Source organism: Emydura macquarii, unplaced genomic scaffold, assembly GCF_026122565.2.
Source record: "Emydura macquarii macquarii isolate MOO-44397 ecotype Brisbane River unplaced genomic scaffold, CSIRO-AGI_Emac_v2 contig_2768, whole genome shotgun sequence".
Lineage (NCBI taxonomy): Eukaryota > Metazoa > Chordata > Testudines > Chelidae > Emydura > Emydura macquarii.
Genome location: NW_027132905.1, coordinates 51,435,871 through 51,716,985, shown reverse-complemented (window position 1 = coordinate 51,716,985; position 281,115 = coordinate 51,435,871). Strand labels below are relative to the sequence as shown.

General features: G+C 48.8%; 11 protein-coding genes and 2 long non-coding RNA genes across 21 annotated transcripts; 10 read left to right on the top strand and 3 right to left on the bottom strand.

Annotated features, from left to right (window-relative positions):
* The first annotated feature begins 5,104 nt into the window (after window positions 1–5,104).
* GUCA2A (guanylate cyclase activator 2A) lies at window positions 5,105–8,414 on the top strand. The gene is made up of 3 exons (XM_067567179.1): window positions 5,105–5,176; window positions 7,350–7,536; window positions 8,118–8,414. Exons 1-3 carry the CDS (start codon window positions 5,105–5,107, stop codon window positions 8,180–8,182), a joined length of 324 nt encoding a protein of 107 aa, XP_067423280.1. The 3' UTR covers window positions 8,183–8,414.
* A 5,195-nt stretch (window positions 8,415–13,609) lies between these two features.
* On the bottom strand, window positions 13,610–22,405 carry LOC137165621 (guanylin-like). The gene is made up of 3 exons (XM_067566931.1): window positions 22,186–22,405; window positions 17,049–17,238; window positions 13,610–15,436 (listed from the first exon to the last, which is right to left on the bottom strand). The coding sequence occupies exons 1-3, from the start codon at window positions 22,258–22,260 to the stop codon at window positions 15,369–15,371; spliced, it is 333 nt and encodes a 110-aa protein (XP_067423032.1). The 5' UTR covers window positions 22,261–22,405; the 3' UTR covers window positions 13,610–15,368.
* A 12,753-nt stretch (window positions 22,406–35,158) lies between these two features.
* LOC137165409 (kelch-like protein diablo) lies at window positions 35,159–40,309 on the top strand. The gene is made up of 4 exons (XM_067566667.1): window positions 35,159–35,222; window positions 35,883–35,961; window positions 37,769–37,996; window positions 38,821–40,309. Exons 1-4 carry the CDS (start codon window positions 35,159–35,161, stop codon window positions 40,307–40,309), a joined length of 1,860 nt encoding a protein of 619 aa, XP_067422768.1.
* Window positions 40,310–45,410: 5,101 nt separating this feature from the next.
* LOC137165408 (kelch-like protein 12) lies at window positions 45,411–50,324 on the bottom strand. The gene is made up of 4 exons (XM_067566666.1): window positions 50,264–50,324; window positions 49,753–49,831; window positions 48,595–48,822; window positions 45,411–46,854 (listed from the first exon to the last, which is right to left on the bottom strand). The coding sequence occupies exons 1-4, from the start codon at window positions 50,322–50,324 to the stop codon at window positions 45,411–45,413; spliced, it is 1,812 nt and encodes a 603-aa protein (XP_067422767.1).
* A 3,804-nt stretch (window positions 50,325–54,128) lies between these two features.
* Window positions 54,129–84,088, top strand: KIF17 (kinesin family member 17). 2 transcript variants are annotated; one of them, XM_067566268.1, is made up of 14 exons: window positions 54,129–54,377; window positions 57,917–58,063; window positions 59,556–59,657; window positions 63,942–64,131; window positions 68,934–69,386; window positions 70,712–70,809; window positions 72,094–72,241; window positions 73,047–73,141; window positions 73,583–73,707; window positions 76,264–76,495; window positions 78,021–78,279; window positions 79,523–79,593; window positions 80,645–80,765; window positions 82,203–84,088. In XM_067566268.1, the coding sequence occupies exons 1-14, from the start codon at window positions 54,147–54,149 to the stop codon at window positions 82,397–82,399; spliced, it is 2,469 nt and encodes an 822-aa protein (XP_067422369.1). In that variant the 5' UTR covers window positions 54,129–54,146; the 3' UTR covers window positions 82,400–84,088. The 2 variants fall into 2 exon arrangements, with proteins under 2 accessions (XP_067422369.1, XP_067422368.1); XM_067566267.1 differs by having other exon boundaries at window positions 70,709–70,809.
* Window positions 84,089–84,393: 305 nt separating this feature from the next.
* Window positions 84,394–96,915, top strand: DDOST (dolichyl-diphosphooligosaccharide--protein glycosyltransferase non-catalytic subunit). Its single transcript, XM_067566269.1, has 11 exons — window positions 84,394–84,712; window positions 85,679–85,789; window positions 87,340–87,426; window positions 87,888–87,991; window positions 90,195–90,289; window positions 91,119–91,212; window positions 92,844–92,992; window positions 93,738–93,885; window positions 94,910–95,030; window positions 95,691–95,797; window positions 96,405–96,915. Exons 1-11 carry the CDS (start codon window positions 84,409–84,411, stop codon window positions 96,552–96,554), a joined length of 1,470 nt encoding a protein of 489 aa, XP_067422370.1. The 5' UTR covers window positions 84,394–84,408; the 3' UTR covers window positions 96,555–96,915.
* Window positions 96,916–100,701: 3,786 nt separating this feature from the next.
* DDI2 (DNA damage inducible 1 homolog 2) lies at window positions 100,702–133,735 on the top strand. 3 transcript variants are annotated; one of them, XM_067566266.1, is made up of 10 exons: window positions 100,702–100,897; window positions 109,961–110,090; window positions 111,389–111,634; window positions 112,722–112,848; window positions 115,704–115,831; window positions 116,485–116,613; window positions 117,459–117,562; window positions 118,189–118,378; window positions 124,567–124,629; window positions 126,653–126,736. In XM_067566266.1, the coding sequence occupies exons 1-9, from the start codon at window positions 100,721–100,723 to the stop codon at window positions 124,581–124,583; spliced, it is 1,248 nt and encodes a 415-aa protein (XP_067422367.1). In that variant the 5' UTR covers window positions 100,702–100,720; the 3' UTR covers window positions 124,584–124,629; window positions 126,653–126,736. The 3 variants fall into 3 exon arrangements, with proteins under 3 accessions (XP_067422367.1, XP_067422365.1, XP_067422366.1); XM_067566264.1 differs by lacking the exon at window positions 124,567–124,629 and having other exon boundaries at window positions 126,653–133,735; XM_067566265.1 differs by lacking the exons at window positions 124,567–124,629; window positions 126,653–126,736 and adding an exon at window positions 122,154–122,384.
* A 9,401-nt stretch (window positions 133,736–143,136) lies between these two features.
* On the top strand, window positions 143,137–197,643 carry PLEKHM2 (pleckstrin homology and RUN domain containing M2). 4 transcript variants are annotated; one of them, XM_067566261.1, is made up of 20 exons: window positions 143,137–143,384; window positions 167,661–167,767; window positions 168,367–168,476; window positions 169,663–169,762; window positions 170,667–170,754; window positions 172,517–172,703; window positions 175,354–175,413; window positions 179,620–179,854; window positions 181,839–182,624; window positions 183,355–183,424; window positions 183,902–183,992; window positions 184,473–184,537; window positions 185,064–185,152; window positions 189,580–189,712; window positions 190,276–190,466; window positions 191,321–191,386; window positions 193,577–193,736; window positions 194,769–194,948; window positions 195,055–195,171; window positions 195,924–197,643. In XM_067566261.1, the coding sequence occupies exons 1-20, from the start codon at window positions 143,325–143,327 to the stop codon at window positions 196,059–196,061; spliced, it is 3,033 nt and encodes a 1,010-aa protein (XP_067422362.1). In that variant the 5' UTR covers window positions 143,137–143,324; the 3' UTR covers window positions 196,062–197,643. The 4 variants fall into 4 exon arrangements, with proteins under 4 accessions (XP_067422362.1, XP_067422360.1, XP_067422364.1 ...); XM_067566259.1 differs by having other exon boundaries at window positions 191,318–191,386; XM_067566263.1 differs by lacking the exon at window positions 175,354–175,413.
* Window positions 197,644–202,860: 5,217 nt separating this feature from the next.
* SLC25A34 (solute carrier family 25 member 34) lies at window positions 202,861–214,205 on the top strand. The gene is made up of 5 exons (XM_067566257.1): window positions 202,861–203,509; window positions 207,444–207,509; window positions 209,201–209,353; window positions 210,614–210,748; window positions 212,119–214,205. The coding sequence occupies exons 1-5, from the start codon at window positions 203,108–203,110 to the stop codon at window positions 212,299–212,301; spliced, it is 939 nt and encodes a 312-aa protein (XP_067422358.1). The 5' UTR covers window positions 202,861–203,107; the 3' UTR covers window positions 212,302–214,205.
* Window positions 214,206–215,455: 1,250 nt separating this feature from the next.
* Window positions 215,456–225,040, top strand: TMEM82 (transmembrane protein 82). 2 transcript variants are annotated; one of them, XR_010923439.1, is made up of 8 exons: window positions 215,456–215,908; window positions 216,473–216,637; window positions 216,711–216,783; window positions 218,854–219,028; window positions 220,035–220,443; window positions 221,634–221,821; window positions 222,081–222,551; window positions 224,727–225,040. XR_010923439.1 is itself a non-coding variant. In XM_067566930.1 (7 exons), the coding sequence occupies exons 2-7, from the start codon at window positions 216,550–216,552 to the stop codon at window positions 222,180–222,182; spliced, it is 1,035 nt and encodes a 344-aa protein (XP_067423031.1). In that variant the 5' UTR covers window positions 215,456–215,908; window positions 216,473–216,549; the 3' UTR covers window positions 222,183–222,708. The 2 variants fall into 2 exon arrangements, 1 of the variants encoding a protein (XP_067423031.1); XM_067566930.1 differs by lacking the exon at window positions 224,727–225,040 and having other exon boundaries at window positions 222,081–222,708.
* A 4,200-nt stretch (window positions 225,041–229,240) lies between these two features.
* On the bottom strand, window positions 229,241–230,823 carry LOC137165619 (uncharacterized). Its single transcript, XR_010923438.1, has 2 exons — window positions 230,517–230,823; window positions 229,241–229,371 (listed from the first exon to the last, which is right to left on the bottom strand). It is a non-coding gene; the product is annotated as an uncharacterized lncRNA (long non-coding RNA).
* Window positions 230,824–231,452: 629 nt separating this feature from the next.
* Window positions 231,453–241,114, top strand: LOC137165626 (uncharacterized). The gene is made up of 3 exons (XR_010923440.1): window positions 231,453–231,512; window positions 239,481–239,596; window positions 240,733–241,114. It is a non-coding gene; the product is annotated as an uncharacterized lncRNA (long non-coding RNA).
* Window positions 241,115–241,724: 610 nt separating this feature from the next.
* FBLIM1 (filamin binding LIM protein 1) lies at window positions 241,725–255,192 on the top strand. Of its 2 annotated transcripts, XM_067566255.1 has the most exons (7): window positions 241,774–242,001; window positions 243,679–243,854; window positions 245,776–245,899; window positions 246,797–246,963; window positions 248,052–248,230; window positions 249,327–249,444; window positions 250,536–255,192. In XM_067566255.1, exons 1-7 carry the CDS (start codon window positions 241,827–241,829, stop codon window positions 250,647–250,649), a joined length of 1,053 nt encoding a protein of 350 aa, XP_067422356.1. In that variant the 5' UTR covers window positions 241,774–241,826; the 3' UTR covers window positions 250,650–255,192. The 2 variants fall into 2 exon arrangements, with proteins under 2 accessions (XP_067422355.1, XP_067422356.1); XM_067566254.1 differs by lacking the exon at window positions 250,536–255,192 and having other exon boundaries at window positions 241,725–242,001; window positions 249,327–249,480.
* The last annotated feature ends 25,923 nt before the right edge of the window (window positions 255,193–281,115 follow it).

The window sequence follows — 281,115 nt, the reverse complement described above, 5'->3', positions numbered from 1 at the left end:
CTGTTGGGTCTTGCCCATGTGCTCAGGGTCCAACTGATCACTATATTTGGAGTTGCGAAGGAATTTCCCCCAGGTCAGAGTGGCAGAGACCAGGCGGGTTTTTGCCTTCCTCTACAGCATGGGGCATGGAACCCTTCAGCTTTAAACTAAAGGAAAAGGTGGATTCTCTGTAACTTGAAGTCTTTAACTCATGATTTGAGGAGTTCAGTAACTCAGCCAGAGGTCATGGGTCTATTACAGGAGTGTGTGGGTGAGGTTCTGCAATGTGCAGGAGGTCAGACTAGATGATCATGTTGGTCCCTTGTGGCCTTAAAGTCCAGGAATCTAGGAGTAAACAATACACTGAGACAGAAACAACACAATCACACAGAAACAATGCACTTGGACTCTGGGATCAGTCATACAACACGGATGAGATTCACTTATACTCAGAGGGCCAGCAGAACATTTACGTACCATTCAAAGACCCACTGTGCCCAGCAAAGAGCAGAAAGTCAAAACAAACAAACCGAAGGTGAAAATGGTTTCTCCGAACTATTGTATAATTGGAGAATATGTGCTAAGCTCTTTGAGGCAGGGCCTGTCTCTTTCCGTGTGCATGTCTAATGCTATGGGGCCTGTGTCTCTCTGTGTCTCTAATGCCATGGGGCCCTGCTTCGGGCTGGGGCCCCTGGCAGGTACTAGCATGTTATAATTCAAAATGGAAGAGCGTGGTCCTAGCCGCTGCTGCTGTCTGAACGCTGAGACGCCGTGTCAGGTTAACAGGACTCGGCACTGTGCACCATGTTGGCAGTGCGGATCGTGTCCAGCAGTACCACCAGCACTTTCTGTGTCAGGTCTGGGTCTGATCTAAGTGACTACGTCCTATTGGGGCTTGGGGGGAATTGTCCCCCAAGTCAGATTGGCAGAGATCCTGGGGGGGGGAGGGGGGTTCATCTTCCTCTGCATGATGGGGCCCGGGTCACTTGCTGGTTTGAACTAGTGTAAATGGCGGATGCTCCGGCACGTTAAGTCTTTAATGATGTCAGTAACTCAGCCAGGGGTTAGGGATCTATTACAGAAGCAGGTGGGCGAGGTTCTGTGGCCTGCGATGTGCAGGGCTCAGACTACATGATCATGATGGTCCCTCCTCACCTTAAGGTCTATGACTTTATTATGCTGTTGGAGGGCAGGGCTGTAGGAAGCAGCCATGGGTGTAAGGTGCGTTGAGATCCCTGGATGAGCAGTGCTATGGATGTGCAAAGTAATATCATCACCTCTGGCAGTAGGATGCCTTTCCAGACCAGCCAACAGTCTGTGTGGGATGCCAATCCTTTCTCAGAGCTCCTCGGTATAACCCTGTGCTCTACGTATCACCCTGCTTCTCTTGTGGCAGGTGGTGGAGGAGCTAATCTCTATGATATTAGCTTATTGTGCTTCTATAATATAGTATTACATCTGGTTTAAGGACGTTTTACAACAAGGCCCCTTGTCTCACGCCCCATCTCCTCTGGCTGTGGACCTGTTTTGTTCCAGGCACCCGAGCAGGATGGCACAGGATGCTTGGAAAGTGGGCACTGGCTGGGCAGTTAGAGCAGAGGGACTGAAGAGGGGCCCCGCTCCCTAGAGCCAAAGAGCTTTACCCTGAACAAAACCCTTTGTTTACGCCCACTGAGTCCCGGATTCCCTAGACTAGAAACCATCAAACGCCCACAATCGTTAACCTGCAGCCACTTCCCTTCCAGGAGCAATTCTTTCCTCGAGGGCTGGGAGAAAACAGGGAGACACATTACGTGAGAAGAAGTGCAACAGGAATTCTGGGGCAGTGTTATATAGGCTTCTGGCTACTTTTGTACCATTCCCATGGGTGATTTATTATACAGGTGCGTGTTCCAATGTGCAGTAATTCGAACACCTTTATCATTTACCCTGCACATAAACACTGGGAGATAAGTAGCTGCCAAACACATAGATGGGCAGATGGCTCATGTGTGCCATGACGTTTTCCCCGTCAGTTTATTGTTCTGCTCTTTTCTGAGCTGATGTGGGTTGAAGTCTTTGTACAGCTCTTTGATTGCTGTTTGTGGGAGGGAGAATCTTCACTGCGGCTCAGCCGTTATACTCCTGTCTTACTGGCGAGAGGACTGACGCCAGCAACATGAAGAATAGCGTCAGTTGAATGCCAGGACTTGCCAGATAAATTATGTCCCCCGTATTTACTGAATAATTCACTGAACTAGTCTCTGCCCAGCACTAGATTAGGTTGAATGCCACTTTTTCAGTCACAGACTACATGATGGGATGAAAGCTGCCACCATTTTCAAATAATGCATTGGCTGGATGGTATGCGATGAAATGATGTGCTTGGAGAGTATGCAGAGACTTCAGTTGATGAAATGCTGTGGTCACCTGCTTGCTCAATGATGGTTCTTATGAGGGGGTGTATTTCTCTTTGGGCAGAAAGACAGCACATGTGCTATGTCCATAGAGCTTAAGAGTTATAAAGGCCTTTTGTTGGATCTCAGTAATAGTCTATCTGTCTGTCTGTCTCTCTCTTACCTTCGCCCACCACCCATCTACAAATCAATCTATCTATTGCGTCCATCCCCACTTCACTCCTCCTCTCTGTCCTGCGGCTATTGGCATGGAAATTGGATCTTTGTTGTCTGTTTACCTGCTCCCTTTCCCCTCCCTGACATGAAGACAGATGTCAGAGTCCTCAGGCTCTCAGGACTGTTATTCAGACTATCAGAGAGACGCTCTCTGTCCCATGTCCCAAATAGGAAGGAGTCTGAGAGAGAGAGAGAGATTTCCTCCTCCTATCTGAATCCAAAAGTGAAGAGGAAAAGTCATGCCTGACTTTGGTGGACAGGCAGAGGAAGTAGAGAGAACATCACATTATGGAGCAATCCGCCACCAGGTCAGGAACAGATGGGAAAGGCAAATGGGGCGCAGTGTGTCCAGACACAGTCCAACCCCATCTAGTATGTCTCAGACCCTCCTCTGGCTAGCAGAGATGCTTTGGCAGCACGGGCACAGAGCTGAGCCAAGACTTCCGTTCACCATGAAGGCTCTTCTGACTGCAGCTCCGTGCCTGTTGGCTTGCTTCGCTTCAAGCGCACAAGTAGATCCACTGCAGCTGGCTGCTTTGCTCAGCTGGCTTCCCACAGCATTTTGAATCAAGTTCAAGGTCTCGGTCCTTATCTTCAAGGTGCAGCTCAGCCGGGGCTGGCCCAGGGTATCTAAGGCTACATCGACATTAGGAGCTGGGATACCAGCTTGCGCACACATGCTCACATGAGCTCTCATCAAGCTGGCGTGAGGTTCACTATCAGTGTAATTGCTGCTCACCCAGGCAGTGGAAGCAATGGCGCCAAGCACAAATACACCTGAAACCTGTGGGTACAGATTCACCGTGGCTAGTCTAGCAGCCGCTAGACTGCTACACTACATCAGGCTAGGATGAGTATGACGACATCGTGCCCCCAGCTCAGAGTGTGGCCATACCACACATAAGATCATCTCCAGGATGGAGAGCATGGCCAAGCGCTCCATTCCTCTGGCCCAGGGGGACTGTCTACAACAAGGGTAAAGCTCACCTGTACAGGATGCAATACTTCCTCCGGAGCCAGCCCAAGACTGTGGAATGAGCTCCCCAAGAGCTAAGGACCAGCCCCGATCTCTCCACCTTCTGCTCCAAGTGCAAGGTGCCTTTCGTTGCCCTTGCCTTCTCTAACAAATATATGGCAAGAGGGATGTATTTGAAAGGCGCAGAACAAACCAAAACCCTCCCAAAACAAACCACTGCACTGCACACACTTCTTCCCCTGGGGAGAGGAAGAGAACAACCAACATGTGACTGGCATGTAGTCAGTTAGCTAAATGCACTATTGGAAGGCGCTCAGATACTCTAGGGATGAGTGCAGCATCAGAGCCTACGTAGACTAGACTAGGGATGGAATCATTCAGGTGTGTAAAGTTAAGTGAGTGCTTTGCTGTACTGGGGCATGAGTCTACTATTACAAGCTGTATTTCAGTTACAGGCTGGTTCCTGGTAAGCAGCAGAACAATAAACAGTTAAAAAACCCAGTGAAATCCAGCATCGGTTTTCTATGTCAGAGGTACAATAATCACCAGCTTCTGTGTATGAACCCGTGGCATTAACTAGAAGTGTCGTGGTGTCGTCTCATCACTGGGGTTGTTTAAGTGGCAGAACCAGTTTGGGAATATTCAGAGCGCACACTAATGATCCACGGTCAAAACAAGCAGATGAACAACTTCTCTTGTTTTAATTTAAAATTGGACGGCCGCGTTTTCAAAAGGGACTGCTGGTGCCTGGATTTAGGCACCTAAATCCATATTCAGAAAACCTGAATTTTAGAGGTGCTGAATATGTGCCTTTCCCACTGATTCCAGCACCCTGCAGGACTGGCCCTGCCATCTGCATTTCCCTAACGCAGACTTTCCCCTGCCTTCCAATCCCCCCATTCTCCTTCCTCAGCAGCTCAGTGACCCTGGTCACTGGACATGGTCCCTTAGAGTAACTGTGACTGATTTCACACGCTAAGTGATAGCCATCCAGAACACGGACTAGCACAAGGTCTAGGCACCACCACCATTCAGACCTCGTTGTGAATGATTAAGTGGGACATCAGAGATGCCGCGGTCTTGTGCTGGCCCGGGGGTGAAGTGCAGCCTCAGCATGTTTGGGACCTGATTATTCCATGTACTGAGTCCAATGAAGGCACTGAGCGTGTTCCCCACCTCCTGCAAGGCACTGAGTAGCTTACAGGCTTGGGCTGTTGGTTGCCTTTGATCTCCACCACAGCTGGGCTATCAGGCTGTCCGATGAATTAAAGCATAGACGCAAAGCAACAGATGTCAGATTTCAGACAGATTGATTACGGCTTATCGGGTGTTATCTTTTATTCGGTCTCTTTTCCACCAGGGCGTTTCAGTTGGCTCTTGGCCAAGCAGGCTGTAATTGACCCTAGCCAGTGACGTGCCTTAGTTACACAGTAACCACTGCAGCATCCTTTAAAATAAAGACACCTAGTTGTCTTCAGGTGAAAGGAAACCAGGTCCAGGTGAGAGCTGAGCGGCACTTCCCAAGACTTCTCTCACCATGAAGGCTCTTCTGACTGCAGCTCTGTGCCTGTGCGCCCTGGCAGCCTTCTCTGACTGTGTCACAGTGCAGGTAAGTGGTTTTTCATTCCTCCTGCAGCCTCATTTGCATCCCGTAGAGTTAAGCAGCAGCATCCTGCAGGAGTCTGCATTTGCGCTGAGGATCACAAACCTCACAGTCCCCTAGGAGGCATATAAGCATGACTATAGCCACAGCTTACGCATCTGAGAACTGAGGCCCAGGGAAATTAAGGTCAAGACTTTGAAACTTAGTCCTTACATCCATTTTTAGGCACTCAAAAGTGGCCTTGTTTCCATAGGCGCTGAGCACTCGGCACTCCCATTGCCTGCAGTGGGAATTACTGCAAGGCTGAACTAATCTGGACAGACTGTGGGTGAAATGCAGCCATCTGCAGAGGTAGCATAAGCCCTGTACACCAATGAAGTCCCTTAGTTTGAGAGCTTGCTCACAAACTGCTCAGAGTATGTATCACCATATATACATAGGAATCACCTCACTTTACACTGAAATGCAGCCACCTCTAGGGTGGAATGAAAAGATCCCAAGACCAGGAGAGACCATTGTGATCATCTAGTTTGACCTCTTGTATAACACAGGACACAGAGCTGTCCTGAAATAATTTCTGTCCAAACTAGAGCAGAGCTTTAAGAAAAACATCCAATCTTAGTATTAAAATGACCCGTGATGGAGAATCCACCACAATCCTGGGTCAATGGTTAGTTATGCTCGCTTAAAAATGTATGCCTGTTTCCCTTCTGAATTTGTCTAACTTCAGCTTCCAGCCATTGGAGCATGTTGTACCTTTGTCTGTTGGACTGAAGAGTCCGGTATGAAATATTTGCTCCCCGTGTAGGTACTTAGAGACTATGAACAAGTCACCCCTTAACCTTCTCTATGTTAGAACTAAATAAATCAAGCCACCTGAATCTATTACTACACTCATTTTTTTCCAGGCTTTTAATCATTCTCCTGGCCCTTCTCTGAACCCTCTCCAATGTATCAACAGCCCTTTCATAGGGCTCCACAATGAGGGAGGAACATAGTATAAACATAAAAATAGACAGATTAGATAGATACGATATACAATCGTCAGGGTTGACACACAGGCCATATATCCACGCAAGTCAGTATTGGTATATCCAGAAAAAGTAAAAGTAATTTGTGTTTATTCTGAGCGCAGGAGAGACTCAATCAGTAGAGCGATAACAATAATAAGTTATCATAACTCCATACCGTTGTTAATGCTCTGCAAACAGCAACCAGGAATTGAAGGAAAACTATTGTAAATAAATTGCAGCAGGTGGCAATCCTGAACCTGGCTTCTCCTAACGTAATGATTTACAATAACCGGTAAAGTTCAGGCTACCATGCTACTTACAGGGAGGACATAGGTCTAGTCATTAGAAAAGGGGCTCTGAGGGCAGGAGATGCTAATGCCAGCTGCTCTGCTAACTCACTCCGTGAAGCAAGGCAATCACTGGACCACCTTATGCCTCTTTCAGCCCAGCTGAAATAGCTGGTGAAGAGCATGAGCTTCTCTGCAAGCTGGAAGTGGGTGAGGTATTTGAGGAATGCTGGGAAAGGTGACGAATGCATTTGCTGGGGGAATATCACCACGTTTTCTGTCCCACCTCACCTGAGCAAATCCCCTGTGTTATCATGGATGTCTTCTCCTTCTGTGCACGGAGGAATTTCCATAACAGAACAACGCAATTCTCCACCTAATCCAGTGGCCTGAATTTAGCAGCACCCAGTGCCAGAGGAGTCAAAGACAGATTAAAGTTTAGTTCTCCAGCATGCACCAGTGTTTATCCAACTGCCCTGGAACAGTCGAGGATTTCTGTCGCTTGGGATGTTAAATCTGGGGAATGGACCAAATGGTGGAGTTACTTTTGATTTACACCAGTGTAAATGAGAGAGGAATTTGGTGCCATGTTTCAGTAGGATGGCCTCAGGGACTAGATTCTGCTGCCATTGCTTCTGCTGGGTAGTGTCCCATTCCATGAGTAGTCCCACTGAAAACAAAGGGTGTATTTGTGTGTTGAAGTACTGCCCACTGGCTATATGGAGACTTCTGCTGGGCTCTGGGCTGCTGCACTGGCTTCTACTAAGGAAGCCTTCTCGGCAGAAAGACTTGATCCGTATATAAGACTCTAGGACATTCGAACTGCTGCAGACCGATGCTGGACAGCGTGATTTTCAATGCGTGTCTCTATAATGGCAGGTGGGGGAGTTCTCATTCTCCCTGGAGTCTGTGAAGAAGCTGAAAGACCTCCTGGGTAATCCTGGGTCCAGGAATCCTGCGCTGCGCAGTGCCATCTCCGTCCCTGTGTGTGCCAACCCTGCCCTTCCCAAGGAGTTCCTGCAGCTCTGCGCCGCACCAAACGCTGACCAGATGTTTGCGACGCTAAGTAGGTGTTTACAGACAGTACCCTAGAAACCAGCCATGTTCTGTGGGGGGAGAAAATCCTGCCCTAGGCATCCCACCGCCCAGGTACTCCCCGCTCTGCTTTTTGGGTCTCTACTGCCCCTGACGCCCGCCCCAAAGGTCTAGTACGTTGTAAGCCTCAGCGCTGAACCTCATGAGGCCATCCGGTTGCCACTCCTCTGTGGGGTTGATCTCTCTCTCGCTCGCTCTCCTCCCCTGGGGAGGATTTTGCCCCTGGGGATGTTCAGTGTTGACCAGCTGGGTGGCAGCTCTTTCACGTCCTTCCCCAGTTGGTTTGTGTACATTCCCTCAGAGACTCTGTGTGGCCCGTGTCCCAGCCCTTGGCACGAAGGTGCTCTCCATGCTGGGCTGTGAGCCAGGAGCCGAGCTGGGGGTCGGAGCCAGAGCGGGACTGGGTGGCACACCCTCCCTGCCCCGGTGGGGGCTGACCCATGCCCTGCCATGCCCCCCTGAATGTTCCTCCTGCGCCCCACAGTTTGGGGATCCCTGTATTGAGGAAACGGAAAAGCCAGCCCTAACCTGACCTGTTGTCTTTGGTTTTAGGACCCATCGCTAGATCCCCCGACATCTGTGAAATTTGTGCTTTTGCTGCCTGTGCCGGCTGTTAAAGAGAGATCTTCCTTAGCCTCCGGCCCTAGGAGTCATTACGGCAGAACTGCTCCAGCTCCCTTCACTGCCCTTAAACCTCTGCTTTCTGCTGACCTGCGAAGACAAGACAGCGACACTATGACTCCCTCCATCTTCTCAACACCTCTCCCTCATGCCAGCTTCGGTACTGCCAACCCTGAACACTGAAAACTCACCAGCGAAACCCCATCCCAAAATTACAAAATAAAAAATCTGGAGCTTGGTTATTCGTCTGTTATTTTCTGAGCTTTTAGGGCACACTCAGGTCATGTTTTAAAGATTTTCTCCACTACTGTGAGGGATGGAAACTTAAGTTTGTGTTTTACGTGGATGAGTCTCACATAATCACTTGACTCCAGGAGCTGGTGCTTTAAAAATCATCAAATATCACAAAATGCACAATAAATTTACAATAGTTGGCAACAATGCGAAACCACACAAGAACCAGCATCACAGTATTCACCAGGCCTGTGCCCATTCCATAAACCCATCATTTTTTGATTAGGGACAGAAAAATCACTAATTTTCTTCAAACATACACTTTGAACTTTCATTTATTTTTAGATTTTTAGCTTAAAAATTAAACCTTCATTGAGCATTCCGAAATCTTTGGATGAGGATTTTTTCATTCCAATTTTCGGTCAAGACCAGGATGGAATCACAAAGGCTAAAATAAAATAAAAGCTGGCCTCATGAAATCTCCAGTCCATAAATCTCATTAGAAGCTGATTGATTCTGCAAGATTTTCAGGGACAGGGCCTGACCCTGCAGGTTATATCTGGAAATACTTGATCAGAATTAATTCCCAGTTTAAATGGTTCTTTCTGAGTAGAGGTGAGCAAGTAATTAAGTTTTTGGTTCAGTGGCCGAACCAAAAAGTCTAGTGTGGGTTGACCTGAAGCAGATTTTTTTTATTTGTTTGTTTTGTTTTTTCTGACTGAAAGGAAAAACAAACAAAAAAATGTTGTTGCGGGTCAAACTAAATGTTTTGTTCAACCCAAAACTATTTTTTCTCTGTTTTCAGTTGGTTTTCAAGTGATTTTTTACCTTCACATGGTGTGGGAACTATTCCAGTAATGTGAGTTGCCTTTCTCCAGCTGACTGGGGCTGTGGAGTTCTGTGCTTCAGGGTCTTTCACATTCCTAAAAGTTGGCTTAATTATTTAGGGCTTAGCCATTAGAAAGTGTATTTTTACTTGTATTTGTTGTGACCACCTCTACCTTTATTTCTTTTACTTGGCATAAGAGGGAAGGTTCCTGGATCAGAAACTGATTAAAAGGTAGGAAACAAATGGTCATCTTTCACAATGGAGAGAGGTGAACAGTTGGGGGGTTCCACAAGGATCTGAATTAGGCCAGTGCTATTCAATATATTCATAAACATTCAGGAAAAGTAAACAGAGAAATGGCAAAGTTTGTAAACCATACAAAATCATTCAAGATAGTTAAGTCCAAAGCTGATTGCAAATAGTTACAAAGGGATCTTACAACACTGGGTGACTGGGCAACAAAATGGCAGATGAAATTTAATGTTGATAAGTGCAAAGTAATGCACACTAGAAAAAATAATCCCAATTAGACATACAGAATGAGGGGGTCTAAATTACCTGTTACTACTCAAGAAAGAGATCTTGGCATCATCATGGATAGTTCTCTGAAAACATCCACTCAATGTGCAGAGGCAGTCAAAAAAGCGAAGAGAATGCTAGGAACCTTTAGAAACGGGATAGATAAGAGGACAGAAAATATCATAATGCCATGATATGAATCCATGGTACATCTACATCTTGAATACTGTACGCAGTACTGATTGCCCCATGTCAAAAAGTTATATTAGAATTGGAAAAAGTACAGAGAAGGGCAACTAAAATGATTAGGGGCATGGAACAGTTTCCATATGAGAAGATATTAAAAAGACTGGGACTGTTCAGCTTAGAAAAACCATGACTTGGGGGTGGGGGATATCAGAGAGGTCTATAAATCATGACCTGTGTGGAGAAAGTGAATAGGGAAGCGTTATTTACCCTTCCCCGTAACACAAGAAACAGGGGACACCCGATGAAATAATAGGCCAGGGGTTAAAACAAACAAAAGGCAGTATTTCTTCACAGTCAACCTGTGGACCTCGTTACCTGGGGATGTTGTGAAGGCCAAAAGTGTAACTGGATTGAAAAAAGAATCAGATAAGTTCATGGCGGATAGCTCCGTCAATGGTTATTAGACAGGATTGTCAGGGACGCAGCCCCATGCTCTGGGTGTCCTTAAATCTCTGACTGCCAGAAGCTGGGAGTGGATGACAGGCGATGGCTCACTTGATAATCACCCTGTTCTGTTCTGTTCTGTTCTGTTCAGTCCCTCTGAAGCATTTGGCACTGCCATCTGTCAGAAGACAGAAAACTGGGCCAGATGGGCCATTGATCTGATCCCCTATGGCCATTCTTATGTCCTTAACCTACATCCTTTTGGATATAAACTTGTTTTAGTTTTAATGTAAACCAGCCCAGGGCTGTGTTTGACTGGATGTCATTGTTAACGCCAGCTAATGTGGCAAGCCGTGGGTACGGCCTCTCTAAAGAACCGAACAAATCTTATTGTTCCTCAGAACTGAAATTCAGAGCTGGACGCATGCTGGGGCTGTCTTGCCAGGGATAAGCAGGGCTGGTGGAAACCGGAATGGGACTGCTGTGTGGTAGGCAGCCTGCTGGAGTCGGAGCATGGAGCCAGGGCTGCATGGCCCACAGACACTCAGATTACTGCATGTTTGTCCACTGAGCTATGAGCCGCAGTAGCCGAGTGGTTAGGGCACCAGGGTCACAGGGCAGGGGTGATATTGCCCTTCACTGCCCTGGACTGCACCCCAGCCCATTACATTGCCCTTTTCCTTTTGCTTATTAGGCTGAAAGGCACGTGCGGTGTGTTGATTTTCATTTTTACATGTGTATTTCATCTACTCCCATCCTATCTCTGTCTTTCTGTTTAAACGCGAAGCTCCTTGGGAAAGGGACTGTCTCTTGCTATTCGTTTATTCAGCACCCACCGCGCTGGGGCTGCTAGGGTCTATGTAATACAAATGAGAGCCGGCAGCATAAATCATAAACCTACAAGAATAACTCAGGTCCCCAGTGGAAGATTAATGAAGAACTGCCCCACAACAGCTACCTGGATGTATCCATAGATACTTAAGAGCCACCGCACAATTGCACATGGATTCACATGGTCCCGGTTACTGCAGTGTCCGGGCTTTGTGCCTCTCCCTGGGAGGAATGATTTAAATCAGTGCATGCCTTTAATGTAAATCACAATCACAGGATCACAATCAGCTGTGTTCTGCAAAGCAGCGGGCACACAAGGCAAACTCCAGCTGCTAAAAGAGCTGATTGCAAGAAAAAAAAACCAAAATAAATGTTGTTTCCAGAGGTGTAGAAACTATGTTGGCAGTTCTACCCTGACTACCTGCTGTTTACACTGGGGCTGGTGGGAGAAACCCAGGGCAAAGAGCGGGAGGGGGCACCTGTGGGTCTCTGTCTGTCCTTGACACCCTTGTAGGGTGTGCATTTCTTACAGGGTGCTGTCTTTTGCTGGAGTGGTCCCAGGCTGTGCACACAGGTGTCCACAGTCTGCAGCGCCAGTAGATCTTTTGTTAGCAAGCCAGGCCTAAAAGTGAAAATGTCACATTGAACAAGCACATTCTCTGGTTATGCAGAATTACAAATACAGATACCAAGGGACTTCTGGCTGGCATTCAGTGAACACAGCCCCTCGAGCAGGGAGAAGGGAGGCATCTATGCTGCCACACCGCTATTTATGGTCTCTTTCTCTTTATTGACTCTCAAAATTTGAGAACATGGAAGAGACAGAGCAAAAAGGATTGTGTAACACATCCTCTGCATTTGAAATGCAAACCTGAATTTCATATGCAGTAGCATAAAAACATAGAAGCCTTCCCAAACACACTGTCCACAAATAAACAACAAACATCCTTTCACTTTAAAACTGGTGCAACCTTGCAGTCTGTGCCTCTGGCTTTCTGCCATCCTCAGGCCCTTTCTCCTTCCATCAAAATTATACAAGCCATGGCCTGGGGGCTGTGTTGCAGAAACTCCAATTCTATTTTCCATCTCTGTCCTGGATGTTTATGTCCCCCCACCATGACCTCTCTCTAAATGCAGGTTCAAACTCCTGATTCAGGGTATGGCTTCACTGACAGCAGCAATTTCGCTGCCGTCAGATTGATTCTTCCAGATCTCTTGAGCATAAGTAGAGACCCACTCAATCGATCTGGAAATCGACTTAATAAATCCACCCCTGGGAAAAGAGTAATGCTGCATGGATGGGAAGGCATTTCCCGTCAGCGCAGACAGCATGCTAAACAGAATTTAGGAAGTCAACAGAAGATACACAAGCTACTCTATGTAGCTTGCATATCTCCCATCGACTGCCACCGAATTTGCCGGTAAGTGTAGACCAGGCCGCAGACAATATCAGGAATGACTATATCATTTTGCATTTTTTCAGGAAGCCAGAGACGTCTTTTCCAGATGCATTATTTGCATCACTTCAAGCAATCATCTTGAATTTGTTCAGCTGCAAGTGGTACCCTTCCCCAACCTAAATCTCAGTTACCTTTTCTCCCCCCGAACCTCTGCATACCCTGGTTTCAGGTTGATTTTGTGTTACTCCAATATGAGCAAAGCCAGCAAGTATTGGAAATTTGATAGGAAAGCAAAGAGTTAACAGATTTCCCTTCAAAATTCCAGACCAAATAAGCTTCTAAATTTCCTAGTTATCCAAACCCCAACTACCCAAGGTTCTAGATAGGGTGACTAGCTAGCAAATGTGAAAAATCAGGACGGGGTGAGGGGGAAATAGGGTACCTATATAAGAAAAAGCCCCAAATATCAGGACTGTTCCTATAAAATTGGGACATCTGGTCACCCTAGTTCCAGACCACCCAGGTGTTACCCATTGCCAACCAGAATAGGGTGTGAATGACCAGTGGCATAGAGATGTCACAGAGAGAAACCAGAGTCATGAAAAATTTAATGAAGGAGAAACTGAAACCCAGCGTGGACGCCTGTGAATACAAGAAGTGCTCGGATCTTCCTTCAACTGAGACTCCGCAAACCATAAAGTGTGCAAATCAGCAAGACGTAAATATCCAGGGCCAGAAAAGGGAAAGTTGGGTTTTATTTTCCATGCAAACAAATTAGGTTACCTTGATTTGCCTAATTCCACACACTGTGAGAGAGACACTGACTTGACTGTCTGTGCTTTGCTGAGAGGGTACACTGGAGCCAGACTTGGATACTTATACTTATTCCAAAATGCCAGCCGTTAACTATAATGTTAGTTTCAGCAGAAACATCACAGTTACTGTGTGCAGGAAAGGGTGCCCATTTTCTGTTATGAACCGGGAACCAAAGGCCCACTTAACGAGAAAGAATATTTACTTAAATAAAAACGCAGAACATTCTTAGTTGTCTTTATTTACTTACTTATTTTGAACTATAATGTTTCTTTACATCTTTTTCTGTGAGTGGGAAATAACTTGATGATACACAGTACATGGTAACAGAATGAGACTTTCTTTCTAGCCATGCTAATCTGAACAAAATACAACTAGTAGTAACAATTTTAAATAATGCAACTGAAGGACGGGTATAACTGCATTACCGTATACAGGAGCTACCTCTATAAAAAATGATTGAGAATAAAAAGTACTGTGCTCAAAACCGAACGGGGTGACAACTAGGGATGTAAAAGGTTAACCCTTTAAACAGATTTTAAATTAAACTAATTTTTGCATCCCTAGTGACAACTGGCAAGGATGTGTGTTGTACTCCGTAAATGCAGAAATGCTGTCTTTTCTCAGGCATATTTCAACTGCAATTTCACTACAATAGCTGGACTGTGTGAAATATGAACGTGTACCTGCTTGTTGCAGTGTTTGGAGTAAATGCACTAAAGCATCACTACCGAGTTATTACTAAATAGTCAGTGAGCGTGCAGAAGAGCTGCAAACTCAAACTAAAAAAAACTAAATCTAAGGCTCACAAGCCTCAGATGACAGAAAACACACCTATCCCTGGATGAAATGGTATAGTTTTTTTTATAAACACATCCATATCACAGACCTCCATGCACCTGCGCATACGTGTAACACCTAGGAAGGCATATGCATGCAACAATCACAATCACATGCAGAAATCTTTCACTACACTGACATAATTTAAGCATTAAAGAAACTCATAAGTGCAAAGATAGGAGTGGTCTGAGAAGCCTAGCAACTAACCATCAACGTGCACAGACCCCCATCGGGTTATAGAAAGGTCTGCCTTGAGTAGCCTCTTGCATTAATAGAGAAACAGATACAACAAAGAGAGGGAAATGTCCTGGAACCTGGGATTCCCATAGCCCACGCCCAGAAACAATGAGAGCGGCTTGCCTCTAAACTCGGGGGCCAAGCACTGTCAAGCAAAGAAAGCGCTGAGTTTGCCCTGGCAGGGAGAAGTAAGCCGCCTTGAAGATGATAGATCTTCAGTGCTCTGCCGCACAGCACTTGTGCAAAGGAATTAATCATTGCTGGGGTCAAGCCACAGAGTCCTTCTGGGAAAATACCCTTGGTGAAAAAAGTATTGGGAGATGAGATGGGGTGGGGTGGGGTGGGGTGGTTGGAGGAGGTTTGCAAAGGCAGGCAGGCCAGGTGGTTAGTTAATGATTGCTGCTGACTGGAATCCCTTTCGAGAAGCCCTGTGCATGACATCACCAGGCCACATTAAGATAACTAGACTGGTCATTGAATCAATCCTGTCCTTAGCCCCCCGACCACTATTAAACTGGACTGCGCCAGTGCTAACCCCATCAGGGCACACAGGTTGTGCCAATAGAATTGTCTCTGTGCTGCTAGATCTACTCGTGCAGGTGAAGACCATCACACACCGATTTAGACCTAAAATGGTTTTACAGCAGACTCTACAACTCCCCAAACCTCCCACCCATCCTAACAAAGCTTTGTGGAAAGTGAAGCGGGGACCCTGGCTTGGGAGTTGGGAAGAGATCTTGTTCACAACGTTTCGAAGAGAATAGCTTTGCCGGGCAAACTATGCTGCAGGAGAAATGCCAAGATTGCAGGGCTTGGCTGGCCTCATATACATGGTTTCATCCTTCTTCAGCGACAGCCAGCACAGGCCGCGTTGGCGCAGATTTCACATATATCCATGTCTTGGACAGCCAGGTCTGTTCAGGAAGAAAAGAGAGTATTTCAATGATCCTGTCAGGGCATTTCTGTAGGGGAACTGAGCAAGCACATCAGGGGACATGAAGACTGCTACTCACTGCTGCTTTGGGATCTTTATCAAAATAACTGAACAAAATAACAAGGAAAACTGCACCTAAAGTCTTAGCTCAAGAGTGAAATCTTTCACCAATGCACTGGAGAAAACAGTGCAGAGGAAACAGGCATTCAGTGATTGAACCAGGAACATTAGTAGCACAGAACTGTGCTGTACAGAATCTAGATTCATAGATTTAACCTGTGGGACTTCTTGCCAGAGGATGTTGAGAAGGCCAGGACTACAACAGATTTCAAAAAAGAACTAGATAAGTTCATGGAGGATAGGTCCATCAATGGCTATTAGCCAGGATAGGCAGATATTGCTGTTTGCCAGAGGCTGGGAATGGCCAGAGGGTTGGATCACTAGATGGTGACCTGGTCTGTTCATTCCCTCTGAAGCACCTGGCATTGGCCACTGTCAGAAGACAGGATACTGGGCTAGATGGACCATGGGTCTGACCCAGTATGGCCGTTCTTATGTTCTTATGATCCATCAAATTAAGACCAGAAGGGACCATGAGACCATCTAGCCTGACCTCCAGTATATTACAGGACATTACATTTCACCCAGTTATCCATGTATTGAGCCCACTAACTTGTGTTTCACTAAAGCATCTTCCAGAAAAACATTCAGACTCAATGTGAAGCCAGCAAGAGATGGAGAATCCATCACTCCCCTCGGCAGTTCCTTCCAGCGGTTGATCACCCTCACTGTTAAACATCTGTGCCTTATTTCTAATCTGCATGTGTCTGGTTTCAGCTTCCAGCCCTCAGTTCGTGTTCTGCCTTTCTCCACTAGATTGAAGAGCCCATTTCTACCTGGTGCGTGTGCCAACAGCTGCTCCGTTTTCACAGGCCAGAGTCTGGATTTGATGACATCCAGGAAACACTGGACTGAGGGGCTAGTTGGGATGGTGCTTATCAGGGAAGGACCATTCACCACTTTCCTGCTCTAGTGAGTTGTGTTCTTGTTTAATTTTTTTCCTACAGTGCTCAGAGAACAAATGAACACAATTAAATAACAGCCATTCTAGTGTTTTGTGTAAGAATCACTGTGTGAATTGTCTGCCCTGGGCTATGCAGGAGGTCAGACTAGATCATCACAATGGTTCCTTCTGGCTTTAATCTCAACTAAGTCGTAGCAAGAACAATTACTCTGGGGCGGCTTTGCCATGGTTACTTCAGCCTGACCCCGGTACCTCCTGCATAAGCAGGTTTCACTACAGAGATCTCTGTGCTAGCTAGAGTTCATCTCAACACTACTCCAGCCGCCACAGGGAGTTTTGTAGGACTGCTGCTGTGGAAAGCCGAAGGCTACACGAGTCCTACGTGTTTATCCATGGTAACTGGAAGGGTCAGGGTTAGGAGCTCTGACTGAGATAGGAGCAGCTTGAGAGCCTGGGGGGGAGCAGGGCAGGAATTCTATTTCTTGTGGCTGCATCTCTCTAACGTTTGAGATGGAAGGGTCTCGGCTCTGGAGGCAAAATGGGAAGCTTGAGAATATGCACTACGTACTCAGCCTGTTAAAAATGAGGGGTGCATCTTCCCTTTGACACACAGGCTGAAATTCTTCGGGAAGCTCTGCGTTTGCACACACAGGAGCGACACGTGGCCTGGCCCTCATATAGGGACTGGTTCTTGCGTCCACATCCAGAAGTTCCTTCAGCTTCTTCACAGACTCTAGAGTGAATGAGAATTCCCCGTCCTGTTTAGAGAGAACCAAAGCAATATGTCAGGAAAGGAGTCGTTACACAGATCCCGCTCACGTCACCAGTTATGCCAAATACATGCACGTTGCATGCCAGTGGGAAAAGATGGTGCCCACCGTTGGGCAGCACTCACTGTGGCCCAATTGTCAGTCCAATCAGCTAGACACAGGCTTTTCTACCCATCACACAGCTGCATACCTATTGCACTCACCCCTGCCGGAGCCTCCAGCTAAAAGTCTTATCTGCACTGGAGGGTGCCTAGAGAATGAAGAATTTCACCCCTGCGTGAGGACCTCAGAAGGATCCTTTGTTTTGCTGTGGTCCAAAGAGAGTTCTCTGTGTTTATCCCTTTATGTCAGTGGTCCCCAAACTTTTCCTTCCATGCCCCTCACCTTACCAGTAATGGAATCTGTCCATGTCCCCACCCCCATTACTGCTCAGCCAAAGCTTCCTCAGCAGAGGAGCTTGAACTGAAGGCAGAGCTGGGCTGGGGCAGAGTGGAGCTGTGGCCGGGGCTGGAGCAGGGGCCGGGGGCCGGGGGCCAGGGTGGAGCTGGGTGGCACTTCCTCCCCACCCTCCCAGGGGCTGGGCCAGGCCCCACTCTGCACCCCTCTAGGGGAGTATGCCCCACAGTTTGGGGACCACCGCTTTATGTGAAAGTTGACCCAGGCCCCCAGTGTTGACTGCTGTTTCTACTGGAATTACCTGGTCTTGGGGCCAGCATCAGACGGTGCTCAACAGATAGGCAACACCCCTGTATTTGCAGTCCAGTGGGAGAGGGATGGGTGTGCAGGAGGGACTAGACTAGGGGAAGCAGGCGGGCTTGTAGGAATTCAGCTGCCAGAACTAACAGGGCCACTTTCAGTTTAGTCTGACCTCCAGTCACAAGAAGTTCAAGGGCATTGAGTTATAGGGCTGTTGTTAGTGAGCGGGACTTCCGTTAATTACTGAGCGGTTCCTTGAACGCGGGTCTTAGTCCTGGCAATAAGCAGGAGAAAGGGGGCAGCCTCACAGCAGCATGTGAATGGCCCCGTGCCCAAGAGTGAGGAGGTGATGCTCATGAGGGGCCATTTGGGCCTGCCTCAGCAAAGGAGGAAGGTGTGAGTGGAGGGCGACAGAACCTCACCCCAAGCTCAGCTGCCATCATCGCCTCACCCATACTCATGTAGGCCACACGTTCACAGTCAGGCACCTAGACCCAAATCTGGCCACCTAAAGAAGTGGCCCAGTTTCCAGAGGGGCTGAGTACCCACAAATCCCATTAGGAGGAAATCGGAGCTGCAGGTTCTTAGCACCTTTGTAAATCAGGCCACCTTAAATATGGCTTGAGGTCGCTAACTCTAGACACCCACGTTTGAAAATGCGTCACCTAATGGATGACCAGAACCTGACCTAGAACAATGAGAGGTATTTTAAGGGTGACTTTTAGGATTTCGTTTGTCTGGTGCATTGGCTGGGGCATTAACCAGTGGCAAGCAGCAGCATAATCCAGTGAAGGTGAGACCTACGTAGCGGGTGGACCCTGAATATTTCACTGCCAACAGTTGCTTCATTGGTACATTAGATGAAGACCTCTGCCATGCAATTGTATTGAAATGGCAGCTCTGGACTGCTAAGCCTCAGACAGATACAGCACGCAAGGAAACAAAAAGCCAGAGGATTAGAACAGGAGAGGAAAAGCCATTACAGGAACCCTGAATTTTTCAGAACTACAAGTTCTCCCACAGGGCTGCAGGCAGCTGGTGATGAATGATTCAGGAGGCGAGTTCACTTAGTGCTGTTCATTGGCCAGCAGAGCTCATCACACCAGCGTTGGCTCATTTGCAGCTCCTTATACATCAATCTTTAGGAAACTATACCAGTGGCACCTTAGCCAAGCAACTCCTTAGCGCTCATTCATTGAGGATGCTCAATTACAGGCCATAGAGATGGACAAGATCTCCCAGCATCATGTAACATCCGGTCTATCTCCCAGGATACAGAACAGTGTATTTTCTATTCATTTGCCCTGTGATCTAACGTAATCAAGCAATGGGGTTTCTACCCCCTTTTTGGAAGCCCATTCATCATCTTGCTTAATCTACTGCCAAGTGATTCATCTCACTGTCAGGAGATTCTTTCTGAAGCCCAGTCTAAGCTTTCCAGTATTTAATTTCATTTGGAGCTGAATGGATGCTTCACGGCGGCTCACCTCTTCACCAAATCTCACCTCTTTCTCTATTTCCAAGTAGTCTGTGAGCAGTTTATGAGTTTCTCAAATAAAATTGTCATTCAAGGTTATTTGCTAAAGAATGTCTACAAATAAATCTGGTTTATTGACAAGAAGATTATTAGAAATTCAAAATGTGAACAGCATTGCTTAGTTTTAATTGGACACATATGTCTGATGGCCTGGTTTCTGTTCCCTTAGTGGATGTGTGTCTCTTTTAGAATTAGATTTCTGGGGTGTGTATTCAGGCATAGAAGTTCAGAATTTACTATCCATTAATTTATTCTAAAATTCCCTCAAAATCCTCTCTTTCCATGAATGTTCTTGGTATTACACTCATTTGCTAGAGTATTTGTGGAAAGTGAACATTAAAAGGGTTGAATACTTCATTTTCATCCCAACGCACCTAGCTATAGCCTCAGACACCTGGGCTTTAATAATGTGAGACAAATGATAAAAAGGAAGAGATACAATAACTACAGCTCAAGAAGAGAATGACAGAGGTGAATTGGGGTAGATTTCAGTAACCTCATTTCTAGGATTCACTATATGTGATGTCAATAATTAGTGGGAATGAAAGTTGGGAACATGGAAGATCTCTGGAGAGAAGAAAAGGACTGGGATCCAAACAAGGTGATGCCCCCAGAAAGGCAGAGGTATGAAGAGGTGCCCAGCTACTCCAGCACACCTGAAGAGAAGCAACAGATCAGAAAAGAAAAGAAGACAACGAACCAGGAACGTTCAGCACCAGGCTGTGCAGTATATACATTAAATATGTGATAAGAATAGTAAATAAACATGCAATAAAGACAAATATTTCCATCAAGGGAACCCTAAAGACCAAGTGGACTGGCGCTAAAGTCACAAAAACACCCTCCCCCGCCCCCCGTACGATGAAAGGACTGGGACAGTGGTGAACAGTAATCCCAGCGAGATGTCCAGAAGATACAAAGTAATGGAAACAAGCGACCCAGATCTTGGGGCCTGCTCCATATGATAAATGCAGAGTGCAGCACCTGAGCGACTAGCCCCTGCCTTGCCGACACGACAGAACGTCTGTCCCCAGGCTGCAGAGCTGTCGGATTTTATCATGGAAGTTGAAACACTTATTTTCAAATCATTTCTCCATTTACACTCCACAGAACGCACATGCCTACCAAAGCATTTTTTATGCATCTCTGCAATGTGCCATCAAGATCGGTGCCATATGGAAGGTACTTTGTTTACCATACACAATCCTTGAGAGCATATTGCAACGTCACATGGAGATCAGTCACCATCCTGCCGAAGGTGCTTCCTTAGCCATGTGTCTTCTATGACATATGGAATGGAAACAGTCAGAAGGATTCCACAGACTAGCAGGCTGGTTTTCTGCCTTGAGAAATCCGTTTAAATCTGGGGAACCTGACCTGGCCCTTGTGAGAGGGCTAGAATCATATTCACAAGTGAATCACACAAGCCTCTGGTCTCACGAGTGGCAGGGTGAACTCAAAACCAGGGACTGTCAAGACGAAATGCAAACTGACTTAACATTCTCTACAGCCACTGGGAATAGCCCTTCCCCAGGAAACTGGGCTCAAAGTGCAAGTAGCTGGAAGCTTAGAGCTGAGTTTCCTACACCCCTGCGTGCGTGCATGCGTGCGTGCGTGTTTGCACACACACACATGCAGTCTTGAGAATGCATTTGGTTTGGTACTGGCAGTAGAGTAAGAAGAGAGAACTAGTGGTAAATAGCATATTAAAGATACTAGAAAAGGCAAAACCAATTTTTCCAATTAGCTGTGGCTTTCTGTTGCATAAAAGAAGCCATTGCTGCAGCCGCAAGGCAGATGGGAAGAGCTGGAGATTTTTTTCCTTTCACAGAAAACCATCTGTTCCCACCCACAGTCACTGGGCTCAGGAACAGCTTGGGAGAAAAGGAAGAGGTGACCTCACAATCAGCAGCGTCCTGCCCCAGAAGAGGAAATGAAGAGTAAAGCAAAGCTGAGATACTGTACCTACCCCATCATTCCCAGCAAACCTGCCCTACACACAGAGACTTGATTAATAGCTGACAATAGTATATAGCTTGCCACTCTAAATTGCAATGACATTGAATTATCACACACTTTGGGCCACATCTGCAAAACAACACAGCACCCAAGAACTCCCATTGTTCTCATAGGACCCAATAATGGGTGCTGAGCACTGTTGATAATCTGGCCTTATTTACCATCCCCCTTTTGATCTAATACCTTTAGGTCCATTTTTTATTCCCTGTGTGAGATCTGTGCAGGCTCCATCACATAAATGAGTGGATTATTTGCAGGGGGAACATCTGCGCAAAAGCAGATCAGCCACACGGACCACAAATAATTTAGCCCCTTCTGTAAAATAGGAGACATCCCTTGTTAATGTGTCTGGAGGTGCCTGGCAGCAGGCACATGCCAGGTCACCAGCAGGCATGCAGTTGGCACTTACAGCACAGAGCATCTTTCACTGGAGGACTCCAAAGCAGTGGTGCAAACAATCAAGTCACAGAGGCAGGTTATAAATACAAACCCCGTTCTACTGACAGATAAACGGAGGCACCGAGAAGTGAAGTCACACACCATGCCAGCGGCAAGGTGAGGTTTGGAGCCCATGAGGCCATTTGATAATCCCCGGTTCTAACCATGCTCTCTTGCATCACAGTCACACCTTGTTGAATCTGTAACAATAAAAGATCATAGGGTCTGAGAGCCCGGGATCTCACCTGGACATAGACAGGCTGGGAGCTGTGCACCAATATCAGAAGCATAACAGTTACTGGGAAAATGACACCTTTCATGGCACCGGCAGGTACTACTCCCTTTCCTTCTCTAGAGGACTAGTTCTTCTGTCTTGATTTTAGTGCTTCGTTTTCGTTTTCCTGTGTCTCTCTGGCTCCTTTTCTCTCTCCTCTCTGCTCCTTTGGACTCTGAGTACTCGGTTCTTCTAGCAGTCAGGCCTGTTTCTTCTCAAAGTGAAGGGAAGCTTTATAACGCCTTCACGCAACATTTACCTGGTAATTCATTAATCCAGCCATAGATTGAGCAAATTTATTGCCATCTAATAAACGCTGAATGGACTAATAATTAACTACTTATCAACTGAGCATGTCAGCCCCACCCTTGCAGGCCCCAATGTTTCAGAGTCTCGTCAGGCCTGGGAAAGTGGCCATAACACAAAGAACCATAAAATTCTTGCCTATAATAAATGGCAGTGGACGTGCCGAATTCCACACGCTGTCTGAAACCATGTCCGCCCAGGTGGTGTGTCCTTAATTGCCCAGCCCGCTCATTTGTGCACAGTGTTCTGAGAGTGAAAGAGGATTGGAAAGAGATAAGAGGCAATTGGCCACTTGAAGCAACTGCTGGTCACTTGACTCCCTCCTGAAAGTCCAGTGAGCAAAGAATGCAGTGACGGAGCTGGGGGAGTGGAATGTGCTCAGGATGCATGGTGCCTGCAGTGGGTGGATGAGTGAGTTTCTCTTGCTGCTGCTGCTGTTTGAAGCACCTTACTAGACTGTTCCCACATGCACCAGGCAGCCTGGCCCCAGAGCCACTGCCTGCACAAGTCCTTCATCTGGAGAGAAACTGTGATAGTCACAGCTCTGAACGGCCCACAGAACTGGAATGGAGGTAGAGTCATTGTACTTTGATTTCCTTATTCTTCTTCTGCATAGGGTAGAGCCTAGACGTCCCAGTGGCTTAATTGTCATTAAACGTAATCACCAATGCAATACTGACACTTTTTTGGACGCTCCGTCTTACTGACAGGCACAGTGCAGTCAAAGAGATGGCTGAGCTTCAATATGTGTGACTCAGTTTGGGGAAACGTCTACGTGGACCACATCCAAATCCATCTGTGCCCCTTTGATCTGGAAATGGGGTGAGACAGTGGACGGGAACAGGCCTGCCCCATGAGATCTGCAGCCAGAAGTCAGGCATTAATTAGCTGAATGTATTCAAATCTCAAGAATGATTTGTGTTGGGCAGAAGTGTGAGCTAGTTCTCATATCCCAATCCACCCATTACAATGAAAACTGCAGTGCTGGCTTGGGCTGCATACCAGAGAGTAAAGTAGCCCAGAAGCTCCCAGGCAGTGGGACGCCATGAATGCAAAGGGATTGCGCAGGAATTTCTCAGTCCTCCCCAGTGACAAGTTCACGGCAAGACTCCTTCCACCCCCTGTGGCTGGCCAGCAGGTTCTCCTGCTGCAGACAGACAAACTACACAATCCCCACAAAGTGAGCATCCCCATCAGGATCCAGCCGGTTCCTTTTGGGAGGAAGATCACCCTGGGCCCTTCCCAACACGACAAGTAAAGTCCCCTGTATCAAGATTGTCAGCCCCCATCAATCACACGTGATTGCTATTATTACTATGGCACCAGAAGCCCCCGTCCCAGGCCAGGCCCCGTTGGTGCTGTGCACACACAGAACAAAAGGACAGGCCCTGCCCCAAGAGCTGACATTCTGCATATAAGGCAGATGGACTCAGGCAGATTGAGGGGGGAGGACAAGGAGACAGGGAAGCAATGCTGGTCAGCGTAGTGGCCGGGGGTCCCAGCATATCAGCAGCCTAGTCACTGTCGAGCTTCTGTGTAGGCTCCAGACAAAGCAGCATTTTGTGCAGGTTCTGTAAGAAGCTAATGAGCTCATTTGGCGGATGTGTCTGGGGAGCACGAGGGGCATAGGGACGGGCAAAGCTCCTTCCCCTGATGGTTTCATTTCCCTGTCCATGTGTTTGCTAAAAGAGATTTGCCATACAACGGTGATGGATGGCGCAGGCACCGCTCTCCTCCCCACTATGGAGCTCCCAAAGGAACAGCATGGGAATCAGAGGTCCCAGGGCCTTCAGCTCTGTATTTCCAGTGAGAGATTTGCAGGGTGTTAATGTCCAGGATGTCACTGAAATGCCTAGGCAAGAGGCAGGGTGGTTGAGGAACCCATCTCAGGGCTGTGAGAGCAGAACCCAAGCGCCAGCCCCAGCAAGAACATCTACCCAGCTACTTTTAGTCCTCTGGTGTGAGCCCAAGTCAGTTGACCCAGGGTCTGAGACGTGCTGCTGCAGGTTTCTTCTGCAGTGTAGATGTACCCCATGACTCACTCCAGGTCTGTCCCAGTGTGTCCTGTCTACTCTGAGCGCATTCCCACTCCCCCCCCCCTTGTGCTATGTTCCCTAGATCAGTGTTTCTTAACCCTTTAAGTAGAAAGTACCCCCTAACTTCTGAATATTTTAATAAGTACCCAACACTCAATTTTCCACTCTGAGAAATACAATCCTTTTCCCTTTACCGCTGGACGACTGTATTTCTCGTAAAGCAGGAGAGTTCTGAGTTCTGCAATGCACAACTCTGACCCATCACTAGTAATAGTTACAGGGGAATCCTAAAGTGCTTTCCAGTTGTTGGGCTGAATGCTGCTCTCGCTTACACACATGCAACCCCTTCGGTCAGAATTTGCAGCCACTTCACCCACCCTTGTCACCTCGGGTGGAATACTGTCTAACAAAGCACTGCAACAGCATACAGCAGGCTTTTGGGGGGAGAAGTGAAGAGTTCATTCTCCAATTGGGGGAAGACGAAGGCGTTCTCTCAATGACAGTTTCCCCTCATGCCCTTTCCCTGTCTTGTCCATCTAGACTGCAAACTATTTGGGGCATGCACTGTCTCTTGCAATGTGCACAGACAGCACCTGCCACAATGGGACACCTGTAAGTGCTTCTGTAATAACGTGTGGGCTCTTTAATTGTTGCATGAAGTCTTGTTGCAGCCAGTTAGGCCCAGGATATCAGAGAGACAAGGCGGGTGAGGTAGCATCTTTTATTGAACCAACTTTGGTTGGTGAGAGAGACAAGCTGAGACGAGCTGAAGACCTGAAGAAGAGCAGTGCGTAGCTGGAAAGCTTGTGTCTCTCACCAACAGAAACTGGTCCTGTGAAAGATACAACCTCACCTACCTTGTGCTTTTTCAAGCAGGCTGGGCATGAATGTCTCAGGAGTTTTCAAAGCTGCAAGGCTGCTCCCTGGCGGACAGAGGAAAGTCCTGCGCGGTACAGGAGCCCCTGTGCTCTGTCTGACTCATCATGGTCAGTGTAAGGAAATGCCTAACTCAGGAGCAGGACCTTAGCCTCTGGATGGCTGCAGTCACCCCGCCCTACCCCCGGAATTGCATACAGTCCCTGGCCCACAATGGTACACACACATAATACAGTCAGATCTCCCGGAGATAGCACAGGAAATCACCGTACCTGTCACAGCCTAGCTTCGTAAAGCACTTGAAGGCCTAGGCCTGGAAAATACACACCTACACGGGACATATACCTGCTGTGCTGGTTGTTGCTGTTGTGGTAATGAGTTAGAGTTGTGCACAGAGACCCCAGTCAGCATCAGTAGCTCACTGAACAGGCGGATGCGTAGACATGTTAAGAGACACTCCTTGGCCCACAGAGCTTCCAATCTAGATTTTGGCGTTTTGTCTAGCGGTTGCAGGGGGTTAGATTTCAGGAGCAGTTGGTTTCATTTGATAGCATGTAGATAACCACTGGACTCCAGAGTAAGTCTCTTCTTGTAGTCCAACGAATATTTATTTGTGTACAATGGACCCACTTCAACAGGAGAGGCCTTGTCTCCTTGTCTACACTAGGAGACTAGGCCTTTCTAGGAGAGACTTGAGAAAACCCTGGCTTAGAGTATCTATAACCTAGTGATTATGGTTCTTCCCTGCTCGTGTAGGAAGCACACGTTCAGGTACATGCTCCACATCAGACAGAGCAGGGATTTGAACCCAGGTGTTCTGCATCCCGAGGCAGTGCTCAAACCACTAGCACAAAAGTTATACGGAAGCCACCATCTTCTCCTCCCCGACCTGTTCTGTGAATTTCACCTCCTTGGCTTTGGTTAAGATGCCCAAGATAGAAACACAAGGTTTGTTTCAGGTTGAATGAAATGTTTTGTCCAGCAAAATCCACAATCTGCCCAGCTCTGCTTATCAAGAACCGCCTTTAAACTAGTTGGGTTTTGTCCCCACTGTTCCTATTGGGAGGCTGTTCCAGAACTTCCCTCCTCTACTTCCCAACATAAATAGAGCAATGGCAAGTTTAGCCCCATTGCCTCCCTTGCCAGCACTGGCTTTTAGCTTCAGTCGCTCTTCTCCTTCCCTGGTGTTCACCTGCCTTATTTAAGGGGGCGCTCAGTGGTTAGAGCAACACATAACACACAGGGTGGAGGGGGGTTTACTCAGCTCCCTTGGGCTCATAAAGGCTCACTGCTCTCCTTGTTTCCCCTCTCTTTCTCAACTCAGGGACCTCCCATCCCCCTTGGAATCTCCCCTCAATAAGAGACTTTTCACTTGCCCGGTGACTTCTTTTTTCAGGGCATTTGCCACTGTCCTCCCCTTCCACTCAAAGCCCCTGCTCCCCTTCCCTCCAGGGGCTGACACCTGTGCTGCCTGGAGATGGACCTTGGCTGATACCTGGGAGCAGCTCTAGTCCGTCCCTCCCATGGCAGGGCTCCAGACCTGGGCAGCTGTATTCCCACCTTCCAACCCAGAGGCCTCTTCCTGACCACGCAGAACTGGGATTGCAAAGAGTGGCGAGCCCTTGGACCTGCTGCCGCAGAGGTAGTGCTCTCAGCACAGTCGCAGCGCTGATTGGGTTCTGAATAAGGCGGGACAGGGCCTAACCTTATAAATTACAGGACATGATTTACACCTGCTTGGCTGCCTAGACGCTGCAATGATCAGTAGCTGCTGCTGGCCCATGTAGGAGATTGGTAGCAATGCCCTGGGGGCTGCAGGGTGGGTGGCTGTGTGTGTGTGTGTGTGTGTGTGTGTGTGTGTGTGTGTGTGTGAACCAGTTGAAACATTTTTGTCATTACCCTCCTTTGCTTGCATCTGCAGCACTGGGCGAGCTAGGCCTGTGAGCAGGGCCGAGGGAGCTCTTCCTTGCACACACCTGAGTCTGGAGAAGTGTTTCCTCAATGAAATAACAGATAAGAGAAGAGGGGCGACTTTACTTCCCTCCCTTCCTTCAGGACAAGAGTAGCTGTCCTCTCTTTCTTGTCCATGTGGATAGAGAGAGGGTCAATATGCTGTGTTAACAGAATGGGTCTCTAAAGAGAGAGAATGGGTGCTAGAGAGCTCCCCTGAGTCCCTGGGATGGGGTGTACCAAACCCACACCCACCTGGCCAAGGAAGGGTGAAAGTCTGGGAAAGTAAATGCAGAGAAACTTTCAGACTTCACTAGAATTGTCAATTAACTACTTAATCCCTGAGATAATCTCTCCAAACATGTTTGTGGGGGGGTGGGGGGAGATCCCTGAAGCCTCTTAAATCTAGGTGTGTAGTCAACTGGCAGACTTGCTTCTAACTACTGGAACTGGGGGAGGAGATGTTATTTATCTGGTGTCAGGGAGTTAAAGGGAAGCTTCCCCCACTATACTTGGAGAGGAGCATCTGACTGCTTCACATCACTTCAACCTCCTCCCTAAACACTCCTACATAAGCCTGATTTCACTATCAGTAGCTTCTATAGACCTTTGACTGAATCTAGGCCTCTGGCCAGGCAGCTAGCCAGCAGGAGGGAGTCAACAAAGCAGCGCATGGGGGTAGCTGGCGAACTCTTTTTCTAGGGCAAGTCATTTTTGACTAAACTTTGATTTGTTGACAGGAAATCAGCTCCTCTCAGTTCTTTCTTTCTTTCTTTCTGTATTTCTCCTTTTCCCCCCACCTTTTTTGGTCCCTGAATGTAATAGAAATGGAAAAACGAGAGTAGCAGAAGAAAAACCAAAGAGGAGGAGATGTGTGACTCAGGCTGTATTCACCTATTTTCAAGGCATTGTTGTAAATGTTAACATCTAGAACTGTCACTTTACCCATTTAACTGTCTGTCTGAAGCAACTACAATTTGACTCTTCCTTATTCCAGAGCTAAAAGGATAAGAAATGGAAAGACTTTTCATTTCAGAGACTGTATTTCTCCTTCTGTTCTTTACAATAAAATAAATAACTGATTCTATACTGATTTGGGTCTGGGTGAATTAGTAACTGTTGACTGGTTAAGAATAACCAAGTGTTCTCATTTAAGAAATGCTGACCTGAAAGGGACAAAAGCAAAAGTTAGAGTGGCAAAAAGAAAAATTAACTTAATAAAAAGGGTTTCCCTAATTAAACTCTATCACAATATTGGTTAAACACTTATCAAATTGACCTATTTAGATTTCAGCTTTAAAATCTAACTGGCACCTCAGCCGATTATTACATTTGACTTCCTTTCATTCTTGCGGGGAGGAATTCAAAACTTGGAGTCCCCAGAAAATTGGGGGCTTTGCTCAAGGAGTGAATTTTACTTCACCATCTTCCCATAAAAATTTCAAATGAAGATTTCTGGTTCCAAACTTCAGTGGTGGAAAAATGAGTTTATAGATCAGTGCTAGTAGATGGCAAAGAGTGGGTTAGTTTCCAGCAGTGCAGTGACAGGGAAGGAAATGTCCTGTAATAACTTCCTCACCCTTAAATAGTGTGGATTCTCCTGGACTCCTGATGCAGGATATAGCCTAAGGATAGACAAACAAAGAAGGGTTATGGAGTTTGGGAGGACAGCAAGCCTGAACCATTCCAAAGCTCTCTGCCTGGATCCCCTAGATACCACCTTGATCAGCTCACTAAAATGTCAGTGTTTTCTAACCCTGGACCTGACCTGGCTGAGGTTCTATGGCCAAATAGCCTACGATCATCTCAATTCAAGTCTGTCAGAATGCATGCGCAGAAGCGGGCAGTTTGTCTGTGCTCCTGTTCCAGTGCTGGAACCTGCAACCTAGGACACAACGTTCTAATTGTTGGTATGTCGTTTACCTGTGCTATTTATATGTCCTGCAGGGGACTGTATGAGGAAGTACCAGAATAAAGATGACCCGGCATAACTGCCCCTCTCAGGGCACTGGGAATGGAGCACAGACTAAATGGAGCACTGGGAATGGAGCAGCAGCTAAACCCAACCAGCATGTGATGTTGTCATCCCCAGACCCTCTTCAGTGACTCATGCTAAACGAGGTTGGTGCCCTACACAGGGGCCGTCTCAGACTCCTGGTGCAGCTGGGCTCTGTGCAAGGACCTCTAACAGGCCCTTTCCGGAGAAGAACTCCCTGAGACTGCTGCTACGTATGAATCACGAACGCAGCAAATGGACAGCAGGCTACCATAGATGCCCCGTGTTGACACAAGCCATATATCCGTGTGCATTTGCACACTGTGGGGTGGGGGGTGCCCCCAATGTCCCCTATACATGAGCTGCCACTGGGCATCTTCAGACTCTGCACTGACTCCCTCGCCCGCCCCTGGACTCAGGGGCCTTTGGAGCAGAAGAAGCCCATAAGCTCAGGGGAAACCCTTCCCCCACCCTAACTCCATCTGGTAACACCAAGCCAAGGCTGAATGCATGGGGTGAATTGTTGGCGGGGAGGAGTCCTAGCGGGGCAGGAATGTGTGATAAATTCCAGCCAACATCCCCTTAAAGTCCCAGCCCAGGATGTCTCCAGCTGCCTATTCTCCCTGTGCTCCCCTTGGCAGCAGCAAACCAGGGACATTTCCCACTGCCCAGGAGACCCCAGCCTGGGCTAAAGGCACCTCCGGGCTTTTCTTCTCTCCCTTCCTGGGAATCCAGGTCACATTTTTACAAAGGGTTGAAGAAGTTGGAGCCCCCGAGTCTGAGTTAATGTCACAATTTCCCCATGTCTCCTTGGAAGAAACAAATATCTCCTTAATCCCAGTTGAGTGGCATTCAGTCAGTTCTTAGGCTGGGTGCAGGGCTGAGTCTCCACTCTGTTTCCTTAGGTTATGGTGGCCCCCTGTGGCCGTTTTATTTCCCGCGTGGAGTTTACAGAGAAACACGATTTCCTTTGCCCAGATCCAGGAATTGTAAAATTTGTCTCTTGTCCAAGCTGGGGCTTTAAACTCCACTGAAACTTTTTCTCTTTCAGTGGAAATAACAGACAAAGAGAAGAGATGTGCCCACTGTCCACGCTGTCAGTGTGATAGTCAGTTACACCCCTCTTCCTTTAGGTTACTGTCGTTACTTCAGGGAATGCCTGGGAGGGAATAAAAGACTCAGTTGAGTCCAGAGTAAGGAAAGAAAAGAGCCACCAACCTCCTGAAAATCCTAGTGCCTCAGAAGGGTGATTGACCCATGAACACAGCTACACAAATGTTCAGTAATGAGTCTCAAAGGAAACCTGCACAACACTTTCAAAAGACGAGCCTGAGAGCTTAAATTCATAACTCTGCCAGACAATAAAAATCAGGACTGAACAGAGGCCCTATTTGTAGCTTATTACAATGACCTGTACCCCACTAACCCCTCCTTTTTGTCTTGACTGCAAAGGTGTTCACAGGACTCCCTACCTTGAGTGGTCCCTTAGAATAGGTGCTAACTACTTATGCTAAACAATCGGTGACGCTGGATGTGCTGTGACGCTGGGAGTACCTTTCCCGGACCTGAAGAAGAGCTCTGTGTGGCTCGAAAGCTTGTCTCTCACTAAAATAAGTTGGTCCAATAAGTAGGGAGGATGTCTGGTTCAAAAAATAACTAATGAAATAAGGGGAAGTTTCTAAATAGAAAGTCTCTGACTGATAGGTGTGACCTGCAGATGGTTTTCAATCAAACAAAGAATCTCTCTTAAAAGGGACGACGTGGCCCTTCCCACCCCACATACCAGTGTTATGTCTCAAGTGAAGCCAGGTGCAACAAAATACACTGTTGGTCAGCAGGAAGGAGTGGAAGAGATAAGGAGGAAAGGCTTTGGGTGGAAGAAGGTTGTAAATCCTGTCTGGATTAAGACTGGAAATAAGGGTGAACTGTCTCAAGTTGGTTTTCAGCTGAAGCCAGTAATTGGGAATGGCATCAGTTGTTTGTTAAAGGGTATAAAAAGTAAACTCTGAAAGGGTGCATGGCTAATCCGGCCTGGCCAGCCAAGAGGGGTCTAAGCATCCCTGGGGCTTGGCCTGTTTGTAAGTATCTCGATCAAATGCCTATAAATGTTTTGTCACTGTTTGGATGTAGTAAATTGCTCATTATTTAGGCATGTTTAGAGCAATTGTATAAAGTACTTTTGGGCCTTTGGATTTAATAAAGGAATTCATGGTTAAATGAGTATTTGGTTTCCCATATTAATATTAGTAGTTTCAAATATTATTAATAATTGCAACACCACATACCTATTCTTTAAAAACTATGGCTTTCATCCCTGCTTCCACCCCGACTTACCCATAAATTCCCCATTACTGGCCATTACAGATTTAGCCTCCCATCTACACCAGGTGCACTGGGAGCTCAAGGAACACTTGCAGTCTGCCAAACAAGCCTATAAACACCATGCGGACCAAGACCTGCCCCAAATCTGACCTTAGGGGAAAAGCATGGCTCTTAGCTCAGAACCTTAAATCGAGCCGGCCATCTGCCACACTAGACTACCAATACCTGGGCCCCTTCGAGATTATACAAGGGGTAAACCCTGGGACCGTCAGAGGAAAGCTGATCAAGTCCTTGAAGATCCACCCTGTCCTTTACATCTCACTTTTAAAGCCCCACACCAAGAACCCAAACTTCTCCAATCTGTCTCTGCCACCCATAACAGTCCGTGGACAGGAGGAGTATTTGGTCTACCAAATCCTCAACTCTCAGCGAGTTAGGAGAAGGCTCCAGCACCTGGTGGACTGGGAAGGCTATGGTCCAGATGAGCTGTCTTGGGACCTGGCAGAGAACATCCACGCCCCAGACCCATGGTGACAGTTCCACTGGCAGTACCCAAGAAACCAGGCCCCACGGCCCCTAGGAGTCACTCTCGATGGCAGGGGGATGCTGTTAGGAATCAGGACCTGCAGCAGAGCAACCTAACAAGTGGAGCTGATCTGTAGTACGCTGCCTGATGGACTATGCCACCTGATTGGTGAGAAGGGTCAGCAGACTGGTTCTTAAGCTCAGCAGCAGCAGTTAAGTAGCTGCTCACACCATTTGCCCGCAGCGGCAATAGCTCCTGAACCTCCTTGGTCCAGCCTTGGACCCAGCCTTGCTTCTGCCTTGCCTCCACTCCCTCCAGGTCACCTGACTCTGGCCCTTGACTCTGATTCCTGGCTCTGGTTCTGACCCTCGGCTCTGGTGCCTGGCTCCAACCACTGGCCTGACTCCAGCACCAACCACTAGGCATGACTGCCCACATCCGGGTCTCTGACGCTCAGACTTACATTTGTCCCTTTGCAATTTTCTTTTATCACTTTCATCTTTGCTTTTCTTCCCAATAACTTTTTTCGTGAGGTACTCAGGAATATTGCTCATAACCCATGAATTTTCACTCACAAAATGCAAGGGAGTGAGTGGATTTTTCACACGTCTATTGTAGCCAATTGGCTCATTTTATCACTGTATCATCTATTGTAATGGTCAACTCATACATTATTTCATCTATAACCAAAGGGTCCTAAATAGACTTAAGTTGTAGGTATGGATAGAAGTAAAACAGGAGTACAGAAGTATAGGATTGACAAATATGTAGGAGGGCTGGGTAGGTATTGTATATAAGTATAGTGTTGCTGTAATGCAAGGCCTACAGGACAAGGCCTGTCAGATTTCATTTCAGCCACACTGGCCCTCAGGATTAAGGACGCTTGACATAAAGAAGTGATTTAAGAATAGCCCTATGCCAGCAAGATTATAAAGTTACTGGACTTTGCACTTCCTAATGAGAAAGGGAAGTTGTGGAGGGTAAAGAAACAAAAGCTTTCACAAGCGGAAATCTCTGTTCAGCTGCCCTCTCCTCCCCATCATAAACCTCCCTGACATCCCTCCTGCTCTACGGACCTAGCCATAAGGCATCTGCCTGCCACACACAATCCCAGGCTCACAACACGGTATGCAAAAGAGACTGTGACTCATCTCCCAGTCTGACCAATTAGGAAACAGTATGCAGATCAAGTGGAAAGAGCAACATCTTCACCCCTTGGGTGTGGCAGCCCGTGTGCCCCCATTGTTAGGGGCTGTAAAACCACAGGGGCAATAGCAGGAGGAGGAGCCAGGTGAGACCGCACAGAAGGTGGGATTGTACATGAGGGACTGGGGCTAGGAATGGGGGGAGAGTATTTTCCTGGGTGACCTGGTCTGATGCGCTCACTTTGCAGAGAATCTTTGGTGTGACTCAAGATCCCAGGTCAGCGTGTAACAAGAGCTATTTCTTCCCTTTAAGGGGAGCACCTATTTCTTCTCCCAAAAGTCACTGAGACACCATCTTCCAAAACCAGAGCAGAATGTGAACACTAGTTAGATTCCTGTTCATACAATAAGCGGCACAGTCCAGTCTTCCTTTAGGATCACATTTTCAAAAGCGAGTTCCCATGGGAGCTGCTGGGTATTGGCACTTCTGAAAATCTTGCTACTTGACTTAGGTACCTAAATGAGAGAGAGAATCTTTTGGCAATCTGACCCCTGTTGTGGGTGCTCAGCACTTTTGAAAATCTGTCCTTTCTATATTCATTTCTCCATGGATGACTGGCCTTCAATTCTCTTTGAGGAGAGCCTTTTGACAGCAAGTTATTGGGTAATCCCCCCAGAGCAGTCGTAAATGGAGGAGATTTTGCCCACTCTCAGTAGTAAACAGTCTTGCAAGTACAAAATGTTTAGTGGTTAAGATAAATTTACTCACAAGTGCAGCACAACCTCACATCCCCCCAAGAATACTTACGACACCGAGGACAGGCTCTTGATAAACTAGGCTACAGATCCAGGTGCAGTTAACTGTAACAGTCCATAAGCGCTGCATCTTCCCTACTCACCAAGAGGGAAGGGGCTAGGAGTATTTTGCAGGGCGCAGTAATAAGGGATAAGAATGGGGAAATCTCAGGAATTCACATGAATTCTTTCCCTCTCCCCGCAAGAAATTCGTAGTCCCAGTTCTTACTCCATTTCCAAACTCCTCTGTTAAGCCTACCTGTGTATGGCAGAGATCAGAGATCTGATCAGTGTGGCATTTTGCCTACTATCCACACTGCAAAGCCAAGGGGTAAGTGGGGTGCAGGAGGAGGGATGATCTAAATACACAACTCCGATCTTCAGTTGGACTGTCTTGGCTCTTGTGATTATGTCACACCTGTAATGTCACACTGTGGGATGTCTGGGATTATTTTCTTCTGCCCATCACACCATGGACCAGTCAGGGAGCAGGGAGGACTCTTCCTGCTGTAGGTATGCAGCAATGGCTTCTGGTAGCTGGTACATGAAACCATACTGCTGCACCTAGAGGAAGAACCAAGAGAATCAGAGAGACTGGATCATTTGCTTACTAAGGTAAAGGAGCAGCAGACATCACTTGACTTCAGGGGAAGTGGGGGACAATGAAGAAGGACAATGAGATGGTCACTGCTTCAGGACATAAGCGTGTGTTTCAGAGGTTATCTGCTCAGCTATCACAGACAGTTAGCTGGAAAATAGTGACCTAAGGGATGCTCTTGGTTGACTGGGAGATATTGGGGATAGTCACGAGATATCTCCGCTGAGAGATCATTGCACAGAAAGGACATTAAAGGAGCTGCATCTCTTTGATGATGATCAGTGTGACCAGCTTAATTTCTTGTTCCTCTAGTTGGGCTGGCCTGTGATAGATCTTGAAGTCCAGCTGCACCCTCAGAGAGTCCAGCCACGTCTCAGAACCAACCAGTTCCCAAATGGTTCGGGAAGAGGATGACACAGAAGAGACACCTAAACCACTGGGACACTATATTCGAGAGGGTAGGTGTGAGGTTCTTCACATTTGGGTCATCGTGTCACACAGAATGGGTTCCCTCCGTGTAACATTCTGGTCATGTCGCATGGCATCTGCCGTGGAAGATGGATGGTCCTGAGCTGTAAACTGCCTGCAAGTGTTATTCATTCCTTTTATCTTTTCTAAGTCAGTTCGGTGCTGGTGAGAGATACTGATGTGGCAGCCCTGGAGACTGAAGTCTTTTATTTATCTTCAGAATGACACAGCCTTAGGTGGCAGTGCAAAGTTCTCACACTATCTGATCTGTGTTGCCGCAATCCAGATTTGGGGGGCCCTTTATAGGAGTAGGAAGGGAGTTCAGTTCCCATGGTGCATTCAGTCCTTAGCCTCTAGGCTGAAACTATCAACAAGGGGGCCAACTGTGAAAATGGACCCCTTTCATTATGTAGAATAGATGCTAGTCTGAGACCCGCCCAGATAATTTCACACAGGACACCAAGGAGCCATCAGAGGGGAACAGGTTTTGCTCACCTGGGGCAGTCACTCCATCATCAGTACAACTGACCTGAGATTTGATACCATTTAAAAATTCATTTCGACTAAATTGTTTCTTCTCTTGTCCCTGGATGCTTTTGTTGCAGTGTCTGTTGCACTAAAGCCTTGGCTTTGTCTTCCCTTTCCCGCAGGTTTGAAGCAGCTGTACCAGGAGCAGAAACTGTGTGATGCCACCATAGTGGCTGAAAAAAAGAGGTTCCCATGTCACAGGTTAGACAGTTTCTGCTTATATAAATCTTCATTTCTCATTTTGTTTAAATGGAAGATCATTACATAAACAAAACACAATAACCTGGCATTTCTCAATCACACAATTTAAAACTCTCATTTATCTCCAGTCAGCCTTCCGGTTGGCTTTATTTGTCTCCGACTTCCTTGGAGACTTCTTTGAAGAAGCCTCTTAGCCATTTGCAAAATCTCTTTTGTGAGTCTCTTAGGATAGAGGTTTCTCTGACTATATATTCTGCAGACATTCAGCATTTGGACATTTCTATTTATTTCTTGTTGTTTTCAAAATTAGGCATCCTCTTGAAATTAAGTAAATTTTTAGTTACTCTCCTCCAAGCTTCTTCTGCAGGTACCACACGCTCTTCCCTTTGTGTTACCTGTCATGGTACATGTTTAAAGATAGTCATTTCCTTATTCTGACTAGGTTGTTTCACCCATTCCATGCACCTGATTCTCCTCTCACTCACACCACTGTAAGTCAGGAGTGACTCCAGTGAGATCAATGGAGCTACACCAGAGTAAAGCTGGTGTGAGACGCGGACCAAGACTTAGGATGGTAGGGTGCGCAGGTGAATTGCAGCTGGAATCTTGTTTGAATTATTTCATTTCTTGGTCTCTTTTTTTGGAATCTGAGCATCACTGCCTTATGATTTCAGATAAGTGTATTCTCAGTGAGCTGGTAAAAGGGATTTGCCTCACAGCCGTATATACATATGCTCCTTCTAACTGAGTAACCCTTGAACTCAGGTTTGGTTCTCAGAGAAGGAGACTAGCTTTTCTTCATGCCAGCCACAGGAGACAGATTGCTGAACAGCCAGGGGCATGGAGCAGTAGAACCAGAGTCCTCCTCAGCAAGCGTGGAGACTAGAGAGGGCAGCATCTAGCTCCGCAGCATAACAAAGACCCACAGTAATTTGTGGGGTGGAGGGGCAGGACTATCCAATACGTAGAACGTTACAGAAGATGATGGGTGAGCCGGGTGCAGGGAAATTCTCTGTCCTTTTTAAAGCAGGAGGTCAGACGAGATAGCCAAAGTGATCCCTTCCCACCTTCAGATTTGGGGGTGAAATCCTGGCTTTGTTGAAGCCAATGGCCATTCACTTCAGTAGGGTCAGGATTCTGCCCTGTGAATCTAAGAGGTATCAGATCTCCAGGTGAGAACAAGGAAGGTGTGGAGGGATGGCTAACTTCACTTGTGCTCTGATAGTCCCTTTTCCTGAAGACAGGGCCTTTGCTCTCCCATTTCCTGGAGACACATTTGATCAGTTCCTCTGCTCCATTCCTCCCCATCTCTATTTAGAGTGAAGGGGAATCATCCTTCCAAAGGTGAGTGCTAAAGGATGGGGATCTGGCCAATCTGAGCTGCTGGAGAAGGGGGAGTATTTCATGTCACTCAGCAATAACTCCTGACGCTGGCGGAGAAGCTATGTTAAGCAGCCTTCATAAAAGTTCCCTCTTCATTCACCAAAAGGGTTATTGTTGGAAAGAAAGTCTTAAGGCCAGAGACAGGAATACAGGAATTACTGAGGAGCAAGGACCTCTCCCCACTGCCTCCTGTGTTCTGTCCAGCTTCTGAGACTCCCAGGAGGAAGGAAATAACCAAACAGGGGCACAAAACCATTTTGGGAACACTGGTTCTAGTCGGCCTCTTGTCAGAAGGTGGATCAGCCAGTGAAGGGGCAGATATGGACCACATGCTCGCTGGCCAGCTGGGTCCATGCAGAAGCAATGGAGCGCGTTTTCCAAAGCTGTGACTGTGCTCCATTGACAAAGTTCCTTCTCTGCACAGGATGTTGCTGGCTGCAGTCAATCCCTACTTTCAAGCCATGTTTGTCAGCAATTTCAAAGAGTCCCAGGATGGAGAAGTGCTGCTGCAGGACATGGCCTCCTCCACTGTGCAAACCATCCTGAACTACCTGTACACAGAGGAGATAGCTGTGACGTCCGAGACAGCCCAGGCTGTGTTCATAGCAGCCAGCAGGCTTCAGATCCTCCCTCTGCTGGAGATCTGCTCCAGGTAATGCTGACACACAAACAACTGTGATTGCTCTGTACATGTGCACAGTGCTGGCTGTATGGAGAGTTCTGCCAAACAAGTAACATGTTCCCTTCCTACCGGGCTTGTGTTCTGTGTATCCTTCTGTTCTGTACAGGCTGGGATAGTAGAGGGGCATGCAGGACAAAAGCTGCCAAGTATATTCATTAAAACTGAAATGCATTTTGGATAACTGGGTTCCAGGGGCTCTTTCGAAGGAGAAAGCTTTGTGTGTGCTGGTTGGGAGGATCTTCCAGATGTGAAGGTGATTGCGGATGAAGGCTGGAAGTTGGGAGGAGGCAGAAACAAAGGGAGTAGCAAGGATACAAGCCAGAGATGAGTTCTGGAAGTGGGAGCTGGTTATTATAGAAACCCACAGAACAAAACGGAGGTGGGGATGCAGTACAGCACTGAATGCAGAAAGGAGAAGAGCAGGGTTGCAGAAGATTCAGAAAGTGGGGAGATGTGATAGCAAACAGCTCCGGCCTGGAGAACAGGGGAGATGGTGGATCATTCCCCTGGGTCTGTGGGGAGATGAGGCTGTGGGAGAGCTGGGAGGGAATCAATCCTGCACTCCCATGGCAGGCATGCAGGCAGCGTCGACAAAACTCTGTTGTGTAGCGTGGCAAAGGGCACTCCGTTTTTCTTTGGCAAATGGCAATTTGTTGATACTGCAACTTCGCTGGACTGGGTCACTTTATCTCCTTGTATTAAGTGCTGGTGTCACGATTACCCCCAGTGGCTAAGGGAGGAGTGTCTCGCACTTGTGCCATCCCCAGTAATACGTATCCCCTTTACTTTCCCAGATTTCTTCTGGAACACGTTTCCCTTGAGAATTGCCTTGAGCTTTATGAACTGGGTTATGCCCACAGCGACCAAGCTCTGCTTCGAGCAGCCATGAGACACATCAGCCTGAACTTCAGGCATCTCTCTCTGGAGGACAAACGCTTCCTGAACCTGACTCCCAGCTCTTTGATTAGCATCATCTCCTCAGACAGCCTTGTGGTCTCCTCTGAGATAGTCGTCTACCGGGCGGTGCGACGCTGGATGAAGTTCCAAATCTCCAGCCGCCGTCCATTCCTGAGTGAGGTGATGAGGCACGTCCGCCTTCCTCTCCTCACCCAGGAAGAGCTCCGGGAGGTCCAGTTAGAATCGGAACGTTATGGGGACACGCGCTTGCAATGGAAGCGTCTCAACAGGCAAGAGAGATTGCAGGAGTGTGGAGGCCTTAGACAGGGGATGTACAACAAGTGTATTGTGTGCGTGGACCTGTTCAACATGGAGGGCCCAGAGCTGAAAACGAAGGATTTCCAGGTAGGCTGTTTTGACCCCCAGACAGAAAAGTGGGAAAAGCTGCAGCCTTTGAAATGCCTGTACTGTGCTCGTTGCCTGGCAGTGGAAGATAAGCTGTATGTAACCGGAGGGGTTCACACAGATGACTCTTATTCAGATACTCTCCATGAGTACAGCTCTTTCAGAGGCCGGTGGACACAGCTCCCTTCCATGTCCACACCCCGTGCGTCACACGGGTTTCTAAACTGCAACCAGAAGCTTTATGCTGTTGGAGGCTGGTGCAGCTATGAAGATTATCTCAATTCTGCAGAGTGCTTTGACTTACTGGAGAAGACCTGGACTCCCATCTCTCAGCTGCCATGTGCTCTGAGCCATTTTGCTGCCGCAGTGCTTAAAAATAAATTGTACCTGATAGGTGGTGTGACAGACACACTGGGCTCTTGGTATGTTTCCAGGAAAGTTTTGATCTACAAAGTTAGCTCCAATGTGTGGACGCAGGTGCTTCTGAATGCAGAGTGCTACTGGTCGGGAGCTGTCTCCATGAATAATGGGATATATGTAATTGGCGGGTATTTTAGGAGCAGAGTGAGACATCATCATGAGAGATGGCCTGATTCAGGAAACCTTCATTGCAGTCGAAAGTGCTTCTTCCTGGGCGAAGATGGCAGAGTGGACAAGGCTGTCATGATCCCAAAGTTGCCAATTGAAATCGCTGGTGCTGGGGTGGTGCGCTGGAAGAAGAGGATCTACGTCCTGGGTGGCGAAAATACATATTTATATAATAACCATGATGGTGAAAATGAAGAGGACTATTATAACACAGTTTACTATTGGGAACCTGGAGACCACAGATGGACTCAGTGTCTGGAAAGACTTCCTTTTAGCAACTGGGGTATCAGCGGATTTGGGTGTGCAACGCTGAAGATACCCAAAAAAACTATTCTGTCTCTTTTTCGAAAGACATCTGTAGCCCTGACAGCTGTTGAATTAGCAGAGAGTTAGCTGTCTTTTTAGCCACTTGCCAAACTTCCTCATTGTCAGTGATCCTGTCCCTAAAGCTGCATTTGTGAAGATCACCTGCCTGTACCTTTCCTGTGTGTTTACATCGAACTCCAAGGCATTCCACTGGAAACCAGCAGATTGTTGGTAAAGGAAAGGGTGGTACAGAGGGACCAGTTCACCACTGCCTTGTATTGGGGCTGGCCTTTATGTTTGTGCAAAGTGGGTGTAAAATGCTACCAAGTCAGAGCTCTCCTATGGCATCATTTTGATATCTGTTTGGTTCCACAAAGGAAAGAAAGGCCATAGTAGCAGCAAAGAAAGCACAGCCGTGTGGGAGAGAGGGGAGGAGATGGCAGTAAACCATTGCTAGGCCCCTCTCAACTGTGGGGCTAGCCCCAAGAGCTCCTGGGCTGGTCTACATTGCACCAGCTGCCAAAAGCGTAAGGCCTTTTCAGGGAGGCCAGGACTGTGCAGATGCCAGGGACAATTTTCAAAAGCATGTCCATCCTTAGGAGTCTAGGTTCTATTTTCAAAAGGGACTTTCAATGGGACTCAGGCACCTAAGTTATCCGGGAGCTTTTGGAAACCATACCTGCCACGGCTGCTCACCTTTTCTCCTAGATATGCCCCTACCATTGAAGCTAAGAGATTAGATTCAGTAAAGGGTTAGAGACCTGTATGGATAACAAGTAAGTTCAGCATTATTATAGCAGAGAATAGTAAAAGAATTATCAAAAGTGTTAGTTGAGGAGATAAACCCTCCCGCTTCAGGGCGCGAGTCAACCTCACCTATTGAGGGTCAAGGAGAACCTTTCCTTGGGGCATGTTAGCCCATAATTGCTGTGGCAGGGTTTCTTGCATCTTCTGGTTAAGCATCTTGTTCCGGCTGCTGTCAGTGACAACATACTGGACCGGATGGAGCACTGGTCTAACCCTGTGTGGCAACTGCTCTGTTTCTGCACCGAAAGCTGGGAGTGGGGTGGGTGTAGGAACTAGTTCAGCGCCTCTGTGGCACCGCATGGTTCTTCCACCCAGGGAATTCTCAGGGAGATGACTGTAGCTTCTCAGTACAGGGAGGGAAGGTACAAGCTTTGCATGGGTAGCAGGGTCTGCGGAACTGGGGGACAACAAAGGACATGGAGGGCACAGTGAGGGTCTGAGCAGCCACGTACAGCATTGGCACAGATCACACAAGTTAAAAAGAAACGGAAGCACGAGCCTGTCTGTGCCATCTCTGCTAACGGACCTGCTGTGGCTCCCCGAGAAGGGGCATGCTGGGCTCCCAGCCATTACAGAAGTAGTACTCATTGGAATGTATTTTTTCCTGTGGAAAATTTAGACTTCAGCAAAAAAATTCAAAACCTGAAAATGTCAGTTCAGAAATGCCCCACGGCAGTTGTAGTTTGGGTGCCTCATGACCCCATTACTCTCTATGGGCTAGGCTACCTGTTCAGACTACATCTCCCGTGATGCACCATGGACTTTCCTTTTGCTAAGCTGCCGCAGTGCTAACAGTGCGGGAGCCCCTGCTGCAGTGCATCCGTGGAGATGCAGTCCAGAGAGGAGAAAGGAGCCATGAGGCACTGAACCAACATCTCTGAATCCACATTTTTAAGTTTTCAGACTAAATTTTTCCGCATTTGACTGGAAACTTTGGGGAGTTTGTGTGTTTGTTTTGATGAAAAGGCTATGTTTGCCATGGAAAACAGACCCCTTCACAAAAATTGGCATTTAATCAAAAATCCAATTTTCTGTCTGAAAACAGTTTTGGTGGAAAATTGTCAACCAGCCCTAAATAAGAGTTCAGCAGTGGGGCTCTCCTCCTGCCCAGATGCTAGTGACACTTGGGGAATTCCCAAAACGAAACATAAACTTGGATTTTGTCACCCCCATCTTCAGCATCTGCAGAGACTCAGCCAGCATGGTAAAAGCAGTCCAATTTATTAGATGTCAGGTACACAGCGTAAAAAGTCCTTGGTTAGCATGGACAACAGAAAGTTACAGCATGGTCCATCTTGGGCAGCTCCCCAGACCAGAGCCTTCTGACTCCTTTTTTGTCCCAGGTCAGGAAAGTCTCCAACTTCCAGCAACCCACGCTTAACAACCCCCGCCCAGACTCTCCTCAGTCCTTTGTTCTTGCTCCCAGGCAAACATGGCTGGCTTCCTGTGGAGAGGTGAGCCGTCCACAGTTAGTTTTAGTTCTAAGTGGAACACAGGCTCAGGTCCAAGAGGTGAATATAGTTGAACTGCTTGGAAATAGTGACCATAATATAATTAAATTTAACATCATGGTGGGGGAAATATCAGAGAAGCCCATCAGAGAAGCATTTACGTTTAGAAAGGGAAACTACACAAAACTGAGGAAGCTAATTAAACAGAAATTAAAAGGAACAGTCACAAAAGTGAAATGCCTGCAGGCTACATGGAAACTTTTAAAAAATACCATAATAAAAGCTCAAATTAAATATATACCCCAAATTAAAAAGAAGAATGAGAGAACCCAAAAAAATGCCACCATGGCTAAACACCAGAGTAAAAGAAATGGTTAGAGGCAAAAAAGCATCCCTTACAAATCGGAAGTCAAATCCTACTGAGGAAAATTGAAAGGAGCATAAACTCTGGCAAGTCAAGTGTAAAAGTATAATTTGGCAGGCCAAAAAATAATTTGAAGAGCAACTAGCAAAAGATTAAAAAACTAACAGCAATTTTTTAAAAGTACATCAGAAACAGGAAGCTGCCAAACAATCAGTGTGGTCACTGGACAATCAAGGTGCTAGAAGAGCACTCAAGGAAGACAAGGCCATTGCAGAGAAGCTCAATGAATTCTTTGCATTGATCTTCACTGCAAAGTATATGAGGGAGATTTCCGCACCTGAGCCATTCTTTTTAGGTGACAAATCTGAGGAACTGTCCCAGACTGAGATGTCAGTGAGGAGGCTTTGGAACAAATTGATAAATTAAACAGTAATAAATCACCAGGACCAGATGTATTCACTCAAGAGTTCTGAAGGAACTCAAATATGATATTTCAGAACTACTAACTACGGCATGTAACTTATTTAAATCAGCTTCTATATCAGATGACTAGAGGATAGCTAATGCGACACCGATTTTTTTTTTAAATCTGCAGAGGTGATCCTGGCAATCACAGGCTGGTTAACTTAACTTCAGGAGCAGGCAAATGGGTTGAAACTATAGTAAAGGACAGAATTATCAGCCATATAGATGAACACGATTTGTTGTGGAAGAGTCAACGCGGCTTTTGTAAAGGGAAATCATGTCTCACCAATTTATTAGAATTCTTTGAGTGGGGTCAACAAACATGTGGACAAGGGTTATCCAGTGGATATAGTGTACCTACTCCCATGTAGTGCAGGTTAGTGTATAAGTTTAGTGTATAAACCATATAGTGTAGCTTAGTCCCATGTGGTGCTGTCAACTCAAACTCATCTTTTCTCCTACGTGCTCCCTCTCCTTTTTCCCACACTGCTGACAACTCCACTATCCTCCCTATGCCAGAGCCTCATAAGGGTGGTATGATTTTCAACTCTTCTCTCTCCCTCCCACATTCATGACCAACCTGTCCATATGTCCTCCCGCCAATAGCCTATTGATTTTTGGACATTCCTAGCATCACTGCAAACCTTCTCCTTTGGCTGACGTTTCCCTGTTGAAGACATCTATCAGAAGCCAGGATGAATGTACACCTCAAATTTGGCCAATGTTCCTAAAGTGTGCTATATAATTATTACTGCGTTCGAGTTCCACCAGAAAGTGGCAGAAGTGGACATACGACTCAGGTCCGCCTCATTCCCAGCCCAGTGCCTAATCCACAAAAAAGGAAGTTTTATTTAGTACAACCCCATCCTCCTCCACCAGCTGTTTCAAAGCTCAGAAATGTAAATCTCCTAGACACAATAGCTTTGGGATTTTTCACATTCATCCAGAAATTGACAAGTATGTTTCTCTCAGTGTTGTCACCATTCATAGTATTTACTGCCAGAATGGACCATTCTGATCATCTAGTCTGACCACCGTCTAACATGGGCCATAGAATTTCACCTAGTTGCTCCTACTTCCAGCCTAGAAAATCCGGCTGAGCTAAAGTGTATCTTTCAGAAAGAAATACCCACTCTTGATTGAAAGACTCCACGTGATGGAGACCCCACCACATCCTGTGGTAAGTTATTCCAATGGTTAACTACCCTCACTGTTAAAAATCAGTGTTTTCTGTCTGTCCTGAAGTTATCTAGCTTCAACTTCCAACTACTGGATCTTATTATCCCTCCGTCTGCTAAATTAAAGAGCCCCCTTCTATCAGAAATCTTCTCCCCATAAAGACAATATAGACCATGATCACATCACCTCTTAGTCTTCTCTTTGATAATCTAAATACATTGAACTTCCTAAGTCTTTCACTGTAAAGACAGGTTTTCCAGACTTCGAATCATTCCTGTAGCTCTTCTCTGAACCCTTTCCAATTTTCCAGCTTGTTTGTTGAAATGCAGACACCACAACTAGACACAATATTCCAGGAATGGTTTCACTTGAGTTTTTTACAGCAGTAATATCACCTCCCTGCTCTTTCTCAATATTTTCCTGTTTATACATTCAAGGATTAGAGTAGCTTTCTTAGCCACCATATCACCCTGGGAACTCATATTCAATTGGTTATCCACCTGACCACTAAGTCCTTTCCAGGTTCATTGCTTTCCAGGATATAATTCCAGCCAGCTCATTTGAAAAGTTGCATTTTAATACAACCATGTGCAAGACCATACGTCTAGGAACTGTAGGTCACATACTTTACCATTTTGTAAATGTGTTCCCATTACACAGAAGTTTTCTGATTTCAAACACAGGCAAATTCAATCAGGAGAAAACCTTTCGCAAGAAATATCATGCCCAGTCATGTGGCAGAGCCTTTCTGGAGTGGGCTGTGTTTTTACAGTGTCGTAAGCTTTTTGCTAGTGTCAGTTGTGAGTCCACATTATGCTGTGTAATTATGTTTGTGCTCACCTGTTTAATCATAGTTTATTTGTGTCTTATTCCATTATTTATGTTTATTCAAAGCTAACTAAAAAGAAACATTAAGAGGCAGCTATTTCCCAACAACAGCTGTCAGGGCTACAGAGGTCTTTTGAAAAAGGGACAGAATTTCCTTTTTGGGTATCTTCAGCGTTGTACAACCAAACCCGCTGACACCTTCATAAGAGACAGGGATATCTTCTGGGCATTTATTCCATTTGGGCTGACCGGGTTCCCAATAATAAATTGTTTTATAACATTGGGTTAAATTTTCCCCACCCAACACGTAGATCCTCTTTTTCCAATGGACCACAGCAGCATTAGCGATTCCTTTTGGCAGTTTTGGGATGACAATCTCTTCATTCACTTTGCCGTTCTCAGTGATAAAGAAACACTTTCTAGTGCAGTGGCGGTTTTCTGGAACGAGACCACCCTCTGCCCATTCTCTGGCTCTCTTTTCAGCATACCCACCTATCACATATATCCCATTATCAATGGCAACAGCACCTGCTGAAAAGAACCCATTATTCAGAGACACCTGAGTCCAAGTGTCGGAGCTAACTTCATAGATCAGAAGCCCTCTATGAAATTGCCAATAGCTAGTCAAGCCTATTGCTCCCCCTAGTAGGTATAGTTTCTTCTTTAGCACTGTGGAGGCAGAACGGCTCAGAACAAATGGCATCATAGAGATGGGAGTCCATATCTGCTCTGCTATGTCAAAGCATTCTGCAGAATTGAGGAACTCATGAAATCCACACCAGCCTCCCATAGCATACAGCCGCTGGTTACAGCTTAGGAATCCATGCGTCGCACGGGGCACAGACATAGAAGGGAGCTGTGTCCACTGGCCTTTAAAAGAGTTGAACTCATACAAAGCGTCTGAATAAGAATTCCTGCAGATGCCTCCAGATACATAGAGCTTGTCTCCAAGTGCCACACAGGCTGGGTGTGTCAAAGATTTCAATCCTGGGAGCTTTTCCCACTTTTCTGCAAGAGGATCATAAGAGCCCATCAGAAAATCTTCATTCTCCAGCTCTTGGTCCTCCCACATCTGTGCATCGACAGACACTATCTGTTCATCGTACATGCCCTGTCTGAGTCCCCCACTCTCGTGCAACCTCTCTTCACTGTCGAGCTGCTTCCAGCAAAGCTGAACATCCCCGAACCGTTCTGAATCCATCTGCACCTCCACAATCTCTTTGTCAGTCAGGAGGGAAAGCCGGACATGCCGCATCAGCTCACTGAGGAGGGAGTGGCATGTGGTGGGTTGAAACTGTAGCCAGCGTCGCACAGCCTGGAAGACTTCTAACTCAGAAGCAACTGCAAGGCCATCTGCAGACAGGATGGTGATTAAACTGCGGAGGTCCAGTCTCAGAAAGTCATCCTCCTCACAGAACCTCCCGAAGTTTAGGATAATGAGCTGCAGGGTGGCGTGAAGCAGAGCTTGGTGGTTGTAAGCCTGAGCCAGTGTGTAAATCCCGATGCAGTTCTGCATGGAAACCTTGTTCCCAAGAAACCTGGGAGGAACAAAGGAAATAAATGTGACTGGGGATGCGTCAGTGATTGTCATGACCCGGTGACAAGTCATCAGCAGGGCTTGAACCCAGAGAGCTCAGCACCAAAGAACAGACATCTACTACTTGAGTTTAAAGAGGAAGATCTCCATTAACCCATAGACTTTAAGGTCAGAAGGAACCATCGTGATCATCTAGTCTGACCTCCTGCACATCGCAGGCCACAGAACTTCACCCACTCCTCTAATAGACCCCGAAACTCTGGCTGAGTCACTGAAGTCATCAAATCATGGTTTAAAGACTTCAAGTGACAGAGAGTCTACCATTTATTCTAGTTTAAACCTGCCTCATGCTGCACAGAAAGGCAAAAACCCCCAGGGTCTCTGTTAATCTGAACCAGGGAAAAATTCCTTCCCAGCCCCAAATATGACAATCAGTTAGACCCTGACCACTGACAATATTAGTAGGTATTACCCTCTATGTGGACTAGCCACTTGAGAGTGCCACGAGACACAATTTACAAGCAAATTACATGAGAAAATCTTCTCCCAAATTTGACACCCCAACATTAGGGTGGCAGCCTTGCTTTATGGCTATTCAATTGTAACTGTGTTAGTGAATTTATTCCAGGCGAAGGGCTCCAGAATCGCAGCTCTGGAGACTGATGTCCCCTATTTATCCAAAGCACAAGTACACAAAGGCCCAATGCTGGCCCCACGCAAATTCCTCTCACCACAACCTCTGCCACTCTGCCTCACCTAGACCATGTTTGGGGGTGACAGGAATATCTTCATGGCCTATTAAACCCTTGCCTACTTAGCCTGCATAGATTTTTAAGGCCAGAAAGGGCCAGTGTGATCATCTGCTCCAGTGTGTCCCAAAATGTGGGGTGCCCCCTGAAGGACTAGCTAGGGATGTGGACAAGCCTCTCACTTACTCTCCACCGTCTCAGCTTCACTTTTTTTTAAAAGTAGATGTTATGGTTATGAAGACAACTTTCAAAACATGACCCAGGCATGTGTAACTGATGTTACCAGGTTCTCTGTAGGCGTGAACTGCCACTTCCATTTCACTGGGTGTCAATTCATGTGCCAATGATGATACTTTAATGTCAACATTGTTAACTATTTCACTGCTCATCAAAGCAACTAAGAAAGGAGAAGGAGAATCAGATTATGAAGATCTGCACAATCTGCTCTGAGAGACCGCTTATTGTTGTGTCATACATGATGAGATCAGGGAACAGGGACAGAGTAATAACATTTGACACATTTTAAAATACAATTTCATGTCATGTCATTAAAATTCTAACATAAGGTTGACCTACCTTTAGCATCATACGTCAGAGCTGCAGGGAGGCATAATGGTTTCATTTACCCACAGGGGCTGGGATGGAGGGTGGGGGTTCAGCTTTCCAACAGTTTGAGAAACTCTGATTTAGTCCGACCTCCTGTATACCACAGCCCATAGACCTTCACCCAGTGATTCCTATACCAAGCCTCTAACTCCTGGTTGGACTTGAGTGGGTCTTTTTGAAAGAGGTCCAATCTCCATTTAAGGACTCCAAGAGATGGAAAACTCACCAAATCCCTTAGTGAATTCTGCCTATGCTTAATTACTCTGGCTGTTAAAAATTTGCATAATATTGCATAGTGTTTCAGCTTTACTGATTTCAACTTTCAGTCACTGGATCGGCTACATTAAAGAGCCTTCAACGATTAACTGCAGGTCCTTTCATGTTACCTGGAGCAGATCTCCACTAGGGGAAGGATCTGTAGCTTGCTGGCTGCTGCAAACAGATCTGGGGCTGTCTCTAGAGTAAGTGATAGCTCTTCTGTGTAGATATATTTTAATATGCTTTGGAGGAGGGAAGGAGACATATCCTGCAGCACAACTTCTCCACCCTGGGATTCTTTCCAGGAGCTGGTGAAAACATCCTTAAAGTAAGGACTGACAGCTGCTAGCAGTACTCTGCAAGGGGAGGGGAAACAATGTTATTGGAGCACAGGTAGTACTTGTAGTCGTGTGATCTTGGTGGGGCGTATGATCTTATCTGCAACCTCCTTCCTCATTTGTTTGCAGTCACCTCCCACTGAAGCCACCTCCTGCTCCCATTGCTGCTCAACACCCTCTCTTAGTATTTGTCCCCTTTTGCTGTAACGTGCTGGCTAGTTTGTATGTATCACCATGAATGTAGTGCCAGAAGGACCAGCTCAAAGTGAATGGGGCCATATCACCCTTTGTAGGCCTTGCTGAAGCCCTAGGCATAACTAACAGTGTGAACCAAAGGCTGTGAACCAAAGTAGGCACACACAACACACTAGGTATTGACTAATCAAGTAAGCACTGACCAGAGAGGATGCTACAAGAACACCCAGAGGTCTCAAGTAACCACGTAAACAAGAGACTGTACAGGGACACACCAAAACCAAGGCAAGGATGGAATGACCGGATAATGGCTAAGGCTGTTTTGTTCGAACTAGCACATATGAGAATAAGGGCGGTAACTAACAACGTCTGGAGTGTAATGCGGAACTTGTTTGTATCAATGTATAAAAGGAGAAACCATAGGAGGGGCATCTTCGTAGCTGCTGAGGGGGCAGCCTCCTGGTGCGCTGGCTGAACGGGTACCTTGTCGCGGGCATACATGTTTTAGTGCACCTGTGGCTCCTCTGAGGGGCTTTGTCATTGAAAGAGATGTATGAACTGGTGCAGGGTCTTAAGACAAAGAGAGGGTGATTCTATTATCATTTGATATTTCATTGCTATGTGGGTTTTCCTATGTCAGTTCGCTTTATCCTCCCAACTCAGCAGCCTTTGTTGCTCCCTTGATAATACAGAATATATGGTGCTGCTGTCAAGCATAGGCTGAGTGCAGCAGAAAGATAAGCAAAAACTCACCTGTGACAGGAGAACCGCCTTCCTTCACACACTAAGGTGGCATCACAGAGCAACTGGTGCTGGTACAGCTGCTTTAGACCTGTAGAGTTGGGAAGACAATGCCAAGGCTACCATCATACACCCCAAGGAAACTTTTTGGAGGAAAGAAGTGAGAGCTCATTCTAAGGAGATAGATATATACATATATATACAAAAAATCTGGAAATCTGTACTAATAATGGGATGGCTGCAGCAGGAGAGCAAAGGATGTCATCGCTTGATGACTGTTTGGTGGCTTATGTCTCTGCAATGAAGGTGAGGACCAAATGGATTGTAGAGAGTTAACGCCCCTTTCATCTTTAACCAGTACTAAGTTTACTTCAAAAACTATTTAAATAAAACAAACCCAAAAGTTGTTTCCATCTCCACCATTTTCTGGATGGCAGAGACAGCCCTAAGCACTCACCTCCTCTGGAGGATCCCACAGACGAAAAAGAAGATTACACACACATATGAGGATCAGCCAGCCTACCTTTGCTTAGTTCCAGTGGCTTTGGCAGCTCCTGTTTCTCCCCTTTTCGACTGGAACTCATGATAAACAGAATGAAGAATGCTGTAGAGAAGGAAATCCTGACTGAAAAGAGAACTAGATTTTCAACAGAGAGTGTGCACACACGCACATGACCGAATACTAAAAGGTCTGGTATATACACTCATAAGAGATACAGACACATACATTGTAGTTGGTTATGGACCAGCAATGGCCAACTCCCCACCTGTCATCCCCCACTCTGAGATCACTGCTGTACCTGGGCTCAATAAAGACAAGGTAGGAATGGAGAAGCAGCTGGACTCTGAATTCCTGGGGGGTTGCAGAAATACTGCCCCCTTTCCTCCTCCCACATGCATACATTTATTCTCTCAGTCACCACCCAGCCCCATGCACTGCACGGACCCTCACTCTAGCTGAGACAGGTTGGATACAGTTCCCTATGGGGTCTGATAATGTTTCTCTTAGGCTGGTTGGAGCAGGAGGGATGTGCTCACTCCAGAGTCATGTGAACTTCATCTGCCCTTACTTTCCTGGTTTTGTGGATTTAACATCACTCCTGAAGGGAACAACCTCCTTGATGAGCATGGGAAGAGGCTGGTAGGTCACTGAACAAAGAAGCTTGCATCTATCATGATTCCAGGTTTCCCTACTCTACTCCTCTAGTGCCACCACTTCAAACAGATTCCTCTTCAAAGCCATTTGATTGGTTGCATCCCCCTATATTCACATCCCATAACAGCCCTTAATTTTGAGGAATGTCACCCATTTCACTGACAAAGTTTGCAAGTTCCTCCTGTTCCACACAAATTGTGTGTCCTCACTTGTATTGCTGAAAATTCTTTACATCAGAAAAAAGGAATCATGAGACCAGAGTTAGAGACAGAATTGTTTGCATTAAGGGAAGGAAGCCCAGAGCATTTTATGTTTCATGCACGAATGATTTTTATGTCCCTCACTTTGGGTCACAAAAAACGGTCATCTAGGGCTGCAGGACATGAAACCATCACCTGGAGGAAACTGGAACCACCTTGGGGAAAAAACTTCAGCTGAGAGCAATGGCCCCATCACACAAACATAACACCCTCCACTTCCCTCAGCCACACCCTACCTGACTTATCTATCTTCTTGACAGCCCATCCCACACATACCAACAACCTGAGCCTGCCCCATGTGCACCACCCTGCTCCCCACATTCCATGCCACACCATCTACTCATGTCACAAACCTCTTACAGTGAGGTTGGAACAAGCTACCAAGGGAACTGATGGATTTTCCCTCTCCTGAGGTCTTCAAATCAAGATTGGATGTTTTTTTCTGAAATCGTAGGGTTAGAAGGGACTGCAAAGGTCTCTAGTCTAACCCCCTGCCAAGATGCAGGATTTGTTGTATCTAAAGCATCTATGGTAAGTGCCTATCCAGCCTCCTTCAGAAAATCTCCAGTAAAGCAGTTTCCATGACCGCCCTAGGCCGTCCGTTCCATTGTCCTACTGTTCTTACAGTTAGCTATGATATGCTTTACTTAAGCACAAGTTATTGGGCTCAACACAGGGGTAACTGGGTGAACTTCTGTGGCCTGTACTATACAGGAGATCAGCCTAGATGATCTAACCGCCCCTTCTGGCTGTAAAATCTACACATCTATGAATCGTGCTAGTTCATACCCAGTCCTTGCTTTGATACTACAAAGGGCCATGGGGAGCTGCTCCCCCTCCTCCTGCATCAGTCACGGGTCCATTCATCTTTTCAAAATGGTATGAAAATGTAAAGGGCTTTATCAAATGTTTAGCATTATGAGATCAGCATCTTCAGCCTAATTTGCATACTATGCACAGATTGGTCAGGTTGGGAGGAATCCGTGTCTGTTTTGCATACATTAGACTGGGAGTGCGTCTGCACTAGGGGATGCTTGAGGGGAATGCAGATACACTGGGGGGGGGGGTCCGTCACAGGAGGGGGGGCTGAGGAAGCGGCTATCCTGAGCCAGGAGGTGGAAAAATGACTACTGCAGTTTGAGGCGGGGTGCTCATGATGGGAAGGGAAGCAGCACCCATGAAGTGTGCTGGGGAGTAAGTCATTGTGAAGGTGGCTTCCCGGGAGGCAGGCAGGATGAGAACAGAGGTGGACATTCCCGGGAGGCAGGCAGGGTGAGAACAGAGGTGGACATTCCCGGGAGGCAGGCAGGGTGAGAACAGAGGTGGACATTCCCGGGAGGCAGGCAGGGTGAGAACAGAGGTGGACATTCCCGGGAGGCAGGCAGGGTGAGAACAGAGGTGGACATTCCCGGGAGGCAGGCAGGGTGAGAACAGAGGTGGACATTCCCGGGAGGCAGGCAGGGTGAGAACAGAGGTGGACATTCCCAGGGGGCAGGCAGGGTGAGAACAGAGGTGGACATTCCCGGGAGGCAGGCAGGATGAGAACAGAGGTGGACATTCCCAGGAGGCAGGCAGGATGAGAACAGAGGTGGACATTCCCAGGGGGCAGGCAGGATGAGAACAGAGGTGGACATTCCCAGGGGGCAGGCAGGATGAGAACAGAGGTGGACATTCCCGGGAGGCAGGCAGGGTGAGAACAGAGGTGGACATTCCCGGGAGGCAGGCAGGGTGAGAACAGAGGTGGACATTCCCAGGGGGCAGGCAGGGTGAGAACAGAGGTGGACATTCCCAGGGGGCAGGCAGGGTGAGAACAGAGGTGGACATTCCCAGGGGGCAGGCAGGGTGAGAACAGAGGTGGACATTCCCAGGGGGCAGGCAGGGTGAGAACAGAGGTGGACATTCCCGGGAGGCAGGCAGGGTGAGAACAGAGGTGGACATTCCCGGGAGGCAGGCAGGGTGAGAACAGAGGTGGACATTCCCGGGAGGCAGGCAGGATGAGAACAGAGGTGGACATTCCCAGGAGGAAGGCAGGGTGAGAACAGAGGTGGACATTCCCGGGGGAAGAAGGAGTTCCTGGGAGAAGTTCCAGACTGAGAAGGGTGGAGAGTGCCCCCCTGTGATGGGCCACCCTCTGCCCTGCCGCCCACCGCTGGAGGCTGCGGCAATCCCTGGAGAAGCGCTTCCCCCACCCCAGCACCACACCCCGGTGTCCCCTGACAGCCCAGGGGGGCGCTCCCCTACCCCCCCCCCCCCTCCAGCGGTATTTCGGCAGAGAGCGGGGATGGGAATTGGGTGACGCTCCCTCGCGTTACGGACAGGAGGCGCGGGGGAGCCTTTCGGCCGAGAGCTCGGAGCAGCCTTGCGCGACGCTCCCTGTCCGGGTCCCTTGGTAACGGCCGAGGCGGCGGTGGGGGCGGGGAGCGGAGCTCGGCGGTGCCCCTGCCCGGCCAGCCGGCTCTGCCCCGCGCCCAGCCCGGCCCGGCTCTGCCCCGCCGCGGCGCCCCCTAGCGACCGGGGTCCGTGGACCGCTGCCCCGCGCCCGCCGCCTCGCCCCGCCCCGCCCCCGCCGCCCTGCCTCACGCAGCCCCCGCCGCCGCATGGGGGTGAGCCGGGGTCACCTGCCCCCCCCGCCCCCCGCCGTGCCAGGCTCGCCCCGGCCCCACAGCACGCTGCCCCTGCCCTTCCCGGGCTGCTGCCCCCGCCTGGCGCAGCCCCCGCCGCCCCACGGCAGCCAGTGACTCCCTCCGCCCTGCCAGCCTCGCCCCAGCGCCCTAGGGAGCCGCCCCTGCCCTTCGGAGCCTGCCTGGCCCAGCCCCTGCCACCCACCCGGGGCAGCTGGGGCCAGGCCCCCCCATCCCCTGTGCCAGGTCCCCCCCCATCCCCCGTGCCAGGCCCCCCCATCCCCCGTGCCAGGCTCGCCCCGGCTCCCCGGCGCCCTCGAAAGCCCCTCGGCAGGCGGCAGGGCGGTGGGTGTCCCGCGGGTTTCGGAGATGGGCTCGGAGGCGGTGAAGGTCATCGTGCGCTGCCGGCCCATGAACGAGCGGGAGAAGGCGCTCGGCTGCAAGGCCGTGGTCGCCACGGACAGCGCCCGGGGCCAGTGCTTCATCCAGCACCCGGGGGCCACCGACGAGCCCCCGAAGCAGTTCACCTTCGACGGGGCGTATTACCAGGGCCACAGCACAGAGCAGATCTACAACGAAATTGCCTACCCGCTGGTGGAGGTGAGTGAGGCCAAGAGCCGTCTGTCTATGAACCCCACGGGCCCGCCGTGGAGGAACGGGCGGATTGGGAGATTGGCAATGGCAGGTGAGGCCTTTTCACGAATTGCCGCAGAGTTTAAACTTTCATTCAAAAAACCACAAGGTTTTAGTCTGTATGGTAATGAAAAAAACCTGCTGAATGGGACCGCTTGCAGCAGTGTCCCTTTGAGTCATAGATTCATAGAGTCGAAGACCAGGAGGGACGGTTGTGATCATCTAGTCTGGCCTCCTGTATAACACAGGCCAGGCAATTTCCCCAAAATAATTCTTAGAGCAGATCTTTTAGAAAAAAATCCAATCTTGATTTAAAAATTGTCAGGGAGGGAGACTCCGCCAGGACCCTTGATAAATTGTTCCGTGGATATTTACTTTCACTGTTAAAAATGTATACCTTATTTCCAATCTGAATTTATCTAGCTTTGACTTCCAGTCATTGGGTGGTGTTATACCTTTCTCTGAACCCTCACCAATTTTTCCACATCCTTCTTGAATTGTGGAGACCTGAACTGGACACACTATTCCAGCAGCAGTTGCACCAGAGCCAAATAAACAGGTAATCTCTGCCCCTACTTGAGATTCCAAGGATCACGTTAGTCTTTTATAGCATTGCACTGGGACCTCGGGTTCATCTGATTATCCACCAACATATCCACCCCAAATCTTCTTCAGAGTCACTGCTTCCCAAGATAGAGCCCCTCATCCCGTAAGTATGTCCTACATTCTTTCTTCCTAGATGTATACATTTACATTTAGCCATATTCAGATGCATATTGTGTGCTTGTGCCCAGTTTACCAAGTGATCCAAATAGCATTGTATTAATGACCTGTCCCTTAATTATTTACCACTCTTCCAATTTGTGTCATCTGCAAAGTTTCTCAGTGCTGATTTTATGTCTTCTTCCAGGTCATCAATAAAAATAGTGTAGGGCCAAGCACTGATTCCTATGGAATGCCACTAGAAACAACCGTTTGATGATGATTCCTCAGTGACAATTACATTTTGAGACTTATCAATTAGCCAGCTTTTAATCCATTTAATGTATGCCACGTTAATTTTGTATCATTCTCGTTTTTTAATCAAAATGTCACGGAGTACCAAGAGCTCTTCTTCAGGGCTAGAAAACGTACTTAGAGTATCACAGCTAAATAAATTTCAGTGGTTCCTTGAAATATGTGTTAACTCCTGGTTAACTTGTTAATATGTGTTAACTTCTTCAGCTTTGTGAAGTTGGCACTTTTAAAGCACAAAGTTTATACATTACTGGTTTGGACTTTATTCTGCTTGCTCATTATAAATGTGACCCAAGTCAAGGTCACTTATACCTAAGCTACCATTAATTTTTAATTCTGTGATCAGTTCCTCTTTATCTGTCAAGATGAGGTTCAATATAGAATGCTCCTTTGTTGAATGCAAAACTTTCTGTGGCCTGGTCTACACGTACCACGAAATTTGTCAGCAGTCGATGGGAGATCTCCTGTCAACTTCCAAAATTCTATTGAGCGCGGCATCCTCAGTACGTTGCGCCGATGGGAAATGCCCTTGCGTCGACTACAGGGTTACTCTTTTTCCGGGGTTGGATTTATTAAGTTGATTTCTGCATCTATTGAGTCAATCTCCGCTTCCACTCAATCAACCCCGAAGAATCAATTTGACTGCGGCGAATTTGCCACCGTCAGTGAAGACATACCCTTAGTTAGGAAATTGTCATCTATAATATTTAGAAATTCCAAGGATGTTTTAATACTGGCAGCATGAGACCTCCTGCACAGGTCACTCAAATTGAAGTTCCTCATGATCATGCAGGCTTTTTTCCTACACATTATAGGTAGGTAGGTGCATAAGGAGCTGGTTATCTTGTTCCCTAGTGTGATTTGGTGGTCTGTAGCAGACATCAACTGATACCCCATCTTGTGCTTTGTCAACCCTCTTGCCCACTCAATCCCTCCTAAATAGGTTATAATCAGTGGTTGTAACATTCCAATTGTGTGAATCATCCCACTAGGTTTCAGTAATACCAACTAAATCGAATTTATGTTCATGAACGAGCATTTCCAATTCTTCTTTGTTACTAGGCACCTAGCATTAGTGTGTAGACAATTGAAGAATTTCTCTCTTCATTTCCTTGATTAGTTTTGTTCTCAACATCTTGATTCTAGGCTAAGTGAATGCTCCTGTCTTTCTTCTTTTACCCTCCCATTCTGTTATTAATTTAACACCTTTCTGACTACTCTAGCCAGCCTGTCCCCCAAGAAGATTGGTTGCACTTCTACTGAGGTGGAGGCCATCCAAACTATACAGCCCTCATCTCTCCATCTCCCCACAGAAAGTGGACCAGTATTCCACAAAACCAAACCCTCCATCCCACACCACTTAGCTAGCCAGCAACTAATTTCTATAATCCTCTGCTTTCTGTCTTCCTTTGCTTGTGGGATAGGAAGGTTCTCAGAAAAGATTAGTTGGACATTATTCTTCTCCAGCATTCTTCCAAGTTCCCAGAAGCCATCAATTATTTGTGAGATATCCCACAATGCAGTGTCATTTGTCCCAGTGTGTACCCTTACCTTGCCCATTGGATTCAGAAGCCTATTCAATCTTAGAGTGACATCTAGTGTCTTGGCTGTGGGAAGACCACACACTGTACTGTTGTCCGTGTGTCCCTTGCAGAATGTTCTTTCGATTCTTCTGAATATTAAATCCCCAACGAGGATCATCTGTCTCCCTTGAAAGTTGGAGAACTCTTTGTGGGCAGGCTTGCTTTTCTTGCTCATCTTGAAGAATGCCAACATGATTTCTTGCCTCTAGTAGTTATGAAATGCCAAGCTTCCTCTTTGACTCCTTGATGGCCATCTCTTTTCTTCCTTGAACCCAAACCAGACTGTGTAGGAGTCTGCAGACAGGTAGCACCAATACCCTTGTTGCTGCTCAGAGCTTTGCTGTGTAGCAGCAGAGTGGACACTAACAAGGCTCTGCTCAGTTTTCAATGTTGCTATTCTGAACCATATAAGCAGAGGTGAAACTGGCCAGAAACATGGAGATTTCACTCTTACTGCTGCTTGTGGAAAGTTCTGAGCAGAAGAGGAGCTGTTAACAAGGGAGGAGGACCCCAAAACAGAGGCTGATGGAGGGAGTGACGTAGCAATATCCTCCACTCCATGGCCTGAGTTAGCAAGCTTGTCTTTTGGCCTTGCTTTTCCTCTGCTTCAGGTTTTCCGTTCTTTTTATGTTTCTAGGTTTTGGGTGAGATGTAAAACCAAATCCTTGCTTTGTAGAGATTAAAGATCCCATGGGACTTGCCAGAAAAAATTCAAAATTCCAGCTCAGTGCTTGTGTTCCATCCACCTGTATATGACCTAGCCATTTCTTTGCTCACCCAGCAGTTTCTCTTCTTCCCCATAAAATCACTGTTAGGTGATAGAAGAGAATCTTAGTAGCTTGGTTCCAAACATGTGAAGGAGGAATATAATGGCTATTATCTTTATATTTGTCTTGAATTTTTCAGGGTGTTACTGAGGGCTACAATGGCACCATCTTTGCCTATGGCCAGACTGGCAGTGGGAAGTCATTTACCATGCAGGGCATTGTGGATCCTCCTCCACAGAAAGGCATAATTCCCAGAGCATTTGAACACATCTTTGAAAGTGTACAGGTATGCAGTGAAGTGAAATGGCTACTGTAGTAGGGACTATGGCCCAGATGCTCAAAGGTATTTAGGTGCCTAATTCTCATTTATTTCAATAGGAGTTAACTGCCTAAATATTTTTGAGGATCTGCGCCTATATGGTATTAGCTATTTATTAACAGGCTTTTCTACAGTATTCACTATCATAATATCTGAGTCCAACAAACAATAATGAATTTATCCACACAATCCTCCTCTGAGTTAAGGAAGTATTAGCACCATTTTACAGATGGGGAAATTGAGGCACAAAGCAAGGGAATGACTGGCCCTAGAATTGCACAGGAAACTGTCATCATGTTGGGACTAGAACCCTAATCTTCTGAGTCTTAGTTCAGTGCTTTAGCCACAAGATCATTCTTCCCACCCCCAAACCATTGGTAGGATAGCAGGAGTCTTCCTGTCAATTTGCCAAGAACTTCACATGGTGAGTACATGAGCACTGAGAGCAGTTCTGATTGGCTGAGCATGAATGATTCATCAGTGGGCATAAGAATAGCCAAACAGAGTCCTTGAAACATGGGGCTCAGATTCTGTTTCCAGCTCTACATTTGCTGTGTGACTTTTGGCAAATTAGTGTTTCTCTCTCTGCCTCAGTTTCCCTATCAGTAAAACTAGGATAATACCTAATGCCTAGGAAGCTGTGAGGTTTAAGTCATTAATGTTTATAAAGTGCTATGAAGCCCTCTGCTGAATGATGCTAGAGAAGGGCAAGATACTGATTTTACTCCAAGCAGAGTATTAAAAGGTCTTAATGCACATTACTGAATATAATGGTTTATTTTCATCTGAATGCTGGTATTTACAAATGTAATCCAACCCATCACTCTAGGCCTATACTTTTTAGGGCTTGTCTACACTGCGTGGCTCCATCAATGTAATGTATGCAAGCTACGTTATGTAAGTAACGTAACTGACGTCATCATACCTTGCACGAGTAGCCGCACTGTCTTCATTAAGCTACATCGACAGCAGATGCCTTCTCCTGTTGACATAGCTTACTCCTCTTGTTCCCATGGAGTACCAGAGTCAACGGGAGAGTTCTCGGCCATCAACTGAGCAGATCTGGTGATTGCCACTGCATTGATTGCTGCGGTGCTGATGGAGCCTGCAGGGTAGACGAAGGCCTTGTGCCAGCAAAACTTTTGTTGCTTAGGGGGTGTGAGCTCTCCCACCGACATAGCTACCGCCACTTGTTTAGGTGATTTTATTATATCGGCAGGAGAGCTGTCTTCTGTCAACATAATACGTCTACACAAGTGTTCTGACAGCAGTCTCAGCTGTACCAATACAGCTGTGCCTCTGTAAGTTTTAAGTGTAGACTACCCTAAGTATATTTTTAAATGCCAAAGGGATTTAGGCACCCAACTCTCATTGACAGTCAATGGGCATTTAGGTGTCTAACTCCCTTAGGCACTTTTGAAAAACTTACCCTAAAATCCCATCTCTTGGTTTTGTACAGTGTGCTGAAAACACCAAGTTCTTGGTGAGAGTCTCTTACCTGGAAATCTACAATGAAGACATAAGAGATCTGTTAGGAGCTGACACCAAGCAAAAGTTGGAGGTGAGGAGATCATAAAGTCAGTATGACTGAATGAGGACGTGCTTTAATTTGCTCTGACTGCTGTTATCAGGAGTGCCTAATAGAAATGAGAGAACCCAGCACAAATTTTTTGCAGAAATTGGAACATGAAGCATTTGGAATGTGACAAAAATTATTCTCATTATGTTTAGAGTTTTATCTACAGACTGGTCCTTTGTATTACCATAGCGCTTAGTAGCACCAGTCATGGACCAGGACCCCATTGGGCTAGGTGCTGTACAAACACAGAACAATGATCTATTACATGGTTATCCACCGTGACCCCTAATTCCTTTTCTGAATCATTGCTTTCCAACATGTAGTCCTCTGTCCTACTACTAAGGCCTCTATTCTTGGTTCCCAGATGCATGAGGACCTTGCCTTTACTGTATTAAAATGCATGTTGTTCAAGTGAGCATAGCTTACTTTGCAGTCCAGATTGCTCTGTAGAACTGACCTGTCCTTATCATTATTTATCATGCCACCATTTTTTGTGTGCAAACTTTACTAGCAGTGATGTTTTCTTCCAGATCATTGATAAAGATATTGAGTAGCGTTGAACCAACAGATCCCTGTAGAGCCCCACTAGAAATGCTCCAGTTGGATGACGAGTCCTCATTTAGGAGTACTTTTAAGGTCTGTTAATTAACCAGTATGAGTAAGGGCTGCAGGAATGGACCAAAGGTCACAGCTTTGGGCCAGGAGGTGGGAATCTGGCATGAAAGGAGGCAGAATGCTGAAAGTGGAAGCACGGAAAGAAGGGAGCAGGAGAGAGGATACGGAAGATCATAGGGAATGGAAGGGGAAAGATGTAATGAAAGCAGAGATGCAAGTGGGAGAGGGATTGTGCAAAACCCTGAAGCTATGGCTGCTTTGCTCGGTGTGGAAGGAGAAGGAAGCCAGAGAAGGGATTTGGAGGGACCTGGAAGAAGGTTAGATTATGACACAATGGGAACATAGGACACCTAACTGGATGGACCATTGGTCTTGTCCAGTGTAGCAAGTTCTATCTGACAGTGGCCAGTACCAGATGCTTCAGAGGAAGGTGCAAGAAGTCCCCAGTGGACAGTTATGGAATAACCTGTCCGGGGGGGAAATTTCTACCTGATGCCCATAAATTAGTGTCTGGTTTATGCCTTGAAGCAGGAGGGTTTCTGTCCCTTATCCATTTTTAGTCTGATCTGATGTGACTGTGGATGATCTCATTATCTGTAAAAATGGCTGATCTTTATTGACAGGGTACTGTGGAGGTACAGCTCCTCATTGGAATTCATGAGAAAGCAGAAAGTTTCAAAGATGCAGTAAGGTAACATTAATACAATTAATAATACTAGTGACTGTTGTTTTACAAAGAATTTGCTTTACAGTAGCTTTGCAAATCTCTGCCCTTCCCATGAATTCCTGCGGGAGCTGCATGTCTTCTCTTCTAAGGGTATGTCTACACTAGAAACGTAAGTCAACCTATATTAGGTTGATTTGCGGTGGTTCATGTCCATGGTTGGGTCGGTGTGTGTCCTCAACTGGAGCGCTTCCAATGACTTACAAGGGGCAGTGTGGGGAGCTAAAAGCCCGGTCTCTCAGCCAAACTGGCAGCTACCTACTGGGAGCCCGGCTTCACCACAGGCTCCTGGGCTCCCAGCAGGCTGCCCCCCTTCCCATCTACTCCCCATTTCTCATGGGAAGCACAGGAAGCCACCAGGGCTTCTCCCCTCCCCATTCCCTGCCAGGGGAAGCCAACTGGGGCTTCTTGCCCTGGGGAGCAGGGTCCAGCTGCTCTGGCTTCTTCCTCACTCCCCACCAGGAATCAGGCAGCCTTGTCAATTTCGCAACTCACTGAGCTGTGAAATTGACAAGGCTCCCCTGCTCCCATAGAAGAGCTGGCAGGGAGGGGGGTGCCCGGGCTTCTCACCAAAGTCCCCTGGGTTTCTCACTGCTCCTCCCATCTCAGAGTGGAGTGCAGCCACCCAGCTCTTCAGGGGAGTGAGGGACAGCCAAACTCTAGCTGCCCAGTTTTCCTGTCAGTTTCACAGCTCCTGCTATGAAATTAACAAGACAGCCAACAGCCCATGTAAGGGATACAGTGTCTACACAGGCATTGCCTCTCCCTAACTACACCAACACAAGCCTTACACCTCTTGTTGAGGTGGAGTTACTATGTTGACGTAGTAAGGCACTTACTTCAGCAGGAGGAAGGCTGTAGTGTAGACAATGACATAATTAGGTGTATGTAAGCTGCCTTATGTCGACTTAACTGTGTAGTGTAGATCAGCCCTAATTTACCTGTGGCAGGTGCCAGTATAAGGAAAACCAAGGCACTAGCACCATTTGCTGCACAGAAATGTTAAAACAGCAACAGACCTTTAGCGTGTCCTTGGCCCTGTAGGGGTGTGGTCCCTGGTGGGTCACCATTTCCTGGCTCTAAAGATAGAATGTGTGTGTTTTGGGAGAAATGGGAATCACTATTTTAGAAAGAGCCTCCAGCCCATTCCTGTTTTTGCTCCATATCAACAATTACATTTGTTTCCATGACAACTGCTATTGGCATGGGGAGGGCAGTACTTGGGCAAAACTGTTTCCATGGTAACACAGTCATGCTGGTGATAGCTGCTGGCTGTTGCTGCTTCTACAGCACAGGTCCCCAAACTGTGGGGCGGGCCCCTCTAGGGGGTCACAGAGGAACATTGGGGGGCCACAGTGGGGCCTGATCCAGACCCCATGGGGGGTAAGGAAGGAGTGCCACCCAGTCTTGCTCTGCCCCCAGTCCGGCCGCAGCCCCGCTCCCAGATGCAGCCCCAAATCATGGCCCCACACCTGCCCTCATCCGTAGCCTGGGCTCCTGGCACCCAACTGCTGCTCCACACTTGCTCCCGGCCCTGACCATGGCTCCGGTGGCGACCGCAGCCCCGCTTCCAGCCATGGCCTAAGCCTCAGTTCCAGCCCCAGCTCCTCAGGGGGTGCAAACAGGGGCAAGACGGGTGCAACATAAAACATTTGGGGCCTGCTGTTCTATAGAATAATTAAGCGAATCAGTGTCCTGTAGAGACACAAACCCTAGGCTGATCTGCTGACCCTTGCAGCCCAACATGTTTCTCCTCTGAAATCCCATTAGTATTATTAATTGTATTTGCTTCCTTTTAATGTCAGTGACTCCTGGCCACCCCTGTATCCCAGTCACTTGCCATGGAATAAAGTCCTGCAGAGAACAGGCCTTACTGAGCTCCACTAGGAAAACATCTGGAGTGGGTGGAATGTCCTTATTCCACCCTAGTAGGCTAAATACTGCTTTCTCCGTTGCTAGGCAATGCCATTCCTTCAACCGATCAGAGATGAGTGTTGGAGAGGACTTCTCCAGGGAGTAAGCCTCCACAACTCTTCTAACTTGAACCATCTCAGGCACTTGATTCTCATACAACACAGTTAAAAGCTATAGCATAATTGACCTAACCTTGATCCTGTAACTGGACTAACCCAAGACAGCCCACGGCTTTAGCTTGGTTATGGAACATGAAAAAGGTCCTGTTTACACTACAGCTTTTAACTCTCCTGTAACCTGATTCTGTTCTATTCTATATAGTTCTTATACTGCATTTGTCACAGTAGCGTCAGAGCCCCTTCCAGCAATGCATTAAGCAATGTGACTAACAACTGTCAAATCAGGACAACCACGTTGAAGCTTGGTCCCCTGACTCAGTTATTTGTGGTGTGGATAGGGTCCTAGTTGTCAATGCCAATGATGTTGGAAAATGATTACAAATCCATTTTAGAAGCCCTAGTGAGGATAGAGTCTGATTGGTGTTTGTGACCCCAGTGGGCCTCCTGATCACTTTTCCTGTGATGGATTTGATGGATCACTCAAGACTACACAAGAAAAACCATGTACTTTATTAACATCTTCTATGAAAAGTTTCCTCTGAAGGAATTTTAATTGCTGAGGGGATTCTATTCGAGATTTAATGTGCTGTGGACATCGCCCTATATATGCAGCCCTCGGGCTCCTGGAAAGTTTCCAGTGTTTCAGAGTCTAGGTGGTCCTGCTGTTACCTGTGTTCATGGATTCATAGCCCCCTGTCCAGCCCCCTGTCTTGAGGCAAGACCAAATAAACCTAGAACATCCCTGACAGGTGTTTGTCCAATCTGTTCTTAAAAACCTCCAGTGAAGGGGAGATTCCACAACCTGTCTTAGAAGCTTATTGCAGTACTTAACTATCATTCATAAGGCCAGAAGGGACCATTCTGATCATTGTGTTGTGCTCTTCCTACTTGCAGCTGAAGGAGCACCCAGAGAAAGGGGTGTATGTGAAAGGGCTCTCGCTGCACACCGTGCACAGCGTGGCACAGTGCGAGCGCATCATGGACACAGGTTGGAGGAACCGAGCAGTGGGCTACACCCTGATGAACAAGGATTCTTCCCGCTCCCACTCCATCTTCACTGTCAACATGGAGATCTATGCTGTAGGTACGTGCCAGATTCCTGGGGCAGGCCTTTGGGGGACTGAGCACGTAAGCAGCCTGCTCAATCTGGTGGATACCTCAGAATAAAAACTGGCTCTTGAATACAGCTGAGCGAATCATTGATTTTTCAGTTCAGTGGCCAGACCGCAATATCTACAGGAAAAAATCGGTTTGTTTCTAAATTAAACTGAATGTTTTCAGTTCTTCTCACCAAAACAAAAACTGAAAACATTCTGTTTGGGTCCAAATGAAATATTTTAAGTGTCAGTTCAGATGAACATTTTCAAAACATTTTGTTTTGATTTTTTCTAAACTATTTTGACATTTTCAAAATATTTGTTGTCTGTTTTCTTGGCCAAAACTATTTGTCAAATTTGACCCACATTTGCAAACAGTTTCAGAGTCCTGACAAATGCATTTTTCAGTGAATGTACTATTTACTGAAATTTTTTTGCCCAGCTCTAGTCTTGAATGATTTTAGTTCTAGAATCAGAACTGTGCCTGGGCACGAGCATTTACTACAGTATAAAGCGATTGAGTATTGATAAATGTCTTTTCCCTTGCTTCCCTGTGGAGGGAGGGAGATGACGAGTATCCTGCACATTGGTTGGGAGCGTATTTCTTCTTGCCTCTATGTTTCTTTTTCTTCTAAAATGCTTATTTGATTCTATTGAGAGGTGCTAGACTGACAGCCCTGTTGCCTGAAGTCCACACTTGCACTTGGAGTTCACAAAGTGCAAGGCTGGAAGGGATCATTATTATCATAGAATCAGAATCACAGAAATGTAGGGCTGGACGGGACCTCAAGAGCTCATCAAGTCTAGCCCCTGTCTTGAGGCAAGACCAAATAAACCTAGACCATCCCTGACAGGTGTTTGTCCAGTCTGTTCTTAAAAACCTCCAATGACGGGGATTTCACAACCTCTCTTGGAAAGCTTACTGCAGTATTTAACTATCATTATCGTTAGAAAGCTTTTCCTAATATCTAACCTCATCTCCCTTGCTGCAGATTGTCCTATCTTTAGTGGATATGGAGAAGAAGAGATTACTTACCTTTCTATAATTTAAGTTCTTTGAGATGTTTTGTCCCTGTGAGTGCAGTACACATGCACTTCTCTAACTAGTCTGACCTCAGGCCAGAGAACTTCACCCTGTGATTCCTGCATTGAACCTATTCACTTTTGATAGAACTAGAGCCCATCTTTTAGACAGACATCTAATCTCAGTTAAAAGACCCCAGGGAAAGAGAATCCCTAGGGAACCTATTCCAGTGGTGAATTACTTTCACTGTCAACAAAAATGTGCATCTTATTTCCAAGTTTGGATTTTCTTGGCTTTGGCTTCCAGCCATTGGAATTTCTGTACTCAAAAAAGTATGGCTAGCAAGAGGACAAGCTGCCCCCAGATATCACCATGCTAGTGTGCTTCAACCTGACCTGGAAGGGTCACCTCTAGGAGTGAGAGAGGAGTTCAGTCTCCCATGCTCCATTCAGTCATTGGCCTCTGCTGAGAGTGCTAACAGTCTGGTTTTATTTCCTTCATCTGCTCTCCATTCATGGGAAACTTGCACGATGCCTTCCTGAACTATAGTCCTAGTCCCAGATGCTGCTGATAGTCCCTCACTTCCATGAGTAGAGAATTTATTCACTAAACATTTACTAAAAACGGGGGAACGAGGAGCAACTCTCAGAGTAACCGAATTAGCTGATCAGGTGGGTGTTAACCTTGCCTTGATTTGCTGAACTCAGTCCTGCTTCACCAGCTTCTATAACATGAGACCCTCAAATCCTGACGTTAGCCAAAGAATCAAAGCTAAATGCTTACACTCCTTACATGTTCCAGGTAGGGCTTGGGGTTGCAATCTAAATTGGAATTATTTGTCTTGTTTAGAGGTTTTCAAAAAGTGGTACCTCTGTATCATCTATTTGTAGCCCAAACCAGCAGAGTGAGAGTGGCTGTTATTAATGAAGCCCCATGTGCTCCATGGCAAACTGAGCCTAAATTCTGTTTTAGTGTCGCTAAATTCTGCAGTGCTGTAGTGCAACAGACTGGGGATTCTGCATCAGCTTCATTTACATTTGAGATGGGAAGTTTTTACTGGCTTTAACATGACAGTCATAATCCAAACAATACTGAGGCCTCTGTTATTTATTTTGAAATTAAATTAAATTCATTTTACATTTTCCTCACGTTTTCAGATTTTTTTATGCCTCAGGATTCATCGACAATCCAGAGCTGCATAATAGAAGATGAAGGGAAATGGGAGGTGAAGCACAAAGTTTTGGCAGCTGTATATTAGACAGTCTGGGTTTGGGGAACTTGGGAAGGTGTGGGAGCAAGGTTTGGATTGTGGAATAAGCACATTAGCTGGATGTTTCTACTAAAATGACCATCAGTCAAATAGTTAATAACATTGACATTTAAACGGTCATTTTTAGATTTCAGATCGGACACCCATTAAGATGAATGGGGAAGATCAAGCTGTCTGCAGTCTTGTGACAAAACACAGCATCACTTACTTACAGTTCATATTTTTAAGATTCCCTTTACAGTCATGAGGTCTATAAAGATTTGAATGCACGTTTAGATTCCAGAGTGCAAATGCACAGGGAATAGTAGATCGGTGACAAATTCTGTGGCTGCAGATTATGAAATACACAGGCCCCTTCCCATTCATCCTCTCTGAGCATTCAGGGGAGTGGGTACCTTTCTCCTTGGTTTGATAGGAGGGAAGAAGTTTTAGATTTGTCTCATGCTTCTGCTGCCAGAAGCAGTTCATGGACTGACTGGAAGAGGATCAGGCAGTGGCAGCCTGACTTTCTAGCCGGCTTGCAGGCATTTAGCAAGAGCCAGGGGACCTCATTACACCAGGGAAGCTAACCAAGTAGCTGTATTGATTGAAACAAACAAGCTCTTTGGATCCAATTACTGGCAGGAGCCAAAACAGCCATTTAATTTTTAATTGCCAGTTTGCTATTTTCCTAAGCTGGAAAACCCCCACTCTTCAGAGTGTCCATTTGCCCCAGGGCTCAGAAAGGACAGTAAAAAGGGGTGGTACTATATTCAAACTCCACCCATTTTCTCCAGTTCCACCCACAATTCCTGAGCCGCCAGATGTTTCTGCCAGAATGATCAGCGATGAAATAGTTAGCAGTGCTTTATATTGTAATCATTAAGGTTCAGTGTCAATTGTGATGACAGTTAACTTCTTGGAGCTATTGTTTCTGTCTATCTAACTGAGAACTCAGCTTTCACAGAGTGCATCAATTTATGCTCTGTTGACATTTGCAAGGTTTTCTTCACAATCATATGGTGGCGTACGGAGGGGGATCATGCCCCCGGGCACTGGCCTGGGGAGGGGCACCAGCCAGGTCCTCGGAGGAGGAGCCGCCCCCATCACAGGCAGCCAGGGTGTCCTCCCAGCCCCTCTGCCCTGCGCTGGGTGCCAGGAGGGAGTTGTGGGGACCAGAGCCCGTCACGGCCCCCCTGCTGCCGGGCAGCCCCCATCACCCCTACAGCGGCGGGAGAGCAAGACACAGGCCTACACACACACACACACACCTCTGCGGGGTGCTGCTGCCCCTGACGAGGGTGAGTGGGGAAGAGTGGGACACGGGCCCACAGACCCCCCTCCCGTGAGGTGCTGCCAAGGCGGGGGCACCAATGTAAGTCACTTCCTAGTCCCTGGTAAACAATGCGTCAACTTCAGCTCTGCTCTTAGCTTCCTCTGCAGTGGTACTCAGGCTGTAAATTGGTTGCTTGGGAGGCGAAGGGGGCAGAATCCCTTCAGGAAGGTCAGGCTCCTCACCCAGGCTCTGGGGTGGGCTGAATCTGGGGAGTTTTCTTGTTTTCTGCTTATATTCCCCATTTTCCCTTGAAGAGGAGCAGACATTGACAGTGCCCAAGCCTCCTCCTGCTGAGTCATTTCACCAGCTTCTAGGCAGTAAAACCTGAACCTTGGAGAGATCCTCTGGGCTTCTTACAATGTTTGCAGCCCCTCTTGGGATGCCAGGAACCCACAGGGTGACGTCTTGATAGTGTTTGTTTCCCTGGTGAGGGGCATTTCCTGTGCCTGTGCAGCACAGGGAGCCCTATGAGATCTCCATACACTAGGGCAGCTTTGATTCAGGCCTAGAGAGAAGCTGTAGGCTGGAGATTGAACTAAATGTTGCTTCCAGGCTTCTTGGTTCTCCCAAGCCTTTCTCTGTAGTCCACTTGAACTGATTCTCCTCTCTGACCATCCTCTGCTGCTTGTATTGCCCACATATCTCTCCTGGCCTTGCTGTATTCCTACCCCATTGATTCTGACTCTCGTTTCTGTTCTCCCTTATTTCCACCCCTTTCATTTCTCTCTCCCTCTCTGGTATGTATCACTTAACTCCATGAAACATCCTAGGGGATACAGTTTGTATGAAAAAACCTGTACAAGGTAAGGGTCCAATCCTGCAAGGTGCCGAGTGTCTTCTGCAAAGTGCTGCGTACCCTCATCTTCCACTGAAGCCTATGGGAGTTGAGAGTGTTCAGTGTCTCCTGGGGTCAGAACCTAAAGCAGCTCAAGGAGTTTTGCTGTGTGATTTGGGAACCAAGGTCCTGATTCAGAAAAGCAGGTAAGCACATGATTTCAGTGTGACTTAAGCCTGTTTGAAGTTACGCACGTGTATAAGTGCTTTGCTGAATCGGGGCCTATGTGCAGACAAAGTCTGTGGCTCAAATTGAAATGTGGTGCCAAAGAGCAAGAGACCTGCTCCTTGTCTGGTGAAGTTGCTTCTTCTTAAAAGAACCTGATCCCACATTGTTTTCTTGCAGATGAGAGAGGTGAGGATCACCTGAGGGCTGCAAAACTCAACCTGGTGGATCTGGCTGGAAGCGAGAGGCAATCCAAAACTGGAGCCACAGGGGAGCGGCTCAAAGAGGCCACCAAAATCAACCTCTCTCTCTCAGCACTGGGCAATGTCATCTCAGCCCTGGTAGATGACAGGTGCAAACACATCCCCTATCGAGACTCAAAGCTGACCCGGTTGCTGCAGGACTCCCTCGGGGGAAACACCAAGACCCTCATGGTGGCCTGTCTGTCTCCTGCTGATAACAATTATGACGAGAGCCTCAGCACTTTGCGCTATGCCAGCCGAGCGAAGAACATCAAGAACAAGCCCCGAATCAATGAGGATCCCAAGGATGCTCTGCTGAGGGAGTATCAGGAGGAAATCAAGAAGCTGAAGGCCATTTTGGCTGAACAGATGATCACAAATAACTTGTCAGGTAGGATCCCGTTGAACTGCTCCAGAGTTGCTTTATCACTGGCGAGAAGATTACACCTTTAATATACAGAGTGTACATTGGCATTTCTCCCCAACCTCCCTACTACCTGTTGGGGAAGGTTCTCTTCAGCCAAACACCAGCAGGATCAGCCTTTGGGACGGAAGGCAGGTTAGGGTAGGAGCAGTCTGTTTTGGGATGGGGGGAGACTTTAGGAAGGGGAGCAGCCTTTTGGAGCCATCCTCCATACTCCTGGACAGGGGAAACCTTTCTTGTAGGTGATAAGACTATATGGCCTTTCTTCCCTGCCCCTGCTCCAGCCAGAAGCCGCCTTCGAGAGAGCAGGCAATGTCCATGCCCCCTTCGCCTCCTTCCTACTGTTGATCCTCCCTTCCTGGGCCTGAGCTAATGTTAGGTGGCCACATTAAGGAGCCTCGTTTGCTTTGCTATCACCTGGGTACTCCTGCTTCTCTCTGAGGATAAATACAGGAAGGGAGTGGATCTGCCAATGAAGGGAGCTGCATAGGGGCTATGAAACATTGCATGTAGCTTGAGCGCCACTAGTTCACTGCTCCAGACACCTTGCCTGCATCCCTGCAGCTTTACACGGGGTTCAAGCGGCAGCGTTCTCCAGCAGTCAGAGCAGAGGATTAAACGTCAGGATTCTTGATTCTGTTCTCAGCTCTGCTGCTAATACTCTGTCTGAGCCAGGGCAAGTTGCGTAACATTTGTAAAATGGGGATGATTGTGATCCACCTCCCAGAAAAAATAGCTAGACGAACACCAGGGAGAGGAAGGTTCCAATTAGTGCTGTATTCCAGGCAGCTCTCACCCTTGCCTTTACTGCCCTAGCCCTTTCACATCACTGTGTACCTGTACTGCTCTCGGAGATGTGATCCAGTGCCCAGGAATGACGCCTCTCTGTGTAGAAAGGTTTAGAGTGTCCTGTGTGGTAAACTACTTCCCACTGCCAGTCTGGCCATAGGCAAAGATGAAACCATTGTTGCCCTCAGTTACACCTGGAATATAATAGCTAGAATCTATTTAGACTAGCCTAGAATTACCTTCAGCCTTTTGCATGCCTGGAACCAAGCTGTTTAAATACTGACCCAAGCTGTTTCTATACAGCAACGACTCTCTCAGGTGGAGTCCCAGCACAGAGCAATCTCTGTCCGCACGGACTAGATTGTAAGAGCACAGTTTAAAGGAATGTCTAGGTTGGCACATTCCCTATCATCTGTCAGCCGCTTTCTGTTGTTTAGTTGCCAAATGATCTGTGGATAATCCTCTGCTGTATGTGTGCGTGATCCTTCTCCTTTCATTAGCAGGGCTGTTACCTGCTGAGACAGCTCAGGTGGAAGTGAAGCCAGCTCTCCTACCTGAACCCCAGCTAGATGTCGAGGCAGAGAAGCAGCTGATCAGAGAAGTAAGCCGGGGAGGGTGACTCCCAAGTTATTTCCTGCTGGGGGTTGTCCACTTTATAATCCTCAGAACAACTATAGCTCCAGGCGGTGCTGTGTGACCTTGGTACACCTCTGCTCATGCACCTCAATCTGTGATCTTGTACCATAGACAGAACCTTGTTTCAATACCATTGTTTCCCATCATTGTTCCATCTTGCTTTGGAGATGGGATGGAACCAGGTTCCCAGCATGGTTCAGTTTGCATTGTAGAAGTGCCTTAGCTTTCAGCTCTCCCTTCTGTTCCAGTGTTGAATCTTTTGTCAGCAAGAGGTCCAGTGAATCTGATCTGTCCAACTGTTGGGCCAAATCCTGAGCCTCCAACTCACTTCTTACTTAGATTAAACTCCCAATGATTCCACTGCTGCTGATTCCTTAGGTGATCATTAATGGGATATAGAACCTTTCATCTCTATTGATGGCTCTAATTTGGCCAAATTAGGAGGGACCAAAATTTGTTCCAGTCTGATAGCATTTGAGATGCGGCTGGTATGGCACAAAGATGTCTCATTCTCCCCAAAATCATAAAAGACCAATTTCCAATTCAAAGAAGCCTAAATTCTAGATTTCCTATGAACCGGCACTTATCTAGTCTGGAAAATTCCCAGTTAATTGCAATTTTGGATTTGTCCATGTGGGTCAAATTTCACAGAATCCACCATCAGACAAGATCAGAAAATTCAGATTATGCATTGGAAAATCTCACCTAGCCTGGATATATGCTAGAGAGAGGAATAACTGGCACACACACATATACACTGCTTACTCTGTCTTACTGACAGTCAAATTGTTTTAATTCAATCAGTACATTTCTGACAATCTAGATTGGGATATTAGTCCATTTTCTAACAGGCAGGTGTCCAATTCATAATCTACCCCCAAAATTAGCACTGACTGGAGGCAGACTGGGCAAAGAGGTCAAAAGTGAACGTGCTAGAGGGGGAGAACTCCCCTCTTATTCTTAAAGGAGATCCCTCCAGGACAGGGTTGAGGTTTGCTGGCATTGCGTCAGCTATTCCTGTCCTGTGGATAAATGGAGACTTCCAATCTCCAGGGCTGTCAGCCATCACCTTTGAGCAGCACTGTTCATTTAAAAGACCTAGAGTGGAAAATGGTTGTGAATACGGATTTGTAATTAGTGTATTGCTGGGGAAGTAATGAGCAGCCCAGAATGGGTGGGAATGGTCAGGAGCAGACCATCGGGATCTGCCATGCCAGGCTCTCCACTGTGCCCTCGTTGTGTCTTTCAGGAGTATGAGGAGAGGCTGGCCCGGCTAAAGGCAGACTATGAAGCCGAGCAGGAGTCCCGCGCCCGACTTGAGGAGGACATCAATACCATGCGGACTTCCTACAACCTCAAGCTGTCCACTCTTGAGGAGAATCTCAGGAAGGAAGCAGGTGGGAACGATGCAGATCTAGAGAAGTGCTATCTTTGGGGGGACCATAGAGCAAGGAGGATGTAGAGCGGGGACTGCAGACAATAGAACTTGACAGCTTGGGCCACTAGAGCTCTTAGCTTGAATACAAGGTTTGAACTGCAGAGAGGACAGGTCCCATCATGCATTGCTCTACGTTAAACCAGTTTGCTTGGCACGAGCCAGACTTCTATGCACAAGATGAGGGCGGTAGTTTCAGTCGTTACCATTACATGTGAATTAGGGACGGCCCCTCAGCGTCTGGTGGGTAGCCAGTATGGCCTGTCTAATAGGCAGAGTTTGGGGATTCCTGAGGCAATTGTGACTTGCTGCCAGCCATGCCCTCGTATTATCCTTATGTGTCTTGCCGTGCTGTCTAGGAGCTAGTTACTGCGCAAACACAGACCAAGAAGATGGTCTGTGCCCCAAAAAGCTGACAATCTATAGGAGTTCTATTACTTGTGTTCTCAATAGTTGGCTCAGTCATTTCCTAACCCAAAATAATGATTGTTCTTTGACCATAAACCCTCAGCCCCCAAAGACAGGCTGAGCATTTTCATGTGAATCTCCAAAGTTTTACCATCCATTGTGAAAACTACTTTATTCACACAGGATGCTCTCTAGGTCTCCTATTGTTTTCTCAAGCAGGATAGCGTGGCAAATGGCAGCTGTTTTGCTCACAAACATGTGGTTGGTGCAGATTTCGGGTGATATTTTCATAGAGTGATGCTCTAGTCCTGCAGAGTTCTTAGCTAACAGTTCTGGGTATTTTCTCTTGTATTCTCCAGATACTGTCCTGAGGGTGGAAACCCTCCCTGATCAGCCACCTTTGCCTCCGGGCCCTGTTGTCGCCATCGCAGAAACAGAACAAGTGTCCACCAAGGTACCCATCAGGCCAATGCTCCTTATCGGACAAATGAAACAAATCTAGCTGCCCCTCCGTCCCCTGTGTTTGTAATCCAGGTTCATGAATATTCGTCAAAGTGCGTATTTATCTAGCCACAGTGCTGTTGATTCTGGGGTGGAACGTGGCAGCTGTTTAACAGTGCACGGAACACTTCAGGGCAGGAAATGAAAAAGAATCCCACATCCAATTGAAAACGCAAGGGGGGATTTAGCTTTCCCAATGCCAAAACTTCACTCCAAGATGTACAGTATCTCTAAGGGTAATGGAACAATCTTGGTGGCTTGTGCTGCAGGGGAAGCAGAAAAATGATGTTTCTGACTCTTTGGTCCATGAGCAGCCCCAGCGTTGGACAGGTTCCTGCTTCATCATGTCTCTCAGTACACAGACTGCATGTCTTTAGTTTCCTTTTGCCCTCAGGACACAGCAGAGCCGCAGATAGCCCAGCACATTGGGAGTGTGACCAGAGAGAAGCCTGGAGCAGAAGTGGCCATTGCTGCTGAGGAGCTGCCTGTGGCTGTAGACCAGCAGCAAGTGCTTGCCAGGTCAGTAACTGTGCCTCTGGCCCCGTGGAGTGCCTCCTGTGCATTGCATGTAACCTGCACAGGTAGAAACAACCAGACTATTGCATTAGATCCTTCTTATTGAGCTCGGACAGCGTGCTCAGTGCTGTACAAAACAGAAGGAGATACGTCTTGTGCCCCACAGAGAACTTCCCGTCTGGTTCAGACACGAATAAACCAGCAGATCTGGCATTCGATGTGCCAAAATACAGAAATTATATGAGTGAAATACTGGGGAACAGGCCACCAGAGGGGATTGCAGGTGGGACACCAAGTCTTTTGCTTCTGTGTTACCAGATCAAATCCTGCCTAACTCTGAAGTCTTTCCTTTCGTGGGGCTTTTGGCAGGCCTACCTTTGAACTGGTGCATTTCTGTCTACTTGCCGTTGGTTAAGGTTAGGACTGAACAGACCATGGAGACAGCTCCCTTTTCATCCCTAGAGGGGGTTCCTCCAGGGCATTGGAGCCCCGGTGGTGAGTTGGGGTGTGGAGGAATCTCACTTTGTTGCTGTCTATGGTGTAGCTGGATAAATGAGACTTCTCTCTTTAGGGCTCTCAGTCTGCAGTGTTAAAATTCACCTTGAAAAATACATTTGTTGTTGTTCTTGCAAGATATTTGCCCCAATATGGTGGAAATGAAATCAGCTGTTCAGAACCAGAACCACATCCGAACAACAACTGGCTTGGATCTGTTCTGGAACTAGATTCAGAGCCTGGAACCCAAACTTGAATCCTGGAGTGTGAAGAGTTTCAGATTCAACTTTCGGCCCATCTTGAGTGTAAACTAGCTTGAAGATAGCACAGTTGTTACTTCACCCTGGAGAGGACCTGACTGAAAGTCCCTTTAAACAGAATGACAGTGCATTGAAACAATATGGGACTTGCTGTCAGTTCTCCAGTGGTGGAATTTCATTGTATCCTGATTCACTTTTTGTGGATTCCACTGGTTTTGAGGCAATCATGTGCCCTTATATTAAACTCAAAGTGTTGAAAAATAATGATGTTGTATTGGCTGTGATGCTATTTCATTCTGAAAATGGCCTTGTGCTGTAACTGCTCCTCCAGAAGGTTTCTCGAGGGCTTCTCTGCTGCACACTTCTCTGTTGGGCATCTCCTAGGCTCAAACAGGCTATTAAAAATACAGGATGGTGCAATTTATAAATGACAAGCTATTTATCTGTTAGGTTGAGACAGCTCCAAAGAAAACATTCTGATTGATTGTGGCAAATCTCAATGCTCCCATCACAGAACTATTTTGCTTAACACACAAGAAAAGGAAACTCACTCTCACTATTACATTGTTAAACAATATTTTCAAAGCTTCCTTGGAAAGACTTCACAGCTCAGGATGGCTGAAGACGCTGCTACTGCTTAGCAAAGCAGGATTCAACCAAACCCAAGCTGTTGAGACAGCAGGTCCAGTCGAAAAGAAAGAATCAGTTCCCTCTTGAGGAAACCTGAGTTCTTTAGGAATGGGTTTGCATGCTCTTTTAGAAGAGAAGATAATTAAGATAATTAAGATGATAATTAATATCATTGCAAGTCATGTCTACCCTGTCAGTCTCCCCTGATTTCAGCTACCATTGGCCAACCTCTGGTATAGTAGCATCAGTGCAAACCCCAGTGTAGACAAACTGAGTGACTGTAAGGTACAGCTTACGCCAAGTTCGATCAGGGATAAGCTCCACCAGTGTGAATAGTGGCTTAGAGCAGTTTGCCTTGTCTATACCTAAGCAATTACCCAAGGGGACTGAAGTCTGAAATTCTGAGCATGGGCAAGGGGTTGGAGTAAAAACATTAATATTCCCACGGGAGTGAATCACCTCAAATGACCTGTGTGGAGGTTGTTAGGGGAACAGGCTTTTTCCTCCTATGCACAAAATATTCAATAATTCATTGCAGATGCATACTCCCTCGTGATGCCTGGGCATCATTCTGTCATGTGATTCACAGAAGGGCACTTGTCTTATTATCATGGTAGATTTTACCTGCCTCTCAGGTATCGACCTTAGGTCAGCAGGTGACCACGCCTTTGTTCGGGCAGCCCCTGCGTGTGGAACTTGCTCCCTTTACAGCATCTGCCTCAGCCCACCCACTTAAACTAAATTACAAATGATTTTGGGATGGCCTGTATCCTCATGTCAGCCCCTGCTGTATCTGTTGTGGGGCTAAACAGTGGATTTCAAAACAAAGAATAAGGATCAGAATGTTAATTTTAAAAAATATCTCTTTCACTTGAGAAATACGGGGCCATAAATGTTAAACTTTCCAGATATACATGATGATGAATACGTTCAGCATGTATGTAAAGATACATACATTGAGCTCATGCTTGGTGAACATCACAACACAAATTAAATCTTAAAACAGAGGCCTTCCATTATTATTCACCTCTTACATCAACAAATCTGAATACTCACTTCAACAGAAATCACTATCTGTTTATTGTATAGACAGTAGCCATGGAAGTGTGTCATTTGCATGTATGCAGATGTTCCTTTATACTATAGATCTAAGAAATCTTTCCAATTCCTCCAGGCTGCAGATGCTGGAACAACAGGTGGTTGGAGGAGAACAGGCCAAAAACAAGGACCTGAAGGAAAAGCACAAACGTCGTAAAAAATATGCAGACGAACGAAAGAAGCAGCTGGTTGCAGCTCTGCAGAAATTTGATGAGGACAGCAGTGACTGGGTCCTGCTCAATGTCTATGACTCCATCCAGGAGGAAGTGCGAGCCAAGAGCAAGCTGCTGGAGAAAATGCAGAAGAAGGTAACCCCTACGAAGCAATTATCTGTTCTACAGAGCTAAGATTTGGGAAGCATCCAGTGAGATTACTCTTGGGGTGCTCCCTACCCTTATACCCCCCTCCTTTCTCCTTCACTTTCATTCTTTTGTTATAGTAATGAGACACTCCAGTCAGCATGTTTCTGGAATGATTGTGGCAGCTCTCTGGTTAACTGACAAGACATGAGATAAACATGGATTTTGATCATTTTAGCCCCTTGGAGGAACAATAAGCTTAAATATTAAATTATCCTTGCTCACATCAAAGCCTCACGCTTTCTCTTTGAGAGCTGCAGAGGAAAGTGCTATCCAAGCGTTAAGTGTTATTACGATTTGTATGGTTACCGATACATATCTGGAACATGGGCAGAATGGGCAGGACTTGGGATCGCTGTGAATGGTGCTGGTGAGCTGGTCCCCATCTCCAGCTTTCTCCTGCTTTGCCCTGCAACCTAACTAATAAATTGGCCGTGTGTGTGGCTTGTCTTCGTGATGGCACAGCTTCTTGCATTCTCACAGCTCAAGTGGCAGGGGCATGTGCTTTTGTTACTGAAAGACCCACATGTCTGTCTGCATTTGATGGTGGTTCATTATAGCTTGACTCAGAAGATGTATAAACAATGGGAATTGCACCCAAAAATAATTGTAAATGAAAAATTGTGCCCATCAAAGTGAAGCCATTCTGAAAATCAGCCCCTCTGACAACATGTAGCTGTAAAGATATAGTGCTAGACTACCAGTGGGCCTCCAAAAACATGTGTGCACATGCAGCCTGATGCCTGCATATGTAAGGCCCTGAATTGGAAGCTCCTAAGAGCATAGCAATATTGCAGGAATACAAGACTTTCAAGACTGGATCAGACCCAAGGTCCATCTAGCCTAATATCTTGTCTCCAGTAGGGGCCAGCCCCAGATACTTCAGGGGAAGGGGCAAGAAACCATGCCATAGGCAGAGGAGGGATAATCTGCCCGCCCCCCCCAGGAGTCTCATCCTAATCCCTAATAGTTAGTTAGAGATTTGCTTGAACCCTGAAGCCTGAGGTTTTATCTCTTCCCATTTTTTTAGTATATGATAGTGTAATTCTGAATATTCTTGTTGTCCATATAAGTGTCCAATCCCTCATAGCGAAAGTCAAAGTTATTTGTTCCCATGACATCATATGGCAGTAAATTCCATAGTCTAATTCCACACTGTGTGAAGAAGTGTTTCCTTTGACCAGTTTTGAATTTGCCACCTTTCAGTGTCATTGAATGTCCTCTTTTATTACGTTACGGGAAGGGAGAATAGACGTTCCCGATCCACTTTCTCTGAATGGTTCATGTACTGTATACTTATACCGTGCCTCGCTTTATTAATCTCCTCTCGAAAGTAAACAATCCAAATCTTTTCAAACTCCCCTCATATCTTTCTTCCTTCTTCATACACCTCCCCTAACCATTCTTGTTGCACCAGTCATGTAAAATTCCCTCTGTTCTCATCACAATTAACCCTTTCCTTTTGGTGATCCAGCTGCGAGCTGCCGAGACTGAAATCAAAGACTTGCAGTCAGAGTTTGAGCTGGAGAAGATTGATTATCTCGCCACCATCCGCCGGCAGGAGAAGGACTGCTTGCTATTTCAGCAGCTTCTGGATCAGGTGCAGCCCCTCATACGGCGTGACTGTAACTACAGCAACCTAGATCAGATCAGATGTGAGTCCATCTGGGATGAAGACAGCAGCTGCTGGAAATTCCCGGAGCTTGTCATTCAAAAAACCAGCCTCCCTGCAGGTAAGAAGGGCATTTTTATTGTCCAGTAAAACTCAGAGCTAGGAACACCAGAGTTACGAACTGGCCGGTCAACCACACGCCTCTTTTGGAACTGGAAGTATGCAATCAGGCAGCAGCAGAGACCAAAGAAAGCTAAACCAGTACAGTGCTGTGTGAAACGTAAACTACTAAAAAAATAAAGGGACATTTTTTAAAAAAAGATTTGACAAGGTAAGGAAACTGTTTCTGTGCTTGTTTCATTTAAATTAAGATAATTTAAAACAACATTTTTTTTTTCTGCATAGTAAAGTTTCAAAGCTGTATTAAGTCAATGTTCATTTATAAACTTTTGAAAGAACAACCATAACGTTTTGTTCTGAGTTACAAACAACCTCCATTCCAGAGGAGTTCGTAATGCTGAGGTTCTACTGTACATCCATCCCTGGCTCACTAGCATGGCCATGTGTATTGCACTCAGCTAGTACTTGCTTATAAAACCTTGGATTGGCTCTTGTGTACGGAATAGGCTATCATCGTTCTGTAGGAGCCTGGTTGATAATCTAACGAAATGAGAACAAAAGCCTCTCTGATTGGGGCTACCTGATTATTTATTTTGAATGGGTTCCGTTGATTTGAGTGAGAGCAGAGACTCTTGTGCTAAATCGTACAAGGGTATAACCTGTACCTGATTACATATTACAAGCATGTCTGGGCGTTTTGGAGACAGTGAACTGGTGCTTAAAATAAAAATGTTCCCCTTCTCCCAATTCTTTTCATCTAAGGACCGCAAAGCACTTTATAAGATTAGTGAAATAGGCGTCACAAACCCTCATCAGGTAGGTATAATTAGACTTGTTTTAAAAAGGGGGGAACTGAGGCACAGAAGGAGGACGTGACTTCCCAGTGTGTCATAGTGAGTCTGTATACCCAGCCTGGAACCCAGGATCCCTGACCCTCAGTCCTGTACTTTTTATTCATTCCCTTGTGTGTGTTAGCTTCCTTAGCCCAATATTTCAACCTTCCCTACGAGGTTGAAATATTCACTGCACAGACCTGCAGGGCCCACATGTAGTTGCAATGGCATGCACATGCCTCCACTGGATAAAAAGTGTAGTGTGAGGGTCCTTCTAGTCCTGCCATGGCTCAGTAAACAGTGATCCGGGATCTCTGTAAGCAGCAGTGGGGAACAAGGGGGACGGTCAGGAAAAGCTGGAACTGATTCCGTGCTGCTGGTGATTTAAGTAATGCCTTTGTTTTCTCATAGCAGTTTCATCACTGCCACAGACTAAGCCAGCCAGAAAGGGCTCCTCAGGCGAGAATGGAGAGCTGCTGATGGTAAGCTGTACTTTTCCTTCCAGGACCCTGAAGGAGTCTTCTGAGAAGGGGCTATGTTGCTACACAGCTGTTCCTTCTGGAGGAAATAGGCAGAGGACTGAGTGGCTCCAGAAGGACTCATTCCCAGCCATCACTGGCCATTAGAATAAGAATGGCAGGGCCTTGAAGGTGTGTGTAAAGCCAGGTAAATAGTGAAGCAGTGAGTGCTGGCCTCACAGTCTAGTGGCCAATCAGTCCTGGCAGGACCCTGGCCAGCAGCGGCTGGGAATGCTGGGAGTTCAGCCCTTAAAGAGGAGAGACAACCCAGGCCAGAAATGAATGATAAAGTAGAGGCCTAGAACAGATCTAAGACTAGTAGGATAGTGCACTGGCTGTTCTGTGCGGGGAGCTGGGCTCAAGTCCCAGTTAACTGATACCATCCTAGTTCCCCTTTGACAACAACGAAAACACTCCGTTTTACTTTGCTTGGCCATCTCTGCCCAAGACACAGCAGTTTAGGACTAGGATTGTGCGGCAGGTGTGGATAGAAGCTTATTCCCAAACGTCTAGGGGGATTATGAAACCTGCTTCATGGATCAATTGCTGATTCCGCCTTCCCCTCCAACCCATGCAAAACCTTAGTAAATGGAATCAATCCCATTGCTTGTAGTAGTTGCTATGGCCCCTACAGATCCCCTTGGCAGGGCTTTTGGACCGAGGATTTGCATGGTTTGCAAACCTATTAGCCGTGTACCTCCTTCAGCCAGAGTTGCCAGAAAGCCTTTCTGGGCAGCACATAGAGCCCTGCCCCCCTCCAGTGTAGTAGCATTGCACCTGTAGCATTCCAGTTTGGACTTTGCTTACAGGTGCTGGGGGGGGGCAGCATGTGGCCCCATGTGTGTCCACACTATGCCCAAGAATGTGTGTTCTGCAATGTTACTGTTGCCCAGATTGCATTACATGCTCGATCATATTATCTCTAAGGCTCTGGCCTTAGCCCATGGGGTGGTGCTTGGCTGCTTAAAGAGCTGGAGCTGAGGTGAGCGCTGCTCACAGCGTTTTGGGATCCCAGCAGGAAGAAGACCGCTACAAACTGATGCTGAGCAGGAGTGACAGTGAGAATATTGCCAGTAACTATTTCCGGTCCAAGCGAGCCAGCCAGATCCTCAGTGCTGATCCTATGAAGAGTCTAGGTAAATATCCCAACACTCTCTCTTCCTTTTGTCCATGTGCCTATATCTCCTCCAGTGGGGGTTCTGTTCCTGGCATGTTATTCTGGAGGGAAATGTTTCCCAGTCAAATGGCCTCTTTAAGGGACAATGCAACCCATTCCTTTATTGGTAATTACAGACATTTTCTCCTCTGACAATGGTTCCCTAGACTTGATCTAGCAGACCAGATTTTGATAAGCCTACCTGTGGTGATTTGAATGATCTGCTTCTAGTGCGTTGTAGCTTGGAGGTGATTCACATTCAGAATGTCACCCTGCCCAACACTTGCTGTCTTTTGTCCCTTCACAAGGTTGCCATTCGGCCCAGTTTTTCAAGGAATAAAGCATCATGCAGGTTCTGCAGAAGCAGTGCCCTTAGCCTTTGTGTCATTCAGTGGTGCTTGTGATTCCTTTTTAATTTGCCATGGACTTAGTCCTTGGTGAGAAGTGCCCTTCATGTGTCTGAAGCAATTTGGTTTAGGAATAGCTCAAGTTATAAGTATCTGTAAACATACAGCAAGGGCCCATCTGTGCACAGAACTCCCATTGAATTCAGTAGGAGTCTCTTGCCGATCAGAATGTAGCTGTGGATGAAGAGATACAGAGCCTTTCATCTTCAGGTCACTGGTTCCAAATCAGCTAGATAGGTCTGACAAAAGATAACCACCGTGTGGTAGCCTGAGTGAAACAGATTTTTGTGGGGTCTCAGTCTAGTTCCTACTGGAGAGCTGTCTGCATAACAAAACCCACCACCGCAGTTGGTGCTAATTGGCATCTTTGCTGGGAGAGATTGGATGGGCTACAGACACTCCTATTTTACTCTTAGAAATGGTCTCACAAGGACAGAATTGAGGCACATTGATGAGGCAGCATGGAGAAACTTGCCCAGCTACTTCCTGTCTTTGAATGAACCCTATTACGGCTACTCTCTGAGGTGCCTGTCACTATGGCCGCTGGGTCCTTCAATTACAGAGAATAAGCAGAAAGCCAGAACAAAACAAAAACATAATCAACCATTCAACCAACTAATTAAGCTTTGCATTGTACCATGAAGGTCATTAAGCTCCAGCTGTGATGCACTTTCAAGGGAATGTGGGCATCAAATCCCAAAGGTGGAGGCAATCCTCTGAGAGAGCTCAGCCACCAGCCATGGGATTTTTCACTCTCCAAGACTGCCTGTTATCAGTATTTGAACAGATACATTACATATTCAGACTACCAACTAGCGAAATGATCAACCCCCGTCTGGAAGGTCCTTAATATGAGTAAAAATCTATGTTAAAAAATGCAAAAATCTCTATATTTTCTGACTGCCCTCAATAAAACTTCATGGATAAGGTTTTAATGCAGTTGGGAACTTGGGAAAGCATTGCTGAGTCTTAACAGACCAAACATGTCTACATGTTCCTTTTCGCTACAGCCCATCATAACTCCCCGCCTGTTCTGAGCGCCCCCCTGAACAACAACACCTCCAGCATGGCACCAGTCTCTCCTTCACAGACTGTGGAGATGCCCCAGCCACGTCCTTTCCGCCTTGAGTCGCTTGACTTCACCACACCGTCCACCAAAACCAAACGCAAGAAAGGCAAAAACAGCTTCAGCAGCGACCCCTTCTGACTGAAGTGGCTTCAGGTGGATACGGACCCTTCTGACTGTAGTGGCCCTCCTGGGTTCCAGTCCCCACAGGCCCCTGGATGGCCTTCATATGCATTTTCCGCTCGGACTGCAGTGGCCTTCCTTGGCTGTTAGCCTCATAACACTGTAGTGTTTGGTGGCAGCAATCCTCTTATCATAGCAGCTTTTGAAAAGGAGCGTCTGACTTTCCTTTCACTTTAGGGTCAGTTGAGACAAATGCTGCTTCCAGGGGTTTTGACGTCTGTAATGACAACTCCGGGTTCAAGCCGAAGTTGGCACATTCCTCCATTACCTGCTTCCCTGCCACTTGTGTGCAGCCAGCACTGTACATTCCCCTTTATGGTCACTGCCATTCCCAGCAGGTGGTGGGAACTCAAACCTCTGTACTTGGACTAAAATCTTTAGGTGATATTAGGAAATTCCTCAAAACAAAACAAAACAAAACAAAACACCTTACAATCACTTTCTGTATTTCCCAATGCAAGTTTCCTAGGCAGCACTTACTTATTCCCTTTTGGATGTCACAGCCACAACTTGAGCGCATGCCCTATACAGCAAAAACAATGAGAGTCCTGTAGCACTTTAAGACTAACAAATTTAAAGTGCTACAGGACTCTTGTTTTTTTGCTGTATACAGACTAAGGCGGCGACCGCTCTGGAACGGTCCTATACAGAATTCTCCAGTTTTATTCCTCATTGTAATAAGACAGTGAGAGGTTGTGGCAGTAGCACTACCATATCACAGCTATTTCTGCTTTCTCTTCTCTTGAGAGAGTCTGAAACTGACACAAACTCAGTTTTCTAAGGAAATACAGTTTGCATATTTATTCCCTGGGGTCCTCTAGATCAGATGAAAAACTGCAGTTCATTGAGACAGTGGAAATGATTGCTCCTACCCTGGTGTGCAACAGGTTAAAGATTTCTGTAGACTATATGTTGACCGTTCATATTTTAGTCATTTAACTTATGTGGAGGACATCTGTGAAATGATCACAATAAACTGCCTTTTAATGACAAGTTCAGTCTGACTGCTGTTATATGTACAGTTCATGTTCCTTTGCAGTCCTCCAGCTGTAAAGAACTCGTGGGGAGTGTTAGCCTATCAGCTTTGCTTCACAATCAGAAAACCAGCACATTCAGCTGCTGACCAGGAAAAGACCCTGTCTCCCCCGGTTGTCCTAGGGCCTAGACTGTCAGAGGTGACCCAGAGTGAGGGCACGGCTTGGGGAAGAGGAGGGACAGGCTGCAAAGTGGGTCACAGCCGCAGCTGTGAGAAGCACAGCCCGGCTGTGGGAAGCGCTGCTCTGCAGCTCTGCTGGGACAGTCACATGCCGCCCGCGCTAAGGGTTTTATGACAAATCTGGCAACTTCCGGGGCTTTCTCGAAAGCTCTCGGCTCCTGGAGTCCTGTGATTACAGGGGCACGTCTCTAGCCCTGGCCCCGCCCCGGAACACGTGCCGGTCTGACTGCTGAGGGCCGAGGCGCCGGAGACAGATCCGCAGGTCCCCGCGTTAAAACACGACTTGGGAGCCGAGGCTGGGCCGGCCTGACTCGAGCTACGGAGGCTGGCAGCGCCGGGCAGGCCGCTCCGCAGCCCGTGCAGACTGCACAGGTTGGGGCGGGCAGGGGGGCAGGAAGCCGGGCAGGACGCGGCCCCCCCTCCCCCCGCCAGCGGGTGCCAGCCTCGGGCCCCAGGCGCCGGTCTCAGAGATGCACAGCCCGATACAGGGACAGCGCGTCAGCCCAGCCCGCCGCAGGCGGCGCCAGAGGGCCCCGGGCGGCAGGGGGCGCTGGCGGCCGGGCCTAGCACAGGGCCTACGGTGAGCCGGAGGCGATTTTTGCCCGCAGGGGCGAGGTTCTGTCCTTGCTGCCTCCGCGGGGGGGGGGCGCTGTGCGGATCCCACTGTGCGGAGTTGTCTGTCTCTGATTGGGCCCCGCTCCCGAGGAGGCGGGCTCTCCGGTCTAGTCCTCGGACCCGGGAAGGAGGGGCCATGCGCGGGGTTCGCGATCACTTCCGGGTCAGGGACGGAGGTGGCTCGGTGTGTTCCCGCCTCCCAGGGCAAAGCGGGTCGCTGATTGGCGGGCTGGAGCGGATCAGTTCCGGGGGAGGGCGGTGCGGCCGGGCCCCTCAGAGGAAGATGGAGGCAGCGGCCGCTCTCCCGGTGTGGCGGCTCCTGCTGCTGGCGGCGGCCGGGCTGGGGCTGGCTCGGGCGGGCGGGGGGCCCCGCACCCTGGTGCTGCTGGAGAACATCAACCTGCGGGACACGCACTCGCTCTTCTTCCGCAGCCTGGCGGGTGAGGGCGGGGCCGGCACGGGGCGGGGGGTCTGGGGAGCGAGGGGAGAACGGGCGGGGGGAGGCGGGTGTCCTGGTCTGTGGGGGGGAAGGGGAAGGGGAGGGCGATGGGGCTGACGGGCGGGAGGTGGTCAGGCCCGGGGGGGGGGGGGGGGGTCAGCGCCGAGTCTGTCGCGGAGCAGCCTCCCCGGCCCGCTGTGGCTCCCCATGGGGGTGCACTCGCCTTGCGGGGCCTGAGGCGATCGGAGCCCGCTCTGGGGCACGTCCTCCCGCTGCCGCGCTGACCCCGCCCGCTCCATGCAGCGGCGGCCGGGCTGGGTCGCTAGACACGCCGGGCGTGTCGGTGAGGACGCGTGGAGGAAACGTGACCTTGCGCTGTGCCGGGCGGCTCGTTTTCCGCTTTCCGAAGGGCTCCGCGGTTGTTCGGCTCGCCCCTCCCGTCACTGGCGGCAGCCCCCACTGCCCGGGGCTCCTGCGTTTGCCTCTTTCCTGTGTGTGTTCCCCTCTGTGGTCTTCGTGTCATCCGCAGATTGTAATCACCGCTTTCCTTACATCAGAGACGTGCATGAAAATGCCGTTGAGAAGGCAGAGGTTCTGGTTTGTTTTTGATTGGGTTTGTCCAAAAGTTCCTGTGCCCGCTGAGCCTGAGCACTGTGGGCTATGTTGTAAGTGCTAGGACGTGTGGCTGCATGGAGGCTGACAGCAGCACTTCTGCAGACCACCAGTTACAGGCACTGCTCCCTGCAGTACTGTGGAAATACGCATATTATGGAGGTGTAAAATGCTTGACTTTGCTGTCTATGTAGCAACTTAAAAAGTACAGCAAGCAGTTGATTAGATTGTAATTGGTAAGACTGAGTTAAGGGCCCTCTTATCTCATTTTCTAGCACGAATTCTGCGTTACACTTTTGTGAATTAAAATTGTATCAAAGTGTTCATGGCTATTATCTTTGTTTTCTGGATGCAGATAGAGACTTTGACCTCACCTTCAGGACTGCTGATGACCCTGGCCTGTCCCTCATAAAATATGGAGAATTTCTGTATGACAACTTGATCATCTTCTCCCCATCTGTAGAAGGTAAGAAATTCTTTTGCACAAAGGAAAAGACTCCAAAATTAAGTTGTGTAATACTTTGAGATTTCTTGGGTAAGACACACTAAATCTGTAAAGTGCTTTGCAGATATTCGCTAAACCTCACAACACCCCTTTAGGGTGGTCTATTACTCTTCTTGTTTCCCAGATGAGGGAGGCAAGAGACTTACCCAGGATGAAACAATGAGTGGTGGCAAAGCTAGGCCAAGTCCTGACTCCCAGTCTCCTGCTCTAACCATGAGAACAATTTGATAAAACTAATGCAAAGTATTCTCCTCATTTCCTTCATTTTGACCTTGAGGTGGGTTTTGGGGCCTGTTCGTGAGATGTAGATGAATAGGTGTTATCTTCACTCATCATTGGGCAATCTGTGACAGGAGCTGTATGCATTTTAAGCAGTTAAATGGGCATCAAGCTGTTTCTGAAAGGGAAAAAAAAATTCTATAGAACAAGGAATTGGCACAAAAATATAGCTGATTATTTTGGACATGCAATAGCAGCCACTGTTGGGTATCTATTTTCTGTAAACACCTATTCATTACCATTGTAAGACAACGAACTTAAGAGAACTAACTACAGATCTGTATAGGAAGAAACTAATGGCTCATGATATGTAGGAATCCTTTTAAAACTACTTCAATGCTAAATTTTAGAGTGTGGCATATAGTGTCTTCCTCATGCGACCTGTTCTTAACCTTTTGATTTCATCCATCTCTGTTGTCCTCTCGCTGTTCTGTTTTCTCTTTACCCTCACTCTCTTAATTAAGATATTGTAAAGTTCTGGCTCTACCTCTTTCATCTTTCTTCATCATGTATGTTTCTCTAAATCCATTTGCTTTCTCTTTATATATTGTTTGTTGTTGCTATGTTGAAGTTTAATTAACTTTAAATTTTGTCAGAGAATGGAATGACTGAGGTATTCCTCATGATTTCCCAGGAATAGTTGCACTGGAGCTAGTTGTAATTCAAGTGCCATAAGAAGGAATAACGAATATTTACTCTTGTTGACAGATATCACTCTTTCGGTCTCAATGCAGCAGTCTCTCACTATCTTTAAAATGTAGAATTTCTACTTGCAAACAGATTAATAAGAATTGTATCTTGGGGTGAGGTGAGGAAAAAGCAAAATAACTACATGTAACCAAAAGAAAAGTATGTCTTAAAATGTGTCCAAACAAATAATAATAATAAATCCCTTAATGAAATTCCATTTCAGTTGCAGAGAAATAGCCGATGAATGGCTAGGTCTGTGCCTTGAAAGGGCCAGGTTTTTTTGGCTTTCTTTCTGTCTTCTTTCTGAAGGAATCAATCCTCCCTTAATCTGCCCCTTTAATCTGTTGGCCATAGGTGTACATGGCTTCAGGATCCTGCTTGGGCTTGAGTCCAAGTCACTTCCTGTGCCTACCACTCTGACACAGCTTCTCTTAATCTGCCTCCCCACCCTTGTATTTCCCTCTCCTCCTTTGCTCCAAAGCATGGGTAGAATAGTTTGCTGTCAGCTATTTGAGTCATAAACGTCTGGTCCATCTTTTCAGATTTTGGCGGAAACATCAATGTGGAGACAATTACAGCTTTCATCGATGGAGGCGGAAGTGTCCTTGTGGCTGCCAGTTCTGACATTGGTCAGTAAAAACTGTGTGTCAAACAAATGGGCATAAATTATTTCTTTTCATTTTCTAGCTGCATGATAGAAGTTTGCTGGATATAGAGAGCACAAATCAGTCCTGTAAGGGCACACATCTTCCTTTCATGGGAGCTCTTAGAATTCTGGCTGCAGCCTTTTATAAAGGGGAACTTCAGAAGCAAAAACTCTACAGCACTCTGTGCGTTCAAACCGTCCTACAAATCTTAATCCTCACAACACTTTGAGGGAATTGGTGTGAAGGAAAAAAAGTGCCTTAATTTCACTTTCCAAAGAAAGTTAAGTTCGGCCAAGAATTGCGTACTGAGTGCACCCAGCAGCCTGGTTAGCAGGACATTAGCGCACAAATCAGGGCTGCACTTCATTTTTATTTTGATTATTTAGTTGCTTTTGTGTCTTGTACAGACTGTGAATTGGGAATCCACTTCTCTGTCCTTTTAGGTGATCCTCTGCGAGAGCTGGGCAGTGAGTGTGGAATAGAGTTTGATGAGGAAAGGACAGCAGTCATTGACCATCACAACTATGATATCTCAGACCCAGGACAGGTAAAAGACTCAAATAATTCAGTTTCTAGAATGTCCAGGATTTGAGGAAACTTGTCTTAGCTAGTACACAGCTTCTGAGAAGCGATTTTATTTATTTGTTTGTTTGGTTTTTTTGTTAATTGGGAAAGGAAATTAGCAGTTGGCTGTAAGGGCTGGAGACAAGTCTTGTTTGTCTTCTTCCTTTTCTTCTTCTTTTCCCTTCCCCCACCCAAATCCATGTTCATGCCAAAGGTTTTGAGTAGCAGCTGTGAATCTTACTGAATAACGTGCTGCTTTTACTATTGCTCTTATCTCTAATGTGAGATTATAATTTATCATGCACCTTTGATCTTTGTCTAGACAACTTCAACATTCCAACCACACTGAGCAGCTAAAAACACCACCTGAAGTAGTAAAGGGTTCACAGTATTGGACATTAAACCACTTGGGGGCTAGGAGGTAGGAATTCCCCCTTTCTAGTGAAATATGGCTCTTCGTTTTAGTCATGGTGTGTCAGGAGATAGAATGTCACGCCTTAATAGCCAGACATATTAAAAAAAGGTAAACTGTAGCTCGACACAGGTACAAAGAGAGATCAATGTAGAAAACTCTGAAGTTTCTTAAATGTGGTGTCTTGATTGTCTTGTGTCTCCCTGCATGATCCATCTGGTTGGACATATGGTTCTGAAACATCTGTCTTTACAGAAGAGATACAAGATGTCCCAACAATGTTTGATACTTTAAAATCTTGTAACATGGCTTTTCTGTAAAATACGTGGGACACATAAAATCCTTGATGGAGTGGGGAATTGCAATTACTATGGTATGCCTATGTAACTTATTAGCAGTGCAGGTTTTGCAAGCTTTCCTTTTCTACCACACTATCTTGTGCTTACTATCAAACCAATGTTATAGAACTTAGAGTAGAACTTGGAGATTCATAAAATGTGAAGCTTGATATTACTTTTTCCCAGCGAGTAGGTAGTTGAAGGCCTATCCAATATCGCTGAAAGAATAACTCTATAGCAGTAATTTTTTTCAACCTTTTTTTCATTGCAGACCCCCAAACATTTTTCAAATGGAGTGTGGTTCCCTTTGGAAATTTCAGACAGTCTGTGGACCCCCATCAGTCTGATAACCACAGGTTGAAAACCACTGTTCTGTGGTAACAACAACCTTTTGAGGATCCTGTAGACACAATCTAAGGTTGAAGACCACTTTCTATAGGTTCATGAGGCCTTTGGTTTCACTGTAGTGCTGTTATTAAGACTCTCTGAATATGCTGAATTCTTGGATTGGTACCTCTTCTAGTATGTTGTAATAGCTGAATACTTCCTGGTTTAAATAAGAACAACGTAACTAAAACTCATTACAATAAGCACAGTAACTAACCTTCTGGGTGCATAACTCTCCAGAAAGAACTCTTCTGAGTAACTATCTTTACCTGGGTCGTCATTTAATTATGGCAGCTCCTGATAAAACTGCAAAGTTGTAAGCTTAATGAAGCTATTCCTTACTTAAGAGCATCTTTTGTCCTCGAACAAGGCCCTGCAGGCGAAGAGGAACCATACTGACACCCACACAGCTCATGCTAGAGCACAGACTGAGGCTGTAGGTGGCAGCTGTCCTTCAATATCTTCTGGCACTTTGGAGTGAAGATTCTTCCATGTTGTACTTTTTTGACACACTTTTTCTGATATGCTGCAATTCCTTCTCCATTGTTCACGTTAGCTTGTGGCAGCAATCAGAACAAATAGGAACTGATAAACACATGTTACTGCAGGAGATCTACATCTGCCACCCTGGAATTTACCTTCCTTTTGATTTAAGCTTCCTAATATGAAACTCACAAGACAGAAAACCTGCTCTAAACTCTGTAACCAGCAGGGGCTGTTTTCTTTTCCTTGTGGGCATCGAAGCACATGTGCGGTTTCTTCTCCTACTCTTACCTCCTCCATCCCCTTGCTCCATGTTACAACTCTTCTTCCTGCCAAGTGGCCAGGTGAGACTGCAGAGCCAATTAATGCTACTTTAAAATGCCGGAAGGGAAGCTGTAGAATATGAGGTGCTATGTTGTTCAGATCACTAGCCATAGAGTGACAAGCAGGCATGGGGCTGATTTTAATGAAGTGGCTCACATATTAACAAGTTGCCCATGAAGTAATTATATTTTCCAGTAGCTTGTAAAAGCTTAACACGGGTATCTTATGTTTCCTCCTTGAAGCACACTCTCATTGTCGCAGATTCTGAAAATCTGCTGAAGGCTCCCACCATTGTGGGGAAAACCCCATTAAACCCTGTTCTCTTCCAAGGAGTTGGGTAAGTGAACTACAAGGCAAGGCTGGCAGTGGGGCTGTAACTGAGAATAAGAGGTCTGTGGTTGGATGGGTTTGCCACTATCTTCACTCCAGATTGGTTATAAGTCTAGGGCTGGGGAAGTGTAGGCTATTAAAACTAAACAACATAGGTTTGTTTGTTTTGGTTTCTTCAATTGGGATGCAACAGGCATTTGGTCCTTTAACAGGATTGGGGAGAAAGGAGCAGACTCCATGCTGGTTGGGTAACCAACGGCTATTCCTCTTCTCTCAATCTAGTTCTAAACTAGACCTGTGTCGTGTTAATAGTTGGCTTAAAAGACTAATTTGTTAGCTGTGTTAACACCTGATGGTTGAAACAGAAAATTAATATTTTACTTTTTACTGTTTACTCTGTTTCTCTCTACTTGGACAATGAAAATAATCCATTCACTTCCCTGTTCTCATATAGTCCTGTTTATTTAAACTATTTGTATTAGAATTTAGAACATAGAAACACTTCTGTTGATATCCGGTTTTGTAAAAGATTGTTCTTAAAGAAGCTTCAGTTTTTGATGTGACAGCATTTATTTAAACAACTGTGAATAGTTAATTATTTTAAAGTTTGTGGTTGATATAAAATTAATATTGGGGCTGATTGACTTCAGTGTGAGTTTTGCCACTAATTTCAGGGGAGCTGAGTCAGTCCCATGGTTCTCAACCTCTGCAAGTTTTCAAATTGTTAGCAGAGCTTAATCAGAATTTAGTGCACACTAATCTTCTTGGGCAGGTGTCTCAGGTTTGACCAGCTTTTGGGTGTCTTCCTGGTATTTTGATTGTCTCTCTTGCCACAGGATGGTGGCTGATCCTGATAACCCTCTGGTACTAGATATCTTGACTGGCTCCTCTACATCTTACTCCTTCTTCCCAGATAAGCCCATTACACAGGTATGCTCAGTTATCTTTCTCCTCTTTTGCTTCTTATCCTATGCAATTAATTACCTCTCTTTCAGCAGCTTAAAAATGGATCAAGAGATGTAACTGAAGTGTCTCTTAAATTTTGTGTCAAATACTCATGGGTCTTTTCAAAGCTCCAATCCACGGTTTCTTAGTACTATATATTTTTCTAATACTATCATAGAAATCTTACTTCCCTGCAGTTTCATTGTAAACTTTATCCAAATGGAAAATGCCCAGCAAAGCTGCATTGGAAGAAATATCAGCTCTTAACTTTGAGACTGTTTTGCTGTAATCAAAGCAAATCTCTTTCAAAGGGGCTGGATTCCAACCAGTGATGTAGAAGCAAAAGGCACTCAATACAGCTGCTACTGTGGTAGGCAATAAAATGTGAAGCATTTTTCCTCTAAGATCCTGGTAGAATTTGGACCAAGCTGGTAGTAATTGAAAGTTATTGCCATCTTCCAGCAGGACTGTGACCAGTGTGAAATGAGGGGGTCTTAGCAGCAATGATTGAATAATTATGGAAACTGGACTAATGCTTTCCCTTAGAATCCACCTTAGTGGTTTTCAAACTTTTTAGACTCAGACTACATTGTTTGGAAAGGAGTACAATCGCATATCCCCATCTGAGATAGGCAGTGGTGACACTTGGGACAGCATGCGTAGTAATCCCTCTGGAGAGGGGGGTAATGTGCCCCCACCCCTGATTTCTGCCTTTCATTTAGCAACAGGTGGCACGTCCCACAGTTCCTCGTATACCCCCTGATGAGAGCTCATGTACCCCTAGTTTGAAAACCACTGCCTTAGAGGTTCCTCTGTTCAGTTTTGAGGCTCTGTAGTTGGCAAGGGGTTAAAAATCATGATGCCACAGTTGGCAAATTCTAGGAGATTATTAGTGTCTCAGCTGTATTGAAGCCTCATGCTTCTCTCCACCTGAGTAATGCAGTAATCTGCAGAAATACACTGTGGGCCATGTCTTATTGACATGATGAAATGAAAATGCAAAGAAAAATAATAGCTGTGAGTTGGCATGAATGGGACTTAACTGACAGAAAACTTGTTCAACTTTTGTCTGCTTAACATGTCCTTTCATAGTGGATATTTGAATAGGCAGATGAGTAGTTTAAACATTCTCTTTAATTAGGCCTATGAGTTTGACTTCTAACAAGACTTCAATGATAACTTGGATCATACTTGTTTGGCCACAGCCAGACCTAGCAGCAATGTTAAAGATCATCCAATATCATTTAACTCTCAGACATTACCCTCCTACTATTAACTATTTAAACCCCATGGCTAATACTGCCTTGCTAGTTTCAATGCTCACCTAAAAAAAAAGCAGCTTAAAGCTATATGATGCCTTCTTCCCATATATATTAAACGTGAGTTTGTGGTTACTTGCCATGTGATCTTGTGCACATCATCTTTATGCCTTTATTTTTCCTCATACTCTTTGTCTTTGGTATTCTTTACTGAAGAAGAGTCCAGATTTACTATGTGTCATGTCTTATCTGTACAGTACTCAGCCCATTAGGGTCCTGATCTCAGTTGGGGCCTCAAGGTGCAGCTATAATACAAATCATTAGTGCTGATTTAAATCTATTCTTGTCCTATTTCAGTACCCTCATGCTGTTGGGAAGAATACCCTTTTGATTGCGGGTCTCCAGGCCAGGAACAATGCCCGTGTCGTTTTCAGTGGCTCCTTGGATTTCTTCAGCGATGCTTTCTTCAACTCCGCTGTGCAGAAAGCTACACCTGGCTCTCAGAGGTGCACTAGCTTCCTGTGGCCTTCTATGGGTAGGGTGGGCAGTTTGGGTTTTTCTGCCCAAGTGGTTTGGGTACTTCTTTGATCAAGGGATCCCTAGCAGGTGATGAGAACTAATTGTGTTAAAGATGTCTGATGGGAATATACTGGATACTATCATATGACTATCCAGCCCTGCTACTGTAAAATCTACAGTTTAGATTATAATAAAGCTTATGAAAAAGATGAAACTTCCTTCAAGTGCAGTGCAAATTCTCAAGCTGGCTGACCTGTATTGCTGTCTCCTATCCTTATACATACCCTGATACTAGGTATGTGAGAAACAGTTTCTGCATCCATTGCATTCAGACAAGCTGTGAACATAATTCATAGTGTGGGCGCGGCTATTACTTGGAAGTTTTGACAGAATATTATACTGTGAGCATTGCTATACATCAGATCAGTGAGCAGGCTGGAAACCTGGACACTGAATTCCTTTCAGTGCTGAGCTGTTAAAACATGTTTTACTGTATTTTAAGCAGCTACCTAGCAGACCTAGTAAATAGTTAGATCTAAAGGTCAAACCGTCTTCCTGGAAAACTTTAGAGTAATGTGGTCCTTTAAAATGGGTGCTGACTGTCTGATATGGCACTTAATTCTTGGAAAAACTTCACAGGATACCTGATTGGAAAAATGTTGGTTCCTGTGTAGGCCATCCAATGCAGTGGCTCCCACCATGCCTCTGTTCTCAACCTTTCACCATCTCTAGGTACTCACAGACTGGTAACTACGAGCTGGCTGTTGCCTTGTCCCACTGGGTATTCAAGAAAGAGGGAGTGCTGCGGGTTGGAGAAGTATCTCACCATCGTGTAGGGGAGACATCACCACCTAATGCCTACACTGTCACCGACCTCGTGGTAAGACTGTCTGTAGGCAGATGAGTCATAGACTCATGCTTAGAGAATGTACTCTTGTTTGTTGGGCTAAGAGTGCTGTGGAAGCAGATTTATTTCTTTTCTGGTTGGAAGGATGATAGCTGGGACCCATGGCCTCAACAGCCAAGGTATACAATTTCACAGGGCATGAGGTACCCTCTGAAAGGGGAGAGAAATAGAACACTGTGGGGTTTTTCTTCCTCCTAATTGTAGGAACTATCCTCTTGATAGTGTGTTTCTCCACTAATGTGGAGGTAGTCTACCTAACCTTTAGTTCCTGCATGTAACTTTCACGTAATACTAAATTTCAGAGTGCTCATCATGGCCCATACTTGAGTATCATTCAGTATGAAGTGGCAGCAGCAGCCCGCTCTGGAGAAGTCTGTGTGCTGTTCTATTAAGTATTGCCAAAGTTTGCTAAGGGGGGTTGGTTATCATTTTGAATGGTTTCTCTTCAGTCATGAATTTTGTTGATAAACAAGTATCTGAGCCTGATCAAAATGCTTCCTGGAATTCTGTCTTCTGTTACCTCTGTTTCACTCAAAATCATGATGCCAACCTTCAAGTACGTTGGCAAGCTTGAAATACTGTGTTGCTCTGAATAGAAATTGCAGCTATAAAACCTACATACGGTGGTGGAGGGAATGAGCTAAGCTTTTAGACTTAGCACGCCCAGAGAGTTTTTAAGGATAGACATCTCAAATTCAAGTCAATGCTACATTGTTATATACACTCACTGTTTTGTATTGAGTATTGCTTTGATTTTCAATGCATGGTTGCTCAACTACATTTCCAGGAGTGGAAACTTACTTTGGAAATAGCAGATATTGGAAAATTCCCCACTATCTTACTTGATTTCATGGAAAGGGGAGTTCATAGTTTAGGGTTGAAATGTCTTATTTAAATGAATTTCAGGTAACACTCTTGACAATGTGTCCCTTTCATTCTGATTAGAGATCTCTTCCTTTAGGCCTCTGTTACTGCAGTGTGCATTTGTATGTTACAGGAGTACAGCATTGTTATTGAAAAGCTCTCTGACGGGAAGTGGGTCCCCTTTGATGGAGACGATATTCAGCTGGAGTTTGTCCGCATCGATCCATTTGTAAGGACTTTCCTGAAGAAAAATGGTAGGTCTCCTATCGGACAGTTCATGTCTCCCCCCCAGGGCTTTGTTCACGATAACACAAGACTGGGGCTATGTCTACACTGACGATGGCAATTCACCGCCATCAGATCAATTTATCTGGATCGATTGAGCAGAAGTGGAGACCCGCTCAATCGACCTGGAAATTGTTGCTACTAATCCACCTCTGCCAAAAAGAGCAACCCTGTAAGTAGAAGTTAGGAAGTCGATAGGAGATACACAAGTTACTCTACGTAGCTTGCGTATCTTCTGTTGACTGCTGCCGAATTTTGCAGCAAGTATAGACATAGTCTGGGTGTTGACTTCCTCCCCCAACACTGAAACTCACCTCACTAATATGTACTACCTTGAAATGCTACAGTTCTTCTGAGCAGGTAGTGGATAGAATCACTACAGGCAGCATGCTCCACTGTTGAGAGGAAGATACACTTCCCATAGCTCTCCAATAGCTCCTCCTTCTAATGGAGCAGCTTTGGGTTCCAGAGCCTAGGCTTCAGGATGAGAATCATCACAAAGTAGGTTTGGGGGAGATAAAGGCCCAAGACAAATGGACGGTGAGGAAAGAATTTCCAATGAGGATCTTAACTCCTAATGCCCCTATTCTATTTACTGTGAAATTCAAATGGTGCTGCATCTCTCCTAGGTGGCAGATACAGTGTGCAGTTCAAGCTGCCAGATGTCTATGGAGTGTTTCAGTTTAAAGTGGATTATAACAGGCTGGGATACACCCATCTGTACTCCTCTACACAGGTAAATAGTGTGAATTATCTTCTGTCGGTATGGTAGAAAACGTAAGAGTATTGGTTGAGATTTCAAATCAGGTACTTAAGCTTTGCAAATGTTTTGAGTGGATACCATGTAGGCTGTTAATCTTAGTGACTATTAAGTTGCATCCAGTCTTCTTTTGTGTGTGGAATGGATTTGAGAGCTATATTACTCCATTACCATCTTCAGTTATATTTAGTAAGGCCTGGAAATGAGCCTCTGTAGAAAGCTTTTTATCCTCAGAAACACATTCTGCCTTAAGGGACAAGTGTTGGATGCCTGCCAGGGCTGCCTGTGCTGAGGCTTAAGGTTTGTCGATGTGCTTCTACAGAAGTTGAGGATTTGGAGTTTAAAAAAGCAATGGGACACATCAAATCTCCTCTTTAAAAACGAGATAATTGAATCACTTCTAGGAGCTATCGTACATTTACCTTTCCACTAAGAAGAATCTGGTTCTAGTCATCTGAGTGGGGCATCAGGATGGGTGTGTAAGTTAAATAACACATCTAAAGCTAAAATAGTTCTGCCACACACACAGGACTTAATGACCTCTTCTCCTGTGACCCTGGTCTTGTGTTCTCTTCTCTTTCAGGTGTCTGTACGTCCCCTCCAGCATACGCAGTATGAGCGTTTTATCCCCTCTGCATTTCCATATTATGCCAGTGCCTTCTCCATGATGATAGGCCTCTTCATGTTCAGCATCGTCTTCTTGCACATGAAGGAGAAGGAGAAATCCGACTAAGATCGCTCAGCAGGAGGAAAAGCCTTCATCCAAGACATTGGCTCCATGTGGAGACTGGCAGCACTCAGGGCACAGAATACAAATGTTTGGGGACTGGAATCCTCAGCTGGTAAGAGCCAGATGAGCTATGGGTTTTTTTTTTTTAAAGATTAGAGTGACTAGTGAGAGAGAAATTGAAAGCTTATGTCTGAGGGGAAACCGCAGGTGTCCAAAAGAGATCAAAATGAATGGTTCTGCACTGACAATTCCAATATGGTGTTTCATGAAAAAAAATGAACAATTACATTATTTCCACCCCCTCTCAGAAAGGCTCTTGACTCAAGATGGTTCTCATTTCCATAATAAAGACTTTTTCTCCTCACCTTCTGCTGAAGTGTCTGACTTTGTAATGTGAGGCTTCCTAGAGGAACACACATTTTTTGTTTACATACAGTAAAGCTAGGGCTGGTTTTGAATTGGCCACATGAACTTTTTCAGAAACGGAATACGTTGTCCGTGTTGGAAACTATTTGAGATGGAACAATGATATAAAACATGGATATTCCATATTATAGGGAGATGACCCTATCTCCAGAGTTAATGTTGTAGTGAGGTTCCCGTTACAAGGCTGTTTTGCATCTGTGGTCAGAGGGGAGTATTCTGGCAAAACAAACAAATCAGACAAACTTTGTGAGGTGGTTCTTTTGAAAGATGGATGGAATGCACTTGGAGGGGGGGAGAAAAAGATACCCTCAGACATACTGATCTAAAATCTTATGTCTGAGCACTAGGGCATAGAGCCATGTCAGAGAATGCCTCAGACAGGGTATGATGACTCCATCAGCTGCTGCCAGAGTTCAAGTTCTCCAGAGAGCTGAAGAGCTAAGGTAGTGGAGGAGAGGAAGTTCCTAACACCTTGCTCTGCCAGCAAAGCAGACTCCTGCAATCAATTAGGGAAAAACCCACCCTCCTTCCCTCTGTAACAGCTTAGAGGTCCTAACTCACCTGCTTCTGATAGCCAACATCCACACTCTTCTTACTAAGGGGGAGTGGGTAATAATGCAACTTGCACTTTTGTTCCTGCACCTGGTTGTGACTGTGGCAGCATGCCTGCTCTTGGAGAAACTGTCAATCTCTGTGTCATTTTTCCTGTATGTGCCATATCCCCATTATGGCCAAAAAAAGTTTGTGTTTAAAAGTCTCAGGATTGCTTTTGTGACTTTTTTTTGTTTTTAAATCTTAGTAGGGTTTTTAATCGACAATTCCTAATTTTCCATGTGTTTCTTTTGCAAGGAAGGCACTTAATCTTCTTGTGACATTCTAAAGTAAGCCTCAAAGTACACATAGTAAGGAGTTTAGCCAATGCAGAATTGATCTGTGCAGCAAATGCAATCCAAAGCCCTAAATAAATGCACTTTAGGGGTCATTAGAAAGCCAGTGGTGGGCTATGAACTTTTGTTGTGACTGCAGTGGATGCAGAGTTTAGAGGATAATGGAATTTAATCCCAGATGAGCCACTAACTAACTCATTTTTGTTCTGAGCTCAGTCAAGGCCCCTGAATGACCTGTTCCTCCGTTAAGCTAGCTGGTACAGTGAGTATAAAGCAGAAACATCATGGAACTTCACTAGGATAAGTTCTTGGTGCTTGTCTTACATCTAGAATCACAACTTGAATCTTTCACAAAAATACAATCAAAAGCTCCAGATTTATAATCCGTTTTATAACCGTGTGCCCACACAGAGCCCAGTGACTTCAGTGAGGCTGGGGTTTCACCTGCATTGATCTGTTTACAGGACTGGGGCCAAAGATATGCTCAAGGAAGAATACACTGAGATAGGATGCCCTATAATGGTTATAATGGCAATGAGTTTGGGACAATAAGTGGCAGCACCACTGTGTAACATCCACCAGAATTGTAGTGGACATCAGAAGCCATGCAAAACTCTGATGGTGTTTCTAAACTCTGCAATCTCCTAAACAGAACTGGCTAAATTAACAGGATTTAAGTGTGCAAGGTGTAGTTTGACAGACATATTGATGCAGGAGAGCAAGATATGCTAACTTGTTAATGCTGCTGTTATCTAGTAAGTAATTTAACATATATGTTGGTGATGAATGTGGCCAGATATCAGTGGGGAGAGGGTGCAGATAAGGGCCACAAAAATTATTCAAAGGCTGGCAAATATGTCTTACAGTAAAAGACTTAAGGAGCTCAATCTGCTTAGTTTATCACCAAGATCAAGAGGTGACTTGATTGTTTTACAAGTACTTTCAAGGAGAAAAACACCAGGTACTAAAAGACTCCTTAATCTAGCAGAGAAAGGCAGAACAAGAACAAATGCTGTAAATTAAATTCAGATACATTCAAATAAGGCACACATGTTTAACAGGAGGGTTGATTAACTATTGTTGCCAATTCCCAAGGGGGATTGTGGATTCTTCATATCTTTATCTTCAAATCCAGACTGGCTGCCTTTCTGGAAGATCTGCTTTAGCTAAACAAGTTATTGGGCTCACTAGAGGAGTAACTGAGTAAAATGTAATGGCCTGTGTTAGACAGGAGGTCAGACTAAATGATCTATTGGGCCCCTCTGGTCTTAACACCACGAATTTTTCTGTAGGGGGAGGAGCCTTACAGGAGAATTGAATATAGGCTTTCTGAGGCTGTGACTTCTTTACTACATATGTTCAGCATCTACTACAGCAGAGGCTTGATCTCAATGGGACTGAATATTTCTGGCTGTCTGATGTACCCCAGCATCACTCTGCCATTGGCTCCCTCCAGCTCCATGTTATAATCACTGAGACACTGAGCAGCTGGCTACTGTAAAATATTTGCGTCACATCATAGACTGCTGGAGGATGCTCAAAAGATATGGACACATCTCAGCAGCTGCTGCCGCCATGTTTCAGGCGCTTCAGCAGCCTCTGTACAGACCTCAGCTCTGGTGGAGAGAAGTGAAAGGTGGGTGCTGTGGATGAAGAACACCAGACTGACTTTTTCATTTTGCAGCATGTTCATCAGCTGTTCCAAATCTTGTGGCAGGACAAGATCAGAAACGGGGATAGTCCAAGCCACACCGAGTAACCCCCTCCATCAGCACTGGTTTGGTTTTGGCAGCTGGTGGGATATGGACATTGTGATGAAGTCAGACTCGAAAACTGTAGGAGAGCAGTCCTATGGGATCCTGGCATGCAGTGGGGTAGATCTGTCCTAGAACGGTGAAGGCCCTTTTCCCCTATGAGCTGAAAAGAGGTTACCGCAGGTTTTGTAGAGACATCTGAGTCCAGTCACAGGGGCTGACCTTTAATTGCCCCCATGTTCCGGGGAGAAACCAGCTGCAGCAGGGAGGAAAGGATTCACGGGATCATAGACGATGAGGGCTGGCAGGGACCTGAGGCGGTATCTAGTCCAAGCCCTGCTCACAGCAGGACCAACCCCGACTAAACCCTCCCAGCCGGGGCTGTGCCAAGCCTCTGCTCGAACACCTCTAGGGATGGAGATTGCACCCCCCTCCCGCGGTAACCCATCCCCCTCCCGCGGTAACCCACCCCAGCGCCCCCCTCCCGCGGTAACCCATCCCAGCGCCCCCTCCCGCGGTAACCCATCCCCCTCCCCAGGTAACCCACCCCAGCGCCCCCCGCCCGCCCAGGGGAAACTTTCCAACCGCCACTCCCGCCCGCAGGGGTGCTCTGAGAGGAAGGCTGGTCTCTGCCCGAGAAGGGAACACAATCCCCGTTACTGCGGTGCGGGGAAGGGGGGGGCGGCCCGAAGCCGGCCAGGAAGTGTGTGTGTTGTGTGTGGGGTTGTGTGTGTGTGGTGTTGTGTGTGTGAGAGAACGCCTCACCAGGACCCGCGGCGAAGAACTGAAGCCGGCCGGCGTAGCGCTGCTCTGCCCAGCGCCCGGGGCAGGCAAGCTGCGGCTGAGGCGCGGAAGCGGGGCCGGGCCCCAGTGCCCGGGGGGCCGCCCAGCGACAGGCGCGGCTGAGGGAGGCTCCGGCGCGGGGTTGGCGGCTCCCGCCCAACGGCCACCAAGCGGCTGGACTGACCCCTCCCCCCCTTCCCTCCACTTCCGGCAGCGGCGGGCGGCGCGCGACAGCGTTTACGACAGCGGGCTCGGGCCGGGCGGGGCGCTTGGCGGCACAGAGCGGGGCGGGCTGACGGACGGACGGACTGACGGGCGGATGGAGCCCGAGTCGGAGTCGAGCCGTCCTGGCCCGGCCATGCTGCTCACCGTCTTCTGCCTGCGCCGGGACCGCTCCGAGCTGACCTTCTCGCTGCAGGTGGACGCCGACTTCGAGCTGCAGAACTTCCGGGCGCTCTGCGAGCTGGAGTCCGGCATCCCCGCGGCCGAGAGCCAGGTCAGGCGCCGGGCCGAGCCCCCTCCCCCAGCCCCAGCCCGGGGACACCCCCGCACCCCTCCCTGCCCGGGGGGGCATTGCAGAACCCCCCCCCGCACCACACATGGGGGGGGAAGTGCCTGGGCCCGTCTCCTCCCCCCGCCTCGCGGGCCGGGGGGGGGCGGGGGGAGCAAGGCCCCCGGGCTCTGCCCGCCCCCTCCGTGCCACCCCTGCCAGGGCCGGATGAGGGGCCGGGGAAGCCCGGCCCGGCCCGGCCCGGCCCCGGGGCGGGGACTCTCCCTCCATGTGTGCTGTGACCCAGAGGTGTGGGGTGACGGAGCCCAGAGAGCAGGTCTCTGCCCCGCTCCGGTCTTGGGGGGACCTGGGACGGCTCCTTGGCAGAGGGACAGCCACGCCTCGTTAACCCTCCATTCCCACCGCCAGTAGTGGGGGCGGGGAGACCGTGGTTTTCATCCCCTCTCTTTTAGGACTGTCATGGGGTCTTGTCTAGAGAGTGCCCCCCTTCCACTCTGGCGGCCAAAAGGCAGGGGACCCCATCTCCCCGCCACATCTGTGGGATCCCTCTGACTATCTTCAGGACACATCTCCCCATCAGTGAAGCCAGAGTCTGTTTCCTCACCATCCCAGACCCATTTCTAACCTGAAAACCGAGTGAGACTCTCCCCATCTAGTTTCCAAGAACCAGCTGAGTCCCTGAGGAGAAGGGAGAACAGGGACTTCTCTGCGCTTTAAGCCTGTTGAGGATTGTGTGAGCTTTGGGGTGAGGAGGCTGGCCTCCAGCTCCCCACATAGGGAAACCTCTCTAAGTTCCTACAGGGAAGATGACTCCACTTTCAGCCCATATAAGAAATTGACTAACACCATCTCCTTCATTATGATGAGGAAATAGGATTGCATTTTAGGATGAGAATACCCTTAGATTTCCTCTAACGCTTTCAGTACATCAGGCTGAGTTGATCCTCGACCCTGCTTCAACTTGAAATACCAGTTTGGGAACGTGCGAAGTTTTCACTTCTTTCCCTTTGGGTGTGAGAGGCAGCTGATGTGAAAACTGGTGTCTAACTTCCATAGGCCAATATCTCAATCCACTTCAAATTCAGTAAGGCTTTACTGGCATGACAAGTATACAAGTGTTGCCAAAACCTAAGGAACAAAAACAGGGGCCAGGTGTCTGTCAGAGGGACGTACAACCCACCCAGGCTAGGATTACACACATTTTGGAGTTTGATTTCCTATGTTTGTTTGTCTTTTCTGTCCAGTCTGATATCATGGCAGGTTTTTATGTAGTGCAGTGCCAGCTCTATCGTCTTTCTTCTCATAACACCAAATCAGAGGTTTGTCATACCTGTCAAAGCACATGGAGCATTTTGTGATCATTGCCTTTGCTTTTTTGGTCTTTTTCCAAAAAATACACTCATCTAGTATTTTTAACAGCCCAAAACTTTAATTTAAATGTTAAGTGAATATTAGTGCTTGTGAAAGGTGTTAGATTGACAGACCTGGAGGTTGATGTCAGTTTTTCTGTAAAACAGGATCAGTATGGGCAGCAGCAGTATAATAAGCTTCTCCCCCACAGTGCCCAAGTACACTGACTCATCCCAGCCCTGGGTAAGCCTTCCACACCCATTCCTTGTGATTGGGTTGAGATGTACAGTTCAGATGCCACTTCGTAGAGACTGTAAGGAGGTTGATTTTGATGGATAGTTTTGTGTTATAGGCACCTGTCCAGTGAGATCTAGACTAGGGACTCCAGTTCATTTCCTGAAGGCCACCAAACAGTCACCAGATATATTTAGTGACTAGGGCTGGTTGGTTGCAGGTTTTTTTTAGGGTAAAGTTTTAGGATGTTCATTGTGTAAAGACCTCAAAATAGTTTTAAAATAAATCAAATATTCATGTCCTTTTGTTTCCCAAATAATCAGGCCTGTGTGTGCATGCTAGTGGGTAGATTTGAATGATGTAGTGCCACTATCAAGCCACCGCTGTAAACTCAACTTGCCTTTCCAGATAGTCTCTTAGTTTTGGAGGTGGGAGAAGTCTTGCTATTTCTGGTGGAATTAAAACTTCTCACCAAAAGCTACTAGGTCTGAGCCTTCATGCTGTCTTCTTGTTTCTGAGCTATTGTTCTATATTAATTTCCTGTACAACCCAAAGTTTAACTTGGTTGCTCTCAAAATTTTAGTAAAATTGGTTCAACAGTTTAAGACATGCAAAAATCCCAGGCGATCAAGTCATAAGCTCTTCAGAACCTGAACCGTAAACAGACTGTGCAGTGCAGTAGGATCCTGATTAGGGCATCTGGGTACTACAGAAATGTGAATAATAATAAAGGACATCTAAAAAACTAACATGGAAATATTGTGCGCAGTAGCTCCCATGCCCACAATACAGGTTTAATGATGACTTTTGATCACTTCTGAGTTGGGTGAGTTGATGCCAATTACTTAGTGCTGGAAAGCTCCATATCTTATATACTTCCCCAGACATGCTGCACACCATCCTATTTGAAAGCATGAAGTGCCCCATAACTGCTAAGTATTGTTTTATATTTAACTAAAAGCCAGTGCAAGTGATTGCAAAATCAGATCACTGATCTAACCATCACAGTCCAAAATTAGAAAATCCAAGGCCTGTGGCATTCCCTTAGGGAAAACCCTGAATTTTCCTCGTTGGGGAGCGAGGGGCCACTGGATCTTAAAGATTCCCATTCCTTTTATGCTGCTGCCAACTCATATTTATACAGAGCACAAATATCAATAACAGATGCATGTTCTTAGACTTGTCTTGGTACAGTAAAATAAGTGTCCTAGGCCACTCCTGTTCCATGTCCTTCCAGCTTGCCTGTAAGGGAAGATGACTCCAGGAGCACTAACTAGCAGTTAACACTGAAAGCTGTGATTACAAAAACATGAATATCCCCTGTTCTTCCTATTGCCAATGACCTGCATAACCTCTCTGCATGTGAGAATGTACAAATGCCTGCAGCTGGGGGCTTTAATCTCTGAAGTACTGCCTGAAGTGTAAACACCTCTTGTTTTTCAGATACATCCCTCCAGCTACTTGCATCATGGTAACATGACAACACTGATTTATCTATTTTAAGATGATGGGTGGTCCTGCACTCCTTGCTTGTGCTGCTCCCTCTTTGGGACTTTTTCCCTCTGAGCCACTGCCTCTCAGCAAATAATTTTAAAGTTTTATGTAAGCTTATCTACAGTTATTTGCTTTAAATAACCTGCCATTGATTCCACACATTATCAGCAGTACTTCTGCTTCTCTCCTTGCTTCTTTCTATTCACCTGTCCCTTGCTAATTCCTGCCTCCTTTCTTTCTATCCTTTATTGTCCATCATTTTCCCTCTCTGCCCAGGTATTTGCTGGGCCCATATCGTCATTTCTAGTCAGCCCCTCTTTCTATAGAGCATTTTATGATCTTCCATAGGAAGAAACTATATAAATACAAAATAACAAGAGTTCTGTGGACCTTAAAGACTAATACATTTATTTGCGCATAAGCTTTTGTGGGCAGAGACCCACTTTGTCAGATGCATAAAACATATAAATACGATGAAATATACATGAAATATATAAATACAATTTGTATTTTACTTATTGGAAGATCAGCTTGTCTATGTACTCAAGGAAGGACTGTGCTTGCTTAAACTGCATCTGACATATAGCTTTTTGTCTCAGTGGCTTGTCCTTGCATTATTTTTATCATAGCCCTCTTTTTACAATGATCAGAGGCATGTCACTTTAAAAGCAAAATTTTTAGGCTCCTGCTCTGAGAAAGGTACAATTCACAGTAGACATTACACAGCAGGGAATTAACCAAAGCCAAGGTTATGAGGAGAAACCTATGTTCTTATTACATGTGTGTGTTTATTGAGCTCTGAAATTAATTCCTTTTACTACCATTTGGTGAGAAATGAGGGCTGAAAGTCTTGACTAAAAAGGATGCACTTTGAGGAAAGGTTTAATGGAGATGGTTGAAGCTGTGTGGCACAAAGTCAGAGAAGATGTTCCCAGCCAAAGAGGTGGCACAAAGACTCTTGTGAGGAAAGGAAACAAAGGGAACATGGAGGCGAGTGGAGCGGGCAGAGTGAAGGGTACATGGAGGATTGTAGAGGGCAAGAGAGGTGAGGGTATAGTGAGATTTTTGTCTGCCATTCAGCTTTTGATTGCCCAAGTTTGTGACTTTTTTTTGTATAGCTAACAGATTGCACCACCTCTCCTAAAAAGGGATTTGGAAAGGGAGGGGAATCTGAACAAAATGCTGCTGGAACTCGATTTGGGTTCTTCCAGAATCATACATATTTTATCCACTTTCCTTCTTCAGCCCCTACGCCACCCCATTAACTGACCTCCTCTTGGGTTGCACATTGTCATAACGCTTCAGCCAAGCAGGGCGGCACCCATCAGAGTGCCAGTCATGAGTTGCTTCATGTGGGTGGCCCCAGGAGCTTCGGACTCTGATTCTCTCAGTGCAGTGTTGCTGAGATAGCTGCACCAACCTCTAGTTTTTTTACACAGCTGATACTATTCTCAGTATTTATAAACCATGCTACTTTTCTGGCTAATCCCTTTTCTTGGTTGCAATCACTTGGGGACAAAAACTGGTTGGTGTGCTGTTGAAAATTAGAATAAGATTTGCCTCGTTCCAGATGTTGATTGATTGATTGTGCTGCCTGGGGATCTCTAATAGGAAGTGTCACTGACCTCCCTTTGTAAGGCACTTTGAGATCTATGGATGAAAAGTGCTATTCAAGAGCTAGGTATTATTGTTATGTACCAGTTTTAGACCACAACTTGACTGTATCAGGCAGTGCCTATGGGTTGTATGTGATTTTAACCTGCTATGAAGCCTGGGCAGTTCCAAACCCCTAGACCTGTGCAGGATTTGTGGCAGGCTAAAGGTATGCATAGCTGAATGGAGAGTGGGCAGTACTGGTACATGTGGATCCAGCACAGAATTTCATCAGTATAGTGGGGTGAGAGAGCATACAATGCCTTTCAGCGTCATTAACTGATGACTGCTATTGTGGATGAGAAAATCAGATGTACAGATGCTAGAATAGGGTGGTTCTTTCTAACATGAGACCTTAGCAGCATGAATCAATAGCTTACGAAAGTCTTAGTTTTGTTTAGTAGGGTTTGTAATATCTGCACTGCTTTTTTTCTTCCTTTTAAAGGAAGGGCATTCCTGCTGTGTTGTCATTCAAGCTGCAGAAAGCTAGCTGCCTTCCTGGTCAGGTGTTTTTTGCAAAATTAGAACACTTCATAATGCTGGGGGATCTTGGGCACTGTCCGGCTTCAGAGAAGTTAGTGACTTTAGAACTGGACTGTTTTACCAGCATTTTGCTTTTGTAAAGTTTCATACCACACAGAAGTAACTAAGTCAAATTAGCTTATGTTGACTGTAAAACAGGATGGTTAAGAGTGTGTTAAGTTGCTGTGCTGATGGATATGGAGTAAGTGCTGTGTGTTTAATTCATGCTTTGAGCTGGTAAGGTGGAAAGTTTAAAAATCCAATCCAAGCAAGAAGACAGGCTAAATCTCTCTTAAACTGATTAAGTTGTATCTCCAAGAATATCCATATGGAGAAACTGTCATTTAAGATTTACAGCTGCAGGTCAGGTTTATTTCTAGCTTGTTCTTTTTCCTGTCAGTGGCATGACTGCCAAACTGGGTGTGGTGCATTTAGTTATGTGAGATGCTGCTTTGAAAATTATCTCATTACAAACAAAGCTTCATAATGCCAGTAAGGGTCTGTTACAATGTTTCTTCTCTGCTGATTTAGAAGAAAACGATTTGCACACGTGTCCTGCATCAAAATAGCTTACAAAGTAGAAATGTCCTACATGCCTAGTGTAGTGTAACATTGATGTTGTCAATAATGCGTTCAGAGGGTGGGGATAAATCACACGTTCGTTTCTAATCCAGCCAGGTTGTATTGATTTAAATCAGCAATTTAAATAAAGGTTTAAATCACCAAGTGGAAAGCCTCCATTTAAATAGTTGATTTTAATTAACTCTTCCATTTGAACTTCCTTTCTTTTCTAAAGAAAGGTGCATTTTCATTGGTTGATATAACCATTAAAACATGCTGATTACAACTAAATAGAGCCTTTACACTGGAGTTAGTGCATTTTTTTCTACCTAGGAGAGTACAACAGTATAACTATATACATTTATTTAAGCAGTTAGAACTTATTATTTTATATTCTTATTAATTAATTAATTGTACATTTTTAGTGTGTTAGAAAATGGTGACTGATGTATTGCTTATTTACTAGATAATTAACTTTTTGCTCATGATCTGTGTCAAGCTGCATTAAGATAACTGGAATTTACTTAAACATATTTTATATGCTGTTTTATGTGTGTATTAAACAAAACAAGCCCTTAATACAGTATATGACCTATTGTTCCATATTTATAAAGTTTGACTTCAAAAGTTGAATGTTTTTGCTCTGATTCTTTCTTTATATAGCAAAGCAGCCTTTAACTCAGTTTTTGATAGAGGCTCATAGATTCAGCATATTTTTAAAATTTTTTTAAAAGATTATAATAAATTTAGGACTTAATATTTTGTATTAAATTCAGATTTCATTTTAAACAAGTTTATTTTTTAAAAGAAAAACTTTTCATAGTTTAAATAACAAAATAAAAAAATCCCATTTGAATTTTAAAAAGATCAATTTTATCCACACTGAATCCAGGCGTCAACCTCCAGCATAATTCAAATACAATTTTGTTCTAACTGCTTTGGAAACATGCATATGTTTTGACAGCACCTACTTCATGTTTTGGACAATCCTATTTCAGATCCAGCTCCATCTTTTTTATCTTCCTGAGCCTGAAATATTCTGAGAATGCAAATGCCAGTTTTTAGAAATAACACTATTCAAATTCTGGTATTTTAGAAGAAAATGATTTAAGGTAAGCTTGCAAGACTGCAGGATAAACCGGAACATAGTACCGGAGAAGCTTTTATACTGGCAGTGGTTAATTCTAACCCCTCCTGATTTGCACAGCAGCCATGATGGCCTCTCCCATTGTTCAGCAAAGCTTTAGCAGTGAACCAGCAGGTCCTGTATTCTTCTTTGACTGGCCTCTGTACATGGCCACTTGTGGAATCAAGATGGCTGTGCCGTGAGCGTGGTAATTTGGGCCACTCATTCCTTCCTCCCATCCCTGAGTCTTCCAAGAGTGTAAAAGTGGCCCCAGTCACCATGCATATCCTTCTTAAGAACAAGAATGTGTGCTATAAACTGGGGATTTTGGAAATGACAGAGGAGGAGAAAGACCTGTGTGTATTGGTCAACCACAGGATGACTGTGAGCTGCCAATGTGATGCAACCATGAAAAAGGCTAATGCAATTCTAGGATGCATCAGGGGAGGTATTTCCAGTAGAGATAAGGAAGTGTTATTACCATTGTACAAGGCATTGGAGAGAGCTCACTTGGAATACTGCATCCAAATCTGATCTCCCATGTTTGAGAGATGAATTCAAACCAGAACACATGTAGAGAAGGGTTGCTAGGATGATCAGAGAAATGGAGACCTTACGTTACAAGAGGAGCCTGAGAGTGTGGCTTGCTTAGCCTAACAAAACGAAGGTTGAGAGGAGATATGATTGCTCTCAATAAAATATATCAGAGGGATACACACCAGGGAGGGAGAGGAGTTATTTAAGTTAAGGACCTATGCTGGCACAACAGCAAATGGACATCAATTGGCCATCAACAATTTTAGTCTTGAAAATAGATGAAGTTTTCTAAACATCAGAGGAATGAGGTTCTGCAAAACTATTCCAAAGGGAGTAGTTAGTGCAATCTCACTCGTTGCAAGACTGAGTTGGATAAGTTAATAGAGGGGACATTCTGATGGGGTTGCATACAGTGGCATATCGCCCATCCATGATTGCTATTAGCAAATATCTCCAACAGTCGAGATGGGACACTAGATAGGGAGGCCTCTGAGTTACTACAGAGAATTCTTTCCCTAGTGTCTGGCTGGTGGGCGTCACCCGTATGCTTAGGGTCTAACTAATAGTCAGATTTGGGGTCAGGAAGGAACTTTTCCCCCAGGTCAGATTGGCAGTGATTTTAGGGTTTGTTTGTTTTTTTTTGCCTTTCTCTGCAGTGTATATGAGACAGTCACTTGCTGGTATTATCTGGGTACATCTTACTTAATCACTTCCCTGCTATTGCGGGGGCCTAAGGCACTGGTGCCTCTTAATCCTTCTTATTCTCTGCCTGTGGCACATAATAGTCTAGTTTTCAGGGGCTGTTATACTTTGGTCTAATCTGGGTTGTTGGATTTAGTGTGCGGTTGTTGGTGATGGCCTGTGATATACAGGAGGTCAGGCTAGATGATCTGTTGGTCCTGTCTGACTTTAGGTTCTGCGTCCAGAATTTGTTGAGCCCTGACATGAGTTAATGGCAATGTAAGTTTCTGTACAGCTGGTTGTTATAGAAAGTCATAGCTACATATTGAAGGCTGAAACTAGAATTCCACCGATGACCTCGTTTCCTGCTATGCTGTCCAGTATTCAACACTTCTGCCTGGAAATTTGTAAAGTTAAATGCTTTATTGCTCCTGTGATTTTTATGATGGGATTTCACAATTTAGGAAGCCGGCAGGCAATAGAGTCTTGTCTGAGGGCAATTCCAGGTTTATATAGGAATATCTAGAAGTCTGGGCCTTAGCCAAAGTTGCTGTAAAATCTTCCATTCTTCTTATTCCTTAACCAACCCTTCTCAGAAATGCTGTGTACTGTGAAACCATGTTGGTTTCCCATAAGAATAATTCTCTGTGGAGGACTGAGTGTTTATCTCTTGGGATCTATCTCTGCCTGGTTCACTTGATTTGCAGCAGTCTGTGCCACTGATGAGAATTGCATACTTACCAATACTTCTTTTGGATTCGTCTTGAAGTTTATAGTGAATGAGAATTAATGTTCCTAAGTAAAATCAGCATTTAGGGTCTTGCTGTCAGTCCACTTTCTGCCATGTATAAGCTAGTTTCCTGTCACATACTTTCTCTCCTTATGTACAGATTGTCTATGCAGAGAGGCCTCTAACTGACAACCACAGATCATTGGCCTCATATGGCTTGAAAGATGGAGATGTGGTGATTTTACGGCAAAAGGAGAACGTAGAGCCACGGCCTCCAGTCCAATTTCCAGGTGAGAAACTTTTCAGACTAACTGGCTGGGCTAACCACTGTTGTCTTATAGCCCCCCTCACTGTACCCAGATATCCATCGTAGATTACTTTTAAATGGTGGCTGTTTAGCCTCTTAATGCTCTGGATGTTTTATTTATTGATGTGTGTGAAACTTAACTGTTGTACCAGTTAATGCTGTCCTATCAAGGGTCTGCTAATACATTAAATTTAAAACTCCTCCTTTTTCAGAGTTAATAATTTGAGGCATAAAGTTGGTGCATTAGTAAATAAATACATTGAAATATTATTTTATACATGTTTAACGCATTTCATCCAAGTGCTTGACAAACATTAAATAATTTCACAATAGCTGCCCCCATCAGGCAAAACAGTTCTTGCTTTGGGGTGTGTTTTTTCTTTGCTTTGGTTACGTAAAGAGTTTACTTCTTGTCATGGTTTTAGTCCATGGGAAGGTGTGATTTACTTTGCTGTTTTGGGGTGGGAGAAAAGTGACCAAAATAATGTGTTCAGAAAAGCAGCTTCTGTGACTGCATATGGATTTTCGTAAGGCCTATTCCTCTCGCATTCAGTATAATGATGCAATAATGTGCAGTCTGCGCTGCTCCTGTACATTAGAAGGCTGTTGCAGTGTGTGCTCTGAATACGTATTGTGACTAATACACAGGGAAGCTGCATCTTAGCAGACCCAATTATGTGAGGCAATATATATTGAAAAGGTTCCTTGAGCCCCATAATAGGGAGTTGGAGTCCTACTTCTCCAGCCCTTCTCCCTTATAATTCTTAGTGCTAAGAGTTGCCATTATAATTGTATCCCTTACAAAGGAAATGTTGGCCACAGATTATAGCAGGCGAGTGACTGTTAAGATCCAAACTCTGCCTCAGCAAGAAGGTTGGTGGCTGCTGTGCAGTGTGTCAGCAATATTTGTCTTACTACAGTAGCTTCTCTCATCTGAGGAATTCAGACGTGCTTTATGGACACTCTTAAGCCTTACAACCTCCTTGTGAGGCAGGTTGGTGGTATGCATATCTTAAATTTGAAAAATGGAATCTGGAGGGGTTAAGTGAATTTCACAGGAAAACGAGCCACATATATGAATAGATCAGTTACGTAAATATGTAATAGTATTCCTAACCCACTAACCTGGATACGTTGGTGACACAATGGAACTCAGACATGAATTGCTACTTAAACTAAATGTTAGTGTAGCTTGTTCAGTCATTCCACAGCCTTACACTGCATTGTTCACAGCAGCTGAGAATGTGGAATGGTCAAACTGTTAACCCATTTTTCCTTAAGGTCTCCCCAGGATAGACTTCAGCAGCATTACGGTGCCTGGGACGTCAGCCCAGCTGCAGCAGCAGCAGCAGCAGCAGCAACCAGCACCGCATCCTCTTCCATCAACTCCAGACACACCTTCACCCCCTCAAGGCATGGACAATCCAGCATTATTACGGGACATGTTGCTTGCCAATCCCCATGAGCTCTCCCTGCTGAAGGAACGCAATCCACCCTTGGCTGAGGCACTGCTCAGTGGAGACCTTGGTAAATTGGGATTTGGAGGCGATTGGTTCTTCATTTTTTGTATGAGGCTGTTCCATGGTGACTTCTAACTGTGCTGAATTCTAGTAAAAAGTCGGTATGGGTGTTCAGTCACTTGTGTTGCTCACAGTGGCTCCTTAGTGAATTTAATGCTGTGAAGGTGTTAGACTGACAGCATTGGAGATGGAATTCCCCTATCCCCCAGAACAGGAATAGCACTAGCTAGCAATAGTTTTGCAAGTTTCCCCCATGTGACTCTGCTGATATGCCTTGTCCCCTTTCTTGGAAGGACCACAACTGGGGGGTGAGATCAGTTTTTATGACCAGTTCAGTCCCTCACCTCTGTACTGAGACTCCTGCCAACTGTTTTCAAGGCCGGGTGTATTTGGAATCACTGCATTTCCTGAAGTGAAAGCAGTAGCTACTTTGCACACACAACTGTTTTGATTTCTGAATGCAAGTGTCGTTAGGAATGCATTTTATTGTGGACAAACCTTAAAAAATTTGGCTGAAATTTTCAACCCTTGGTGTCTAAAACTTGTGCCCCTGAATATGTGGTCTAATTTTTTTTCAAATGTGACCACTTCTTAGCTCCTTTTGAGTGTAGATTTAGACTGTAAATCTTGCCCTACATTACTTGTCTTTAAAATAAGACTGTTGTTTGAAGCCTGGGATGTCATAGAACTTTGACTTTGCTCAGAGGCAAAACTAATCTATGGCCAGTGAGTTCTGCTGCTATCTTTTTGATGGATCTTCTGGTTTGTTGGCACCATGGTCCAAAAGAGCACCACACTGGGTTTCAGAAGACCTGGATTATATCCCTGGCTGTGCCACTGACTCACTCTGACTTTGTGTGTGCAGATAAGTTTAACGTGCAGAGACACCATGACATTTAACACAGAGTTGCTGTTAAAGAATATTTTCATTGCTTTACTGCAGCAAGACCTACCTAATGATACTTTTGAGTGGTGGCCAACATCTTCAGAAGACACTGTTGTGCTGCAGGTTTAAGCGCATTTCATTTGTAATTTCCAGCAAAGGGTGTTAGCGCACCTCACTGTGGTGTTTGTATCTGTTTTCGTTACTGCAGAGAAATTTACCAGGGTATTGTTGGAGCAACAGCAGGACCGAGCCCGGCGGGAGCAGGAGAGAATCCGTCTGTTTTCAGCTGACCCTTTTGATCTTGAGGCTCAGGCAAAGATAGAAGAGGACATAAGGTAGCAAACTTAAGTCCAAGGGAGAGGTCTGGACCCCTTTGTGGGACTCTATTCCAGTTGAAAATGCATTTTTGGGGTCTAGTTGAAACCAAGGGGCGCATAGATGCAGCATTGTGTCTCATTTGTTGACTCTGTCATTTCTTTTGGTGGTGTGGTCTCACCTCCCCAGCCATCTGACTAGAGGTAGTCTTGGTGACCTCTCTCCACATGGGGACTGCAATTTCTCAAAACCCAGTCAGAGTCCTTGGTCTTTTTCAGGGACCTTTCCCAATTCTGACATGCATCTCCATGAACTAGCCAGTAGAGAGCACTGCATAAAAAGTGTGTAACCAAAGTTCCGTGGAGACCCTGCATGTAACTGCCTCAGATATATTGGATCCCCTCAAGCCTGAGCGCCGGCACTTGCAAACTTAGCCCTTAAACCATGTCTCCTGCAGGGCAATATCACATGTTGTTACCAAGCAGACTTCATCATTTTGTTGCAGTCCATCTTTTTTTTTATATTTTGAGTGTCTACACAGCAAAGAAAAACCCGTGGCAGGCCTGATTCAGGCTGCGGTGCTGTTTCACTGCTGTGTAGACTTCTGGGCTCGGACTGGAGCCCAGGCTCTGGGACTCTCACATCTACACAGCTCTGAGACAGTCCCCCAGCCCAAATTCCATGAGCCTGAGTCAGCGGGCATTGGCCAGCTGCAGGTGTCTAGTTGCTGTATACACATACCCATTGAGGCTTGGTCTGTGCTTTAAACTTACACTGGCGTAGCTATGTTGGTCAGAGGTGTGAAAAAACCACACCCCTGACTAACAGAGCTATGCCAACAAAACTCTGTGTAGATGCAGCTATTCTAATAGAAGAGTGCTTCTGTCAGCTTGGTTAACATGGTTTGGGGAGACCGTGTTTCTGCACCAGCAGAGAAACTCCTCCTGTTGGTATAAGCTGTCTCTCCACTGGGGGGGCTAAAAGTTCTGTAGCGCAGACATAACCCGAGTCTCTGGTTAGTTGCAGATTTTGAGCATAGTCGTTGTCAGAAAGTGGCCCTGTAAAAGTGGCACCATGCTGTCTTAGGTTTACTCTCCTTTGTATCTTTTATATGTAACTGCACAGTCTGTAAATCCAAACAAGGTTTCTCTCATTGCCAGTGCGACAGGCTCAGCTAACTACTGCCTGTGGGAGATGAGTTGTGATTCTTCTGTTTCTTACATCATCAATAAATTCTTGAATTAGAAAACAGCAGGCAGTTTTGCTGACGTATGAGGCTCATATTGGTTGTGCAGAGTTGGAAGTGCTAAAACATGCATTAGTAATAGGGAAAATAATCATTTATTGTATTATAATGACTTCTAAGGCATTTTACACTATGTAAGTGTTAAGTATTTTTCTGTATTTCACAGAGCAGCTCAAACGCCAGCAAAACATCCCTATGAGGTATTTAAGTTGTGTTGTTATCCCCACTTTTATAGAGAAGGGGAATCTAAGGCAGGAAGATCAAGTATTTGCCCACAGCTATACTGCCATCAATGACAGTGGGATTAGAACCTGGGAGCTGCTTGTTCTCAGTTTTGGTCTCTGATCACCTGATCCAGGCCCCTCTCTCTGTTTGATTCTGTCCCGGTGAGAAGATGGGTTGGGGAGCAGGTGCTGTGTGCAGCATAATAAATGCCACATTTTACAGAGCCACTTTTCTAACCTTTAAGCAGGGGACAACCAGGGGGAGAGAAGGAGGAAACCAGAATGCTGTTTGCTGTAATCAAACTGAAACTCGGTATCTGCCAGCCATATATACTTCTCGCTTCTGACTGACTGACTTAATCTTATGTGTTCTGAGAGCCCAAGATGTGTTGCTTTGAGATATATCAGGACTAAATAGAGCCGGGGCAGTCTAGGGGCTGTGCAGTATGTTGCTCTGCAGTAGGCCACCTTCAGTTTCCAAGCAGCCACGTCTTAGAGCACTGCATAGTCCTCTCCAGTGACCCCTTTTAGAAGGTGCATAGAGCATCACTGGCTGCCTCCAAAGAGAGTTGCATTCAGCCTGTCCGTGGCGGAGGGAGGGTTATATGGTAGGAAAAGGGCAGAAATCTTCCCTCCTACTGAAAAAAAGAAAGCCATCTCTTTAAACCTTTTATATTGGTAGAGGAGCCATTTCCGGCAGGGTGGCTGCGGAGACTATCCTGCTCCAGGTTACTGCAGGGACGGGCTGCATTTCAGTTTGGCTCACGTTATCTTATGTTCCTTTTTGTGGCTTTAAATTTGTACAGAGAATTTGCGGTGTTGTCACTGCACTCATGAGAGTTTCATGTAACCTGTTCCAAACCTGATACTTGCAAAAGGGAAGAATCTCCTGAAATGTTATGGAAAACATTTTGATACGTAACTTGTGTGGGATCTCAGTGTTGTAGTTGCTGATGAGGTCGTCACTGCATGATCTCAATGTTTCATTACAGAATGACAAAGAAATTACAAAGTCTTGCCCACAAGTTCTTTTTGTTAATTCTGTAGTGACAAGTTTTTGCGGTGAACAGAAAGTCAGTTGCAGGTCTCCAGGTGCTTAAGTGCATCTGACCACTTACTTCAGACTGCTGCATAGGTCTCTTTAAGGAGCTATGAGGAACATTCTTTCCTTCCTGCTTGCAAGCAACCTGATGCCTCTGGAGTAAGACAAGATCTTTGCTAGCATCTAAGTAGGGTGGTGTTTAACTGCTGAAGTTCTCCTTTCACAGCTGTTCGTCACTGATGGTAGTGGGAGGAGGGAAGATGACAAATCTGTTAGTAATCCTTGTAAATGGGAGGCTTTGTAAATATACCATTTCTGCTCATGGAAGGCCTGATTTCAGTTTCTGATTTTCATTTGATTCAGGCAACAAAACATTGAAGAGAACATGACGATAGCTATGGAAGAGGCCCCAGAGAGCTTTGGCCAGGTGGTAATGCTCTATATTAACTGCAAAGTCAATGGACATCCAGTGAAAGCATTTGTGGACTCAGGTGATTCCTTCCCCCTCCCTGCCTCATTTTAAATCACTCTACCCTCTTCTGCTCTCCCTGCTTCCCCATCTCCTGGCTCTTTAAGGAAAATAGTGAACCCCACAGTAGGTCAATTATAGCATTCCCTTCCCACAGTAAAGCATTGTGTTATGAGCTTAGGAAGGATCTAATTAAAATCTGAATGTACTTTCTGGCATTATTCAACCTAATTAAAAATATTTGAGGTGTGTGTTGCGGTGAAAATATGACTGGGAGTCAGAATTCCTGGTTTCTAATCTGGCCTTTGCCACCAGCCAACTGTGTAACCTTGGACAAGTTACTCCATCTGTATGCCTCAGTTTCCTTATCTATAAAACTGAGATATTTCCTTTCCTTTATAACACAACACTTTTCCTCCATAGAGCTCCAAGTGTAAGTATTCAGCTTCATCGTAACTCCATAACAATAACGATCTTCAGTTGGTGGGTGGGTGAGTGTGTGGGTGTACATACACACGTAGCCATGCTGTAATCAAATGCCTTTATGCCATAATATAATTCCCTGTCTGCTACTGAGTTTTAGATGAAAACCTCTGTACTGGCCCGGATCAAGATTTTTAAACTACCCCTTGGTTGTTTTTAAGTATTGCTAATTGCTCTTGTCTCTGGGGGTAGGTGCCCAAATGACCATTATGAGCCAAGCTTGTGCTGAAAGATGTAACATAATGAGACTGGTGGACCGGCGGTGGGCAGGAATTGCTAAGGGTGTGGGCACACAGAAAATCATTGGCCGGGTGCACCTAGGTAAGTAATGGCACAACAGGATCACTTTACCTGTCATGGCTGTGGCTTTGCTTGGCACCAGAGTGTTTGCTTTAATACTATAAGCTTTGGGAACTGCTATAGAGTGGAGTAAGAGTTTGTCAAGAACACATTAAGCTCACCCAGAGACACTATAACCAGGATTCCAGCATATTTAACATTGTTTTAATTCGATTATCCTAACACTTTAATTCTGGTAGGTCTAGGTAGAGTCCCCATACAAATACGGAGGAAACCTTGATTGCTGGTGCTGAAGGGTTAATGTAAAATAGCTTTATTCTTTGGTCTGTGGGATCAGGATGGAGATAATGGGCACTGTGAATTGTTCAGCAGAATTCCGGTGCAGCTGAGTGTTTCTCATTCCACAGTGAGGAGAGCACTTTAAGCTATCTGTATTCTTGCATAGGTTTGTCTGAAGAAAATGACGTACAAGGAAATATGATCTTTATTGTTTAAGAAATTGACTCTGGATTAAAGCACAAAAGCAAAATTCCACTCTGAGCAGGTGTATGCAGCTTCTTCAGCTATCGCTTGAGGGTTTAGTTGAGCAGATCCTTCTGCACTACAGATCCAGTCAGCTTTTAAAATAAAGGGGAAAAAGCTAATTTGCCTCTTGGGGCTAACACTCACAATAATCATCAGGGCTTGCTTAGAACTATACTTTTCCACAGCTAAGTCTATATACATTGTGCTCTGACTCCATAACTTACCTGAGAAGACTTCGTATAATTTCCCTTAGATAGAGAGAGAGATACATACAATAGAATCCTCTTCAGCACTTCTTGAGGCTTGAGGGCAGATAACATGGTGTTTTCTGTGTGCTTCAGCCCAGGTTCAGATTGAAGGGGATTTTCTGCCATGTTCTTTCTCCATCCTCGAAGAGCAGCCCATGGATATGCTTCTAGGACTGGATATGCTTAAGAGACATCAGGTAACTGAGTAAATTGGTGCTTATTTTGAAATAATCCATGGATCGATTTTAAGTGCTAAATGTAAGATGATCATTTTTATGAATTTTTTAGGATTAAAAAAACTCTGAAGAGAGATGGTGACACATTGTTTTCCCACAGATTGTGGAGGAAGCAAATATACCTTATAGGTTGTAAGTATTTTGTATCATGTCCCAGCCTAAAGGTCTTTGCTCAGAAACCTTGGTGCCTGAAAATCCTCAAAGACCTATACCTAAACAATTTACAACAAAGACTCTGGGAAGTCCTCACTTGGAGCTGTAATCATAGTAGGGCTGAAGAGCAGAAGGACCATAATTAGTCAAGAGCTGGCTAATCGGAGCAGCTGTGAGCAGCCCTTTGGCGTATTGAAGGCACTGGTTGCTGAGCTGTATCTACCCAACATATGTTTTTAGATCTACCAGGTGTTAGCATCTTCTGAATCCTTCCGCAACCAGTTAACATAACTTGTCATTGTGTTAACCCCTTGATGTTTGGAAGTGACATTTTTCTAATGCATTGTTTAACTTGCCACTAACCGATGTGTTCTGGTCCTGTCTTGTGACTGACTCTTACCAAGACATCAATCACCTGTGTTCTCTTCTCCCAGTGTTCCATTGATCTCAAAAAGAATGTACTAGTGATTGGCACCACTGGATCTCAGACAACTTTCCTTCCGGAGGGGGAGCTGCCAGAGTGTGCAAGATTGGCATATGGAGCAGGGCGGGAGGATGTGCGGCCAGAGGAGATTGCAGACCAAGAACTGGCAGAAGCTCTACAGAAATCCGCAGAGGAAGCAGGTACCATAAGGAGCCAAATCAGAGTAACAATCTACAGAGTGTTATCAGTAACATGTCAACTGTGTCGCCTATCACAGGAAAGCGCCTCACTTTTCTCAACTGTTCTAGCACATCTTACTGAATGTAATGCCGGTGATGAGCACCTTTTCCTGCAGAGCCTTCTAATGGCTGCACTCTTTCCCTTGGGAGATCTAAATAAAATCTGTCTTGGGTCTATGGGTTGCTGTGCCATTTTAACTTGGCCTTTTTGTATCTGACTAGTAGCTGTCTCCCATTCCTCCTTGCCTCCATAGTCCATTATTCTTGTTGTTTTTAATGTACAGCAAGGGGACAATTTCAGCTAAGTGATATTTTAGCTGTTTTAATGGTGGTGGGGGGAACTTGTGGCAACAGCCATAAGCCATGCTCCAATATCCATAGTCTATACAAATGCTAAAGGAACATTGTAGTGAGCAGTTATAGAATTGTCAACTGAGACGTATTTGCTCTATAACTACATAAATATATGATTTTCTAAACAGTTTTTAGAAATACCGAATACTGTTTCAATTTCTCTTTGGTGAATAGTGCTGGTATCTCAGAGCTGAAATACAATTTTTTCTAAAAATTGCATTTACTCTGCAACTCTGAAAATGTGATTTCCTATTTGTTCAAATGAGGAGTTTCATTTACTGTGTCCTAACCTACATCTTCAATGTTAAAGGTGACCTGCAAAGGGGAAAAATAATAAGCTTGTGTCCCTTCTTTCACTGCTTTACAACATAAGAGAAGCCTTAAAGGTGTGCAGATTTCACTCCTGTCTAGGCTGGAAGACCATGACGACTGAAGAACTAGCGAAATGGGGCTTGTCTACACTACAGACGCTATATAGCAGCAGAGCTGTGATGTCTCAGCTGTATCGCTGCAACACTGTAGTGCAGACACTTGCTATGGTGATGGAACACGTTACTGTCACTGTAGCTAATTCACCCTCTTGAGCGGTGGTAGCTAGGGCATGGAAGAAGAATTAGTCTTCTGTCAGCCTAGTGATATCTGTACTGAGGCTTAAATCAGCTTATAAGAACAGCCATATTGGGTCAGACCCATAGTCCACCTATCCCAGTATCCTGTCTTCCGACAGTGGCCAATGCCAGATGCTTCAAAGGGAATGAACAGACCAGGGCAATTATCAAGTGATCCATCTCCTATTATCCAGTCCCAGCATCTGGCAGTTAGAGGCCTAGTGACAACCCAGAGCATAGGGTTGCATCGCTGACCATGTTGGCTAATAGCCTTTGGTGGACCTATCCCTCATGGAATTATCTCACTTTTTTTAACCAAGTTATAGTTCTGGCCTTCACAACATTCTGTGGCAGAGTTCCACAGGTTGACTGTGCATTGTGTGAAGGAGTACTTCCTTCAGCATGTATTTAAACATGCTGCCCATTAATTTCATTGGGTGACCCCTGGTTCTTGTGTTATGTGAAGGGGTAAATAACACTTCCTTATTCACTTTCTCCACATCATTCATGATTTCATAGATCTGTCATATTCCCCCCCCTTAGTCATCTCTTTTCCAAACTGAATAGTCCCAGTCTTTTTCATGTCTCCTAACATGGAAGCTGTTCCATACCCTTAATCATTTTTGTTGCCCTTCTCTGTACCTTTTCCATTTCTAATATTTGTTTTTAAGATGGGATGACCAGAACTGCACACTGTAAACAAGGTGTGGGCATACCGTGGACTTATATAGTGGCATTATGATGTTTACCGTCTTATTAGCTATCCCTTTCCTAATGGTTCCTAACATGCTATTAGCTTTTTTGACTGCCACTGCATATTGAGCAGAGATTTTCAGAGAACTATCTGCAGTGACTCCAAGATCTTTCTTGAGTGGCAACATCTAATTTAGACCTCATAAACTACATTTGGGGAGGGGTGGAGAGCGAGTTTTTTTTCACACCCCTGAATGATATAGCTAGGTTGACATAAGTTTTAGGTGTAGATCAGGCCATGGTGATGGCATAAAAGCAGAGGGCTGAGTAGCTAGCCAGGCTGTTTGAAACATTTTGTGGTTGTGATTTGTTAGCGCCTCTTTGACTTCAGTCAGATACGTTTTAAGTGATTCAACATCCTTGCTCCCTTCAATTAAAGTGTTGTTAGCTCAAAATATGTATCTCTTGGACCTCCCAGTGGTCTGTGATTAAAATCAAGGAAGGCCAAATTTTGCATTACTGATACTTTAAAGGCATTAAAGGGGGGGGAAAAAAAAAACAGGGAAAAATCTTTGTCCTTTATCCATGATAGAGACTGAAAAATGGATTTATGCTTTTTATTTTTAAAAAAAAAACAAACACCTTTTGCAGGTCACCCTTAAAGTAGTAGTTTATTTGATTTTAATTAGTCTCTTACCTGAAGAGACACTTTCATTTTTAGAGATTTGCTCTTTGAGTGGAGATGCAATGACAGGAATTGTTTTTATACGGAGTTTGTTTTCTTTTAACAAAACCCTCCACTCTTCCTCTAACTACAGTCATGGTCTAAAGAGTAATTAATGGCTTATTTGCAAAAGTCGGTCTCTTGTATGAAGGGGCAGCGCAGGGCTGTGTTCATCTGCCCTGTGGATCACTTTCTTCACCCTTTAAGGAGAATCTACTTTAAAAATCTTGCGTCCAAGAAATATCTTTACTGTAAGGCCTATATCTTGACTTGTGAGGTACATCAACACAGGAAACAGTTTACTGCATCCTTGAATGTTTAAGTCACATCTAAGTTTTTATGTCTCTAATGCCTGGTCTACACTTAAAAATTAGTGAGCATAGCTACTGCATTCCAGAGTGTGAAAAATTCACACCCCTGAGCACTGTAGCTATCCTGACCTACCCCCAGTGTAGGCACTGCTGGGTCGACAGAAGCATTCTTCTGTTTACCTAGCGACTGCCACTTGGGGAGGTGGATTACCTACATGGACGGAAAAACTGATTCCATCACTGTAGGAAGCATCTACGCTATGGAGCTACAGCAACATAGCCGCAGCCCTGTAGCTGTGCTACTGTAGCACCTGTAGTGTAGATATGCCCTTAGTTTACAGACAAATAGAGATGGGCACGATCTATCACCCTGGATCCAGCCTTGTCACCACCCCAACTCTGGTAAAGTCTAGAGCCAGACTTGGTGTCTCAGGCTCATCTCTATTAGCATTACCTTCAACAGAAAATGTAAAATAATATTAGGTTTCTTTCCCATTAGGATGTTTGAGACATGTAAAACCACGGTTGGCTTTCCAAAGCCTCATCAATCAGATCGTTACTTTGCAAAGCCAAAGGTAATTTGAACCCAGGTTCAACTTGATCTGAACCTCGAAACTGAGGACTATCTGCCTGAAAAGTTTGTTTTAAAATTAAGCTGTTAGTCAAGTCAAAAAAGTTACAAAATCTATTATTACCAAAAGCATTTTTGTGCTAATATAATTTAAAATGCTCAGCTGTTGTTTGTTCATTTGCCAACTGTCTCACCTTTTGGGTTGAGACCAAACATGTAAAGCTTCAGCCCTGCAGGAAGCTGAGTGACTTGGCAGAGGGCTTTAAAATATAACAGGCCATCTCTAGTTGTTCTAAAGCACATGTGGAACACTGGAACATGCAGGTATATGTATAAACTGAAGTAAGGGAGGTTTTGTTTCAAGTGATTTTACTGAATTTTAGACACATCACAAACCTCATATGTGTAGGCAGCTGTTAGCTATATATTGAGTTGTCAGAATATTAACTCTTGCCCCTCCTTTCCAAAATATTAGCTGCTTCCAGATGGCACCAAGAAAGCCGAGAGAGAGGATATAGCTCAGGCCCAAGAGGCTCATCTCCCTGCAGGACCTCCTGTGTGCTTTTATAGCAGTTTGAATTTTCACTTGTTTTTGGCTCAAGATACATCAAATATTGCATTGTACGTCATTAGATCAGTAAAGTTCGCGTTTGAACACACCTGAATTAGTCCTGAGCTTTATTCGACCCTTTCAGACTCCCCAGAGAGAGGCTCAGAATTTGGAATTAGCTGCCAGTTTGGCAGCTAAGTGCCTATGAAAAGGCAGCTTCTCTGCCAGTATCATCCTGGTGGTAGTCCTGCAAAAACTCTATCAATTTATTCATTGCCGTGAAGTACCAGATTCTCCACGTGCATTCCATTTCTGTTCAAGGATTTGTTCTCTTACAACAATATGCAGTGTTTTCTTCCCTATTGGATTCAGATGATGCCAACGCCCTGTAATCAATGAGATTTTTAGGATATTGACAGCAAAACTACAACAAAACCTCTAGCAGTAGGTATAGAAAAGTAACCTGCCTTATGTGCATCTAGAATGTCTGTGGATACAGGGAGTCCCACCACATATGTTGCCCTTACTCTTTCCAGCACAGGGAAAACCGTGTCACAAATGGTGTGCTTAATCTGGAAACAAATACATTCCCATTAATTGTATTGATTTCCTTAAGAGTGTTAAACAAATCCTTCAGGTTCTGCCCTGTCTTTTGTGGCATTGGTCCTTGATAGACCATATTCAGGTGTCTAGCAGGACATCAGCTACTTCTGCTGTCTAAATGGATACAACTCCCTGATGTATCTGACTGATTAGACCCTTATTACAGATTCCTTGTCAACAGACTCACCTTCCACTGCACCAGGAGTCAGTCCTGTCCCCCTTCCCCTTCTAAAGAATCAGGCTATACAGCTGGAGGTCTAAGTGTAGTGTTAGTTGAGGAGAAACAAATTCCTGTCTTGTTTTTCGCTTACATTCTGTTTCACAGGCCTCACTGTTCCCCCTGCAAAAGACTCTCATTCTGGAGGATTTACAGGTGAATTTTTTTTTTTTAAACACAACTTGGCAAAATTGTTGCTATAGTTACATTGAGACCAGATGCGCAACCAGTAGAACAGGAGAGGCCCAGTGCATCCTCTTTTTGAAACTCCACGTTCCAGCTTGATCTGAGTGGAGAATATTGGAACCAGGTACTCAAGGAGACAGAAACAGACTTCTTACAGGACAAGCATAATAAATTTTCAGGCAAATCCCAGGTGCACATGTGAGCATGTTTAGTCAGCAGAGCCCAGTTCGATTATATATTTAAAAGGAAGAAGGCTTTTTGAAGATTTAAATGAAGGAAAGCAATTCAGTATGTCTTTATTTCATCAGTTGTCCTGGTGGTTCTGTTAAAGGCCACTGAATTTTGGAACCTGTGCGCAGGGAGAGCCAGATGACGACAAACCAGGCAGCTGGAAGTTTTAGATAGCTGGTTGGAAATAGGAAACTTGGACAGAGATCCCTCATGGGATCTAGTGTGGGGGCATTTAGTGTCACACCAAGGCCATGCTGGAAATTTGACAAGAGTCTGAAAGCTGATACATTTACACAGAATCTTAGCACAAATAAATGAATGCAACTTGTTGGTAATGCATCTTTCTTGATAAATAGAAATTATTGTCTGAGATTACTAATAGCCAAATTGCAGTTGATCAGCCGCATCCTCCCCTCTGCATGAAGAAGGCTGCTGTTAGTCCTGTTGGACCCTTGGCTACATGTCTGTAGAGTCACTTTGGTGTTCTGAAAAAGTATTTCTGGCTGAGACTGAACACTTCTCTAGTGCCTTTCACCCAAGGATCTTAAATCTTATAACCTCGAGGTCCCCTACGTACTGTGAGGCTGGTATTACTTGCTCATTTTACATATGGGGATATAGGTACATGGAGGGTAAGTGATTTACCCAGGGGTACAGAGCAAGTTGGTGACAGCTGGAAGTAGAATCCAGGGACTGTTGCACTGTCCCCAGCTCCAACTTCTCTGAAATGTGCCTGCTGCATGTTTTCAGCAGTCTGCACAGTGATCAAGCATGCTGTTACACGTGTCTTGCAGGGTGTAAATAGCTTCTCCTGTACTGTACAGATCAAATATGTAGATAGTTCAGTAAAATCCTTGCCTTGATTGAAGAGTAGTTCCTTTTTGACTCCAACATGACGAAGTGCTTAAACAGACTCTTATATCGGAATGGCCAGCAGAACTTCTGGAAGGAAGTGAACGCAAGGAGCGCCCGCTGTTCAGAACCTTGTCTTGGAAGAAGCTGTGGGGGGAGAGAGAGAGAGGTCAAGACTATAACCATGCATGTTGTGTGCTTTGAATTGCTAACACAAGTTTGGTGTGTTGTGTTTCCTAATCCAAACAGAACATCAGAAGCCTTGATGCATGTAATGTGTGTGTACTGCAGCTGGAGTGGGCCACAGACCAGGTATTTATAGCTACTGATTTATGAGCTTTCACTACAACTGTCACACTGCCAGCAGCAGGGATAACCTTGCTTTAGACAGTATTGGGGAGGAACCTGTGTGATGTGAAATTGACAACTCATTCCTTTCAGAGGATGCAAACATTCCACCTCATTTATTTAAATGCATCAAATCTGTATTGGTTTTTTTTTTTTTTTTTCCTCATTTAAATGTTTGTCATTTGTTCATGGAAAGGAGAGGCTAATAGTTGTCTGAGGTTCCCTGCACTGCTTTCGTAAAGCACCTCATTTCTTACCCACAGCACCTATGGTGCATTAACCTGCAACTCTGGAGCAGAGATGGCTAGTCACATTGAACTGCATGGTGACTTTGCAATGTACACAAACAAGAACAAGACCATCTCACTGATATTTACTTGTGTCCTCCGCTAAGAGTTTCTTGAGCTGAAAGGCCATTGAACTGTCATATCGGAACTGAACTGTCGGATCTGTGTCCATTTTGGATTTTTAAAGCAAGAAGTTAATTGCTGTTGACAGCAAGTCAGGTTACCAACATACACCCATAGGCTGCTGCTTGGTTGGGCTTTATCTGACAACAGATGTAAAGAAATATCAAAAATGGTTAACTATATGGTGATGTTAAGCTTCCTAACTGAAAGAGCACCACGTCAGCTTGTGACGGCTGCGTGTGTAGAGTTTAACAAACAAGCCGTGACCATGTTCTAGCAATTTTTTTTAAAGGACTAGCAGTACCTAAGCACTTTCAGTAGGTCTATTATGCAAAGCTGTCTGACTAATTTGAAGTGTCTTTAGGTACAACTAAATCATACTCGTACTACTTTATTACACCTTGAAAACATACACTGTCTTGGGAGGATGTTATTCAGCATGGTGTATTTGAATTGCATGATTAAATGCTAAATATCTTTTGTATCAGTACATGGCCTTTCTGTACCGATGCAAGTGTTTCTCAGAGGCCCCTTTGGGTCTGTAATTCAAAAGCTTTACAGGTTGCTTATTTTATCACCATGAAAATAGATATTTTGAACTCATTTAACTTTTCTCAGAGGTGAAGTTGCAGCCACCTGCCTCCTCCCATTATGGTAGACATCAATAGCTTGGAACAGGACAGAAATGTTAAGTGAAGGAAGCTGTCAAGTAACTTAGGTCCACAGTTTTACCTACTCTAATATTATCTGATGGTGAATGTTTTCTGAACTCTAAATATTTTGCTTTTTATCCACCACTCTGAGAAATTAAAACATAATAAACAATGGCTTTCTATTACTCTGTGGTATTTCTCTTTGCTGTTATTCTCACATCTTTGCTGATATCCAGACTAAGAAAAGATCCTCTTGGCTTTTGTTACTTATGAAGCATAACAAGACTAGGGGAAGGGAGCAGGTATTACCAAATGGAAAAGGATAAACTTCTGTGGAAGTTTGGTTTTAAACTTCAAGAAACCATAAGTAGCTATACAAGCTAACAGCCCCCCTAAACACACACAATCCTGTTAAAGTGGCTGTATGTAATGTTTGGGGAGAGATGGAAGAGGAGTTGGGATCTTAACTTTTTTTTAATTTAGCATGGTTCTGCTCTGAAAAGTTACTCTGTATATGGAATCTTGTGATTTCCTGTTTTTTCTCAATGATTCCAGATTATACTTGCTGGCTTTACTAGTTAAAATGTCACTTCTAATTGTGAGTGTGGCAAACACCTGAGATCTGAAAGTCAGCCTGGCTTCATCCAGTCTCTCACATACTCACCAGTAATAATGTATCTGCCCCTGGAATTTAGTTACCAAGTAGGTGTTTTTTCAGAGAGTTCTAGAAGGGCTGTAACATCTGATCTAAACAGTACATTTATGGAAGAGTGGCACTTCAGGTGTAGTTACCAAATTGAAATGGCATACCAAACTGATGCACAAATTGTCCTTACAGCTTGTATTCTGAAATTGTTATATTATTTTAAAATGTAATGGCTCTTATAATCCTAACTACTACTTTCTTTTTCTATCTATGTATAGAGAATAGTGATAAAGAAACTACCTCACTGGAAATGCCATCATTACCATCCTCTGATGGATTTAAAAGTCCAGTCCCTTCTTCAGGACTAAATTCCAAGATCTGTAATCCCACAAATCAATTACTTGATCGCTCCGTCTCTGCCCCTGCTTCAATTTGCTCACACAAATCTAGGCTAGCAGAGATAATTGATCCTACAGCTGTGAAGTCTTTGGAGTCGCCAGCTGAATGCCAGCTAGGTCCAGACCCTCTTCCTGATCATTCTGCTCCTACAGCACACAGTGACCATGCAATGCAGACTGGAGCAGAAGCCTGTCAGAGTCCAACTATATCTTCACAGACTACACTTGAAAAAACAGTTGTTGCTGACCGGCTAATGAAATATAATGCTAAAGGACAAGCCTGTGGTCTGGAATCTCCTATAGAAATGACAAGAGACAGCAGTTTGTCTGACAGTACCAGCAAACAAGGGCAGCAGGCAGTTCTAGATGTACCATTGCCTTCAGAACAGCTGGAACTGAACCAAATGAATGAGTTTCCTTTGGATCTTCAGACATACAAAGAACCAGTGAGTGAGCAATGTCTAGATAAACAGAATGAACCAACTGAGCCAGAACATCCTTGTAATGTTAGTGGCCTTGAGTTACCTGCTGTGGGGAAGCAGGGCCTTACAAACATCCAGCCAGAATCCCCTGTTGACTCTCTTCCTGAGAGAAGAGGAAACGGGCTGGAGAAGATAGGGCTTTCGTGTGGGAAAGAAAATATCCCAATGTCAGCATCCTGTGGCTGTACACATACAGAAATCTTCATGGAAACAGATGTAGCTGAGCAGTCTGGAATCACAGTGCATAGCTCATCACGCAAACAGGACGCTCAAGCAAAGAATATTGGTGGATCTTTTCAGAACTTAGATTCTTTGATGGAGGTGGAGTCATCAAAGCACGACTCCTCTTTGTCTGTATTTTCGAGTAATCCGGTTTCCACTAGTGATTTATTGCAGCCTGAAAGCAATGTTGAAATGACTGGAATATGCACTGCGTTACCTAATTTATCAGCTGAAAATAGTTCTTCCTCCTCTGGCATTCATCAGCTGAACAATGATACAGCAGCATCCACCGAAGAGCCATGTTTATCTTTAACAGCAGCGTTGAAGGAGCTTCATGAACTTTTGGTCATAAATCGTGAAGGAGATTCTCTCATTTTTATGTCTGAAGAAGACGTGTGTCAGCCAGAAACTGTTCTTGAAGAGCAAATGGAATGTCAGGAGCTTTCTGATGATGAACATGAAAGTGGGGATCCAGAGAGTGGGGATCTAAATAGCTCCTTTCGTATGGTGATGCCTGAGCATGTGACCCCTAAGGGGCTAGCCGGGGCACCATCTTGTGCTAGTGGAATAGAAAATGTTACCATCAAAGTTTTAAATCGCAGCCAGTCAACTGTTGAAAAAGTTGCTCTAGAGATACAGAAGTCATCAAGTAAGAGTAATTCGGTCATTCTGAGCTCAGTTGCAACACCTGATCAGCTACAGACAACTGAGCAGGCAGAAATTTTACCTGAACGTTTAGTAAATGACCAGGTTCCAACCCGTCAAATTTTAGAGCTGAACAGATCACACTCACCTGAGCTCACGTTGGAGGAAGATGTCCCTCAGGATGCTCAGACCCTGATAACAGGAGTGTCTGAAATAACTGACTGTTCCTCAAATCCTGAAGATCCGAGGCCACCATGTGGACTTGTTGAGCCATTGCTCTGCCCACCTATCAGTGATCTGGAACTGAGCTCCAGAGTCCCTCTGCTGCCCGTTTTCCCTGCAGCCGACATTGATCAGATTCTGTGCGCTGGCTTTACTCTGCGGGAAGCTCTTGAAGCTTTGGAGCAAGCTGATGGAAATGCAAACCTTGCTCTTCTCATTTTATTAGCCAAGAATATCGTAGTTCCTACGTGACCATAGAAAAGATGGCCTGGCTGGTCCATCCTTCTTTTAAAGATGTATCTAAATTATATAGAGTAACCTGCAAGCCGAATGTTGAGCCAGATTTTTTTTAAATTATTTTCAGCCAAAGTAACTTATGATCTCTTCTGTGTGTCACATGTTAAATTTGGGCCTTTTAAAAGAAAAGTCTTGGCATTGTGTAAACACATTGGCTTTTAATTTTCCTTAAGATGGTGCATACTGGAATACATTTTTTTATTTGATTGCATAATTTTAGATATTATGAAAAAAAAGCAGAAGCCATTGAGAGAATCACCACCCCATTCAGCACAAAGCAGATTGTGAAATGAATTGAATGTGCATGTACATGCACCCCCAAAGCAAGGCAGAGCATGTGCTGTTATAGGAAAGGGGCACATGCTATGAATTCAGCATGGGACAAACTGAAAGTTTGTCAAATTCAGCTGTTTGGATTTGTACCAGTCATCACTCGACTGTGCTTTATAATCCAATATTAATGGGATGCTGATGAATAATTGTAGCAGCTACTAGAGGTATGTCAATGCCCACAGCGCTCTGGATCCCCAAAAGTTTTGCAGCAGTGTTCAAAGCTTGTACCTTTTTTGTGCATTGAAAGCTGAGGCATAGAGTGCCAAATTGTTTTATGCTATTGGGCCAGGGTGTTTACTTGGGGGGGGGTGGGTGGGGATAAAATTTGGTGCTACCAAAAATAAAAGACGAGGCAAATGATCTGAAGATGTCCTGGTGTTAATCTTCTTTAGGGGAATGAAATGAAAGGATATTTTACCATTTTATAGGTTTGCCCATATCTTTCCCCCCACAACCAAATTAATTGCATCTATTGCTATAGCTCTTTTCTCCTTTTACCCTCGTCCCCTACAAAGGCATGTACTGTAACTGTTCAGAGAATGAATTCTCTGTGCACTGAGGGGGGATGTATGATTAAAGGGATGAAGAAACCTGCTTTGCGCTAGTTTCTCAATGCTTTGGGGGTAATCGGCCCCCAACCCTTTTTAAAATGACTAATCAAAGGCTATGATCTTCACTGTCGAAATGCTAACTGTGTAACTGCAAAAACTCTTCATGGATCGCAGTTCTGTACCATTTGACAAGTGAAGACTTCCCATATAAAGCTTTGTTAAAGTGACCCTGAAACTCGGACACTGATCTGGCTTCTGTCTTACAACCGTTGTGGCCTTTTGTGGGGTTTTGGCGAGAACTGTCTTTTTAGGACCCACGGAGGCTATGCTCGGGAAAGCCTGGTTCCAGGGAAGCAGGTGCTTTCATGAGGATGAACTGCTCTTTCTCCTGCTTTACAGAGGTTCATGACACTATTGAGGAGGGGAGAAGGCAAAGCATGATAAAATGCGATACCACATTGTGAGTAGAAACCTTAATGCGTCCCATTTGCAACTCTCTGAAGTGGCTTCACATAAAATGTAATCTCTAGCTCCTGCTTCAGACAAAATAAGCTGAAGTCATAGGTGCACAGTGGCTGAAAATCCATTCTTTCAATACATTATTATATACTCTGGGTTTTCTGAGTCTCAGAACTTTGTCCCTGTTTTTTCTTGCTTAGCCTCCAAATGCATCTATGCAAATATTCTATCTGGGGAGTGATTTATAAACCGCATATATTCAGTCTGATATATAGACTTGTATAAGTCCCAGATGGCAGTGAGGGATAATTTGACTTTTTTTTTTCTATGCCTACTGTAGTCAAGAACAGCTTTGAGGAATCCTGTGAATACCTAATAGAGCTTTTGTGGGAATTGTGATTCTAGAACCAAATCTAGGCAAAATCAAGTGATTTATTTTAGACCCTACTCACGGTTTCTTGAGGAAATACTGGTGTTTCAGGATTTTACCAAGCACCAAAGCCTTGATGAGAAGCAGGTGGCGACAGTAAGCCTCTTATGAAATATTCTACAGTAAGCACCTGAAATACTGCAGTACCCCTGTTGGGAGCTGTAGTGTCTTGGGTCATTATTTTGTAGAACTGACTTAAAAGAGCCCTTTCTAAAGAGCCTTTGGAAATGAGATGTACTCTCATAATCCTAGAACGTCTCTGATGAAATAGATCTGCTCTAGGAATTTTTGAGGGGAAGTTCTCTCCCTGCTCCCCCCAAAAAAGATTGTCAGCGGAGTTCAGGTTTGGTTTTTACAATCCAGATGACTTTCCTCCCCAAACTCTTGATGGGGTTTAAAATTCACCCTGTGTAAACCAAATAGCATGAATTAAGCATTTTGTCTGTTTGAGGATTAAAGCATCATTTATAATTAACATGACTGCAATGTAACTGTACAGTCACAACTTTATGATCAAAATCTGAGTTCATCAGTTAGAAGCTAACAAGGATGGGTCTGAATATACTGAGAGAGAATTAGCTGGTTCTGTGTACTGCAGTGGAAGCCAAGATGAAAGAAGAGCAATGGGAAGGGTAGAGAGAATTTTCTTTTTTGTCTGGTTATTCTTTGACTTTGTCTCTTAAGTCTTGCCCAAGAAGTCAACCCATCTGAGGTTGGTATTTTCCAAAAGTCTGTGTTCAGTGTTGTTCATTGGCCTTTGTCCATTTCCAAATTGCAATTAAGCACCTGTTGGTAGCTTCAGTAGAAGCACCAAGGATTGAACGGGCTGTGTAAACTACTCCCTGTACCCAAAGGGACTCTTTCCAGATTAGCTGCAGTTATGTAGTGCCTTAAATCAAAGGGACTTGAAACTGCAAACAACTGAATTAAACCTTGTGACACACACTGGTGAGGGAGGGAAATGTGTTTTCCCTATTTTGCAAATAAGGAAACTGTGGCTCACAGAGGCTATGTCTTACCCAAGATGCCATGAACTCTCTGGTAGCCTTTAGCAAATCATGTAACCTTTCTGTCTTAGTCCATATGTAAAATGGGGATAATAGTTGAGAGAGAGAGAGAGAGAGAGAGAGGAAGAGAGAGAGAGAGGAAGCTTGTCGTGGGGTGTGCGTGTCTTTTTGCCTGGCTCCCTTTCAGATTTGGAGCCATGTTGTTTTCTTCCCTTGTCCCTGCCAGTCTCTGGGGTCTTCGCGTAACCTCCTCTCCACCTTGCTGGCTCCAGGGCCCAAATAACATTCTCCTTAGAGGGGCAGATAAAGGTCATAACTTCGATTCAGCTTTAAGGGAGCTCATGTGGCATCCCCAGGGCTGCCACCCAATGCAGCATCTCAGATGAGCTCAGACATTGTTCCTAAGCAACAGTCTGGATTAGAGCATCTGTGTGCCCTTTGACAAGCATCTCCTCTTTTCAGCCCTTCCATCCCCATGCAGAGCACTTACCCCAAACTGGTATATTTCTCTTACCTGTTTCTCCCCACCCCCAACTCTGCCAGTGCCTCTCAATCCTGACCCCCCCCCCCCAGAACCCCTGCTGCTCCAGCCTGAGGAAAAACTCTCCAGAAACATCTGGGCAGACATGGGAATGCTGTTAAGCCTTGGTACCACACACTGCTTTGCCCATGGGCCCTGCTCCATTCATCAACAACTGGGTAACATACCCAAACGATAAATGTGCCCTGTGCTATAAACAGGGCTGTTCCTACTATTCCATCCAGATACTCAACTCCAAAGCAAACTGGTCCACATAATAACCCATCAGTCCACATCCTAGTACCTCCCTACGAAGTGTAGTGGCAGAAACAAATTTATTTTTTTTCACTGCAACAATCAGAAGCTTAATGAAAATCCCAATGTGTGTAGGAAATCCTCTCAATAGCCATTGTTCCCGGGTATTCCTGGAACCTTTCTGTTTGAACGTTTGTACGTTCATTTCGACTTTTGGAATTTTTTTTAAATAACTTCTTTGAAGGAATTCTCTCATTCCCTTATCAAAGCTGAATGCACCGTGTTCTGTGGAATGGGGCAGGGCCGTAGCAAGCTATCAACAGCTGAATACTTTCAGGCACAGTGGGTGTCTGCAGAAGATGGTGCCAGGGATATGCTGGGTGGGAGAAAGAGGGACCTGTGCCATGCAGAGTAAAGTAGAAGGCAAGAAATGGATGGTGTTGATGTGGAACATCTGCTCTTACAGAGGGAGGGCATAAGACAGCCACAGTTCTTGGGGCAGGAATCCTTTGGTCAGTTCCCTCTAGGTTGCTCTGGGGCCCACAACAAGCTTGGCTTGTGGAAAAGACAGTGGATCCGTAATGTTAGGACTTTGATGTCTGGCTGTTTCAGATAGTGTAGAAGGATCATCTTTACAAGTGAAAGAATACTGCCCTGATGGCCCATCCAATACTTGGCCTTATCTCTGAGGCTGACAAGGAGGGAGGCAATTATGATGACATTTGTGATGTATGTACCGGCATCACAGGCTGAGGTATATTGGCAGGTGATTGCAGGGGGGCATCCTGCAGTACTGCTGCCTATGGTGAACCTTCTATGGATAGAGGAACTTTGCTCTTCCGGGCTGTAACCAGGCATATCTTGCAAATATTCCCTTCTTTCCATCTCTTATTAGCTCTTGTGCTCCAAGGAGCGAGTGCTTGAGCTTGCTCATTGAATGCTTGACTTGAAAACCGCTTTTGTTTTTTTTAAGCTCCCTACCATTCAGGAGTGGAATGGACAACAGGCTGTGAACTTGAGAGGTTTGATTCCAGACTTGGACTTCTTGCCAAGCCGTTCCATGGCAATTCTAGTGTAAATTCATACGTTTATTTTCTTCGATTTTCCCCCCCTACCCCAAGTCAGCATGGAACATGCAGCTTATTTTGGTGCATCATTCGCCCCTAAAACATTAGAAATATTCCTTCTGCGTTGTTTGTAGATCCAGTTTAGTCTGTAACCAAATGTCGAGCAGTTTGGTTACTATTTAACTGAGGCTTTTTAGCTTAAGGGTTCTGCAAACTCACTTAAGGAACTTCAATACTCAGGAATCCTGGAGCTGGTTGCATTTGTGTCACTTACTCTTCTGGGCTGAATGTATGTGGTTTTTCTTGAAGCTGGATGTTTGGCAGGGAGGATTGTTCTATCTGGTAATGGGATGTAGTTCTTTTTTCATTTTATTTGATTTTTTTAATATTGGGGCGGACTGTTTCTCCAGGAAAAAATGGATGTGCAAAAACCAATTTGATATTTAAAAAAATAAACAAAAGTTTTATCATCATGTTGTCTGGTCAATTTGTTTAAAGCATCAATAGATAAAGTTGGCTTTCTCAGCTTTCACCATCGGCCTCCCTGCTTCAAAATCTTATCCCTAGTTCTTCCTAAAGCAAAGGTGATTTCCTTGTAATATTTCCATTTTGAACACAACGCGCTTAATAGAAATGTACACTGTGAGAAAAATCCTTGCTTATGATGGGTTGAAAATTGTGGTGAGAGGTTGGTAAATTTCTGTGGTTTGACACCTTCGGAGCACTATTTTAGTATGGAATCTTAACTAAGCAAATCACATCGACAAGGTGTTGCATTCTGGTTGGCTGCGGAATGTGTTCGCAGAAACAAATGAGTCAGTCGGGCCAGCTGTAGAAATGTCTGTGTTCTGACTGGCTCAGAGGTCAATACATTTTGTCTGGATCTTTCACTTGGATCCTTATTTTTAAAAACTGTTAAGTTTGTGGCCAGAAATGAAAGTTCACATTAAAAATCAGAAATAAGGGAGCAATATATATGACTCTCTTCTTCTGTTAAATGGAGATGAGCATTTTTTTACAGTGATAAGGTCCTGACTAGGCACAGCCAGTTAGACTGTGGCTTTGCCTATGGGCCAGAGTCCGTTAGTTTTTAACAGAATTTTTTTTTTCCCCTTCTGAAATTTGTGACAATAATGAAGCTATTTCTGATGGAGAAACTGCCCCAGGGTGCACTGACTGGTTTCCGTGTCTTGCCCAAAATCAAGGTATGCTGACCCATGAGGTAAACTGGTGAGCAAAATTCTTAATTCACTAAGTCTTGATCACCTCAGAAGGTGTCCATGTTACTGCAAGGTAAGCTTTTCTCAACTAAAAAACAAAGCTATTTAAGAGCACTCAGTAACAGAATGACAAAGGAGTCCATTTGAAATGTCTGAACATTAGTTTCCTTTTCACTTGCCTGCCAGGACCAGCGTTCAGGGTTCTACACTTGAGGAAATGTTGTCTTAAACTCCTCAAATGGTGTAGATGGCGGCTTGGGTGTTAGCCATGGCAGCACTGAATGAAGGAAAAACTGAACCTTGAACTGCGACCTCTGCAAGCTAGATATGGAAGAATCTTCGAGATGAAAAAGGCCTAATAGGCCACCAGTGGAGGAAGGTCCCTCCAAAGCACTGTCTCGTTTCATCCAGTGCAGTTTTAAACGTAGCAGGTGATAGGACCACAATCACTTCCTCTGGGAGATTATGAAAATGGAATTGATTCCAGTGCCAAAAAGGACTTTTGTGATCATCTAATTTGACCTCCTGTATAACCCAGGCCATAGAATTTCCCCAAGATAATTTGTAGAGCAGATTTTTTAGAAAACATCCAATCTTTAGTTAAAAATTGCCAGTGATGTCTTGGTAAATTGCTCCAATGTCTAATTACACGCACCATTAAAAACATACACTTTGTTTACAGTCCAAATGTGTCTAGCTTCAGCTTCCAGCCAGTGGATGATGTTCACCTTTCTCGACTAGAGTTCATTAGTAGACATTTTGTTCCCCATGTAGATACTCAGGCTGTAATCAAGGCATCCCTTACCCTGCTCTTTGTTAAGCTAATAGACTGAGCTCTTTGAGTCTATGCTGTAAGGCAGGTTTTAAACCTTTCATCATTTTCACTTTCTCTAACTTACAAACATCTTTCTTGACCTGTGGGCACTGGACACGGTATTCCAGCAGTGGTCAGTGCCAAGCAGAGGAGTAAAATAAGCTCTCTGCTCCTACTCGAGATTCCCCCATTTATGCATCCCAGGATCACATTCGCTCTTTTGGCCACTGCGGCACACTGGGAGCTCCTGTTCAGCTGATGATCCACTATGACCCCCAAACCTTTTTCAGAGTCCCTGCTTCCCAGGATAGAGTCCCCCAGCCTGTAAGTATGGCCCACATTTTTTTCTTAGGTGTGTACATTTAAATTTAGTAATTAAAATGCACATTATTTGCTTGTGTCCAGTTTAGCAAGTGATCCAGATCACTCTGAATCAGTGACCTGTCTTCATTATTTACCACGTCCCCAATTTTTATCATCTGCAAACTTTATTAGTGAGTATTTTGTTTTCTTCCAGGTCATTGATAAAAATGTTAAATAACGTAGGGACAAGAACAATCCTTGCAGGACCCTACTGGAAGCACACTTTCCCAATGTCTAGTCTTGGTTTACAATTACATTTTTTCATTGTCTGGAAGCTTTTATCAGACATCTGAGCCTTGTCTACTCACAAGTTGTTCTGCTTTACGTACAGCTATATGAGAAGGAGAATAAACTCTACCAGTATAAGCACATTTAGAGCAGTGATATTGCATCCCTACTCAGGTTTTACTAGTTTAACTATCACTAACAATCACCCTCCCACCCCAGCCAAAAGTTACACCACCACAGAAACTCTGTGGACCAAACTTCAGCCACACGTGTCTTGCATCTCACAATTATCTCCCCCAAATAATCTGAGCAATGATAACAGGCAGGAAGATGACCAAATGGCACTCAGCACCTTGGTGATGTCACTGAGCTTAATCCCACGGGTTCACTTCTTACCTGCCTCGTGCTCTTCATTCCTATTCTGTAACATTGCCCTTAACCACAGGTGAGGTAAAGTTATTCATGGCGCTGACCATCTGCTAATTCAGTCATGTAGTCAAGGGTGTGAGAAGGCAGCTCTATGGTCTAGCAGCTAAACCAAAAGAGTGGATTCAGGAAATCGCCAGTGTTCTTCTGGATTTGATTCACGCTGTGGCCTTCAGCAAATCCTTTAACAACTTTGCCTGTATTTCCCCATTTGTAAATGGGGGATGAGACATCCCTCGTGCATGTCGAGTGTCTCCCATGAACAAAGCGTGTGAAGTGCTCAGTGGCGTGACTGCTAATTAAATTAATGAACTACAGCAGCTGCGGAAGTGTTTGATTGTTTAAAGCCGGAGGAAGGCAGAGGCTGCCAAAATGGTGACTAGCTTTAAGTCCCCTGCTTTCTAATTAAAATTGCCAGTGTTTTTAAAGGTGATGTTTATGCCTCACTGAAGAAGGGTTTGAATAGTTTCTCTGCGGGGTGGGGAGGTCACAGGAATGCAGTCAGTACCTTAGTAATTAAACAGTGGACTTGCAGTCAGTGTTTATCCGGATGTTCAGCCTACATTTTTTTCTTATATTTATCCCATTACTCCTGGTTTTACCCCATTGTGCACTGTCAGTAATCCCACTCTAGTCCTGCTATCTGTATCCCTAGTGCAGCCGTCATGGCGGATTCTCCATCACTAACCATTTTTAACTCAAGATTGGCTATTTTTCTAACAGATCTGCTCTAGGAATTATGTGGGGGAAGCTCTGTGGCCTGTGCTATATGGAAAGTCAGACCCGGTGATCACAGTGGTTCCTTCTAATCTATGAATCTATGTCCCAATCCTTTTTTATCAACGCTGTTTATTTCTTCAGTCCTTTCCCCATATGTCATTCCAGCTCCTAAGATGCGTTTGTTGCTCTTGTCTGAATTCCTTCCAGTTTGCTGACCCCTTTCTCAGCGCGGGGCCCAGGACAGTACCAGTGTTCCAAAAATAGTCGCTTTAGTGCCCTACGGCAAGAGGCTGTCTCCGACTCTAGACTCACCCGTTTTGCATGTTGCAGGATAAGGTGCCTGTAACCCTCTACCTTTCATTGGCTGTGGGGGACGTGGGGGTGGGATTTGCTGCTCTCTGACATAATCTCCTATTTGATTCGCCATCTGCTCTGATCTCGAGGTTACTCTTTTCCTTGTGGGTAATATAATTATGTGTAGCATGTGGCAGCCCCCATTATGTCAGTCCTAGCAAAATGGGGTCCTGACCCAAACGCAGAACAAAGACAGTCCTTGACCTAGACAATTTGCAGTCAAAATATAAGACAGGAGAGGACAGGTGCATACCGATGGGGGAGCTCGAGAAAACAATGGGACAATAAAATCCCTAGAGCCACTTTAGTGACAGCTGCCTCTGAGCTCTCGGAGAAGGAGTCTTTCTGGTGGTGTTAAATGTAAACTTAGAACTGTTCCCCTGCGTTGTACGGCGTTATTTACTCCTCTTCATGGCTATGGCTTACTGAAGCTGTGTCCCTTCACCTGGAGACCTGGGAGTACAGGGCTACAGCTGCCAGTAGCATTTGAAGGGGCTGTCGGAGAAGTGGATTGAAGGCAGTGACAGTCTGCGCTGGGTGTAGCACCTGAGTGTATTTTTGTACAGGTTGTGCAATGCATTTCGCTTGAGTTCTTGTTCCCATCTTACCTTCCAGCTGAGGCAGGCCTGGTCCTGTTGCCCTACATCTCTCCTCCCCCCCGCCTCCGCTCCTGGCATTTTTTAATTAGTAAGAGCCATCTGCAACATGTTCAGTTGGATGGGGCTCCCCTATATACCTGCAGCTGGGGGTGGGGGGGGGGGTGGGGCACAGAGCCCTGACCAGAAATGGTAGGGGTAGCGATTGGAAGTGCACATGTGGGGTGCAGGGCACAGAGTCTCCCGGGGGTCCTTGAGCCTGGTTGCAGCTGCTGTGGGGCCCACCATCCTCCACCCAGGCAGCCAGGGGCTGAGCCCTCCCTGCTCCAGGAATCGCGGCCTGGCCATCACTTCGCCTCCCCCAGGGCTGTGGTTCATAGAGCTTAGCTGCCCTGGCTGCCTGGGTAGTGCGGGTCCTGGCAGGTCCTGCCGTAGCTGCAGCCAGACTCAGGGCCTGAGGGAGACCCTCTGCCCCTCACCCTGGCATCCAGGCCCACTCCCTGTGGTGTGCTCAGCTCTGGTGGGCCAAGGGACCCGTTTCCAGGGATAGCAGAGCCAGCCAGGCTAGGGGCTATTTTGTTTGGAGGGTGATCTGTTTCTGCCCCATGTAAATGGTGCACGAACAGGGGAAGCGAAAGCCACAGCAGCACCTGGGAGCCCAGCGAGCCACTCGACCTAGGTTCCTTCCTTAGTAAAACTGTGGTTCTGTTCCTGCTGCATCCCCACCTGCATCTCTGCATCCAAGGGCTGATCTGTTTAAAGGACCACCGTGCCTAGGAAGAAGACAGTGGGCAAAGACGCCGCTGCTCTCAACCTCTCCCTGTCAATGGGGCGGGACAATGGCAGACTTAACAATGGGGGGGGGGAGGGCTAATGGAGTAAAGTAGAAAGCTGGAGAGATGAAAGGCTGGGAGGGAGGAGCTGAAAGGCTGACAGAACAAACTGTGGTGATAGGGACGAGATAGCTGGATTAGTTGAAGCAACTTCCTTATCTACTATCTACATGCAGTATTTTTCTGTACTTTAGGATCAAAATAGAAAGAATGCAAGCAGATGCCGGTACTAGTGGCCCGTGGTGCAGAGCCCTCATTCACTATGCACAATTTTAACTCCAAAATAGAGCATTAAAAAAGAACAGAACCCAGCCACTCCCCGTTTAAAGGGAATATTTCAATGTGCAACATCCACAGTATGACCATTGACCCATTCTGTCATTTGCTAACAACTGCGTGGCGAGGCCATATGGGCTAGGGGATAGGGCACCGCACATGGACCTAGGAGAGCCTGGCTTCATCACTGATGTTCTGTGTGCCTCGGGCAAGTCCCATCCCCTGTCTGTGCCATGGTTTCCTCCCCGACCTGTTGTCTTCCTTGTCTATTTAGATTGGAAGTGTTTAGGAAGATACAGGGCCAAGCCCAGGGGCCCTCATCTTCAGTGGGGTTGTTGGATGCTCCCATAGTACAATGATAGATAGTGCTGGGATTTCTACTGCAGCAGTAGTTGGGAGATGGCAGAGAAATGTGGATGATTTTATTTTTTTGGCTCCAGCTCTGTTCTACTCAACGTGCTGCTGAGCTGCTTTCCCACCACACGTGCTCCCCAGGAAGTTCTCCCACAGCCTCAGCAAAGTTGCAAAACTCGCTTGGCTAACTTCGTAATTGCATTAGGCGGGTGGAGTTTACCTCAAAAATCTGGCAAGCACTCAGTGCTCCATGCCAAAGCATTAGCCAGCTCCTGGCAGAGCCCTGCCAGAGAACGAGTTACCAGCTGCGGAAACTGTAAATGAAACACATTTTTCTTGTTACTTAATATGGAGGTGAGATTACAATCAATCATCAGTCCCACACTAGTCTGAATGTCGTGTCAGCTGCTGGAGTTCAAAAATCCTGAGTCAGAACCAAAAATGTCATCAGACTGGCCTGCAACCTGAGATTCTAAACCAAGAATCAGTCATATTGATCTCCTTCATTAACGCCCCCTGCCCCACCCCAATATGTGATAATCACAGACTGAAGATCCAACCTTAAATACACACAATGTGCAAATACATAGACACCACCTCGCTGAGTCCCCTCTCCCACCCTGCTCCCCTCAGTCAATGCCGGCAGGCCTCCAAAGTTCTGCAGCTGCCCCTGCTCCATCTTGCAAAGGAAGAGGCGTCCCTGGGGCTCTTACGTCCAGTCTTTTCAGTCCTAGATTCCCTGTGTATGGGGGAGGGGGGCTGTCAGGCTGCTGTCAGTGGGGGGGCTATGCTATGAAGCTCTGTCTGACGGGTGCTGGTTCTGCAGGAAGCAGCTATGTCTGCCCTTCACCCAGAAGCCTTCAGTGGCTGAATAGGAAAACTGCTCGGATGGCACAGCCCAAATTCCTTAGCTGCCCGTTTTACAGCAACGTCTTTCCCCACCCCTACGAAAAGGGGCCAGAATCATGGTGACGTTTGGCAGCCCTGTTCATAAATGGGTTTCCTGCCCTATATAAAATTACCTTTTTTTTTTTTTTTTTTTGGTAATTTAGTCCATGCTATTTTCCAAAACCAACTTTAATTCTATTTTTCTTTATAAGAATAACTAGCATCAGCCCAGCAGTTCCTCAGCAGCCCCGGCTCTGACCTAGTGCCTCCCTGCATTTTCCTGTGCGTTGGGGAAATGGCGCTCCGTGTTTCAATATCACTGTCGTACAAGCCAGGGGGGGAATGGCCTTGCTGCAGATTGGCAATGGGATCTAGTGCTTTTTACCTCCAGGGCCATAGTTCAAATCTACACCGGTCTGTAAGAGCCTGGTCTTGTGAGATATCGAGTGCTCCCATCAGAGCGGATAAGAATGGAGGGTGTCCAGAACCTGGCAGGATTAGGCACTCATTGACAGAAAAGGAGTGGGTCGGCTCAGGCCAATTGTTAGTGGACAGGTATCCATGTCTCTCAACTGACTGGGACAGATGGCACCGAGTGGCTCTCCTAGTTACAGACTTAGCAGAGGCTACCAATTAAATGGACCAACGCGACAGAACTCCTCTCTCTCTCTCAGAGGTAGCTGTCGGTCGGGACTGAGGCATGGCAGCTGGGCTGGAAGCTAGCCCTGCCACTGACTGGCACTGCTCCTGTTCTGTGACTGTAGAGGGCATTGATCATCTAGTCGCACCTCCTGCATAACAGAGGCCAGAGAACCTCAGCCAGTCATTTCTGCCTGAAGCCCCTAACGTCTGTTTGCGCTATAGCATGTTGTTTACAAAGACCCCCTACTGGGTGCAAGCAAATAAAATGCATTTTAATATAGGTAAATGTATACCTCTAGGGAGCAAGAATGTCGGCCATACATACTAGATGGGGGACTCTAGGAAAAAGTGATTCTGAAAAAGAGTTCGGGATCGTGGTGGAAAACCAGCTGAACATGAGCTCGCAGTGTGAAACAGCGGCCAAAAAGGCTGAGGTAATCCTTGGGTACATAGTCAGGGCAATCTAAAGTAGAGGTGGAGAGATTCTTTTACCTCTAGATTTGGCACGTGCGTGACCACTGCTGGAATCCTGTGTCCAGGTCTGGTGTCCACAGTTCAAGAAGGATGTTAAGTGGGAAAGGTTTCAGAGAGGAGTCACAAGAATTACCAGAGGATTAGACAATATGCCTTCTAGTGACTGAGCTCCTTGAGTCCATCTGTTTAGCTCAACAAAGAGAAGACTAAGGCCCCTCAAACTGAAGGCCCCATGATCATAGAGGGTTTTTTTATACATTAGATAGATGGGTAAGGAGCCAGTCATTCTATTCCCCAGTGTGATTTGGTGGTCTATGACCCCATCTTGTGCTTTATCTGTGAGAACATTGATCCATAAGTATTCAAGATCATTTTCTTCTGAGTTATCATTGACTGGGCGGGAGGGGACCAGGGCACTGGTAACAGTCCAATTGTGTGACTCGTCTCCAGTTTTCAATAGTATCAACTAGATAGAAGTGATGCTCATAAAGGAGCATTTCCAATTCCTCTAGGTTTGTTACCCAGGCTGCTAGCGGTGGTGATTGGCAATTACAAAAATTATTTTCTTCCTGTCCCTTTGTTCTTTAATTAATGTTGTCCTCAACACCTTGAGTCTGTGCTAAAGAAGTGCTCGTGTCTTATCGTCCCTCTTCTCACCCTCCCTGTTTGTGACCAGTTTAAGTGCTGGTGACTGCTCCAGCCAGCCTGCCCTCACGAGAGCGGGTCTCCTTCTGCGGAGCTGGAAGCCATCCAAACTGCGCTACATCCATCTTAGGAGATCTGGGCTCTGGCTCTGGCCCTTTCTCCCAGCTCTACACTTACTTCTCCAAAACGAGGTGGTGTTCTTTATAAATAGGAGGACGCTGGCCTACGTTCAGCCCTTCCGCGCTGGCGGGGACTGCCCTGCGGCTGCACTCGGACTATTGCAGAAATAGAATGTGGGTGTATATAAATGGTTCAAGGTTTCCCACTGGAGCAGGCCCACCTAGGAGCTTCCTCTCCAGCCGGCTGGGATCCCCGTCCCCATGTAGCAGTGTGTGACGGGCCGGATGCGCCTGACTCCCCGCCAGACACACAGCAGTTCGCAACCCCCGTGGACAAACCGGAGCACCCCATCCCTCTTCTGCAGGGCGGCTCTGGCTACCCCAGCCAAGGGGAGGCCGTGGGCAAAGTTATTCAGCCAGTGCCGGGGGCAGGGAGTCATGTTTGGGGGACCCCTGCAGCGGCCGAGCCTCTGGGGGCCTGGCGGGGGCACACCCCAGAAACCACAGTCAGTGGGGAGCCCGGGCAGGGCGGGGGGGCTTTGCACGGGTGACACCCCCTCGCCCTGACAAGCCCTTCGGGCTGCAGGAGGCCAGGCCAGGCCAGGCCAGGCCCGGGCAGGGCAGGGCAGGGCAGGGCAGGAGCCCTCCTTCTCCTTCTCCTTCCCCTTCCCCTCCGCGGCAAGGGGCTGGGTCTGTCGGGGAGAAGCCGCCGCCTGCTCCCGCCTCTGCGGCCGCGTCTCCCCGCCTTCCCCAGCGCCCAGCCCGGCCCCGTCACGAGTGCGGCTGCGGGGTGCTGCGCTGCCTCCCCTCCCCTCCCCTCCGGCCGGGCCGGGGCTCGCCGCAGACGGCGGGGCGTGGGGCCGGGACCGGGCCCGGGGCGGGCGATGAGCGCGGCGGGGCTCCGCTGAGGGGCGGGCGGGCCCAGGCGGCGAGGCTCCGCTGAGGGGCGGGCAGGGCTGGCCCCCGGAGCGGCTGTGAGCGGCGGGACGGGCCTCGGGAGCCGGCAGGACGGAGCCCCCGGGCGGCTGGCGGGGAGGAGGCGGCGGCGGCGAGCGGCTGAGGCCGCCGGGCCGGCGGGGGAGGACGCGAGCGGCCGCCGAGGCCAGCGCCATGGAGCCCGGAGAGGTGAAGGACCGGATCCTGGAGAACATCTCCCTGTCCGTCAAGAAGGTGAGAGCGGCGGGGCCGGGGCCGCAGCTCCCCTGGCCTGGCCTGGCCTGGCCCCTGTGCTCCGCGCCGCCCCTCGCCATCCCCGGTGTTTGGGCGCCCTCCATTTCCTTGGGAGTCGGCCCCTGAGGGCTGCCCACCCCTGGGCCTGCCCCGGGGTCTCCTCGAAAGCCGCCGGGGTGCGCCCCGTCTTGGAGGCGCTCCCCACCCAAGGCTGCCCCTCACCGTCCCCGCGCCTGGCCGTCCCGGGACACCCTCGGCCTGGCAGTCCGTCTCTCGGTCAACAACCCCAGCTCGTCACCGTGGAAGGCGCCCGGCCCGCACGGTGCGGGTGAAGGAGTTGTGCCCAGCTCATCGAAGGTCGCCATGTGCCTGCCGCCCGCTGATTGCAGGGAGCATTGGGGCCTCGGTGTCTGGAAGCTGCCCCGGACCCGGCGATGGTTGTGCCGCGTCACGGCCGTGGCACGGGCTGTGCTCCCCGCTCAACGGTGGCGCCAAGCCCCGCTGGGACGGGCGGCAGTCCCCAGCGCGGTTGCGTCCAGGCCCATGATCGTTGCAGATCTGAAGCCTTCTGGGGTAGGGACTGTTTGGGTCCATTTGACCTACAGATCTGTGGCTAGTTTGTAACCGGCTTGTCGATGTGGTCGACGCCACCTACCATGTGTGTCCCACCTCGGCACGGCTGACTTACATACTTACCCATGCGGGGAATGTATGTGCAAGCAGAGCCGTGACCGTTCTCAGGCTATACCCGATTCTAAGGTAGTTCCTCTGCTTTGTAGACTGACTCCTCTAACCTGGTTGCCCAGTCCTGTGCTCCTTGTAGGAAGACATCCCAAAGTGCATTGCCTGGGTGAGAAACACCCACAGTCCTGCCGTCCCAAGCACCAGCAGATGAGGGAATGTAGCATTTTTCACAGAAGTCACTGGTTCCAAATACGGTTATGTAACATGTTAAGTGTGGACTTGATGAAGCAATGTGGTTGGCTGGGGAAAATGTTGTGTGGGTAGGCTGAACTGAGCCAGGGTGTGAACGTGGCCAGGCCTAGCTGTGCTTTACATGTGGGACTTCCGGAGTCCACGCTCAGCAGGTTATCAACAGTCACAAGAGAACGTGCTTGAACCCTGATGGGGTCTGGGGTGTGTGTGTTGGCTTATGTAGTTGACTGTAACCCAGTCTTGTCCACACTGGTACAGAGAAGCGCGTCTCTAACGGTGTTTAAGAATAATTGTCTGACTGGGAGAGTTGTTCCTGCCGCTATTCCCGTAGTGGGCTTTAGTCTAGAGGGTGCTGTTTAAAGCTGCCTTTGAATGGAGAAGTTCTTTCCATGATTCACAAGGCACCGGAACCCAGTTCTGATCTGGATTGCATGCGTGCCGCTGAAAACAGAATTAGGCCCAAAGTGTGTTGTGATTTAATGAGAATTTGTCAGAAGAGAACTATTGAGTGAATTTTCAGTGCTGACAAAAATAAGGGATGGATGGTCCAAGGGTCCACCAGAACGCGTAGGGGAGGCTGTGCATCTTCCCCCTCTGCTGACTGGACCTGCAGCATCCTTTGCTATTCCGCTACTGGGTGCAGCTCCGACAACGCAGCACAGTGCTGCAGCAACCCAGGATGGTCTTCTGATGAAGGCAGATCCAGAGTCTGTTCCCAGCTCTCTTACAATTGATGTGTGACCTCAGGCAAGTCATTTCACCTCTCTGTGCCTCAGTGTATCCCTCTGTAAGTGGAGACAAGACTTCCCAGCCTCAGAGTTAAATCATTTGTGCTTCGAAATCCCTGTGAGAACCTCCTCTGGAAATCTCTAGAGAGAATAATAAACATTCCAGTGCTGGGCTGATACACGACTCTGCTGATGTGCCTTTGGTCCAAATCTGCAACAATTCCTGCTAATTCCAGTCCTGGGCGAGCAGGAAAAAGAGAGGCTCTTACCAAGCACTTCTTTCTCCATATCTAAATGTTGCTTACGTTAGAGTTAGGTTGACTTGGTCCTTTTTTGGCATAGATTTCCCAAGTGTGCAGCTTCATCATTGGTATGAGCCATGGGGGAGCTAGTGTAGACAGGACTTCCCTGGCTGTAATGCCATGTTGCTTAGTCCTGCTCTGAGCAGGGTGAGATGGCATGTTGTTAAACGCAGACACAAGGACTCCACCGAGTGGAGCTGCACTGGTGTTGGTAGCTAATCCCCTGCTTGCTGGAAATCAGGTAAGACCCTTCCAGATCCCGACAAAGACCAGACGTAGATCTGAAAATTCACCTTAATCCTGACTTCCATCATCCTCTGCTCTTCTAGTCCAGGTCTCTCCTGAGCAAGGCTGCTTAATCATTCTGAATTGTCATACTGTGTGGAATGGTTTTTAATATCTGTAAGAGTGTTTGATTTCTGCTTTCAAAACCACTCAGAGCCCTCTAGCCACACAGAAAACTTACTTTAATATTTGCCACAAGTTTGATTTATACAGAATAGCCAGGACTAAACCTAACAATCCAGAGGCTGAAACAAATGATGGGTAGAGGTGAGGGAAAGCACCAGTAAAGTCTAGCGCCAATAGCTCCAATGAGGGACTCTGCTACTCCTCATAACTCCCTAAGCAACAACTTGAAATTGACCTGGCGCTTCTTAGTTTTACTGCTTCCTGCAGGTTCTGAAGAGCAACAGTGAAACTGACCAGATTTTTGTCAGCTTTGCTTTGCTTCACATTGGGAAACCATGGGGCAGTAGCGGAGACACTGGAGATGTCTGTGCTGCCGACTGGGACGTACTGCCTCAGGGCACATTCAGTGTGTTACCTTCACAACTGTAAGGGCTAGAAAAATAAGGCTTGATTCCGTTTTTATGCTAGTGTTACTTCATTTCCTTCACTTCTGAGTGTCACTGATGTGAGATCAGAATCAGGGCCTCGGGCTTTTTCAGAATGAACGTAGCCAATACATTCTGCAGAAATTGATACTGGAGGCCTCTTCCGTTACTTGAGAGAGCTTCCCGCTGGCAGGTGGATTTGTCAAACCCTGGAAAGGAGGCAAGGATACGTCTTTATTCCCCTCCCCCCTCAGTGCAGTAATTAATGATCATATGCAAAGTATCATCAGTAGCTGAAAAATGTAATGGTGTCAGATTAATTGGAAAGAGTAGTTTAAACTACAGATCATTTAAGAAGAGTGACAGGAATCAGATTAGTGGATCACGAGAAGGACCTTGTTAAACTCCCTTTTTAAAATCCTCGTGGAGGAATATTAATTTGCCAAGAGGAGTTGCGTATCTTAGGTGTGTAAAATGAGGAGGGAAAAGTGTCCTGACCCAATACCACACTTGTTTGAATGATCAAGCAAGGGAATTGTTTGTGGATTTAGCCTGCCAATTCTGCATCATTAAAGGCCATGAGAGCTTTGCTGTGGAGTGCAGTGGTACAGGCTCAGGCCCCAAACATACAGAAGAATGGGCAGAAATTTGGAGTTAAAGAAATGTAGATTGTCGGCCTCATCCTGAGAGATGCCAAGTGCCCTTCACTCCTCGTGACTTGTATAAGAGTTGAGGGGGCTCAGCACTGGCAGAATAGACCCCACTTGCTGTAACTAGAGCAAAAATGCTGTATGTCTGACCTTTCTCCTTAATCTGCTCTGTGCTGATACTGCCTTTGGGAGTGGAGAGCTGTCTACACTGCTTCAAATCAAATATCGGGGGAATTGTGGGTAATGTGTTGATTTACCGTCTGTAGTTTGTCAGCTCTGTCTTCCCTCTTATATATTAATTCATTCAGAGGAGGGTAGGCTTTCTGGAGATGATCTGGACAGCTTAGGGATACGGATTCCATTATTTGTCTTTAGCTGCTCCTGCTTCTCTCCCTACCACCTTGTACGCCCCAGCAGCCATATGCACCCTGCTTCCTGCCTAGGTGGCTGTGCTCAAGAATAACATTACATTTACTATGGCAATTTATGGATGATGGTTTTTTAAAATGAATTTAGGTCTTGCCAAAGGCACAGGGTTGTCAGTGCCGGCGTCTGAAAATCTCTTACCGCCACACGCCAGTGACACTGTAAGCTTCCTCCCCAGGGAGCTCAACCCTGGTATAGATGGGACATTTCTAGCAGCTCAGTCTTGGGCGTCTCTGTAGAAATTGCTACTCTGCCATCGTAATCATATGTACACCTGTTGGCTGGGGCCGTGTATGGAGACCACGCGCAGTACAGTATCCAATGAGCACAGAATACACGCCTAGATTTTCATATAAGTGGTAGCCACATGCAGTCAGTTACTTAAATGTGTCCTGTGATCAGACTTCTGGGCCGTCCTACTTGCTGTCATCTCCATTGCGAAGGAGGAATTTATTATCAGCCTGGCTGAAGTGAGGCGCCAGAATGCGGGTTCCTTAAAGAATAGCCAGTGTTGCTAATTTCAGAAGTTTCAACAATCATGAGCGAGGCCCTAAATCAGGGTTTTTGATCCGTGAACTCTCCTGCCCACCCGCAGGACACGGGGGGTGACAGTGGCCATGTTGCCGACTCATGGTGAATAACCGTGGGTCTGGCCCTTGCTGAAGGGCTTCTCACTGAAAGGCCCCGCTGAGATCAGATGACATGACTTTATATGAAACGCTGCCTGACGGAGCACGGGTCTTCCAACCGCTCGCCACGCTCCAGAAACGCCCGTTTCTCATTCTGCGCCCCTCCAGCCCTCTATCAGTTCTCTGCCCCGCAGCCCCACCTCAGTTCATTCTCTGCCACACATGGATTCAGCCCCCCCTCCCACCTTCATAGCTTTTCACCTGCAGGACTTGGGAGGAGGGTGTGGCAGGAGGGGGGAGGACAGCTTCGGTGGTGTTTCACACACCTCCAGGCTTTGGGGCCAGCTCCAGTGTGTTCTTCGCCTTCTCCCAGGCTGGTGTTGAAGGGAAGAGAGGAGGAGGAGAGATCAGCTGACTCATTTTTCCCAAGGGGGGAGCGGGAAAGAGGTGGTAGCAGATCTTCCCTGAGCTGCTGGAATCTTTCTCTCCCCCCCCCCCCCCCCCACTTCTTCTCCTCTGCTGCTTCCTCTCCCAGTCCCTCCTCTGCCTCTACCCCAAAACTTCTCTCTGCTCCTATGGAAGGAGCTTTGCCTGGCTCCTGCAGCTGCTCTGTTTGCCTCTTCTTCCCCAGGAGACAGGAAGTGGTGGAGGCTGCTGTTCAGAGTGGGTTCCCCCTGGGCAGTCTGCGGCTGCAGCTTCTGGCTTCACTGGGAGGCTGCGTGCAGCAGAAGCCCAAATCCTGTTACTGTCAGTCACTGGCACCTACTCTTGACGGGCAGTAGAGTGAGATGATCGCTTATGTTCTCCTTTCTACAGGGCCCATTCTAACACGGAACGATTCCTCCCAGCTACGTGATGTGTGATTGATTTAACTGACCAAATGTACCAGGCAGATGAGCAGCTCCCACATCCCCTGTCAGGTTAACGACTGCCTTGAATCTGCCTAGAATTGACGTGGTTCATCACCTTTATTTTGACAAATGCTGCCTCAGGAGTGGGTGGGTGAGGTTCTGTGGTCTGCGATGTGCAGGGGGTCAGACCAGATGATCATGATGGCTCCTTCTGGTCTTAAAGTCTCTGAGTCTATAAATCTTCATTTGTCTTCTTAGTGAACGCCGAGCAACTTCATTGTGGCTTGTTCTAGCTCTGGGACTGCAGCTGTGTGTGTGATCTGTGCCTCCAGGAGGCCAGCCCAAAAGGGGTTGGGGCTTTTTATAACCTCCTTAATTGAGACATTCTGTTGAGTAATAAACTATGGGTAGCAAAGCAAATGTCACAACCAAGTGCTCGGGTCCCTTCCACTCATGCTGTTGACCTTGGGAGCTAGTATTTTTTGTGTATTATACCAAGAGTCCTCTACTAACAAGGGTCATCGAGTGTGATTTAACCTCGTTCTGACGTCTAGGTTTCATCTGAAACCTCTTGACTTATGAAAAGAAGGTCGGACACTCTGGTAGGCTCGTCACAAAAGGGGAGGTGACTTTAGAGAAAGTGCGGCTTCAAAATACATCACGGGGAGGGACATGCTCCCCACAGCTTGAGAACTTCTCTTCCAGGATCCCCCAAGGGCAGTCACAGACCTCCAGTATTTGTTTGACGAGTCCGTCAGGAAGACTATCTACTAATAATATAGTTCAACACAGATTGCTGAAAGCAAAATTCATCAAAATATCGCAGTCTATTTCTTATGAGTATATTGGTCATTTCAAGCTGTCTCTTTTGAAATAGCTACTGCCATGTCCTAATGCAGTGGTCAAATTGTAATGAGGCTTATCTTTCACCATCATAGAATCATAGGGTTAGAAAGGACAATGAGGGTCATCTAGTCTAACCCCCTGCCAAGATGCAGGATTTGTTGTATCTATCTAGCCTCCTTTTGAAAACCTCTGGTGAAGAAGCTCCCACAACCTCCCGAGACAGTCTGTTCCTTTGTCCTGCTGTTCTTACAGTTAGGAAGTTTATCCTAAAACATAATCTAAATCTGCTATGCTGTAGTTTGAGATCCCTTTGTAACTCTTCGCAGTCTGCTTTGGACTTAATTATCTTGAGTAGTTTTGTATATCTGCAAATTTTGCCACCTTACTGTTTACTCCTTTTTCCAGATCATTTATGAATATATTGAACAGTACCGGTGCCAGTACAGACCCCTGGGAGACACCACTATTTGCCTCTCTCCATTCTGAAAACTGACCATTTATTCCTACCCTTTGTTTCCTATCTTTTAACCAGTTACTGATCTAGGAGAGGCCCTTCCCTCTTATCCCACGACAGCTTACTTTGCTTAAGGGTCTTTGGTGATGGACCTTGTCAAAGGCTTTCTGAAAAATTTAAGTACACTATATCCACTGGATCACTCTTGTCCACATGCTTCTTGACCCCCTCAAAGAATTCTAGTAGATTGGTGAGGCATGATTTCCCTCTACATAAACCATGTTGACTCTTCCACAACAAATCGTATTCATCTATGTGTCTGATCATTCTGTTCTTTACTATAGTTTCAACCCATTTACCCATTTAAAGTTAGACTTACCGGCCTGTAATTGCTGGGATCACCTTTGGAGCCTTTTTTAAAAATTGGCATCACATTAGCTATCCTTCAGTCATCTGGTACAGAAGCTGATTTACATGCTAGGTTAAATACCACAGTAGTAGTTCTGCAATTTCACATTTGAGTTCCTTCAAAATTCTTGGGTAAATACCATTTGGTCCTGGTGACTTATTACTGTTTAATTTATCAATTTTTTCTAAAAACACCTGTACTGCCACCTCAATCTGGGACAGTACCTCAGATTTGTCACCTAAAAAGAATGGCTCAGGTTTGGAAAGCTCCCTCACATCCTTAGCTGTGAAGACGGATGCAAAGAAATCATTTAGTTTCTCCACAATGGCCTTATCTTCCTTGAGTGCTGCTTTAGCATCTCAATCGTCCAGTGGCTGCACTGGTTGTTTAGCAGGCTTCCTGCTTCCGATGTACTTAAAAAAATGTTTTTGCTGTTATTTTTGAGTCTTTGGCTAGATGTTCTTCAAATTCTTTTTTGGCCTTTACACTTCACTTGCCAGAGTTTATGCTCCTTTCTATTTTCCTCAATAGGATTTAACTTCCACTTTTGAAAGGATGCCTTTTTGCTTCTAACTGCTTCTTTTACTTTGTTGTTTAGCCACAGTGGCACTTTTTTGGTCCTCCTACTATGTTTTTTAATTTGGGGTATACATTTAAAGCCTCTGTTGTGGTGTCTTTAAAAAGTATCCATGCAGCTTCCAGGGATTTCACTTTTGGCACTATACCGTTTAATTTCTGTTTAACTAACTTCCTCCTTTTTGTGTATTTCCCCTTTCTGAAATTAAATGCTACCATGATGGGCTGCTTTGGTGTGTCCTCCCCTACCCCCTGAGATGTTAAATTTTATTATGTTATGGTCACTATTACCAAACAGTTCAACTATATTCATCTCTTGGATCATTTCATATTAATTTTATGTTCAGTCCTGGATATCATATCACCAGACAGATCAGATAAACTGGTGGGAATTCAGACAAGAGCAACAAAAATGATCAGGAGGTCTCTAGGGATTGATCTGTGAGGAGATGTTAAACGTGCTAACTCTGTATTGTTTGGCTAAGTGATGCCTAATGAGGAGAACATAGGTCTACAGATATTTGAAGGATGCAAACATCAAGAAGGTAGAAGAATTACTACTTGGTGTGGTAGACGGGTGTAAGGAGAAATAATGGAATGAAATTGAGAGGGAAAAACCAGCTCTAGCTGCTGTGATTCTGTGAAAGGTTCCTTCAGTGCTGATCAGATTGATGAAAAATCAAAGGCTGCTTCTTCCAATAAAGAGAGTCCTGTTAGTACATCCATGATTTGCAGAAGCCTGATTTTTATCCATCTTGATGTTGATCAGATTTCTTTATTCTACAGTTGAACTAGAGAGCAGTAACCAGATCCTCAGAACCAGTGAGCTTGTTCTTTCTGTGATACTTTTCAGCTTCGCTTGTTTTTCTCTGCCATGGAATGTGTGCCTCTGTTGTGCTGAAGAACTTGTGACCTATAGTGCCGCCTTCTGTAACATTCTGTAACCCTCTCCATAGCAGTCATGTGCCATCCCTACGTCTTGATCATCTGTGTCTGATGAGCTGTACCAATAGCAGGATATTCAGCCCTGGGTGTCAAGACTAGGGTGTGTTCCAGTCCTTATTTAAGATGCTAACCTGGCCTGCAGTGACTAGGGCCCTACCAAATTCACACATGCTGGTCAATTTCACAGCCATGGGATTTGAAAACTGATCAATTTCACATTTTCAGATGTTTGCATCTGAAATGTCACAATGTTGTAATTGTGGGGGTCCCAACCCAAAAGGGAGTTATGGGGGGGGGTCATGGGATTGCCACCCTCACTTCCGTGCTGCCTTCAGAGCCAGGTGAGCCCACCTGGGGGTGGGCCTGATCTCCCCCCTGAGCGTAGGGGAAGAGTAAGTCCTTCCCCCCCCCAGTCCCTCTGGGATTAGCAGCTGGAGCCTGGGTCACTGTAGGAGCTCCCGGCTGGGGCGTCCCCAGCCCTGCCCCTCCCTCTTCCCTCCAATAGCTAGATTTCACGGGGGATGTCTGATTTGACGGGCCATGACACGTTTTTCACAGCCATGAATTTCCTAGGGCCCTAGCAATGACCAGTTAAGAAGCTGCTCTCTAGTACATGCAAACAGGTGTCACCAGCACAAGTTAAAACCAATTTCCAGTTTATGACTGGCTGCAACAGGGCTGTTTGTATCGATACAGTGCAGACAGTTGCTGCCTGCAATAGGATTTATCTGTCAGAAATAGCAAACATAAACTAAAATTAAGTCACTTGGGTTTGAAAATTCACCTGTGTAGGACAACCTGGAATAGGACAGTTCTACTGGAAGAAAACGACATAGAGGGCCTCAATAGATGATGAGTAGAAGGCGTCTGGACATGAGTAGTGAGATAGAGAAGCTGTAAGCCTCAGATTCCACTTTGTTGCTTGAATGCTTAAAAATGCAGGATTTGTGTTCTGTTCCAAGCCATGCAACTTCTGCCCTCTATGGGTACAGCTCTCTCCAATCAAGGCTCCTATTTTGGTGCACCGTGAACATGCTATGTCTCTCTCATGGCTATTTTGACATCAGTGAAAATTGTTTCTAAAGTGGTAATATGCTATGCAGGGAAAGCCACTGGATCTGCCAGTATGAGAGCAAATATCTGGACAATAGCACTATTGATTACAGTGCAAGTTGTGTTGATTACCTCTGTGTTTCTGGGGTGAGAAATTGAATGCCGGGATCGCTGCTTTGTCAGACGCTTGTTCTAAGTAATGTTGGATCAGATCAGGTGACCCCTGGAAATGTGCACCCTGATACCCCAATGTATCCAGCCTATGCAGAAATGCAGCGATTTCAAGCTTTGCCCATTTTTCATTTCATGGTCGTCTTGCTGGGAGAAGCTAGTGTGGGTGGAACCCAGAAGAGACAAGTATTGATTGGCTAATTGTGTTGATCTTCAAGAGCTAAATGAGATTCTTCATCTCCCTAATCAATTGAATCTACCTCAGGAAATGAGACCCAATAAAACAGACCTAGAAAAAGTAATAACAAAGGAGAGGGCGTTGCTCCAGGAGCTGTTTGCTGATAGAAATACCATCTAGTCTCTTTGCGACTCTGGTCAGCTCAGCAGCATTGTTGCCCTTCGAAATTCACTACTTCATTAATGAACATAAGACTGAAGAGTTACAAAGGAATCTCACAAAACTGGGGCACCAAAATGGCAGATGAAATTCAATGTTGGTAAATGCAAAGTAATGCACGTTGGAAAACAGAATCCCAACTATACATACAAAATGTTGGGGTCTAAATTAGCTGCTACCACTCAAGAAAGAGACCTTGGAGTCATTGTGGATAATCCTCTGAAAACATCCACTCAGTGTGCAGCAGCAGTCAAAAAAGCTAACAATGTTAGGAACCATTAGGAAAGGGATAGATAATAAGACAGAAAATGTCATAATGCCTCTGTATACATACATAATGCCTCTGTATACATCCATGAATACTGCGTGCAGATCTGATGACCCGATCTTAAAAAAAGATATATTGGAAAAGGTACAGAGAAGGGCAACAAAAATGATTAGGCACATGGAACAACTTCCGTAAGAGGAGAGATTAATAAGACTGGGACTTTTCAGCTTGGAAGAGAGACAACTAAGGGGGAAATGAGGTCTATAAAATCATGTCTGGTGTGGAGAAGGTGAATAAGGAAGTGTTATTTGCTTCTTCACATACCACAAGAACTGGGTGGGGGTCACCCAATGAAATGAATAGGCAGCAGGTTGAAAACAAACAAAGGGCAGTATTTCTTTACACAACGCACAGTCAGCCTGTGGAACTCTGCCAGGGGATGTTGTGAAAGTCAACACTACAACTGGGTTCAAAAAAGAGCTAGAAAAGTTCCTGGAAGATAGGTCCATCAATGACCAGATGCAACCCCATGCTCTGACTATCCCTTACCTCTGTTTGCCAGAAGCTGGGAGTGGATGAGGGGATGGATCACTTGGTGATAACCTGGTTTGTTCACTCCCCCTGAAGCAGCTGGCACTGGCCACTGTCAGAAGACAGGATACCCAGCTAGGTGGACCTGTGGTCTGATGCAGCATGGCCATCCTCATGTTCTAAGGCAAGCTGGGCCCACCCCCATTGTTCTGGTCCACCTTCTCCATTCCTAACCTCATTCACCTGCCTCCACCCTCAGAGCTGCAATTACTGGGCTTGGCCATTGGCTGGACAGCTATGACTCAGAAGCTGAGGCCCTAGACAAGATCTCCGTTCTCTGTGCTTCATCCCTCCCGGAGATCCAGGGTCACTCCTGAGCCTTATTCTCCGGCGTTCTCACTGCCACGTCCCTGGGCCAGTCGCTAATTGTCCTTTTGGTCACATTGCTAGATTGAGCTTTTCAGACTGTGTTCATAGAAAACGACCGGCTTTCAAAGCACGTGGTTTAGCTTCCATTGCAAATGCTGTATATCAGCACAGGCCAGCAGGCAACATACAGTGAGCTGGCTCAGCACATCTGGCACAGGCTCTGTTTGTGGATATTGTGCATCTTACCAACGGCTCACATGTGCCACCAATCTAATTCCCCAGTCGTGAACTTGCTAACAGTTGGCGTGTTGTCTGTTCAAAGAAAGCTGCTTGCTCACTCGCCTGCCAGCTTGATTAAAGATGTTATCAGCCGCTCTGGAAGGGGCTGAGAGGTTGGAAATGGAAACTGAAAGAAGCCTAATGCAAAGAAAGTTACATTAGCAACCTGCACTTCCAGTCCTGCACTGATCTGAGCGCTTGTTTTGCAATCCTACTGGAGTAGCTCCAATCAAAGCAGGGTAGTCAGGGAAGGGGCTTTGTAGGGCCTCACTTCAGATCAGTGCCCCTGCAAGAACACCATGGTGAGAAGTAAGAGCTGGCCCACAGGTGTGTATTGAGTGGCCCCGTCGAGCTGTTTACTTTGCTTTTCCAGAGCATGGCTGAAGCAGCACTCAAGAATTCAAAGCCAGTTAAGCTGAGCATTCAATAACCAGGCAGAGGCCACAGTTGAGTCATGCAGGTCAGTTCCAGGTGTGGAAGAAATTTCCAAGTTCCCATATGGTTCTGTTGCTTCCGGTGAGGCTTTTTTTTGTCCCTCTCCCTGCCGCTCCCTCCCCCCCATGTGCCCTCTGTGATCTAATAGTTAGATAAGGGGATGGGAGTCAGAATTTCTGTCTCAGGCTCTGCTATTCATTTGCTGGGAGAGCTTGGGCAAGTTGTTTAACTTCTCCGAACCTCAGTTAATACATGTGTAAAATGGGGATAGTATTTACTGATCTCACAGGGGATCCTGGACCTTTTTAACCCTTTAAAAAACTCCTTCCAGGCTTGACCAGGGCTGCAGTGCCATCTGGAGCTTCCCAAGGCCTGCTATTCATTCATCATCTGTGTTCTAATGGGAGAGGTGAAAAGCCTTCCTCCTTAGCATCAGTGGCTTATATGTCACTCAGTCTGTCTCAGGAGTAAATGGCATTGAAGCTAAGGACAAGTACATGCCTGTTTTAGAGTATTTCAGAAATTAGAAAAGCAAAAAATACCCATCGATCCTCGCCTGCTTCTGTATTATCCATTCTGAATACCTTCCGACCAATCAGTTCTCAGAAAGGTTTCTGTTACTTTTCATTGCAGCAGTTTCTGTGTCTCCCAGTCCTGACGGGGCGTTGTTCAAACTTGCCGTCACGCTCTTGAGGTGGTGAGCAGAGCCCACAATCTTTTCTAACGTCTCCAGGTGAGTAAAGGCTTGCTGCCTGTGCTGCGTCCAGCTTTTGATGCCTTCAGTCCATGTCATGTGGTGTTGCAGCCTTTAACATCTCCATTCTTCTGAGATGGGGCAGCACCCAAGCTAATCTTGAAGCAAAAGTGGCAGAGGAGTAGCAATCTTAATAGCTGGACATCAGCATTTCAGCTCCCTCTGATCCCACCAACGTGGCAGATTTGGTTTTCCCATAGGCCTTTAAACTTCCTCCAGAACACTCTAGGATATGATCTCTCTCAAGGAGCCTCTGCTCCAAAGACATCGACATGAAGTGACATCTCAAAACCAGGCCTCAGCTCAGAGTAACCTGAAATCCCATGCTTTGTCCGCGAGTTCTCTTGCCAGGGGATGGGGATAGTGAGAAGAGGGCCTCTTCAGTTGTATTCAATTTTGCTCTGCAGCGGAAGAGCAGGAAAAAGTGGACTGGCAAGCTTCCCACTCACCAGACCTGGAGTTCAAGAGTCTCTTTGTCTTTGAAGATGTGGTGAAATTACTAGCCTATGAAGTGGTGTAATGAACGTCCCATCCTGCCCTGTGCTGGGTGTCGCGTTCAGTCTGGCGTTGGTGATTGCAGAAGGAATGCCCAAACCTCAGCTCAGTTCTTGGCTGGCAGATGAAAAGCAAGAAGATTTTCGGTGACGTTAGATCCTCTCTTCTTGGAAATTGGGTTTTAGCCCCTGATGTGCAACTGTTAAAGTGTCAGCTCCCCATCTCTTCTGCAGCCCTGTTTATTCAAACAAGTCCCCTGCTCCCCCCTGGCCAAACCCTTCCTGCCCTACTCTGTTGATAAACATCTACACTGACATCCCTGTCATTACTTGGAATCTGGGGGAGTTGTATTTAGCAAAGGAGTTTCTCTCCACCTACCTGCCCGGCTGACAGGTGGCATTGATTTTGTTTAGAAGTGTCGCAGTGACAAGGTCAGAACACGCTGTGTCTCATCACTTGTGAAGCTGAGAAACACTCATTTGGTAATTGCATGGATGCCTTTTGCATGTGGACACCGTTTATTTTGTCCATTGGAAGGTCTATAAATAGCTTTGGCTCAGAGCTCCTTTGAGCCAGCATTCTGAATGGAGCAACCTCCTGCTCTGTCCCTATGTCGGCTTTGCTTGTCATGTTATTAAGAGTGAAGTTACTCGGTTAATCCCACATCTGCAGCGTGAGTGTTGAACTGAACTGTGGTGAGTGTGGGGGGAGGGAGGGAGGTGTCTAAATGGAAAGGCCATAGAATAATATCCTGGAAGAAAATGCTACCACATTGTCAAAGCTTCCTGTGCTTCCTGCTTGTCCAACTGCTGGCATCTATATTTGTTACCAGCTCAGCCCACAGCCACAGGCAGGAAATTACTTCACAGGAGTGTCACATGTGATCACCATGCTGCAAACAGGTCCTTTTGGCCACATGACTAAGTAGACTGACAGAGGCTTGTTCATTTGTGCTTTATAAGGATATTTGCAGGAGGCAAATAAACAGGACGTGTAAAATGCCCAGAGTTCTTTAAAGTAGGGGTGAGCAACACTGTAGTGTCTGGCACAGCATCTAGCCCGTTGTTGAAGATCTGCAGGTAACAAGGATACAGGTTGTAGTTGGGGGATTGTTAAATGCAGGTTATGGTGCTGGATTGGGGTGGTGGTACACTGTGCTGATACAGGGTTCTTCTGTTTAGTTTCTACCCAGCTATGTAGGCAGGTATTTGGAGACATCTTGATGATCATTTTGCTACCGTAGTTACAGAACCAGGGATGGGTGTTTATAATGATGATTTTCCACCCCAGGCTTTCTCTGAATAATTTTCAGCTAGTCTAGAGCCCTGCCCAAGCATTTCACAATCTGGTTAGAGCATCCATGTTCCACCTATGTTAGCAAAAACTAGCTTCAAAGGTTTGTCACTAGCTCAGAGTCCTCCAGTCAGCGTGGACATGAGCTATATAATAATTAGATCACAGTCCCGACCTTCAGAGCTAGTCTGTACTAGCACAGGCTGGGTACCATGATTTTCAGCTAAAACCTTCTTCCACCCCACGTCCTTGACCCCACCACATCCCTTCCCGCAGCTGGCTCCCCCCATGCTTTCTGAACTAAATCTTAGCTTGCCATTCTCCTCTCCAGGGTTCTGCTAAGTTCTACCCCGGCTGTGCTTTTGGTTTCCTTTCTTGCTACTCTTCGGTGCCTTCGGTCATTCAGGCTCTCAGCCAAACAGCTTCCTTCATATCCTTCTCCCCTTTTCAGGCCATCTTCCGTGTGGTCCCCGACTCCAGGAGCCCCCCGCTAGCTCCCTGCCCCGGTGCCCCTCTTAACACCCAGTGCTTCTACCAGGCTCAGTAATGGTGACCTGCCTGAGCTCGCTGTGCCGCTGCCCAGCTGTTTTAAAAACTCCACCCATAAACCCCTGTAATAATCAGAGTGGCTCAGGCACGTCCTGTCATGTCTCTTCATTTAGGCTGGAAGCCCCGTGGAGCAGTGGCCATGTCTGCCTTTGTGCCTTGTGTAGCACCAGGCCCCCGGCTGAGCTTCACTAGTGACGCTGGTTGCATGCTTTGGTGTGTGTAATATATGCTGCTTCCCATCCTGTGCACAGTGATCGCATTTTATTCTGCCATGTAGAGGACACCAGTTTAGTCACTAGATGCCCACCCCAGCTTGACGTGACCTGGAGCTGTTGTGATTTTTGCAATCAGCCCTCAAGGCTGGGGGGAGAGTATTGCATCCCTCTGATAGGTGTGTGGTCTATTCCCTTCCTCCTCCCGCACTGACTGCTCATCATTTCATTTTCTCTTTCCTTAAACCCTCTCTGTATTGTAGTGTTTTCATCTGAGATCGTAAACTCTTTGGGGAAAGGAATCTGGCATCCATGTAAACATCCATAGCTCTACACAAGTAACAATCTGGGGACTGTCTATGCAGCAGCAGCTCTGATGGATTCTGGATTGAATCCTGCCCTATGCCAGCTATGCTGGAAGAGGTTTCGGGGATGCAGGCCCAGCCCTCAGGTTGTTTGAAAGAGGGGATGTTCTACTTCTGCTTTCGCACGTTCCAGGTTCCACTAATGTCTACCACAGAGCAGGTGTGTTCTTCTGGGCGTTTTGGAAGTATCACTCATCCCTTGATGCATCTGTGTCCCTGTAATTCAGTTGCATAGTTCTTTGTGTCCATTAACCACGGCAGTAGTGACCACTTCGTGTCGTTCCCCATTGTTGACCCCAGAAGCTCTCTCTTGCCGGTCTCCTGCTGGGTGTGTGTGTGTGTGTGTGTGTGTGTGTGTGTGTGTGTGTGTGTGTGTGTGTGTGTGTGTGTGTGTGTGTGTGTGTGTGTGTGTGTGTGTGTGTGTGTGTGTGTGTGTGTGTGTGTGTGTGTGTGTGTGTGTGTGTGGGTGGAGTTTTTGTGCATGAAGTGTGGGTTGCATCCCCACTGCTAACAAACAGCCCAGCAGGTGCTAATTAAAATGGTGTGATTCAGAGTCCATGAGTCAGCCTTCTGAGGGATCTCTGTGTGTACACGTCTGCTGTGTACAGGCTCCCCAAGTCCATGGGGCTGGGTGCCATCACATGACTGTGAGCCCTTCAGCAAAAACAAGTCACACAAGTGCGTTGCCCAGCTCCTGACATTACAGAGGAAAGACTCATTGCATGCACGTGGATTTGCACTAGACTCGCCCTGGAGGTCGCTGTGGATTGGATGTTGGTGTGGCAGAATGGCAGCAAAGCAGGCTTCGTACATAAGAAATGTGTATAGTGCAGGGCTAACCTGTACAGAGTTTTATTTTTCTCAGCTAAATATCATGTGTATACGTTTAGGCTCCTTCAGTTTGTCACTGATACTAGGATGCACGTGACCCCTTGGCTGTCTACTCCTCGTGCACTGAGTGAATGGAGGAGTGCTAGCTCTCAAGGATAAGGAACTGAAGACTGCATTAGGAATCCTTCTCGTCAAAGACTCATCAGGCACACTATGTCAGGGGTAAAAAAGAGACTGCCTTGCTGAGTTACTGTGTGCTGCCCATAGAAGCACCAGAATGCCCAGACCATGCCCTGGCACCTCTGTCTCTGCTGGAATCCTTGACACTGTGGTTCAGAAAGCAGCGTCCTCCCCAGTGTCGCTAAAGAAAATGCAGATGCCCTTTATCAAAAGATCCTTAAAGAATGCAGAAAGAATGTCCTGAAATGGCTGTTTCTGCTAAAGTTACTTCCCCGAGTGGGAAATGAAGCTGAAGCTCCTCTGAGATATGTAGAAATCTGAATAAAAGATGCTAGGGGCCATCACAGTTCAGAGGCCGAGGAGATGATCTGATCCCGTGGATTTGCTGACTGTTTACAAGCAGCAGAGCAGGGGAATGCACTTCCTTAAATAAGAGAAGGCTGAGCTCTTGGGGCTGCTCTCGAGCTCCAGAAATGTAGCGATCAATGCTAGAGAGAATCAAGCAGGCTGAAAGCCAGGAACGGAGATAACTCATTTCTAGCTGTGCAGAGAAAGAACAATGATAGAAACTGAAACCAGCGAACTTGATTTGGGGAAGGAGGGGAAGAAAATGAGGAAATGCTTAAAATAGTTCAGCCGTTTGCTATTGAGACCTGGATTCCTTCCCAGAAATGGGAATTCCCATAGTCTGTGACAGCGAGGTGTTCCGAAGCTGTCAGCCAAGGATAATAAACCGTCCTGACCTCCTGGTGCTGATGTGGGTACAGAGGTTAATTGCAAGAAGGGCGTGTGAGCTGAGATGGGCAAGGGAAGAGAAATTCCCAAAGAAGGTGAGATAAAGATTGCCAAATGATAGACCCGCTCTGCTGGGGATCTCAAAGCACATTACAAGCATTGCTAATTGAACTATACCTCATGACAGCCCTGTGAGAGAAATACTAAGTTACATAATTAACAACAAATAATCTTGAGTAAGATCCTCTGTTGGGTAAATGGGCATAGCTCCATTGAGATCCACACCAGCTTACACGGCCTCTGACTCAGAGTTGGCTGAAAAATCATATGAGAAGTCAGCAGAGTTCCTGGTTTTTCAGTTTGCTCAGCATCTGCACCTTCCACTTTCTCCAGTCAGTGGCAGAGCCAACAATAGGAGCCTCCCTCCTGGAGGGACACATGGTAGTGTACTACCCTTTAAAAGACCTGGAAGGGACCGATTGGGCCTCCTTGGATTCTGCTCCAACTCCTCCGTGTTGCATACGTTGTACGTACTTGGTACGAGCCATAAATGTCTGCTCTCTAATTGCGGCTCTGCCCTCGACGTACTCTGTGGCAAGCACTTAACTTCTTGGTGTCTCAATTCCTCATCTCTAGAATAGGGAAGCACTTGCCACGTGGGGGGATGGAGTATTCCCTAAAGCCAGTGCAGGGAGAGTAAAATACTCTGTAGGAGTTCAGTGCTGCTGTTAATGTGCATGGAGAAGGGATGCTAGTTTGGTTAAAGGAGCAAAGGTCCGTTTCATGTTTCCAGGGTGTGGTTTATAAATAATGAGGAAAAACCAGATGGTGGGGAGAGTTGGAGTGTGCAGAACATCTCATGATGGGGCTTTCCGGGAGAAACTACAAGGTGTTCTGTATTCTGCATACTAGCAGTATAATGATGAGTTTCCAGGTGGCTTTAATGCAGACTGGAATGTGTCCATTACACCTCTTGTTTGGTCAGGAATCCAACACTTATTCCCTACATCAGTGAACTCTTCTCTCATCCCGGAGCAACCACCTTCCGCAGAGCAAGCAGCTGCCAAGGATAAATACGTAGGGCCTATCAGATACCTCTTCCAGAACCCACACGGCTTTACATCTGCTGGTGCTTTTAAATGTGACTTCATTCCTGGCCCATAGGTCTGCTTGCTATGGGAATGTTTTAAAGCTTTGGCTGTAGATAATGGCTGTTGAATAATTGAATATTATGCCATTCTTCCCGCACGGGAACTGCCTATTAATAGCAGAATCTGCCAGGGTATTTTCATCCATCAAAAAGCTGAGAAAATACGAGTAACTGTATGCAGAGTGATGGGGGAAGGATTTGGAGGAATAGACTGGGATAAAGATTGAAGCGGGGTGTGAGTCCCACAGGGTTATATGGTCTTTTTTCCAAATGTGGAGGATGATACCATCTTACCACCCACCTCTGCCCAGCTAACACAGACCACAGACTCTAGGATGGACAACGTTTACCGGGAGCGTGCACAAGGGGGACGAGCAGGGGCACAGGCCCCCCAATAATTTTCAGGGGCACAGAACTCTGGCCATGAGGGTGGGGAGGGGGGAAGCACAGAGTGTACCCCCCCCCCAAAAGGGATCAAAGTTAAATTTCTGCACATGCCCCTGACATTTACCATATATACTTCCAGAGAAACCAGCACCTCCTGATACATTTACATGTAATTAAAAAGGTTCGATCCATTTATTAATGGCGCAGCCTTATACCTGAGTATGGTGGGACGTGTGGAGCCAGTCCTGCCTGGGGAACTCACTGCCTCGGCAGGAACAAAGAGAACAACTATACTAGAAAGCATCTGATGCCACCTGGGTGTAATCCAGTCAGTGAATAATCGGAGAACCCCAGCATGGATCTGTGATGGGTGCGTTAGAATGACTGCTGAGAGCTCAGCTGACAGCACAGAGGAAGATACGTTCCCTGTCTCTCGGCGTTTCCATCTAGATTATGCAGGACAGACAAACATACACTGTGTGGTCAGAGGAGACGAGCTTCGTGCTTGCATCCTAGGTTGGACTGGCTGCTCCCAGGCACAGCAGCTCTTTCTCCTGCTTGGGAGTTGGGTTCCCTGGCGCTGTGGGATCAGCTCTACCCAGGAAAGACAGGCTCTGCAGGGCTCTCCCCTGCTTTGTCTTGGTCAAAAGCCCACGTCCATCTGAAGCGGGCCTGGAATCTTGGCCTGAATTCTGAGAGTTGTGAGGGAGTCTGTAGTGCAGTGGGTTTTTGTAATGTTGAGAGTTAAGACAGGCCTGCCCCACACATACACCTATTCTGTTAGTCCAGTGTAAATTTGTACTAATTCCACTGACATTGTTTGAGTTAGGCTGGATTTACACCCGTCTGACTGAGAGCAGAATTTGGCCCTGAGTGGGAAGCAACTCCTAATTAATCCATAAACCAGTAACCTTTGTAGGTCCTACACTCCACGTTTAAAGCCAAGATATCACAGTAAAGAAAAAGCACTTGGAGAATCCTGCACCTTAATGCTTATAACCAAAGGCTTGGCTCTAATTATCTGAGCCTGACACTTACTTCACAGCTACTAGCAACAACTTGCTGCCAGTCTGTCCAGCTGAGAACAGTGAAGCAGGGACCACCTTGGTGATAGGGGACTACAAACTAGACGGTCTGATGCTGGCACTTGATAAAATCCAGTCTTTGGGCCAGTGCTGGAAAAGGGCAATGAGCCCGAGTGCTCGGATGTGACTTTATGGTCTGCTGTCTTGTGAACTGTCAGAGCTGGGAACAAATGTGTATGAGATGGCCTTAAATAAGAGCTCAGCCATATTTGCACTAGCAGGCCAGCAAGTCAGCATGTGAGGGAATTGGGAGTGCAGCGAAGATTTCTAGTGTCTCTGAGTATTTTTGCAAAAACAGAAGAATAATTCACAATGTATTGCAAGAAATAAAAGGATGGGCCTGGTGAGCATTCCCTCTGAGGGCGAGGCTCAGCGCCTTCTGTGATTCTCTGGCTGGGGCAGTACCGTACTGCGGATGTACCCTGTAGCCTCTTTGCTAATAATCTGCGTTCCCCTCCCAGTGAAAGTGCTGCCTGTGAAATTGCCGGCCTTCCTTTCTTACTGATTGGTTGGGCTGAGCATAAGGGGGATGAGAGAAACTAAAGATCCATTTTCAGACCATTAAATGTGATTTTAATGGAACCTAGGGGCTGATGGTGAAGTCTTTATAAGCCCAATTATGTAACGTTGTCAGAGACCAGTCCAGCGAGGTGATATTTATCAGCAGCATTCGGAAGTCCTAGCACCCTTGGAGGAATGTGTGTGAGTTCAGATCTTTGCTAGAAAAGAGCCTTTTATCAATATCAGATACAAATAAGTGTCTGACTTAAACCAGCAGTAGTAAGGAACGGGTGCCTGCCTTTATCCTTAATCTCCTGTGAGTCTTTCATGTTGCTGAGGTCTCTAACCAGTGTCTAATTTTAAAGTATATAATGTGTGCTGCAATATCTAAGAACAGCCTTAGCTTTAACTGTGTTGGCTCTTTCCTGTTTACACTGATATCCTATCTGATCCACTGGTCATTGAGAGCCAATATGATTATCCAAATGTAGCTAAACTGGATTTTAAGTGATACAAAGTGTTGATAGCCAGTAATAATGGTACTTTGTTCTCATCTAGTTCCTTTCACCTGATAATCTCAAAATGTCTTTTATAACTGTGAATCACGCCTCAGCACACTCCTGTGAAGTAGGTGGTGATCTCTCCATTTTATAAATTGGGAAATTGAGGCACAGAGTGGGAAGGTGACTTGGCCAAGGCGATATAATGAGTCAGTAGCAGAGCCAGGACTAGCATCCAGAGCCCTTGATTTCATCATTTTCAACATTTTGTAAACTGTGAGCCACATAAGCATGATTTGGATTATAACCCGCTGGAAAACCACCTGTGTGTCTAACGGGAACCCCCAACCTACCTTTTAACTCCACTGCAGATGTGTCCAGCAGCTTGACTGGTGAGTAACATGCTGAGTTGTTTCTGTGACAGGGTCTGAATTGTTAGCATGTCTCTGAAAGGAGCACATGCTTCTGTGGTTTTGGTTTTTCCTCCCAGTGCTTCAGGGTGCTTTTGACAACAAGTTGCTGCACCTCTATGAGCGAGATCTAGGCATGACTTCTTACACGGGGGTTTATTAATGGTTTTCTCTAGTGTTGCTGAGTGTCAAGGGGCGTTTTCTGTTGCCTGCCTGATCATCAGAGGTCAGAGTGTTTAGTGCATGTGAAGCTTGATGTAGGGATGGGCCAGAACTAACTCCTTAGATCCAGGCACCCAAAAGCGCTGGAGCTGAGCTTTATGATTAAGATCTGCTGCAAGGTTTTGGAGAACACGCTGGGCAGCCTCCTACGTGTGTTATAATGTTCACGAGTGGAGTCTGTTGATAGCGCCGAAGGCAGCTCGGAGCCATTCTTTAGCCAGGTGCTTACATCTGCAAGAACAGCTGCTGTTGGTGAGAAATGACAGGATAATCTTCCATCTATTAAAAGCTTATGTAGAACCTGTCTGTCTGTTCACGTGAGCAAACTGAGCAGGAGCCGGGCATTTAAACAAGGCCATGGCAGCTGTCATCTGAATTTCTCTTTCCCAAGCCCGTGGCAATTCTGTGGCTAAACAGGTTGTCCTGAATGAATGTCCATTGTGGTGATGGTGCAAATGAGCCTGGCAGCTACCCAGAGAAGCAGCCAGCCTTTTGAAGCCCATCAGTGCAGAGCAAATCTCTAGAATCTGATTCTATGCTTTGCCCGTCTAGTGCATTCTGTATGGAGGATCTCAGAGCACTTTACAGACCTTAAAAACCAAAGTCTCATTATCAGCCCGAGAGTTAGAATTTCACCACCCCTGTTTTATCAATTGGGAAACTGAGGCATGGAGGCTAACTGACTCAGCCAAGATTGCACAGCGAGTCAGTAGTAAAGCTGGGAATAGAACCCAGATCTCCTGGCTCCTGCCAAAGAAAGGCACAAGCCCATTCTCTCGGCAGTGATGGTATGGCTACGTAGGTCAGTCTGGGGCTTTTAGTGTACCCAGTTAGCTGCAATTACATTTTATTTATTACAAAGATGCATGCCCAGCTCATTGCATCTGTGCAATAATAGTAATAGTGTGTGCTTCTCCAGTGCCTGTAATCTGGGGGACCCTAAGAGCATCACAAATATTAAAACTCCAGCTTCTCTCTGGGGATAGGTTAGTATTACCCCCATTTTATAGATGGGGAAACTGAGATGGTGATTTGCCAGAGTTCCCCAGTCAGTCAGTTCCCCAGTCCTGTGCCCTAACCAAAAAGCCCAGTGAGATGTATACAAAGGGCGAATTGGATCTCTGTGTCATTGAGATCTATGTGTAGATCGTGAGACCTTGTGAGAGCTCATGTTGCATTTGAGCAGTTGTCCTATTGAGTGATGTACACTCATTTTACAGCGCATACACGGCTGTGGGAGCCATTGCCTACACCCCAGTGTTTCTCAGATGGTGTGTGCACTGACTCTGTATAGCGCTGGGCTCTCCTTGCACCAGTGATAACCTGGTACATCCAGTGACTGGAGCCCTGCACGGGCAGAAGAGCAGAGGCCCAAAAGAGACGAGACGTCCACACACCGTGAAGTGCCTGTCTCAGCAGTGTCAGCGCAGCTGTTCTGAATCCAGTGAAAATTGCTGCCCTCTCTCTTGTGCGTATGACATCTGCAAAGCAGCACTCCATAGATGCAGTTGTCGGTCCATGAGCCATTTCAAGGCCTGCTCTGTGAGGTTGTGGATATCCTGCAGTCCACCTCTGAATCTGTATTTGGAGCACTGCGTTCCAGTGTGTGTGACAGTTTGCATGTTCTCACCGCAGTCGCACGAAACAGAGTCTTCGATTTTCAGCTTGTGCATCAAGTAACCACATCATCCATGGTTTGCAGAGATGCGGTCCAGGGTAGCCGAAAGCCTGCGTGGCAGGTCGAAACTGGGACAGCGCCTTTTTGAGCCAGTAATAATGTGCTTATCGGGAATGGTAGATGAGGTACAGACCCTTTGCCATTCCCTGGCTGGATCCAGAGGCATGCGATGGTCATGTGTGGTCCGTAGTGCCATCTTGAAAACCAGGCTATTAAACATGCTGTTTGTCCAGCACTTCTGATTTAAAACTGGGTCAAGCCTGGCCTGCGTTTCCAAGTACTGAGGGCTCATAAAGTACTGAAGTGAATGGCTAGTGTCCAAAGCGTCCGAAATAAATATTTAGACACCAGTACGTGCTGGAAAGATGGAACAACAATAACGAAATATTCAGCCTGCTCAGAAATCCCATTCCCTTTAAAAGCACAGTCCTGCTCTCTGACCTGTGGCATGTCTCCGAGCCTCTTGGAAAATCAGCGGCCATGCACGTATGCATGGGTGCAAGCGGATTATTTTTTCCATGTACTCCGCAAGCCATGGCAAAGGCTGAAGGACAGTCTTGAGTTCAGTAGTTGCATCCATTGTGTCGTCTGTATGGTAGGGTGCTAAGGCTGCGAGGATATACGTGGATGAATCTGATGGGATTGCACTTGTTTACCCCAGGTCTGAATGTGGCCCTGAAACTGCATATGGGTGAGTTAAGGGCTCCGGGTTTCCTTATGTCAGGGTGAGTCACTGAAGGAATGTATGAACATGGCCCTAGATATTGTCATGTAATTGAATGAAACTTGGACGGCTGCTCCCCTGCTCAGCAGCTGACACTGTCTCTTCTGTTTTCAGTTGCAGAGTTACTTTGCGGCGTGTGAGGATGAGACCCCAGCAATTAGGAATCACGACAAAGTCCTGCAGCGGCTGTGCGAGCACCTGGACCACGCTCTGCTCTATGGGTAAGATGTACAGTGCTGTGCGGTGGGGCGCTCGGCCAGCCTGGGCCCCCTCCAAGTTACGGAGCTGGGGTTGAAGAAGGGGTGGGGGTGTTCAGCCAGGGGACAAATTATTTCATTATGCAGCCTCCGAGGGGAATCCCAAAATGCATATTTTGGCTACCTGCCTCTAAACCCCGGTGTCAAGAAAACTTAGCTGGCCAAACCACGGCAGGGCCCTGAGGTTAGGGCCCCACTTCTTGTTTCCTCCTTTTCACTTTCTTCCTCCTTTTATCTTTCCCTCACCATTTGAAAGGTTCTCTCCTCCTCCCCCCTCTCTGAATTTCTCCCCTTTTCTTCTCTGCTTTTTATTCAGAACCAGGTGCCTGGGTTTTGAAAAAAGCCTTTCAAATAGGAACACCTCTGCAGCTCGTCCTATCGCAGTCTGACGCTGTGATACCAAGAATGATGCTCTTGTGATGACACGGAGGGATGGGAGGTTTCCACAGGGACTATGGAGAGCGCATCCCTCCCTCCGCTCTCTCTGGGCATAACTTATTTGCTTCAGGGTCTGAAAGCAATGAAGTGTTTCCTTAACGATCCCTCTGTTTCCATTCCCGCAGGCTGCAAGATCTCTCTTCAGGCTACTGGGTGCTGGTCGTTCACTTCACCCGGAGGGAAGCCGTCAAACAGATAGAGGTGCTTCAACACGTGGCCACCAATTTGGGGCGCAGTGAGTATTTTATTCTGCGCCTTCTAGGGCAGCTCTTTCAGTGGGTGAGTCGCAGGTTTAGGAAAGCTGGCATGAGATCAGAGTTGGTTTTAATCGCTCTGGGTTTGAGATCCTGGTCTGCGTTCACACCTGGCTTATGCAGGAAGTCAGGGAAGTAGTAGCCACGCCAGCTAGCTCCGAAGCCGGCCCTGCAGTACAGTCAGCAGTCTCTTCCATGTTTGCCCTGTCCAGACCAGGAAGTAGGGAGTGTGTGTGTGGTGACCAGAGGTAGCACAGGCTGTGTTTGTTACAGAGGTGCATAGATGACATGGAAGGAGACAATTTTAATAAGAAACACCACAGGCCTGGTTACCAGATGTTAATGGAATGCCCCATTTGGATGCCCAGATCTGGGCATAGGAGCTCATAGATGGTTGGGCCCTAAGACCTGATTGACATGTGCAAATACAGATTGAAGTATCAAAATGCAGGATTAGGACAGCACCAACCGTGGAAAACTGGGCTTGGCATGGCAGTCAAGTGCCTTATCTAACGTCTCCTGACTGTCCCCTTTGGGGTTTGCACACAGGTCTCAGAGCCAGGCTTTTCTGGATGCAATTCTAATGCATCTGTGAACCAGAGCAACCAGCCAGGCAGTGCAGCTGGAGTTGGCTTGCAGGAGAGATATTGGCAGGATGGACCTAGGTGAGCTGGACAGACCTCTCCCGTTCTGTCCTGGAAGGTTACTGGGTACCTGCCACAGGTGCTGATGCTCCTTTTCCTTTGAGACAGAGGAAATGTGATGTGAAATGTGCAGATCTTCTTTGCCCATTATTAAAAGTGCGTGGGACCTTTTTCCCGTCAAGGCTGGCTTGGACCAGGAATGCTGTCAGGAGAGCCCCACTGCTGTTCCTCCCTACCCTGATGAGAGCAGAGTTGAGCCCATACAGTGAAATTCACTTCTCTTTCTGCTCACACATTGATCATGGATCTGAAATTAATTTCCTGCTAATATTTTCTTTAAATCCCTGCTTTAAGTCACTAGAATATTCCAGGAATGTGAATGCAAATGGGGCCTGAACCACCTCAGCAAACTGGTTTAAAAATATGAATGAATATTTGTAGGGCTTTTTTTTCTCCCTCCCAATATTTGACCAGCCCTGGGAAGCAGGAGCTGCTGACCAATAACCTCTGATGCTTGTTTCAGGTCGAGCGTGGCTGTACCTGGCCCTCAATGAGAACTCGTTGGAGAGCTACTTACGGCTGTTTCAGGAGAATCTAAGCCTGCTGCATAAGTACTATGTCAAGTGAGTAGCAGGGTGCTCTCAGCCCGTCTCTTGGCTCCACTGCTGGCTATGTTTTCCTTTTAGAGAGCTCCACTCAATTTTGCTTGAAACAAACTTGTTGCGAATCAGGTTCCATTTCCTGAGTGGAAACGCTGAGTGCTTGTAACTGCATTTCTAGTGAGAGGCTCGGCCAGAGAGCTCAGTTGTGCAGGCGGTGGGCTGACTAGTTAGCGTCGCAGGCTGCATGCTGGTGCGCTGTGATATCTCAGGTGTGAATGCTGTTTGACAGCCCTGCGTGGCTGTATCTACACGTGTCTGTAGCCCTGCCTAGCAGGTGGACCCACTCTTGGAGTTTGGCTGTATGGAGCCAGCCTCTCGCTCATGGATAGGGGTGTCTGACTGAATGGCACTTGCTTGTCATGGCGAACTCACTCTTCTAAACGGCACCAGGAATATGGAGTTCGTTGGAACGCGACTGTCTTTAATAAACCTGGCAGAGACCAGTAAGGCGGTGATTAGGCCCATTCTCCTACATCCTTTATTGACATTTGGTAACATTTTCAAAGGGGTGTAAGTGACCTTAGGAGGCAAAATCCCACCTTAACTCAGTAAAGAGACTGCAGCCTGCTGGCTCTTGTGAGCCTGGAGACTGCAAGAGAAATGTGTGGCCATCGCAGTCACTCAACCCAGGCTAGCCTCGAGCACTGCTCCTGCTACCAAAGAAAAGCCTCGCTGTGCTAAAAGCAGTGCGATCCCACTTAGACTGTCTGACTCGAGGTTGTTTACGCTGTAGCTCAGGGTCATGTCATGGAAACTAGAAACCAGATGGGTGGAGAATGTGTTTTGATTGGTAAGATCATACGCTCGACAGCTGTTTTGTCGTTATACCAAAGCTGAAAGCTCTTGTGTTTTATCTGTGTCACAGGAACGCCCTGGTCTGCAGCCATGATCACCTGACCTTGTTCCTGACGCTGGTATCTGGGCTGGAATTCATTCGCTTTGATTTGGAGCCGGTGAGAATCCTGTCTTGTTTTGCTGTCTTCACTGCTGGATAGAAAGGCTGTAGGGCAGGAAAACCCCATGCGCCGTTTGAAGCTTGGGCCAGCTAAGTATTTAATAAACTCTGTCCCTTGGCTGTCCATGTGTCTGCCGGAGAGATGCATCCTCAGAGCTTCTCTGCTGCAGTTGCTCAGGGATAATCCCTGGTCAGGGGATCACTCAGTTTCACAAGTCAGCACTTCCCCAGTTCTACAAAAAATGACATTCTCCTCTCGGGATACAGTCAGGGGAAGGCAGAAAAGGGCTGTCACATCGGACAAGGACCAGGGTGCTCCTGCTCAGGGTAATTTTTGCCAATCTCTGGCAAAGATTTATTATTACATATCACTTGCATTGCACCGTAATATCCACGTTGCTTGAGGATGAGCGCAGAGCTCTGCTCCAGACACATGAGGGCAGCATGGGGGGAGGCACAATGAATGGGAGAAAGAGACGGAGAGAGAGGTGGGAAGCAGAGATTGAATTGGGGCAGGGAGAGAGAGGAGAGATGCTGATGGGGATGAGTTGACATAGGGCCTTGTAGGTGGTGAAGATGACTCTCGTAGAGTGAAAGTCCAATGACAGTGAGTGGGGATTTCAAGGCAGGGGGTTTCTAGGACCCCCCATATAGGTTCCAAAGTCTATTTTCTGTGGGGAAAAGTGACTGTAGAACTCGAAGCGATAGAGCCTGTCATGTACATGGTGCCTGGCTCCCATGGGCAGAGAAGGAAGACTGGAGGTTGTTCCCCAGGCTGCCATGCTCTGCTGTTCTCTGAGCAGTGTTCACTTGGAAGATAGCCACTTGGCTGCCTTTCCAACCTGCAGCATTTTGCTGTGCGGAGAAGGCTAGCTGTAAGGACAGGAGAAGGGTACGCGGAGAGAAGAGAGGAAATGGTCATGATGGCAGTTGTCTGTTGACCGTACTCCTGTGCATTCAGAACTCCACGGCTATGAAGGTTTCTGGTATGAACTTGGGACACAAAACTACCTTGAAACTTCACTGAGTCCATTAGAAAAGTCTTTGGAGGTGTAACGTTTGGTTCGCTTTCTCCAATGAGTCCATTTCCATCAGCCACTATCTGGCACAGGTTTGCTTCCTGCTGCAGGCTCAATTTCCTGGTGGTATCCAGGACTAGTGAATTCATACAAAGGTTTATTATATCCAGCAAAGCTCCTTCTCAGTCAGGAGAGAACTTTTCCAAACAGTGGCACCAGTTCAGTCCCCAGCAGAGACGTGTTCACATCACTGAACTACGTTATAATCCTTGTCCCCGTCAGGAGGTGCCCAGGAGCTGAATATCAGGGATGCTCAATGGCACTGACAGAGCTGTGGAAAGGGCTGGGACAGGAGGGGGCCTCTGGGTCAGGACTGAGGGGCGTTGACAGAGCTGGGTGGGGGAACCCCGGAGTGGAAGAAGAAAGGACGCTGCAGGGTCAGGATTGGTGTGCAGTGGTACACTGTGCGGTAGAAGCTTGCCTAGGGACATACACAATTTGCCTGCTACTGGCTGGTGCTTTCAGAGTGAAGGAAAAACAAGCCACTAAAACGTTGCAGTCTCTGATCTTCTCTTCATTTAATAAACATTTGCAACCAGGTTATTTGTACAAATCGAATGTAACTTTGTATTACACACGGCCGCCCGTGTTATGTGTGTGTAACGTTGTCACTGGCCGAGCTGTCCGAAGAGAGGCTGCTTCTGATGTAGTGTGTTATCTTCTCCGGGCGTCTGCCCTCAGGATGCCCCTTACTTGGACTTGGCGCCATACATGCCGGATTACTACAAGCCGCAGTATCTGCTGGACTTCGAGGATCGCCTGCCCAGCTCCCTCCATGGCTCAGACAGCCTGTCGCTCAACTCCTTCAACTCAGTCACCTCGACCAATCTGGAATGGGACGACAGCGCCATCGCACCATCCAGCGAGGGTAAGCGGCCGCAGAGGACACGGGGCAGGGGTGGATGCGCAGCTTCTGTTTGCACAAGAATCTGAGTGCCCCAGAAGAATGAGAGAAAAGCTGTCAGGTTCTAGGGCAATACCCAAGGCAGCGGAGGTCTTGTTGATTAAAGCTTTGTAGCTGGGCAGTATCCGCGCTTTCCCATGTATCCAGTAGTGTGCGGTCCCATTTGCTAAGTATCCACCAACCCACTGGGCCAGATGAGAGACAGGCTGTGGGAACTGGGGGCCAGGAGTGGGCCCATAGTTTGCACTCTGAGCCACCTCCGTCTTGCATGCAGAGGTGTGGCCAATGGAGACCACAGCTCCCAGAGCACTGAGCTCCATCTTGATCCAAGCTGCCAGATCCTCCTGTGTGTTCCTGCCTAGACTGAAGATTAAGGTTTTCCCAGCCACGTTTGTCTTTGATGTTTTCTTTGCATCAAGGCACCTTCCAGTTCTTCAGCCTGAAAATGCCCCCTGCGCTACAGGAAGGGACGCTCCTTTTTGCAGGAATTCACTGTTACTCGGTGGAATTCTCCAGCGGGACAGCTGGAGCGATAAGGCTCCAATTCTGTTTAAAGCCCAGAGGATGGACACCGGTCTCCTTGGTTTAACTGTGCCTACAGATCTACCTGACCTTGGCCACTGATTGCAGGGAGGCTGGGCTCACTTCTCCCCCTTACAGACTCTCAGGCCTGAAGAGGGAAAGCCAGAGTCTGTGTTGGAGTACAGGCCTCCTGCTTCACTGGGTCTACAGTCTACAGGGGTCCATATAGAACAGTTGCACCTGTGGGGGGTGGAGGGTTAAAATGGCCTGTGGGGGCTGCTCCCACCAACTAAGGAAGGGAAATAAAACTCCAAGCATTAGTCTTTTTTTTTTTTTTTTTTTTAAAGGCCCTTTTTCAAACCAAAGACCAAATCAGCTGAAGAGCCTTGGGCAGTAATTCAGCCGGCCAGCAGGGACCTTGTCCAGGCCCTGTTCTGTGCGGTTCTGGATAGAGTCCCAGATTGGGTGAACTTGGAAGGACTGGAGGCGGACGGCCTTGCAGCGGGATTTGCCAGAATTGTCACTGTTGTCCGTTTGCAAATTAGAAACCGGGGTATTTAAATGTTTTAAGGGAGGAGGGTGGCCCAGTTAAGGAATAAATGTCTTGCCGCTCCACACAGCAGTAAAGTTCACGGCAGTTTTAACTAAGTCTTTCCTCAGCTGCCCTCCTGACCTGCATAGTACAGCCAGCGTCTCGTTACTGTCACAGGGCAGTCGGATGCAGTGGGGAAGGCCCAGCAGCACAGGTTGGAGGCAGCTAAGGTCAGAGAAGACCAAGGAGAGTTCTGTAGCACTTGAAAGACTAACACGTTTAATTTCAGCAGGCGTAAGCGTTCCTGGGCTTCAGCTCACTTCCTCAGATGCAGAAGGGCAGAGAGCAGACTTAGCAGTAATCAATCCATTTTGCATTGATCTCCCAGCCCTTGTTCTCTGCCATTAGACTGGAGACTTGGCCCGAACTGCTGGCTCACAGTATGTCACATCTCCCTTGCAGATGTAAGCCACCCCCTGCTCTGTCGCCATCGGCAGAACATGTCTGGATCCCAGCAATAATCTCTTAGGGAATGTCCTTTCGTGTTAATTGAACGCCTGGCTATTGCCATTGTATGGCCACAGTGCTTAATATGTTGTTCAGATAAATACTGAGGGTTAAAATCCAAGAGATGCAGATGTGAGGCTGAAATTTGCAAGAAGCTGGAAGTGTGGTTTAGAAATGGGAACATCGGAGTCCCAGCTGCTAGTTTCTGTGTCAGAGCCAAAAACAGCTTCACTGCATGACCCTGGTTAGTGACTTCTCAGCTCTGTGCCTCAGTTTCCCCCTCTATAGAAGGAATGATACTGACTACCCCATCCCCCTCCCACAATGAGGTGTGGAGCTCAGTTAAATAAAGTGTCTAATGTGCTTTCAAACCCTTTGATGAAATATGCAATCAGCCCACACTGTTATTACATGGGTTTGATGTAGGGTGTCAGGAATTGGGTTCTGCGTTACATGTGAGCAGCCCCCATTCATCCCAGTGGGTTGATGACAAAATATAACAACCACTGGACATTAACTTACTAACTATTTCACTGCTGATCATCGTAATAGGAATGACCAGCTACTCCGGGACTGTAGGCGGAGCTTGGTTAGAGGACCAGTTTGTCCTTTTAGTTTAACCGCTGGCTTTGTAAACGTTACTAAATGAAACATCACAATACCTCTGGGAGGCAAGTGTAAGTGGGGAAACTGAGGCACAAGGAGGTTAAGTAATTTGACCAAGGTGATCCCGCAAGTCATTGTTGGAGCTGGGGTTGGAAATCCTGGCCCTCAGCTCCAATGTATGTGCCATTAGGCTATGCTACATCAATATTTTTTCCCCAATTTTAACTTTACAACACCTAGCAGAGCGGCGCCCCATCTCTGAGCGGGGCCCTTAGAAGCTGCTGTAATAGCAATAGCAGTAATTAATAAGGCAGACTTCCTGTGACAGACATACCCCCGAACCAGTTTCTCATTCTTTTCAGACGATTGTTTTGTTTAGCCCCATGTTCCCCACCCCTCCCGACTACTTGTGTTTCTAATCCTCGGTTTTGTCCCTCATTTTTGTAGATTATGATTTTGGAGATGTCTTTCCGGCAGTGCCGTCCATGCCCAGCACAGCCTGGGAAGGTGGGACATAGTCATGTTACCATGTTTATCTCTTCTGCACCCTTTCCGCACTAAGCTTGCTGCATGCAATTGATTTTTTCATAAGAACAAGCTCTCTGATCTTGATGGAATTCTGTGGCAACAGAACCGAGCGTCTGTGTTGAATGGATCTTCTGAGTGTGGAGTTGGAGCTCTGTGGCCCGTACGCTGGATGCTGGTGTGTGAGGTTTCCCTCCAGTTACTGAGCACCCCACAGAGATTCTCGCATTAGCATATGTCTCAGAATGTCGTGACTTTTGTTTCTGACTCTGATGATAATTGAGGTGTCAGTTGCACCTGCCATATGGGTCTGACCGATGGTTTTAAGACCCTGCATAGGACATTTGTAGCTGAAATGTCTATCAAGTGAAATCTGATTTGTTTAATAAAATGACTATCTAATATACTTGGAGAGCTGGATTGATAAGAGAACCTTTCTGTCAGATTAAGGAAGAAACCTGTTAAATTACTCCTGCCACAAAACTGACACACAGTGATCAGGGACCATCCCAAAAGTATCAGGTAGTTATAAACTAATGTACCAAAGCGTTCCTTCTCAATACAGCGTATGCTATACGTTTCCTTCATGTGGTAAAGAGCAGATATGTTGATTAGCAGATCTGTGCCTGGATATTTTGAGAGATCCACATTCATAAATTATCCAACAGGATCTTGAAAATGGCTTCTGATTTAATTCTACTTTTAATAGAATTTTGGTTCATTTCGGTGGATTTTTTTCTCCCCTTGACAGGCCTTGACCCAGGCTTCCCTCCTGGCTTAAAATGTCTCTTGAAGCCATAACTTGCAGCTAATGACCTTATTTCATTTGGTCATTGTTCTGCTTTTTAGCCCTTTTTAAACCTGGCTGATCGGAATCTCGATATCTTAGAGTAGATTTTATGGGAGTCGGTTCTCCTTTCTTTGCATGGAATAGTCATCTCTGTGTATCTGTCACATGTAGTTGGGTTAGGAAAGCTGTCCTCTTTACCCGTGGAGGAAATATACATATATATTTTCTGTCATTTCTGACTGAAACCTTGATAGATTCCTTCAGCTCAAATTGTTTTGTATTATCATCATCAAACTAATACCTCATACAGCATTTTGATAAAGATCTGCTTGAATTCCATTAGGATGGCTTTTGGTCTCTAACATTCTCTCTTCTCTGTAAGCTTGCTCTCTCTCCAAGCACAAGAGACACACACTTTGGTTTTCAGAGCAGTTTGAGTAGCTGAAAACGAAAAACCACTGAGTCTTTTCCTGTTGCAGTCACATGTGGTTAACACAGGGTCTGGCCTCGCTTGGGGCCCTCTGCAGCCAGCGTTTGCTATTCTGACCATTCCTGGAAAGAAAGGAATGAAAGAATCTGTGTGTGTTTCCTCACAGCCACTGTTCCCTCCAGCACTTCCTACAGAGAGGTCCTGGAGCTGTGATCTCCCCCAAAAGCCGATTTTCCTTCACCATTACCCCCAGCAGCTCCTTCTGGGAGAGGCTGTGAGTTTTCTGTAGCCATAATTTTTTGATTGGACTCTTTGGTTACCCTGGATAGAAGAAATGAGGTTTGATGCAGCTGTGGACTGCTAGATAGGGGATGCTGGACAGCATTCATGGTGGCTGGCTTTGGTGGTGGTGTTTAATGTAGTTGATGGGTATCAATTATGCCAGGCACCAGGGTGTCAAGTTATGGCAATCCTGCTTGACTGTTGAGGAGATTGTGTTTAGTTCTGGTGGTTCATGCCATTGTAACTATGGGGTTTGTTCCTTAAACTTGTAAATACACTTTAAAAATGCAGAGACTACGAATTGCATTTTTTAAATAAGAACCAGTGGGCTACTTAATGGTGTGTGGTGTCGCATGGACTGTGGTGTAAGGCCCCCTTGCTGTGCGAGATCCGTGCTGCTTCAATGAGCAGTTTCCATTCATGCCATAACACAGCCCCAGTTGTGCAGTCTGATCCTTAGGGGCATGGGGCAACCCAGGGGGGGCAGATTGCAAGTTCGGGGCCTAAATCATAAGGGTCAGTTTTTGCAGTACTGATCAGATCTCTCTGCAATAACCTAGCTTGCATCAGAAAGACCCGTCTCTCCTAAATTAGCTTACTGAATGAATTCCTTGCCAGATACACAAAAATCAAGCATTTAAGCATTTTGTACCCCTCTCTTTACCCTTCCCCATTTAAATGGACCCTGTCAGAATAACATCCTATATTGTGGACAACACCAGATAAACTTATGGATAATAAAGGTAACCAATTAGGTGACTGAAACTGAAATAGTCCTTAAAAAGTCATTTAACTTTTCTGTTTTTTCTGTTTTACTTAATTTGGATGGTGAAAATAGACCAGTCAATTTCACTTTTGCATCTAGTCAGTTTCAGTTTAACTGTGGTTTGTTATCTGTCACTGCAAACTGTAGGGCAATGGTTAAATTTAAACAAAACCACTGTTTCGAAATTAAAATTCACAAGACCATCTCTTAACACTGGGTTTTATAAAAACCTGTTTATTTTCCTAATGCAAAACCTACCGTCAGGTGTAAAGCACTGGACAATCTCTTAATTCTGCTAAGCTTAGCGGGCGGTTGTTTCTGTTTCTTGACTGGCTGAGCACAACTCTTTAGATTGTGGTTTCCACTGCAAACACTCAGGATCGTGAATCTGACATTAGTTTCCTGCTAATATTTTCTTAAAATCCCTGTTTCAGGAACATGGATAGATTCTGATCTGGCCTTTGAAATTAATCGTGTTGAGAATATTTGTCTATAGGGCATGGTACTGTTCACTTACCTGACTTGATTTTGTGGACAGGTAACCCTGAGCAAGAATCCCGCTGTGTCTTCTGTCCATTAACGCTAACGCTGGCCCGGCCAGTTGTATTAAGACTTTTCTGTTCTCTCTGTTTCTTTTCACTTGATGCCGGGTGCATGATGTATTTCTCTCCCCACACTGCCAGTCTGCTCTGTGTATTGTATATCAGGAGGAAAGTAGCATCCGCTGTAATGGTTCTGTCCACTGCAATCTGCTAACTTCTCTTTCTAAAGCAGAGAGCTCCTGGCAGAGGGAGTCTGAGCATTAATGTAACCTGAGCTTCCCAGGGAAATCCACCACTACCCCTTAGTGGAGAACTGCCTCCCTCTGCTCGGATAGTTTCTCTGAATCATTTCTCTGATTTCTCCTCAGGAAACTAGTGAGCTTAATGAAGATCTTCTTTCTAGGGTTTGTTAAATCACCATACCTATAAGAATAGAAGGATTATTTCTTTATTGGTTGGCCCAGTTACTATACTTCCAGCCAGTTAAAGTTGATCACATCTGTCTTGGACCCAGTCAGTGTTGCTCCTTAATCAGAGGTGTTGAGCAATGCAAGATACTCCATCCACAAGGCTGAGCTTCCACAAGATCTTCTGTCCACAGCAGCTCCTTTGGCCCCTGCCATACCCTAGGGTTTCTGCATGGCAGCTCAGAAAACAGCTGTGGACTGGTCCTGAAGAAATCTGTTTCATTATTGATGCTATTCAGGTCTCTCTCTCACACACTCCCAACTTGTGACCGAAGCTTTGCACTTTTCCAGCACTGCCTGTGTATGTTTGCATGACTCTCTCCCCGCTAAACAAGAGTTCACAGCCCACTGAGGCATAGTAACTCGGTAAAGCATCCTCTGATTCCAGTGTCCAGTGGGCATTTCTGAGCCTCCTGCAGGCAGCTGCCATTTACAGCGGAGTGCAGTGGAACTGAGATCGGATTTTAGCTATTGCCTAGCCTGTGATGTGCCAGCGCTGACAGTACCTACTGTTCCGGGAGCTCCCAGCAGACTGTGATCCCGTTTGAAGGCTGCCTGGACAGTCTCTGTCTGAACATTAAACCTTTGTTTTCAGGCATTATATTTCATTTGATGTGAGAGGTAGATTGATACGGGTTCCCAGGCTGTGGCACTGGGCTCTCTACTGTCTGCACCCACATATGCCCACTGCCTGCAGGCAGCTCCCAAATGCTGATCCTAATGAGCAGTTTTATTAGCAAGTCTACTGGGTAGAGTATAGCCAAGCGGTGCTCCGGGCCAGGACCTTTGAGTCCACACTGAGTGTCACGTGTGCACCTCGCTCCGTTGAGGTCCAGATGCTCAGTGAGGAATTCCTGGTCCGGTGATAGCAGCTGGCTGAGATCCTGGTTTTCCCTTCTCCTCTTGACCAGATGGAGACCTGACAGATACTCTCAGCTGCCCGTACTCCATTGCCTCGGATCTGAATGGCGGCAGGGCTTCCATGAAGAGTCCGACGCAGCGCTACAACCCCTTCAACCAGGACAAGCTTGAAGTGGTGCCCTCCACTGAAACCACCCCTGCACACGCTGCCTCCCTGGAGAAGATGGACACCACGCTGGAAGGCACAGACCAGTTGGAGAGCTGCACGGAGCTGGAAGTCATCAGGTCAGTACCAAGCCTCCCAAACACAAGGAGAGGGGTCTGCACGCCAGTTATGGGAGGGAGCTAGTTATGTTTGCCATGTGCTCTCACTTGTACCACAGGCTGGTTATTGCTGGGCGCGTAAGCCTGGCAGGCAAAGATTCTGGGTTCTTGGTTTATTCCTCCGGGGCCGGACTTTCCAAAGTGCTCAGCACCCACCAACACCCATTGTTGTCAGTGGGGGGTGAGGCAGGGTTCTCCAGTGGGAACTGCCAGGTGCGGAGGTCTCCTAAAAATCTGGCCTGAGAATTTTGTGAGCCTGATGCTATTGTATGGGCAACAGAATGAAATCTTGTAAAGCAGCCACAGTTATGGTTCCCTGGGACTGACTTTCCAATCCCTGAGTGTGCAGGGCTGGCACTAAGATGACAATCCTTTTCATACTGGTTTCATACCTGTTAGGCCCCTTTATTTTCCCACTGCCCATCTCAGGTATCCCTCCCATTATTACCACTCTGCCTTTAGCCTGGGGCGTATCAGCTGCTTCCTGGTGTGGGATTTAAACCTTCCAGTTTTACCCCCTCCTCTTCCTGTGGGAGAAGAGTGCCGTAGGCTCTTTGATGACCACAGGACCTCCTCAGACAGGCAATACTTCCAAGAGCCCAGCCTGGGCATTGATTGAGAACAGACTTGAAGGGGAGGGAATCGCTAACATCGCCTTTCTGTAATACCCTGGGGTTCTCCCCAGGGGTCTCTTGCCCCTGCATTGATCAGGCCAGATCCTGCATCGTGTGTGGGATCTCTCAGCCTGGTGCACTTCCAGCTCCCTGACAGCTGGGGGAAAGTGCGGTGTTCTCACAGTAGCAAAGAAACAGCTGCTGCTTCTTACCTGCCAGGCTTTCTCCAGCGATGAGAGACCAGTGAGCGTGTGGAGTCAGTCGGAGGGCATTCAGAGAAGCTCCCTACACTCAGAGCCCAGCCAACGGGAGCAGGAGAAGGGTGTGCTGGCCTTACTGACAGCAGCCCTGGTCTTGAGTCTGTCAATGTCAGTGACATGAGTACCCTGAAGTTCACCTTCCAACAACCACCTGGGAACTACAGTGGGCAGAGAAAAGCGGGGTGTCTGCGACTGTACCTAGAAGAGGTGTCAGTGTAGTGAGGTTACTGCTCCCTCTGTTGGCAGCCAGAGCCACTCCACATCCCTGGTGAATCTCCTCTGTACACTGGGAACCAGCTCTCATCCTCTGTTTTGTCCAGGTGATTTGAGACCATTCAGAGTCCTTGTCAGTTTCACTCAGCCTCAGCGCGTGATACCGCCTGCTGCCGCTGGGGACCACTCTTCATTCCCCGCCGTCCCGTTTCAGACTGATGGGAAATGAAACCCTCTCCCTTGTCAGGACACTGGTCCTGAAGAGTGTCACATTTTTGGCCTTTCTTGAGAGCCCAGCTTGAAGGCTGGGAATATTCTGAATCCAAGTAGAGCGGCTGCAACCCGTCAGATGGGATGGCCAGAGGCAGGGAAGTGCAGCGCCCAGAACAGGGAAATGAGAGTCAGGAGACACAGATTATTCTGCCACTGACTCTCACCTTGTGTCCTTGGGCAAGTCACATAACCTTTCTGCCTCAGTTTCCCCACCTGTAGCTGGGACTAAGACTGCCAAGATGACAGGAGTGTTGTGCACCTTCAGTTAATAGCAGAGGGCAGTGTGGTTCTTGGATGAAAGGCACTGGGCATGTGTATCTGATTAAGTACTGGGTCTTGACTGCTGTCCTGTTCTGCTATGAAAATACACCCCTGTTTTTTCTCCTCTAGCCCATTGTTTGTGCATCAAAATCATTTGACTGGTAGATGAATTACCCTGCATCTCTGAGGAATAGCCCAGGAGGTGGTGTAAGTGTCGGGAGGGAGACGCAGGCGCTTTATTCCAGGAGTCCAGGTTTCCCTCCCATGGGCACAGAAGGCAGGGTGAGGCTCTGATAACATCAGTGCAGGTTTCTCCTCTTGCAGATTAGCTAAAAAGAAGAAAACAGGCAAGAAAAAGAAGGTGAAATTGGAGGAAGCGGTGACTCCCTCTCCCCCCAGCGCTTCCGAGGCTGGCATCCAACAGGCCGGCAGGGACAGTGGCCTGACCCGACTGAGCGAAGGAGCTGAGCTGAAGAAAGACAGCCACCCTCCCTCTCCAGAGTCTGCGGAGGGCCAGGAGAGGCCAGGAGAGAGCAGCAAGCACTCGGCCCTGCAGCTGGGCCTGCGGATCCCGGAGATGAAGGACACCTCCATGGAGAGCGTGGGGCAGCCCCTGAGCAAAGTGATCGACAAACTGAACGGGCAGCTGGACCCCATGGGCTGGAATTGCCACGTCGAGCCCCCTGATCAGTCCTTTCGGACTAGCATGCCAGGGGAGACCCCGGACGGGCCGCCCTCTGGCAGCTTTAGCGAGGGGATTTCGACCCCCATGGACTTCTACCGCTTTACCGTCGAGAGTCCAAACGCTCTTGCATCAGGTGGTGGCGACCATGACGCTGCAGGGGCTGGCCAACCGCCACATGTTCCTCGTAGCCCTGAGGCTGCTGGACAAGAGGAAGAAGGAGGAGAGGGGGAAACAGCTGGGGCTGTAGAGGACACTCAGGAGGAGGCAGCTAAAACCCAAACCAGTGAAATGGAAACTGGCAGCACGGAGGCGCCCAGCAGGGTAAAAGGAGACCAGCCCAGTCCCTCTCTGAGCAGCGCGGATGACTCGGGAGTGGAGGAGGGACAGGGCAGCCCTTCGGAAACGGCCCATCCATCTGAGTTCAGGTACCGGGGGAGGGAGAAGTGGTATCGAGCGCGGCTGTGTGAGACCGTTTGCTCCCCTCCTTGGCCTCATGGAGTTGGGGGGGAAAGGGTAATGTAGATGGGTGGTTTTCAGGAAGGGTGGGGTCTGTCTTTTGGGTCTGGGGGCTTCTGTAAGAGTTGGCTGGCTCTAGCTGATGCCTGGTGGAGTTTGCTGTTGGCTTTGTCTGGGTGCTGGGATTGGTGTGTTTACATGATTGACTTGGGGGCCGGGGCTGGGAACTGAACAGAGCAACCCATAAAGAAACAGAGGCAGGGGAGGCACAGCTCAACCCTGGTTTCCCTTCTGGGGAGTCCAGACTCGGCCGGGGTGGGGAGCAGGAGGTAGGACAGAGGGCTGGGGTGGGGGTGAGAATAGCTGCCTTGCCCTGTATTCACTAGAAATGTACTTCCATGGCGGGGGGCGAAGGGGGGGTGGCCACCTGCCCCTGCAGGCCCTTGCGGCAGCTGACCACAGGCAGAGCTCACAGCTGAACGGCAGGTCCAGAGCTGAGGCCACAGCGGGACCCCGGAGCTCACAGTGCTGCCTCGGCATCCCAGGGGAGGCTGCCCAGTTCCAGTGAGAGCACTGCGTGCTGGGACTGAGAGTGTCCTCCACTGCATCGCTGGGCTGCACCTGGAGCCCCACCTCCCCTGGATATTACGTGTTAAATGCCACACGTTAACCCTCCTTCCCATGTCTCTCCGCACTCAGGGTGGATAACAACCATCTATTGCTGCTGATGATCCATGTCTTCCGGGAGAACGAGGAGCAGCTGTTCAGGGTAAGTCTGAGCGCAGGAAGGCAAGCGCTTGCAGAGGTGGGTTATTGACTGGACGGCTGGGAACGATCCACGAGGCGTTGGTGTCTGAACTGATGGGTTCCTCTCTGTACATGTGCCTGACCTGGCCGGGCAATAGTCAGGCTGGTCCCATCTACACTAGGAAAGCTACTGTGGTGCTGGGCTCAGTGATAATCTCATTAGTGCGTGGCCCAGTTGAAACAGGTCTGCCTTGTGGAGCAGGTGAGACCCAGCCATGCACCAGAGCTGTGCTGCAGACTGGGGCATTTCCAAGGCTGTGGTGCAGTCCAGGAACACGGTTATTTCTCATGTGCGCTAAAGAATCAAACTGCACATGAGCCGTATTAGATGCCACCGCATGGTAACCAGATCCCGAGGCTTGTAGCTTTGCATGTTATCTGTGGCCGACGAGCATGGAAGCTCTGTTCGTTATGAGGCGTCTCTCCTCTCTTCCCACAGATGATCCGAATGAGCACTGGGCACATGGAGGGGAATCTTCAGCTTGTCTATGTCCTACTGACTGACTGTTACGTTTACCTGATCCGGAAAGGTAGCCCATCCCAGAGACACCAGCTGGGGCTTTTGGTCAAGTAGGGAGTTTACCTTTAGAAGTCCGGATGTGTCGTGAGAGGGGTGTGGGGTTGCCAGAGTGCATGCTCTTATGGGAAGGGCCATTTCTGCCCCCTGGGTTCATACCACAAGCAGCTGGCTCCAGGACACCCAGAAGGGTACTTACCAGCTGTTGGGGGAAGCAGAGAGGTACGTGTCTGCCCACTGAGCAGGCCTGCGTAGGTGGCAGGCCCTGCACCTCGCCAGCTAGTCTGCTGGGGGGAATCCTTCCGGCACCTGGAAGTTAAGACCCCTTCCTCCTGCTCCTCCGAATCCCTGGCTGCTAATTCTGCAAAGAAAGCTCTGGCCTGCAGACTGAGCTGCTCTGCTAGGCAGGGGGAGAGATCAGGGCACATCTGTGTACTGCATTTTGGGACTGTCCTCCCACCTGTTCACACAGCTGTCCTGTGTCCTGTGCTAGGAGCAGCAGAAAAGCCGTACATGGTGGAGGAGGCCATTTCGTACAATGAGCTAGACTACATCTCGGTGAGTCCAGGCTGAGCTCACAGCGGCTGATCCAGGCCTGTCGCACGCCGGGTGCAGCAATGAGCTGGGGAAAGCAGAGGAGATGTGCAGGAAAATGCCTCTTCTTTGCATAGCTGGGTTAGGTTTATTTTCCAGCCCCAGGTATCTGTCCTTCCCTCTCTTGCTGTTGGGACTTGAGGGCATCACAGAGGTACCAAGAGAGAGAGGCTTTGTGCCACTTGGAAGTAGCAATTCCTGATGGAGCTGTTGGAGGACTCTGGAGAACAAAGCCTCCATAGCTGGGAGGTTTGCAGGCTCAGTGTGGGCGACCTACCTGGGGACGCAGAGGAAGTGCCTTCTGGTGTGGCAACATTTCATCCCAGCTGGCACTCTGCCATGTGGGCGCCAACACAGCACTCGCTGCTGGTTCCCCCCCTTTGGCTTTTAGCTACTAGCACGTAGGCCTTTTCAGTGCACATTTGGGGGTGCCTTGTCCCCCTCCTGCTCCTCAGCCTCCCTCATGAGCACTTGTGTGTTCCCGCGGCAGGTTGGCCTGGATCAGCAGACAGTGACGTTGGTCTGCACCAACCGTCGGAAGCAGTTCCTGCTGGACACCGCTGATGTGGCCCTGACAGAGTAAGCGTGCCTGCTACGCACAGAGGTGTAGGTCTGTCCATGTGCCCGGGGTTATTTGTCAGCCACTTCCCTGGAGCCTCTGGGCTGCCCATTATATCTGTGAAATTACCGTGTGAAGCAAATGCCAAGTGATTCTAATTCAGGGTCGCAATTGGGGAGGGGGCTGGATCCCAGGGTGAATATAGCGGAATCGCTTGGTAATAGTGACCATAACATAATAAAATGTAACATCCCTGTGGGGGGGAAACACCAAAGCAGCCCACCACTGTAGCATTTAATTTCAGAAAGGAGAACTACACAAAAATGAGGAAGGTAGTTAAACAGAAATTAAAAGGTACAGTGCCACAAGTGAATCCCTACAAGCTGCATGGAAAGTTTTTAAAGACACAATACTAGAGACTCAATTTAAATTTATACCCCAAATTAAAAAACATAGTCAGAGGACCAAAAAAGTGCCACCGTGGCTAAACAACAAAGTAAAAGAAGCAGTTAGAGGCAAAAAGGCATCCTTTGAAAAATGGAAGTTAAATCCTACTGAGGAAAATAGAAAGGAGCATGAACTCTGGCAAGTGAAGTGTAAAAATATAATTAGAAAGGCCAAAAAAGAATCTGAAGAACAGCTAGCCAAAGACTCAGAAAGTAACAGCAAAAATGTTTAAGTACATCAGAAGCAGGAAGCTGCTAAATAACCAGTGGGGCCAGTGGACAGTTGAGATGCTAAAGGAGCACTCAAGGAAGATAAAGCCATTGCAGAGAAACTAAATGAATTCTTCGCATTAGTTTTCACAGCTGAGGATGTGAGGGAGATTCCCAAACCTGAGCCATTCTTTTTAGGTGACAAACTGAGGAACTGTCCCAGATTGAGGTGTCAGTAGAGGAGGTTTTGGAACAAATTGATACATTAAACAGTAATAAGTCACCCAGGGCCAGATGGTATCACCCAAGAGTTCTGAAGGAGCTCAGATGTGAACTGCAGAACTACGACCTGTAACTAAGCCCCTTTGTTTTCAGATCAACTGATTTTTACCCAAAAAAATCCCGGGGTTTATAAAAAGTATTATTCACTTTTTTCTGCTTTTCACTCTACTTTTGTATCATTCGAATATATAAAAAATCATTTGTTTTAATAGGAAAATCCAATGCATTGCATGAGATCTGTGTGTTACAATAATACATTAGCCTGTGTGTATATGCAAAGCTGCCTGTTAAAGTTAGGCTAGGTATTAGTCTGGAAGATACGCACAATAAACAAGCAGACATGCACACAAGCTCTGACGAGCGTGTGCATCTGAACGTACTGAAGAATCTCACGCTCACCACGTCCGCATTTCAAGCTGTTGGCAAATAACTGGTTAAAGGTTTGAGATACTAAAACGGGAAGAAAATGAAAATCAGGATCAGAATACATTTCAGAACACAAGGATGCATTCGAAAGCTTAAAAAAAAACCACAGGAGAAAAGGATGAAGCTGAGTATATGCGCTGCACATAGTGTGGCCTCGAAATTGGCACGCAGGCCAGCCGGATTAAAGAACATTTGGAGAGCAAACAACACATAAGACTAAACCAAGAAGGTGAAAATAGGTCAATAGTTCTAAGTCTACAACAGTAAACTGTTCATTCAAATGAAAAGTTTTATTTGGGAAGTAGAAATATGTTGTTTTCTTATACTCGGAAATGGCATTGTGGTTTGAGTTTTGTTTCAGTTCTGCAGCAAACCACGTTGAATTCCATTCATCAAAGGATTAATCTAATGAATACCTTCCCCCCACCCCCTGTCCTTCCATCCAAAAAATAAACCCCAATATTTAACCAGAAAAATTAATAGTTTTTTGCACCGATTTTCAGCTGTTTTTGTTGTAGCAATAAACACGATAAATTCCCAGGAAAAATTAAATAAAATAAAAACAGGGAAAAAAAAAGCCCTATATGTAACCTATCATTTAAATCAGCTTCTGTACACAATGACTGGAGGATAGCTAATGCAATGCCAATTTTTTTAAAAGGCTCCAGAGGTGATCCTGTCAATTACAGGCCAGTAAACCTAACTTCAGTACTAGGCAAATTGGTTGGAACTATAGTAAAGAAATTATCAGACACATAGATGACCACGATTTGTTGTGGAAGAGTCAACGTGGTTTTTGTAAAGGAAAATCATGCCTCACCAATCTACTAGAATTCTTTGAGGGGGTCAACAAGCATGTGGACAAGGGTGATGCAGTGGATATAGTGTACTTAGATTTTCAGAAAGCCTTTGACAAGATCCCTCACCAAAGGCTCTTAAGCAAAGTAAGCAGTCGTGGGATAAGAGGGGAAGGTTCTTTCTGGGATCAGTAACTGGCTAAAGGATAGGAAACAAAGGGCAGGAATAAATGGTCAATTTTCACAATGGAGAGAGGTAAATAGTGGTATCTCCCAGGGGTCTGTACTGGGACCAGTACTGTTCAACATATTCATAAATGATCTGGAAAGGGGGGTAAACAGTGAGGTGGCAAAATTTGCAGATGATACAAAACTACTCAAGATAGTTTAGTCCAAAGCAGACTGCGAAGAGTTACAAAAGGGATCTCACAAAACCGGGTGACTGGGCAACAAAATGTCAGATGAAATTCAGTGTTGATAAATGCAAAGTAATGCACATTGGAAAACAGAATCCCAATTAGACATATAAAATGATAGGGTCTAAATTAGCTATTACCACTCACGAAAGAGATCTTGGAGTCACTGTGGATAGTTCTCTGAAAACATCCACTCCATGTGCAGCGGCAGGCAAAAAGCGAACAGAATGTTGGGAATTATTAGGAAAGGGAGAGATGACAAGACAGAAAATATCGTATTGCCTCTTTATAAATCCATGGTGTGTCCACATCTTGAATACTGTGTGCAGATCTGGTCGCCCCATTTCAAAACAGATGTATTGGAATTAGAAAAGGTACAGAAAAGGGTAACTGAAATGATTAAGGGTATGGAACAGCTTCCATATGTGGAGAGATTGAGACTGGGACTTCTCAGCTTGGAAAAGAGATGACTAAGGGGGGACATGACAGAGGTCTATAAAATCGTGACTGGTGTGGAGAAAGTAAATAAGGAAGTGTTATTTACTCCTTCTCATAACACAAGAACTAGGGGTTGCCCAATGAAATGAACAGGCAGCAGGTTTACAATGAACAAAAGGCAGTATTTCCTCACACAACACACAGTCAGCCTGTGGAACTCCTTGCCAGAGGATGTTGTGAAGGCCAAGACTATAGCAGGGTTCAGAAAAGAGCTGGATAAGTTGATGGAGGATAGGTCCACCAATGGCTGCTAGCCGGGATGGGCAGGGATGTAAAACCCAGCTCTGAGTGCCCCTAGCCTCTGTTCGCCAGAAGCTGGGAATGGGTGACAGGGATCGGATCAATTGATGGTGACCTGGTCTGTTCATTCCCTCTCACGCACCTGGCACTGGCCGCTGTCGGGAGACAGGACACTGGGCTGGATGGACCCAAGCTTGTTCTGACCCAGTCTGGACGTTCTTATGCATGTTTTATGGTATCTCGGTTGCTGTTTTGTTTAAAGGTCCCAGGTTGTTTCTGAGATCTGAGGGTTGTTTTAGCTACAACAAATTAGCCCCTCAAACGCTTTGATTTTGAGTTCATTAAAACTTGCAAAATGCTCCCAACAGCTCCCTCTGCTGGCTGCCAGCTCGGCGCACGGCCTGCTGCCTGCAGTGACTCCTGGTTTAAATACCTCCCTAACGATCTTAACGTTGCTTGCCCTGTATTCGGTTCCCAGGCCCCACTGGGGTGACCATGTTTTGCTGTGAATGGATTTGTCTGTTCTTACTGCAGAATAAAGGTCAGATGTTCGCCTTCACACCATGATCAGGCTGTGACTGACTGGCCCCGAAAGGAACAGGGATAAGGACAGATTGTTGGGTTTTGAGTTCACTGGCAAATCTGCAGCTCTGTCCTCACCTTGTGTAGGGCCAGGGAGAAGGTGGCTTGTGCCCTCTTCGACCCCTTAGGCTCCATGCGACCCCTTATTCAACCCCCTGGACACCTCTCTCGTAAGCCAGCTGAAATGTTCTCTATTTGGTTTCCTTTCTAGTATGTTATTTCAGCAGGGGCTTTGTAAGTTCAGGTCCCTGAGAGGAGCTCTCTCAGGCAGGCTGCTTCCCAGGGATCAGCAGCTTCCGTTTCCTTGGACTATTCCTTTATACCAAGCACCTTTGGGCCCCCATCCTGCAATTGGATCCTTGTCGGTTGAACCTTGTGCTCTTGTGTTATCAGTAGGGCTCCATGTTAGGTGCATGGCTCTGCCCCTATGGATCTGATTGTAGGATTGAGTCTGCGCTATCATTTCTGCGCCAGGACTTGAGCTGGCGTCCAGAGGGGTCTGCTTCCGAGAGGTGACCTCACCAAAGAGCTCCCTTCTCCCCTCTCCCAGGTTCTTCCTGGTCTCTTTGAAGTCAGCCATGATCAAAGGCTGCCGAGAGCCGCCGTACCCCAGCATCCTCACTGATGCCACTATGGAGAAGCTGGCGCTGGCCAAGTTTGTGGCCCAAGAGTCCAAGTGCGAGGTGAGATGGGAATTTGGGGATCTTTCAATATTTCCTTCACTGACGTTTTCTTCTTACCAGTCCCGCATCTGCTGAGAGGCACTTTTCATTGTGCTCCTGCACCCTGCTCTGCCGTGCCCTCTTCCCACAGTTACCGAGCGTCACTGGCCATGCTGGGGCAGTTTCAGCGGGGCAGATCAGTTTTCACCCCCTGCCCCTGTTGTGGTCTGTTCGTTGCTCCGCACCATCCCAGAGGTGGTGTCAGTTTCAGGATCTCATCCGTCTTTCAGAGGCTGTTCTGAGTTCAGTGGTTAGTAACTGCATGGAGACGCTCCAGTGGAAGGTGCTATGTGTCAGGAGCTGAGCCATGTGGTCCCCACCAGAAGCCATTCTCTGACTTGCTGCCCAATCCTTTTCTATTCGGCCCCTTAAGGCTTCCAGCCAGTCCCGGATGTGCGATTCCTGCGGCACGGACTCCCCTGGCCAGGGTGATGCTGTCCCTCGGAGAAGCCCAGCTGCTGTTAGGCCTAGGAGACTGGTAACGCCTTGCTCAGTCTGTCTGTCTGTCTCTCTCTCTCTCACAGGCTTCCAATGTGATTGTGCGCTTCTATGGCCTCGTTCACTGGGAGGACCCCATGGACGAGGTGCTGGGACCAGCCCCTTCCCATTACGCTTCTCCTGAGAGCTCAGTCACCAAAGAAGGCATCCTGCATTACAAGGCTGGGACCTCGTACCTGGTGAAGGAGCACTGGAAGACCTGCTTTGTGGTGCTCAGGTGGGAGCTGGGGCTGCGTGTACGAGGGCGCTCTTACAGGGCTGGGGGTGAAGCGCTGAGGGAAGGCAACGCAGCCTTGCTGCCTGGTACAAATGGCCTTGTCTCGGGGGGCTTGTAAACCCTGGGCGAGGTCAGGATGCAGAGACCAGAAAGCCCATCCCGACCTGCAGCTCTTATGGACGTTAGCAGATGGGCACCATAATACAAGGCTGATTTTTATCCAGGAGTGAGCCTTCTCCACACCCCGCACAGCTTCAGATCTCCCCCTCCCCCCCCACAGCTGCCCCCGCCTCTCTGATGGCTGAAGAGGCCTAGGTGGGATGTTTGAAGCCCACTGTTGTTTCTGCTCCAGTAAAGCCAAGTGACCCCTCTGATCTTTGGGTGGAGCCAGAGCTGGGACTTGAGTCCAGTGCTGGTCGCTCATAGCAGCAGCCCTGGGAGCTGAGCCCTGGGCCAGCCTGCACTCGATATCAACGATATTCTTCTCGCTCAATGTTGTACTGTGGTAGCTAGAGAGAGAGAGAGAACACCCTGCGATCACTGATCTTACTGTCCTGACGCTCAGGATAAAGTCCCCTAATAGAGACTATCCAATGTCCCGGGGCAGAGCTGAGCTGCTCTCCCTTCGCTCCCCTTGTTCTTGTCTACACAGGTTCCAGCTGCAGCCAGCCGTTCATAGCATCAGTGGCGCGGTCCCGTCACAGCTTGTGCTGGGCTGGCAGCAGGAATCCCGTGGCTAGAAGGGAGGGAAGTCTGACATGACGGCTGCTGGGCTAAAGCAAGGGGAGGTTTGTGCTGCTGTTAAGGCAGCGCCGGCTGAGTTACCTACTTTGTCTTGTGTTTCCAATCAGCAGCAACGGGATCTTATACCAGTACCCAGACCGCACTGACGTCACCCCTCTGCTCTCCGTGAACATGGGGTAAGTGAGCGTGAGCACGTTAGCTGCGGGGCAGTGCTGTAGCAGGGTTCATCTCCCCACTGGAGTTGTACCTGCCACAGGTAGCAGATAGCATCCCTGGGCCTCATTAGAACTGACCTGCAGAGTGAGCACACGAGTCTTCATCTGCTGGCAGGGACGTTTACTCTAAGGACGTCTGCTAAGTCTCTGCACCTCCCAGTTTCTCTCCCCAGGAGAAGGCAGCAGCCCAAGGCAGAGAGCGGTGGGTTGTCTTGGATGATTGGTAATGAGAGCCGGAGCCTTTCACCCGTGCTTCACCAGTTCAATCCCTCCAGCAGCAGACATGGAAAGTCAGTGACATCTGAGGGGCATTTGGCCCTATGTGAAGTGAGTTGGGGCCCAGATTTCAGGCCATTCCTAATGCACAGGGGTCAGTGTTCCACGTCGAAGGCTACCATTACAGACAGTCTCAGGCCGCAGGTTGAATGAGCTGTGGAGACTGAACTCTCCCCTCGTGCCCCAGGTCTCTGCAAGTTGGGGCTGAGGTATATAAGCTGGGTAAGATGAGGCAACTTGCACTGTGCTGGAGATAAAGGACTCCAGCCTTTAGATCATCTGAAGCACATGGCTGCTGGAGAATTGCCCAGCAGTTGTCAGGCTGTTAGTGGTGATCCTGGAGTGCAGAGGTCAGTTTCTCTCTCCTGAGACCTGGCTGGCTGGTGTGAAATATGACAGAAGCTTTTTTTTCTGTGTTACGTCAAAATTGGTAGGGATCTGGAAGGCAGGACTCCTGGGTTCCATTCCTGGCTCTGCCACCGACTCCTTGTGTATCATGAACAAGTCACGTAGTCAGTGCTTGGGGTTCCTCACTTATATAACCCTGGTTATTGTTTGAAGCTTTAGGGCTAAGTATGTACACAGATGCTGTGAAATCAGTGGGAGGCCAAGCCTGCATCTGAGAACGGAGCTTGGGACGCCAGTTTCTAAGAGCGTTGAGAAGCGTGGATTGAAGAGCAGAGTATTCCCGTTAGATCTGCCGGGTGCTTTCAGAGGAGGCGTGAGGCTGGCATGCAAGCGGGGTCATAGGACTGAGACTGTTACGCCAGCATTGCTCAGGGAGTGGCAGGGGCCATTAGCGGGCTGGTCGTGGTAGGAATACCCAGTCCTCTGACAGCAGAGCAGGTGACTGGAGGCTGGTTTATGTCCTGCCTGTTTTTACATGCATAAGACCCTGGTGTCTGACCCAAATGAAATACATCAGACTGCCGCAGTGTGCAGCAAAACCAATCCCCATGCCCACACAACACCCCTCTGCTAGCCCACATCTCCTGATCTCCACACCCAGGATGGGGCAGAGGAAGAGAAGCCAGGATCTAAACCACATTGATTAGAACTAACACCTCAAATTGCACCTGGAAGCGGATGGGAGAGCCAGGGCTGCTCACAGGGCCCTGGGGGTGCCGGATTCACGGACTTGTTACAGCAAGCAGCTGAGCCATTGCGTTCTGTGCCAGCCAATGCTTTGAGCGGTCTTCAGAGGCAGCCCTGACAAGAGGGCGTTGTGCTAAGCCAACTGGAGGTGGCAAAGGTCTGGGGTGACATTGGGGAGACCAGCCACACCAAGGGAATGCCGTAGACTCTGAGCTACCTAGAGACTGCCCCAAGCAGGCCTGAGTCATCGCTGCCAGCTGGGCATCCAAGAGCTGGCGGAGGTTTATAATTCCCCTTGGATTGTGGGCTTCTTGGGCAATGAGTGCAGCAGTGGTTCTCACACACACACACCCCAACCAGCATCACCTCCGTCTGCTCCACTCCGAGCCTCAGCCGGCTAGTCATCGTCCAGGCCCCAGCTTTGGCCAGACACTGAGAAAGCAAGGAATCAGCCAGACCTAGATGATCGGGAGCCGTACGTCAGAGCTAAGAATAATCAACACAGTGACGGCAGCGTGGCCCCAAACACCTCCCAGCCTCTTCTAGTGGGGAGTGGGGGAAGGGGCAGAACTAACCCTGGAATCACCCCGCACGAGGGCTCCTCTGGCTGACAGAAGATGAGGCGCCTCAGGGCCTGTGAGAGGAGCATCTGGAACACCTGGTGAAGCTGGGGCATGTTTTGCCCTCCCTGGAGCTATGTGCCCAAATGCAGGGTGGACCTGGGCCCATTGCTCTCCTCCATGCTGGTGGTCTCTGATCTCTGCTTTCTGCTCCTTTCAGGGGGGAGCAGTGCGGCGGGTGTCGGCGATCGAACACCACGGATCGCCCACACTCCTTCCAGGTGATCCTGACCGACCGCCCCTCCCTGGAGCTGAGCGCCGAGAACGAGGAGGAGATGGCAGACTGGATGCAGTACTTGTGCCAGGCCGTCTCCAAAGGGGTGAGCAGCTCCCCACGCTCGCTCCGAGCTGTGGACGGCACGTCACATGGTGCCAGGTCACGATCAGTTTTCCTGAGCCTGAATGGAAACCTGCCAGCCAATTAATCCTTTGCGTAGCCCTGTGCAGTTAGCCTGCGGGGGGCCAGCATCTTGGTCATCTCTGAATTTTGTCTGTGATCCCATCTGCTTCACACCCATCCTCCCGGGGGTTCATGTGAACCCGCGTGGTTGCAGATGATGGTTCTGAAGCAGGACCCTCTGGGGTCCCTTTCCATGTCGGGCCAGAGCTGCTTGTAGCCTTGGTACCAGGTTTGTAAAGTGACTCTGGTTTTGTGACCTGTTGCCTCTTAGAAGACGGCTGTGCCCAGCGTGCTACGTGGTGGGGCCCTGAATCAAGGCAGCCCCCCATTTTGAAGGATCCCCTTTCCGCACTGCCTTGGCGTTGATACTTAGCGCAGACGGCCAGCCCTGTTCTGCCAGGAAGGAGACGAGGCTCAGGAGTGGGTGTGGGGCTCGGTCTCTGGGCCAGGGAAGCAGCTGGTGAATACTGCTCCCGCCAGCAGAGCAGCTCTGGCTTAGAGGCACATTTGTCTCTTCAGATGCTTGGCCAACCCCTCCCCATAGCATCCCATCCCTGTCATTTCTGGGGCCTCTGTGACTGGACAGAAGGGCCAGCGGGGCGGCAGCTCTCGAGGGGCGGGTAGGATAAAATAGCGAGGCAGGGCCTCGTGCACAGCGCAGGATTTGAAGCTGTGCAGGTGGCTTGGAGCAGGATCCTGGAAAACGGGCCAGTGGAGAGGGGGCCAGATCCTCAGCTGGCGTAGATCAGTGGAGCTCCATTGACGTCAGTGGAGCGGCACCGATTTACACCAGCTGTGACTCTGGGCCTGGGAGTGACTCGTCTCAGCAGAGGCACACGGCCGTGTCTGGAGAGAGGCCTCTGCACGCGTGTTGGGGCCTGACGAAAAGCAGAGGATTGTGGGCTGCGGCCAGCAGAGTGGCTGGTTCTAATGGTGTGCTGTCTCCCCCCAGGTGATCCCCCAGGGAGCGATCCCCACGCCCTGCATCCCCTGCTGTCTTGTCGTCACCGACAAGAAGGCATTCACCTGCCACGAGGACTGCCAGACCAGCTTCTTCCGCTCACTCGCCACCGTGGAGCTGCCAGACGTCACGGCCGTGGCTACAGAAGCTGGCAAGGAGTACTGTATAATAGTGAGTGTGGGCACGTGCCTGGGCGGCGGCCCGGAGCCTGACTGCCATTCGGAAGGGGAGCTGGCTCCGGGTAGTAACCGCCCTGCCTCTCTGTTGGTGTGTTTAGGAGTTTGCTCAGGATCGCAACCAGTTCCTGCCCCCCTGGGTCCTGTACTTTAGTTGCACTACGGAGCTGGAGAGGTTCCTCTTGGCACTTAGCACCGTGTGGAGAAATATCAACCAGGTAAACGGGCCCAAGGCAGCGCCGGTAGCACTAGCTCACTGTTCACAGGGTGAGCTGCCGGTTCCTGCATCCTTAGCCGGGCTAGGAGGCCCGACTGCAGGGAAGGGGCAGGGGTGTGGGGCCTGTCTGGCCTTTCAGAGGTTGGCCTGCACCTGCCTACAGGTGGGTCGGGCTCAAACTCTTGGCCTCCATGCTTAGGGTTGGAGAGCAGCCAAGCTCCGCTTAGCCTGCTGGGTCGATGCAGTCCCCAGTCCTGCCTTCCGCGAGTCGGGTTTGGTGGCTATGGGGAGAGCTGTCTGCCTGCCGAGGGCAGTGCTCCGGGGAGCAATGGGCAGCACACACGCCTGGGCATGTCATGCGGCTTTCCTCGCCGGAGGCCGCAACTCCCAGCCTGCTTCGGAGACCAGTCGTGGGAACTGGACATTCACTGACACCAGCTGGTCTCCGCTGAGGACAGGCTCTGTCCAGGGACAGCGGTGGGGGCTGTGGATCAGACTGAGGGGTGTCAGGAGAGCTTGGGGGCTGGATAACCTTGGCATAACCCCATCCCCCACTCTGCCAGCGCTGTGACTCCTGCTCTTTCACAGACACTGGTGTGTCTGTAGAGCTAACCCAGTACATGGTGGTGGCAAGTCTCCCCAAACAGCCATGTGCTGCCCGCATCCTGGGCAGTAATCCCCGGGATTCCTTGTGCCTGATGCAGCCCCTAGCAGGGTTACGGTGTGACCTCCGGCTCTCTGCGTGCCTTCCAGGTGGATCTCCTGCACAAGGCAATCCAAGAAGCCTCGGTCAAGAAGAAATGCGAGGATGCGCTGAGCCTGATCCACAGCGCCTGGCAGCGCAGCGACAGCCTGTGCCGGGGTCGGGCCTCGCGGGACCCCTGGTGTTAACACCCGGCGTGGGAAGGAACAGAGGCAAAGACAGAACCTCCCGTTATAAGAGGCACAAAATAACCTCCCCACCCCGTGACACTCGCTCTGCAGGGCAGTCCTGTGCCGGACCGGTACAGGCAGGTGGAGGCCGACAGACTCTTTAGCAACCGAGCGTACGTTCCCCTGGGCAGTGTTTGAACTTGCTGCGGGCACAGGTTCCCATTGCTCTCCCTCTAGCTGGGAGTGTACATGTGTGTATATCATGGATCGGACTGAAGCCTTCACACTGCACCACGGTACATCGCTTCTCTGCTGCTTCACAGTGGGACTTTACGGTACCAGGCCCACAGCGGGGGGACTGCACTGGAGATGGGGGAGCTACCGCACTGCCTGGCTGCTTCATCTAGATCAACCCCCATGCGTGGGTAGCTGCATCAAGTGCTTTATTCAGAGACTCTGGCCAGGTCCACACTCTGCTCCACCGCCCAGCTGCCTCCGGTCAAGTTACTCTCCTTAAAGGAATAATAACCGAATATTAATGTGGGCGGGGCGGGGTGGGGGGTCTGGGCATGGCGTGCACTCATTGGACACCAGCCGGGGTCCGAGCGCTTGTACTGACTAGTTGTTCATTTTAGAACACGTTCGATTGTACCCGTGGTGAGACTGGAACACTAAATAGCTACTGCGCATGTTTTATCCTTGCTAAACTAACGCACTGCTTCACCTCTGGGGGTGCCTCCCCCCCACCTCTCCTTGACCATTCGTGAGCGGCATGAGTTGGATATTCTCTGCCCATCAGATCTCTCTGCTGTTACTAGATCTCTACCCAGGGCACGTCCCTGTCCCGTCACAGCTATACAAAGCCACAGGGAAGAAAGCTGCAGCTCCGCTGGCTTGGCTTTCGGGCTGTGATTGTGGGTTTCTGGGTCTGATCTGATGTCTAACAGGCAGAGTGGCAGAAGCTGGACCGCGGGGTTGTGCTGGATCGAAAATTAATCCTCTTCTGGAAGCACAAGCAGCATGTTCAGCATCCCAGGAGATGTTGGCCATTGGTACGTAGGCCCCTCTCTCTTCCACCCGTTTGCCCAGTGGCTGCTCCTGACGTTGTTAGGAGTTTTACACGGGCAAGGGGCGTGTGTGTGAAACACTGACGCAAATCCAGACAACCTAGTGTGGGCGGAGCAGAGAGATTTAGGCACTTGGGGTTGAGAATTTCCACGTATTCTAGAGGATTTAGACACACGCCTTCCATTCGTTTAACTGGAACGTGTCTAAATCCCCCAGACTGCTTTACGAATCTCAGCTTCCAGAGAGAGAGAGTACAAATACTGGAGCATTTGGGGAGCAGGGGGGTGGTAGCTATTAACCCTTTGTGTGCAAAAGCAAATCCCTATGAACTGGGGCCATGTAAGTTAACAGCAGTTACCCTCTATGGAGAGTGGTTTGGATTTTTATTTGTTTGGGGATTTTTTTAATAAGTTGGAGACCTTCTAATGTAATATATGTTCATGGGGCCTTTTTTCCAGGAGGTGATCTGTGTGACCGAATGTACATGTATATACATCTGCTTCCTCGGCCCCGGAATAAATACTCATTGGTATCTTGGTGTCTGTCCTGCTGGCCTTTGGCTAGCTGGAATTCTCTCGTCAGCAGCTGGTTTTCCTCTGTGGCTTGCTTTAAACCATCATCTGGCCATATGGGCCAGGATCACAGGCAGTTTGGGGTCTGAGGCTGCTCCTGTTGGTGGGACGAATGAAAGGCTTCGAGAAGCAAGCAGTAAGGTATTGGGTCAGCTGGGGAGGGGGAGGTTTTGCCTGGAAAGGATCTGCCCACAGATTGAAGCAGTTTATGGCCCTCGAGGAGGTGTTTATTTTATGCCACCAGGAGATCATGCACCCACATAGCTGCAGCGCTGTCCATGCAGACATACCCTTAGAGAGCTGGTTGTTGCGCCAGGCCTGATGAACTAATGTTCACAGCTCACCTAAATGGTCACAACAACAGGAGAAGGCAGTGACTGATCCAGTTTAGAGGGGACACGGGGGCCTCCTCTACGATGAGAGGATTTAAAGCACAGATGGCGCCCAGGAGCTTTCTAAATACTGCAGGGTGTGGGAATCGGGGTGTGCGTCTCAGCCTGTAAGAGGGAGCCGGTGATCCTCACAGCCCTGTGTCGGGCTGGCTAATGACTCAAACCAGATTGCTATGACCCCTACGTTTTGGGTTCCCAGCTGATTTTAGAGTTATTTCTGTGCACCCTGTGGTGCAGCCCTGGGGGAGGAGAGGCCGGTGCTGTGTTTAACAAACAGTTAACGGCCAATCAAAGGGTCACCCAGTGAAATGAACGGGCAGCAGGTGTAAAACCAATAGAAGGAAGTACACATTTCCCACAATGCACAGTCCGCCTGTGGAACGCCTTGCCAGGTAATGACATGAAGGCCAAAAATATAACAGGGTTCAAAAAAGAATTTGAAGAGTTCATGGAGGACGGGTCCATCAATGGCTAGTAGCCACCATGGTCCAGGTGCCAGAAATATCTGGCACCAGCCACTGTCGGAAGGCGGGACTAGATGGACCATCGGTCTGACCCAGTATGGCCGTTCTTATGTAAAATGGCTTTCCAGGGACACCCTGATGTGGACTGACGGATGGGTGCAACCATCACTGGGGTTCTGCGCTCAGCCCAGACCAACACAGATGTCAGTGCATTCACACCTGCTCTATCCTGGCGCTTGTGAGAAGAGAATCAGGCCCCCAGGCAGGCCGTGTGGCTTCAGTGGACAGAGTCCTGGGCTGGGATTTGGGGTCTATTCCTAGCTCTGGCACTGGCCTGCTGGGTGACCTTGGGCAAGTCACTTCCCTGCTTGCTGCCTTGGTTTCCCCCTCTGTGTAACTGGGATGATGAAACTGACGACCTTTGTAAAGCACTTTGAGTGTGACTCACGCAAAGCACCAGCTAAGAGCTTGGGGTAGTTGTTATGATGAGCCTGGAAACAGCCCTGGAGCCAGTCTGTGGCACTAGGGGACACGGGGGGACCTTTAACGTGTCTGTAGAACAAGAGGCCAAGTCCCCTGGGCTTTATTCACACAGAGCTCGGACAGGCTGCGCGGGGATCGGTCACCAGAGAAAACAGGGCGAGCCCAGTAGGACTAGAGAGGTCCGGACTCCGGCGCTAAGGCCGTGAGAAGCCTGGAAGTACAGGAGGCGGGTGATGGTCGCTAGTGTTTGCATCTTCTCCCGGCAGCGCTGTACGTGCGGGGATGTCTCACTCCCCACTGCACCTCCTGCTCCATCACTCCTCAGCAAACGGAGGCTCCTGGAACAAAAGGCCTGACTCAGCCTGGGGCACTCCTGCAGGTCCAAGAGCTGCGCCTGTGTGCTCGGAGCCGAGAGGCTGCCCCTTTCCCGGCTCAGGGCAGGGAGCTCATGTTGGAGCACGGCTCTGGGGCTGTATTGTTCAGATCAGTGGTTCCCAACCTGTGGCCCCCCAGGGCTTTCAAAGTGGCTGCAGAAGGGAGCCGCTGCCTAAAGACCCAGGCGCAGCGCGTTTCCCCAGGGCTAAAAGACCGGTGCTGGCTCCTTGCTGCAGTCTGGGGGACAGGAGATCCGTGCTCCCCTCCCGCTGGCTGTAGCAGGGAGCACGACAAAGTGCTCTGCCTGGGTCCCTAGGCGCTGGGGTCCCTGCTGGAGCCAGAGGGAGGCGAGCACTGATCTCCCGTTCCCCTGGCTGCAGAAGGGAGCCACCGCCTCAGCACCCGGGTGCAGCGCGGGGGGCTCCAGGACGTGCGGTTTCCCTGCTGCAGCCAGGGAGACGGGAGATAGTGAGTAGACAGCCTCCTCGCTGAGCTCCTCCCGTCTGGCTGCAGTGGGGGGAACTGAGGGGGGTGGCTGCTGTGGCCCCTCAGGGTTGTAAAAATTATATCTGAGGCCCTCGAGCAAGGAAGGCTGAGCACCGCTGGTCTGGATGAACGTTCTGGGTCACTCCCAGCAATAATCACAGCCGAGTCCTGCGTTGCCCACGGGCTAAGTGCCAAGAGGGGCTCCGAGGGGACCAGGGCTCAGCCACAGATCCAAAGGTTGCCGAGGGCGAGGCGACACAATTGCTCAGGTGATCCAGGCTATTTCAGGGGTGTGTTGGCTTCCCTGCAGTTTGGCCTTTGCTTTCATGCCACGTATTTGTTTCAAGGGCATTTGTCTGTCGGGTGCCGCCATCGCTGGCTCCCCTGCAGGCCTCTCTCGCCAATAAAACCCCATCAGCCCTTCCCCTCGCCAGCTGGCTTAGTGCACACCTGTAAAGCAGGACGGGCAATAAAGTGCTGGGGGCTATATACATTCCTTCAGCAGAGAGAGCGGGGGGCTGATGGAGGGGGCAGCGGGGTTAGCAGGCCTGCCTGCCTCGCACACCACACACTGCAGTGGATTTCTGACTCACTCCTGGGGCCATGTGCTGTTGACTCACCCAATGCACATCCCTCCCCCTCCGCCCCCCGACAGTGTACAGCTGTAGCTGCAGGCTAGTGCATTGCTGGGGTGGGGGGGCTACTCGCTAACAGGGTCAAGGACCCGTTAGCCCCTGGGATAGAATCAAAGAGCGGCCGGGACCTCCAGCACGCATCACGGCCAGCCCCGGCACTGCCGCAGCCCTGGTTTGTTTTGCTTTGTTAGCCTGGCTGAGGCTGGGACGGCTCGTTTGCAATGACAACTTGTGTCTAACAACCGCCACCTGCTGTGTGTGCAGCTGCTGTTGTGTATGTGTTGGGGGGGGGGGGAGCAAATGTTCCCCCCCTGGCAGCACACGTGGGGAAAGCCTCCTTCAGCCTGAGGGAGATCTGCCACCAGGAGCTCTGGCCCCGTGTGCTCCATGCCCAGGCTGGGAGCAGGGAGCTATAAACAGGTCTCTCTGTAAACACAGCTCTACATAGCCAGGCCAGGCGGGACTGAGTCCTGGCTGGGTTACAGAACAGAGGGCGGAGCCAGGGTGAGAAAGTGACAAACAACGCAAACAACCACCCCCAGGACTTCGCTCTCTCGCCAGCCTTCCCACCCCCCCTGGTAACCGAGGGAGACACTGACCAGCCCCACAAAGGAAACTGTGCCGCAGTAACGGGCCATGAGAACAGTCTCTGAAGCCTGCACTGGATCCCCTTTGGTTTAGCCGGTTCAGGGCCCCGGCACTGAAGAGCAACACGTAAAATCCACCTGTAAAGATTCCTGCAGCTTCCTGTGACCCATGGTTTAACGTGGGCCAGGCTAAGCCCTGGCCTCTCTGCGCTTGTCACGTCAGTTGTGGATGTAAAACAATTGCTTGCATCCCTGTGCCTCTTTCAGGACAAATGAAGCAGTGCTGTGATGTCACAAGTGCAATGAGTTGGACGGCCTTAACCTCAGCTGCCAGGCCTATCTGTCTGAACCAGCACGCGGGCTGAGACGGCTGGTGGGCTGCAGAGAAGGGCCGAGGTGCCTTGGCAGAATGGGATGGCAGCGGGGGCTGCAGGTCATGTTTAAGGGGCACGGGCGGAGTGGTGCTGGTGGGACACCAAGACGGGAGCAGTGAGGGGAGCGCAGGGCAGGACTGAGGCGCACCAGCTGACCGGTGCATGGGGAAATCTGAACAGGAGCTGACCCGGCTGTAGGCCGGGCTAGTCAGTCTTTGCTTTCATGAGTAAACGTGTCACGTAGTGTCTTGCATAATCCTTAATTCGTTAACTCCATCACTGTTAAACAGCTCATTTGCCTCCCGGTGAGGTGTAAAACTGCCAGTCGGCTGTGCGCCATGCTCCATCCCCACCTCTCGGCAGGCAGCGTGTTTGTGCATGGGGCCGTTCCCTCCCTGTGGCCTCTGTTTGCTTCTGCTTAGCGCAAAGGCAAGAAAAACAGACTCTGCTTCCTCCCCAGGATAGAAATGAAATGAAATGAAATGACTCAGCTCAGGGATCCCAGTTGGAGCCCGGCTAAGAGACTAACTCAGGTGTGTGGGGAGAAGCAAACAAATTGCCTCCCTGGTAAGAAACCCCTGGGGCCCCTGGCCCCTGCCAGCTGTCAGCCAAATGACCGGCTGGCATAGGAAGTCCTTGGCCCAGCCACTGCACGAACGCAGCATGCGTAGCTAGCGTGAACAGGGAGGCTCAAAAATACCGAGCCGGGCAGCCGCTCTCCCGGATCAGCTCAGATCCCCTTACCCGGGGTCAGCTTACAAGAAGCGGGCCCAGTGCTGTCTAAGGGAGCGTGCCTCCCGCATCACCCACCCTGTGTCCCCAGCGCGGGGCCAGGCCTGGCTGTGCACCCCCCGGGGCCCAGCTCAGCTGTGCTCCTCCTGGCAGGATCACCTGCACCTCGCTCATGCCCCCACACACGGGGTCACCACCGGGGCAGTCCCTGCCCTGCCTGGGCCCCGTACAGCGGGTGACGCCGAGGAGCCACTGCAGCCCTTGTGCCCTGTGCAGGGGCTCGCCCTGTCCCTCCAGTGGGCCGCCCACACCAGGTCACCTGGGGACAGCCCGGACCCCGACTGTCCCCGTTCAATGGGTCACCCTGGGCCTCCCTCCCCCGGCTGTGCCCCTGCAGACTGGGTCACCCGGGCAGCGCCCAGCCTGTCTGTCTGTCAGCCTGGACCCCCGGCTGTGCCCTCGAGCCCCTCCCTTGGCCCTGCCCCTCTGGGGGGCTGCGGGGCTTCGTCCTCCAACCCCCCTTGCTCCGGGCTGCCCTGAGCGCCCCGCCCGCGGGCCCTGGGTGCGCTGCGCCCGGCGCGGGAGGTGTGCGGGGCCGGGCCGGCCCTGATTGGCCGGGGGGCGGGCCGGGCCGGGAGCGGGGCCGGAGTCCGGCAGCTGCTGGGGGCGAGGGGCGAGCGGAGGAGGGACGGGCACGGGCAGCTCCCGGCGCTGCAGCCCGGAGGAAGCCGGGCGCGATCCGGCAGCCCCGGTCCCCCCGTGGCCTGGCTGCCCCCGGCGGGGGAGGCTCCCCCGCGGCGGATGAGCTCCCGGCGCTGCCTGACGCCTGGGGCCGGGCGGCCCGGCTGCTAGGGGAGACTGGCCCCGATCCCGGCCCCGATCCGGGGCGAGCGGCGATGGAGGTTCCCCGCCCGCGGCCGGCCGGCTCGGTCTCCCCGCACGTGGACCTGGTGCTGGGCGCCGCCGCCTGCTGCCTGGCCTGCGTCTTCACCAACCCGCTGGAGGTGGCCAAGACGCGGCTGCAGCTGCAGGGCGAGCTGCGCCCGCCGGGCACCTACCGCCGGCGCTACCGGGGCGCGCTGCAGGCGCTGGGCGCCGTGCGCCGGGCCGACGGGCTGCGCGGGCTGCAGAAGGGGCTGGCGGCCGGGCTGCTCTACCAGGCGCTGATGAACGGCGCCCGCTTCTACTGCTACTCGCACGCCGAGGAGGGCGGCTGGACGCAGCGGCCGGGCGGGACCGTGGCGGCCGGGGCCATCGCCGGGGCGCTGGGGGCGTTTGTGGGCAGCCCGGCGTACCTGGTGAGTAGCCGCCCCGCCCGGGGCCCGGGCCCTTCACCAGCTCCCCGCCGCCGCCTTTGCTCCCGGATCAGCTGCCGCGGTCCGCTCCAGAGGGGGCTGCATGGTAGTGCTGGGGCGCGCACGCGCCGGGGTGGCTGGAGCCCTCCCGGTGGTTGCTGTGTTTGCGCGAGGAGTTCTGGCCCTTGGCAGTCAGCCGGGGCGAGGGGTGGGGGGAAGGCAGGCGGCTGGTGGAGGGGAGAAGGGGGCCAGACCCAGGGTCTGTGCAGGGGTGGCTGCCCGGATCGCCCCGCAAAGAGATGTGATTCTGCGGGGAGGGGCTGGGCTGGGGGCTGTGCTGCAGGACACCCTCTCCAGGGAGCAGACTAGATATTGGGCCACATCTCTTCAGGGAGCACGGTCGCATGTCCCCGTAGCTCTGTGTTCTTCCCCTGGCCTTGGGTGCAGAGTCACCCCAGAACAGAGGCTCGGTCTGCCATGTGTGGGCCCCGGTTTATTTTGCATGCAGATTCGGGGCTTGTTCGAATGCAAAGTGCAAGCCACAGGTGTGAAAGTGAGGGAAAGGCTTTGCAACTTCTGCACAAACCCCTGCCCGGAGATCCAGGCAGCAGTCCTGACATGTGAGCCAATAACCAGCTCCCGGGTGGGTGGACCAGGGAGCAAGTTGTAAACATTCATGAGGGCAGGAATCTCACCAGTGGGTGTGGAAAGCAAAGAAACCCTCTGAGACAGCAGGACCAGACAGAAATAAAAGGAGGCGGGGAGGTTAATATTTGAGATGGACTCAGCACCTGGGTACAAGGTTCTTTGCGAAGGTAGCACTCACCTGCCCCATAGATACACCAGGGAGGTTGAATATTATAGGAACTCTCTGGCACCATTCTCCAGCTCAAAGGATTTAACTATATCCTTGTCTCTGCTTAAGGTAGAAAAAGCTCCGATGCTTCCTGAGAGGAGCATGGGGTCTCTCCACAAGGCTTTTGATTTCCACTTGGTAGAAGTGGCAGCTCCCATCCAGATACCCTGAGGGTCTCTAATGAAAGAAAGCGGGTCAGACATAAGGAGATGGGGACAGGGTCAGAGTGGGGGGAGACAAAGGCTCCTGCCACCTGTAAAAGTTGGTGTGAACATGCATCGTGGTTATGCTGCGACGTGCGTCGCTTAGTGGGGCAGCCTCCAGCGACATTTCTGGAAGTTTACATCTGGAGTCCCAGTGAAGCGCCTGGTTTATGGCCCCCTTCCCAGCTCTCCTGTCTGAAGACTTCCCGGAGCACCCCCACATCTGCCCATCCACTTCAGCCCAGCTCCACACTGCTGGGGGAGCCAGGACATTTACAGAACAGTTTGGGCGGGCGGGGGGGGGGAGGGGTCCATGGGGCAGTGAGTTCTGGAGGAGACTTTCGCCCTGGACACCTGGGTTCAGATCTTAATAGGGGCCTGAGAGGGTGGTTTGGTCATGGCAAGTCCCTGTCTGTGCACCTCACAAGGCTGCCACCAAATCTGGTTTGCTCTGTCCAGGGCCGACCTGGGAGTGAGAGACTGGAGCACGGCAGGTCACGCCCGAAGGGCACCCGTAGGGGTGGGGGCAGACTAGGGAGACTGTGGGTCAGGACTGAGGGCGGGCACTGGCTTAGCTGTAGTGGGCAGCTCAGGATAGACCAGCCAGGGTTCTGTGGGTCAGGACATTGGCAGAGTTAGGAGGGGTGTGGGGGAAAACAATAAAAGAAACCGCCCAGCCGGGGGTAGTGCTCTGGATGGGGATGGAAGGGTTGCAAGAGACTATGGGCAGGAGACTGACCTATGGGCACAAAGCTGCTCCAATCCGGAGGGTGGCTGCAGAGCAACAGCTGAAATGCTGCGTTGGGGTCCTGGGTTGCCACATTAGCTCCTATGAAGCCTGGGCTGAGGCGGTGATGACCTTTATCCGGCCCTCGAAAGCAGTGGTTCTGAACCAGGGCTACGTGTACCCCTAGGGGTACGCAGAGGTCTCCCAGGTACATCAACTCAGCTAGATATTTGCTAGATTTCCAGCAGGCTACATGAAAAGCACTAGCGAATTCCTACAGACAATGACTGGTTTATACTGCTCTGTATACCAGAGCAGTGTTTCTCAACCGGGGGGTTGCAGTGTAGTTGATAATGATATGGTAAAAATGGGAAAGGAAGCCATTTGTCAGGAATGGTGCGGTGTGACGCTGGTATTTGTATGTCTGATTTTTGTACGCTGGTTGTTTTTAAGTGAAGTGAAACTTGGGGTACGCAAGAGAAATCAGCCCCTGAAAGGGGTACAGTCGCCTGGGAAGGCTGAGAACTGCTGTTCTACAGAATGTTAGCTGGGGCGCCGGGGAGGAGGAGAGACAGACGGAGGCTGGCAGCTGCAAAGGAAGAAAACAACAGGGCTCAAAGTCTGAAAGGGAGCCAGGCAGAGACTCATGTAACCACCACCCCTGGCTCCTCTCTCTGCTGGGATTGAGTGCTGGGCTGACAGGCAGGTTTACAAAGAGGCAAGTTGTTCATTTGCTCCAGGTGCCTGAGCGCCCATGAGACCCTGCCCCTCTAATTCTGTAGGACGCTCTGCAGCCAGCAGCACCCTGTAAATCACTGTCATTAGACACGAACCCATCCAGCTGTCTGATCCCAGGTGGATGAAGGGGAAGCGTGGGGCGGGGGGTAATACTTTTCCCCCTCCCTGGCCCTGATTTCAGAGCTGCTGAGCTCACAGTAATGGTGAGGAAATCGCCTGCCATCTGCTTCTGCCAAAAGAAAAGCCAGGAAGTGAACAGAGAACCCCACTCGCTGGCTTAGCAGAGGGGACTTGTGCTTGGCTGAGTGTGGGGAAGTCCATTCTTTCCCTGGCAGTAAACCCACGTGACCCGTCGGTGGTGTCAGCTGGTCATCCGTCAACTGACCCCAAAGCCACTGGAACATCACTGGATCACAAGCTCTTGATTGGTCCTAGCACATCTCGAAGGGGTCGGCCGGAAGGTGGGTTTACAGTGGAAAACGGGGTGAATAGTCATAAGGATTTTGCTAGTGCTTTTCATCCTGAAGGATCCTAGGGGCATGTACAGGAATCGCTTCACCCACCACTGTAATACAGCCACCTCTGGTGTGGGATGTGGTAGCTGTTTAACAGCACACAGCAACAGGATACAGCGGCTGAGGAGAGGACGTGTATGAGAATATCATTTTCCATGGAAAGCGCTGGGGCATTTAGGGAAGCAGAACGTACTTCACCAAAGCAGGATTCGGCCACAGCTCTGGGGCTAATGCCTCTAAGCTAGGAGATGCCTAAACTATGTTTAGGGGCCAAATGAAAAGACCTGATTTTAAAAGCACTGTTCCCCCGGCAGCTGGGGCTGAATGACTCCGAGAGAACAGTGCCACCTCCTGGAACCCCAACACCCCTTCCAGCAGAGCAACTGGCACATAGATCCGACCGGACTCCGGCTACTCTAGTGTCCTGTCCCAGCACCAGCTGCTTCAGAGAATGAGGCAATAAACCCCCCTAGGGGGTAAATTAGAGAAGAAACTTCCTGGCAGTCAAGTTAGGCCCTTGCGAGGGGTGCGTGGGCAGCCAGAGGGGGTGAGGATGCTGGCTCCCAGGTCCCTGGCAGCGCCTGCCCAGACAGCCTCAGTCGGAGGGTTTGGGAAAGGACCTGTTGGACCTGGGCTCTTTGTGGGTGAGAAGGCAGAGCAGGTGGGGCCCGAGGAGGAGGGGGTGTTGCCATGTTGTGTCCCACATCATTAGGACAGGTTGCAAGTTAGGGAGAGACGATCTAGGCCCCTACACTGGGAGAGACTAGGAGCAGCTGGAGTGGTTCCCTGGGGACTGAGCCAGCCCCACCACGTGGGTGCCTAGCTTGCTTTGAGGGGGTGGGTGCAGCCTGGCTGCTTTCTCCTCCCTCACGTGGCCCATTCCGTTTGCTTGTGACAGGTCAAAACGCATCTGCAAGCCCAGACGGTGGCAGCCATGGCCGTGGGGCATCAGCACAACCACCAGGTGAGCAGAAGGTGCTGGGGTCTGGCCGGTGCCTTCCCTGGTTTGTGCGTGTGAACTGGAGCCGTTGTGAACGCGGGTGGCAGGGTGAGGAGGGCTGTGTGCACAGGGCATTGTGGCTGTAGAGTGTGCGCGTGCCTGCAGAGGTGTGTGGTGTAAATGTCAGCGTTGGGGTTCCCAGGGGAGCTGCGCCTTGATCTCTCTCAGCGTCTCTGTGGCCCCTCTTTTAAATGGAACCTCTTTTACAAACCACATTCGCTCCTCCGGCCCCCCTGGCTGTGGGCTGGGCTATCGAATTGTCTCTGGGAGCTTGTGACCGATGTGAACTCGCGGCGCCCCAGGACAGCTTAATCAAAGCCAGGCGTGGTTTATTAGTTCACAGGAATTTAACGAGCAGAGAGAAACGGGCTTAAAACAATAAAAACCTAAACGCATTCTGCCTCGCCTAAGCTGAGCCTCTCCTTGCCCGTGGGTTCCACATAAGCCAGGCACCCAGCTGGGGGAGACAAGTTGTCTTATGTCACTGCTGCAGCTTGGATACTCTGTCCTCCCATCAGTATCTCTGCCCCTGAAATCACAGGTTATCTTTTTATCCAGTCCCAGCCGGCGATCCCCTGCGCTTTTCACCTAGGCACTGAACCTGGCCGGGCGAGTTTCTGCGTTTCTCCAGACATCCTGCTCTTTGCACAGTGGCTTCGTGGTGTTTGTTGTCCAGTGAACACCAGCAGGTTGATTCTGTCTTCAACCCTTGTCCATGGGTTCTGCAGGGTGTAAGCTGTAGCTAGCTACCTTTTAGCCATCAGTGTCTCCACGTGGAAACCCGCAGAGATTATATGAAGCTTTATTACAGTCACAAAAATTAATACAGATAATTCCTGTGTTGTCCACAGTCGGACGATGTGCACAGGGGGTCTGAATGTATAGCACTATGGGGACTCGTGTGTGTGTGTGTGTGTGTGTGTGTGAGGGACCCTTGCGCTTGAGTGGCACGTGGAACCCCTGGGTTTTCATGCATGTTCCCCTGGGACACACTGCTCCTGGTCCCTTTGGGGGCCCCCCTCGCTGAGGCTCCCGCTGCTGCCTTGCTCTGTACACAGTGACTCACGCCCTTAGTGCTCCTGCAGCTGACAACACAGAGTGTTTTGCAACAAGAAAGTCGCTGAATGGGAGGAGTGGGCCTGGGTGGGCAAAGGGCCGGTGGCGTGTTGCCACGGGCCGTTTGCTGCGGGGGACTCTGGTGAGGTTGGCTCCCGCCAGGCTGTTTGCGTTTCTCTGCACGGAGCAGGTTCCAAGGGCCTCGGCGTTTTTATTGGCTCCACTCCTAGGGGCAGTGGAAGCAAACGCCTCCTCCTGGGCCCCGGGCACAGCGTGGCCGGGATGCGCCGTACGTTTCAGTCCTGAGCTGCTGGGCGCAGTCACGGAGTCACCTCGAAAGGGATTATATAAGTGGAACCCTGCCACCTCTTGGATCCAGTGCTTAGCTCGGGTACTAATTTACCGGCCCCCCTCTGCCAGGCTGCGTCCTTAGCACAAGTTCATTGGATGGCCCTGAGCTACATCCGAGCTGCTGACTGGATGCAGCACGCCCTGCCCTTTGGATTACTGGATTGACCCAGAGATTTTCCCTGCGATCCCTAAATCCTCCTGTTCCCTGCCCCTTTAATCTCTCCTCATTGCTCTGATTCTCTGCCCAGGGCCTCACCAGCGCCTTTGAGACCATCTACAGGAAGCAAGGGCTCGTGGGCCTGTGGCGGGGCGTGAGTGGGGCCGTGCCCCGGGTCATGGTGGGCTCTGCGGTGCAGCTGGCCACCTTCGCGTCAGCCAAGGAGTGGGTCAGGAAGCTGCAGGTGAGCAGTGGTGGGAGGGGCTGGTTGGCACTTCGGGGGCGAGAGACGGGCGGGGCAAGGGGGGATCCAGCGGGTAGGTTAGGCCTGTTGGGAAGCAAACCGTGGGCTCCAGTGGGGCAGTGCAGGGCGCTAACTGCTAAGCCAGGCAACTCCTGAGTCCTCCGTCCAGGGTCTGTCGAGATCAGGGAAGGAAAGGCAGCCGCCGGCAGGGAAATCTGCATTGTGCCGTCTCTGTTGTAGGGACGTGGAGCTATCCTCCTTGCCACAGATCCATTCCCAGGAGCTATACAAATAGCCTGCCCCCCAATACTAGCTCCCCGGCTGTGCGCCCTCCAGGGTGGAATGGAGGGAGCGGGAACTGGTGTCAGTTTCATGTCTGTCTTTGTTACCTTCGAGACCCTGTTCCCCTAGTCAGATCAGACTCGGGCCTTGGTGATCAGCAAAGCAAACAGCTGCTGGGCAGCAGTGTCAGGACAGGAAGGTCATTGTGCTGCCAGATTTACTCCCCACCCCACTCCAACTCCAGGGAGGGGGGAGGCGTGGGAGGGGATATCATGGCCTGCCCTCTCCCCGCTGGCCACCTGGGAGCTTCCCAGATTGAAAGGCCAGCTCTGCCCCTAATGTAAGTCAGGAAAACAAAGTGCCGCTGTCCCCATCCGCCCCGTGCGGAGATCCCTCCCTGGCCCCCTGCGCTGACTCAGTGCTTTCCCACCCGAGATTACAGGGCTCTGGTGTGGGTGAATCTGGAGGAAAGCGAGCGGAACTGATGGGCTGCTGAAAGTGCACTCTGACCTGGCTTTTGGCCTGGATCATCAAGCTAAAAATAACAGCCGAGGTGGGGGGCATCCCTGCCGCTCCCAGCCCTAGAAAAATGAACAGCTGCCTGAAGAAGACATGCAGTGGGCTGGGACCTCTCCCCTCGTGCTGTCTGTGCCAGTCGCTGCTTCCGCGGGCCCCTCCGCCGCCCCCGAGGGGCTGGGAATTAATTGCACCGCTTGTGTCTCTGGAGACGGGTTCTCGGTCACCGGTGGATCAGCATTTCATGTTCCCGCTAGTTCAGGATCCAGATCCAGGGCTGCAGTCCAGCCCATTGGAGCCGTGGGAGGGGGGAAGCACATTTTACTTGCCTCCTCCCCACACGCCCGTGTCGTCTCTTGCTCTGGCGATGGTGAGGGGTTGTTCTCATGGCACCGCGTGGCAGCTGCATCGCCGGGGTGGGGGTGGGGGTGGTCTGAGTCTAACCGGTCCCGTGTCTGGCAGTGGTTCCAGGAAGGCAGCTGGATGGTGGCGTTGGCAGGAGGCATGATCAGCAGCGTGGCGGTGGCCGTGGCGATGACGCCCTTCGACGTGGTCAGCACCAGGCTTTATAACCAGCCCGTGGACGAGCTGGGCAGGGTAAGCGTGTCCCTCCGTAACGGGGACAGACTCTCTGTGCAGCCAGGCCAGCTCCCTCCCCCTGGGCTCGTTCGCCAGGCCGAGCGGCTGCACGAATCGGAGGCGTGCGGGCGCTTTCAATGGTCGTTGTCAGCACTCCGCATAGTGATTAGCGCCCGAGTCTCCCCTAGGCGGAAGCGGGGGAGTCCTGATCCCCCTTTACTGATGGAGATACCGAGACACAGAGGGGCTGTCTAGGCAGTCTGCGGAAGAGCTGGGCCTGGAGCCCAGAGGTGGCTCACCGCCCTGTGCTCAGCCCACTAGGCCATGCTACAGCCTCTTCATGTTCTCCAGTCTACTGAACACACCCATCCGTATTTTACGGCATTTAAAAGCAAAACACAAGCCATGCTGCCCAAGGCCGGGCAGAGGCGCGCAGCCGCAGAATTCAAGTGAGCTTAATGCATGCAACAACTTGCCAGCTTTTCATAAAGACTGAACACATTAGTACAACTCCTAAAACTGATTTTAACAATATTGACACACAGATGAGCCCCACGGGTTTCAGCTCTATGTTCGTCACTGTTCCAGTGAGACCTAGGGGCCATGGCGTGAGCTGGCACTTGGGTTGCCAGCGTCATAGAGTGTAATTGGGGGAGGGAGTGCATCCTACAAAATAGTCAGAACTGCTCTGTGCCTCAGTTTTTCCATCAGTAAAATGGGGATAAATAGTGTTGGCTTCCCTCAAACAGGTTACTGTGAGGACTAATTGACCATTGTCTGCAGCACTTACAGATCCTCACGTAAGAGGCTCAGAGCATTGTTAATTATTCTATTTATTGAGCTCTCTAGGGGCCAGATTTTTCAGTATTTCTCAGCACTGTACATGTGTGGCTCGTCTGAAAATCTGGTCTTAAAGGAAACTTTTGCTTGGATGTCAAAGCAGGAGTGGCAAGGTGGGGTTACCTCTGTATACAGATTCATTACCATAGACTGTGTCCAGTGCTGGTGTCCACACATCAAAAGGATGTTGACAAATTGCAGAGGCTCAGACAGGAGCTAAAACAATGATCTGAAGTTTGGGAAACTAGTGAGAGATTAAAGAAGCTCTGTCGATTTAATTTCACGAGACGATGAAGAGGTGACTAGATCACAGTCTGAACAACTACATGGGGAAGAGATTGCCCATAGCAGGTGGCTCTTTTAATCTAGCAGAAAAAGATCTAGTGAGATCCAAAAAAGAACCAATGAGAGTCCTGTAGCACCTTAAAGACTAACACATTTCTGCGGGCGTGAGCTTTCGTGGGCTGTGGCCCACTTCGTCAGGAAGACATGAGCAGAGTCCTGTGTGTCGGAGCAGGTTTTAATGCCACTCTGTGTCCTGTCCCCAGGGGAAGCACTACAGAGGGCTCCTGGACTGCTTTGTGCAGATCTCCAGGAAAGAGGGCCTCCTGGCTCTGTACAAAGGGATCGGTCCTGCCTACCTCCGCCTGGGGCCTCACACCATCCTCAGTCTGCTCTTCTGGGACGAGCTGAGGAAGCTCACCTCTCGCTACCAGCAGCATGGAGTTTAAGCCCCTGCGGCCACGTGGGCAGATCCTGCCACGAGATCACCTGCACGTGGACGCTGGGATCTCTCCGCCAAACTGATGGGACCAGAAGCTGGGGTGCCTGAAGGGAAGTGTGGGGATGGGGGATACGGCAGTATCGGAGTCCAGGCAGTCAGCTCAGGACTTGCAGTGGGTGCTGAAGGACCCCAGATTTGTAGGGTTTCAGGAACGAGGAGCTCTGGGGTCCGACTCCACTGCCGACAGCAGGGTCCCACCTGTAGACATCTCAGCGAGAGAGAAGTTCCATCCCGGAGCGCCGATCACCAGCTGTGCAGCGAGAGCGAGCTGTGCTGTTTGCGGGCGACTGGGAGTTGGGAGATCTCAGTTCTGATCCCAGCTCTGACATTTCTGGGACCTTGGGCAAGCCCATGTCCCTGCTCTGTGCCTCAGTGTCCCCATCTATAAAATGGGGCCTCCTCCGAGGGCAGCTGCGAGGATTAAATGAGCGGAGTTTTTTGTAAAGTGCTGTGCAGAGACGGCTGCCAGATGGATTCTTACCAGCGAAACTTGGCCTTCGAAGGACTTAACGGACCCAGTCCGTTCACAGGTGTTGTGCCTTCTTCCCTGAGTCGATCACATTTAGCCCATCGTTGTCCAAGGAGCTGTGGCAGGGACGGGTGGACTGTCGTGGACCGGGTATAAAGATTTCAGGCTGGAGGCAAACCCTGCGGCAGAGCGGCAGTGCTGGAGAGATCTGTCCTGCGGAGCACGCACCCGGCAGTGGCTGAGTCCCAGCATGGTACCAGCCTTGGTTGCCCGTGGAGCGCACTGCGCCCATCCCAGTCTTGGGAGACGCCAAGCACGGCCCAGGAACCTAAACCAACTGAGAAGCAAATCGGAGAGAGGCTGCCCCCAGCTGCAGCCGTGAAGCCCCTCAGCTGTGGGGCGAGGAGGGGAAGGCAGGCATGGGTTTCAGGGGCGATTTGATTTGCTAGTTTGGGATTAACTTTCAGCGCTTGCTTACCCTGCCCCTGTATGGCAGGAACCCCCCACAGCACCCCCTCCCCACAGCCCTGCTTGGTCAGATTCCATGTCACCCCTGGAGGTGCAGGCTGTGCGCCGTGTTAGAAGGTCCCTGCATGCAGCCAGGGGCATGGGGCGGGGGAGGGAGCTGGGTCAGTGGGACCTGCTCCTGCCCTCCTGGGGGGCAGGGAGAGCATCTTCCTGAGCAAGGGAGACGTCTGAGTCCTGTGCTCTGATGTTTGGGGCCTGCTAAGTTTCTTAGCCTTAATCTCACCCTGCCCTAATCAGCTGCTGGGCGGGGAGCACCAGCTCCTAGCACCCCCTTTGCTTTACTCAGCAGATGCTGTAACCTGAGCCCCAGCTCCCGGCCACTGGCTGCAACCCAATAAAAGATTTCTCTATTTTCTTATTTTTACATCTCTCCAGCGGGTTTTTATTTTGCTGCTAGCTTCTGCAGGGCTGAGCCAGGTCCCCCTCCCTCCTCCTCCCCAGCCTCCTCATCCGCTGGGAGCAGGGTGCCCAAATCGGACCCACACCACACCCGTCCCAGCCTGCTGCCAACGCATGCTGTGGGGGGAAGATACAGGGACTGGCCCCCCTGCTGGGAATTGCAGGCACCAGCAAGTTGAAACAGAGGTAGTGGCACCGCTGGGCTGGGACATGCGAGCAGGGGGTCGCTCTGCACCCTCGCCCCCCCCAGTGGAGGAGATGAGCTCGCTGCAGCCATGACCAGCTGGGCGCTCTAGTGCCTGTGATGTCCCCCACCCTCGGGCCAGCACCGGCAAAGGAGGGTTTGGCTTTCAGGCTCGGTGAGCTCCGCTGCTTTGGAGGAGCCAGGGGCGCCCTGGCGCGTCCAGGTATTGCTCTGAGCAGGCTTGGTGGTGGTTCACCAGGATCCCTGAGGATTCCTGCTGTCACCTACTGGGGCTGTGTCCGCAATGCAACCCATTATCCATCATGGACCTCGAAGCAAAGGGCATGCGGCTCTGCAGAAAGAGGCACAGCCCCCTGGAATCAACCCCCGGGGGCCCTGCCCTCCCGTGCTCTGAAGCCACCGGTGAGCGGGGCAGGCGCTCGGCAATACACAGAACCCCCACAATTCAGGGCGGGGTCCCCTCCTCTGAATGGACCCCAGGGTTAGCCCTAGATGCTGTGCTGCTCTAACCAGTTCCCCCTCCTCTGAAAGTTGGGGTGGGGGGGGCTGCCAGGCTCACCCCCCGTTGGTGCCGGGGGGGGGGGGGGGGAGGCAGTCTGAGACGGCCAAGAGCAGCAGTGATTCAGCTCCCAGCGTGTGGGGCGTGGCTGGGCTAGAGGCCTGTGAAATGATGATGCTTTAGGTGTGTGGGCTGCTCATCTAGTCAATGCCTGAATCCAGCCCTGAGTAGCCCTTTCTGCGCCCTACCCCTTCTGCCAGCCCCCAGCTTGTCCCTTCTACCGCCCCCCACCGCCACACTTATCCCCCTGCACTAGCAGAAACTTGCAGGACAGACCCCCCCCCCCCCTTCCCCCCCAACGTATCCCAGTGGCGGAAAGGGGATGTAAGGCCATGCTGGATCAGACCCAAGCAGCACCAAGAATAACTCACATAAACAACCCCCCCCCTCCCCAAAAAAACAAAAAACAACCCAGCTCCATGTGCTGACGTCAGTGATGGAGTCCCCTGTCTAAGCTGCAGTGAACCCGAGGACGCTGGCCACCTCCCAAACAGCTGACACCTGCCTCCAGTCGCTCTGGAGCGTTTGCAGGCAGGACGGCTACTCCGAGCTGCGCGGTGGGGCAGATTTGGGCGTTTGCCCCGGAAGGTGTCCTGCGCTCATAAAAACATACAGAGGTGTAACCATATAATTACCTACAAACTAGCTACATCTACGTAACATCTACACATGGAGCGCTTCTGTATTCGTTCATGCACCAGCACGTGTGTTCTTAGGTAATCACAGGGTTGTGGTTTTCCTGCTTGCAGCGCTGAAGGGGTTAAAGTATCAGGGCTTCACAGTAATTGTTGGTTAATTTAATCAGTCACTAAGTACCAACAAGCCAGGCTCCCGCAGTGTCGGCACCACCCTGCTAGAGAACGGGTGTTAATTCACCCCATTGTGATTGGCAATTGGCTGAGCAGGGGTCATTGTGGAAATACCCTCCCAGGGCAGAGAAAGGTTATATTAGACCAGTCACCCCTTCCATCCTGGGGCAGTGCCCTAGAATTATAGTAGATTAGGGCTGGAAGGGACCTCAGGCCGTCACCTAGTCCCACCCCTGCTCAAAGCAGGACCCACCCAACAACTTCATCTGCTGAACATAGATCCCACCTGGCTCGTTAGAAATACCCAGACAGAAAAGAGCTGAGAAAAGGCAGGGAGTAGGACAGCGAGCAGCTTTTCCTCTAGTTTCTCTCCCAGGTATCTTCTCCCAGCCTCACACCTCCATTGATTAGCTACACAGATGGGGACAGCATTAAAATCACTTTTTTTTCTTAAAGTTTTCTGCCCCTTGATGAGCACCAAACCCTGAGCTGATTTCAACCCAAAAGGGGTTTTTAAATCTGTTACTTTGCCCCATTCTGGCTGTTGCTGTTTCATGCTCTGAGGCTACAGAAGATGCTGGCATGGTCAGTTTCACTTTTGTTTCTTGTTGGTTTTCATGCACTAGTAACAATAATATCAAGTATTTAGGGAGTGTTTTCATCAGTGGGGCTGGAAGCGCTTTAGAAAGGAGGGAAGGGAAACTGAGGTACACAGCAGCAAAATAGCTTGCCCGACATCACTGGCTTTGCATTAGTAGCAGAACCAAGACCAGAACCCAGCCATTCCCCTGCATGTTTCCACTAGGCCAGGCTACTTTATGCTGGCAAAACATTGTTGTGGTCAGGTTGCAAAATCAGCTGGGCGAGTGCTTTGCACCAATCGAAATCTGTTCCTTGTCCTGTGAACTGGGCGACAGCTGGAGCCGTTTCTTTAGATGAACCCTTGTTCCGACCAGCCTGGCCACAGAACTAACTTGCCTGGGTCCCTTTAACACCCGTAGTTCAGGGAAACTTGTGAAGAGCTCGTCCGGCTCCTGCTGGGCTGTCCACTCCCCCGGCCTTCTCTGGCCAGCTGATTGCAGGCCGGGTGCATGGAGAATGATTTACCTAGCCCCCTCCGCGTGCCTCTTATCAATCTCCTCTCTGCAGACCTTTGAGACTGACATCAGCAGTGCAGGGCCCAGCTCCCCACACCTGATTCCAAGCGTGCCCTGAGCCGGTGAAAAATGCTCTGCTTTGAGTTCCTAGCCTCCTGGCTCCCCAGCTTCCCCAGCCTGGCTTGGGGTTCGACCCTCATGGACTCGCTCTTGCAAGGTGAGGTTGCGCCCTTTTCTGGCTCATCTCGTTGGCTTCCGGGAGACCCACACTGCTCGTTTCTCTCCTGCAGGGCTAATCGGCGCCTGTGCAGTCTCTGTCCTCTGCAGCCTGGTGAAGATTTATCTCTACATCCAGTGTCTGAAGTAAGTGGGGGAGGAATCCCTGGGCCCAGCAAAAATCATTCCCTGATCAGCTTTGATTTTCCTCCAAGCACCTGCGCCCTGCCCCTGGGTCCTGCCGCCCTTCCGGTGCCGCGGAGACGGGCAGACGAGGTGTGGTTAAGGACTCTGCAGCCTGGCATTAAAATCCAGGTGGGCTGCTGCTGGCTGGCCTGCAGTGTGACCGTCCTGGGCCGTCTGGAATGGCCGGTTCTGTTCCCGGGGGAGCTAACGGGCTCATGCCAGTCCCCTGAGATCCGAGCTGCCCCTGGGCCCCATGGAGGAGACTCTGTTGAGTCTCTAACTCGGTTACCTTGGGAAGAGCCTTGAATCTGATTGCTACGATTAACTGGCCTCTGGGGCTAGGCTGCCCTTCTGCAGCAGGAGGCTGGTGGGCAAGGCCCCCACACAGAGGGGGAAGGGTACACTTTACTGGGGCCCGGAGACCCTGGGGGGCCTGGCCCAGGGTGCAACCCCGTGTGTGTGTGTGTGAGAGAGGGGGCCTGTGTTACCAGTGTATCCTGGGCCCGAAAAAATTATGCTTCAGCCCTGCACACACCCACTGTTTACTAGCCTATAAAACACAGGCGTGACCTGCTTCGGGGCTGCCGTAGGCCCAGCTCACTGCCCACATCCCTCCATTCCCCCTCCACACCCCCATGTGCTGCTCTCCCGTCCCCTCCTCTTTCAGGGACTCCCTGCAATCCCCCCCACTCCTCCCTCATGCCAGGGGCTCTGTGTCCCCCCCCCCACCCCACCCCATAAAATTGTCTCCCTTTCTGCCTTGCATGCCAGGGGCTCTATGTATCCCCCCCATTTCCTAGCCCCCCCTCTCCCCCCGCCAGTGGCTCTGTGTGCTTCCCTTCCCCCCGGCCCATTGTTATTCCTTTCTGTGTGGGCGACTGGGTGTCAGCGTGTTAGTCTGTTGGGAGGCTGGGCGGAGCAGGGATTTGGGGGTGGGTGTTACGCTGGAAGGTATTACTGGCTGCCACCAACCAGTTCTTTGATCTAGAGAGAATTGCGGACCCAGGTCTGCCAGCCAGGCGCCATGGTCTCCATGTGCCCCCACCCTGGGCCCTTCTGGGTTTTCCCGAAATCCAAAGGGCTCTGCCCAGGGAACACTCCCTGGCGTTTTGGACCTGAGCGTGTTACAGGCGCACATTTAGGGTCTCTCTTGGCTCAGCCAATGAGTCCGATCAGGCATTTCCCAAAGGATCAGCTCTCTGGCTGGCCCCACGTCCTAAGACTGGCTCTGGGGGACGGCAGGGGCTAGGTACTAGTTACACCTGGGGGACGGGGGGGTAAGATGGCCCCCCCAAAAAAAAGGCTTTGTGCCCCACCCTGCAATGCATGGGCCTCTCTGCTGGCTGGGATGCTCCGTGTCGCTCTGAGGGGGACCCGCTAGTGCTGCTGTGGCGGGGAACTTGGTGTCTGTGGGTGGGTATGGGGGTGCGCTCCAGAGCCTGGCCTGCGCACAGAGAGAAGCAAGCACGGAGAGCTCTGGGCTGGGAGGTGACGCGATGGGAGAATAGGTGGGGGGCTGGGGTGGTAAAGAGTCTGGAGCTGGGTTTCTTCAGGTTTATTATTTCCTTCCCGGCGGAAGGGGCCTCTTGTGTGGCCAGAATTCTAGCGCCGCTGCCCGTCAGCCAAGGCAGGCAGAGCCAGTCCTGGGCAGCGGCTTTGCCTGGGTCTCTTGGATCAGACCCACGAGCCCAGCCGGTCTGTGAAGATCTGTGTCCTGCCGCTCGGTCATGAGAGTGCGGCGGTGAGGCCTGGCGTCCTTGGCTCAAGCTCCTCTCCCCAGAGGTGGCTGCACTTCATTGGGGCTGGATGTGGACGTTCCCACACTCCGGTATGGCATGGAGGGGCGAGTCACAAGAACCCGGCTGCAGGGCTGGGCCCTCAGTCCAGCTGCTCCATTTCTTTTGCGGGGAGGGGGTTGGAGGTCAGCCCGGGGCCCAGTCTTCCCCTAATGCAGCAGGAGGCAAGCGCCCAGCGCCCCGGGAACTGATCTTTAGACAGCTGTGCTCTGAGCCTGTCTCTCCCTGTTCCCAGCGACCCGGACAGGCAGAAGGAGAAGGAGGTCGTCCGCTCCCAATGGCCCCTGCTGGATCACGTGCACCTCTTCCTTCTGACGTGGATCTTCACGGTGGTCGGGTACCGCGTGGCTGCCTTGGTGGTGCTGGAGTTTTCCCTCAGGGCTGTGTCAATGCTGCTGTCCCTGAATAAGGTGATTATACAGGCATTACCCAGAGACAACAATCTGCAGGTGCTCTCTGTAGTCCTGTCTGAGCCATCATCAGGACAAGGAGGGTGGACTCTGGATGTAAAGTCTAGCGCACAGTAGTAAGAACTCCCGGCACGTATGTGGCAGTTTTATTCAGTAGATCTCAAAACGCTTCACTAAGGAGGGCTGTATCGTTTATCCCCATTTTACAGAAGGGGAAACTGAGGCACAGAGTAGGGTGGGGACTTGGCCAAGGTCAAACAGAGCTAGGACTAGAACCCGGGTCGCCTGAGTCCCAGTCTAGTGCTCTGCTCTCCGAGAACCATGCACGGTGTGGTCCTGTCTTCCACTTGCCTGTAATGTCTCTGCCCCGGAGGGTGTCCAGCTCTGGTTCAAGACCTGCCGAAGGGTGATCCAAACCCAGGGTGGGCTGGAGTCCATGAACACTGCCTGCACCTGGCCTGCGGTAGGCGCTGCAGAGCGGTCCCTTCCAGAGCTGAGCCGGATTCCTTCTCCAGCCCTTGCTGACCCGAGCCCCAGGAGACTAGAGGATTCACACACTGTCCTGCTGAGCGCCAACCTAGCCTCCAGGGCAGGGTGAGATGACACCAGATTAGAAGCGAGTGCAGGGTTTTGCACAGCGAGCTGTCCTGTGTCTGGGCTGCTGTGGGGGCGTGAGATCCTCCCAGGGTTGGGAGTTTTTACCCGTGGTCCTCCGCCACAAGGTCTTCAGCTCATCACACCTCAAGGCAGGGGGCTACGGCGTCCTAACGTGTCAGCCTGTGGCCGTGAGGGGTTATGAGTGGGGAACACAAGGGGAGACGAGCCATTATCTTAGTGATGGCGTAAGATTCTCAGCCCCAGCTGGGTGTCTGCTCCCTCTTCCGTTTGCCTTTGTGGTGAATTAAAACAACCGCTGACTTCTCGTCCCCATCGCGAGGAATGTGACCTTTGCCATCCCACTGGCGCGTAACTAACATGCTGCATCTCCGACGCCCGGCTTCCGCAGGGGGCGCACAGCAGCCAGTTGTACCTGTTGTGCCAATACTCCCTGGGGTGCGGCGTCTCCTGCAGCCTCAGTTACCTCTTGGAGGGGGCTCCCCACCGCACCTGCAACCTGCTGCTCAGCTTGGGCCTGGCCGGCCTGATCACCTGCTACGTCTGGAGGCTGGCCCGCCACGTCTGCACCATGTACGAGCTGCACAGCAAGGAGCGCTACTGCGGGGCCTGCATCTTCCTGCTCACCACCTGGCACGGCATCCCCGCCCTGCTCTGCAATGCCCTCAAGATCACCTTCGTGGTGGCTGACCTGGCCGCGGTCGCACTGATCAACAGGGATTTCCTCACCACCTCAGAGGCCATACGCTTCTGGACTCCGCTCACCATCTGCTACACCCTGCTGGTCATCTACATGCAAGGTGAGGTCCCCGGGGCAGCGCGGAAAATGGCTCCCAAAGCCCCGAGGGTTTTTTTTGACTAGATTTGTCTTGTGCACTTCCGGGCATGATGGGGGGGGACCCTTGGTCTTATTCACGGGGACTAAGTGCTAAAAATGGGATCTTTACAGCGGAGACCTCCCAGCAAGCTAGCCCAGCTGCTGGGTGCAGCACAGAGGGTGGAGCTGCCCACAAGGGTCTGGTCAGCCAGCGGGAGCATTCTGACGATGCGCTGCTCGTTCTGGGCGTCGTTGGTGGGGCGAGAGGGACTGTCTGGAGCCAGAAAGGAGCTGAATTCTCTCCTGCCGCTCGTGTAGTTTCAGCAGCGCGCAGGCACGTTTCTCTGGCTCTTAGTTTTGTCCTTGCAGTCAGGCTCTGTCTGGGGACTGGTCCCACCACCTTGATCCACAGACTCTAAGCCCAGAAGGGACCACTGGGAGCCTCTCGCTCGACCTCCTGCCTAGCACAGGCCATAGGACGCCAGCTCCTATGGTCCATTCTCCAGTTTCTGCCAAGGGCAGAGATCCAGACTGCTCCGGGTAGTGGCTCAAGGGCATGGTTTCCTGCAGCCCCTCCCTTGGATGGAGGCAGAACAGATGCCAGTTTGCTTTCCCGTGGCTGCAGTGGTTTCCATCTCGGGTGGACAGACGTGCACCAGATCGGGTCGAGCTCAGGCACAGAAATAGCAAAGTGGCCACGCTGGGGCCAGGCTAGTCACATGAAGACACTCCCACTGGGGACCCAAGGTACAGAGGTGAGGTGGCTAGCCCATCCCACCACGCGTGCCGCTGCAGCTGCTCTGCTATTTTTAGCACGCGCGTTCGATCAGAGCTAGTGTGGGTATGTCTGCCTGAGCTGGAAGTTTAGGGTGACAGGATGTCCTGATTTTTATAGGGACAGTCCCGATATTCGGGGCTTTTTCTTTTATAGGCGCCTATTACCCCCCACCCCGTCCTGATTTTTCACACTTGTGATCTGGGCACCCTATGGGAATTACGCCGCCAGTGCAGATACACCCAGTGCCAGCCGGTAACGTCTTAGAAAAGGACCATTTCTAAGCCATTTTCCTGGCCGTAACAGCCACCTAATGAGGCTGAAGCTACTTCCCAAGCCCAAAGGGAGGGTCAGGAATGGTTCACGCTGTGACCGCAGGATGGCTTTGTTCCTGGCAGAGGAGCAGAGGCAGAACCCCAGCGAGCAGATGGTCTATCAGACGGTATTTGTGAGGATGGGAGGTCTCCTCATCCTCCTAATGACCGTGGGCCGGTGGATGGACATCATGAACATCTTCATCTCGCTGGTGGGTGAGATCTGGTGCCTGGTTCGGGCAGGAGTCATGCTGGACATCTGCCGGACACAGGTGAGACTGCGCACATGCCCTGTGCGCATGGGGGAGACCAGACGCCCGAGCATCGCTGGCTGGTCTCCTGGGTTCCTTAGGGCAAATCCAGTCAGCGGAAGAGAGGGAGCAGCTTCCCGAGGGCGCTCGTGTCTGGGGGGTGGGCAAAGGCTGCGGAGCCCCGTGAGCGCTCGTGTAGTCCCCTCTGGGTGCAGGGTCTTGGCAGGAGAGGCAGTTCGCTGTGTAATTTTTTGAGGGGGGGGGGGTTGCTTCTCGGCAGGATTTTTCTCAAAGGTTCCCAGCACTCGGTTCCGGTTCCAGGCAGCCCCAGACTAGGCCTGAGGCCCGTGTCAGAAGATCCAGCTCGGCGACCACATCCTGACGTGGAGGGGCTGGCGCCGAGAGGGGCGGGGAGGCTTGCTCTGGTCCAGCGATGGCGAGAGAGGCAGAGCCCTGGCGACTGGGCCTGAAACGTGACGTTTTAAGCGCCAGGCTGGGCCGCTCTAATTCACACACAAAGCAAGCCAGACTCGGCGGGGGTCTGCCGAGGACGTTTTCACACGGACACTTGTTAACCTGGGACTGCGCGAACTACCTAGATGACTCTTTGTTCCCCTTGAACTCCCACCCCAAACACTGCGGTCAACGTGCACTGCTTCCTGGAAATGAGGAGGGCCCCCCATCACTTTCCGGGCTGCATCGCATGCTGGAGAATGGGAAACTGTTCCCCCACCATCCCGGGTGTTCAAAGGTATCACTTTCCTTCCTGCCTCTCCCCAGATCTTCTCTAGCCTGCACCAACCAACGGCCTAACGCGAGCTCCCTTGTGCCAGGAATTCTAGCATCTCCGGGCTTACGGCGCTCATTTCAGGAGCCAGCTGTCCCTGGATCAAGCCCCAAAGCCAAGTGTCTTGCCCTAATGAACTGGTTCATAATTAGGGCGGTTGTGGAGGTGGGGGGGGGGGGGCGGGGGAGAGGCAATGATGAACGGGGCGGCTAGGAGGAGCTTGGTCAAAGCCAGACCCGGTTGCTGCCGTCTGATTTTTTTTTTTTTTTTTTTTTTTTTTTTTTGAGGACCTGGGTGGAATGAGTTGGTGTCCAGCTGGACCCACGCCCAGGTGCCCCTATTGCCCAGGCCACAACCCCCATCAGCCCCCGGCTCAGCAGCTGCTAGAGAGTGGAGGGACGTGGAGCTTGCTCTCCCCGGGCAGCAGGGGAGACGGGCTGTGCTGCTCTGGCTGGGGGATGGAGGTCTGGGCCCCGGGCTGTTACTCAAGCCCCTACACACTGACTGTAATTATTGCCAGAAATAACCCTCCTCACCGGCTCTTTGTGCAGGTGGGGGCTCCCTCCGATGGCTCCACAGCAGCCTGCCCCTCCCTCCATCTTCTGCCCCCACGCTGCCCTCTGTCACTTCGTTCCCCTGGGCAGCTAACTGCGCTGGGGTCGCAGAGACATTCCTCGGCGTGGCTCTAACGGGGAGAATCTCTCGGGTGATGAGGCTGCAGCTGGGCTAGATACCTGGACAGCACAGGCTGGGCCCGCTGGGCTGGATCTCTGAACTGCCGCGTCCGTGTGAGGCTGGAGCTGCCCTGGAAAGTGGGGACAGTCCGGACCTCCTGCTCCAGTGCACCTTCCTGCTCCAGTGCACCTTCCTGCTACGGGCTTGCCTCATTGCCTGCCTCAGCGAGATGGGATCTACAGGGCCTGTGAAATGTTTGTGGTGCCTTGATGTCTTGGCTGGGAGAGAAGCTAAAATAAATCACCCTCTTCTCTTAAGGAGTTGAATTCAGTGGTGCTGGAGGGCTCCCTCTCCCCGTCTGGAAGGGCAATGGCACGTTAACCCAGGCCAGCATGATTTGCTCACACCGCCCCCAGTCCAAAGCTTGGCCCCCTCACGTTTCTCCAGCAGGGACCGAGGAGCTGCGAGACTTTGCCTGGCCCTAACGCCGCCAGCTGGGGAGCTCCGTGCCCTTCGCCAGCCCGTGCCAGGCCGCTGCAAAGGGGAACGCTGAGGCACAGCGAGCGTGTGAGCGTACCGGGAGCCGGGGCATTTCGCACTCGGGTGAAGCTCAGCACCGCTGCCGGGCGCTAGCCTGGGGAACTGAACTCCAGGCTCTTCCTGAGATTGTACCTTAGCCGCATGCCCCCCCTTCCTGTCCACGTAAGGATACGGTCACGCATGGGGGCCTGGCGGGGCAGGAGCCTCGAGAATGGGGCTTTCCAGGGGGTTCCCGCTGTAACTCCTAGCTGAGGCTGAGAACTAGCAATGTCTGAACCAGAGCACTAATAAACCCCTCGGACTTTCACACTGGCTGTGAATCGCTTCCGACCGCGAGGCGGGGTGCACGGCCTTTTGGGGGAGGAACTCCCCAGGACCCTGCCAAGTGGGGGGTCCTGCCAGGGGAGTTCCAGGTGGAGCAGGAGCGCTGAACGCTACGGGGCCAGAGGCAGGGGCGGCACAGGTGTGTGGAGACCGAAGCACTAGAGTCCTGCCCGGCTGCGCCCGAGTGGTTCGAGGTCCCGCTCGCTGTGGGACTCCGTCACAATCCCCCTCGCCCGCTTCTGAGCCGCCCACCAGCCGCTCTGCTGGAAATCACAGCTCCAGCAGGGCCGTGAGTCCTGGCCGGCCCGGGGGCAGCCCCCAGCTATCATTGCTGTGAGCCGCTGGCCTGGCTTTCTGGCAGATGCGGTGCAGAGATACAGGCCACGCAGCCGCCACTTGGTGTCACTGTGGCTATTCGCAAGAGCGAACCCGGGCACAAAGCGGGCGGAAAGCGCTCTTGAGTGTCCACAGGGAGCCAAGTACCTGATGCCAACGCGGAGCAGCAGCGCAGGGCCTGGGGGGCTCTCGCACGGGGAGGGGTAAGTGCCTACCATGCCAGGTTCCTTCCCAGGCAGCTGACACCTCCCTCCATCTCCCCAGAGGGCCGGCAGGAATCCCTGCTCTGACCCCAGACCGCCGGCATCCCAGACTCTCCTCCACGTCCCGGATCTCTGGCTAACCAGCCACCTCGCCCGCTGCAGATCAGGGCCGTGCCAGCGTACGGCTGACAGCACCGTTCCTTCGCCGACCCGCACGCTGCCTGGACATGTGCCTACACGGGAGGGTGCAGGCCGGGCAGGGTGACGGGCCTTAAAGGAGGAGACGGTCATTGTGACTGAAATGGTTCTGCTTTTATGTTCCTGGCGCCATTTGACTTTATATCCCCTGCCAGCTCATGGAGCAATGACAGGCCTCTGCACATAAACGGCATCTTGCATCTGAGGATCTCAAAGCACTTTATATAAGATATATCCCTGTCTTACTGGTGGGGAAACTGAGGCACAGGGCAATGCCATGACTTGCCCAAGTTCACACACGGCGTCTATGGCAGAGCTGGGGAGAGAATCCAGGTCTCCTGCATGCCGGTCTCCTGTTCTGACTCCTAGACTGATCCACTGGTGACATACAATGTCTTTTTTCTAACGGTCATAGATGGAGGAGGTGTGTTTGGATCTGGATCAGGCTCCAGGAGTGGTCCAGTGCTGAATCAGGGTGAGGGTCTGGGTTTGGATCCAAAGGATTTCTGGGATTGCTCTGGGATTTCTGAGAGTAGCCGGCGTCAGGGGCTGGCTATCACAGGGGAATGCTTCGAGGGAACTGGGCTGCACCTAGCGTTACCTGCAAGGCAAAGACGGGGCTGGTGTAGGCCAGAGGGGAGTGCATGAGTGGTTAACAGGCTGGTGGCCGGGAGCTGGCACCCAGTTGCCACGGGCAATGTTGCCTCGCTATAGACAGATAACAAGGGACTCACCGTCCTGGGGCCCGGAGAACCGTCACAAGAACCCCGCCGTAGGCTGGAAGGACGGCCCTTGTGGGTTGGGAGCTACCCTAGGATCTGAGACATGGGAAGAAGTCACATAGCCTCCCGGTGCCTCAGTTTCCCACCTGTGCAATGGGGATAATAGCCCTGCTCGGCCTCGCAGGGTGTGTCAGGAGAAATCCGTTAAACGGCGTGAGCGGCTCCACGTAAGTACCAGACATAGCTGGGGGGAGATGTTTACCTTTGGTGTTCGGCCAGGCCTACTTTCCCCATCTGAAAAACGGGGATCATTCCTGTCGTGCAGCGCCCCTGAGGGCTTTGTCATTCATGTTTGCCAGAGAGTTTTAACGATGAAACGTGTTTTGAGCACCACTACTGCAATGCAGCCACCTCTGGCGGGACCAGGGTGGCTCTTTAGCAGAGCACAGTAACCCTACAGATGTGTAAGATTAAAAGCTCTCCCTGCGTGCGAGCGCTACTGCTGGACAAGAAGGCATTAAGAATGGGGCCTCTTCTGTCCAAAGTATTTATAATCGCCACAGGAGCTGAGGGGGCCTCACATGCTTTTGCGTGTGTATCCTCACCCATCCCTGTGCGGCAGGGCTTTTATCCCCACTGCACAGCTGAGGAACTGAGGACCAGCCAGGCTAAGTGACTTGCCCAGGGGCACACGGGATGTCTGTGACAGGACAGGAGCAATACTATGGCCTAGGACCATCCTTCCTCCCACCCGGTCAGCCTCATCCTCCCTAAAACCACGCAGAGCAGCACAGAGGCTGGCAACCTTTTGGATTGTGACGCTGACCAAAAACAAAATAAAAAAGCCCGAGACAAGTTATCAAACTCTTTTGAAACCCCAAAGAAGGCAGCCGGGGTGCAAGGGTAGGCTGCAGGACTCCTGGGTTCTCTATATGGCTCTGCCACTGACTCTCTGTGTGACCTTGAGCAAATCACTTAACTGCTGGGGGTCTCAGCTGCGGTATTGATATGGAGGTGAGATCCACAGAAGGACTGTGCTGGAGCAGTGCTAAGGACCTGGCTCTAGTTGGAGCCCTAGACAGCAGGTCAGGTTAGTTCCTGTTTTTAGTGGCTGGCTTGTTTCCTGTGCCCCTCAGCGTGACCTCTCTCTGCTTTCCAAGTAGGGAGCCGAGCGGATGCAGACGGCGCAGCCCTTTCCGCTACTGCAGCGAAAGCTTTGGCACAGGTTCAAGTAAACTCCGCTCACACGGTGCAGGAAGCGCTTGCTCTTGCAGCCACTTGCCAGAAGTGCCACCGCGTTTATTTGCAGAAGGCTCTGAAATGGAAACTCCGTAAACCACCAGAGCAGAGCTGATCCCTGCGGTGACTGTGCTGTGGAAACAGATTTACACCCGGGACAGGCCGGCCTGCTGGTGTCAGTTTTAGCATTACTAATAATAATCGCTTGCTCTCAGAGAGCATTTGCATCAGCAGGTCTCAAAGGGCTTTACAAAGGAGGTCAGGATCACTGTGCCCATTTTACAGATCGGGAAATGGAAGCACAGATGGAAGTGACTTGACCAAGGTCACTCAGCAAGTCAGTGGCAGAGGTGGGAATAAAACCCAAAATGCTCCTGAGTCCTATGGCAGTGCTCTAACCACCAGTGTACACTACCACTGCCTAAAAAGTGTGAAATCTGAGCGCTCAGCACTTTTTTTTTAAATAGAAGCTTCGCTTTGCAGGTCATAACCTGATTCCAACAGTCAGAGCTTCACAAAAGCCACCATAGATCGCAAGAGCTGGCTCTGCTGTGTTTTCATCCATCGTGATGCTGGTACAATGGTTAAATAACAGCCTCTACGGAAACCCAAGGCTCCCCGACTCCTCAGCAGTTCAGCACCTCTTACAGCTGTAAGCACGCCACCTGCCAGTGGAGGCCAATTTCTGTAGAAAGATGGTGGGAGAAACTTCTCTCTGAAGCCCCCAGTTTGACAAGTTACCGCATAAAAAGGTAGCTCTTACTCTAGCGACCTGCTCCTTGCACACATCAGATGCGTAACTCCCTGTTTTATTTCTGTCGGCCCTGCAGGAGCCAGCAGGGTGCTGGGAAGGTGGGCTGGATTCTTGTCCTGGCTGTGCAGCAGCAAGTTCATTGCTTATTCAGTGCCCAAATTTAAATAAAATGTTTCGTTCAACTCACTACTAATTATTTTTTTACTTGCCAAAAAAATTCTCCTTTTTTGACCCAAAACAGGAATTTTTTTCCCCAGTAGCCAGTGAACCAAAAAGTCCATTGTTTGCCCCGTTCTACCTGTAGTGCCTTCTTTTCTCATGGGCTCTGGACCTGCTCCTGCTCCATCCCTGCAGAACAGAACCTGGGCTGTGATCCTGAACCAGCAGGTTTAGCAAGCTTCCCTTTGCTTCATCACTGGAGATCACCAGTCCCGTGGGAACTGGCTGCTCCCAACCAGACACAACTGATTCAGGCAGCCAGCGTCACCGAGCTGATTAATCTAGTGTCAACAGCTGATACAGTTCAGCTCCCTCCCAGCTGCATCCTGTCCAAACCCCTGCAAAGAAAACAGCTCAGTAGAGCCTACAGGAACAATGAGAAGTTGGGCAGGAGGAAGGAGAGCTGGGGGCCCATGCTGGGTCCACCTCAGCTACCACAAAGCAAGCCTATAGCCAGGTAGGCGGTGCTCTGAGCTGCCCCAGCATGAGAGAGCAGATCAGGGCACCCTGTGCACAGCACAGCCAGAGCTCAAGCGGGGTTTGGCTTTGGCGGTATCAGTGAACACCACTGTAAATGCAATTGCGGGCTCTTCACAAACACGCTCCTGGCTGTGGTTTGGAAGATTTGTTTGTGGAGAGGATGCACTAGCATTTGCTGTGTCAGCTCTATCTAGCTGAGGTGCTTATCTGACCCCCTGGCCATGGCTCTCAGTGCCCCAATCTGTAACGGACGTATCCTGTGAGGCACAGCCGGGCTATTATCCCCAGTGGGGGAACTGAAGCACAGAGAGACTAAGTGACTCTCCCAGGGTCACATGGGAAGTCTGTGGCAAAGCAGGGAGTCGAACCTGGCTCTCCCAAACCTTAGGCTACTGCTGTGACCACTGAACCATCCTTCCTTGTTAACTGAAATGAACCAGCAATCTGGGAAGTGGAGTTAAAAGAGCCAAAAACCTGTGTCCAGACTTGGCCGTTCTGAAGCTGAGGCCTGGTCTACTCGACACAGCTAGGCATCAGGCAGCTTACCTCAACCTAATGATGTCCGTGTCTACACTACAGCCTTCCTCCTGCCGACGAGAGTGCCCTACTACACCCACCGACTAATACGCAGGGTGGGGCGTGCTACAGCCAGGTGAGGCTGAGGGCGCCCAGGAGACCTCGCCTTTGTTTTAACCTTTCCCTTGCTCGCTGGCGGAGGCATGTTCTCCTTCCTGCCCGCACACTCCACGGGCCATGTCCGCTCAGTGGGGGCGGCAGCCGAGTGACGCAGGCAGCATGCTGGGTCTTGCGGGAGCGCGGCTGCCTCCAGCAGCTCAGAGGAAAAGGAGACAAAGAAACTAAACTCGGAGAGGAACCAGCTGCCTGAGTTCCCAAATCAGGGGCGCTAACCTCCGGGGCGGTCTGAGTGGGGTACGGTCAGGCATTAGGGCTTGTGGGTTTAAAAGGCCCCTGCTGCAGTGATGCTGTGCCTGGAGATACCGCCTTATCTCGTCCCCTTGTGCAGGCTTAGATGTGGCTGCTGGGTTTCCCCACGTCCTGGGATGTGGTTGTGGCGTAGCTGTCTGCTGGGCTATCTGAGGACAGAGGCAAACACTCCAGCAGCCTCCTCAGAGGGAAGCCCTGGGCTCACCCCCACCTCCATTCCCTGCCCCCCCCCCCTTATAACTGGGTCTTAAAGAGAGACTACTCTGGGGGGACGCTACAATTTGACCTCACTTAAAATGCTCCTGTGTCCGTTTGGTCTGAGGATCCCCCTCCTCGTGTCTGTCTAGCAGCCCAGCGTGTCTCTCACATCCTCATCTTGGGAAGGGCTACTGCAAACCTGGGGCCAAATCCAGCACTCCAGGCTCGGGCAAATCTCCCAGTGCTGTCAGAGGGGAGCTCGACTGTTTTATCCTCCCAGGCCAAGCCCGTCAGTCCTTGCTCAATCTGCTGGCAGCACAAGATCGAGCTGGTGGGGTGAGCCGCACTGCAGGAAGCTCCTGTGACTCCGGAGAGATGGTGCTTCTCATTCGTCAGTACAAAGGTAGCTGCTGAGACCCCGGCGGGCTGGTCACACACCAGCCTTCATCCGCCTCCCGGGGGGGTGAGGATGGCTGGGAGAGGGTCGTGTTTTTGGCATACACACATTCACCCACACACATCGGAGACTGCCCCAGAGCTGCTGTTTGTTCAGAGCAGGGAAGTGTTGATGGGCAGCTCTGCGGGGGGACGCGCTGATAACCCCAAGAAAGGGGGGAGGGAGGGTTTATTATCCTTGTATTGAATTAACGTAATCAAAATTTCCAAGGGTCCCAAATGCTGCCCTGCAGCCAGCCTAGTCCGGGCAAACTGGACCAGAGTGCCGCTCCATTACCCATTCGTCTCCTCCTCCTCCTCCTCAGACAGCTCTCCACCCACGCCCTCCCATCCTGGGTGGTTCTGGGCTGTTGTACCACGCTTATCGCCATAGGGCCCGAGCACCTCAATATCGTGCTCCAGACAGCTCTCCGTCTCCGCCTCGGCATCGTTGCATGCAGTGCTGCTTTATGAGTAGCATGTGCTAGACAATGGTCCCCCTGGAGCAGCCCTTCACTGACTTCCTGCTAATTCACCCTTCGTCACCTTCCCTGGCTTCCAGTCCATCCCTAACCACCTCTTCCACCACCCTCTCTCGGCTTCCCTTTCCTGCCCATCTGCAGATCTCGTTTAAAGCTGTCCCTATTGGTTGGCGACGTACCTCTCCATGGACTCGCTCAACTTTCCCGTGAGCCTCTGCAGCTAGGGTCCTTCTTCCTTGGGCTACTCCTTCCATCTGGATTGGTCCCCCTCCCGGCCTTTTCCCCGAGTCACTTCCCGTGGGCTGCCCTCTAACCTTTTTGGGCGCTGTGTGTTGTTGATGCTAGGATAATGTCTTGTCCGGCTAATCCAGTGTCATTGGAGATGCACTGCCCATTCCAGATCAGAACAAGGGTCCCTCGAGTCCAACACCTCACCTGCAAGAGCGGCTGATACCTCATGGAACTCGACACAGGCTTTGTGGTGTAAACTCGGCCTAAGTCACTTCCTCATAGACTGAAACAAGCCTGCTTAAAATGGAAATCCGTGTCTACACAGCCTCTGGCACGGCCTGCACTGAACTGGTTTCAAATCACATCTTAAATGGAAGTGATGCAACTTTCTGAGGTAGATTTTTTTCCGGGGGGGGTGAGAAGCTCCTGCACCCCCCCCCCCCCCTCCAGGCTAAGTTACAGCCCTGGGGGCTCGCCTGGGACGTTTTCTTTCCCAGTCTCTGTCCAGCCCAGGCATGACCCCCCCGCCAACACCCCTGCCCCCCAGCCCTGCGGCTTTGCAAATACCGCGGTGCAGCAGCCCCGGGGCTTTGCCAGGAAACGGAGCCGAAGAGCGGAACAAAGGAGCCAGGCGGAGCGGGCGCCCGGGGGGCGGAGGCACGCGCCGCGGGGGGGCAGGTGAAGGACGGGCCGGGCGCGACTCCCCCCCGCGCGGGGCGGCGGCTCCTGGGTTCCCCTTTTATGGTAAAGCGGCGGCAGGGGGGCAGGACGGGGCGGTGATGTCAGGGGGGCGGCTCCGCTCCCCCGGCCCTCCTGCGGGGCGGGCGGGGCGGGGCGGGGCGCTATAGGGACCGCGGGCAGCATTGCACCGGGCGCGGCGCGGCGCAGCGCAGGGACCGGCACCGGGGAGCGGGACTGCGGGGAGCCACCGCCGGCCGGCCCAGGTAACGGGGGGCAGCGGGGGCCGGGCGGGGCGCTGCTGCTGCTGCTGCTGCTCACACGCCTGCCTCCAGCCTCCCGGCCCCGGGGAGCCGCCCCTGGAGCCGCCCGGCACCGGGACCCGGCAGGGCCAGGGAGCGTCTCCTCTGCCGGGCGGGGCGGGCGGCTGCCGGAGGGTTCAGTTCCAGGGGCTCGCTGGGACCCCCCGCCCGGCTCGGTTTGTTTGGGGAGCAGCTGGTCCGGCCCTTTGTCTCGCAGCAGCCGGGGCATCTCCCCCGGCCGGGGCTGCTGCAGCGAGCGGGATGGAGGGTGCAAGGGGGGCGCGTCTGTGGGGCGGGGCACAGCAAAGGGGGAGAGGGGGCTGTCTGTGGGGCGGGGCACAGCACAAGGGGGGAGGGGGCTGTCTGGGGCGGGGTACAGCAAAAGGGGGAGGGGGGCTGTCTGTGGGGCGGGGTACAGCAAAAGGGGCGCTGTCTGTGGGGCGGGGCACAGCAAAAGGGGGGGAGGGGCGCTGTCTGTGGGGCGGATTACAGCAAAGGGGGGGAAGGGGGGGGCTGTCTGTGGGGCGGGGCACAGCAAAAGGGGGGGAGGGGGGCTGTCTGTGGGGCGGCGCACAGCAAGGGGTGCTGTCTGTGGGGCGGGGTACAGCAAAAGGGGGGAGGGGGCTGTCTCTGGGGCGGCGCACAGCAAGGGGCGCTGTCTGTGGGGCGGGGTACAGCCAAAGGGGGGGAAGGGGGGGCTGTCTGTGGGGCGGGGCACAGCGAAGGGGGGGCTGTCTGTGGGGCGGATTACAGCAAAGGGGGGGAAGGGGGGGGCTGTCTGTGGGGCGGGGCACAGCAAAGGGGGGGCTGTCTCCATCTGGCGGGTCTCTCCGGCAGGAGGTGCTGCAGGAGCGATGGGGCAGTGCCCGGTGTGGGGAGCTCGCAGCTGCCCCCGGCCCAGCCTCTCCCAGCAGCAGCCGTGGGCAGTGCTTGGGTGCAGCTCCCGGCCAGTCCAGTCCATTTGCCCCCAGCCCGCTGCAGGGAGGCCGAGGTCGGAGCCATCCGTAATCCCTGGGGCGTGCTGGGACCTGGGACGGCTGCTTTCAGTGCATCCTTAGGTGAGCTGGCCCCTGCCCCGGGGAGCTCACAGCTGTGCGGGTGCCAGCCTGTCCCACAGGAGGCCCTGGAGGGGTTGCAGGAGGGGCGCAGGCTGGGGCGCGGTTCTCCGCTGAACCCGGACAGAAACCCGTTGCCAGCCTCTCGCCCAAAGGTGCTTGGCAAATGAGCCAGGCCTCGCTGCGCCCGCTGAGGGAGACGCTAGTCCCATTTTGCAGCTGGGGGGAACCAACGGGGAGAAGAGACGTTAAATTCCTTCCTGAAGGGGATGCGGCGAGTTAGCGTCAGCAGGGGGAATGGGGCCGAGGAGTCCCTGACTCCCAGTCCCCTGCGCTAACCACTAGACCTGCTGCTGGGAGTGTTGTGAAGTGTGAGCCAAAGGCGGGCATTAGCTCACAGGGCCCACGCAGCTCAGCATGGCTGTACGTGCTAGGAACTGACAACCGGACAGGCTGCAGGGGATCAAAAGCCCCCGTTGTGCTGGGGTAACTGCTCCTGGTGCACACCTGGCAGGCGAGTGGACAGGAGACAGGCTTCCTTCCAAGGCCAGAAGGACCCCCGCAGAGCCGCTCTCCTGCCGGTGAAGCCTCCAAATGGAAGACTCTCCTCTGTTGTTAATCGGGAGCTTCCGCGGGGTGGGAGACCTTTACCACGTCCGCCCACGGCGTTAGGCCCCATCCAAACAGCAGCAGCAGTGAGCTCACAGGCTGGGCTCTGGGGGCTCCCTCCATCCTTTAAGGGGGCTGATAATCTCCTCCTGCGTGCGGCACGCCTGCCTGGCTGGTCTCGGATTCCCCCAGGAGGGAGAGGGGGAGGCTGCGTGCAGCGTGAGGAAGCTGCGTGGTCTGCAATGAAGCACAAAGAGGAATGTAAGACGCACGTGGTTCAAATTAGGCCCTGACGTTTGCTGTGGTGCCCTGCGTGCTCTCTCCAGCCAGCCGAGGTGTTCAGTGGCCAAGGGGGCAACTTGGCTCGTTAGGCAGAAATCTGATGGCCACCGAGGCTAAGGTTTGAGCAGTTGGGTGGATGCTGGCTGTGAGATAGTCATCAATAACCGCAGTTTGCAGGAACCTCACCCTTCTTTCCGCACCTTACTCATGCGCTTTGTCACAGGAGCCTGCAACACACAACTACTGTGTATCTAATCTCTAGATAAGATATTTTATCTGGCCCTCACTGCCATGGTATCGGAGCACCTCCCAGTCTTTAAGGGACTTATCTTCCCTCACCCCTGGGTGGCAGGGCAGGGCTGTTATCCCCATTGTACAGATGGGGAACTGAGGCACAGACCCTCCAAGATATTTAGACGCCGAGCTCCTACTGACTTGCCCATGGTCACATAGGCAGTCTGTAGCAGAGCAAGGAATTGAGCGCTGGTCTCTAAGTCCCAGGCTAGTACCCTAACCACTGGACCATCTTTCCTCTCTGAATTGTGGGGTGGGGGGATGAATTATGCCCCCCGTACCTCTCCTGTGCACATGGTATGTCCCCTGTGGAGTGCTGGGATTCCAGCAGCAGCGTGGTTGGACTGGAGGGATTCAGGCGAAGGACTCGGGGTGGGTCTGTTCCCAGCTGCACACAGACTCTCGGCCGCCCTGATGCTATGGTGAGGGGTGCCAATATGAGAACCTGGGCAGACAGACTGTGTGGGCCAGTGGTTGTTTGTAACGTTGGGGATCACAAGCACACAGGCCTGCCCCAGCCTGCTAGGACGTTAAGTTGCATTGACTGAGCACAGGTGTTATTCGTGATACCAGTGGGGATGGGGACACAGGCCCTTTCTGCTCGAGTTGCAGGGGCTATGTCAATATTACCGGAGGAGCCGATTACGTTCAGGCAAAACCTGCAGTGTATAAATGCCAGGTGCAGTTTTGGCCCCTGGGGGCTGGGCTGGGCTGGGCTGGGCGGTGTTTAGACAAGGTTCCAGATAAAGTGGTTTCTAAGGTACCTTGGCCAGTCAGGAAGGGAGGAGCCAAACAAGGTTAAAAAGAGCTTTAAAATCCAGTCTCCATCCTGTGTCCTTGGCGCTCGGTCTGAGTGGGCGTACAGTACTATCATTATCACCAAAAGATGCTGCAGATGGTGGCTGGGCTGAGCCGAGTTTACAGTCTCTGCTTTCTCCAGGCTTTCTGCCTCTCACATACGCAGGCTCCAAAATCAACATCCAATATCTGCTGCATTTGCAACCCCGTCAGCCCACGCAGCCTGCCACGTGCCTTGAGCGGTCCCGCCATTGTTTGTAGTTCTTTCTTACATTACCAGGGCTTAATTGCGCCTTCCACGGAGTCTGAAAGATGCGGTGCACAGCTGCTGACTTTCACAAGCTCTGATTGGCAGCCATGAGCACCTTCCAGCATAACACCCAGAACAGCTCTTTATAAATATTGGCTGCAGCAGCTGGTTGTAACAGGGCTTGTCTGCGTACACATTTGAACCAAGATGGCTAGTTTGTTCGTAAATAACCTCTGTAATTATTTCAGTGCACGTCTCTGTGTGGACACTCTTATTCTAGAGTAAGAACATCCTGATTTGATTCAATTTAAGTAATTTTTTTAACCATTTAAAGTTCAAAGTGATATAGGACAGTCCTAGTCCAGTGTCCACACACAGACGTGCTCAGCTGTAATTAAAGGGGCAAATTACAACCAAATTACTATTTTGGTTTCCAGTTATGTGTAGATCAGCCCTCAGAGTTTTCATGTAGATGTGAGAACGTTACACCAGTTTAATTTGAATTGGTTTTTAAACCAACTCTGATGCAACCCCCTGGGGAGGCACTTATTTGGGGTTGATTGCTAAGGAATCTCCAAGTCATCCCGCAGGGCCAAGCGTCTGGGAAAGGATCACTTGCTCGTTATCGCCTTCAGCATGATCTGTGTATCAGGACCCTTCCCAATCCCCCTGGCTCACGCTGTTCGGAAGGGAATCTCTTGCCGGAGACCCTAGAGGTTGGGCTGGAGATGTGTGAGCGCCAGGTGCGAGCTCACAACCCGCTCTGTGCCCCAAGGGAAACGTTCCCCTCCGATGGTGAAGCGAGCGCCATTTCTTTTGTACACTTGGCTGCTGGCGCGCCTCATGGCAGGGTCGATCCTCAGAGTCACGGAGCATGCATGGGACCAGGCCCCGTGTGCGCAGCTGGGGTGTTAGCGTCATCCTGTATTGCTTGGTAGCGGAGCGACAGCTGTAGCTGGGAGGCACCTGTCTGTATGTGCATCTGCCCTGTCCTGCATCAAAAACAAATCTGGAAACATCAGCACGTTCTGTAAAATGGATTTTTTGGTTTGTTTTCCAGTGACCCCCCAGTGCTGCGAGCCATCAGTTCTCGTTGCTTTCAGCAGGAGCCGCAGGCAGCCAGGGTGGGGCCCACACAAAGGTGAAGGCCCCAACTTTCAAACACATCCAGCGACTCTTGGTGCTTCACTTCTGGGGTACCTGACTTGAGGCACCATGGGGCTGGTTTTCAGAGGTGCTGAGCACCCAGCCCTCCGGCGAAAGCTAATGGGCATGCCTCTGAAAAATCCGGCCCAAGGTGTCCCCTTTTGGGCACCTGGAATCAGTAGCTACCCTAGAAAACCTTGCCAAAGTGGTTTACCAAAGCTGCAGTGAGACAGCTGGGATTAGAACTGAGTTCCTGTCTCCCAGTCCTGTGCACAGGCCAGTCAGATGGGAGGAGGGGAGCAGCAGAATGGTCATTAGGTGGAACGTCATATCCCGGGGTCCGGGCTCAAGCCTGAGTCTGCACCCAGGCTTATCCTGGAATGTAGCTATACCCTCAGTGGAGGGTTCACCTATTCGACAGTGATGCAGCTGACTCCCAAGAAAAGCGTGGTTGTGCCGTGCTAGGATCAAAGTACCTGGCAGCATCCAAGTGGAGCTGTCTGCACAGCTGTCTGCATCTGTCAAGCAGAGAGTCACTTCCCCAGCGTTTCAGGAAATGTGTGTGTATCCTTCTTAAGAAATTCAACTTAATCATTTCCCCCTGAGAGAAATTCCTGTGGCATGCGAATAAAAACACATTGTGGCCTGAATTCCCTTCCCACACCTCCCAGTTTCAGGGAAGAGAGGAGAAGGCGTGTTTGTTTCCAAGGGGAGGAGTTCAATGGGCATGTTTGCTCCCTTGCTTTTAAACGGGTTTTTACTGAGCCAAGAAGAAGGGCATTTGGCTTTTAAAAAGTCCCTGGATTACGTTGTGACTAAAAACACACACGCTGGATGTGTGAGTGTTGTGGTTTTCTTCAAATAAATCTGAAAAAGCCTTTATCATCTCTGGATCATTTACTAAACTCTGGGAGGCTGGTAATTATTCTGCAGAGCACCCTTTGCGAGCGGTCTTTAAGTAGGAGCATAACTTACATCCACTTTAAGACCCCTTTACTGCCGGCAAGCAGTGTAAAAGGATTTTGCTGTCAGTAAGAATCAAATCTGGGGTGCCCAGAATGGGACATTGATTTTCCGAGGTGTTGACCATCAGCAACTTCCAGTGACTCAGACGCTCTGGAAATTGGGTAAGAAGCATCTGAAGTTGAGTAACCGGAATTGGGGGGATCTTTGAAAATTCAGGCCTCTGAAACTAGAGAGGAGCCAAACCTGGAACCCAGCTTGCATCCCTGTCCCTTTGGAATGTCAGTGTGGGCGTTTGGATTCAAATCCTTGGACCCACGCCCTCTCTCATCATCTGGCGTCCAGCTTGGAGCCAAAGAGGCCCATTTGCTAGTTATGGCTCGGGACTGCAGTCCACCCGGGAATGACTTCCGCCCAGGAGGATGGAGGTCTCATGAGGTCGGCTGTCCATGGGAGAGGGCTGCTGTTGTAGGCTGGGTTGTGTCAGCTGCTGAGGTGGTCTGTGCCACTGAGCATGAACCTGACCCATAGCCTCTATTAGGCTAGCATGGATTTGGACTCTGCCCCTCTTCTGTGGGCCTGGTCCTTTCCCCTCCCACTACCAGATGGCCTCCACCTCCGCCTTCACAGTTTGCTCCTCCCAGCTCTCCTGGCCGGGTCAGGGAGTTCAGATGGAGAGCTCCACAATGGCCCTGTGCATCTTTACCCAGGGAGGGTGTGTGGTCTAGCGGTTAGAGCAGGGGCCTGGCAAGGAGGCTTCCTGAGTTTCAATTCCAGCCCTGTGGCTGGCTGCAGTGTGGTCTTGCCCAACTCACATCCCCCTCTGTGGGCCTCAGTTTCCCCATCTGTAAAAGGTGAAAAATACATTCCGACTTCCCAGGGCTGGGCAGGAGGGAGACCTAATGAATGAATGTGTGTGAAAGGATGTGAGATTCTCCAGTGAGAGAAGCCAAGAACGTACATACCCTTATCGGTTTAGTTACACCTACTTACTTAGACGCTTGGTCCTGCAAACACAGAGTAATGCACATGTCAGCGTTCATGGAGACGCTTCACACGAGTTCAGTTACTCGGGCCTGTAAGTGTTTGCAGGATGGGCGACCTACCCCCTCCAGAAAGCTGCTCGGCTCTAAGGTCCCAGTCCACCCATCCTGACTCCAGTTCATCCTGCTGACTGATGTCAATCGTGCCAGTCTCAACAGCTCTTCCGCACGTGCAGGCGAGGGGGAGGGGAACTATGTTGTCTTGGGGGTTTTTTTCTTTCGAGTGAAAATAAAGGAAGGGAAACATGAGAGATGATCTTAAAAACTAAACAGTGATGGACACAGGGCTTGTTTAAAGCCCCTGAAAGGATCTGAGTGCGGAACACGGGCCTCCTGTGATGGCTCTGTACTACGCAGGGCTTGCACATGCATGGCTCTGCAGCACGGGGTCACCTGGTGCTCGCAGGCTCTCCTGGCATGGTAAGAGGGGAGGAGGGAGATTCTGGCTTAAAGGGACACGATGCAGATAAACAGTCAAAGCTTTGAAACGACGTGACAATTCCTGAGCTGACTTGGACTAGAATCAGCCCCCTCTGGCCCGGCCCGAGCTCCACGCCTTGGAGCCATCCGTTAACTAACACTGATCCAAAAACCCCAGTTTATTTTCCATCCTTGAGGCCGCTGGTCTGTTTTTCTGCGCTTGGCTCTGCTTGGAGCAGTGCGCGAGCCATGCCTGCTCAGCGTAGCGCCGCCTTTCATCAGGCCTCCGAAGCTTAACGCGCCTGCGACAGCCTTGGCTAAGAGAGTCTTTCTGCTCGGGCATCGGAGGTTCATGCGTGGAGGTCCCAGATTCCGTTGTATTTAAGTCCCCACCACCACCATTTGTTTTTAACATTAGAAAGTCTATTTATGTCAAACTGAGAAATCTCCAGGATGGCTGGAGGAGGAGTGAAATACTGACATTGGAAGTGTGAAGAAAGTGAAAGCCGAGCAGTTTAGAAGATAGCGGACTTTTAATAAGACCCTTTAAAACACTATTTTTGCTAACACCTATTTCACATAAATGACCAGTTAACATTTTGGAGAAAGGAAGCCTTGGTTAAAGATAGGATCCCTCCACTCCTCGAATTAAACGCCAGCCTTTGAGATGTCCAACAGATCCTCCAGAGCAAAGCAGTTCAAGTCTTTATTTTTATTTTTCCATCATAAATCAAGGAAAAATTTCTAATTAAAAACATTTTTGTAAGTTATCGAGATGTCCCACCTACTCCCCTAGTTTATTGAAATAAATCAATCCTGTCAAGATTATAATTCTCTTTATACAGAATGGAAGTACCTGAGTATCCCTTTAATTCTGAATTCCCCAGCTACTGATGGTTTAAGTCAAGGGATGTCATCCATTTTGAAATAGGATTCTAGAAGAAGCCTCTTTCTTTAACATTTGGTCCATCTCTTCTGAGGCAGCTTAGATAGTTCATAAACATCAGGACTGGGATTTCTGTTCCCATCTCCCCAGCACTGATTATAACTAGATGTGCCTTTTCCCTGACAGACTCTGTTCTGGACTGATCACAGCGGCTTCTGACATCACTGCTTTTAGTCCCTGCTGGGAAGTCAGCTGCTTCAGGAGAAGGACTTCGCAGACTTGTCAGAGGAAAGTAAAACTTGGTAAGAAACTAACAATGTATTTCAAATTCCTGCCCGGTGTGGTGAGCGGAACATCCGTCTGGGCAGGCTAAGGTGGCTAGCTGTGTTTCTGAAATATGGGGCCCAGATTCTGGCCCCGGCTCTGGCTGCCTTGGCCCACTCCAGCCATGCAAAGCAGAGGGAAAGCGAGCAGAACCAGGTACCTCGGTGTTCACCTTGACTACTGGCAAGTCACTGGCTCTCCGTCTTCCGTCTCCATGTTAATGATGCCATACAAGAGGTACAAGGTGGTCTTATGAGACTCTGCATTTCCCTAGTGCTTGTCACTGGGGATCGCAAAGCCCTGAACAAAAAACCACTAATGAATTAAGCCTCACAGATCTGTCTCCATGAGATGGGTAAGTATCATTCCCTGGTTTTATATATGGGGAAACTGAGGCATAGATGGGTGGGGGCAGGAGGAAGGGACTTGCCCAAGGTCACAGAGAGAGTCCAGAGCTGGGAAGGCATCCTGGGTTTTAGCCCTGGGCCTCTCCTGCCTCTCTCTTGTTCATCAGGTTTTGCTGCTCAGGTGAAAAGTGCAAAGTCCCCAACTGCCAACTCCGCTCCTGGTGCAGTGCTCAGCTTCGGGGGCCCCGCTTGTGCTCCTGAAGGTCACCGGAAGAGGAGGCTTGTGTGGGTCAAAGAGCTCGTACGCTGTGCCAGCCTTTCATCCCGCCGCCCGCCCACGCTTCTGTCTTCCAGGGGCGGATGTGGTGGCTGAATTTCCTTTGCACCCCGAGTACTGCACCGCTGGACACCTGTGTCTCCAGAGCAGTGGGTACCTATAAGGTTCGCCCAGCATGAGACACGTTCCCCTCCCCCTTCTGCGCACTGGCTGTATCCGTGCACTGAATTCACCCTGGCTGATAAATCAGTTTGCCTGAGCACAGGGCCTCCCCAGGCTGCCATGGCTCTGTCTTCCCCTCCCAGCACACAGCCTCACTGGTTGTAGTTGCCCCTGATTAGATGCAATGGCTTGTCCTCTCATGAACGCAGGGGGCTTGGTTTCCAGTACAGCGTGCAAGCGGGATTTAGCCAAACGGCTTCCTACAACGGCAGTGGTTTTATCCCCAAATACTGTGCTGAAAAGCTCACCGTGGACGTTTCTTCTGCAGCCCCTGCCAAGTGAGGAAGTTGCTAGGTCTCTCGGTAATTTACAGCAACATGGGACTAGTCTAGTCGAAGAGCCGTCTGCCACCCCACCTCTCACCAGGGACTCTGAGGTTGGCAGGACTGGAGATGCTGGCTCTCAGGGCAATGTTGCTGTAGATGTCAAGACCCCACCACTTGAGAATGCTTCCCTCGTCAATGGGAGCCGGAGAACCTCAGTACCATCCTTCTGAACAGGGCTAAGAACTTGTGTCCCTTTTGGGATGGCAGCATGGTTCAGTGCGCTGGGAATCAGCAGACCTGGATTCTGTTCCTTGCTCTGACACTGACCTGTAGATCAGTATCCTCATCTCCATTTTACAGGTGGGGAAACTGAGGTGCAGGGCACGAGGGAGCTGCTAGAAAATGGGTGTAGAGCCCTGCTTTAATGACCAACCTTCCTTCTCAGCACTAACAACTCTCTGTAGAGAAGGGAGAACGGGACAGTGAGGAATGTGGTCTTTGCACCTTCAGCAACAGCCTCTTGTTTGTTGAGAGACCCAACTCCTGGGCCCTGGCAGGGCTTCGCTGTTCAAACACTTTGCTTGACTCCAGGCCTCTTGGAGTCTCAAGCTGGTTTATTGGATCTCGGGTTGGGTTTTATTTTTGCCCTTTCCTTTCCAGGAAAGCGGACTTTGAATGCCAGGGCGTGTGCAGCGTAATAACGCTGTGTGCACCGGCCAAAGAGGAGATAATTCCATTGAATCAGGAGCAGCTGGGCACCGGCTCCAGCCGCTGCCACTGCCCACATGCCACTTGCTGGGAACAGGAGAACCTTGGCATGGGGAGGTGCTTAGCCGGGGGCGGCTCTACGGGTTCACGTGGTGTGGGAGTTAGGCTGCGCCGTGTGGAATGCTCCCCTGGAACAGAGAGATCAGAGATCATCCGGAGACGTAGAGAGAGCTGCTCCTGGCTTTGTCTTCACTGCCTCTCTTCCTTGCAGAGGCCCTGATTGAAGATGCTGTCTGGGAAGGTGGAGAAGAGGATCGCTTCCTCCGTATACATTACCCTGGCCCCTCCCAGGAGGGACACGGTCATCCAGGGAGATATAAAGCCCAAGATGCACAAGCCCAGCTCAGACCACCCGAAGGAGGCTACGAAACCCGTCGGGACTCGCCAGCCCCAGGTGTCACCACCAAAGAAACAAGCCCCCAGCAGCTGCCAGGCCGGACAGCAGAGCAGCAGGCCGCTGGGCAGTGCTGGGCTCTCGTCTGTGGCAGGCTTGTCCAATGGAGGTAGGGTGAATGCACCGTGCCGCAGAGAGTGAGCTGCACGGGGCCCAGGAAATGCGGCAGCGGGGGCGTGGGTTGGAACTGCTCAGAGTCTTGGGAAACGGCCTCGTTCCCAGCAGAGGGGCCCTGGGCAGCGATTTATGTCCCTCTGTGGCGGGGCGATGGAGCGGGAGGCACGGCGGGTTGTGTTCTTGCGTGAAGCGAGTACCTGCCTGAGCCTGTATCCGTGCCCCTGGCCTGTGCTCCCAGTGGGACCCGTCATCCCCCTGCTGCGGGTCCTTGCCTCGACCCCGGAAGCTGGTTGTCGGGAGTTCAGGACAGGACCAGGCGTGGAGGCAGGAGCGTGTCTGAGCAGGGAGGCTGGCCGGCTGGCAGCCCACGCAGTGGAAGGAGTTGGCTCCATGCGGGAGGTATCAGAGGGGGTGAATCATCCTTTGGGCTGGCGGGCTAGAGAGCGGAGCAGGAGGCGAGAACGTTCCCCTTCCGTTTGTCGGTGCAGAGCCCGGGGCTGATCCCGGGTTTTTCCATGGACTTCGGTGGGCTTTGCACCAGGGCTCGGCGCTCACGTGGCGCGCAAAGCTGTGGCTCCCTGATCCCTGGGTATGTGGTTGTGGGGCTCACCCAAGCCGCTGCCTGTGCTGGGGCAGCCACGCTGTTTTTAGTGTGGTATCACGCATCTGTGGACCCCTGCTGGGGAGCTCGCTCCTAGCTGCCGGGCAGATGTACCCGGAACAGCCACAAAACTCCCCTGGGACCAGGATCAGGTGCTTCCAGAAGGGAAGGGGAGTAATTTCCTTGAGCACTGAAATGCCTGAATGTGGGGTCCTCGTCCCGTGCGCCCTTAGCCTCCGGCTGGTGACGTGACAATCAGCCTTTCCTGTCAGCCCCATCTTCCCGGCTGCCATCTGGTTTCTATCCGAGATCGGTTATCGGCACTGTTTGCTCTTGCTGCATTGCAAAGGCAGTTTGCTTTGTGGGCAGGTCGCGTCTTGGCGGCAAGTCAAACAAACAGCAGGAGAGGAGATTTATTAGGGCATTTGCTGGGAAGGAAGCTCACAATCAGACGTCCCCCCTGCCCTGCCATGCCCTCTGTTCCCAAGCTGAAGAGGCATTTTCCTTTGAATAAAATAGTGCATTCTTTGGGGGCAGGCCTTCGTTGTCCCCAAACTAACCGTAGCCCCACACAGCGCGGGAGTGGGGCTCTGCTATCGTAAACCCACAGCCCAGCTCAGCACACACACCCCTTCCCTGTCCAAGGCTGGAACCAGATAAAAACGCACTCACCCAGTGCCTGCCCAGCGCACACTGATGGCTGAAGCTTGTGTCCGGACGGTTCCTGGTCTGAGTGCCCGGGAATGCGTGTCCCTCTCCCGTTAAATGAACCCTAGGCGCATGCAACACCGATGTAGGAGGAAGGGGGAGATTGTGCAGCTCAGCGGGGCAGGGGCAGGGCTGGGACACACACACGTTGTAAATACACAGGCCTGCCTGTCCCATGGGCAGACAAGGGATGTTAATCTCCAGGGTTAACCATCTGGCTGTGTTCACCAGCACCAAAATAACCCTGTGTGATTCAATCTGCGTTAGACCCTCAGGCCCCCCTCGCTCAGCGTGTTAGTTCCTTGTACACCCTGCTTAACACCTGACCGAGATTCCAGCCTTGTTCCTTGTTCCTTTCAGGCTTCTCCTTTCCTTGTCCTGTCCTGCCCGACGTTCCCTCAGGCTCTGACCCACAGAGCTCCCTGCCGTCTCCTCCGCCGTATCTTCTCCTGTCAGATGAACTTAATGCCCCGTCCGTGGAGACGCTGTGCCCGGATCTACAGATGCTGAACATGCGCTCACCTGTGAGCCGGCAGGTATGATGTACGGTTGTAGGAGGAGGTTTTACGCCCTGGCTCGCCTGGATGTTTTTAGCCATGACGCCCAAGGAATAGCATCAGAAACCTGAGGGAAGGACGACTGATGGTCAAGTCCCTCACTTGGGAGAGCTGGGTTCAAGCCCCTGCTCTGCCACATACTTCCTGTGTGACCTGGGGCAGGTCACTTAGCCACTCTGGGCCCCAGGTCCCCCAGCTGTAGAATGGGAATAATAACCCGGCCCTGTCACACCGGGGCGTTGTGAAGACACGTGCGCTAACGACTGCCAGACGCACAAATATTTGTGAGCTTGCAGGAGCTCAGGGCAATGGCCGTCTAAGTATCTCTGCTAGACAGACGCTTCGGTGTGTGATCTGATTGGCTGAGAGGCTCAGGGAGGAATTGTCCCCTTCTCCCCCCACAGATGTTCAAACAGCTGTTCTGTCTAATCTGTTACAATTCCGATCAGAACCGCAGGCTGAGTCTGCTCCCCAGGGGCGCGGTGTCGAGCGCTGACCCTCACTGCATTTAGAGCTTTGTGATGCTGGAGTAACTCCAGCGCTAGCTGTGCAGAATAGAGCCCCCCACTTTTACCTGCAGCGCTCCAGGGAGCCTGGGCCCCTCTCTTCACAGGCGCTCCAAGTATGGACACTGCCAGGGGCCCGAAACTGGCCCAGCCAGTGGTTTAACGCAGCCTGGCACATGCTCTGTGGAGAAGGCGCGCGTGTCACAAAACAGAAAGTCAACCCGATTGTTCCGATCGGGAGATCGGTCACATTCAGCTCAATCGGCCCAAATTCTGCACTGGGTGCAGAGCACCCTGTGTGTGACCTGAGCTCAGACCCTGGGGCAGTTTTGCCCAGCTCACTGCGCATCACAAAGGTGTCTGTCCTGCCCAAGGGTTTTGTGTTCCCCTGTGGGAAGGCCGTTCCGCCACCAGGCGTGTGTAACCCTGGCAGCATTGGAGCCAGGACCAGAGCAGCTGCCTGCGCTGTGGTTGGTACTGGTGGGCATCGGCAGAGCTGTGGGAGGAACAGTAGGGGCCTGGGTTGGGACAGAGGGGGCATCGGCACAGCTGTGGGTGGGGGGAGCTTGCACAGCTCCAACCTGCCCTGTTCTTGGCTTAGTCCAGTCCCTCGTTTGTGTCAGCAGTAAATTCAAGGAAAACTTTTATCCAGATCCCTCCCGGCCTAACCTGCTCCATGAAATGGCCCACTCGTTCCCTGCTAAGTCCCACAACATTTGCCAAGCAGCTGAACCAAGCCTGTCACACTGAGCCGGCGAACCCAGCCTTTGCCCGCAGGGTCAGAGCCAATCGTTTCTCTTTGGAAGAAATGGGGCGTGTGCTGCCCATTGAACACCCTGGCTCTGGAGACCGCAGCATATCACTGCTCACGTGGGAGCCATTTTTTCCCCCCTATGGTGCAGTCTGTTGTACATGCATGGCTCTCCCGTCTCCTGCAGCCGGTCCTGAGCAGTGAGACGGTGCCTGAAGGATGCAGATGTTCAGTCTGATTCTGTCATCGACCGCTGTCTGCCGTCTCTCATCATGTGGGGGAGCCAAGCAAACACCTGCCCCTCTTTAGAGGACCCGGGGCAGGGAGCAGCTGGCTCCCTCTTTCCAGCCAGCCAATATACTATGTCCACTATCCCCATCTCAGGGTGGATCAGCTCCTGCACATACATCCAGATTGCCAGCAGGGCAGCTGCATGGCTTGCTGTTTGCACGCTGCATTCTCTAGATCCCTGGGACTTGCTCAAGCCAAGCATGGTTCAAACCCCATCTTCCCCCACCTGCTGTCGACAGCCCAGGACGCTGCAGTCCTTAGCTAAGTCTTAGATCAGCTGGTTTGCACCCAGGCTCTGTCTGGAAAGCACGACGCCTGCCCGCGCTCAGCATGCCCTTTTCCTCTTCCCCAGGCTTCCTCCACCTTCCCAGCGGCACCGAGGCAGCGTAAAATCCAGCCAACCAGTTTGGAGCAGGCAGATGAACGCCAGGCGCCACAGAACGTGAATGGGCACCTGGAAAGAGACGTCTCCACAGGTAACTGCAAACGGCAGCCCCCGGGTGGGCAGGTGGTGGTGAGAGGCTGATTTCGTAGAATCGGGTTCATCATATCTCGCTCCTCGACAGCGCTTGACCTCCGTAGATCCCAAGATGCTTTGCAAAGCTGCGTGTGCTTTGCTATCCCCATTTTGCAGATGGGGAAACTGAGGTATGGTGATAAGTGACATACCCAAGCCCACGCCCCTCGGTACACTACTGCATACTGGGAATACCTAGTGAAGTGGTGGTCAACCTTTTTTCATATGCGGACTCTTACAAAGTAAATTTTGAATGGAGGTGCGGGGGCCCCCCCCCCCCCTGGAAATCTCACACGGAGTCTGCAGACTCTCAGGGGTCCACAGACCACAGGTTGAAAACCACTGGTCTAGTTAGATCAGGGATCCTCGCCCTCAAAGAACTGGAGCAGGGACCACTGTCCCTTCCTACGTGTTTGTACAGCACCTGGCACAACAGGGCCCTGATTCTGGCCTGCGGGTGCTACTCTAATGCAAGTGTTAATCATCACCTGGAGAGGGGGCATCATGCCCCGTCGGTGCCCAGCAACCGAGAGCAGGTACCAGCAGCGCCGGGGCTGGGAGTGGCAGGAAGGCTGTTGTAGGGGGGGCACTGGGAGCCTCGTGATGGGGTAGCAAGTATTGGGGAGGGAGGAGCTGGGGCCTATGACTGGAGGAGAGCTGGGGGTGGGGGGCTGAAGACACTGGTGCATTCCTAGGCGATCCTCACCCCCTCTACAACATATACAAGCCTGTAGCCTGGCTTTATCCCCGTGGTGCCATCTGCGGTGAAGCCCCAGCGTCTCCCTGGCTGGTTGACGATGTACTGCCCCATGGGAGCTCCTTGCCCACAGTCAAGTGACTTGGTTCTTTCTTCCAGTCTGTGCATTTTGCCACAAAGCCATTGCCCCCCGGACCCCAACCATAGAAGCGATGAACAAGCAGTACCACGCAGACTGCTTCACCTGCCGGACGTGCCACGGCCAGCTGGCGGGGCAGCGCTACTACCAGAAGGATGGCCGGCCACTGTGCAGCTCCTGTTACGAGGTCAGACCAAGTGACTCCGGATCTCCCAAGAGGCCAGTGTCATTCTGTTCTCAGCAGTCGAACCCAGTCCTCTGAGGAAGCAGGAGGGGTTCAGAGATCATGAGAGGTCGGCACGACTAGCGAGGGTCCCTCAGATACAGAAGTGCCCTGCTCTGGGAAGACCCATCTTTGTAATGCCAACTGATACTGGCTCAGACACAGACTTGTACAGAACAAGGGCCTGATCCCAGGGGGTGCAGGGCAGCCTCAACGCCCAGGACCTTCAGGAGGAGTCGTGAGGGGTTGATTGGTTTGAGGATCAGTCCCCAGCCGATCTAAAGCAGGGAACGTGCTAGTGTTGAGAGCAGGGACCAGGGAGCCAGGCCTGCTGCATTCCACACCTGACTCTTACACTGGCTCGCCGTGTCCCTTATGGCAAGCCGTCAGGTCAGTATTTCCCAAAGTGGCCTCTCAAGCCACGTGCCTGCAGCTCTGGTCGCTCAGCTCGAGGTACCCAGGATTTGGTTCTCAGCAGTGTTGAGCGGCTGCAGCTCTCAGTGACTTCAGCGTCAGCGCTCAACAGAGCAGGCCCAAGGTACCTGCCATCCTCCAGACCGTTTTCAGCAGTCTGGGTCTTCATGTCCCGGCCTTTACTTTCACCCCCTGCAAAACGGACCCAATAGGTCGTTCATTTATGAACGTTTCGGAATGGGCTTGGAAACGGCAAGCTGACAAGTGCTGCAGAAGGGCCGAGGATGATCATTATTATAGGCTAGAAAGATGTTGGTTCACCTCCGTTCCTTCCAAAGCAGCAAACGCTGCAGCCTTCCACAGTGACAATGGCGCCATGGGGCTTAGGAAGCAGTTTCTAGTGTGGAGGAGTGACTGGGTTAGTCCTCCTCCCCCAGACAGAGCGAATGTCAACTGTGCACGAGAGGAAAGGGATCTGAGACCAGGAAAGGTATTGCACTCTGCTTTGGCCTGGATGCCCTCCCTCACTCCGCTGGGGCGGGCTGCCCTGGGAGTTCTGCGCGGGGGGGGATGAATGGTACCAGCCACGTTTGGTTTCTGCACTTTATCTGCCTCTCTCCTTCTGCGCCTTTCCGCAGGCCACGCTGGAGAAATGTGCCAAGTGCCAGGCTGTGATCCTCGACCACATCATCCAGGCCCTGGGGAACGGGTACCACCCCGAGTGTTTCACGTGCTGCGTGTGTGGCCGGAGCATAGGGGACGAAAGCTTTGCGGTGAACGATCAGAACGAGGTGCACTGCGTGGATGATTTCTACAGGTGCGATTACGTTTTAAACAGTGCCTCTGAGGGGTAGGAAACGGGAGCGAAATCGCCTCTGCTCCTAAAATAGCCGCCTCTTCATCTGGGAGGACCCGAGTCTGTTAGAAAGATGAGTCCTGCACACGAAGGACCCAATCCTGCAAACCTTCCCTCCAGCAAGGAGCCTTTACTCGCTCCGTTCATTCCATGGACGTCAGCTGGGTTCTTTGCTGTCGGGCGTGTGTCCTTCGTATTGGGCAGTGAGAGGCCTGCTCTGTCTCCTGCTGCAGCCAGCGGGAGCAGGACTGGATGCCAACCGTGCAGGCGTAGTAGACGTGATTCTCCCCCGCTTTGCATCTCAGGGCGTCATTTTTCCCCTGGGCAAAGTGAGGGTAAACGACGCCCACTCAGAATCTTCCATTCCTGCCAGCGGTAGCATTTTACTTTCACTTTGCAAAGGGGCAGCGATGCCACGAGCTGCAAAGCAGGGCAGAATCAGGCCTGTTACACCTGCAAACTTGGCACCCAACCCTGCTCCCGCTGGCTGCAGCAGGAGACGGAGCAGGCCTCTTGCTGCCAGATATGAAGGACCCGCTCCTGACTGCAAAGATCTTTGGTCACCCAGTTCATTCCAGGGCTATCCTGGAGGGATGGTTTGCCGGATTGCATCCTGCAGTTTGTATCTTGGGTGCAGGACTGAATTTATTTTGCTCAGCTTCCCCTTTAGCTCAGTGGCCCCAATATCCGCTCCCATCTGTTTCACATGCACTCTTCATAAACCCGCAGGGTCTGATTCTTCTCTCATTCACGCTGCTGTACGTGAGGAGTAACGCCGCTGTCATCAGTGGAGTTACACCGCTGTCATGCTAGCAGAAAGGGGAGCAGAGTCAGGACCACAACTGATTTCCTGGGTGGCTTGAACTGCCACCCAGCTCATTCCAGTCAGTCCCAGCCGTGAGCAGTGCTGAAAGAGGCTCTGCCATGTCCGTTTCAGCCGTAATCCTGCAGCAGCCGTGTCAAGTAATATGGATCTCGCGTTAATTGTATTGTGAATTGCTGCAGCTAGTTGATGTGGCGACTGCTGTGCATAAGAGGTTGGTTGTTTGTTCATCAGGAAGTACGCCTCGGTCTGCAGTGCCTGCAAGACACCCATCATCCCACAGGAGGGGAAAGATGCCTACAAGATAGAATGCATGGGGCGGAACTTCCATGAAAGCTGCTATCGGTGTGAGGTAAGTCCTGCTGCTGGGATGCTGCCCACTTTTTAAAAAAATAAATGCTTGGTGGCGGAGGACATGAAGTCCTAGGAACCAGCGCCACGCGGAAGCAGCCCAAACAGACAGGAATTTGTTCCACAAACACGGGTTCTCCCCTGGGTTATTTGAAAACGAAGCAGGTTGCTGCCTTCCGCGTCGTCACTTCTTGTGGCTAGCCGTTGTTCAGACGTGCAGTGACGCTTTCATAATATTTTCGCTCCCCTCTGCTGCAACACACGCACGTCAGAGAGCTCCAGGAAAGCCTCCTGGTTCTGCAGAGGGCTGGCACTAATGGCCGCCCACCATGGGTGCTGCATGTTTGTCCTGCGCCTTGTGCCTTTAGCACTTGGTCCAGACAGGTGCTGAGGAGGGAGCGTGCCACCGTGGTGCCCAGCTCTGTGCATGGAGCGCGCCCTGCCATGGAGCGCGCCCTGGAGATGCCGGGTGCCCAGCTCTGTGCATGGAGCGCGCCCTGGAGATGCCGGGTGCCCAGCTCTGTGCATGGAGCGCGCCCTGGAGATGCCGGGTGCCCAGCTCTGTGCATGGAGCGCGCCCTGGAGATGCCGGGTGCCCAGCTCTGTGCATGGAGCGCGCCCTGGAGATGCCGGGTGCCCAGCTGCGTACGAGGAGCATGCCCTGGGGGTGGCGGGTGCCAGACCAGCACACCTGTTGCCTCCTCATGAAGTGTAGCGTGGGAGGCGCTCTCATCTGTGGCCTCGCGCTCTGAGGGTTGAACTGAATTCCTCCAGCGCAGGAGGGGTTTTGCGCCCAGATCCCACCAGGGCAGATCCTCCTGCCCACACAGAATCTCATTGGCCTGACAGTGTCAGGGCCAAGACACAACGGGCTGATGAAAGTGTCACGCGTGGGGGATGAGCGAGCTAGCTGGCAGGTGAAGGAGCATGCAGCACCAATGGGGCTCGCTCGTGGAGTTCCAGGTGAATGAAAGTGGCAAAACTGAAGTAACGTGTGGCCAGCACAGGAAATAAATTCCCGTGTCGCTTTGAGGCTTTAGAAATGACTGAGTTCTTGGCTTACTTTTGGTTCACGCGCTTCTTACCTCACAGAGATGCAGGATCCCACTGTCTACCGAGCCCACGGAGACCGGCTGCTACCCCTTGGACAGCCACGTCCTCTGCAAGTCCTGTCACATCAAACAGAAGAACGAATCTGTCTGCTAAGTGAGCCTGGTGGCCTTCCCCAGAAAAACCCGGGTGCAACCGTACGGCTGAGATGAGCCAAAGCTCTTATGTTAAGGCATGTCAACGTTCTTCTCCTCTGCATTCGTTCATGTCCAATTTCTGTCTTGACTGTCTCTCTTACGGCAGGAGTATGTTAGTAGCACTGAGCATTAGCAGCAAGGTCCCACCATGCGTGCTTCCTAATCGGCTACGCTACCAGCCCTGAGAGGGGGCAGTGGACGCTCTTAAGAACATAAGAATAGCCAGACCGGGCCAGACCAATGGTCCATCTAGCCCAGGGTCACGTCTTCCGACGGTGCCCAATGCCAAGTGCTTCAGAGGGAATGAACAGAACAGGTAATCACCAAGTGATCCATCCCGTCAGCCATTCCCAGCCTCTGGCAAACAGCAATCCCTGCCCATCCTGGCTAACAGCCACTGATAGACCTATCCTCCATGAACTTACCTAGCTCTTCTTTTGAATCCTGTTATAGTCTTTGCCTTCACTACATCCTCTGGCAAGGAGTTCCACAGGTTGACTGTGTGTTGTGTGATGAAATACTGCCTTTTGTTCGTTTTAAACCTGCTGCCTGTTAATTTCATTTGGTGACCTCTAGTTTTTGTGTTATGAGAAGGAGTAAATAACACTTCCTTATTTACTTTCTCCACACCAGTCACGATTTTATAGCCCTCTGTCATGTCCACTCTTAGCTGTCTCTTTTCCAGCCTGAAAATTCCAAGTCTTATTAATCTCTCCTCAGATGGAAGCTTTTCCATTCCCCTAATCATTTTAGTTGCCCTTCTCTGTACCTTTTCCAGTTCCAGTATATCTTTTTGAGATGGTGCGACCAGATCTGCACGCAGTGTGCAAGAAGATGTGGACACACCATGGGTTTATAAAGAGCCAATACGATATTTTCTTCTTGTCATCTCTCTCTTTCCTAATGATTCCCAACATTCTGTTCGCTTTTTTTGCCTGCCGCTGCACATTGAGTGGATGTTTTCAGAGAACTAACCACAGTGACTCCAAGATCTTTCTTGAGTGGTAACAGCTAACTTAGACCCCATCATTTAGTATGAATAGTTGGGATTGTGTTTTCCAATGAGCATTACTCTGTATTTATCAACATTGAATTTCATCTGACATTTTGTCAACCGGTTCCCCAGTTTTGTGAGATCCCTTTGTAACTCTCTACTTTAGACTTAACTCTCTCGAGTAGTTTTGTATCCTCTGCAGATTTTGCCACCTCGTTGTTTATTCCTTTTTCCAGATCATTTATGAATATGTTGAACAGCACTGGTCCCAGTACAGACCCTTTGGGGAAACCACTATTTAGCGCTCTCCGTTCTGAAAACTGACCATTTATTCCTACCTTTTGTTTCCTATCTTTTACTTTTTGAGTAGCTGTCTTTCAAATTCTTTTTTGCTTCCTAATTATGGTTTTACACCTCACTTGCCACTTTTTACACTTTATTTTTACACTTCGTTCTTCTCTCTTTCCCTCCGGACTGGCTCTGCTTTATCTTCCAAGGCTACCACAACTAGCTTCCTCCGCCCCCAAGCGGCTCAGTGCATGGGAGAAGGGACACACCCTACTAACCCGAGGGGACGAGTGAGCGCAATTAAAATAATGTTTCAAAGCAGGTAGAGCTCTGTCTCCTCATCACCCCCTGGTGCTTTAATCTGTGATACCAAGGAGATCTAACCAAACAGCAGAGGGGAGTAGGAGAGCACTGTGCTATCGGCTCTGGGCGCGGGTGGAAGCACACACAATGGGACAGCAATGCTAACACTGAGTGAAGTCCACCTCCGTGCAGAAGGCCAGTGCACCCCCAAAACAGGGCTAGGTAGGACCTAAGGGGTGCATAAGTTTGTGCTGGTCTCTGGCCCATGAGCGAGTTCTACCCCCAGAGAGCAGGTCATAAACATACACTGCGTTCTGCTCTGCTGCACCCTGCGGCAGAGCTGTGAATTATGACCCAGCAATGGGCCAAAGAGTTTGTACAGCAGGAGCTGAACATCGCTATGCCTTCGGAAAACGACACTCTGCCCGTGGCAACCAGGGGCCCTGATCCTTCAGGTCTAACTTGAGGGAGCGAAGGCTGCAGGCTCGGCCCCTGATTAAGATCACGTCTCCTGAAATTCTGCAGCGCCTGCAGATCTGCGCCGGAAGCATCCTGCTGGCTCCCTGCACGTAGAATTGCCGGAGCCAGGGCCCTGGAATTGACTCCTGGTATTACTGGATGTGCAGTTTCATCTCTGTGGCGAATGGACTCAGGCTGTGAGTCATGACACAACCTGGGGGCTGGGCGTGGAAAGAATTCAGTGTGATGGTTGTTTAAGGAGTTGACAAATAGGCAGTCCCACCAGCTTCCCACAAGGCAAAGCCAAGACGCTGGATTCCTGCTCATCTGCCGCTGGCCAATCGCACGTGTTCCCTGCACGCCTCACAAAATGATGCCAGAAACAAGATCCCCAACCAAGAGGGAGCAGCTGATGTGCTGCCAATCTTTTAACAAAGCTGGGTTGCCCCCACCAGCCATCTCCGCCTCGCATGGGATAAACCCTCTGGCTTGAGGGAATGGGGGTGCTCTCAGAGGGGAGGGGTTCTTTTGTTTCCCTATTTAAACCAAAAATCCATTCTCAAACTGTAGTCAAAGAAAAGAACAGCCCCACTAGGCCAAAAAGGTCCTGGTAAGCCTGATGGATGTGTTGCCTAGTGGGTAGCGCACTGGACTGGACTTCAAGAGACATGGGTTGTATTCTGAACGGTGCTACTGGCCTGCTGGGTGACTTTGCCTCCTTGTTTCTCAGTTCCCCATCTGTGAAATGGGGATAATGATGCTGATCTCCTTCGTAAAGTGCTTTGAGTTCTACTGATGAAAAGTGCTAGGTAAGAACTCGGGATGACGGTTGTTGGGTGCTGCCGGGAGCATACTGATCCGTCGAGCACAGCGTTAAACAAGTGCCATCTGAAGCGGGCTGGAGGGGGAAACGTTCAATCGGGGGGGGGTATCCTCTCCTTTGAAAATCACCTGCGGTGTCCCACGTTACACAGCCACAGGGCCCACACTTTGCTCTTCGGTGGGTATTCACCGGCTACTCGACAGCCTCTGGTGAGAGGTGGAACTCCACCAGCCTCTCCTCTCCTCTCCGGGGTGAGATTTTAACCAGAGGCCCGTCACTGAGGGGGGGCACTAGGGGCTAGCTGAAAAGACATTTAAATGAGAGGAAGAATCTCAGCCAGGCTGTGTGCGGCCCTTTAAAGAGCCCTTCTTCATCCCCGTGGGGTTCCTTCGGCTTTGTGCGTCAGGCTACACGGGCAGGCCAGGAGACCCCGCTCATTGCACTGGGCTGAACCGCAAAGAGAATCCGGCGTTCTAGGCTGCTTCTCTTCAGTGGCAATGTCTCTCCTGTCCTCATTGTCCAAACACTCCAAGAGAAAAGAACTTGGGACCTTGGCTTTGATGATCACTTTCAATAAGTAGCACTGACACTTTAAACTGAAGCCGCCTAGCTAGGCCGTGGAACACGCCAGGAGCGAAACGGTGGCGGCGATTGTGTTCTTCAGCGATCGGGGAAGCCCCCAGAAAAACTGTAAATTATGACTGGAGATTTCCCCTGACATTGAAAACAATTGTACATGCTCGTTGCCCTGGGGTTTTATTTATTTAAACTGATGAAATTTAGGGCTTCTCTTCATGGGGACACTTGTGAAAATTAATCTGAATTAACAAAAGGTGTGAATTTGGAGTGGTTTAGTTAATCTGCATTAAAAACGTGTGTGGATGCTCTTATTCAGAATTAAACAGGCCTTAATTCAGTTTATCTTAATTCACTTTGAAAGTTCATTTGGATTACCTTTCCTGAGGGTCCCTGTGTAGACGAGCCTTTACAGTTCAAAAGGAGTAACTGAGAACTCAGAACTGACTGAGCTTCTGCCAGCAGCTACAGAGCACTTGAACCATGGACACTCTTTGCTTTCTTTTGCTGGTCGTGGGAGGTGGTTTACAGTTGTTGCTTGCTCAGTGTATTAGCACCAAAATCCTGTCTATCCCGGGATCAGAACCAGCATTTAAACGTGCTGCTTGCCAGAGACACTCACGTATCCCCCACCCCCCCAACAGCTCTCATCCGGAGCTAATAGAGACTGGCTTAAACCCGGAAACATGAGGTTGAATGTGCCTTTTGTTATCATGCATTATGGTAACTCGGGCTATGCTCGGTCCCATATAAACGTCCAATCCCTTTCTGACGTTTACTAAACTGGCCTTCATTCCAATTCCTACTGGGAACAAGTACCCAGTGGACTGCATTCTAACTTATGGCCATTTTCTGAAGGACTGGTTTCCTTCCTGCGTGTTCTGACACTCGCCTACTCCAGTCATCCGGCAGCACACAGGACTACAGGTTTTTAAATGGACACAGGCCTTTAAACCAAATCGCCACCATCTGTTCCACCCTCTAATTACAAAGATAAAAGAGAGAGCATTCACAGCTGTAACCAAGCACTAACTGGAGATCCTGGGTTTGGCTTTCTATTTTTACTCCTTTTCATTGTTATTTGGCCACTTGCATTCCTTGCAACTTCCTAGAAAAAGGCATTTTCTTTTGGCAGGTTTATTTGAACTGTGATGACATAAACTAGAGGAGAAATGGATTCTTTAATTAGCAATGAAATAAAGCTGAAAGTTAAACTCCAAACTATTTTTAAACAGCCTCTTTTATTGTGTGCTTCCTCTGTTCCCACACTGGAACCAAACCGAAAAGAAAGAAGCCACTTCACAGCTTGTTTTGATGCACAACCCAGAAGAGCAGTAAGAATTGATAGGAGTTTGTACAGGCTTTTATTTAAGATGGGAATGCTATTGAAAAGCTTTCTCTTTGTACTGGATTTTTATTTACTTCTTTGTTTGCTGTTTGGATTGTTTACATTGATTCTTTAAAATGCACAAAAGTTGTTACGTTAGCGATTTAGCTTTGGTGTTAGCCGAAAACCAGCCTCCTGCAAGCCAAGTGGGTAGCGTGCTAGCCTGGGCATTAAAAGACCTGTGTTCATGGCCTTCCTCCATCACAAAACTTCCTGTGTGACCTTGGGCAAGTCACTTAGCCTCGCTGGGTAAGTCTGCATTGCAATAAAACTCCTACAGCTGACTTGGGCAGGTGTGGGTTGTAAGGTTGCAGTACAGATGTTCTGGCTTGGGCTGGAGCCAGGTTCTGAGACCCTGGGAGAGAGGAGGGTCTCTGAGCCTGAACATTTACCCTGCAATCTTATAGCTCTGCAGCCTGTGGCCTGACACAGGCCAACTGCAGGGGTTTCACTGCAGTGCAGACTTACTCTAAGCATCTCCGTTCCTCACCTGTCCGGTGGGGTGAAGAGCCCAGCTCTGCCTCACAGGGCTGTTCAGAGGACAGGTACGTTAAAGAGTGTGAGGTGCTTTGGTAAAGGGCATCTCAGCTTGACAACCGTCTTTCTTCAGAACAAAATGCCACTGTCACATTTTCCTCGGGGTTCAGACTGCTCACCCAGGCACGGAAACCAGGACGTCAGTGGAAGGGTCTCTTCAGCTGTGTTCTGGTTGTCAGTAACAATAGCACACTTCATCCTGTAGACACACCCTTTACACATCAGCTATACATAGGGTGACCAGACATCTAGATTTTAGAGGGACAGTTCCTGTAAAACACTGCTAGTACAATGCAGAATCATGAACAAAGCAGCACCTCCCCCTCCTGATTTTTCACACTTGCTATCTGGTCACCCTAACTATACAGAAGTATCCCCTGCTACTGGAATGCAGCCACTGCTGGGCTGGGATGTGGCGGTTGTTTAACAGGGCAACACGGGTCAGGAGGTCACTGTGTGGGGCCACCAGGCAGCACAGAGTCAAAAGGGGAACTTACTAAAGGGAAGAGCTGGAGTAAGCCTATTTCTCTGCCTGTGAAGGGGCTGGGCAGCCCGCTAGGTAAATCACTGTCCCCCCCACCGTTATCATGCTGGGGCTGAGAGAAGAACTAAGGGTCACAAGACAACCCACCGCTCTAGGGATCTAATTGCACAGAGACCATTAGCCACTGCTTTGCAGGGAGAATTTCCCCTGCCTCCCCCAATGTCGGGGTCACCAGCGCTCACAGACTTGTTGTAAGTGCCATGATGTGGTGGAGGAGGGGCTCACTTTTTAAAACCTGTGTGCGGTCACGCAAGCAGCTGCAAGCAATCTCCGGCGTTTCAGCCAAGCCTTCTGCAGTTCCCGGCTAGAAGTTGCTGTTCACTCATGGAAATCAAAGGAAAAAACCAAGAACTGGAAAAACAAAGGCACAAAGTGAAAATACAACTCTGTGAAATGAGCACATGTGAACCCCATGCTGGTCGAGACGGGGTTAACGGGAGCCGGAGAGCTCTAATAGGCCCACCTTGTTGCACCTGGAGCGTGGATCAGGGTCAGGGAGGCATTCAGCAAAGAAGATCTAGGACTCAGAGAGGTAGCCTGAGTTCCTGCGCTGTAGGAAGGGCCCAGTGGAATCCAGGTGGACGGAGAACTCTATAGTAAACAAGGTACCAGTGGCTCCTGGCATTTGTGTCCCTGTGTTGTTTAGACTTGCTAGGAACGGGGTTAATCAACCCAGGAGTGAACATGCCAGCAGCTCCCCAGAGCCCGGTCTATGCCAGCATTGCTGCTGAGCTGGTGGAACACCCTGAGCACGGCACGGGTGTTGCACCTTCTGCCATAAAAGCTGTGGGCAAAACATCAGCGTGTGTTACAAAACACACTGGGAAGGCTCATTCCCAGCCATGGCAATCCACCAAAGTGCCCTGAAGGCTAGCGTGGCTCGCGGAATGCTGCGTCCTAAAACGTCCGCGCTGACTTACCAAGAAAAACCTGAAGGGCTTTTCAGCTCTGCAAGGAGCACCTGAGATGTGTTCTGTCTGTAATTGTTAGAGATCCCCGTCCTCCCCACCCCTGCTTCCCTTTCCCCTTTCCTCAATGGCCTGGGCCTAACATACCTAAAAGGACCTGAAGCCCTGAGATGAGGACTGTGGTTGGCAAATCCCTTCTTCAGGTATGCAGGAACTTTCTACCTGCAAGGTGAGGCTTGTCCATGAGGAGACAGACTCTGCTTTGTTGGGGGCCGGTCCGAGCCTGTGGAACAAACTCCCCCTGTAACTAAGGACCACACCCAACCACCTCCCCTTCCACAGCACGTGCCAGGCCCGTTCCTCCAGCCTGTCTTCTCTAATATAACACAGAGTAGGGTGGACATTGAAAAAACCCCAAACTACCAAACCACTCCACTGCACCCACAATCCTCCCCCTCCGGGAGAAGATGAAAGCGAGAGAAACAAACCCACACACAACAGATGTGAGTAGCGGAGGGTATGTCTACATGGCAAAAAAAGACTCGTGGCAGCAAGTCTCAGAGCCTGGTCAACTGGCGCCAGCTCTAGGGGCTGGCACTGTGGGGCTAAAAATAGCTGGGGAGACGTTCAGGCTGGAGCCTGGGCTGTGAAACTTGGTGAGCGGGGAGAGTCTTGAAACCCAGGTTCCAGCCTGAGCATGAATGTGAACCTATAGAATCCGATTCCAAAACAGCTGTTGCCCTGCTGGACCTGGGTTAATCTTGTATAGTGAGCGCTTTCTCGCTGCGCTGTTTCTGGTGAAAGGTGCTATTTAAGTGTTTGTTATAAAAGGATGTTTTTGTTTTCAAACGGCATCTTTGTTTTGATCCACCCTGGATTATTTTCATCGCCACCAGGGGTCAGAGAAAGCATAAGTTATTCTCTTCAGAAGTACCTAACCATAAACTGCAGCCAAAACTCCGGTTATGTACACAGATGAATGGTTTTTCTAGCAGCCCTTCCTCTCCAATGTTTATGTACTGTGTATTACATTATGGCGGAGACAGATAGTTGTCAATTTGATTTCTGCATATTATCAAAGGTATCACACCTCCGTCTGAGTCTTTTTACCCTCTGTTCCGAATAACAACTAAATGATTGTAACAGAAAGATATTAGTAGGGGAAATTATCTCCTTTTTTCCCACCATGTTTTGTTTATGCATTTGACCTCTCTCTGTGTAGAAACAATTTCACTGATGCCCCTGCACATTTGGGGTCCCTTGTTTGTCCGTGTGGGTCTTTCACACAACAAGGGAAGGAGAAAAAATGGATTGGAAAATATTGTAAAACCACCAACACCTCCTTCCCCCCCCCCCCCCCCAAACAAAAAAAAATGGCAGGACTCGGGTAGGTAGAGCACTGGATACCGCCTTTGAATTCTTTATGGGTTAAAAAAAATTAATTTAAATTTGACAGTGTCCCTTTAATTGGTTTTCGCTGAATCATGCTTTATATTATATAAATAGTGAGTAAAGGCTTAGAATTATAGAAGATGAGGGTTGGCAGGGACCTCAGTAGGTCATCTAGTCCAACCCCCGCTCAAAGCAGGACCAAGCCCAAATAAATCATCCTAGCCAGGGCTTTGTCAAGCCTCACCTTAAAAACCTCTAAGGATGGAGATTCCACCACCTCCCTAGGTAACCCATTCCAGTGCTTCACCACCCTCCTAGGGACAAAGTGTTTCCGAATATCCAACCTAGACCTCCCCCCGCTGCAACTTGAGACCGTTGCTCCTAGTTCTGACATCTACTACCACTGAGAACAGCCTAGCCCCATCCTCCCGGGACCCCCCCCCCTTTCAGGTAGTTAAAGGCTGCTATCAAATCCCCCCTCATTCTTCTCTTCTGCAGGCTAAACAACCCTAGTTCCCTCAGCCTCTCCTCATAAGTCTTGTGCTCCAGCCCCCTAATCGTTTTTGTTGCCTTCTGCTGGATTCTCTCCAGTTTGTCCACATCCTTCCTGTAGTGGGGGGGTCCGAAACTGGACACAATCCTCCAACTGAGGCCTTACCAATGCTGAATAGAGGGGAATAATCACTTCCCGTGACCTGCTGGCAATGCCCCTCCTCATGCAGCCCAATATGCTATTAGCCTTCTTGGCAACCAGGGCACACTGCTGACTCATATCCAGCTTCCTATCCACTGTAACCCCCAGGTCCCTTTCTGCAGAACTGCTGCGGTCCCCAGGCTGTAGCAGTGCATGGGATTCTTCTATCCTAAGTGCACTCCTTGTTGAACCTCATCAGATTTCTTTTGGCCCAATTCTCTAATGTGTCTAGGTCACTCTGTATCCTATCCCTGCCCTCCAGCATATCTGCCATGACTTATAACCACAGATAAGAGCGACAAGGTGGACGGGGGAATATCTTTTATTGGGCCAGCTTCTGTTGGTAGAAGAGACAAGCTTTTGCGTGCCACAGCGCTCTCCATCAGGTCTAGAAAAGGGAACCCCGGTGTTACAGTGAATACAAGATGGGAGAGATGGTTAAGCATAAGGGGATGTCACGTGTTGCAGGAGACCACTTAAAAGGAAGTGGCCAATTAGCACCTCCGCAGTCACAGGGCAAACCAGGTTTAGCAGGTTACAAATGGTTGTAATGAGCCATAAAGCCAATGTCTCTGGTTGAGTCCCTGTAGTTTTGGAGCCTAGCAGAGTTATGAGTTCAAGCTTGTCTTTGTTGTGCAGGTTTCCTTTGAGGATGAGAACCGACAGGTCAGATACGGAGTAATCGCTTTGTGAGACGTGTTCGCTCTCCGGTGATATGATGCTCTGTCTTTTACTATTTTTCTGTGTGAATTCATTTGAGAGTGTGGTAAGTGGTTTCACCCACATAGACGAGGTACGCCATATCTCATGACAGGCATGTATAGGACCCACGGACCTTGAAAGGGGTTTTGTGGGGATATTGATCATCGTAGCAGTGGAAACGTGTCTGCTGGTTTTGCACCTCGAGTGAATGCTTTCGAATGAGCTCCGACAGAAAAATGATAAAAGGCAAAACCACCCCATTACCTGTGGGCGAACACTTTTCACAAAACAATCCCTCCGTATCTGACCTGTCGATCCTCGTCCTCAAGGGAAACCTGCACAACAACTTCAAAAGATGAACTGAGAGGTTAAACTCTGAACTCTGCTACACTCTAAGAACATGGACTCAGCAACGACTCCTTACAAACAATTTGTCACCCACTAGCCCCCCTTTGTCCTGTGATTGCAGTGCAGAGGTGCTATTGCCCACTGCATTTTAAATGGCCTCCTACCACATGTGTTTTACCCCTTTATGCTAAACCATCGGTCCCACCTTGTATTTAGCTGTGACACGCTGGTTGTCTTTCCCAGACCTGAAGAGCTCTGTGTATCTCCAAAGCTTTTCTCTTTCTCCAACAGAAATTGGTCCAAGAAAAGATACTACCATAACTGACTTCTCTCTCATCTTGGGACCAACACAGCTACACCAATCTTGCAAACAACCATATATACATATAGCACCTTGTACTGCTGTTTATCACTATAAAACATACTATTCGTGTTTCTACAACAGCTATTCATGTACTCCGTTATTAACCCTGGGTATACGATTGATAAATGTACACTTAATGTAACGTATGATTAGACATAGCACTCTAGGGATTCTCCACTGCCTGGCACCTTTTTCAGCTTTGTCAAATCAGAACTGTTGCATCTTGCAGTCATTTACAGCCCTGCAAAGCATGCATGTGGTGCAACATTATGGAGGATCAGGTTCCAGAGCTTTTGTTATCCAGAAGAAAAATCCTTGGGTGAAATCCTGGCCCTCTTGAAATCAATGACAAAACTCCCGATGACTTCAGCCCGGTCGGAATTTCACCCCACAAAGGTTTTTAATGCCAGCAATCAGAAAGTGAAGAGCTTTAGGACCTACAGCTTGTACTCTGCCCCTTGCGTTAAAAAGCTTTGTAATCTTCAAGGGGAAAGTGTCCCCATCTCTTCAGCAGTGTGAATATTGATCTAAAGAGAGATTTCCAGAGGGGATGCAAAAGTGAAGGTGAAGCAGCATGTTTTACACTTGCGGTAAGTCTTTGAAGGGACTTGGAATCCCACATTGGAGCTAAGGGTTAGAGATGACAATGAAATTGCATATGTGACAACCCCTCTTGGCAGCATAGTCACAGGAGCTCCACGTTGCATCAAGCTCACTAGAAATTCCCTGGGACTCGTTAGAGAACTCAGTACAGCAGGGCCCAGTAAGTAGGATGGAGTGATGGACTGGATCCCGTTGTTTAGCAAACATTTCACCACATCTGGACAGCCCTGCACTCCTCTCTGTCACATCAAATACCAAACCATTGGCATGTGATCCAGAAAAACCCTCAAGCCAGGCGACCTGCCCGCAGTACAGAGCCATAACATAACATAAACACCGGAATTCCATTAATCCAACACCTTTTTCACTCCATCTTTTCCTTCATCTTCTTCATTGTTCACTGTACTCCTGCTGGAGGCTTAATGGAAGACACGCGTCCCATCAGACAGCTGTCAGGGGGAAGTCATATTGATGCAGCTTTGAAAATTAAATTAAAATGTGAAGACAGCTGCTGGTGCCGTATGACTGGTTCACACGACACATTCATTCCCTTGCCTGGAGTCGTTCTCCTTCCCTTTCTGTGGCTCCCTTCCTGTGGGAAACGGGGCACTTTTTTGAAAGAATATTTTATTAGGAGTCTGATAAAGTGTATAGTGACCCAAGCATATAGGCCCAGATTTTCTAACACATGCGTTGCCCCTAAAGGAAGGGGCCCATTTGTCAATGGGGCTCATAACCCAGAGGTTTCCATTGTTCTTTTAAGTTAATAGGAGTTTTTCCATTGACTCCACTGGCTTTAGATCAGGAGCAGCAGATGTTCTGCTGAGTCCTTGTAAAAATCTGGCTACTTCAGTTAGGCTTCAATTTGGAAAAGGCCTTTATTATTATTCTGCACTTCTTGTATTATCCGAGTGCCCAGGGACCAATGGAGAATGAGGCCCCCTTGTGCTAGGTGCTGTACAAACGCAGAGTAGATAGACATGGGGGGGGGGGGGCGGGGTAAAGGAGGAAAAGCACATGAGCCAAGTGAGCAATGATGTTTTGCAAACAGAAAATCAGTGATATGATACTTTTGTGGGCAGTGGGTGGATTATTTATTGATGTGAGTTCTTTGTGGGGGGAGGAGGGATTCGCTAACCAGAGAGACATAGGGAGAGGCAGGGGGCATTGAAGGGAAGGGAGGGGGAGAAGAGGGAGGGAGGGAACATGCAGGGCAGGGGGCGGGAGGCTGAACAGGGCGGTGGGGTCAGTGCAAACAGGTCATCAGCCCTGGGGAGAGGCTCTCCAGCCTGATGACATCATGAGTGTCTGAAAGCCTCCCCGCAGCCCTCCCTCCCCGCCTGCCCCTGCACCCTGGGTCTGCTCCTGCTAGCTTAGCGTTTCTCTGCCCCAGGGCTGGCTTCTTCCTGGCATGTCTGAATTCCCCAAATACCCATGGCTCCCTCTTGGCCCCCTTCCCCAGCTCCCTGCCACCTTGTTCGGGTGGGATGATTCCAACACAGCAAGTTAAGCAGCTGTGCAAGTTTTTGCAGGACGGGGAGGTCTCACATGCGCCAGCATGCTGTGCAGTACTGTGGTCCTGAACGCTGGTTTCAAGGCTCTGTGTAGCCTGCAGTTCTGTAGAATTCACACTGGGCTCCAGAACCTGAGCTTGCTTGCTTTGTTTGTTTGACTTTCTCACCCTTCTGATGGCGGCGATAACCTTGAACGTGTGAACCCAGCATAAACCAATGCAGTGGCACCTGCCTGAGTCTGCAGAGAGCCTGAAACAGCAGCCTTTGGAGCTGTGACCTGCTCCATTCATCTCATTTGGAGCCGCATGGACACCACAATGTCTGTGGAATCTGATATTTTCCCAAGAGGCTACAGGAATCAGCATTTTGCCTGGGGATTTGAAGAACCCAGCATTTTGCTTTGTGTCTCCTTGCCTGCCAGGACCTGCCGGCAGTTGCCTGTTGCTCACCCGCTTCCCCAAGAATGGGAAATTGAGAGGATTTCAGAGCTTGCTCCTTGCACTGTTCCATGGAGCCAGAGCTGAGTCCAGGGTGCAGAGGGAGCCAGCAGAGCCTTGGAGAACATTACACAGTAGCCAAGGTCCAGACAAGCCAGGGAAGTGAACTGTGAAAGCAGGCTACCAGCTCCCTCCTTCCTGGATGAACATCAGGGGACGTTTTGTGCTCCCTCTTTGGATCTGAGGCCCGGGGGAGGGAGCAGAGCTCGGCTGCTCTGAGACAACAGCACAAAAACCCACCCTTCAAAATAGTCCTCACTGAAAACCATCCACAAACTGCTCATCTCTGTGTCGTTCCAGCTGAGCCACAGCTGTGTGTGTTTGTGCAGAGGAGGAAAGGAAGGATGGGAATTTCATGGTGATAGAATAAATTAACTGTGCCGCAGAGCAGAGGTTGCTGCCGTGGAATTTGGTCTGCTTGTGCTGCCGAGTACACGGGCCCTGATACGTTGCTGACACCCGGCCTGCTGTGAATGGTTTCAAAAGGGCAATGTTTAAAGGGCACATTCTTTCTCACCCACAGCGCTCCTTTGTCAGAACTGATCCTTTGCCATGAACAAATAAGTGCACCTGGACCATGACAGGAAGCCCTGATCCTGAAACTAGATCTACGCCCGCACAGAGCCCGATGTAAGTCAGTGGGGTTGGGAAATGTGCTTGCCTGGATCAGGAGCAGAGATTGTAAGGGCAGTTTAGAACATGAGAAACCAAACCTATTACACGGGCAAACCTGGTATTGGCCGCTGTCATTTTGGCAATGTTTCCAGTGCACGGCCCCCTCCTCCCTCACCTGCAGCTCAGCCATAATAGGAAGGAATCTAGAAACCTGATTTGTTCCTCTCCAAGCAGAGGAAAATAACCCACATTTAACTCCAGCTTAGTAATGAGGGTGTGATCAGTGGAAAAGCTTCCACTGGTTTTCATGGGAATATGACCAGCCCTGTGTGTGGTGTGGGGTTGCAGGCTGTGTGGACCCCCCCTCCCCCCGGTCCATGCAGGGCTGCACTGATTGTACCACGCCTGTGCAGAGCTCCATGTGCTACTGATACTGCACCAGCAGCTCGACCTGGCCTTTAAGTCATGACTGCATCTACCCTATCACTTGAGGGACAAAAACAGGTCACGCTTGGCACAGATGTTTAAAAAAGAGCTTTTCCGTCAACATCCAAAATTAAACTAACTTAAAAAAAAAATGCAGGGGAAAAAGGATGTTTTTGTAACAAATAAACATTATCCTGCAGCTTTTGCAACCCCATCATTTCAGTCCTGGGTTCCTGGAGCAGAACTGGGAAGGGAAATTGACTAGAAACTGCCCACTTTGCTTCCATCAGCTGAGAGCAATGTGAAAAGCAAAGAAAGAACAAACAATCCAGAGCACATCGGAGTCTGAACATTCTTTCCAGTGGAATACTTTACTTTAAGGTGCTGTTTGTAATGGAAATCTGCTTAGAAGAATTATACCACAAAGGGATCAAGTCACTGGTGACTTATGCCAGTGAGTAGGTAACTGAGGTCTCTGAGTGGAAACTTCAAGGGGGGAGTGAGATGAGGCAAACCGGCCCCTCCTCCATCTCCAGGAGTGTTGTATAGATGCCAAGGCAGTGTCAGAGGTGAGTGTCGCTGGCTAAAAAGGGGGAAAGCCCGTGCTAATTGGACAGTCCACTGAAGCAGTAGCTCACTATACAAGTTTTCACTGCTGGAGTTATTAATGGTGCAATGGACTGGAATTAAAGCCAGAGAAAACCTGAGGGAGAGCAGCAGCAGAAATACTATCTCCCTTCCAAAGGATGCATCCTCCCTCTGGCCTAATACCGAGTGCAGAGAGAGATTGCACACGTCGCTGGGCCAGTTTTACTGAATTTGGCATGTGGATTCTTAATTTGACATGGGAGCTTCCCCCCCAAAAGAAAGGGGTGATGACCTCACCTGCGTTCATATCAGCTTTTCAGGTAGCGAGGCGGCTTTGCGTAACAGGCCGCAAACGCAGCACAAAACCAAAAAGTGCAGCCCTGAGAACGTGTCCTCTGTGGGGTGGGGTCAAACCCCCATGTAGTCTAGATAGATTTCTACAAAGTCCACCCTCACCCAACAGTCATTTATTTTTGCGTCAGCATAACCATTGCGCTTTCCCCTCGTCCTGCTTCAAAACATTCTCCCACGAGGATACGTTTATATATGTTCATGCTGTGGCCCGAACTGGAATGCCAAAAAACCCCCAAATTAAGGCAATCTCATCTTGCTGTGGAGGAGCACAAACAGCCGGCGTGAAGGATGAACAGAGGAGCACTACCTTTCCCTGTGCGCTAGTTTGTATCACAACTGCCATGTAAAAATACAAAATCCAGCTTGTCAGTATTTTCCCTTACAGAAAACCAGAGCCGGTTGAAGGTGCCTGCACAGGAGCACTCAGGCCTGGGATGGCTCGGCAGGAATGTCACCTGACTACACAGTAATGGGATTTGCTTTCAAAGTGCGCTGTTCTCACTACCAAGGCTAAATCGATGCAGTCTGTTATGCAAGCCTCTTACCCAGCTGCAAATTATAGACTCGGTTACCCCTCCCCCCAAATCTTCCTGAAAACAGACCCAGAGCGCATGGGTGCCAGCTGGACTTTGCCTTTTGTTATCCCAGCCTTTTAAAACCCCTCTCTGGCCAATATCGAAACGATTGCACCAGTCTGCAGCCTCAGTGGTATTAGCTCTTAGCTGAGTTCAGGCGGGTTGCAGTCATTTTATTCTCTGGGAGGTAATGCAGCAGGAGGCTACACCCTTCTGGTTTAGCGCAGTGAGAAATAAAAGGCTCTTCACGCCCATCTTGTCTTTTACATTTGCTGGCAGCAGATTTATAAGACTGGGTTATAAACCCCAGTGATGTTTTGCTGCACAGGAAAAAGCTGGGGGAGAGATCCCCACCAATAGCTTGTTCCCCGTGCCTCTCACTTCTCACCGCCGGCCTAGCTCGGTGAATACACTGTCACCGGCCTTGTGTTCTGCTTCACCCCTGCCTCAATCCAGTGTGACCCCCAGTTTAGCTAGGCTGGGCTGCAGCCTGGAGTCCTTCTGTGCAGATGGCAATGGCACAGAGCAATCAGGGGTGACCCTTTTACATGACAGCTGCCCCCACCTCCATTTTAGAGCATGCATTATTATGTGTGCAGGCCCCCCCCCCGCCCCAGGAGCGCCCCTTCTCTATCAGCTGCCACAGGGCAGGAGGAGAAGCCAGGACAATCCCCCCCGTGTTTGCAGGGCTGCGCAGGCAGCCACCCCCCACCCAAGCCAGGGGCCGGAAGAACAAGCGCAACAGCGCCCCCGCTCTCCCCTCGCTGGCCACGCCGCGGTACTGCAGCCCAACGGGAGGAGCCGCCGCCGCCGGCTTCCCGGCGGCAGCTCTCCACAAAATGGCCGCCCGGCTCGGCCGCAAAACGAGCCTTCCAGAAGCCACAAAATGGCGCCGGGCAAGGGAACCAGAGAGGACAGGAGGGCCCAGGGTGAAGTGTAGGGGGGTGCAAAGCACACCAGGAGCAGGGGGCCCGTGTCACCGAGCTGTGCATTGCACACTGGGTTGGCAGCAGAGCAGTTCTGCTGAAATCTCCATGTCTGTCTCAGGATTGCAGTGCAGGGCCCAGAAATAAACTCCATTTTCTCTAACCCTGAGCTTCCCCCCAGGGGCTGTCACCAGAGATGGCTGCCTGGCACCTCACTCCTTCCCATCCCACAGGCCAGACCCGGGATCAGTTTCTCCTCTGCCCCAGCTCCAGAGAGCAGCTTTAGTGTTAGTTTTTCTGCAGAGGCGTCTTCCAACAGGCTCCCTGGTTCTTCTAAAACCCCCTCCCTCCGATTGCCAGTGCTGATTTATTTCTGTAACTGGAGGAGTTCTGGCCCACCAGAGCTTTTGTTCGTGTCTGCAGAGAGCTTTTACTGCAGACCACATTGTCTCACTCTCTTCAGCAGGAAACCACACCAGAAAATGCCATCATTTATATAAGGAACAGATCTGGGGTCAGATACAATAAAGCCTCTATGGCTGTATAATAGTGCTGCAGGGACTTCCACACACTAGAGCCTGTCCTCTGTTCATTCATTAAAACGATGTACCTAATATGATCAGATACAATTATCCTGGAAAAACACCCCAAACACTAAACTGCTTCGTTGTTAAAGGCAGCAGCCCACTTATTGCATATACCTTTTTTTTGTTTTTTGTTTTTTACCATTACCTTACCTTTTCTACAAAGAGATTTTGCTGCAAACTACAGTATATAGCCCCTTCTTTGTTAAAAAGTACACACCTAACATGCTGTTTATTTCTAGAATTATAGTTTTAGGCCCATACAGATGCTATATTTCTATATATTATTTTCTTTCTTCCTGGGAGGGATTACAGACTATAATTAAAAAAAAAAAAAAAAACCACCACACCTAAAACACTAAGACTTAGTTATTACTATAGATATTGTAATTTTTGGCCCATATATATGTTTGATTTTTGTATATATATGTATATATATATATATATTACCTTTGCATTCCTCCATTGGCTTTCTACTACAACATATCCTAAAAGCAGATGAAAAAATGCCATCACCAAAAAAACCAAAATAATAAAAAAACAACCCATCTCATTTGAACAATCCAGGGTGGAAGTTTATGTCTTTACTTTTTAAATTTTGTTCCACAGAGATGCAGGTTTTCCTTGGGATATTTGGGGAGGACTTTTTAAATTACAAAACCAAAAACAAAACCAAAAAATAGCAACCAACAGAACAAAAAGGATAAAAAAAAACCACCTCCTAACTGAAGCTGCCAATGCAGTCAGATACTCCAGCTCAGACAAAGCCCCCAACAATGCATTCAGCACAAGGCACAGCCAGGACCAGCTAGTTCAAGACCCTTAAAGGACAAGGATTTGTAGGTCCAGCAGGAAGGATCAGATCCTTTATTCCACCATTTGGCGCTCCAGACACCCCCACTTTTGTGCTGTGCTGTGTTGTGTTTGGGGGTTTATTTTTATAAGGAGGCTGGAAAAACCAAGCACGCCAGGCTGCCCAGAGACGGGTGAGAGCTGTGCACAGTGTGCTGCAGGGAGAGAGCTGCCTTGCATCCGCGTGCGTGTCTGTGCCTTTCACTGGCTGCGCGGCTCCTCTGGCTGCGCCTGTGCGCGTGCAAGGCGTGTATGTGCGTGTGTGTGTCTCCTCTTCCAGAAGTTTCTACAGCCCAGCTCTGCAATGCACGCAGCTCCTGGCCTGGAGGAGGAGGAGGGGTGGGGAGGGGAGGCTGGAGCACCGCAGAGCAGAGCCCAGCCTTTGCCGCAGAGCCGAGCAGGCGTGCTGGCCGCCGCTGCTGGAGGAGGAGGATGCACATTTCTACGCATGCTCGCAACCCTTCCCCTCCCCCCAGGGCTGAAGCATTTGAACAGCTGATGAGTATTCCTCCCCCCTTGGCTAGCTGATCAAAGGCCCGGGCTGTGTTCAAGCTCCTCGCCCCACCCCCGCTGCAGCGCTCAGCAGACGTGTTTGCAAAGGGCGAGCTGTGTGCAATGCAATGCAGAGCCGAGCCGAGCCGAGCCGAGCCGGCTCCGGCGGGGCATGGAGGAGGCAGGCTGGGGCTGAGGCTCTGCAGCCGTGGGTGCTGCCCTGCTGCTTTTCCTAGCGCTCCAGGGCTGGGAGCTGCCCGTGCTCGGTCCCTGGGAGGGGTTAGGGGTAGCGCGTGCTTGCAGAGCTCCCCTCTGCCGAGTCTGGGGCGTGCAGCACGGCTCCCAGGGTGCCAGCTTGCAAAACGAGCCCTGGCGGTCCTTGTAACCCGTGCTGCGCTTTGCTAATGAGTGCTGCACACTTCTGGGCTGCCTGCCCCGGGGGGATCTCAAAGCACTTCACACACACTCATGAGTTAAGCTTCACTGTCCTCCCCGGGAGGTGGGGTAAGTATGATCCCCTCTGCTCCAGTGGAGCAGGGAGGGACTTCCCCACATCAGACAGCAAGTCCATGGCAGGCTCTGGCTCTGAGCTCTAGCACAACAGGAGATGGCATTTATCTGGCTCGAGGAGGAGTTTTTCATGTGGGTGACGGAAGTCGGTGGGACAGACCCTAAATCTGGTTAATGGCATTTATGGGTATGGGGCAGCTTACTGCTCCTCTGTATCCTGGAAACTGGAACCACCTTATTTCTCAGTTTGTTCCATGCAATGACCCTTCCTTAGCATGTAAGGATGTTTATTGGCTGCTTACAGATAAACATTCACATATAATTTTTGTGTTCCAAACATTCTCCCTTTACTGTGCCATCCTGGCTTGTTTGTGGCTTGGCACAATTTTGCATTCAATCATGTTGCAAGTACTAATGTGCCTCTATGCATCTGCAGAATTCCCTTCCCTGCTAGGCAGAGGCCCCCCCAATGCAATCTTTCTATTTTGGCTGCACAGCTCTGCAATTTACTGTAAGTGATTTCCTCCTCTACTCCCATAGTACATTGAAGCATTCACGATAGTGGCTGATAAAGTGAGATCCTTTGCCCTTTCTGTGGGAATATGGACTTGTTTGTGTACCTTCCATTCCAGGGCAAGTGATATTCACTGCAAGTACTGTAAACACACAGTGATCTAGAGGGTATGTAAGCAATTGAAGCTGGAATAAGCCTTTGGTTAGTGTGACTGTAATGAATTCTCTAATTGTGTAAGGGTACATTTCATAGGGGCGGCCGGAACCCACAGACTATCTGTTCTTGTCTCTGCCTGGCTATAATGACTGCTGCCCAGCCTACACAAGGCTTCCTCTTCCTACCAGTTATTGCTTAAGAAAACTACTGGCATGTGAGTTGTTTTGCCTTTAGGAGGGAAGCACTCTCTCTTTGGCAATTTCATGGCCTTTTAAAGAGAATAGGAAGGAATTATTTTGTGGATTAGTAATTCTCACCTTCTTTTCCATAACATTATTTTTCAACGTGTATGGTTGTGTGTAGACAGCAGTGTGTAAATGTGTTTTTAATTTTACTGTGTGTGTGTGTGTGTGTGTGTGTATATATATATATATATATATATATATACTGTGCCAAAAAATTATTGGCCACCATTGTGCAAGGCACTGTATAAATACTGTTAAAAAAGATGCTCCTTGCCGCCCCCCCCCCAAAATGTACAGTCTAAATTGGCAGTTAGCCTTATTTGCTTATTTTCTGATCATCCATAAAATGAAGACTCTGTTCCAGCTGATCCATGTGGGAGGACCTATTTACCTGCACTGTTGATGCCAATGGGGCTACACCAGCACATCCCAGACGCAGGCCTGAAGTCTAACATTGTGCCAGGGTGTTCATGTATTTAAGTTCAAGTTTTTCCTGCCCTACCCTATTTTCAAAATACAGACATCTCCTAACAACAAAGCTCTTGTGTTACCCGGTGTGGAAATTTACAAACCGTAGCAACAGTATGCAGGCTCACAGTGCCAGCTGCAATTGGCTTACAGTGTTCAGCAAACCATTTTTTTTTGGGTAGTTTAAACAAGGGTCGTTCCCAACTTTAAAGGGGAAGCTGCTGGATTTTGTTTTTGTAGATTGCAGTAGCTTTGGCCCAAAACCTGACTGACTTTAACTTCCAAGGAAATTATCTTCTGCATATTAAATAGCTTAAAACAAAACAAAACGTATTTATCTCTATAAATATCCTTGGGGTGCATCCCCAATAGCGCTGTGCACAAAAATAAATGTAATAGCAAAGAAGATAACTTCCTTTAGAAATCTCTCAGTGGTTTGGCTTTGCAGCAGTTAATTTACAAAGGCAGTTGTCAGCATTCTGCTGTCACATATGTGCCGCATGAAACAAATAGGGAGCCTTCAGGGATTAGAAGTGTAGGATCCTCTAAACATACCGATGTAGATACTAGTTCAGCATCGTACTTGAGCACAAGGTTAACTTTAAATAGGTGAATAATCCCATTGACTGCAATGGGGCTGCTTACATACTTACCTACATGGCTGAATTGGGCTCATATATATAGGTAAAAAGAGTATTGTTGCACCTAGAATAGGTGTGTTTTGCTGCCTGGTATAATAGACAAATACACCTATACCAGCAAAGCACTCCTAGTGTAGACACGGCCCAGAATAGTACATAGAGTACATACAGTGCTTTTTGTAGCTTCCAAACACTGATCAAGTGTTGGCACTGTATGTACTTTATGTTACATAAAGGTGACCTGCAAAATATTTTTTAATTGGATTTACCACTTCCTTCCCTTTATGATGTCTAGAGAACGCTTAGCGTGATTTGTTTTTTTTAAGGTTTTGTTTTCCTGCTTGCTTCTTTGAAATATGAGATGTCAATTTTTGGTTTCCCTGGTTTTGCTGAAGGATGTCTGTTGTGAGCTCTTGCTGCTTACTTGAAGAAGGGAGAATATGAAACATTTGACAAAAGCTTCCTTTCTTCAAATAGCTGATTAGTCACTACAGTTGAGTAAGCAACGGTGTTTTGTTTTTGTTTTGTTTTAAAAGCAAGTCAGAGTTTTGAACAGGGATGCTCAGGCCTTGTTTCTAATGCAGGGTGTATTCTGTTTGTAGGCTTTAATGCTCAGCCAACAATGTCGCTGCACTGGGACAAACCTCAGACAGGCAAAGCTATTCTTTACACCGGTGGGGTTAATGCCTGCTTAAAACCAGAGTAAGCTCTACAGGTACAAATAACAGCTTTACCTGTCTCTGGGAGATGTTTGTACCAATGGCAGGCCATCTGTGGCTGAAATCCCCAATGTATCCCTTCCTCTCCCAGTTGCTGAACTTTTACCCTGTTGACTCTGTTCATGTTAGAGAGACAAGGTGGATGAGGTGATAGCTTTTACTGGACCAACTTCTGTTGGTGAAAGGCAAACTTTTTGGGCTGCACAGAGCTGCTCTTGTCTGGGAAAGATACTTGGAGTGTCACAGCCAAATGGAAGGTGAAACGGATTGTTTGAGATAAGCAGTTAACACGTTTTTTAAGGGACCATTCCAGGCGAAGTGGTCTGTTAACACCCCTGCAGTCATAGGACAAAAAGTGGGGTTAGTGGGTTACAAATTATTGTAATAAGCCATAAATCCAGTGTCTTTATTAAGACCAGGCATTTTTCATGTCTAGCAAAGTTATGAATTTAAGTTCCCAGGCTCGTCTTTTGAAGGTGCTATTGAGGTTTCCTTTGAAGATAAGGCCTGAGAGGTCAGATATGGAGTGACTGTTTTGTGAAAAGGGTTCGCCCATGGATGATTAGCGTCTTTTATCATTTTTCTGTGTGAGTTCATTTGAGAACATAATGATTATCTGGTTTCACCCACATAGTTGTTGTTGGGCATTTAGTGTACAGGATGAGGTACGGATGTTGTAATAGGCTTGTGTAGGATTTGTGCATCTTGAAAGGTGCGTTGTGGGGGGTGTTGATCATTGTAACGGTGGAGATAGGTCTGCAGGTTTTGCGTCTGTTATGGCAGTATGTGGTGGTGCTTTGAGTTGGTGAGTTTGTGGGGAGCTTGCTTCTGATGATGAGCATGGCAAGATTGGGGGGGTTGTTTAAAGGCCAGAGGAGGGAATTTGTGTAGGATTTCTTTCAGGAGGTGGTCCCCATTGACTATGGATTGTTGTTGTTTAATTTTACCCCGTATGGGTTCCAGTGTGGGGCAGTAGGTGACAAGTAGGGGTGTGAGGTCGGAAGGCTTTTTTTTTCTGTATCAAAGCCAGATTCTCTTGGGATAGTTGAGTGGCCCTTCCATGATGCAATTTGCTTCTATGGTGGAGTGTCCTTGTTTGGTGAAGAAGGTTTTAAGTGTGTTAAGGTGTATATCTCCGACTTTGTCCTTAGAGCAAAACCTGTGCTATGAGTGACTGGCTGTAGATAACCGATTTCTTGGTGTGTTTGGGGTGATTTCTGGATCTATGAAGGTGAGGGTGGTGGTCTGTGGTTTTCTTATATATATATATTTTTCTTTCTGTAGGATTCTATTGTTGAAGCTGATCGTAATATCCAGGAAGATGCTGGTGTGGGAGTGTTCTAGAGAGAGTTTGATGGATGGGTGGTGGTGGTTGAAGTTGTGGAGGAAATCTGACCGTGTTCAGGTTGTCTGTCCAGAGGATGCTGAAAATATTGATGTATCTCAGGCATGTTATTGGTTTTGTGTTGCATTTGTCCAGACATTCTTCCTCAAGGTAGCCCATGAAGAGGATGGCTTATTGGGGAGCCATCCTAGTCTTCATGGTTGTTCCCATGGTTTGGACAAAGTGGTGTTGAATGTAAAATTGTTTATGGTGGAGGTTGAAATGGATGTGTGTAGCGATTTGTTTGAGGTGGATATCTGACTGTTGTCTCTTGTCTTGTAGCTATTTGAGGCAGGCTGTGATGCTGTCATTGTGAGGGTTGTTGGTGTATAGGGAGGTGACATCCATGGTGGCAAAGATGGTGTTCTGAAAGAGGTTGTTAATGTTGCAGAGTTTCTGGAGGAAGTTGGTTGTATCCTGGAGGAAGATGGCCCTCTGTGTGGTGAGTGGTTTGAGGATGGTTTCTTTGAATCCTGATATTTCAGTAAGAGTGCCATGGCCAGATATGATGTCTGCCTGGGTTCCCATGTTTGTGTGTCTTGGGAAGCATGCAGAAGATCCCTGAGGTGGGTTCATGGAGGATGAGATTGTAGAGTTTCTCTTGGAGTTGTTTGGGGAAGGAGTTGATGGCACTCTTAAGTTCCTGTGTGAATTGTGGTGTGGGGTCTTTTGACCTCTTTATAGCAGGCAATGTCAGAGAATTGTCAGTTGCCCTTGTTGACATAGTCATCATGGTAGAGAACTACCATGCCATCCACCTTTGTCTGCTGGTTTGATTGTTACTTGGTGGTTGGATTTCAGGGACTGTATAGCTGTCCTTGTGGCAATGATTAAATTTTTGACTAATTGTTTAATCAATGTGGCCTTAGATATGTTTATGATATAGTAACTGTTTCTATACTTGAGTATCTTGGTATTGATCATACTGTATCTGCTAGAGTAGAAGCAGCAGTATTCAAAGCATAAGCCTATATGCCCAGTTACTTCCACCAACTATGCTTCCATATGCATGCCTGAACTTTCACGAGCATATTCTTCATCCTGCATAGTTATTCACAATGTGAAAACAATGCCCAATTGAAATCAGAAATTCACTCCTGTTGCCCTCTGTTTTAGTGAAGTCTTGTTCAAATACATTTCCTTTTAATTATCCATTTATCTAACAAGAACGGTCTTTATTTATGCCAATTTTTGTGTAATCAGTGTTTACTAAAATGTAGTAAATTGAGTTTAATATAGAAATAGTATTAGAACAAAAGAGATCAGATTCCTATAAAAGCAAAAGCAAGGATATTTGTAAAATAAATCGATTTAAAAAAATTAAGAGTGAAAATAAGTTTCTCCACATCCTTTCAAATTGATAGAGGTGCTGGGGGAGAAGCAGCATCAGGAGACTTAAAACTTTGCTTCAGAGCTTTGGACAACGTTTCATATCCTAGCCCTGATCCTGCAATTTGATCACTGTGAGAAGGAAGCCAGCCTCATTGACGTCAGTGACACTCCACACCGGTGTTAAGGATATGCAAGATTGGGCCCCATATGTGGCAGTTTTTCTGCTGTATTAGCTATAGGAAAACGGGATTAAAAATGCAATGTACAGGATATGCAGGTTTCTACAGTCCCCATGCAATAATTTGTATCCTGTGGGATCTTGCTTTGATGATTATTATATTTATTTTTGAGGTGCCTCTAGCAGTTTTTTTGCAGCCTTGGAAATCAGCTAGGCTGATAGGGGACTTTAGTGTGACTCACTCGTGAGTCGCCTTTATAACACGAGCAAGTACAGTAGTTCAATCAGCAGAAATGGCTCTGTGGGTTAGAGTGGGTCACAACAGGAATGTGAGCCAACAATGTGACACAGTTGTGAAAAAGGCTATTATCATGCGGGGGTGTATTAACAGGTTTGTCATATGTAAGACACAGGAGGTAATGGGGCTGTTCTTCTTGGCAGTAGTGAGGCTTCAGATGGAGTAGTGTGTCCAGTTTTGGGCACCATATTTTAAGAAAATTGTGGACAAATTGAAGAGAGTCCAGAGTAAAACAACAAAAATGATAAAAGGTTTAGCAAATCTGACCTATGAGGAAAGTTTAAAAAAACTAGACCTGTTTAGTCTTGAGAAAAGACTGATGGGATCTGATAAGTCTTAAAATATGTGAAGAGCTGTTGTAAAGAGGTTGGTGATAAATTGTTTTCCATGTCCAGTGAAGATAGGACAAAAAGTAATCATCTTAACCTGCAGCAAGGGAGAGTTGGGTTAGATATTAGGGAAAACTTTGTAACTGTAAGGATAGTTAAGTACTGAAACAGGTTGCCAAGGGAGTTTGTGGAATCCTCATCACTGGAGGTTTTTAAGAAAAGGTTAGACAACACCTGTCAGGGATGGTCTAGGTATACTTGGTCCTGCCTCAGCACAGGGGACTGGACTAGATGACCTCTCAAAGTCCCATTCAGCCTTATATTTCTGAGATTCTAATCTCTGTGCTGCTCTGCTGTCTCCTCCGAAATATTCCAAATACTAGAAAGTGTATTCATCTCCTTTCATATTCACTCAACAATTTAAAGAGAGTCATCATTGCTTAAACACTAAAGTTCTTCCAATAATCCAGGCCTTTATTAAAACCAGATTTATATAATCTGGTTGGTAATCTGATATTCAATTCCTTTACTGTCATTGTCCCAAATGAATTAATACAGTCAACAGGCAGGAATACTATAGAAATCATATTTACTGATTAGCAAGATGGCAGACATAACCGGAAGACTCAAATTAAGATAAGCTTCAGTGAATTTCTCTAGCAAGTATTCCTGAGAACACTTCAGCCATGCTAACAGATCATGACTGTGTAATAAACACAGACGCCTGCTACTTATATTGGTAGAATATAATAATGACCTCCCTGGATCTGACCAATGTTCCATCTAATCTATTATGCAGACTCTGACATTTGGCCAATGTCTGCTTCAGAGGAAAGCATAACATCTACCCTCTGATGCGTCTAACTGTGCATTTACTTTATCCTGTGGAGGACTGAAATACAGAATGACTGATAATCCTGAAATGCCCTGAAATAAGAGTATGAGAAGTGATCATTTTAGCAAGTGTAACTGCAGTTGCTGTTCTTATTCACTATCTAATCTTTTGTGAAACGTACAAACACCGTGCCTCGACAATAACCGGTGGCAGTAAGTTCCACACGTTGGTTAATATGTTGAAGAAAAGTGTGAACTGCTTAACCATGTTCTGTTAATTACATAGGGTGGCCTTTTATTTTTGGATTAGGGGAAAGCATAAATAACAGTGCCTTAATCGGCCTTCTCTGTTCTAGCTGTTGTTTTCAAACGCCTCTTAGAATATTTTCTTACTCTCCTGCTTTTCAAACTATACAGTTCCAGGCTTTTTAATAGCTCCTTGTACAGAAGCAGCTCTTCCCCCACAGCTCTAATTGTTGTCATCCTGGTTTGTGACCTTTCTGGTTTCTGCTTCTCTCTTCTTGAGATGAACTTGAACATAATGTTCTGGCTGAGAATGAAACATTGTCTTCTATGTCTCCCGTGTTAATATGCAGCCTGACATGTTATTCCCTTGTGACTGTTACTGTGTACTGAGCAGATCTTTTCATGGAGTTGTCCACAAGGGCTCCTAGATAATTTTCTTGAGAGGTTAAATGTAATTCAGAACCCATTAATGTGTACAAGTCGTTTAAATGGTTCCTTCCAATGTGCATTGCCTTGCACTGAATTTCACGCTTTTTGGAACAATGGAGACCAGGTCGATCTCGCTAGCGTAGCATCAGTTATGTTGCCAACTGTAATCCATTAAAGTTTGTGTGAGAGTTTGATCGCTGTCAGGCTATGCAGGCCAAATTAATCCCTGGAGCCCTCTATTGAAGCCAGCAGAGTTACGCCAAGGTGAATTTGTTGTCATGTCTTTAATGCTGGAGCTTTGTTCTGAAGCCTGACTGACCTGCCTTAGATCTAGTCCTGACTCTCAGGGCCAATCTGTTTTTTCTTCTTCTCTCTCCAGCCTCCATTAAGTTCCTGCATATGTTACAGCTGCGGTATAACAGAGCGAGGGCACTCAGTTATAATGCAGTTGTCCCAATGTGGTCACCATGTTGTGTGCAGTGGAATAGTGCAGGCAGGAATTGTTTCCCCACAATCAGGTTAAAGTGCAGGACAGTTCAAGACTTGGCCCCAAGTGCACATACATGACTGCGTACCATCCAAACTGCTTGTAGTGTTAGTGGAGCATTTTAATAACATTACTTAGTTCCCTTCCCACCACTGACTGAATAGAGTTAGCGGATTTGCTTTTGTTTTTAGTTGCTTCTAATCTGTGGACCCCCTTCTTTGTCCATAACATGCAGAAATCCACACCCCGGAGAAATGTAACTATGCCAATATAAGTTTTCAGCATAGACCAGCCATTAGTGAGGTACCTTACCAGGCCATGTCCACACTAAAACATTAAGTCTAGCCAGGGGTGTGAAAAATCAACATCCCTGAGCAACATAGTGAAACTGATCTAACTCCTGGTGTAGACAGAGCTATGTTGACGGAAGAATTCTTTCACAGACCTAGCTACTGCCTCTGGGGGACATGGATTATCTACAGTAATGGGAGAACCCCTCCTGTCCCGGTAGTGAGTGTTTACACTGAAGTGTTGCAGCAATGCTGCTGTAGATGTTAAAGTGTAGGCGTATCTTGTGTGAAGGGCGGGGGTGAAGAAGTAGGCAAAGTTGTAGCTGAAAACTGCATGCTGAACTGGAAAGTGAAAATCACAGCTTGGGAAAACTCTGCATAAGAATAAGCAACTTCACTGTAAAACTTGGAATCTTTTACCATTTATCCTCAAATGGATGTTTGTAGAGCCATTTAAAGGTGTAAAATGCTATATACAGTAAGTGATTATTTATAAAGATTAGTCTATACTTCTGCTTTACAAATAGCTGGGCAAAATCTCAAACCCACTTCCGTGGAAAAGAAACAGACATGATGAACATAGCACTGAAGAGAGCAGGTAACCCCTTTTGTTGCTTTAATGTTCTGAATGCTTAGGTGCATGTGGCTGAATTGAATGTTTTGTAAAATGAGGGTGACGAAGGGTGTCTTTAACTTTTGGGTGGAGGGAAAAATTTGTCAGCAAATAAAAGCCTTCAAGATATCAAGTTCAATAAAAAGATTGTGAACACATTGGGGAAGGCCCCTGTTAATCTGTGCTCAGTACATCACTGAGTGCATAACTAGGTGCTCAATGGATATTAACAAGCATGGATTGAATAGGGATACAGTGCAGTTGAGTTTTGCTCATCCCAACAAATAAGAATATGGTTTAAATCAATAGAAAAGCATAGTCAGCAAACAGGAGGCTTTGGCAGAGGGAAATAGATTGAAATATTAGTCTTTTCTTTGTGGTGTAGGCACTTAACCAGGCTAATGTTGGCTCCAAAAGAAAGGCTGTCTCAGTGTCTCTGAATACGTGTTCAGTTTTACTCTAACCTCAAACTGTTCACTTGGTGGGGTTTGTGTGGGAGAAGAAATGCTCAAGTTACTATTGGGCAAACTCCTATGAAATAATTTGATTCTATGTGTGGAAAGGGGAAATGGCTGGGTCTTGCTGTTAATAAATCTGTATTGTTGCCCTCTGTTAAATGGATAACCTTCTTACCCTGAATGCTAAATAGCACCCAGTTTCCTTCACAGCTGTAAAAAGCTGCCTTGCAAGGAGACAGTGGGATGAGATGCTGGAGGGGATGGTACAGTGGCCTTATAAGCATCGAGTGTTAAATATCTACTAGACTCCCAGGAACCATTGCTTCATATCCTGGCAGGATTGATTCAGCTCTTCCTCCTTCTGTACTGGAGACACTGAGTTACATGTTGCCGACTCTGTGTGTCTCATTTAGATGAGACCTTTTTAAAAATAAGGTCCTGTCTAAACTAACCTGTGTAAACATTAGGGGCCTAATCCTGTAAACAGTTAGGCATGTGAGTAACTTTACTCTTGCAAGTAGTTCCCAGGATTGGGTGCTTGCAGGATTCAGTACTGAAGATCCTGTGATAGTCTGCATAAGAGTCTGCTCTGTTGTCCTTGGCCAACATTTCTTCTCCCTCCCACTTTTGTGCAAGATGCTGATTGGCTGTCAACCTCCAGCCCCAGATGAGGCTGTATATAGTGGTAGTGACTGCATGTGCTGCTGATAGAGATAAGCAGAGCTATAGAATTGTAAACTAGAGAGTAACATGGAAATCCCACTTATCCAATTTAAAATGGACTTATGCTTGCTTTCACATGGAATGCTCAATGTAACTAAATTGAGGTAAATTTAATTTTCCTTCCACATATTGCTTTCTTTTTAGAAAGAAACTGTGTCTATGTGAGAATGTGTCTGTGTCTACACTAGAGAGCTGTGCTGCTGTAAGGTCTCCCAGGAAGCTGCTCTATGCAGTTGGTAGAGAGCTCTCCCATCGGTATAATGAAGCCACCCCCAATGAGTGGTGGTAGCTATGTTGGTGGGGGAACATTTCCCACCGACCTAGTGCTGTCGACACCGGCACTTCTGTCAGTGAACTTGTGTCAGTCAGGGATGTGGTGTTTTCACACCCCTGAGTGATGTAAGTTTTACCCATAAAAGTGCTAGTGTAGACAAAGCCTAAGACACTTCATGCAGGGAAGAGTCTTATAGCCCTAATCCTGCAATAACATCTCCTATGGGTGGGTGCTTGGGGCCCTGCGCGGTCCATTTGACGTTATTGGGGAAGGTGTGGGTGCAGCAGTCCACCTGTAAAGATCCAGTTGTGGATGAGATCTGAAGCTGGATGAATCGATATACGCCTCTAGTGACACACAGTTTTTAAAAAGGCAATGTGATTGACAGTAATGTTGCACAGGGTTATTACTTTGGGGTGAAAGTTGCTATGTAAATATTTAAAAATAGAGATTAGGGTTTAAACCCTAATCTCTAACTATTAGATCAGGATGAGACCTAACATGAGGGACAGATTATCTCACATCTGCCTAGAGCAGGGATATTTCATCTTCCTCTGAAGCGTCTGGTACTGGCCACTGTCAGAGACAAGATACTGGACTAGAGGAAGTTGGGTGTGTTCCTAAACCTAATATAAGATGTCATTTGGAATGAAATCTGATGTATTTGTACTTTCATTTATGGTATTCCTATGGTGCATATCACGCTGGTATCGAAGCACCCACAATATGCTGCTATCATTTTTCTATTGCATGGCCGAGACTGGCTGCCGTGTGTATTAATCATTTATTCCTAGATTTACAAAACAAGAGTCAGATGCTGTGCTGTTCCGTCCTTGTAAATGCTGAATAACCCCCTCCATGGGAGTGGAGTAAGCCAGGACTGGCACCGGCCTTTCGGCGATCAGCGTTTGCCCCAAGGGCTTTGTCCGTGCCAGAAAAATTCAAGAGAGGA

Bases quoted from the DNA above. Each gene is read 5' to 3' on its own strand.
- GUCA2A (XM_067567179.1), top strand. From the start codon at position 5,105: ATGAAGGCTCTTCTGACTGCAGCTCTGTGCCTGTGCGCCCTGGCAGCC. The intron at 5,177-7,349 runs GTAAGTGGTTTT...CTATAATGGCAG, and splicing joins CTGACTGTGTCACAGTGCAG to GTGGGGGAGTTCTCATTCTC. The intron at 7,537-8,117 runs GTAGGTGTTTAC...CTTTGGTTTTAG, and splicing joins CCAGATGTTTGCGACGCTAA to GACCCATCGCTAGATCCCCC.
- LOC137165621 (XM_067566931.1), bottom strand. From the start codon at position 22,260: ATGAAAGGTGTCATTTTCCCAGTAACTGTTATGCTTCTGATATTGGTG. The intron at 17,239-22,185 runs GTGAGATCCCGG...CTCTCTAAACAG, and splicing joins CCCAGCCTGTCTATGTCCAG to GACGGGGAATTCTCATTCAC. The intron at 15,437-17,048 runs GTACGTAGTGCA...CTTCCTGAACAG, and splicing joins CCTCATTTTTAACAGGCTGA to ACCTGGCTGTCCAAGACATG.
- LOC137165409 (XM_067566667.1), top strand. From the start codon at position 35,159: ATGGTTCGGGAAGAGGATGACACAGAAGAGACACCTAAACCACTGGGA. The intron at 35,223-35,882 runs GTAGGTGTGAGG...CCTTTCCCGCAG, and splicing joins GGGACACTATATTCGAGAGG to GTTTGAAGCAGCTGTACCAG. The intron at 37,997-38,820 runs GTAATGCTGACA...TTACTTTCCCAG, and splicing joins CTGCTGGAGATCTGCTCCAG to ATTTCTTCTGGAACACGTTT.
- LOC137165408 (XM_067566666.1), bottom strand. From the start codon at position 50,324: ATGAGTTCCAGTCGAAAAGGGGAGAAACAGGAGCTGCCAAAGCCACTG. The intron at 48,823-49,752 runs GTGAGTTTTTGC...CTCCCCTTGCAG, and splicing joins AGGCGGTTCTCCTGTCACAG to AGTACTGCTAGCAGCTGTCA. The intron at 46,855-48,594 runs GTAACATGAAAG...TGTTCCTCCCAG, and splicing joins CTAGTGGAGATCTGCTCCAG to GTTTCTTGGGAACAAGGTTT.
- KIF17 (XM_067566267.1), top strand. From the start codon at position 54,147: ATGGGCTCGGAGGCGGTGAAGGTCATCGTGCGCTGCCGGCCCATGAAC. The intron at 59,658-63,941 runs GTGAGGAGATCA...TCCTACTTGCAG, and splicing joins ACACCAAGCAAAAGTTGGAG to CTGAAGGAGCACCCAGAGAA. The intron at 64,132-68,933 runs GTACGTGCCAGA...GTTTTCTTGCAG, and splicing joins CATGGAGATCTATGCTGTAG to ATGAGAGAGGTGAGGATCAC.
- DDOST (XM_067566269.1), top strand. From the start codon at position 84,409: ATGCGCGGGGTTCGCGATCACTTCCGGGTCAGGGACGGAGGTGGCTCG. The intron at 87,427-87,887 runs GTCAGTAAAAAC...CTGTCCTTTTAG, and splicing joins GGCTGCCAGTTCTGACATTG to GTGATCCTCTGCGAGAGCTG. The intron at 90,290-91,118 runs GTAAGTGAACTA...CTCTTGCCACAG, and splicing joins GTTCTCTTCCAAGGAGTTGG to GATGGTGGCTGATCCTGATA.
- DDI2 (XM_067566264.1), top strand. From the start codon at position 100,721: ATGGAGCCCGAGTCGGAGTCGAGCCGTCCTGGCCCGGCCATGCTGCTC. The intron at 117,563-118,188 runs GTAACTGAGTAA...CTCTTCTCCCAG, and splicing joins ATATGCTTAAGAGACATCAG to TGTTCCATTGATCTCAAAAA. The intron at 118,379-126,652 runs GTACCATAAGGA...ATCTATGTATAG, and splicing joins GAAATCCGCAGAGGAAGCAG to AGAATAGTGATAAAGAAACT.
- PLEKHM2 (XM_067566259.1), top strand. From the start codon at position 143,325: ATGGAGCCCGGAGAGGTGAAGGACCGGATCCTGGAGAACATCTCCCTG. The intron at 175,414-179,619 runs GTGGGACATAGT...CCTCTTGACCAG, and splicing joins GCCCAGCACAGCCTGGGAAG to ATGGAGACCTGACAGATACT. The intron at 189,713-190,275 runs GTGAGATGGGAA...TCTCTCTCACAG, and splicing joins CCCAAGAGTCCAAGTGCGAG to GCTTCCAATGTGATTGTGCG.
- SLC25A34 (XM_067566257.1), top strand. From the start codon at position 203,108: ATGGAGGTTCCCCGCCCGCGGCCGGCCGGCTCGGTCTCCCCGCACGTG. The intron at 209,354-210,613 runs GTGAGCAGTGGT...CGTGTCTGGCAG, and splicing joins AGTGGGTCAGGAAGCTGCAG to TGGTTCCAGGAAGGCAGCTG. The intron at 210,749-212,118 runs GTAAGCGTGTCC...TCCTGTCCCCAG, and splicing joins CCGTGGACGAGCTGGGCAGG to GGGAAGCACTACAGAGGGCT.
- TMEM82 (XM_067566930.1), top strand. From the start codon at position 216,550: ATGCTCTGCTTTGAGTTCCTAGCCTCCTGGCTCCCCAGCTTCCCCAGC. The intron at 219,029-220,034 runs GTGATTATACAG...CGGCTTCCGCAG, and splicing joins TGCTGCTGTCCCTGAATAAG to GGGGCGCACAGCAGCCAGTT. The intron at 220,444-221,633 runs GTGAGGTCCCCG...TGTTCCTGGCAG, and splicing joins GCTGGTCATCTACATGCAAG to AGGAGCAGAGGCAGAACCCC.
- FBLIM1 (XM_067566254.1), top strand. From the start codon at position 241,725: ATGCTGTCTGGGAAGGTGGAGAAGAGGATCGCTTCCTCCGTATACATT. The intron at 245,900-246,796 runs GTAACTGCAAAC...TCTTTCTTCCAG, and splicing joins GGAAAGAGACGTCTCCACAG to TCTGTGCATTTTGCCACAAA. The intron at 248,231-249,326 runs GTGCGATTACGT...TTTGTTCATCAG, and splicing joins TGCGTGGATGATTTCTACAG to GAAGTACGCCTCGGTCTGCA.